The sequence below is a fragment of the Lithobates pipiens genome, unplaced genomic scaffold, assembly GCF_037356315.1.
Source record: "Lithobates pipiens isolate NorthernLeopardFrog02 unplaced genomic scaffold, aLitPip1_a1.2 Scaffold_10, whole genome shotgun sequence".
Lineage (NCBI taxonomy): Eukaryota > Metazoa > Chordata > Amphibia > Anura > Ranidae > Lithobates > Lithobates pipiens.
This window is the reverse complement of record NW_027507686.1, coordinates 84,097,888-84,308,867: the sequence shown is the minus strand read 5'-3', so window position 1 is coordinate 84,308,867 and position 210,980 is coordinate 84,097,888. Positions and strand designations below refer to the sequence as shown.

The 210,980-nt window shown below is 46.0% G+C and overlaps 2 protein-coding genes and 2 long non-coding RNA genes across 6 annotated transcripts in view; 2 read left to right on the top strand and 2 right to left on the bottom strand.

The window, feature by feature from the left end:
• Positions 1-439: 439 nt before the first annotated feature.
• On the bottom strand, positions 440-6,302 carry LOC143933544 (uncharacterized). Its single transcript, XR_013263122.1, has 3 exons — positions 6,244-6,302; positions 4,376-4,481; positions 440-1,958 (listed from the first exon to the last, which is right to left on the bottom strand). It is a non-coding gene; the product is annotated as an uncharacterized LOC143933544 (long non-coding RNA).
• On the top strand, positions 3,823-158,028 carry LOC143933531 (transmembrane protein 272-like). 3 transcript variants are annotated; one of them, XM_077456451.1, is made up of 7 exons: positions 3,826-3,983; positions 28,030-28,106; positions 46,754-46,809; positions 136,902-136,961; positions 137,065-137,241; positions 149,988-150,151; positions 157,739-158,028. In XM_077456451.1, exons 3-7 carry the CDS (start codon positions 46,767-46,769, stop codon positions 157,778-157,780), a joined length of 486 nt encoding a protein of 161 aa, XP_077312577.1. In that variant the 5' UTR covers positions 3,826-3,983; positions 28,030-28,106; positions 46,754-46,766; the 3' UTR covers positions 157,781-158,028. The 3 variants fall into 3 exon arrangements, with proteins under 3 accessions (XP_077312572.1, XP_077312577.1, XP_077312585.1); XM_077456446.1 differs by lacking the exon at positions 28,030-28,106 and having other exon boundaries at positions 3,823-3,983; XM_077456459.1 differs by lacking the exons at positions 28,030-28,106; positions 46,754-46,809 and having other exon boundaries at positions 3,829-3,983.
• LOC143933524 (uncharacterized) lies at positions 34,950-43,307 on the bottom strand. Its single transcript, XR_013263112.1, has 2 exons — positions 42,244-43,307; positions 34,950-38,591 (listed from the first exon to the last, which is right to left on the bottom strand). It is a non-coding gene; the product is annotated as an uncharacterized LOC143933524 (long non-coding RNA).
• Positions 158,029-197,243: 39,215 nt separating the features above from the next.
• LOC143941961 (transmembrane protein 272-like) overlaps positions 197,244-210,980 on the top strand; it is a 101,189-nt gene continuing 87,452 nt past the window's right edge. The window contains exon 1 of the mRNA XM_077463353.1: positions 197,244-197,411. Coding sequence (XP_077319479.1) covers positions 197,405-197,411 — 7 coding nt within the window. The 5' untranslated portion in view covers positions 197,244-197,404. The remainder of the gene's footprint in view (positions 197,412-210,980) is intronic.

Below are 210,980 nucleotides of genomic sequence, written 5' to 3'. Positions count from 1 at the left end.
GGCCGCCCCCCTTCCCCAAGGCACCCCCCATGTTGAGGGCACGCGGCCTGGTACGGCTCAGGAGGGGGGGCGCTCGCTCGCCCCCCCTTTCCTGGCCGGCCGGGTAGCGTGCTCGGACAAGGGTCTGATGTGGACCTGGGGGGACCCCCACGCCAATTTTTGTTCGGCGTTGGGGTTCCCCTTTAAGTACATACCAGGCGGCGGGGCCAGCGACGTCTCCTTCACGGGCCCCGCCTACCTGGAGACGTGCTCAAAATGAGCGGACTTTCCTCCGCGTGTGTGGGCGAGTCCGTTCATGTCAAAAGTAGGGCGGATAGTACGGCGAACTTAGTACGCCGTATTAGTCCGCTGAAAAAGTGCCGTGTGTGGGCAAGTAGCCCGTTCGGAAAGTCAGACGGACAGTCTGGCGGGAAGTCCGCCAGACTAAGTACGTCGGACAGACGGCTACGTGTGTACGCGGCTTAAAACTACTTTCTAAGTCCGCCGTACTTTCGGGTCAAAAAAGTATGCCGGAGGCTACACACGGGGGATTGTCCAGCGGACTTGAGTTTGCCGGACTTTTCCACCCGCTTCTTTAATCGTGTGTACGCGGCATAAGGTATCCAGGGAGATTCAAGACTAAAGGTTGTAGTTGACTGTCCATCCATTCACCCAAATCCTCATTGAGTGAACCTATGCCAGCAACAATAGGTCTACCTACCAGGTGGGTTAACCCCTTGTGAATTTTAGGTAGATGAAGGAACACTGGCATAATAGGACAGTCAGGGATAAGCAACTACTTTTCTCTTTCTGAGAAAAGAGGCCAGCATGAACTGCACCATCCAAGAGAGTAGACAAAGCTTTTCTAAAGGGAATTGTGGGATCAGATCTAAGTGGTTGGTATGTATATGTGTCTTATAATTGGCGTGAAGCCTCGTTCTTATATGTCTCTGAATCCAACACTACTACAGAACCTCCCTTGTCTGCATTCCTAATAACAATGCTATTGTCTGCTGTCAGTGTTTTTAAAACTAATCTCTCTGCATGGCTCATGTTCTGGGTGATTTGTCTCTTGCGGCAACTATGAGCTAGGTGAGTCAAGTCACCCTCCACCATTCATTTGTATAGATATATTTTTTATTACTTTTTTCATTCTTATTCACTGTTTATATATATATATATATATAAAATCTTTTCACTATTTATTTGTGCACAGATACTATATCTTTGTGCTTACATATTGTATGATCACAATTTGGTTTAGTTTGGGATTGATGGTTCTGCAACATGTGCTGAGACCTCACAATATTGGTGTCATCTGCCAGGACTGATTTTCACATGTTTTATCACAAATAGTATATATTTGTTAGCATTTTTAGTGATCATTAGCTATGAGTAAGCACTACCTTTAGTGTGAAACCCGTTAGCTGTTTTTAGTTGCTACATCTAACGATGCGGCCCAGTCGGCCACTGCATCAGTTATGCTAGCCCATGGCCTTTGAGCTTCCTGCTTTTTCTTATTCAGGACTTTCTGTAACCTGGCCTCACTCTACTTCTACTACACCCTAACCGGTCTGCAGTTCAATCCATCATTTGGATAAACTGCCTCATTTGTACAGGTGGGGCTTTCAACCTTTTTTTCAAGGCTCTCTGCATTCTGCTCATGTTTCAGCAAGCCTGCTTGTCTGATGGTCCTGTGCTGGATGTCCAGCTTGTCTTTAAGGGTCCAGAGGCCCCTCCTTGGGGGGGTAATGTCAGGATCACTTAAGTGCTAATCCCGTTAATGATTAAGCGCACCTGAAGTGTGTGAAACGCCTCTACCAGCACTCTGTTCCTGTAAGCATTTGGGATGTTCCAATAAAGAATTTTTATCAATTTGTGGAGTGCAGCCATTTCTTCTATTTTGAACACTTAAGGGCTCCTGCTTCTCATTCCAGCATCAGGGTTTTGGCTATTGCATTCTCCCAGTCTGTGTCCATCTGCAAGGTAATTGATATGGTCAGTCACCTGTTATAAGCATGCCAAATGCTCTGTCCCTTGCTTGTGATAGAGAAAGTGATACCTGCGTTGTTCCTGATTGAGCCCCCCATTTGTCTTCCCTGTTTTGCTAGTTTGGATTTCCCTGTGTATAACCTGGATTGGATATTGTACTTTTCCCTGGACTGTTATATAACCCCACTATCTGTCTGCTAACTGCAAGTAGTCTGTTTGCTTAGTTTGCATCTGCCCTGGCATGGTGGCCAGGCACTATAGCAGTGTGCATAAGTTCTGGGGACATCCAAGTATCGGTAGGCCTGCTTGCCTTAAGGGAAAGGAGGCTGCTATAGGTGAAGCACACAGTAGCTAGCTATAGTGTCTGACATCCTGAATTTGGGTAGACGCGACACATACCTGTTGACTTACTATATGCATTCATTCAACAAATAAAACATTAACAAACATGACAAATGTTTCCCAAAGCACAGGCCAGTTCTTGGTTAAGTTTGCCTCAGACTTCAGAATTAGGAATTGAATGAGAGATAAGTCACTGCAGAGTCATTTCAGCCATGCATAAATTTTACCTTGAGCTATTGAGGCCAGTAGCCAACATGTTTTTTTTTCTTCAAAAGGCTGTAAATATATTTGGAAAAAGTGAAAAGGAGCAATTAAAAAGCTTTATCATTGCTCAGTTATACACCTCTTATATTGCTGCCTCCTTTCTTCTGCACACGTATGACTCTTTTTTTGTATCTGCACCTGTGGCAACTCCTGCACCTTCATCCAATGTTCCCACGCCCAGAAAATAAACCAAATTTTTACACCTACTTCCTTCTTTCTCTGGAAGAGTCCTTTGCGGTTACTTGGGGAGTTTTAGTTAACATTATAAAGAAAATGTATTTTGTGTGACATTAAAGCACACTACAGATTTGAAAACCAGATATGTGCAAAAGAATATACATTTAGCAAAAAGGTAGAAAGATCTAATTTAGTAATATTGTTGCTGTGGCGGTTTAATTCTCTTTCTACTCACATAATGCTTGACATTTGATTGTATCGCTTCATGTACACAGCCGTGCAGGGTCCATACAGCATGTGTAGCCTGAGTATATACTCTCTTTGGACCCCAAGCCACCCATTGAGATGAATTAGATTAGATGTGGCTGTATGCAACTGTGCTCCAGGGATTGCATAAAGCACCTGCACCCGCACAGACATACAGTATGCTCTGGAGGCCACCATCTTTGAGTATTTTACATGTGGGCAGATGTACATCAGGTCTCTGCCTGGTTTTTAGGACCTGGCAGAGACCTACAGCACATCTGCACACCTGCAGTGCATTTCCACACGTGTGTGCACATTTGCACACATGCAATTTGTGCAATTTGCGGGGCTTTTTGAGCATGTCTGGAAATTCCCCGTGCATGCACAGATGTGCCACAGGTCTCTGCCATATCCTAAAGACCTAATGTACATCTGCACATGCACAAAATTAAGCACTCAGCCGTAAAATTGTGGGGCATCTTAGGAGGCATCGGGGAATTTCACTTAGGGATAAAAAAGTATTCTAAATCTGAATAACAAAATTCTGGCATAGGCTTCAAAGCAGTTAAAAAAAGGTGGAAAACATTTTTGTTCAAAATGGAACAACATCCAATCATTTAAGAGGGGGGTAAGGAAAGCTAAAGTTCACCTTTAAACAGTAAACATTGTTAGAAACAAAAAAATGCATTGCCAGCTGAATTCCTTGCACGCCCTGAATGCCTTGCTAATCCTCGTAATAATGCTTTTTCTTTTGTTTTATTTACTCCCTTTAAAAACACGTGAAAGGGTGCAGGTACATATCTTGACTGTGGAACAATCTCTCTTTATTTTTAGTTTTTGTTTTAGTTTGATTCAGTGGGAAGGAGGTCCCTGGGATGGGCCAAAGCTTTATATATAAAAAAAACTAAGGAAGTAGTGACTGAGCAACTGATGAAGCAGACAAACAACTCGTACAACTAGTACTCACACTCGTACAACAAAATGTAAGTAGCAAACATGATTATTCTTTACAGACATAACTGTTTACCAAATCAAAGGAGATGGGAATAATCCAATAGACAGACAGTATCTACTCTGTTATGCAAAAAAGAGGGGAAAAGGGATTGGCACTCTGCATGAAGCACATGGGTATAAAGAATTAAGATTATTATATAAATGAACATACAAACAATGAGTAAGTGTATATCCAATACAATTATAACTGGTACAATTCATAAAAAAAAAAGAAAATCTATATATATATATATATATATACACACACACAATATAGACGGGTTGCCACATGATTACAACCGATTAATATAAAAAATTATGCATACTGACAGGTGTATGTCTTTTTTGACATATAAATCAGGATTGAGGCAATTGACCTTACCATGTCACCGTCTCATATAAAGTCCCAACTGTTCTCCTTTTTCTTCTCTACTCTGTTATTCACATATAGTTCATAGGATCTCTGTTTTCACCTTTGACTTCCACTACTTCATACAAAACACGAAAAAAGTGAAAGCATTTATTCATTAAAATGATTGACAATGGGTGAATAAGAAACAGCATGTACTATTAATAACATGCTAATCTTCATAGAGAAAAAGAGAGTCTGAGAAATAAATTACAGCATATAGTATAGTATAGTAATGAATAAGCGCAGCGTTGCTGTGTGAAATGCTTCTACCTTTACCTGTTTGCCTGTCCTGTGGTGTTATTCATGTTACCAGAGCTGTCTTAATGAGTGGGCACTGCCCAGGACCCCCAACTGCATGGGGGAGCCCTGCACTTTCCCCAAAGCAGCTGGTCCTTGAGCCCACCCTGCCCCGAAATTGAGGGCCCCATGATGGCACTAAGAGTGATGGATACACAGGGGAGGCAGGCTGGCAGTGGTGCGCCACGCTGTGCAGAATGATACCTATTATTTCACAGGCAGCAGGGAAGGGAAGGGCTGGAGCGCCAATGATGCTCTGATCCTGCCCCATGAAGCTTGAATGCTCGGGACTCAGAGGCTGTGGGGTAGGAGCTGGAGTGGGAGCTGCTGAGTCGGCAGCACTGAGAGTCCACCTGTGGAAGTAGCATTGTGGATGGTGTCATAGTGAGCCCAGCTGTCCAGCACTGTTTGTACTGAAGGGCTTGGAATGCCCAGAGGGATGCTCCCTCCTCCGCCCCTCCTTCTGCCTGCTTGATTGGTATAAGTGAGCCCAGTGCTGGAGGTGGACACATAGCCAAAAGTTTACATGCACTGTATCTCCACTGGAAAAGGGAGTACTAGATGGATAATGCTGGGGGGATATCAAGGGTGTATGGGGGTAAAAATGCTTGGGGTAGCTTGGGTGGCTATATTGCTAGAGGTATCAGGGATGTAGAGGCCATAGTGGGGTATCAGCGATGTAGTGAGGTCACAATCACAGTAGAGGGATCAGAATGCTGGGGGTATATCTGGGGTGTAGAGGGGTCAGAGTCCTGGGGGGATATCTGGGGTGTAGAGGGGTCAGAGTGCTGGGAGTATATCTGGGGTGTAGAGTGGTCAGAGTGCTGGGGTGATATCTGGGGTGTAGAGGGGTCAGAGTGCTGGGAGTATATCTTGGGTGTAGAGGGGTCAGAATGCTGGGGGGATATCTGGGGTGTAGAGTGGTCAGAGTTCTGGGGGTATATCTGGGATGTAGAGGGGTCAGAGTTCTGGGGGGATATCTGGGGTGAAGAGGGGTCATAGTGCTGGGGGGATATCTGGGGTGTAGCGGGGTCAGAGTGCTGGGGTGATATCTGGGGTGGAGAGTGGTCAGAGTGCTGGGGGTATATTTGGGGTTTAGAGGGGTTGGTGTCCTGGGGGATATAGGGGCCATAGTGCTGGGGAGGCATCAATCTAGAAAATATATTATATGCACAGGACAGCTTTGTTACTTTATGTATGTAGTATTTTCCCACTGTTTCTTTGCTGTACACAATGATTGCTCATGTAGTTAAAGTGGAGCTCCACCCAAAAGCGGAAGCTCCACTTCTCTGCCTCCTACCTACTTGATGTCTGTATACCTGCGCTGTCTCCATTGTAGGGGCCCCAGAGCATTACTTTGCTCAGGGGCCCATGATGCTATTAAGACGGCCCTGCATGTTTCAGATTTTACAATAAAGAGATTCATCACTACCTCGGTGTGCAGCCATCCATTCCTTTTATCCAAATTGCACGGCCGGTGAGCCGAGGCTAGCACCCCTGGGAGGAGTCCATTCCCCAGCCTACCTGGTTCCATCACTCACCTGGAGCGGCATTTTCTTTTCCTATTGCTAGTATAGAGGTGCTACTGGACTTGACAGTGACATCAGAAGGATTAATAATAAACACATTGGAGGTTTTATATCACGCTCTAGTTCTTGTGATCCTATTCAGCCCTGAAGAAAGGGGACCTTGGTAACCTTTGAAATGCACTAGTTTCAGTTGGCGATTACATAAAGGCTTATTCTTTATGCCATTATGCAATTTATTATTTGTTTCCCTAGGGACCATTCACAAATGTCTTAGGAAGAATAGAGCTGCCAGTCTACTACAACTTCAATTTCATTAATTTATAAATAGGCGTGGTTTTACAGGAGACATATCATTATCCTAATGTAATCTATGTCACTTTAATGAAACATACTGTATATAAGAGAGCTGTAGTCATGAGACTAAAGAAATTCAAAAGTAAACTTTTGCTACTGGGCACTTAAACCCCTCTCCTGCCCAGACCAATTTTCAGCTTTCAGTGCTCTCACACTTTGAATCAGTGGCGTAACTAGAACCTTCAGGGCCCCGATGCAAGAAACCATGAAGGGCCCCCCTGAACCCCAGCCAGGGCCCTTCCCTCCAAGTTCGGCGGTGGACCTCCAGGGCGTGGTCACAGCTATGACTACTGGCATCAGTAGTTTTTTTTTTTTTTTTTTACTTTTAGGTGCCCCATTGGGGGACTGTCCCTAGGCAGGATGGGGTCCCTGTCCCCAGAAGAGATGAGGTCCTTTTCTCCAGGGCAGATGAAGTTACTACCCCCAGGTGAGAAGGGGTCCCTGTCCCCAGGGGAGATGGAGGTCCCTGTCCCCACGTGAGAAGGGGCCCCTGTCCCCAGGGGGAGATGGAGGGAGTATGTAATGGTGTGTGGGGGATGGGGTCCTCTCACTCACCATGATCAAGCTGCAGGCCGTGCACTAATCCATGTTGGCCTGGGCTCCATCCAGTGTGCTGGATGGGTGATCAGCATATCTCCCAGAAAGACCTTTCATCATCTGTGTATGACGGGGGAGGAGGGGGGCTGGCAGACAAGCCTGCAGTGTCCTCTGGGGGGCTCTCATAGGGCTGCACTGCATCTGTGTGCTTAAAGTTTGTTTACTCGGGAGAAGTATGCAGTGCAGTGTGGGCCGGACTCGAAGGGGGGGGCGGACTCTGGCTGGGGAGAACAGACATCGGACTGAGCGGCAATGCATGGAGCAGGAGAGGGGTACTCTCAGGAGCCAGCCGAGGACACAGGTCATGCGGGTAATGCACAACTAAAGAGCAGCCAGTGCGATAGTCGAGCATGGAGCTCTGCTAGTCACCCTCCACTTCCAGCCACCCGTGTGCATGGTGCACTGGTACCCCTAGCTGCCTATGCTGCTGCCGGCCATATGTAGAGGGGGCTGCATGGGCCCCCTGCAGCACAGGGCCCAGTTGCGGTTGCGACTGCTGCACCCCCTATAGTTACGCCCCTGCTTTGAATGACAATTACTCAGTCATGCAATACTGTACCCAAATTATTTTTTTGTCCTTTTTTTCATAGAAATAGAGCTTTCTTTTGGTGGTATTTGATCACCTCTGGGTTTTTATTTTTTGCGCTTTAAATGAAAAAACACTGGAGATTTGAAAAAAAAAAAAATTCTTAGTTTCTGTGATAAAATTTTGTGAATTATTATTTTTTCTTCATAAATTTTGCCCACAATTTATATTGCTACATATCTTTGGTAAAAATAACCCAAATTAGTGGATATTATTGGGTCTTTGTGAAAGTTAGAGTCTACAAGCTGTGGTGCAAATCATAAAAAAATTGATCACATCTGATGTACTGGTGGCCTATCTTATTTCTTGCAAACCGAACAAGCCAGGAAATTACAAATACCCCCCACATGACCCCTTTTTTGAAAGCAGACATTCCAAGGTATTTAGTAAGATTCACGGTGAGGTTTTTGATGTTGTAATTTTTTCCCACAATTCTTTGCAATATGAAGATTTTTTTTCCCACAAAATTGTCATTGTAATAGGTTATTTCTCTCACATGGCATGAGTATACTACAAATGATGCCCCAAAATACATTCTGCTACTTCTTCTAAGTATGGCGATACCACGTGTGGGACTTTTTTACAGCCTAGCCACATAGAGAGTCCCAACATGCAGGGAGCACCATCAGGTGTTCTAGGAGCATAAATTACACATCTAACTTGTTGACTACCTATTACACTTTTGAAGCCACTGGAGCACCAGGACAATGACATGTGACACTGATGTGGCACTGGTGACAGAGGGCACTGATATGTGGCACTGATGACACGTGACACTGATGTGGCACTGATGATCAGTGTTGGGCAACTTACATTAAAAAAGTAATTAGTTAAGTTACAACTTACTTCTCCCAAGGATTAATTGCATTAGTAACTCGGTAACTACATTGGAAAAGTAATAGTTACTCAGCAAAGTAACTGTGACAGGGGTGGCAGCGGTGGTACTTGAGTGGTGGCAGCGGTGGCACTTGGGGGGGGTGGCAGTGGTGGTGGTGTACCTGAGGGGGTGGCAGTGGTGGTGGTGCACAGTACTTGGGGGGGTGGCAGCGGTGGTACTTGGGGGGGGGTGGCAGGCAGCAATGTTACTTGGGGGGGTGGCAGTGGTGGTGGTGTACAGTACTTGGGGGGGTGGCATCGGTGGTGGTGCCATCGTCTCCCACCACCACATCTGCCTCTTACTGATCCCATCCTCCACCACCACTGATCTCATCCCTATCATATCCCCCCCCATCACCTCTGTTGTAGAAGTGATGGTGGGTGGGTAGGGATGGGATCAGTAAGAAGCAGAGGTGGTGGAGAACTTGGGATGGATCGATTGCACTGCAATTTGAATCATCAGATAGTCACTTACTTGAATGCCTCCAGGGATGCCTTTCCTCATGGGGAGAGAGAGACCCTCCCCTTCACTCAATTGGTGTCAGCTGGTCAGCTGACTTCATTTTTCAGTGTCCACCCGCCTCCCTACATCCTCTCTCTGGATAGGCGGGGCGGGATGGGGTGGTCTAGACAGTCTCTCTGAGTCTCAGCCTCTTCTCAGCTCAGTGGGCGAAAGCCCCCCTCCCCATGGCGAAACGAACGGCCAGGCAGCGCGGCCATGGCGGTAGATGTAGTTGAGGTAACGCTGCCCAAGTAATGGGAACTGAGTTACCATGAGGCGAAGAGTAATCAGTTTGATTTCTCGTTACCCTCTAAATTAACTGCGTTAAGTAACTCCGTTTATTTTAACTGAGTTACTTACATCACTGCTGATGATAGATGGCACCAATAAATGGCACTGATGGCACATGACACTGATCTGGCACTGATGAAAGATGGCACTAATACGTGGCCCTGATGACACGTGACACTGATATGGCACTGTTGACAGATGGCACTGATACGTGGCACTGATGGCACGTGACACTGATGTGGCATTGATGACAGGTGGCACTAATTAATGGCACTGATGACACGTGACACTGATAACAGATGACACGTGACACTGACAGGTGGCACTGGGGACAGGTGGCACTGTCAGGTACTGTGGGCACTGTGTTTTATTTAGTGTTCACTCAAGTTGCAGCACAGATGCTCTCCCTCCTCACATGCGGTCTCTGTGTGAGGAGGGAGAGCCGGCAATGAGAGACGATTTCATGCTTACATATGAGATCCACTGTGATTGGCCATTTAACACGATCTGTGATTGGCCAAGGGACACGGCCAACACAGATTTTCCCTGTTGCACGACTGCGGTGGCGAGTGTGGAACAAGTAAACAGGAGTACATCCAGGGACACCCTCCCGGCAATTAAGCGCCGCGCTGTAGCCATCTTTCGAGTGGTTAAGGTGACATCTATGTGAACAATTATTCTGCACAGTACAGAAATGGTGGAAGAACACAACATATAAAAACATTAGGTGATGAAATTGTCCCATACAATATATTACGTGTTTACGCACCTTTTAAGCTTGTACACGCTTATGTGCCTTTTTGCTCCAATATGCAAATATACACAAGGTCTTTTGAAAACATTTTATTCAGGATCTTTTTGTCAACAAGATCTTGAGTAAGAACATCAGTATGTCCCTGTGCAACAGACCTATATACAGTTATAAAAATAATTTAAAAAAAAATTATAAAAAAATAAGTATATGTAAAAAATGTAAACAATTATGCATGATTAATAAAAACATGATTAATAAAAACATAGTACCACCATCATTAAATGAAAAAAAAAGAGGAAATGATTTCACGCATTAAAAGACATACAAAAAATCATGGAGTCTAAAGCTGAAATCCATTAAAAGTCAGTTATGAATATTTCTATGTATTAATATGAATGTGCATAAGTGAATAATAAATAAAAACATGCATAAATAAATGTCCTAATGGGAACTGTATGGAAAATGCATTACAATATATCAAATAAAATCTAAGAAAATTCCAAGCTCAACTTACCGACCAGCCTGCAACCAACCGAATTATCCTGGCTAACAGTATGCATTAAAAACAGGGGTCTGGTTCGCACACATTTGCAAATACATGTGTAAGCTGCAGAACCACTTCACAGCACCCCAGTATTATCTGCAGTCCTAACTCTATTTGAGAGCCTTCACAGTGGAAGCATATGCATTATAATGGATATAGAGGGCAGGTGAGCCTAGAGGGAGCCCAACCCTCCTTAAAGGTACAGGAGTGCAATGGACACCCAGCATATAGCACAATGGCAGCAAAGGTGTCCAATGCATCTCCTCACCAGTATTCCAATAGTACAAACAAATGGCTACTGCCCCCCCCCCCCCATAACTGGCCTTTGCAGCAAGGAGCACATGAAAGGGCGATGCATGTCAAACAAAACCAAGAAAAAACCCCAACTCCACTTTCCAACCTGCAACCAACCAAATTGTCCTGTCTTAGCCCTTCTACACACGGTCGGACATTCCAACGGAAAATGTCCGATCGGACCGTGTTATTGGATAATCCGTGTGTGGGCTCCATCAGACTGTTTCGGTCGGAATATCCGACCGACAAAGTTTTAGAGCTGGGCTATAAAATTTTCCAACAACACTTTGTCCTATCGTTTGTAGAGAATTCTGATCGGACAAAGTGCCACACATGGTCTGATCAAATTCCTAGACCAAAGCTATTGGCTACTAGCCTGAACATAGTCCCGTCGTAACTAAATAACGGCACCACGTTCTGAACGATCGGATTTTTCGACAACTTTGTCCGACCGTGTGTATGCAACACAAGTTTCGCACAATATCTGATGGATTTTGTTGTCGGAATATCCGACCGTGTGTACAAGGGCTAACAGTATGCATTGAACATATTTGCAAATACTTGCGTAAGCTGCAGAGCCACTTCACGGAAACCTGGTATTATCTGCAATCCTAACTATTTGAGAGCCTCCATAGTGGAAGCACATGCATTATTATGGATGGATAGAGGGCAGGTGAGTATACTATATTATACTCTTAGTGCACTATACATTTGTTCGCTGCCAGGTCCCTATGTAGTATGAACCTGACAGCGGTGGGTTCACATATAATCCTATGTCTGCAACCAAAGCACATTAAATCCCCCCCCAAAACATTTTGAGGCTCCCCCCCCACCCCCACGTATATGCACGTAGGAACGTAAACGCTTGTGTCGATTGCACGTATGCCCGAGTGACAGAAATAATTCTAGCACAAGACCTCATTCGGAACACTAAACTGATGAACTATAGGGGGCTTTTGAAGCATAGCCTCTAGAAAATATAGGGTACTGAAGTTTGTCACCATTTCCCTGGCCCACACAAATTTAAGGTTTGCCATGTTGGGTATCTATTTAATTGGTGCAACCTCCTCTTTTATATTTTAGCAAAAAATTGGGTAATTTAGTAGTTTGTTTGCTCTAAAATTCACTAATGCCGTGTACATCATACATGCTAGGGGGAGTACAACTGGGGAAATCCATAGTGGAGAAGGATCTGGGGGTTTTGGTAGATCATAAGCTCAATAACAACATGCAATGCCAAGCTGCTGTTTCCAAAGCGAGCAAAGTATTTTCTTGTATTAAGAGAGGTATGGACTCCAGATAGAGAGATATAATTTTGCCCCTGTTCAAATCATTAGTCATCATCAGTAATCATTAGACCTCACCTGGAATATGCAGTTAAGTTTTGGGCATCAGTTCTCAAGTTCTCAAAAAGGATATCGGGGAACTGGAGAAAGTGCAGAGAAGGGCAACCAAACTGATAAGAGGCATGAAGGAGCTCAGCTATGAGGAAAGATTAGAGGAACTAAATTTATTCACTCTTGAGAAGAGGAGAATAAGGGGGGATATGATCAACATGTTCAAATATATAAGGGGTCCATATAGTGAACTTGGTGTTGAGTTATTCTCTGTACGGTCCACCCAGAGGACACGGGGGCACTCTTTACGTCTAGAGGAAAAGAGATTTCATCTTCAAATCCGAAAAGGCTTCTTCACAGTAAGGCCGCGTACACACGGGCGGACTGTCTGCCCAACTTAGTCCGCTGAACAGTGTTTCAGCGGACAATCCGCTCGTGTGTGGGCTTCAGCGGACTTTTTCAGCGGACAGTCTGACGAACAAAGTCTTACGGAATTTCCGTAAGACAGTCCGTTCAAACTTGGTTTTGTCCGTCCAAACTTGGTTTCAGCGGACAGTCCGCTCGTGAGTAGGCAAGTTGGACGGACTAAGTATGGCGCATGCTCAGAAAGGGTTTACACGGCCGAAGGTTGCATTGCAGTGTATAGGACGTCGTTTTTCTAGTCCCGTCGTACGTGCTGTACACGTCATCACGCACGCTTTCAGCGGACTGTCTGCTCATCGTGTGTGGTCAAGTCCGTTCATGCTAATTTTGAACGGACTGTCTGTCGGATTGTCTGCCGAACTTAGTTGGGCAGACAATCCGCCCGTGTGTACGCGGCCTAAGAGCTCTGAAAATGTGGAATAGACTCCTGCCAGAGTTGGTTCTGGCAAGCTCAGTAGATTGCTTTAAGAAAGGCCTGGATACTTTCCTGAATGTACATAATATAACTGGGTACTAACATTTATAGGTAAAGTTGATCCAGGGAAAATCCGATTGCCTCTTGGGGGATCAGGAAGGAATTTTTTTCCCCTGCTGTAGCAAATTGGAGCATGCTCTGCTGGGGGTTTTTTTTGCCTTCCTCTGGATCAATTGTGGGCATAGATTTTGGGTATATTGGATTGTACAATTATTTTTTATTTTATTTATTTGTTTTTAAGGTTGAACTGGATGGACTTGTGTCTTTTTTAACCCTGACTAACTATGTAACTATGTACACACGGCCGGACTTTTTGACAGCAAAGGTCAGACAGAACGAATCCGTCGGGCAATTCGACCATGTGTGGGCTTCATCGGACCTTTGGTTTCGAAAAATCAGACGGACTTTAGATTTAGAACATATTCCGGTCGAAAAATCAGTTCTTCTGTATGCTAGTCCGATGGACGAAAACCGACGCTAGGGCAGCTTTTGGCTATGAACTTCCTTATTCTAGTCCAGTTGTATGTCATCATGGTCGAATCCATCTGACTTTGGTGTGATTGTGTGTAGGCGTGAAGTCCATGTTGGCAAAACTCAGTTGGAACTCTGTCGAAAAGTCCTTTGGAGTTCAGTCCGATGAAAAGTCCGGCCATGTGTACACGGCATAAGTGTATTGTTTGTGGTAATATTGTGTGACATAAAAAATTGGAACTACCACTATTTTATTCTGTAAAGTGTCTGCTTTCATAAAGTGTATAATATTTGGGGGATTTGTGTAATCTTCAGGCCTAAAATGATTTTTTTTTAAACCTTTTTTTTAACAAATTTGTAACCTCTTCCCATATAGTCAAATGACAGCCGCAAGGTGGCTCTCTTATCCTGTCATATGACATCCTCAGCTTCCCGGCCGCTACGGGGCACGTGCGTGTGGGGCCCACTGCACAGCAAGTCCCTCCCCCAGACAGTCCCACAGATCACACCGCACGCCGGCAGGACTCCACCACCACTTCACTTGAGTGGGCGATGCCACACTGGCTAGATCTACATCTCTCTCTACACAGAACACAGGAGGGACTGGAGCTAAGAGGCTGAGCCGAGGCCCAGTCCATCCCATCGGGGCTGAGGGAGGGAGGGACTCAGTATGTCAGAGAGCAGCAGGTTCAGAAAAAAGTCTGTGGTGGCCACAGCGGACCCTGCAAGGACCGGTCACAAACACCATTGTCTACGTGTGGACACCTTGTCGATCCCATACGCAGCCCAGTGGCGATCAAGGAACGCCGCCGGCATGGGGATTGTACCCTCAGTTCAAAATTCTATTTACCTTGCTGCTTCAACACATGTACACCAGAGCTTTTTGGGTTAATAAAATAAACAAAAACATTTTTTTTTATCTAACATTGTCTCTCATTGCTGCTTTAAAACCCCAAGGAGAATCTATTGTATATTTTGTATAATTCTATTTGGGGTGTGCAGCCAGCTCAAAATTTGTATTCTTTATGCACTCCCTTTTTTACATTTAAGGAATTATCTTGATGTTCCTGCTAAGTTTATACAATAGTTGGACATTTTCATTTTTAATAGGTACTTAGACCTCAAAATCACTCCTAGAGATTTGCACATCCTCAAACATGTGTTTTTTTTAGAGGATGATCTGACCAAAGATTGGGACGAATTAGCTGAGTTTTGTATCAATAAATTTATTAAACTCATTATTCAACATTGTGAAGACAATTCATTTCTTATCTTAGCAATGTTTCCTATTTGATTGCTGCACTTTGAAAGAATAGAACTGCTAAATATGAGCATTATATCAAAGGAAAGTTAGGAAAATATAAATGAGATGTGGAGTTCTTCCAAACAATATCCACCTCCTCCTATGACAGTGATTCCCAACTAGGGTTCCTCCAGAGGTTGCTAGGGGTTCCTTCAATATTGGGCCTTTTCTGCCTCTCGGATAAGTTCCCACTGACACCATTGATCTTTTTAGCTATCTGTAAGGAGGTAATTCTTACCAATGACCATAGGCAGAGGCGGCTCTTTAATTAGGCAAATTAGGCGATCGCTTAAGGCCTCGCGCTCACAGGGGCCTCGCGACCGCACAATTTGCCTACTGAAGAAAGGGGAGCACTGCCGTAACTTGGGCAGCTGGTGGACCCGTGCTGTCCCTGGGTCTGATGCCACAGCCGGCTGCGGGAGTCGGGACACTACTAGCAGCGCTGCCTGCCTGCACTGAGGGGGAATCGCTGCAGCGGTGAATAATTACAGGAACCATGCCCTTCATCTGTGTCCGTCCAGCAGATGAAAGCTTTAAAGATCCGCCCCCCACCCTTCCGCGCAGGACGGACACTGATACAAGGCACCATGGTCCCTGAATTGCTCCCCTGCAGCCTCATCTCGGCCAAAGCCTCGTGTCAGGCAAAGCTTTCTTCTCTGCCCGACACATCACATCATACTGCTGATGCAGACAGCAGGACCTGCGGGCAGCGGTAGCGGGACTCGGGAGCCCTGGAAGAAGTACACACACAGTGAGTAGAGGGCTGTGTGTGATAGAGGTGGAGGCTGGGCGGGACTATGGGACTACAATCACCAGCATGTCTACGAAGGAGGAGCACTTATTGTGGGGCTGGGGGTGAAAGCATGGTATATAAGTCCCATTTGAAGTGTAGGTGAGAGCACATGTGTCTGGATGGCAGGAGGAGGAGCTCAGAACACCCTGATTTTTATCTGCAAACAGTGGTGGCTGGTGTTTTCTTTGGGGGGGGGGGCTGGCAAACAATCCACCCCCCGCCAGCCCCCTGTCAGGTCGCAGATGGCACAGTGGGTCCCCCCAAGTTCAGGGGCGGCACCCACCGCCCCCGTTAGTCAGGTTAGTCAGTCAGGGCTTGCACTTACCCCATATAGCGAGCTTCTCTTCCCCCCTGTTCCCCAGTGTCTCCTCCCTCCTCCTCCTGTCGGCCGATCGGATCTCATCTTCATTCGGCCAATCGAGTGACGGGTCTCATGGCCTGCTTCCTGATTGCCCGGGAGGACAACTGGGTGGGCTTGGAGCGCAATGCTCTGCACCCCAACATCACCTTTTTTTTAAGCCTATTAGAGCCTCCAGCTCTAATCATGGGAATCCATTCTTTCAGCGCCCTGTATGTGGATCAGGGGGCCGGGCACATAGATAGGGAGGGCGGCACCCATGAGCGCAGAGACAGTCTTCCACTGTCTACGATCCTACAGTACAACACTGCCCACCTATCCTAATTATCACGTCAGCCCCTCCCCCTCTTCTCCTTCTACCTACCCTCCCCTCTATCCCCCCTCCCTGTGCCCTCTAACCCTCCTATCCCCCCTTCCCCCCCATTATTTCCATCACCCCTCACTTTCTCTTCTCTTCTCTCCTTCCTCCCCCCTCCTCTCTCTCCCCCTCCCTCTCTTTATCATTCCCCCTATGTCTTCTCTCCTCCCTCCCCATTTTCTTTCCCTCTGTCCTTTCTGCCTCCCTCCCCCTGTCCACTCTCTCCTTTCCTCTCCCCCTCCCTCTCTTATCTCCCCCCTCCCTCTCTCCGCTCTCCTCTCCCCCTCTCCTCCCCCCCCCCCCTCCCCCCCTCCTCTCTCTCTATCTATACCCTCCCCCTCCCCTCCATCTGTCCACACTCTCCTCTACCCCCTCCTTCCTCTCTCCCTTCCCTCCCTCTCTTTGTCCCCCCCATTCTCTCTCTGCCCTTTCTCACTCCCTCCCCCTCTCTTTCCTTCCCCTTTGTCCTCCCCCACCTTCTCTCTATCCTCTCGCCCTCCCTCTGTCCGCTCTCTTCTCCCCCCTCTCTCTATCCTGTCCCCCCTCTCTCTCTCTCTCTCTCTCTCTCTCTCCTCTCCCCCTTCCCTCTCTGTCCTCTCTCCCTCCCTTCCCTGCCCCCCCGCTCTCCCCCCGTCCTTTCTCCCCATCCCCTCACTATGTTCTCTCTCCCCCTCCTTTTGTCTTCTTTTCCCTACCCATATCCTCTCTACACCCCTTCCTCTGTCCTCTCCCCCCTCCCTCCTCCTCCTCCTCCTCCAGGGTCATGTACTGTGTAAAGACCACTGCCCTCTACACCAGAAGCCTGGGGTCTCATGGGCACTATGAACAGTGAGATCCAGAGGGGTGGCCAGGATACTTAGAGTTAGTTCAGCTTTTAATTTTTTGGGAAAAGGTGAACTTTAAGCCATCCAAACTATCTCAGGGCATAAAAAAGGCCCTATAGGTGTTGCATTCCTGTTACCTACCTGGGGGAACATTCAGGAGACCTGAGCCCCCAAAAACTCTATCATATACAGATCTAGACTAGCCAGAGGAAGTGGTAAGGCTCCAAAGGTTGTTATTGGCTTATCACTTTGATGGATGGCCTCCTTTACCAGTAGGGTGGAGAGGGCAGGCCCAAGCATTCTACAACAGTGGCTGGTAAAGATTTGCATAACGTCACCACTCCAGGCTTTACCATCCATTGCCAAGCGCTCTCTCCTCTCCCCTGCAGCCACTAATGACTGACACGGGGGATCATGTGACCAGACCAGAGCTAAAAGTCCATGGGTTAGGGGGGCGTAAATTACTTGCCTTGCCCCAGGCGCTGACAACCCATGCTATGCCACTGGTGGAGAGAGCCCAGCATTGGGAAGAAGGATGGCGCTGCCACCTTGAGCTGTCAATATTATCTTTGTGCCACTCACAAATGGTGGTCTGCTGACAAGACACACCCAGCTGAGAGCAGAGCACAGCCTGGGAAAGGGAAGGATGGTCTGGGTGAGCTCGCCGGTGAGATATGATCCAATACCATACTGGAATCCTTGAGGACTGGCCATGGATGGGTTGCCATCAGTTAATTTTATACTGTACATTGCAATGTAGTATTACATTTTTATTGCTTTAATTATTCTTCCCTTTATGGACGTGAGTGGGGCCTCATGTCTAATTTTTGCCTAAGGCCTCACAAAGCCTAGAGCCGCCTCTGACCATAGGTATAAGGACCATTCTTCCCACTGACCATCACACTACTGTATCATGGGTTGTAGGTTTATAAATGTTAGCAGGGGTTCCCCCAAGACTGGAGAACTATATCAAGGGTTCCTCTGGGATGAAAAGGTTGAGAAAGACTGTCTTATAAGCTTGAACCCTGAAACCCCATACAAACTATCAGTTTTTCTGCTGATTTTTTTCCTTCAGATTTACCAAAACCATATAATATGAGTTCAAACCTTAGGAGTTTCAATTTGTATGAATCAGGCAGGCCCTTGCACTACATGGTTTTGGTAAATCTGGAGGAAAAATCAGCAGAAAATCTGATAGTGTGTATGGGGCTTAAACCTAACTTCAGTATAGGCAATATGACAAAATTTAAGCTATAACCATTATCAGGTTGTGGACAGTTAGCTTATCCACCATTTTCACGTTCATGCCCAGACCTTCAAAGAAGATCCCAAGATATTATGATGTCCACAGGAGGGGTCTCCCATCCTGGTCGGGCATCATATGATGTCCTGGGCTTCCTGCCTATTTAGGGGGCGTGTGCTAGTAATAGAGCTAGGATGTGGATCGGTGTTTTTAAACACACAAATCCACATCCAGTGAGGCCCGGAGTGCATGACTGCAAGGAAACTAACGGAGGGCCGGGCATGACAGGGATGTATAAGGGCAGCAGGGGGTTAATTGGGAGGTAGGCAGAGGCCAGTAGGAGGAGCTGGGAGAGTCTGCTGTATGGAGGGGGCGGAGCCGTATAAAAGGTGGAGGGGGCGGAGCTGAATTCAGCCCGACGGAGGAGAACCAGAGAGGAGGCAGTTGTTTCGCTGCTCCTCTGAAGATGTCTGAAGTGGATCGGCTGTTGGCGGACCTGCGGCGTCAGGCGGAGGAGCGTGGACCGGACTGGCTGCGGGCTCGGATCGGTGGACTGGCGGGATCGGTCGGATCGGACGGAGCAGACGTTCGGAGGGGTGAGGTGCTGCCGCGCGCGCAGAGGTCTAGGCCTCCGGCGCGTTTTTCTCCCGGGCCTCGTTTAGTACGCAGCCCTGGGGAGGATCGTTCCCTCCCACCGGCGAAGAGGTCCCAGGGGACTTTGGGGGGTGCTGAGCGGTCTTCACGCCGCGTACCCGGGGGGGGAGGGGCGGGGGGGCCGGCCTCGTGGACGGCGGGCGGCCATCTTGCCTGCGGGGGGGGTGATGTTGTTATTGCTGCTGGACGCTCTGCTGTGGGGGGGAGGGCGGCTCGGGATGGCTCTGCTGTGGCTTCAGATGCTCGGGACAGGGGGGGTTGCCGGGCCCGGGCAGGTACGAGGATCGCCTGCGGGCTGCTCTTCTCATCTTGGATCAGGGAGCGCCCGGGGGTCTGCTGCTCAGGGGGCTGGCAGGGCTGGTCCGCATCGCCATGCTGCCGTGGATGGATCGGCCGTGAGTGAGGCTGCTCCCCTGCGGGCTACTACGTCGGCCTCTGGGGTCTCTTCCCCCGGGGGGCTTACACCCCCGCCTACGTGGGGACCGGATGATCGCTCGGAAGGGGAGGTCTCGGACGAGGACGAACTGCCGGGTCCTAGCGGTGCTGTCGCCGGTCCGGCTGTGAGGAACGCCCCTGGGCCGCCAGGTGAGTCCCCTGATGCGTTGTCCTTGTCGAATGCATTGCAGGGCTTGTTGGGGGTGGTACAGGCGGGCACGGGGGGGCCAGTGCCGCCGGTGGGGGGGGAGCCGGGGGGGCGGGCGTCTCGGGAGGGAGGGTGCCGGGGGGGGGACTCTGCCGGGACTTTGCGGGAACTGATGGATGGTCTGCGGGCGTTGGTTGGTCGCTTCGACCGGGGGCAGGCCGTGCCGCCAGTGGCGTCGGTGGTGGTGGCGGCTGCGGACGGAGGGAAGAAGGATGCGGTTGTGCGGGAGGACATCGTGCGGTTGGCCGACGCGGCGCGGTGCGAGGTTTACGTGTGTTTTGAGGGCCCGCTGGGGGCCCATTTGAAACAGGAGGTCCGGGATAGATTTGGAAGGGGGAGTTTGTGGAGATTTTCTCGCTTCTCCCGTTGGAGAAGTTCAACTTGGATAGGGTCAAGCCCGACGATTCCAAGAAGGAGGATGAGGAGAAGCGGCGGTATCGGCTGATTGCGCGCACGTTCTCCAGCTGGCTCCAGGCGTTTGCCATCTTGGCGAGTGTCATCGGCGAGAAAAACCCCGAGCATTGCTCGGCGCTTTTCTGTTACATGGATGCGATCGGTGAAGCCCATCGGGCGTACGGGGGGGGGGTGGCGTGGCTCCGGTACGACGAGCAGTTTCGGCAGCGCAAGGCGGTGCGGCCGGAGCGGCGTTGGGACCATAAGGACATCAGCCTTTGGATGAGGCTGATGTCTTCGGCGAGGGCTGCGCCTCAGTTTTTTCAGGGGGGGGCCGGGAATGCGCCTACCTCGGGACTGTCGGCCGGAAAAAAGTGGGGGGTTTGCTGGCAATACAACGAGGGTGCCTGCAAGTTCGGGGGCAAGTGCAAGTTTAAGCACGAGTGTTCAGGTTGCGGTGGGGCCCACGCGTTGTCCCGCTGTTTCCGTAAGGGGAAGCGGGCCGGGGATGCCGCTCAGAAGAGGGAGGACGCCGGTGATGCTGGCAAGGATGCTCCCTTTTCTAAGTAGGTATCCGGATAGGGCGGCAGCTCGGTTGTTGGAGGCGGGGTTTCGGGATGGCTTTCCGATTCCGTGCTCGTTGCCGGGGGTGCCAAGAATTTGAAGTCGGCGTTGGAGCGTCCGGGGGTGGTGGACGAGAAGCTGCGGAAGGAGGTGGCGCTGGGGCGCATGGGGGGGCCGTTTGCGGACAAACCATGGCCCGACTTGGTGGTTTCCCCGTTGAGGGTGGTCCCCAAGAAGGAGCCGGGGAAGTTTCGGCTCATTCATCACCTGTCCTTTCCGAAGGGGGGTTTGGTGAATGATTTCATCGACCCTGAGGTGTGCACTGTTTCTTACACGTCGTTTGACGCCGCTGTTCGGTGGGTGCGGCGGTATGGGCGTGGGGCACTGATGGCCAAGGCCGATGTGGAGTCGGCTTTTCGGCTGCTTCCGGTTCATCCTGATAGCTTTCGGCTGTTGGGGTGCTGCTGGCGCGACGAGTATTTTGTCGACATGTGCCTGCCGATGGGTTGTTCGATCTCCTGTGCGTACTTCGAGACGTTTAGCTCCTTTTTGGAATGGGTGGTGCGGGATGCGGCGGGTCTGGAGTCGGTCATTCATTATTTGGATGATTTTCTCTGCGGGGGCCCCCCTGCCTCCGCTGTGTGTGCGATTTTGTTGTCCACGTTGCAGCACATCGCGGGCAGGTTTGGGGTTCCCCTGGCGGCTGATAAGACGGAGGGTCCGACGTCTGAGCTGAGTTTCCTGGGGATAGTGATTGATTCCCAGGCTATGGAGTGCCGGCTGCCAGAGGCCAAGCTGTTGGATTTGCAGCGGGAGATTCGGGAGATTCAGGCTCGGCGTAAGGTCCAGTTGCGGACCTTGCAGTCGCTTTTGGGTAAACTGAATTTCGCCTGCAGAATCATTCCCATGGGGCGGATTTTTTGCCGGCGGCTGTCGGCGGCGACGGCGGGTGTCAGCGTTCCCACTCACTTCGTACGGCTGGGGGGTGAGCACCGTGTGGATTTACGGGTCTGGAACGAGTTTTTGGCTTCTTACAATGGCCGGGCCATGTGGATGGCGGGCCCGGTCAGTAATTTTGATTTGGATTTGGTTATGGACGCGGCGGGTTCCTCGGGTTACGGGGCGTTTTTCCAGGGACGGTGGAGTGCGGAGCCTTGGCCAGAGGCTTGGCGGGCGGCGGGGTTCCTGGGCAACCTGGTCCTGTTGGAACTGTTTCCGATCGTGATGGCTATGGAGCTGTGGGGTGAGGAGTGTCGGAATCTGAAGTTGCGCATTAATTGCGACAACATGGGGGTGGTGCAGGGGGTGGTGCAGGTGGTGAACCGGGTGTCGGCTTCTTCCCCTCCTGTTATTCGTTTGATGCGGCAGTTGATCCTGCGTTGTTTGCAGCTTAATGTCTTTATTTACGCTGTTCATATCCCGGGCGTGGAAAACGGGTTGGCTGACTCCTTGTCTCGTTTTCAGTGGGACCGTTTCCGGGAGCTTGCGCCGGGCGCGGAGGCGGACAGGGCGCCTTGCCCGGAGTGGATCTGGAAGCTGCCCTTGGAGTCGCTGCCGGATGGTTTCGGCGGTCAGTGAGTGGGCCCACCTGGTTGGCCTATTCCAAGGTTTGGTCGGAATGGTCTGGTCTGGTTCGGGAAGCGGGGGTGGTTGATCGGGGCTCTGATTGGCGGTTGCTGGTGATCTATTTTGTGGCTCGGAATATGGAGTGTGGGGCGTCGGTGTCTGCGATTGGTCGGAAGTTGGCGGGTTTGACGTTTCTGTTTAAGCTGTTGCGGGTAGAAGACTGGACGAAGGATTTTTGGGTGCGTCAGGCGTTGAAGGGTTATCGCAGGCGCTGCAGGGCTCAGGATACGAGGAGGCCTGTGACGTTTGCTACGTTGCAGTGCTCAGTTGGGAGGGGTGTGTGCTTCGGATTATGAGGTGCGTTTGTTTAGGGCGGCTTTTTCCTTGGCGTTCTATGGGGCTTTTCGCGTTGGGGAGTTGGTTAGCCTGTCCAAGCGCGTGGCCGGAGGGTTGTTTGACGGGGAGGTTCGCTTGGGGGCGGACAGGGTTGGCCTCTGGCTGCTCAGGTCCAAAATGGATCAGCTGGGGAAAGGGGTGCTGGTGTCGCTGTTTGCTTTACCGGGATCCGGGGTGTGCCCGGTGTCGGCGGTGAGGGACTTTCACGCTGTCCGTTGTGGGGGGGAGGGTCCATTCCTGTGTCACGCAGAGGGGTCCTTCTTGTCAAGATACCAGCTTGTTTCAGTTTTCCGTAAGTGTTTGCGGGCGGTGGGGTTGGATGGGAGAGAATTTGCGTCCCATTCGTTCCGGATCGGGGCGGCCACGGAGGCGGCCCGGTGCGGTCTGGATGAGGCGGCGGTTCGCAGGATTGGGAGGTGGGAGTCGCGGCGTTTCCGTTCTTACGTCAGGCCGCACTTGGTATTACTTTAATTGTAGCGTTATGGGCTCTTTCAAAAAAAAAAAAAAAAAAAGAAAACAACACGCAAACCGCCATGGGAGATGCTAAGCGCTCTGTTGGTAATTTTACTGCGATCCCTGTCCTGGGGTTGCAGGCGTTGTTCTGTTTTCCTATGTGTCTGTTAATGTGTGGGGTTTTTGTTCTGCTCGCTGTGTTCGTTCCTTCCCCGGGGGGTTTCTCTTTGTGGGTTGTTTGGGGTGGTTGAGGTGGTGTCGATTTCGCTGGGGTGACGCTGTTCCTGGGGTTGGGGTGCTTTTTACGCTGTTGGTTTTTCTTTCAGATGGAGGTCCGGCTCGCCTCGTCTGGATCGTGGGCCACTCCTACGTGTGTTGGGGGGCCAGGAGAGGAGATCAGCGTCCGGAGGGCAGGCAACTGGGGATTTCTTGGGGGGAGGCGTGTTTGCGGTGGTTGGGTGTCCCTGGGCTGCGCTGGGGTAGTTTGGTGGAGGAGGTGGAGAGACATGTGTCTCGGGGGGGGGGGGGGGTCCCCCGGCGGTGCTGGTGGTTCACGCGGGGGGGAATGACCTGGGGGTCAGGAAGATCCGGGACTTGCTTGCGGACATCAAGTCTGACTTTCTGCGGCTGAGTTTCCGCTTTCCGGGTACGGTACTGGTGTGGTCGGACATCGTGGCGCGGACGGCATGGCGTTGGGCCCGTTCGGTGTCAAGCATTCAGAAGACCCGTATTAGGGTTAACAAGGTTATTGGGCGATTCGTGGCCAATCAGGGCAGGATTGTGGTTCGCCACCGGAAACTGGAGTGCAATGTGGGCATGTACCTTAGGCGGGATGGGGTGCATTTGTCCGATGTGGGGATTGATTTGTGGTCCTTGGGTTTACAGGAGGGCATCCGAAGGGCGTTGCGGGTGTGAGGTGGCCCGCAAGGGTAAGGTAGTCACCCTTTTGGGCTGTGGCGGTGTGTGTCTGGTGGTCATTGACGGTTGGCGGTAAAATCAGAAGTCATCTGCTATGGGGTGGGGGGCCCATTGCTAAGATGGGTCCCTCCGGTGTATTCCTGAACGTTGGAGGGAATACCGGTATGGTTGTCACTGCGAAGGTTGTCTCCGAGCAGTCACAGCTGGAGGCCTGGAGAAGTGGGAAGTGGGTACCGCAGTGACTTGTTGGGTTGGTAAAGTTATGGGTCACCGTCAGAGATCACCAGACCGGGCATGTTAGCTATATGTTATTTCGTTACCAGATTTGTGTTATTGGTTATATGTTTATGTTTATTAAGTATATTTTATATTGTACATTCTTTCGGTTATATATATATTTATGGAGATATATATTTATATATTTTTGGTTGGAGTATTTGAGGTTTGTAATAAAGGCTGTTATGGCCATTTTACTCCAAAGCAAGGTGTGGTCTCTTACTTATGGGTAAAACATGGGGGGTAGAGGTTGGAGTGGAATGGGTAACAGGTTATAGTGGGGGCCTTTAGACTACCCTGGTCAAGTGAGGCCCGGAGTGCATGACTGCAAGGAAACTAACGGAGGGCCGGGCATGACAGGGATGTATAAGGGCAGCAGGGGGTTAATTGGGAGGTAGGCAGAGGCCGGTAGGAGGAGCTGGGAGAGTCTGCTGTATGGAGGGGGCGGAGCCGTATAAAAGGTGGAGGGGGTGGAGCTTAATTCAGTCCGACGGAGGAGAACCAGAGAGGAGGCAGTTGTCCCACCCACCCTCCCTATTTTTCTGAGTTTGCGGTGTTTGGTTGTTGTTGTGTTTTTCTTCCAGGTGCCGTGGATCGGATGTCATGACAGCTGTGCAGTCGGAGTTGGACGTTGGCGGTGTGTGTCTGGTGGTCTTTGACGGTTGGCGGTAAAATCAGAAGTCATCTGCTATGGGGTGGGGGGCCAATTGCTAAGATGGGTCCCTCCGGTGTATTCCTGAACGTTGGAGGGAATACCGGTATGGTTGTCACTGCGGAGGTTGTCTCCGAGCAGTCACAGCTGGAGGCCTGGAGAAGTGGGAAGTGGGTACCGCAGTGACTTGTTGGGTTGGTAAAGTTATGGGTCACCGTCAGAGATCACCAGACCGGGCATGTTAGCTATATGTTATTTCGTTACCAGATTTGTGTTATTGGTTATATGTTTATGTTTATTAAGTATATTTTATATTGTACATTCTTTCGGTTGTATATATATATTTATGGAGATATATATTTATATATTTTTGGTTGGAGTATTTGAGGTTTGTAATAAAGGCTGTTATGGCCATTTTACTCCAAAGCAAGGTGTGGTCTCTTACTTATGGGTAAAACATGGGGGGTAGAGGTTGGAGTGGAATGGGTAACAGGTTATAGTGGGGGCCTTTAGACTACCCTGGTCATGTCAGGGGAGAGGAGAAAGATTGTGTCTTCCCAGTACAAAGGAATACCCCTTGTGAGAAGCACCCTTGTGAGACCCCTCATCCTACAGTTAGAATCACTCCCTAGGTAACATATTTAACCCCTTGATTGCCCCCTAGTGTTAACCCCTTCCCGCCGAGCGTATGCAGATCGGCTTTCGGGGGTATACCGGGATGATGTCCGCATCTGCAGGCATCATCCCGGTACCGTTTTTTTCAGCGGGCGATTGGCTATCCAGCCATAACAACCGATGCAGCTAAAAGCCGCCCGGCTGTTATGCCGGAGGAGCAGGAGGGGACGTCCCCCCCTCCCGCTGCCTCCCGTCACTGTTAGGGCCGGTTCACACTGCGACGCGAGGCGAGGCGACACGGCTCGCCTCGCCTCGCTCCCGCAAGTCGCCCCCATTCAGTACTATGGAACCGTTCTGAGAGGAGCGACTCGAGTCGCTCCGACTCAGAAAAAAGGTTCCTGTACTACTTCGGGGCGACTTCGGGGGCGACTTGCATTGACTTCTATGCAGAAGTCCTCTGCAAGTCGCCGCTGAGCTCCCCGCAAGTCGCGGCGAGGTAAGTCGGAGACGCCTCGCCGCGGCTCGCTGTGTGAACCGGCCCTTACCGGTGCTCCCGCTCGATCGGGAGCACCGATTCAACGTCCGCTGCCTCCGGCTGCTGGGGAGGAACTGGAACAAAGCCGTAATCGGCTTCGCTCCAGTATCCTAATAGTAAACACGGAAGCGACGTCATGACGTCACTTCCCGTTTACTCAGCTGCCAATGGCGCCGGTTTTAAAAATATATACGGTATTCAGAATCGCCATTTTCGGCGATCTGAATACATTGAAGTGTAAAGAGTACCTGTCACCACCTATTACTGTCACAAGGGATGTTTACATTTCTTGTGACAGCAATAAAAGTGATACATTTTTTTTTTTAAAACAATTTAGTCATTTTTAAATAAATAAAATAAATAAAAAAAAAAAAAAATTTTTTTTTAAGCACCCGCCGTCCCCGCGAGCTCGTGAAGCAAAGAAAATGCATACGGAAGTCGCGCCCGTATATGTAAACGGTGTTCAAATCACACATGTGAGGTATCACCGCGATCGTCAGAGCGAGAGCAATCATTCTAGCACTAGACCTCCTCTGTAACGCTAACCTGGTAACCGTAAAAAAAATTTAAAGAGTCGCCTATTGAGATTTTTAGGTACCGTACTTTGTCGTCAATCCACGAGTGTGTGCAATTATAAAGTGTGACATCTTTGGTATCTATTTACTCGGCGTAACATTATGTTTCACATTATGCAAAAAAATTGGGCTAATTTTACTGTTTTTTCATGAAAGTGTTCCTTTTCCCAAAAAGTTGCGTTTAAAACACCGCTGCGCAAATACCGTGTGACATAAAATATTGCAACAATCTCCGTTTTATTCTCTAGAGTCTCTGCTAAAAAATATATATATATAATGTTTGGGGGTTCCAAGTAATTTTCTAAAAAAAATATGGATTTTAACTTGTAAACACCAAATGCCAAAAAGAGGCTTAGTCATGAAAGGGTTAAGCCCTTCCCTGCCAGTGACATTTATACAGTAATCAGTGCATTCGAATGGTCCCAAAATAGTGTCAGATGTGTCCGCTGCAATGTCACAGTCATGATAAAAATTGCAGATCGCCGCTATTACTAGTAAGGCCGCGTACACACGGGCGGACTGTTCGCCCAACCTTGTCCGCTGAACAGTGTTTGGGCGGACAGTCCGCTCGTGTGTGGGGCTTCAGCGGACAGTTTCAGCGGACAGTTGGACGAACAAGGTCTTACGGAAATTCCGAAAAACTGTCCGCTGAAACAAGGTTTCAGCGGACTGTTCGCTCGTGTGTAGGCTTGTTCGGCCAACTAAGTCTCGCGCATGCTCAGAAAGGATTTTCACGCCGAAAGCTATAATGCAGTGTATAGGACGTCGTATTTTTCGTCCCGTCGTACGTGCCGTTCACGTCATCGCGCACGGTTTCAGCAAACTGTTCGTCCGTCGTGTGTGGCCATGTCCGTCCATGCTAAGTTTGAGCGGACTGTTTGCCGAAACTGTTGGACGGACAAAGTTGGGCGAACAGTCCGCGCGTGTGTACGCGGCCTAAGAAAAAAATAATAATAAAAATGCCATAAATATATTCCCTATTTTGTAGACGCTATAACTTTTGCGCAAACCAATCAATGTATGCTTATTGCGATTTTGTTTTTGACCAAAAATTTATAGAATACATATCGACCTAAACTGAGGAAATTAAAAAAAAATTTTTTCATATTGGGATATTTATTATAGCAAAAAGTAAAAAATGTTCTTCTAAATTGTCACTCTTCTTTTGTTTATAGCGCAAAAAATAAAAACCGCAGAGGTGATCAAATACAACCAAAAGAAAGCTCTATTTGTGGGGAAAAAAAGGATTTAGGTACAGTGTTGCATGACCGCACAATTGTCATTCAAAATGCGACAGCGCTGAGAATTGTGAAAAGTATGCAGTAATCCGAGGTAAAGCTGTCCACATAGACCGTACTCCTCACCGCCATCTACCACGCTGCGCTTCACAAGCGGTTCATTCGCTCTACTGCAGGTTAGTCTTCCCTGTCACAATTGTAGACTGACAGCAGTGAGAGCCGGTGGTGTGGAGGACGCTCTATGTGGACAGCTTTACCCCAGATGCCTGCATACATAGATGTGCCTCTTTTAACCACTTGACCACTGGGCACTTAAACACCCTTAATAACCAGACCAATTTTCAGCTTTCGGTGCTCTCGCATTTTGAATGACAATTACTCAGTCATGCAACACTGGACCTATATGAAATTTTTGTCCTTTTTTTCACACAAATAGAGCTTTCTTTTGGTGGTATTTAATCACCGCTGGGTTTTTTTTTTTTTGTGCTATAAAAGAAAAAATACCGAAAATTCTGTAAAAAAACGAATTTTTCTTTGTTTCTGTTAGAAAATTTAGCAGATTAGTAATTTTTTCTTCATAAATTTTGGCCAAAATTTATACTACTACATATCTTTGGTAAAAATAAGTACAAATTGGTGGATATTATTTGGTCTTTGTGAAAGTTATTGAGTCCACAAGCTATGGTGCCAATATCTGAAAATTGATCACACCTGAAGGACTGACGGCCTATTTCAATTCTTGAGACCCTAACATGCCAGAAAAGTACAAATACCCCCCAAATGACCCCTTTTTGGAAAGAAGACATTCCAAGGTATTTAGTAAGAGGCATGATGAGTTTTTTGAAGTTGTCATTTTTTCCCACAATTCTTTGCAAAATCAAGATTCTTTTTACTTTTTTTTTTTTTTTCACAAAATTGTCATATTATCAGGTTATTTCTCACACACAGCATATGCATACCACAAATTACACCCCAAAACACATTCTGCTATTACTCCCGAGTATGGTGATACCACATGTGTGAGACTTTTACACAGCGTGGCCACATACAGAGGCCCAACATGCATGGAGCGCCATCAGGTGTTCTGGAGCACCCAGGACAATTCTGACATTTCTCTCCTACATGTAAAAATCATAATTTATTTGCTAGAAAATTACATAGAACTCCAAAACATTATATATGTTTTTTTAGCAAACACCCTGGAGAATACAATGGTGGTCTTTGCAACTTTTTATCTCGCACGGTATTTGCGCAGTAATTTTTCGAATGCTTTTTTTTGGAAAAAAAACTGTTTTGTGCTTAAAAAAAAAAAAACACAGTAAAGTTAGCCCAATTTTTGCATAATGTGAAAGATGAAGTTACGCTGAGTAAATAGATACCTAATATGTCACTCTTCAAAATTGCACACGCTCGTGGAATGGCGGCAAACGTCGCTACTTAAAAATCCCCATAGGCGACGATTTACATTTTTTTTACTGGTTATATGTTTTGAGTTACAGAGGAGGTCTAGGGCTAGAATTATTTCTCTCGCTCTAACGTTCGCAGCGATACCTCACATGTGTGGTTTGAACACCGTTTTCATATGTGGGTGGGACTTACGCATGCGTTCGCTTCTGCATGCGAGCACATGGGGACAGGGGCGCTTTAAAAAAAACTTTTTTTTTTATTGTTCATTTTACTTTATTTATTTTAGTTTGACATTTTTTTCCCCAAAAATAATTTTTTTGATCACTTTTATTCCTATTACAAGGAATGTAAACATCCCTTGTAATAGGAATATGGCATGACAGGTCCTCTTTACAGTGAGATGTGGGGTCAATAAGACCCCACATCTCACCTCTAAGCTGGGAAGCCTGAAAAAAAAAAAGATTCTGGCTTTGATCGTATTAGCGATTCGGTAGAAGCACCGGAGGGCGGAGGGCGGCGGGAGATGTCTATGGCTGGGTATTGCAGGGTATCACCGACTATGGCTGGGTATCTCAGAGCATGGTGTTGCAGAGTACTGCATTGCAGAGCATTGCAGGGTATTGGCGGGTGTTGCAGAGCATTGCAGAGTGTTGCAGGGTATTGGCGGGTGTTGCAGAGCATTGCAGAGTGTTGCAGGGTATCGGCGGGGGTTGCAGAGCATTGCAGAGTGTTGCAGGGTATCGGCGGGGGTTGCAGAGCATTGCAGAGTGTTGCAGGGTATCGGCGGGGGTTGCAGAGCATTGCAGGGTATCGGCGGGGGTTGCAGAGCATTGCAGAGTGTTGCAGGGTATTGGCGGGTGTTGCAGGGTATTGCAGGGCATTGCGGAGTGTTGCAGGGCATTGCAGAGTGTTGCAGGGCATTGCGGAGTGTTGCAGGGCATTGCGGAGTGTTGCAGGGCATTGCGGAGTGTTGCAGGGCATTGCGGAGTGTTGCAGGGCAATGCGGAGTGTTGCAGGGCAATGCAGAGTGTTGCAGGGCAATGCAGAGTGTTGCAGGGCATTGCAGAGTATTTGCAGGGAATTGCAGAGTATTTGCAGGGAATTGCAGAGTAATGCAGAGTATTTGCAGGGAATTGCAGAGTAATGCAGAGTATTTGCAGGGAATTGCAGAGTAATGCAGAGTATTTGCAGGGAATTGCAGAGTAATGCAGAGTATTTGCAGGGATTTGAGGGGTTAATTTTCGGTGAGCAGCGATGTGGGCACTGCAGATGCAGCCCACATCGCTGCTGACACCGATCTCTTCCCCCTCCGCTGTACCGATCGGTACAGAGAGGGGGAGGGAGGAACCGGCGTCATAACATGACGCCGGTTTGTTTCCAAGTGATCACTCCGTCATTTGACGGAGCGATCACGTGGTAAACGGCCGCGATGAGCGGCCGTTTACCGTGATTCGTGATGCGCCGGGTCCACTGGACCCAGCGGTCACGGATGCTCTCGTGTGCGCGCCCGAGGGGGCGCGCGAGAGCAGAATTCTGGGAGGCCGTTAATTAACGGCCTCTTAGAGTTAAACAACCGCCCTGATGCCGTTAATCGGCAATGGGCGGTTGTTAAGTGGTTAATCATCAAACATGCTAAATGTTTTACCTTTATTAAATGTAATCAAACTGCTACACTAAGCCCTTGTACACAAGGTCGGAGATTCCAACAACCAAATCCGTCAGATTTTGTCCGACGGATTTTGTCTGACGGATTTTGTCCGAAACTGTTGTATACACACGGTCGGACAAAGTTGTCGGAAAATCCGACGTGATGACGTTATTTCGTTACGATGGGACTATGTTCACGCTAGTAGCCAATAGCTTTGGTGTAGGAATTTGATCTGAGCATGCGTGGCACTTTGTCCAATCAGAATTCTCTACAGGTGATCAGAGTATGTCCGATCGGAGCATTTTGTCAGAAATATATTTCCGGCAAGTTGGAAAAGTTGGTCCGACGGATATTCAGAGGGAAACAGTCCGATGCAGACCACACACAGTCGGAATATCTGACAAAACGCTCCGATCGGACACATTCCGACGGAATCTCCGACCATGTGTACAAGGGCTTAGAGACACCTCTCTTCTCTTTTATGCTCTGTAGCTCCTGCTTCTTAACCTCTTGTGGAGGCTCCCATTTGTGGATGGCCATTTTATGGTTATACAATCTATCACATTGCACATCTTGTTATATGGACTATAAACTGAAGGACCTATGGATAAATGGTTGTGGAATGAATCATTTGAGTTTCCATTATTTCTTATGGGGAAATTTGCTTTGTTATATAAATGCTTTGGATTACAAGCATGTTTCTGGAACGAATTATGCTCACAATCCAAGGTTTAACTGTACACCATATTGTACTTCTGCACTATATACATTATATTGCACATTACAGACTGTTTGCTAAGCAGTCTTTGACTATTTTCGTGAAGTTCATCTCTAAGGTAGGCTCAGACAACGTGTTAGCTCTCTGTCTATTTTAACTGCTACAATACTGGGCACTTTCATCCCCTTCCTTCCAAGACCAATTTTCAGCTTTCAGCGCTCTCACACTTTCAATGACAATTGTTACGCTGTACACAAATTAAATTTTTATCCTTTTGTTCACACAAATAAAGCTTTCTTTGGTGGTTTTTAATCACGACTCTGTTTTTAATTTTTTGCGATATAAGCGAAAAAAGAGCGAAAAATTTTCTTCTTTTTATTTTAAAAGAAATCCAATAAAATCAAATTTTGTCATAAATTTAGGCCAAAATGTATTCTGCTACATGTTTTTGGTAAAAGAAAAATTACATTATTGGGACATATGTGGAGGACAGGTGTTTTTATTATTTGGGGACATGTGTGTTTACACTGTGTGGTGACATGTTGTGTGGTGACACTAGACGGCCTCTGTATGTGGCCAGGCTGTGGAAGTCTCACACATGTGGTATCGCCGTACTCAGGAGGAGTAGGAGAATCTATTTTGGGGTGTCATTTTTGGTATGTACATGCTATGTGTTAGAAATATTGTAAAAATTGACAACTTTGTGTTAAAAAAAAAAAATGCGTTTTAAACACTTCCCACCTGACGGCCGTTATATGACATCCTTGACTTTGTGCGGGGATATCTGAATGATGCCTGCAGCTACAGGCATCATTCAGATATCAGTTTTTTTCAGCGGGCGATTCCCTACATCATAAGAATGATCATATCGGCTATTCCGCTGCTTGATCATTCTTATGGGAGGCGAGAGGGGACTCCATCTTCTACCGACTCACTGGTACGATCGAAGCCAGGATTGTTTTTTTTTTTTTTTTAATTCAGGCTTCTCAGCCTAGAGGCGAGTAATGGGGTCTTATTAAAGAAGACCTGTCATGCTATATTCCTATTACAAGGGATGTTTATATTCTGGTTAATCCCATCCCATTTAGACCTCCCATTTCCTTTATTGCACTTGTGAACTCTGTTTTTCTTTATGGTACCTTTATGAGTGGTGCCTAAAACAAAAGTTTTATTAGTTTTACTATAAAAATAAAGGTGTAATCAGCAGTCAAAAGCACTGTACAGTTGAACAAGTGGTGTGACAAACAAGGCACACTGCAACAATGATTTCAAGGTCACGATAACCCATGCCAGCAAGGCTAAATCTAAAATTCACTACCCAACAGTGTGCTTAAATATCACAGCTGAGAGGATCAGTATGATGCATCTATCAGAGCGTTGCTCTTCGCTGTTAATAATGCAAATATTTTGAACAAAACTTTAATAGTGTAAAGCCAACTTTACACAGATTAGAGCCTTGGGCTAACAAATGCATCTATTACTTAGGCAACTATAGTTGGTCTGAGCACAGCTAAACAAATGAGCTTGATTAATATGCCGAGAATGGACTGGCCATGCAGGTACCAAACAGCAGCTGAAATTTGGAGACACTTACCCTTTGGTTCACATCTTTGGATATTTGGGGCCTGCATTTGCCTGGGCACAGCAGCCCATGCATTTCACACAAAAAAAGGGATGCACCTTTTTCAAAACGCGGCCCTGTGGTTCCTGCACCCACAAATGCACTGCGTTTTTATATATCAAAATCATTGGCAGCCTCAGATGTTCTCACATAGCAGCGTGTTTTCACTGCGTGTGGTTGTGAATGTGAGAATCACTGCAATTCCCACACCTGCAGCCACACACATAGGTGTGAGTCTGCAGAACAGAGGGGGACAGCAGAATGGAGGGGGACAGGGAGGGGGACAGCAGAACGGAGGGGGACATAGAGGAAGAACAGACGGGAACAGCAGAACGACGGGGGACACGAAGGAAGAATGGAGGGGGACAGCAGAACAGAGGGGGACATGGAGGAAAACTGGAGGGTGACAGCAGCAGAATGGAGGGGGACAAAGTGTGAGTGTAAAGCCTCATACACACAATCTGACTTTGTACAAATTTTCCCGTGGATTTTTGTACAAAGGGCGTTGGCCATGAACTAGTTAAGCATACACACGGCAGGACTTTTTCAGCCAACTTTCACCAAATCACGTGGTTTTTCTGCTCTTTACCGCCACCTTTGGTCAACTTCTGTATTGTTGTCTGATCTTTTGCATTGGTTCTGAGCATGCGTGTTTGTACTTTGTACAAAAGTCTGGTATGGTTTTCTGTACACACGATCGGACTTTGCTCCATCGGACTTTTGTTGTCGGAAAGTTTGTCTGTTTGCACAGCCAACAAAAGTCAGATGAAAACCGAAAAAGTTTGTCCGATGGAGCGTACACACGGTCGGATGTTGCCTTAAAACAGCTAATTTGCATGTTTGTTGTCAAAAAGTCCTATCGTGTGTACGGGCCTTAACACAGACAGTACAGTACACCTGTCCTGGTCCTGGAAGAATGTCTGGCACTGACTGCAGGCGGAAAACTTGCGGACCTCGTGGGCAGGAGGAGCCTTGAGAAGGACTCAGTCAGACGAGGCTCAGGCTGGCTGGCTGCAGTGCTCAGGAGGAGAGAAGTTGAACAACTGTGGCTCTGTCTGGTGGTGACGAGTCTGGTCACTGTCACTGGTGTCACTCTGTGCAATGCTGGCTGGCTGGTATGGCTGCTCTCTCTCTCGGACTGGGCGGTGGGCGAGCACGCTGCTCTCAGCCGTAGGATGCGGGCGGGTGCACTGCCCACACTGGCTGCCAGTGCCTACATGTCTGTCAGTCCGCCCCTCAAGCCTCAGTTGATGCCACTGGTTGCTAGACGCGGGGCGGCCCCTAGCCTAGCAACCAGCCTGGCAGCCAGCCAGCCTATGATTTGTCATGTCATGTGTGAGAGTCTGTAATATATGAAATATATGAAATATTATGAAATATTATGATATTTCAAAGTCTTACGTATATGTTGAAATCAATCAATTCTTGTGAGACGAATTTCCATAATTAGATCTGAGTCAGCGTAATTCAAAAATGTGTATTTATTTGTACACATTTAAATACAAAAGGATGCTTACAAAAATAGTACAATGTTAATCATTTGTATCTTAAAAAATTGTCTTAGAAAGATTTAAGGTTATGCCATGTAGCATTTAAAATGGCCGAATAACCCTTTGTATGCTGGAAGGCTGTGTGCAAGACATGTGTCTTTCTTCTAGCTTGCTTGATCTTAAAAAGCACATCTGCCTCGTTGTGTGAGCAGAATCCAACAGGAAGTCTCCCTGCCAGTATTACCATTATATATTAACCTACATTCCTGAGTTCCGGCCGAAAGATAACTCCTCCTTACAAAAGTGTAGACTGAGTGATTGATTACTATAACAGAGCTAACATGTGTTAACACTTAAATCACAACTCCACAGTCTAATGACAGGATGTGAGGGAGAAGGAATATTTTAGACTTAGAGTCTAGAAAAACATTGTCTCAACTTACATAAGCCTTCTCACTTACACATAAAATGACTTTCTAAAAACATATATATAATGAACTAGATAAGTTTACATAAACAATATCACTTTACATAGCCCTTGAAAGTATATATAAAATATACAATATTCATCAAAATCCTGACAGGTTTTAAATATTTACTTTTCCAGCTATGCAAGCCATAACACAGAATTAATTGATTCAAGGTTTTGCATTCACACAGTATGATGGGAATATTATTATCCTGAATAAAGTATAATAAAGCCAATTAAAATTTAGATATTAAGAATATAACATTCCCCTCTGAAATATGAATACTAATCATATTTTTCAGATTAAAATTCATCCATCATCATTCATGTCACATTCAAACAAACTTTGATTCAATAATTCCAAATGCTTTGTCCTGCACAATTGGATTCATACCTTCAAAACCCAATTTTCCTCTTTAATTTACTTTGTAACAAATCATCTCCTTTCTTAATATCACTTCTAATTCGATTATATAATTTTTTCATTCTAAACATTAAACATAACTGGAATATAAGGAATAACATGATAATAATAAAAATAATTACAATAGGATGTGATAAAATATTTCCTGCTGCTGAAGTTATCGAAGTTTTTCCCCACATGGATACACTATTACTAAATCTTTTCCACCAATTACTTCCTGAAAATTCTGACCATTGATGTGATATTTCTTGCAAATTACCTTGTTCATGTTTAAACAATACTTCTGCATTCTGCAATTCCTTAGCCAAAGCTATTAATAAACCTTGATCCTTTTGAATTATATTTGCCCATTTTTCCCATGGAAATTCATCTATTTGGGAAATATTATACTGTGTAGGTAGAGCGCTAATATTTTTCATAAACATATTTGTTAAATTTGTTCTCAACCCATTAATACTTATTGCAACAATATCTCCTTCTATACAATACAACCCTTGATTTAGGTTTTCTGTATTTGTACAAGAAGAGAAAAAAGTTTTAACCCTTTCTGTATCTGACATAATTTGAAAACAGACCTTCTTTTTATCTACACGAGTAACTAATTCAGAATTAATTTTATTTTCAATTCTTGCTGAACATAATGTATGATTATGATAACAAGAATGAAATATGCTTTTATCTTGATTAGGTAAACATATAATTTTAGACTGGAATTGTAAACATGATGACAAATCTAATTGTTCTAATTCAGAATTTTCATTGTTAAATACAAAATCTGTATACTGTAATTTATAGTATAATAATTGTGTATTACTGACAGGTAATCCCAAAACAGTGATTGGAACCAAAATTTGTTCTTTTCCGGTTATTGGAATCATAGAAGAACTATAACATATGTCCTGCTTGCATCCTATCCATTTATTTACCCATAAATCTGTATGATTTATCGCATATAAATATTCTTTGGGCAAATACTGTAAAATGCCAAGAGGAGTTATTCCACTCTGAAATGCTTGCGCAATTATTTTAAAATTAGTGGAATATTCCGTTTGAATTTCTAAACATGCTCTGGCTATATGAGAATGTTGTTCACTTCTCATCAGATCAAGAGTAATATTTTGAAGATGTAAAATAGATGGACCCATTATATTAGCAGTTTTAATTACCATATTTTCTAAAATCTGATTTAAATGTCTTTGTATTTTAATACCATTACTTCCCACTAAACCAGCAGTTTCTAGATCAGACTTTAAAGTACTAATATCCATACTATTTGTTATACTCCCGATTGTGCCAATCCCTCCTAAAATACCTTCAACAATACCACGCTTATTTCTGTTATAATTTCTATTATTAATTCCAAACCATCTCTCAATACCCAATTCCATATTAACCAGATGTCCTTGACATTGTGGAAACCTTGTAGAAATTTTCCATTCTGAAACATTAAAGTTCCACAAAACAATGACAAACTTTCCCTCTCTCAAAAGAGTTCTGGATTGGAAATGGTTAATCTGAAAAGGGCTTGCAGAGAAACTTTTCTTATTGACACATGGAGTTTTCCTTGGAGACATAACAACAACACTTGCCTTTGCACATTTCACCGGATAATTTTCTATTGATATGCAACATTTATATATACCAGTATCATTCAAAGATACTCTCATTTGTTGATAAACAAATGTATTATTAATCCAATTCACATTACCAAAAATTCCTTTATGAATTATGACAGTAGAACTATAAAAAAAACTACCCAAAAACTCATCATTCCTTTTCCAAGTCAACAATGAATTTTGAGGTAAAGATATCTTTGTATCACATATCAAATGCAAATTATCTTTATCTTCCATAATTTTCAAAGATTGTGGGAAAATATTAATTTCTGGAACAATCTTATCAACTATAAAGATATCGATTTTGACCCTTATTTCAGTAAATTTTCTTATAACTTTAAAATCCCATGTTCTTACAACATCTCCTTTTTCATCTCCAATGATGTTTAAATATTTTGGATTTAATATCTTTACAAAACTTTGAAAAAGATAATAAAATTGATCAAAGGAATAAAGTATTTTCCCAGATCTTGTCATAATATTAGTAACATCTCCAGACCAAATTGTTGACTCATTACCCTTTAAAAATATAGACCAGAAACTCCTCAACAATATGTTACACTCAAAAGTTCCGGTTTTGTTATTTAGTCTATAAGATCCCTGCATCTTAACAAACTTTGTTTTGGATTCTATTTTAACTTTGATGTCAATATCATTGCTGTGAATGAAATACAATTGTAAACAACAACGATATCCATCACCAATACATAAAAATCCATACAAATCTTCTGCTGTATTAATATCAACATCTCTAAAATTATGATTTTTATCATATGCACTAATATCAATAACTCTATAATTTTTGTCCTTTGTAATGATATCAATGTTCTTATTTTTCAGTTCATCTGCATTGATATCAATGTCTACATCTCTCTTATTTCTGAATAACATATGATCTTTGTTGTGTAATTCTTCATTCCTGTTAGTCTTTATATAACTTGAGCAGTTCTTGATATATCTTATCACAAATAAAATTGTCACTAGGGAAAAGATGCATCCTGTAGTGATGATACACTTCCTCTCTTTAAAACTTTTCATTTGTTGTGCTGACATCTTTTTCTTTTGGAATACGCACTTTCTTCAGGTTCGATTTTTATTTTTAATTCCTGAAAAAATAAAGGCAGCATCATTATCTTGGAATATAAAATGTGTTATACCCACATTTTTCTTTCTGCATACTTGTTTCACTGAACTAAGAAAGTATTTGTACCCCTTGAACATCCCAAAATGTCCATGGACTTTCCCAATTACTTTTCCATGTTTCAACTCCTGAAACTCTGTGACGTGTCACCATCTCTTTTATCTTTTCTTGTCTTAGACTTGTGTCAACAATATCTAATTTTATCTTAGATAAACCTTTCTGTTCCTGGTCTACTTAATAGACCGCTTATCTTATATAAAAGATAATTTTGTTTTAACAACAAAATAACAAAATGTTACAAAAAACAATATCAATTGTAAAATATCAAAAAATAGATTATTCTGAAGATTAAATCCGATATGTGCTTGGATTTAATAACAATCCTTCATGATATATATATGTCTTGTGTGTGCTGGAGAAAAAATCTCCCTGGAATGTGTGCCCTCCAGTAATTGACTGTCTCCTCTCCTATTACACAATTCTACTCCTAAACACCAACTCCCACCTTTTTCCTTTTTAAGACTAGCTTAAAAGTTCCGCTGAGCTATATTGTTCCACAGAATGAGTATTTTCCCTCCCACCTTTCTAAAACAATGGGTGTCTCATTCTAAATTCCTAAGGGTTGCTATGAATAACCCTTTGTAAAAAAACATTTTAAACATACACAAACCTTTTTACCTTATCAATATATATATACAAATTATTTCTTATTCTCTTAATCAAGAAACATTGTAATATAAAAACTTATATTTCTAACTAACAAAGACACTTTTTATCATGAATTAACTTTCTTTTTCAAACTTAGAAATATGAGGAGGAACCATTTTGTATACCTTCTTACTCCACGAGGCAACACAAACTCCATTTTATTTTCTCAACTGAAAATTTTTAGAGAAACCATTTTGTATCTCTTCTTCAATCAATTTTGACTCCACGATGCAACACAAACTCCATTTTACTTTCTCTTTTAAACTCAAAAAGGAGAATACTTTGTAGCATCAGAAATTGTGCTTCTTACATCCATTAAAAATAACTGTAACAACATCAACCCAAATATTTCCTTTGTCCAACAACCTTTATCAATCCTAGATTTAATTATCCGATACATCCTCACAATAATACCTACAAACTGCGAATGTTATCATACATGAAATCTCTATTCTATTCCCTGATATTACACATTCTCTGTCACAACTGAAGTTTGCTGATATATCCCAAACTAGAAAAACATGATTATTCAACCTCTAAACAATAATTAAAGCATCATCATTAGTGAATCCCACCTGTAGGTGCTGTGAACTATAAATACACAATAATCCTTTTTCGTCATGACACAAACTTATGGTCTAATGACCCAAATAATAACTTCGTGGCAACCTATGAGGACTGAAAAAAGCGTTATAACCTTTTTTTCCTCTGAAATTAAAGGAATATGTGTGTCCACTTTCTTCACAGCATTAATTTATACCATATCAGGTTGGACTACTAACTCTCCATGCAAAAGCTGTTTCCTTTGCCAATAAATCTGCTGTTCTGTTACCTACAGATAACTCACTTTCATCTTTTTATGTGCTGGAATTTTTACAATAGCATATGCAAGAGGATTACTCTCTGCAAGGTCAAAAACTACTTCTAATGTCTCTTTCTGCACAAGAGTCTTATTGGATGAATCCACAAAACCTCTACATAGATAACGTACAACATATGAACTATCACTATAAATCACTAATGAACCTTTCTTCTCTTCCTTGTCAATACTATCTCAATATCTTTAAACAAACCTGTATCCATTTTGGTCTGACTCCAAAGACTTTTATGTGCTCTAACTGATTGTTCCAATTCGAGATTGGTTCCTGTGTGTGACCAATTAAAATCTGAAGACATGTCAGCGACTGCTGTACAAATACTTACAACGTTACTGTACTTTGAGGAATCTATTAACATAGATTTGGGCCTAGATGAATCTTTCCATATAGTAGAATTACTTAAATCAATAATCCAATCTAATTTACTAATCACATCCATGCCTAAAATATTCTCTGTATTTTGGCAACACCATATGTCTATATTTGTTTTTAAAATTCCGGGAATTTCGAGAGTCACATCAGAAACTTTAACTGCAACTGTATTTTCTTTTCATTGAAATCAATTAAATTACATTTTGGAAAATCAATATTCACAGATAATTTGTTTTTAGTTAAACTGAGTTCAGATCCTAAATCTATTAACCATTTAGTATTCTTACCATTTAATAAACCATGTAACCATGGCCTTCCACTTTCATCTATTAAAAGTGAAGTCACATATTTTAATGTTGGAGGTGACTCAGAACCCTTTTCCCTAAATCCTGATAACATTTCCTGTCTGTTCTGAAGCTTTAGCTCCGCCTATGGCATGTATCTCATCATCTCTGTCTCTCTGAGTACCATGCTGACTGAATACAACCCTTTCAATGTTCAGCTTGAACAAAACAAAAATAAAAACTTAATACTCATGACAATAACACATAGATAAAAATATTAAAATTATATCAAAGTCCTCAATAATATTCCAAATGTCAAAACCAAATCTTTTTAAACTCATATCAATCCTTATTCATAGCCATTAAACGTCAACCAGAAATTTCTTACCATATCTGCAGTTAATTTAAGGACTGCTGACTGTTTTCAGAGTATTATATGCTACATAATTAAACCTTTCCTGTCTCAATGGACTATTTTCAGTTTGCAATCTTTGTCTTTGGTTCTTAGAAGAAAAATGAATTTGCTTATTATGACCTCTATACCTCAGATTACTGTGCCAACGTACAGAATAAACCTCTTGACGCCTGGGCAAAATTTTCGGATAATACAACCTCTTTTGTGTATTATTATTATTCAACTTTTTATAGACTTTCCTCTGAGCATATGGCGATGAAAATCTACATTTCTGCTTACTATCAGTATTATTTAAGTCAACTGACTTCCCACTCTCATTGTCTGAGGAAATATTAACATTTGACTCATTACAGGATATGACGTTGACGGCTGCCTTCATCATATGTTCATCATCCTCCATCCTTGAGCACTGAACATGTGCAAAAACCTCAGCTTGCAGTAATTGGGTCTTAAGTATATTTAGAATATTTTCATGTTCAAATTTTTCCTGGGTCAAGAAAACAATTTGATTTTCATTTTCTTTCAGAGATTGCAATAATGCATCAATTTTATGTTCCAATTCAATTTTTTCAGTCAATAATTGTTCAGTATATTTCTTCTCCTGCTCTGCTGCAATTTCTATTGCATTCTCTAAATTTTCAATATATGTACAAAAAGTCTCACAACTTGAACAACTAGATTCAAAAAGTACATTTTCAGTTACACTTTGACTTTGTTTTCCTGGCATATCAAACACCATATCATTATAACTTTTAACAAGTTTCATTATATTACGTACTTTTTTCTTTGTTTTAACTAATGAGAATCTATCCTTCTCAATGTCAGCATTTGCCTGAAAGCATTGATCATACATTAATTTCCATAAAACAGCATCAGAGACCTGTTTCGATAAACCTTTAAATTCTAATGTACTTTCATCAGCTAAAACAGCTACAAATTCCATATTACGTTTCTACTCACCAAATAAAAACTCGTCAGTTTTTTTCCGCTGGAAATTCTCCGGTCTTTCACAATCAATCGATCGATTTTTCTTCTAGGTTCTTTTTCAATCTTTGCGAAGTTTAATCTCTGTTCATCACTTCCCCTCTGATCACAAGGATTGAAGTTGAAAAAAAAACTTCCGACTTATGATTGAACTGGTTGTAGCTCGCCAATTGTAATATATGAAATATATGAAATATTATGAAATATTATGATATTTCAAAGTCTTACGTATATGTTGAAATCAATCAATTCTTGTGAGACGAATTTCCATAATTAGATCTGAGTCAGCGTAATTCAAAAATGTGTATTTATTTGTACACATTTAAATACAAAAGGATGCTTACAAAAATAGTACAATGTTAATCATTTGTATCTTAAAAAATTGTCTTAGAAAGATTTAAGGTTATGCCATGTAGCATTTAAAATGGCCGAATAACCCTTTGTATGCTGGAAGGCTGTGTGCAAGACATGTGTCTTTCTTCTAGCTTGCTTGATCTTAAAAGCACATCTGCCTCGTTGTGTGAGCAGAATCCAACAGGAAGTCTCCCTGCCAGTATTACCATTATATATTAACCTACATTCCTGAGTTCCGGCCGAAAGATAACTCCTCCTTACAAAAGTGTAGACTGAGTGATTGATTACTATAACAGAGCTAACATGTGTTAACACTTAAATCACAACTCCACAGTCTAATGACAGGATGTGAGGGAGAAGGAATATTTTAGACTTAGAGTCTAGAAAAACATTGTCTCAACTTACATAAGCCTTCTCACTTACACATAAAATGACTTTCTAAAAACATATATATAATGAACTAGATAAGTTTACATAAACAATATCACTTTACATAGCCCTTGAAAGTATATATAAAATATACAATATTCATCAAAATCCTGACAGGTTTTAAATATTTACTTTTCCAGCTATGCAAGCCATAACACAGAATTAATTGATTCAAGGTTTTGCATTCACACAGTATGATGGGAATATTATTATCCTGAATAAAGTATAATAAAGCCAATTAAAATTTAGATATTAAGAATATAACAGAGTCTGAGATGTTTTAAACTTTATAAGGGTGGCAGCAGACGGGTGGAGTGAGTCGGAGGAGTGGACTGGTCTGGTCACTGTGTTTTTTTTTTTTCGTTCCGTGACACTGTATTGTCCTGGAATGAAGGTGCCGAGGACACGGGACAAAAATCTCAAATCAGGGACAATCCCGGACAATCCGGGACACGTGGGCATCCTAGTGAGCCATGCCTTATACCTCCTAAATCTGGAAGAAAGCAGGCTGTAGCAAGGTAGGAAAGTGGTACCACATGGTGGTAGAATGACAAGTAGCAGGCAACAGGGTAGATGCATGCTGATTCCCCTAGTGACAACAGTCTCTTTTCTCTCCAGATAATATATAATTTCTTGTTCCATTCAAAAATGTTTTTTGTATTCTGTTAAATCTAAGTGTATCAATACTATTTTCTATTCTGAAGACAGTATAAACTGTTAGGCTGGGTTCACACTAGCTATGGCCACGGCTCACAGCGGGGGGGTCCAGTGCGTCCCTGTTCCTGTTTGCCGTTTCAGGTGTGAATCAGGTCTGAATTTTTTGCTAAATTCATACCTAAAACAAACCAGAAGACGCACAGGACCCTTCTGCAATTCGGACCGCAGCCGCCATGCACATACCTCCCAAATTTTTGAGATGGGAATGAGGAACACCTATCAGCAAAAGTATGCAGGCATAGGACACTCCCCTGGCCACGTCAGGGGAGTGTCAAAAAACAAGATTGGTTAAACCCACAAATGCTTTTTTTTTTCACCACTACTGTTCCTTTATATTGGCTTTTGAAAATTACAAGTGCAGCAGTTTAGAAATCAGATGAAAGGCTTAGTACTGAAAAAAAACTTTTTGATAGATAAAAAGTGCATTTTATATACAGCTATATAAATCAGACCAATATGAGGGACAAATGAGGAGGAACGAGGGACAGAGGGACATTGCTCCAAATCAGGGACAGTTGGGAGCTATGGCCAAGCTGCTGTGTGAACCAGCTCCATAGAGAGCCGGTCACAGTCTCCTGTCATTCAAATTGGATGCAGGGAAAACCCACATCTAATTAGCATCAACATGAACCCAGCCTTAACCACCTCGCGCCCGCCCTATAGCCGAACGACGGCCGTAGAGCAGGCGCATTCGTCCGGGTGGTCGTCCCTGGACGTCCTGATGTTTACTTCCGCAATGCGCGCCGCGGGCGCGCATCTCGGAAATTCTGTGTTCGCCGTGTCCCCCGGGGACAGGCAAACACAGATCGCTGTAAACAGCCAATCACAGCGGCCGTTTACAGCGTGATCGGCGTGTCCAATGGGAGATGATCTCATATGTAAACATATGAGATCATATCTCAGCGCCGCTCTCCCTCCTCACACAGACAGTGTGAGAGGGGAGAGATGAACGGCTGCAGCGGCAGCCGTTCTGCCTCGAGTAAAAAAAAAAAAAAAGTGCCATCCTCCCTCAGCAGTGCCATCCTCCCCCAGCAGTGCCATCCGCCCCAGTGCCATCCACCCCAGTGCCATCCACCCCAGTGCTACCTGCCCCCAGTGCCATCCACCCCAGTGCTACCTGCCCCCAGTGCCATCCACCCCAGTGCTACCTGCCCCCAGTGCTACCTGCCCCCAGTGCCACCTGTTGTCAGTGCCATTTGTCCCCAGTGCCATCTGTCATCAGTGCCACGTATAAGTGCCATCTGTCATCAGTGCCACGTGTCATCAGTGCCACATAGTGCCATCTGTCATCAGTGCCACGTATTAGTGCTATCTGTCATCAGTGCCACGTATCAGTGCCATTTGTCATCAGTGCCACCTGTCAGTGTCACGTGCCATCTGTTGTCAGTGTCACGTGTCATCAATGCCACTTATCAGTGCCATCTGTCATCAGTGTCACGCGTCATCGGTGCCATGTATTAGTGCCATCTGTCATCGGTGGCACGTATTAGTGCCACATATTAGTGCCATCTGTCATCAGTGCCACGTATTAGTGCCACATGTCATCAGTGCCACGTATAAGTGCCACGTGTCATCAGTGCAACATATTAGTGCCATCTGTCATCAGTGCCACATATTAGTGCCATCTGTCATCAGTGCCACGTGTCATCAGTGCCACGTATAAGTGTCATCATTGCCACGTATCAGTGCCATCTGTCATCAGTGTCACGTGTCATTGTCCTGGTGCTTCAAAAGTGTAATAAATAGTCAACAAGTTAGATGTGTAATTTATGTTCCTAGAACACATGATGGCGCTACCTGCATGTTGGGCCTCTCTATGTGGCCAGGCTGTGAAAAAGTCCCACACATGTGGTATTGTAATACTCAGGAGGAGTAGCAGAATTTTTTGGGGGGTGTCATTTGTGGTATACACATGCCACGTGAGAGAAATAACCTATTACAATGACAATTTTGTGAAGAAAAAAAAAATGAAAAATCTTAATTTTGCAAAGAATTGTGGGAAAAAAATGACAACATCAAAAAGCTCACTATGCCTCTTACTAAATACCTTGGAATGTCTACTTTCCAAAAAGGGGTCATTTGGGGGGTGTATGTACTTTCCTGACTTGTTCGGGTCACAAGAAGCGAGATAGGCCACCAGTACATCAGATGTGATCAATTTTGTGCGATTCGCACCACAGCTTGTAGACTCTCTAACTTTCACAAAGACCAAATAATATCCACTAATTTGGGTTATTTTTACCAAAGATATGTAGCAGTATAAATTGTGGCCAAAATTTATGAAGAAAAATTAACAATTTGCATAATTCTGTCACAGAAACAAATATGCGTTTTTTTTCAAAATTTTCAGTCTTTTTTCATTTATAGCGCAAAAAATAAAAACCCCAGAGGTGATCAAATACCACCAAAAGAAAGCTCTATTTGTGGGAAAGAAAGGACAAAAAATTCATTTGGGTACAGTGTTGCATGACTGAGTAATTGTCATTCAAATTGTGAGAGCACCGAAAGCTGAAAATTGGTCTGGGCAGGAAGGGTGTTTAAGTGCCCAGTAAGCAAGTGGTTAAAATATAGCTAAAGGCAAATCTTTTTCTATGTTTTTGCTACCTTTACTCATGTTAGGGAGATACAACCCTTCTATTTGTCCTGTTTACCATCATCATTGAAAGTGAAACAAAAAGAAAATCCCACATTTTGAGTTGTCCCCGGAAAAGTAATAGCGGGAATATCTTCCAGTGAGGATACTAGTTCTGGTGACCTGGGGGCCCCAAGAGATTTCCTTTGCAGGTTTCCTGTTTTGGCTATGGGACAGGAAATGAAGGGAAATCTCACCAATCAGACACAGATGAAAAAAAAAAACTGACAGGGGTTATAACACTCCCTTACTTTATCCAAAATGGAATAAAAAAAAGTGTTTCCTATAGATTTACTTTAAAGTATAACATACAGTATGACTATTTTATTTTATCATACATATTATTTTTTTCAGAAACACTCTCACTATGTCTGATTCTTCATCTGATAATAATAATAAAACCTCCACAGGTAAGTAATTCTGACATATTAATTGATTTGTTAATAGAATCTGACAAATAGAAAACATTGCAGCACATCCTAGGCTGTGACACATTTAGGGGGTGTAGTCCACACCATGTCCTGGCACTCTGGGGTGCCAGTCAGTGTTTTTTGTGTTTAACCATGTACGGCAATGCAGTGCCTATGATAATAGTACTGCAGTGGTGCTTCTGCTGACAGCTGCAGTTCAGGGCCCACTCGGCTCTGGTCACATGACACAGATGAGTAGCAGACTTCCCCTCTTTCTGAACTGCCACTGCATGTGTAAGTTGGGAGAGCAGACCTCTACTGAAGGGGGGTCTGCACTAAGGGGCTTGACTGGGAGGGGTTGTCTGTACTGAGGAGGTCTATACTAAGGGGTTAGGCTGGGTGAGTCTGTACTGAGAGAGGCCTGTACTGAGAGGAGTCAAGTAGCAAAGGGGTCTGTAATGGGTGTCTTTATTTAGGGGGCTGGGATGGGGGGGGGGGGTATACTGGAGGGTCTGTATTGAAGAGTTAAAGTGTTAATAAAACCAGGAGCCTGCTTCACTATATCTGGTCTCCCACAGTACAGAGAACATGGAAATGCAATTATTTTAGTAAATATAAACTGCTAAATACTATATGTCCCATCAGGATGCAGGACCCCTGACCCTTTGCCTGGACAGTGATGATTGGCCCTGTGCTGATCACATGCACTCGCCCAAGAAAAAAACACAAAAAACTCTCTAGCAATACACACCAAACTGAGCATGTGCAGCCTGTTTAAAGTAATTCTGCCTTATCCGGACATGTTTTGGAAACTGCCTTTTTACACATTGCAGAGGATTAACCCTTTAGATTTCACAGTGAGTATTACAAGAATGCTTTACTGCATATACAGACTGAGTTTACTGTTGTGGGTTTAGTAACACTTTAAGCTGGGAGGAAGCATTTGTACTGGGGTGGGGGGGGGGGGGGGGGTCTGTACTAAGGCATTAGGCTAGGAGAGAGGGTCTGTACTGGTGGGGTCTGTACTGAGGGGTTTGACTGGGAGGGCGGGTCTGTGCTGGGGGGATGATCTGTAATGAGGGGTTAGGTTGCGAGGGGGCCTCTGTACTGGGGAGGGTCTGTACTGATGATTTTTTATGGAGGGGTTAGGCTAGGAGGGAAGGTCTGTACTGGGGGGATTTGTACTGAGGGGTTAGGCTGAAAGAGAGAGTCTATACTAGGGGTAATTTATACTGAGGTGCTAGGTTGCATGGGTGCATTTTTACTAGGTAGAATCCGTACTGGCAGGTTTGTATGGAGGAGTTATACTAAGAGGGAGGGTCTGTACTGCAGAAGGTACTGGGGGGGGGGGGGGTCTCTACTGAGAGGTTAGGCTGGGAATGAGGGACTGTACTGGGGATCTGTATTGAGGGGTTAGGCTGGGAAGGGAGTATCTGTACTGGTGGGGTCTGGCTGAGGGGATTGGCTGGGAGCAAGATTTTGTACTGGGGGGATCTATACTGAGGGGCTAAGTTAGGAGGGGGCATTTGTACTGGGGAGGGTCTGCATTGGTGGATTTGTATGTAGGGTTAGGCTAGGAGGGAACATCTGTGTTGCGAAAGGTCTGTACTGGGGGGCGTTGCCAAGTGGCAAAAAACAGGGGCTTCAGCCCGAAGTCCGAGCCCAGCACTGGGGGGGGGGGGGGTGTTACCCCTGCCTGACGTGCACTGACCCACGCTGACCATTACACTCACCTACCTGACATACACTAACCATTACACTCACCTACCTGACATACACTTACCATTACACTCACCTACCTGACATACACTTACCATTACACTCACCTACCTGACATACACTAACCATTACACTCACCTACCTGACATACACTAACCATTACACTCACCTACCTGACATACACTTACCATTACACTCACCTACCTGACATACACTGACATATACTGACCATTACACTCACCTACCTGACATACACTGACTTACACTCACCTACCTGACATACACTGACATATACTGACCATTACACTCACCTACCTGATATACACTGATCATTACACTCACCTACATGACATACACTGACCTACCTGAACCACACTGGCATGATACACTGACCTACCTGACTTCAGGTGACCTACTCCTCCTGCATCTCAGCCATAGTGTGCAGCGTGCCCGTAGAGTAGACAGCAAGGTCAGGCACTCCAAGCAGCCAGAGCCATGACACACAAGAGGAGAGGAGACCCACGCTGACCTACCTGACCCACGCTGACCTACCTGACCCACACTGACCTACCTGACATACACTGACCATTACACTCACCTACCTGACATACACTCACCTACCTGACATACACTGACCATTACACTCACCTACCTGACATACACTCACCTACCTGACCCACACTGACATGATACCTACCTGATTTCAGGTGACGTGACCTCCTCCTCCTGCAGCTCAGCTCGTAGAGTAGAAAGCAGGGCCAGGCACTCCAGGCAGCCAGAGCCATGACACATGAGAGCAGAGATGACCCACACTGACCTACGTGACATACACTAACCTACCTGACACACACTGACCTACCTGACCCACACTAACATACACTGACCCATACTGACCTACCTGACATACATGGACCCACACTGAAATACACTGACCCACACTGACATACACTGACCCACACTGACATGATACACTGACCTACCTGACTTCAGGTGACGTGACCACCTCCTCCTGCAGCTCAGCCATAGTGTGCAGCATGCCTGTAGAGTGGACAGCAGGGCCAGGCACTCCAGGCAGCAAGAGCCATGGCACACAAGAGAAGAGCAGAGGAGAGGAGAGGAGACCCACACTGACCTACCTGACCCACATTGACATACACTGTCCCACACTGACCTATACTGACCCATGTTGACCTACCTGACCCACACTGACCTACCCGATCCACACTGACATGATACACTGACCTCCCTGACTTCAGGTGATGTGACCTCCTCCTCCTGCAGCTCAGCCATAGTGTGCGGCGCGCCCATAGAGTAGACAGCAGGGCCAGGCTGGGATGGGGGGGGGGTATACTGGAGGGTCTGTATTGAAGAGTTAAAGTGTTAATAAAACCAGGAGCCTGCTTCACTATATCTGGTCTCCCACAGTACAGAGAACATGGAAATGCAATTATTTTAGTAAATATAAACTGCTAAATACTATATGTCCCATCAGGATGCAGGACCCCTGACCCTTTGCCTGGACAGTGATGATTGGCCCTGTGCTGATCACATGCACTCGCCCAAGAAAAAAACACAAAAAACTCTCTAGCAATACACACCAAACTGAGCATGTGCAGCCTGTTTAAAGTAATTCTGCCTTATCCGGACATGTTTTGGAAACTGCCTTTTTACACATTGCAGAGGATTAACCCTTTAGATTTCACAGTGAGTATTACAAGAATGCTTTACTGCATATACAGACTGAGTTTACTGTTGTGGGTTTAGTAACACTTTAAGCTGGGAGGAAGCATTTGTACTGGGGTGGGGGGGGGGGGGGGGGGTCTGTACTAAGGCATTAGGCTAGGAGAGAGGGTCTGTACTGGTGGGGTCTGTACTGAGGAGTTTGACTGGGAGGGCGGGTCTGTGCTGGGGGGATGATCTGTAATGAGGGGTTAGGTTGCGAGGGGGCCTCTGTACTGGGGAGGGTCTGTACTGATGATTTTTTATGGAGGGGTTAGGCTAGGAGGGAAGGTCTGTACTGGGGGGATTTGTACTGAGGGGTTAGGCTGAAAGAGAGAGTCTATACTAGGGGTAATTTATACTGAGGTGCTAGGTTGCATGGGTGCATTTTTACTAGGTAGAATCCGTACTGGCAGGTTTGTATGGAGGAGTTATACTAAGAGGGAGGGTCTGTACTGCAGAAGGTACTGGGGGGGGGGGGGGGGGTCTCTACTGAGAGGTTAGGCTGGGAATGAGGGACTGTACTGGGGATCTGTATTGAGGGGTTAGGCTGGGAAGGGAGTATCTGTACTGGTGGGGTCTGGCTGAGGGGATTGGCTGGGAGCAAGATTTTGTACTGGGGGGATCTATACTGAGGGGCTAAGTTAGGAGGGGGCATTTGTACTGGGGAGGGTCTGCATTGGTGGATTTGTATGTAGGGTTAGGCTAGGAGGGAACATCTGTGTTGCGAAAGGTCTGTACTGGGGGGCGTTGCCAAGTGGCAAAAAACAGGGGCTTCAGCCCGAAGTCCGAGCCCAGCACTGGGGGGGGGGGGGGGGGGTGTTACCCCTGCCTGACGTGCACTGACCCACGCTGACCATTACACTCACCTACCTGACATACACTAACCATTACACTCACCTACCTGACATACACTTACCATTACACTCACCTACCTGACATACACTTACCATTACACTCACCTACCTGACATACACTAACCATTACACTCACCTACCTGACATACACTTACCATTACACTCACCTACCTGACATACACTGACATATACTGACCATTACACTCACCTACCTGACATACACTGACTTACACTCACCTACCTGACATACACTGACATATACTGACCATTACACTCACCTACCTGATATACACTGATCATTACACTCACCTACATGACATACACTGACCTACCTGAACCACACTGGCATGATACACTGACCTACCTGACTTCAGGTGACCTACTCCTCCTGCATCTCAGCCATAGTGTGCAGCGTGCCCGTAGAGTAGACAGCAAGGTCAGGCACTCCAAGCAGCCAGAGCCATGACACACAAGAGGAGAGGAGACCCACGCTGACCTACCTGACCCACACTGACCTACCTGACATACACTGACCATTACACTCACCTACCTGACATACACTCACCTACCTGACATACACTGACCATTACACTCACCTACCTGACATACACTCACCTACCTGACCCACACTGACATGATACCTACCTGATTTCAGGTGACGTGACCTCCTCCTCCTGCAGCTCAGCTCGTAGAGTAGAAAGCAGGGCCAGGCACTCCAGGCAGCCAGAGCCATGACACATGAGAGCAGAGATGACCCACACTGACCTACGTGACATACACTAACCTACCTGACACACACTGACCTACCTGACCCACACTAACATACACTGACCCATACTGACCTACCTGACATACATGGACCCACACTGAAATACACTGACCCACACTGACATACACTGACCCACACTGACATGATACACTGACCTACCTGACTTCAGGTGACGTGACCACCTCCTCCTGCAGCTCAGCCATAGTGTGCAGCATGCCTGTAGAGTGGACAGCAGGGCCAGGCACTCCAGGCAGCAAGAGCCATGGCACACAAGAGAAGAGCAGAGGAGAGGAGAGGAGACCCACACTGAACTACCTGACCCACATTGACATACACTGTCCCACACTGACCTATACTGACCCATGTTGACCTACCTGACCCACACTGACCTACCCGATCCACACTGACATGATACACTGACCTCCCTGACTTCAGGTGACGTGACCTCCTCCTCCTGCAGCTCAGCCATAGTGTGCGGCGCGCCCATAGAGTAGACAGCAGGGCCAGGCACTCCAGGCAGCCAGAGCCATGACACATGAGAGGAGAGGAGAGCCACCCGAGCGCCAAGTGGGGATCTTCTCACAGGGGTGCTGCGGCTGCGATGTAATTCCCGCCCTCTGGAGCCTGCAGCGCCTATGATGGACGCATTGGACCTGTGGGGCGTCCATTATAGGCGCTGCAGGCTCCAAAAGGCGGGACCTGCTATGTCACTCGGGTCAGATTGGTCCCCTTCTTGGCGGCGGCTCTCAGGCTAATAATAGAACCGTGCATGCCTGAGACCCGGGGCTTTTTAGAGACCCACTTGGGGCTCCAGTCACCGTCAGCCACTGACTGGGAGGTTCTGTTCAGAGGAGTTTTCGGTGAGAGGGAGGGTCTGCATTGGGGGGAATCTGTACTAGGGTTAAGATAGGAGGGGGCATTTGTACTAGGGGAGGGTCTGTACTGATGGGTTTGCATGGGGGGGTTAGGCTGGGAGGGAAGGTCTGTATTGTGGAAGGTCTGTACTGAGGGGTTTGGCTGGGTAAGCGGGTCTGTACTGGGGAACTGTACTGAGGGGTTAGGTTGAGAGAAGGCATCTATAAATGATCAAAATTCCCTGTCACCAGTTTTAGTAGCTTTTCTGAAATGTGCAGCAAATTATATTAAAAAAGAATAACCTCCAGAATTAAACTGAAGGTCAGTAAGACCCACTCTAACACCAATATAAGTGCTACTTGTGATTGACAGCAGGCAGTGGGATAATCCTATAAATTCCCAATTCTTGCCAATAAGAGGTTGTTTATTGCCTAAGTATGACAGCTGCAGTGGCAGATTACTTCACAAACTGAAACATAATAAACGCGGTTTACTATGCTTTACAGATGAATGGACACAGTGTTCATTTAGTAAAAGAAGGGACAGGGACATAGTTCTCAAGTGGTTTGCGAGTGCACATAGTTCTGCGAGGGATCTGCGAGTGCACGTATTTCTTGCGAGTGATCTGTGAGTGCATGTAGTTCTGCAAGTTGTCTGCGAGTGCACGTAGTTCTGCGAGTGGTCTTCGAGTGCACATAGTTCTGCGAGTGATCTGCGAGTGCACGTAGTTCTGCGAGTGGTCTGTGAGTGCATGTAGTTCTGCGAGTGGTCTTCGAGTGCACATAGTTCTGCGAGTGATCTGCGAGTGCACGTAGTTCTGCAAGTGGTCTGTGAGTGCATGTAGTTCTGCGAGTGGTCTTCGAGTGCACATAGTTCTGCGAGTGATCTGCGAGTGCACGTAGTTCTGCGAGTGGTCTGTGAGTGCACATAGTTCTGCGAGTGGTCTGCGAGTGCATGTAGTTCTGCGAGTGGTCTGTGAGTGCACGTAGTTCTGCGAGTGCATGTAGTTCTGCGAGTGCATGTAGTTCTGCGAGTGAACGTAGGTCTGCGGGTGCACGTAGGTCTGCACGTAGGTCTGCAAATGCACATAGTTCTGCGATTGGTCTGCGAGTGCACGTAGGTCTGCGAGGGCATGTAGGTCTGCAGGAAGCTAGTTGTTAGGTAATTTGGACAGGGTATAATCCCCAATCCTCATTAAAGCGGTTGTATACACGCTAATGTTTTTTTTTTTGCCACCTGCAAAGGAAAAGGCATAATGAGCTAGTATGCACCGCATACTAGCTCATTATGAAATACTTACCTTAGAACCCCGACATCTGGCTCGATCCATGCCGAAGGAGCTGATATGCTCCCTCTGCGTTTCTTCCGGGTATCGCGGCTCCGGCGCTGTGAGTGGCCGGAGCTGCGATATCGTCACTCCCGCGCATGCGCATGGGAGATTTCATCACGGCAGGGTCCGGCGACTGCCGGGCTTTCAGCCGAGAATCCCCTTGTGCGCATGAGCCGCTGCAGTCAGCGGCGCATACCGAGGGGAATATCTCCTAAACTGTACAGGTTTAGGAGATTTTTTTTACCTACAGGTAAGCCTTATTATAGGCTTTCCTGTAGGTAAAAGTAAAAAAAATGACTATACAACCACTTTAAATTTAATAGGTAGGATGCCCGGCGGGTGTGGAGAGGCGACTTGTTGTACATCTTGCGGCATGTATGCGTTCCTTGACCATCCGATCGAGGGTGAATACTGCTGTGCAAAATGTAAGCGCATTGTTTCCTTGGAAGCCCAGGTTCTGAATCTGGGGAAGCAACTGTCATCACTGAGAAGTCCCTCCATACTAAAGGAGAGCCAGGAACGTACACGGCCGGGGGTGCTAGGGGCCAGCACAGAGGCGGGTGGAGACAAAGAGGTGCAGGCACTAGCACAGAGTAGATGGGTGACAGTCAGGAAGGGTAGAGTGGGAAGTGCCAGGGAGGCTGATCCAGGGCTGGAGCATCCCAATAAGTACGCTCCATTAAGTCACGTTGGTGAAACCAGTCAGGGACCAGCACTGCTGGAGCTGAGTGACTCTCCTAGCTGCCGGGGGAAGAACTCCTCCAGTGAGAGTGTGGTGGGGGGGGCGAAGGGAAAGGAAAGACAGATTCTGGTAGTAGGGGACTCAATTCTTAGAAGGACTGAGACCTGGTTCAACAGCTCTCATGATTGGCTGGCAAACATTCAAGGGTATACCCTTTATCACAAGGATAGAAAGGGTAAAAATGGGGGAGGGGTATGCCTATATATCAAGAATAATGTACAAGTGAATGTGAGAGATGACATCACTAAGGGAGCTAGGGAGGAGGTAGAATCCTTATGGGTAGAGTTCCAAAGGGATGTAGCTAAGGGGAAAATAATACTGGGAGATTGCTATAAACTCCCTAACCTGAGGGAGGAAGGGGAGACAGATCTCCTATCACAATTTGGATTAGCAGCAAGGATGGGAGGTGTTATCATAATGGGGGATTTTAAGTATCCAGACATAGACTGGGCGGAGGGATTCATCTAAGGCTCGCCAGTTCCTAAATGTCTTGCAGGACAATTTTATGGGCCAGATGGTAGACGCACCAACTAGAAATAAAGCGTTACTGGATCTACTGATTACCAACAATACAGACCTGATCACGAGTGTGGAAATACGGGGCAATTTAGGGAACAGCGATCACAGGTCAATTGGCTTCCGTATAAATCACACAAATAGGAAACATAAGGGGAATACAAAGACACTGAATTTCAAAAGAGCCAACTTCCCTAAACTACGAACCTTACTAGAAGGCATAAATTGGAATAAAATCTTAAGCCGCGTACACACTGGCGGACTGTCTGGCCAACTTAGTCCGTCAGACAATCCGATGGACAGTCCGTCATACTTTCGAATGAACGGACTTGACCACACACACCACTTTTTGAGCGGACTAATACGGCGTACTAAGTCCGCCATACTATCCGCCCTACTTTTGAAATGAACGGACTCGCCCACACACGCGGAGGAAAGTCCGCTCATTTCGAGCGCGTCTCCAGGTAGGCGGGGCCCACGAAGGAGACGTCGCTGGCCCCGCCGCCTGGTATGGACTTAAAGGGGAACCCCAACGTCGAAAAAAATCGGCGTGGGGGTCCCCCCCAAGTCCACAACAGACCCTTGTCCGAGCACGCTACCCGGCTGGCCAGGAAAGGGGGGCGAGCGAGCGCCGCCCCCTCCTAAACCGTACCAGGCCGCGTGCCCTCAAGAAGAAGAAGAAGAAGAACGGAAGGCGGCGGCGGCGGCGACAGAAGACCGGGCCACCGCCTGTAAAAGAGCTATAAGAAGGCGCGTTGGCCCGGCAGAAGAACTGAAGAGGGGGACAAGACCCCCGAAGTCGGGAGAAGAGGCCGGCGGCGAGGAAGAAAGCCGGACTCCTTCGCTAGCAAAAGAGCTACAAGAAGATAGCGGAGGAGTCCGGGGAGAAGACCCCCGAAGACGGAAGACCCCCGGAGCTGTGCAATAAAGTATTTTATCTCGTGTGTTGTGTTTTTTTTGTACTTTTATTTTACAGGTGAATGGGTAGGGGTACATTGTACCCCATACTCATTCACATAGGGTGGGGGGCCGGTATCCGGGGGCCCCCTTATTAAAGGGGGCTCCCGGATTCCGATAAGCCCCCCACCCGCAGACCCCGACAACCAACGGCCAGGGTTGTCGGGAAGAGGCCCTTTTTCTCATCAACATGGGGACAAGGTGCTTTGGGGTGGGGGGGCCGCGCGGCCCCCCCTTCCCCAAGGCACCTCCCCATGTTGAGGGCACGCGGCCTGGTACGGTTTAGGAGGGGGCGCTCGCTCGCCCCCCTTTCCTGGCCGGCCGGGTAGCGTGCTCGGACAAGGGTCTGTTGTGGACTTGGGGGGACCCCACGCCGATTTTTTTCGGCGTTGGGGTTCCCCTTTAAGTCCATACCAGGCGGTGGGGCCAGCGACGTCTCCTTCGCGGGCCCCGCCTACCTGGATACCCGCTCGAAATGAGCGGACTTTTCTCCGGGCGGGAAAAGTCTGCTCATTTCAAAAGTACGGCGGACTGGCATACATACGGGCGGATTGTCCGCCGAAATGCGAGTCCGACGGACAGTATTACGGAAATTCCGAAATACTTAGTCCGCCAGACTGCACGCTGAAAAAGTCCGCTGAAGCCCACACACGAGCGGACTGTCCGCTGAAATGTGTTTCGGCGGACTAAGTTGGCCAGACAGTCCGCCCGTGTGTACGCGGCTTTAGGAACAAAGAACGCGGAGGAGAGATGGGTTTGCTTTACGAGCATATTAAATAAGGGCATTAGCCAGTGCATCCCATTGGGTAATAAATTTAAAAGAGCAAACAAAAGTCCTGGATGGCTTAACTCCAATGTAAAAATGCATATAAAAGCAAAGGAGAAGGCCTTCAAAAAATACAAGGTTGAGAGATCATCATCAGCATTCAGACTTTATAAAGAATGCAACAAGAAATGTAAGGGTGCAATAAGGATGGCTAAGATAGAACATGAAAGACACATAGCAGAGGAGAGCAAAAAAAATCCCAAATCCCAAATCCCAAATTCTTTAAGTATATAAACAGTGAAAAAAGGGAGGACAGACCATATTGGCCCATAAAGAATGAGGAAGGACATCTGGTTACAAAGGATGGGGAGATGGCGAAGGTATTGAATTTATTCTTCTCGAGGGAATCAGGGGGGGCTTCAGTAACCAAAACTGCAGTGTTTATCCTCATGACACATCACAGGAAGGACCTCCATGGTGAACAGAGGACAGAATTAAAATTAGACTTGGGAAACTTAACATTAATAAATCACCGGGACCAGATGGCTTGCACCCAAGGGTACTTAGGGAACTCGGCCAAGTAATTGCCAGACCATTGTTCCTAATTTTTACTGACAGTCTACTGACTGGAATGGTACAGTACCAGCTGATTGGCGAAAAGCCAATGTAGCACCAATAGGGTGACCACATTTCCAAACTGCCATTCAGGGACACCCCTCAGCACGCAACGGTCCGTGACATCACAAGGGGGCAGTGCCACCATGTGACATCCACGGGTGACCCTGCCCCTTACCTATTTAAGCATTTTGTTTCATGTATGTTAGCCCAACATTGTAAGAACAATTACACTCTGTGACTCTAATTGTTCTTACAATGTTGGGCTAATATACTTGAAACAAATGCTTTTTATATCCAAGGCACTAAAGTTGTATAAAAAACCCTGTACTTTATACTCCAAAGGGAATACAAATAACCAGAGGGATCTGGAGTAAAAACTGGACATACACTGACCTACCTGATCCCTACACTGACCTACCGGATATCACATCCTCAGCTCTGTGGGGCTCATGCTGAGACCTGTAGTCCTTCAATAGGAGAATGAGGTCAGTGGCAGTGGTGAGGGTGGGAGGAGAGAGGGAGTTGGTGAGGGGGGGTGGGTGAGGGTGAGAGAGATGGGTTGAGGGGGGGAGAGGGGTGGGGGGAGAGAGCAGGGATGGGAGAGAGAGAGGGGGTGGGTGAAAGTGACCCCCTATCCCCTGCCTGCAGTCCCTCCTGTGCCCCCCTGTCCCAGCCCCTGTCTGTGGGTAGGTGTGTGTGTGAGATGCACCTACCTCGTGCCCATCCTCGTCCTCTGGGCCCTTGGTCAGCCTGTCTTCCTTCTTGTTGATGACAGTGACAGCTAGGAGAGGAGGCTGGAGAAAGTGTGAAGGCCCTGGGAGTTTTCCGGGGATGCTGCACCCACTGCTGCTTAAGTCAGGGTGGCCGGCGGTGAGGTCTTCTCCCACTCCCTCCTGCGCTGTTGGTTCTAGCCAGGCCCCGTGCTGCTTACCGGAGCTGCTGATCACTGTTTCAAAATGCTGCTGTTGCTGCTGTCGGCTCCGCTTCCCCTGCCCTGCACCCCGCTAGACCAGCGGGACTTTCACTCTCCAGACCCATAGCATGACAAGGGGGTGGCGGCAGGGTTCATTTCAAAGGGCAGCTGCTTTGGGCCCCAGGAGCACTAGCACGGAGGAGGAGGAAGTGGGAGTACAGACCCCCCCCCCCCCCCTCTATTAGTACTGACCTCCCCACAAACCACTCCCTCCATTGGTACAGACCCCCCTCAGGACAAACCAGCCACCATTAGTAGAGACCCCCCCTGGACAAAACCACCCCCTCCATTAATACAGACCCCCCCAGGACAAACCACCACCCCTCCATTAATACAGACCCCCCACAAACCACCCCCCTCCATTAGTACAAACCCCCTCAGGACAAACAACCCCCCCATTAGTAGAGACCCCCCCAGACAAACCACCCCCTCCATTAGTACAGACCCCCCACAAACCACAACCTTCCATTAGTAAAGACCCCCTCAGGACAAAACATCCCCCTCCATTAGTAGAGACCCCCCCGGACAAACCACCCCCTCCATTAGTACAGACCCCCCTTCTGTACTAATGGAGGAGGGTGGTTTGTCCTGAAGGGGGGTCTGTACTAATGGAGGGGGTGGTTTGTCCGGGGGGGTCTCTACTAATGGAGGGGGGATGGTTTGTCCTAAGGGGGGTCTTTACTAATGGAGGGTTGTGGTTTGTGGGGGGTCTGTACTAATGTGGGGTGGTTTGTGGTGGTCTGTACTAATGGAGGGGGGTGGTTTGTCCTGAACACCCAGGACAAACCACCCCCCTCCATTAGTACAGACCACCACAAACCACCCCACATTAGTACAGACCCCCCCACAAACACCCCCCATTAGTACAGACCCCCACCCACAAACCACCCCCTCATGAGTACAGACCCCCCACAAACCACCCCCCATTAGTACAGACCCCCCACAAACCACCCCTCCATTAGTACAGACCCCCCTCCATTAGTAGAAACCCCCCCGGACAAACCACCCCCTCCATTAGTACAGACCCCCCTTCAGGACAAACCCCCCCCCCCCCATTAGTACAGACCCCCCTTCAGGACAAACCACCCCCCTCCATTAGTACAGACCCCCCGTCAGGACAAACCACCCCCCTCCATTAGTACAGACCCCCCTTCAGGACAAACCACCCCCCTCCATTAGTACAGACCCCCCTTCAGGACAAACCACCCCCCTCCATTAGTACAGACCCCCCTTCAGGACAAACCACCCCCCTCCATTAGTACAGACCACCACAAACCACCCCCCATTAGTACAGACCCCCACAAACCACCCCCCCATTAGTACAGACCCCCACAAACCACCCCCCCATTAGTACAGACTCCCCCACAAACACCCCCCATTAGTACAGACTCCCCCACAAACCACCCCTCCATTAGTACAGACTCCCCCGCAAACCACCCCTCCATTAGTACAGACTCCCCCGCAAACCACCCCTCCATAAGTACAGACTCCCCCGCAAACCACCCCTCCATTAGTACAGACTCCCCAGCAAACCACCCCTCCATTAGTACAGACTCCCCCGCAAACCACCCCTCCATTAGTACAGACTCCCCCGCAAACCACCCCTCCATTAGTACAGACTCCCCCACAAACCACCCCTCCATTAGTACAGACTCCCCCACAAACACCCCCCATTAGTACAGACTCCCCCACAAACCACCCCTCCATTAGTACAGACCCCCCTCAGGACAAACCAGCCGCCATTAGTAGAGACCCCCCTGGACAAAACCACCCCCTCCATTAATACAGACCCCCCAGGACAAACCACCACCCCTCCATTAATACAGACCCCCCACAAACCACCCCCCTCCATTAGTACAGACCCCCTCAGGACAAACCACCCCCCCATTAGTAGAGACCCCCCCCAGACAAACCACCCCCTCCATTAGTACAGACCCCCCACAAACCACAACCTTCCATTAGTAAAGACCCCCTCAGGACAAACCATCCCCCTCCATTAGTAGAGACCCCCCTTCAGGACAAACCACCCCCCTCCATTAGTACAGACCCCCCTTCAGGACAAACCACCCCCCTCCATTAGTACAGACCCCCCTTCAGGACAAACCACCCCCCTCCATTAGTACAGACCACCACAAACCACCCCCCATTAGTACAGACCCCCACAAACCACCCCCCCATTAGTACAGACCCCCACAAACCACCCCCCCATTAGTACAGACTCCCCCACAAACACCCCCCATTAGTACAGACTCCCCCACAAACCACCCCTCCATTAGTACAGACTCCCCCGCAAACCACCCCTCCATTAGTACAGACTCCCCCGCAAACCACCCCTCCATTAGTACAGACTCCCCCGCAAACCACCCCTCCATTAGTACAGACTCCCCCGCAAACCACCCCTCCATTAGTACAGACTCCCCCACAAACCACCCCTCCATTAGTACAGACTCCCCCACAAACCACCCCCCCATTAGTACAGACTCCCCCACAAACACCCCCCATTAGTACAGACCCCCCACAAACACCCCCCATTAGTACAGACCCCCCACAAACCACCCCTCCATTAGTACAGACTCCCCCACAAACCACCCCTCCATTAGTACAGACTCCCCCACAAACCACCCCTCCATTAGTACAGACCCCCCACAAACCACCCATCCATTAGTACAGACCCCCCACAAACCACCCCCCTCCATTAGTAAAGACCCCCCTCAGGACAAACCATCCCCCCTCCATTAGTAGAGACCCCCCCGGACAAACCACCCCCTCCATTAGTACAGACCCCCCTTCAGGACAAACCACCCCCCTCCATTAGTACAGACCCCCACAAACCACCCCCCATTAGTACAGACCACCCCCACATTAGTACAGACCCCCCACAAACCACCCCACATTAGTACAGACTCCCCCACAAACACCCCCCATTAGTACAGACCCCCCACAAACCACCCCTCCATTAGTACAGACCCCGCACAAACCACCCCTCCATTAGTACAGACCCCCCACAAACCACCCCCCTCCATTAGTACAGACCCCCCACAAACCACCCCCCTCCATTAGTACAGACCCCCCTCAGGACAAACCATCCCCCCTCCATTAGTAGAGACCCCCCCGGACAAACCACCCCCTCCATTAGTACAGACCCCCCTTCAGGACAAACCACCCTCCTCCATTAGTACAGACCCCCCCCACATTAGTACAGACCCCCCACAAACCACCCCACATTAGTACAGACTCCCCCACAAACACCCCCCATTAGTACAGACCCCCCATAAACCACCCCCATCCATTAGTATCGACCCCTCCAGAAACCACCCCCCATTAGTACAGACTCCCCCAGAAACCACCCCCTCCATTAGTACAGACCCCCCACAAACCACCCTTCATTAGTACAGACCCCCTCAGCCAGGGCAGGACTTAGGATGGTGGGGGCCCCTGGGCTTGAGTCACTTTCAGGCCCTACCTTCTATACATTACCATATTTATCGGCACATAACACGCGCCGGCGTATAACACGCACCCCAAGTTTAGGAGGGAAGTTTAAGGAAAAAACGTTTTAAATGCCCATCAATGCAGCCTGATCAGTGTCCATCTGCAGCCTTGCCCATCATTTCAGCCTTGTCCAGCGTCATTGCAGCCTTGTCAGTGTCATTTGTAGCCTTGTCATTGTAGTCTTGAAGTTTAAAAATGGTGCCGCCAAGATACAGAGTCCTGTGTATCTCGGTGGCTCTCGGTGGCTCTCGGGGGCTCTCGGGCCCAAGAGTAGCCGAGTGTACTTGGCTCGGCTCACAGTCACGCCCAGCCCCTGTGTTATGTCCACCATAGGGCGGGACTGAGCGTGACTGTGAGCAGAGCGGAGCCGAGTACACTCGGCTATGTATCTCGGTGGGGCCCCCTATTGGGCGGGGCCCATGGGCTTGAGCCCAGTCAAGCCCAATGGTAAGTCCAGCCCTGCCCTCAGCACAAACCCCACCCGGGCGGCAGCTGGAGAGGAGGTGGATCTCCTCTGAGGAGAGGAGGATGGAAGGGGGACGGACTTCAGCAGGAAATACAGCGATGGTGGTGAACAGCGGAGAGACCGGCCTCTGAACACCGTCATGACAAGGAAAGGAGGAGGAGGGAGGGGAGCACTCTGGCGCTTGACCGTCCCCACCTCTGTGGCGCCCGGGTGAACTGCACCCGCCTAATATCGGCCCTGGTTCCCAGTGTCAGTTTCATTCCGGGACATTGTATTGTCCCGGAATGAAGGTGCCCGGGACGGGGGACAAAAATGTAAATTACGGGATAATCCCGGGCAATCCGGGACATGTGGGCACCCTAAGCACCAATATTTAAAAAGGGCCCAAAATACACCCCTAGGTATTGCAGACCAGTTAGCCTAACACCAATAGTATGTAAACTCTTGGAGGGGGTGATAAGGGACTATATACAAGATTTTAGAACGGTATCATTAGCAGTAATCAGCATGGATTCATGAAGAATCGTACTTGCCAAACCAATCTACTAACCTTCTATGAGGAGGTGAGTTGCCAGTTAGATAAAGGTAGGCCCGTAGACGTGGCAATAACTTCCCCCGCAGGATGTGGAAACCTTGCAAAAAGATCTGAACAAATTAATGGGGTGGCCAACTACATGGCAAATGAGGTTCAATGTAGAAAAATATAAAAGAATGCATTTGGGTGGCAAAAATATGAATGCAATCTATACACTGGGGGGAGAACCTCTGGGGGAATCTATGATGGAAAAGGACCTGGGGGTCCTATTAGATGATAGGGTCAGTAATGGCATGCAATCCCAAGCTGCTGCTAACAAAGCAAACAGAATATTGGCATGCATTAAAAAGGGGAACAACTCCAGATATAATACGATAATACTCTCGCTCTACAAGAAGACTCTAGTCCAGCTGCACCTGGAGTATGCTGTCCAGTTCTGGGCACCAATCCTCAGGAAGGATGTACTAAAAAAGGGGGCATGTACAAAGAAGGGAAACAAAGCTAATAAAGGGTCTGGAGGATATCAGTTATGAGGAAAGGTTGTGAGCACTGATATTATTCTCTCTGGAGAAGAGACGCTTGAGAGGGGATATGATTTCAACATACAAATACCATACTGGTGACCCCACAATAGGGATAAAACTTTTTCACAAAAGAGAGTTTAACAAGACTTGTGGCCACTCATTAAAATTAGAAGAAAATAGGCTTAACCTTAAACTACGTAGAGGGTTCTTTACTGTAAGAGCGGCAAGGATGTGGAATTCCCTTCCACAGGTGGTGGTCTTAGTGGGGGGGCATTGATAGTTTCAAGAAACTATTAGATAAGCACCTCAACGACCGCAACATACAGGGATATACGATGTAATACTGACATATAATCACACACATAGGTTGGACTTGATGGACTTGTGTCTTTTTTTTTTTAACCTCATCTACTATGTAACTATATGGGTACACAACATATTTACCTTCCCCTTTCCCTGCTCTCCATTGTAAAACATGCCGCTGTGTGCCCACAGCAGCTGTCGGTGGGAGAGGAAATGAAGGAAGCCATCAGCGATGCAGCAGAAAGGGGCTCACAGGGGTCCTGGACAGCAGGGGGATGGGGGTGCAGATGCTCGAACTGATCCCCCTGCAGAGCAGCTGGAAGGAGAAAAAAGGAGGAGAAACATGTAGTACTGCAGAGGTGAGAGGAACAAAAGGATCTGTGTCTGTCATACAGCAGTACAGCTGGTCCTCCTGGGGGGAGCAGGATCTGGGGGCCCCCTTGTTAAAGGGGGCTTTCAGATTCCAATTAGCTCCCCATTCAGACTCAAACAACCACCGGCCAGGATTGTGGGGAAGAGGCCGCTCGCTCATCTGCCCTTTTCTGGCCTGGTATGGATTTTGGGGGACCCCACGCAGTTTTCTTTCAGAATTTTTCATTGCCGGCATTCTTTTGTTTATATTTCCCCACTGAGAGCAGAGTCATTGGTTGGTAAGGAAGTGGCTGCCGGCTTCCCGGCCCGGTCCTTAACAACTGGCTAATCTTCACTAAACAAAACTTTTTTTTCCTTTTTGCATATGTCTTTTTTTCAATACAGAGTAGAAGGGGGCACTCTCTACCTCCTGGAGGAAAAGGGATTTAACCTCCACACATGGAAAGCTTCTTCACAGTAATGCCCCGTACACAGGGCTGGACTTACCATTGGGCTTGACTGGGCTCAAGCCCATGGGCCCCGCTCAATAGGGGGCCCCGCAGGCCCCCCGAGATACACAGCTGAGTGTACTCGGCTTGACTCCGCTCACAGTCGCACCCAGTCCCGCCCTATGATGGGCATAACACAGGGCCTGAGCATGACTGTGAGCCGAGTCGAGTAGACTTGGCTACTCTCGGCTCCGCTCAGGACTGTGAGAGGACCCAAGAGCCGCCGAGAGGACCTGAGAGCGGCCGAGATACACAGAACTCTGTATCTCAGCGGGGCCATTTTTAAACTTCAAGACTACAATGACAAGGCTGCAAATAACAAGGCTACAAATGACACTGACAAGGCTGCAGATGGACACTGACAAGGCTGCATTGATGGGCATTTAAATGTACGTTTTTATCCTTAAATTCCCTCTAAACTTGGGGTGCGTGTTATACGCCAATAAATACGGTAATGTATAGAAGGTAGGGCCCGAAAGTGACTCAAGCCCAGGGGCCCCCACCACCCTAAGTCCTGCCCTGCCCGTACACACGGTCGGATTTTCAGACGGAAAATATTCAATGGGAGCTTTTTGTCAGAAATTCCAACCGTGTGTAGGCTCCATCGGACATTTTCCATCGGAATTTCTGTCACACAAAATTTGAGATCTGAATTTCAAATTTTACGGCAACAAAATGTTGTCGGAAATTCCGATCGTGTGTACATAATTCCGACGCACAAAGTTCCACCCATGCTTGGAATCAAGTAGAAGAGCCGCACTGACTATTGAACATGTACGTCACCGCGTTCTTGACATTCACAATTTCCGAACAACTTTGTGTGACCGTGTGTATGCAAGACAAGTTTGAGCCAACATCCGTCGGAAAAAATCCATGGATTTTGTTGTCGGTATGTCCAATCAATAGCCAATCGTGTGTACGTACGGGGCATATGAGCTGTGAAAATGTAAAGTGTTTTAATACTCCTTTTAGAATTAATTCTGGCCAGCTCAGTAGATTATTTTAGAAAATAACTGGATGTATTCCTAAATGCACAAAATATAAATGGATAGTAAGATTTCTAGGTAATAACACCAGGGGTAGTTGATCCACGGAACCTCTATTGGTCTCCAGGGGGTCGGGAAGGATTTATTTACCCACCATTGGAGCAAATTAGATTATGCTTTATTATTTTTTCTTTGTCTGGATCATGGCCAGATCTAAAAGGGTGCTGGGGTTGCACCCCCCAGATTTTATTTGTGCCCCCTTAAGCTCCATAACTACCCCCCTGAACCCTGAATGCCAGTAGCTGAGCTCCTTTTACATCCCAGAACAGCACACAGCTCCTCCTACCCACACTACACACAGCTGAGATCACATTTCTTTACACACCGTCACGATCTACACAGTGTTTAGCTGGCTGCAGCAGCTACACTGCCCTTATGACCAGGGAGTCTCACCGGTCAAAACTGCAACAAAGCAGCCAACTACACCCTGTTATTCCTATCCTCTGCCTCTCTAGCTATGGTTCCTGCCAACGATGACCCCATTCTCTGCCCTGCCAGTAGTGGCCCCTGTCCTTGGCTCTGATGACCCTAGTGATCTGCCCTTCTGATCCCCTGTACACTGCCCTGCTGCCCCCTGTCCTGCTGACCCCTGTACACTGCCCTAAAAAACAATAGCCCCTGTATACTGCCCTACCCTATCCTCTACCCTACCGACTCTCTGTACACTGCCCTGCTGACCTCCTATCCTCTGCCCCCCCCCAAAATATTTTACTGCACCCCACATTAGACAGGCTAAATCCGACCCTGCTCTGTATCAACTGTGGGTATAGGATTGTGTATAAAGAGGTTTTCTGTTTTTTATTCAAATGGATAAACTAGAGGGACTATAGTGTCATTCTTTGTAAATATATTCAGCAGAATGTTTTTAAAACAATAACTTATTTTCTTGGATGCATTTTTGAAGCAATTGTATAGCAACCCTAGGACAAAGAAAAAGGGATGCATACACATTAACAATAACTAGTTCTTTTTTTTTGGTCTTTCTTATTTGTTTTTCTTGTGCCTGCCCTACCTTTTTTGTTTCCTCAGTTATTAACACATTATGGATTAAATGGATATAAAGTCTAAGCCCCTGTACACACGGTCGGAGATTCTGCCAACCAAATCCGTCGGATTTTGTCCGTCAGATTTAGTCTGACGGATTGTGTCCGAAACTGTTGCATACACACGGTTGGACTAAGTTGTCGAAAAATCCGATCTTTCAGAACGTGATGACGTAATTTCGTTACGATGGGACTAGATTCAGGCTAGTAGCCAATAGCTTTGATGTAGGAATTTGATCTGAGCATGCGTGGCACTTGGTCCGATCAAACTTCTCTACACATGTTTGGATTACGTCCGACCGGCCCAGTTGGTCGGGAAATATTTCCAACATGTTGGAAAATTGGGTCCGACGGAGATTCGGATGGAATCAGTCCGATGCATACCACACACAGTCAGATTATCTGACGACACGGTCCGATAAGACGCATTCCGACGGATTCTCCGACCGTGTGTACGCGGCATAAGTTTACCTTTGTTTACCTACTTAAGGACCAAGCCTATTTTTTAGATGTGTTGTTTATAAGTTAAAAACATTATACATTTTTTTCTAACGCTCTGGAGAATAAAATGGCGGTCATTGCAATACTATCTGTCACACTGTCTTACAAGCGCAGTTTTTTTGGAAAAAATACACTTTTTTGAATTAAAAAAGGTCTAGGGCTAGAATTATTGCTCTCACTCTACCTCACATGTGTGGTTTGAACACCGCTTTCATATGCGTGTGCTACTCACATATGCGTTCGCTTCTGTGCGCAGGTTTAAAAAAAATAATAATTTTTTATTTTTAAACTGTTTTTTTTTTTTTGTTTTTTTTAATTGTGTCACTTTTATTCCTATTACAAGGAATGTAATCATCCCTTGTAATAGAACAAAAAAGCATGATAGGACCTCTTAAATATGATATCTGGTGTCAAAAAGGCCTCAGATCTCATGTTTACACTAAAATTAGTTAAAAAATTTTTTTTTTAAATTGGTCATTTAAAAAAAGAATTTAAAACAAAATGGCCCTTTAAGAGCTATGGGCGGAAGGGACATTTTGATGTCACTTCGGCCCTGCAATGTCATGGATACAGGTGGGGGACCTTCCCTTCACTCGTCTCCATGCCAAGCAAGACAAGGCATCTGATTGCCTCAGCCGCTGCTGATGGCTCCGGTAAGCGGTGGTGGCTAAAAGTGATCTCGCTGCAAATCCGCTGCAGAGACCACTTTTATCTTGAAGCGGACCTCCAGCCAAACACGAGGATACCAGGGTTATGGCAGCTAGCTGCTGCCATAACAACAATATCCTCCGTCAAAATCAGGACGTATATCGGCGTGTGGCGGTCTGGAAGTGGTTAAAAAACAATAAATGCACAAGTTTTGCAATTTTTTTTTTTTTAAATGTGCATTTTTCTCAAGAGCCTGCAAAGCATTGCACCCAAGATCAATGGATCATGGGTACAATGTTAGGCTCCTGCAGACATTTCCTGCAGCTTTACTTCTGTATGGGCTGTCAGTTTCAGAGCTGTGTTGAAATGCCAATGGACTATGAGGGTGTTGATCAGTGCACTCAGAGTTCATTGAGAACTCCAAGCTGTTTATTATGGTGGCAGATGGGACATGTAGTTAATTTATTCACAGATCGCTGTGAATGAATGATGTTGCTGTGTGAGATTTTAAATGCAACAGCAGCTGTGGGGAAAGAGGAATTCCCACCCACTATCACAAGATGAGAACTCTGGGGGTGGGAATGGGGGGGTTTGTAGCAAAATATTACACCCTAAATATACAGTGGTGTGAAAAAGTGTTTGCCCCCTTCCTAATTTCCTGTTCCTTTGCATGTTTGTCACACTTAAGTGTTTCGGAACATCAAACCAATTTAAACAATAGTCAAGGACAACACAAGTAAACACAAAATGCAATTTGTAAATGAAGGTGTTTATTATTAAAGGTGAAAAAAAATCCAAACTATCATGGCCCTGTGTGAAAAAGTGATTGCCCCCTAAACCTAATAACTGGTTGGGCCACCCTTAGCAGCAACAACTGCAACCAAGCAATTTTGGCCCACTCATCTTTGCAGAATTGTCCTAATTTAGTTACATTAGAGGGTTTTCGAGCATGAACGGCCTTTTTAAGGTCATACCACAACATCTCAATAGGATTCAGGTCAGGACTTTGGCTAGGCCACTCCAAAGTCTTCATTTTGTTTTTCTTCAGCCATTCGGTGGTGGACTTGCTGGTGTGTTTAGGATCATTGTCCTGCTGCAGAACCCAAGTTCGTTTCAGCTTGAGTACACGAACAGATGGTCGGACATTCTCCTTCAGGATCTCTTGGTAGACAGCAGAATTCATAGTTCCTTTTATCACGGCAAGTCTTCCAGGTCCTGAAGCAGCAAAACAGCCCCAGACCATCACACTACCACCACCATATTTTACTGTTGGTATAATGTTCTTTTTATGAAATGCAGTGTTCCTTCTACGCCAGATATACTTGGACACACACCTTCCAAAGAGTTCCACTTTTGTCTCATCGGTCCACAGAATGTTGTCCCAAAAGTCTTGGGGATCATCAAGATGTGTTGTGGAGAAATTGAGACGAGCTTTGATGTTCTTTTTGCTCAGCAGTGGTTTTCTCCTTGGAACTCTGCCATGCAGGCCATTTTTGCCCAGTCTTTTCCTGATGGTGGAGGCATGAATGCTGACCTTAACTGAGGCAAGTGAGGCCTGCAGTTCCTTGGACGTTGTTGTGGGGTCTTTTGTGACCTCTTGGATGAGTCATCGCTGCGCTCTTGGGGTAATTTTGGGCGGCCGGCCACTCCTGGGAAGGTTCACCACTGTTCCATGTCTTCGCCATTTGTGGATAATGGCTCTCACTGTGGTTCGCTGGATTCCCAAAGCTTTGGAAATGGCTTTATAACCCTTTCCAGACTGATAGATCTCAATTACTTTCTTTCTCAATTGTTCCTGAATTTCTTTGGCTCTCGGCATGATGTGTAGCTTTAAGGATCTTCTGGTGGACCTTACTGTGTCAAGCAGCTCCTATTTAAGTGATGCCTTGATTGTGAACAGGTGTGGCAATAATCAGGCCTGGGTGTGGCTAGAGAAATTGAACTCAGGTGTGGACAACCACAGTTATAGTATGTTTTAACAAGGGGGGCAATCACTTTTTCACACAGGGCCATGATGGTTTGGATTTTTTTTCACCTTTAATAATAAACACCTTCATTTACAAATTGCATTTTGTGTTTACTTGTGTTGTCCTTGACTATTGTTTAAATTGGTTTGATGTTCCGAAACACTTAAGTGTGACAAACATGCAAAGGAACAGGAAATGAGGAAGGGGGCAAACACTTTTTCACACCACTGTAGGTGTAACATGTTGCTAAAGGTGAACATAGCCTTTAAACAGATTTTCACTATTTGTATGAACGCCTTCTTTAGGTGTGAATTTTTCAAAAGATAAGGTCACGCTTGACAGTTGCATGTTACATGAGTCTCTGTCATTATGGTTGCTGCATTCCAGACATTGTGTTCATTATTGAAAAGCATTTGTGGATTTAAATATAGTATTTTAAGTAAGTTTGCAATGGACTAAGGCAGCCCATACATTAGTCATTTTTTTTGTTCAACCAATAGATTGAATGAAAAAACATTGCCCTGTTCCCCCATGCACATGTATTGCTACCCCCGAAGGAGCCGCTTGCTAATTTGGGTTCTCTGATCTGTGCCTCTACTTCAAGAACAACTTCAATGACTTCAAGGGCAACCACTTAATATAAGTAATAATAAATAATTATTATATTATTAATAATAATAATAACAAAAGTATAGATACCTTTAACTCAGCTGTGAATTAGTATCGGAAAATAGACACAAGATCGTTTAGTGGTAAATTAATTCAATGTATTGGTATGAGTTACAATAAATGGTGGTTTGAGCATAAATGAACACGCAGAAAGTAGGTTCAAACACATTCTAATAGACAATATAATAACTATGCCAAAGTAACTTAGAATAGAGTTCCGTAACAACTAGACTGGAAATAACTCATGTATCAACAAAGTCAGCAATAAACAGTACATACAATCATTAAGTACAATGTGAATAATTGTGCTATAACTAGTCTAGAGTGCATTCTAGGAGAATGGCTAGGATATGGTACAATGTCCCGTGATGCCACGTACACACGATCAGACTATCCGGCGGACAATCCGCCGGACTTTCTGAACATGCGGACTTGCCCACACACGACCAGACTTTTCCGATGGACAATCTGCCAGACATTTGGTGGAGGTCCGCCAGAATTTTCAAATGAACGGACTTGCCCACACACGGAGTAAAGTCCATTCATTTTGAACGTGACTTGAGGTACGATGGGACTAGCGAAGGAAGTCAATGTCACCTCTAGACCCGTATCCGAGCACACAGCCCGGCCAGTCAGGAAAGGGGGTGGGGACGAGTGAGCACCTCCCCTCCTCAACCGTGCCCTCAACAGGGGGGGTGGGTGCCTTGGGGAAGGTGAACGCTCTTCGGGCCCCCCCCTCCCCAAAGCACCTTGTCCCCATGTTGATGAGGACAAGGGCCAGGGTTGTCGGGGTCTCTTATCAGAATCCAAGAGCCCCCTTTAATAAGGGGGCCCCCAGATCCTGGCCCCCCACCCTATGTGAATGAGTATGGGGTACGATGTTTCACCTGGGGGAAAAAGTGTCAATTAAAACAACACAACACAGGTTTTTAAAGTAATTTATTAGACAGCTCTGGGGGGTCTTCTTACGACTTCGGGGGTCCTCTCGCTGGGCTCCTCCTCTATCTTCTGCTCTTCTGCCGCTCTTTTGCTAGTGGAGGAGACCGGCCTTCTCCTTCGTCACCGCCACCGTCCGGGGGTCTTCTTCCAACTTCGGGGGTGTTGTCCCGCTCTTCGGTTCTTCTGCCTGGCCTCCGCTATCTTCTTCCAGCTCTTTTACTAGCGTTGGCCCGGTCTTCTCGTTCGTCGATGTCGCTGTCGCTGCCACCTTCTTCTTCTTCTAGGGTTTCGCCTTAAAATCCATACAAGGCGACGGGGCTCTCGAGGTGTCAATCTCGCTGATATGGGAGAGGTTGCAGTGTCGTGTCACCAACAACCAGTGCCTAAGGCCCAATTCTTCAGCCCCTGTTTAACAGGGGCATGTAATTACAATCCTTGATATAATCGTTCACAACAGGGTGCTCCAGCGCCCACCAAGAGTCACTTTGAGGGCTTACTGTATTGTGGCAACACCAACACCTTAGGCCCCCATTTCTGCAGAGCATATAAGGCAGGCCTCTACTTTCAAACATCCAACTTACAAACGTCTCCTATTTGCAAACGGAAGGAGACAACAGGAAGTGAGATGAAAAAAGACGGACGGCAAAAAAATTATATAGAGGGGTGATAACCATTCCCATGTTTTCCAAAAAGCTTAAAAAATGATTTTTTGACTGAAGCTACACATTCAAGATGTACCAGTTCAAAATTACAAACAGGTTCTACTTAACACAACAAACCTACACAGTCCCTGTCTTGTTTGCACTGCCTGTATACTGCTGTTCTGAGTATATAGGGCCTGGGGGCCACACGCATTTCCTTTTTTTAATTTGGGTACGGGGTTCCCCTTAATATCCATACAAGACCCAAAGGGGCTGGTAATGGGCAGGGGGGGGCTACCCATGCCATTTTTATCAATGATTTTCATCCATATTGCCGGAACCAGATATTACATTAAAACCGCAAGCAGTTTTAAATGACTTTTTTTCTGTTAAATGTAATTTTGTGCAGGGACTGTTCTAAACACGGGAAACATGTGCCACTTCACAGGCATACTATAGACACCCCCCAGGCACAATATTTAAAGGAATATTTCACTTTTTTTTTTCACTTTAATCATCATTAAAATCAGTGCTCCCGAAAAAACTTAATTTTTTAAAAACATTGACCCATGTCCCCTGGGGCAGGAGTCAGGTCCCCAAACCCTTTTTAGGACAATATCTTGCATATTAGCCATTAAAATTAGCACTTTTTATTTTGAACGTTCGAATCCCATACACTTCAATGGGGTTCTAAAGTTCGCACAAATATTCGGTCTGTTCGAAAGTTCTGGTGCAAACCGAACCGGGGTGTTCGGCTCATCCCTACTCAGCACTCTGAATTCTTCTAAAGCCATTGTTATGCAGCACTGGTGGTTCACACTGTACAACTATGTGCACTCTCTGGGCTCCTTCATGGCAAGAGGAAGCTGTATCCTGTATAACCTGAGAAGATGTTCTTTCCTCTCCTCCTGGCAATCTCTCTCTGGGATATGCAGTTCATAAGCTCTTGATTATAGTTGAGTGTCTCTCCTCTGGACTACAGTTCCCACAGTGCAGTGTTGCCTAACTATCTATTGAACACTTTGTCCTCAGCTGCTTGCTCCTCTTGCAGCCAGTGTTTTCACATAAAAACAATATAATACCGAATTTTGGTAAAATAAACAAGATAATGTTATTCCGAGTAAATAGATACCTAACATGTAATGCTTTAAAATTGTGCACGCTTGCGGAATGGTGCCAAACGACAGTATTAATAATCTCCATAGACATCACTTTAAAAGCCTTTACAGGTTACTAGTGGAAAGAGGAGGTCTGGTGTTAGAACATTTGCTCTCACACTGACATTCGACGTTCACATGTGTGGTTCTATCACCATTTACGTATGCCTGCGGGACCAGCGTGTGCATCACTTTTATTGCTGTCACAAGGAATTTAAACTTCATTGGTGACAGCAATAGGCAGTGACAGGTATTCTTTATGGAGAGATCTGGGGTCTGTTAAACCCCAGATGTCTTCTTTGCCCTTAAAAGCATCCAATCACACCAAGATCAGTGTGATCAAATGCTTTCAAGATTTAAAAACGGTGCTGTTTACATCCAAGGAAACAGGAAATTACGACAGTACTCGTCGCTTCTGGATTCCTATACCAGAGAGCTCATCGGAGACCTTCTGGTCCTCCAATGGTGGGATGAAGATTCACGAAGAGGAACCAGTGGAAGAGCAGGGAGAGTGGGGGTGGGGCACAACCCCAACTGTCTAATAAAGCAAACCAGTGGCTAATTAGCCACTCGGATGGATTTTACATAAAAGCTGATCATCTCCTGTAAAAAACAATAGCTGGACGCAGATACCACCATTGTAACTACCAGTTAATCCACCATAACTGCCATTCCACCAGGGAACCATACCTTAGATGGGTCCCAAGAATCTAATCACAGCAGGTTGTTTTAAAATGCCTGCAAAAACCCTACTGCCACAGCACAAAGTGTGAAACCTCACACCTTTGTGCCCCACCAAAATGCAATGCCCTCTGTACCCTATCTTGCAAACCCAGGGACCACAGATATGTGCCCACCACATTCAGATGAACCCCGTCACTGCGGAGATATCGCCACGTATCCACCTCCAGTTCCCGGTGCCATACTATGAAACCACCATTTCGTGCTATTAACCTCCCAACCTCCTTGTTAACTTTTACTCTGGCCCTGTTTAATTTTGCCACAGACCTGGCAAAATGCCAAGTTGTGCGACCGACCATGTCAGCCCAAACCACCACAGTATGAGGAAAGGCCAACTGCAGCCAGAGCACATCAAACTTGATGTCTCAAATGAGGTGTTGGCTGGACCCGACCCCCAGATCATTGCCTCCAGCGTGCAAGACCAGAATGGCGGGGGCCTATCCCACCTTGAGACCCTATGAACCTCCGGGACCACCCTGCTCCATAACAACCCCTGGAATGCCTATCCACCTAATGCTGACCTGAGGAAGCCTAGCTGACAGCCATTAGGCCAGACATCAGCCCTCTTGGCCCCCAATGAACAAAGGAGTGTCCCAAAATCCACACCTGCAGATACATTTCACAACCGCATTATCCAATCCCTACTGGGCAGCCTCAGTGGAAGAATGAGAAGAATAGCTACTTGTCTCCAGACTGGCAGCCATGAGACAGCAAAGGGGAACCGAACAAACTGAAAATTAGACAAAGCCGAACCATCCGAATGAATAAGAAAGGAACCAGTTACCACGGGGTGAAGCTGTAACTACTCCACCATCGCGTAAACAGGGCAGATGGGCGAACCAGGAATCCTCAGCAACTGAACATGGGCCCCTCTTGCCGCTTGATCCGCCTTAGATTGGCGGATAAAAAGTACCACAGAAGAGCCATCGCAGCAGACATCTGCCACTGACAAGCCACCCTGGGCAGCCTTGGACAGACTGACCAACTCGCCCACCTTGAGGGCTCCATAAAAAGCCAAAGCAAAGGCCGCCAGGAATAACAAAACTTCAAAACTGGATGAACACACCGCAGTCATCTGCATAAACAAGGATTGTAGGATGTCAAAAGTGATAGGCCAGCGGCCATCCGGCCACCGAGTACCCTCTCGATAACCTCTCAGAGCCTGTTTTACCAGAAAATCTTTGGTAAAATCGGGATGGCCCACAATTTGACTTCCAGTTCATAGCAGAAATGGACACGCTGGCAGTGAACCACAGACAAACAAAATAAATTAAAAGATGTCTGACCTCAGAACTGATCATATCAACCCCCGCCCATAGTAGCTCCCCCTATTCCCTCTAGACCTTAGTGTAAGACCACGTCATCTCACTCAAGGAGCTTTAAATCAAACCAGAGGAGATTCCAACGCAACACAGCCGAAGAGGACAACTGAAAGTGAGAGTGCGCGCGAGCCAACGTATTTTCCACTTCTGGAATATGCACAGCATACAGAAACACATTTTGCTGAAGACAACACAAAACCAGATATTGTAAAAGACGTATAACCGGGGGGAGGACCCAGACAGAGAGTTAATAGCCTGCACCACACCCAGGTTGTCACAGTGGAGACAAACCTTTTTGTTATGAAACGATTCCTCACAAAGTGATATGGCGACCACAAAAAAAGTTCCAGAAGCACTAAACTCTTTAAGAATCCTGCCTCCCACCATTTAGCGGGCCAGCTCTCAGCATTCCACAAAAATGCTCCATAGCACATGGAGCCAGAGGCTTTAACACCTCCTTAGCGAGTTTTTCAGAAACCACTTTAGAGTGTCAGCCGCGGGGGGGGGGGGGGGGGGGGGTGGGTTGGCTGGCGATCTGAGAATGGAGGCAAACAATCAAAAAGCCCTCCATTAAACTCGCCTGCAAAAACCGAGCTGCAGGCCAATATGGATATCTACTTAGAAAGTGTCAGGGATGGGCTCAGCCCTTCCTTCTCAAAGCTGGCCGCTCAGCTGTCAGCTAATGGCTAGCTCCTTTCTCTCCACAGTGACTCACCTGTTGATGATATTCTGCTCGTCAGTCCTGCCTACTTAAGCCGTCCAGCCCAGATGATCTCTTCCTTCGCCTTTGTCACATCTCTAGAGATGCTCTCCTGTGTTACTGTTAAAGACTTGCTTGGCTGACATTCCTTCTGGCTCCAGATTCTGCTTGCTGTTCTACTACGCTCATCTCTGGCTCCCTGACGTTTTTGCTTGTCTGACTATCCGTTCTGGTTCCTGAACTCTATGTTTTGACTATGTTTACTCTGTTTACCTTATTATTATTATTAAACAAGTGTGATTTAACTGTACTTCTGTTTCAGTCTGATTCATGGTTTCTGACAGTAGGCGAAGGCCATGAATTCAGAAGATGCAGTCAATCCACTAGTTGGTAATATTTTTTCCCAGATTGGATGAGCAGGATCACCACATGGATCAGTTTGTCATGGCGTTACAAATGCTCCTGAGTCACATGGTTCATCTGGAATCTCCCACTGTGGCTGCTCCAGTACAACCCGTGTTACAGGCCATCCCTGCTGCTGCTCCAGTCTCAGTACAGGCGCCCTCCTCGAGTATTACCTCTATAAGAGGTATGTCTGGTTCCGTTCCTCTTCCCCAGCAATTTGGGGGCGATCCAGTCCAATACAGAGGGTTTCTCAACCAGGTTGACATATACTTTGAGATGCTGCCCCAGACGTTTCCCATGGACAGAAGCAAAGTAGGTTTCGTGATATCTTTGCTTTCTGAGAGAGCCTTGGCCTGGGCAAACCCTCTATGAGAGACGCAACAACCTGTTGTCATGAGTTACCCTGAGTTTGTTGCTTCTTTTAAAAGGGTATTTGACATTGCCGCATGCTCTGCTTCTGCTGCCAAGTGCCTCATGTCCATCAGAGTACGAGAACTGTTGCCAGTTACACCATTGAATTCCGTACTCTGGCAACAGAGGTTGCTTGGAACAATGAGGCCCTTGTGGCTTTTTTTTTTCTCATGGTCTCTCGGATACCATCAAGGATGAGATAGCAGCCCGAGATATACCCAATGAGCTAGAGAAGTTGATCACGTTTGTCATCCTCATTGACTCCAGACTTTCTTTTAAGGAGCAATTGAGGAAGCCTCCTGTACATTTGTCTCCGAAATTTGCAGTCCCACCCTTGCCTCCCTCGCCTCCCACCCTCGCCTCCCTCACCTCCCACCCTCGCCTCCCTCACCTCCCATGCCTCCTGGTACCTAGTCGGTCTGTGAAGATGAACCCATGCACTCGGGCTTCACACGTCTCTCTGCAGATGAGAGAAGCCCTAGGAGGAGGGAGAGATTGTGCCTTTATTGTGTCCAGGCAGGTCACTTTTTGAGGACTTGTCCTACCTGTCCAGGGAATGCCCGAACCTTGAGGTCCTGTCATGGACAGACCTTAGATGGCGTTGTTTCGTCCCCAGTTATCCAAAAGGATAAGCCCCTGGTTTTGGTTACCCTTTATTGGGCTGAGTTGTCTGTAGAGATACAGGCTCTAATCAACTCTGTGTCGGGGCTGGCTTAGCCCTTCCTTCTATGAAATGGATATTTTATAGATAGGCAACTCCTATCCTCATATTGATTAGTGGTTCCAAATTAATAACTACTGCAGTAGGGAACAGACACAAAAGATACGCCCAGCATCTTTCCAAAGGGGCGTTACATAGGCAGGCTAATTCTAATCAGGACTTGAAAGAATGCAAAACATGTATTGAAAACATTATTAGTGCCATGTGCACAGTGAGGGCATTGTGCAACACATACAAAATAGAATACAATTATATACAGAACTTACAAATTTCCATTACAGTCTCCTCTCTTTTGATCAATATTTTGATCACTAACCATACCTGCTAACACCTTTAACTTGGAACCTCCACGCGCTTAGGTGGAGGTAGTCCTGGCCAAAGAGGCAAAAACTCCATTGTGGAGAAAATAATAGCTGAGCAGCTTTTTTCATTACAAAATGACTTTTCACTGTGAAAAACAAATGATTGCTAAGACATATTTACCGAGTACTGGCTGTACACTCCTGTGGCCAGAATGGCCTTCTAGCTTAATTGTTGGTATGCTGACTTATCAGCAAATGTAAACACAGACAATTCTACATAAAATGGAAGAGATACAAAAGACAAATATGACTTCAACATGGCTAAACTACTTTTCAAATATATATATCCCTTACAATTAAAGTAATTGAATCAAAAAGTACCCTAGACTGTGATCGCAAAAGGGTAACAAGTCAAACACAGAGATTTCTTTAATTTAGACATTTTTGCAGTGTCTGGTGTGGATCCAGGGGACTTTTCCTTCAAGTTTTGTAAAACTGTACATGAAATAGATGCTGTATTGAGTCTCCAAACATTTCCTTATATATAAATGTCTCTTAACATTCCACAAGTCACCTGGCTTTAGTTTTAGATCCTTCCAAACTTTTAGGATCTGGAATTGGGGAGAAAACACATAAATGAGTTTGTCAAAAACCTTAAAAGATCAGCAACATTCTCTGTGAGATCCGAATGGAGGACTTTAGCTGCTGAGACAAAATATAAGCAAGTGAGCCAGTGGCGTAACTAGAACCTTCAGGGCCCTGATGCAAGAAACCATGAAGGGCCCCCCCTGAACCCCAGCCAGGGCCCTTCCCTCCGAGTCCGGTGGTGGAACTCCAGGGCATGGTCACAGGTATGACCTCTGTGAGCCCTGTAGTTCCACCACTGGTGTCAGTAGTTCTTTTTTATTAATTTTTTTACATTTTTAGGTGCCCTATTGGGGGACTGTCCCTAGGCTGGATGGGGTCCCCGTCCCCAGAAGAGATAAGGTCCTTTTCTCCAGGGCAGATGAAGTTACAGCCCCCAGGTGAGAAGGGGTCCCTGTCCCCAGGGGAGGTGGGGGGTCCCTGTCCCCAGGGGGAGATGGAGGGGGTATGTAATAGTGTATGGGGGATGGGGTCCTCTCACTCACCATGACCAAGCTGTAGGCCGTGCACTCATCCATGTTGGCCTGGACTCCATACAGTGTGCTGGACGGGCGATCAGCATAACTCCCAGAAAGACCTTTCATCATCTGTGTATGACGGGGAGGAGGGGGGCTGGCAGACAAGCCTGCAATGTCCTCCGGGGTGCTCTCATAGGGCTGCACTGCATCTGTGTGCTTAAAGTTTGTTTACCCAGGAGAAGTATGCAGTGCAGTGTGGGCAGGACTCGGAGGGGGCGGGACTCTGGCTGGGCAGAACAGACATCAGACTGAGCGGCAATGCATGGAGCAGGAGAGGGGTACGCTGAAGAGCCGGCCGAGGAAACAAGTCATGTGGGGTATGCACAACTAAAGAGCAGCCAGTGCAATTGTCGAGCATGGAGCTCTGCTAGTCACCCTCCACCTCCAGCCACCCGTGTGCATGGTGCACTGGTACCCCTAGTTGCCTATGCTGCTGCCGGCCATATGTAGAGGGGGCTGCATGGGCCCCCTGCAGCACAGGGCCCAGTTGCGGTGGCGACTGCTGCACCCCCTATAGTTATGCCCCTGAAGTGAGCAACACACTCCCAAACCAATTCCCATAGGGAGAGAGTCCAACATCCACTTAGGGGCTTGATAAAATATAATAAAACATTCAGGGAAAAGTTTTCTAGTTTCTTACTCTACTTTGTCCGCTACATTGTAGACAGTAGGGGGTGTAAAAATAAAACCTCAAAACTTCTAGTAAGGACTCTTCCTATAAAAATGATTTCCTCTGTTACTCTCTGTAGATTCTGCACTCTGTACTTAAAAACTACTTCTGATAACACTTTTTTACTGTGACCTTTGCAGTAGCATTTGCCACTGGACATCCAGAAAACATGTGCATACAAACAAAATACATACTCGTAAGATCCTGACTTGGGCATCTGGATATATCTTTTTGTTATCTCTGGAAGGGATGTTCAGCTTTTGGTAACACCTTTGGTAACAGGTAAAACAAGAAGTGGTTATAGAAACAAACTGTGGTGAACCCTGGCTCTATCCCTTGCTCATTTACTAAGGCAGCCATAACTGCTTGTGACTGATGACACGGTCCATGTGTCAAACTGAAGGGAAAAGAGTCGCTGGCAGACATAAATGATCACCTTTTCCAAACTCGTAAGAAGTTGCCCTCTGTGGACCACTTCTTCTCGTTCTGGGGTCCTAAAAGTTGAATTATTAATCCCAGCTATACTGGGCCAGAACTGGGGTGGAATCTGTGAGTTGCACAGACCCAGCAAGTGTCCAGGGCTGTAAATGAAGCATCCTTAGAGTCGCCTGATCTGCTTCCATATTTGCATAGCATACTAGCTCATTATGAATAACTTACCTGAAAATTAAGCCCCCGAAGCGGTCCTCCGTCTTCCTCTTCCCCGCCGCCATGTATCCAGGAGCGACTTCCGGGTCTGACGTTATCGCGGCTCCGGCGAATCACAGTGTCGGAGCCGCGATAACGTCACTCCCGTGCATGCGCACGGGAGCCAACACTCGAGGCATATCGCCGCGATCTGCGGCCTGCCCAGTGCGCCTGCGGTGGCTGTCTTTAGGTAAATATCTCTTAAACCATATAGGTTTAGGAGATATTTCTTGGACCTACAGGTAAGCCTTAATCTAGGCTTACCTGTAGGTCAAAGTTGGTTGTAAGGGCTTACAACCACTTTAATAAACAAGTGTGATTTAATTGTACTTCTGTCTCGGTCTGATATCTTTTGCTTTCTGAGAGAGCCTTGGCCTGGGCTAACCCTCTATGGGAGACGCAAAAACCTGTTGTCTTGAGTTACCCTGAGTTTGTGGCCTCCTTTAAAAGGGTATTTGACGTTGCCACATGCTCCGCTTCTGCTGCCATGTCCTCATGCCATTGAATTCCGTACTCTGGCAGCAGAGGTTGCTTGGAACAATGAGGCCCTTGTGGCTGCTTTTTCTCATGGTCTCTCGGATTCCATCAAGGATGAGATAGCAGCTCGAGATATACCCACTGAGCTGGAGAACTTGAACTCGCGAATTATGGTTTCCAACCTTCCATGTTGCCTGACTCGTTTGTTCCGCAGAGTATTCCTGCATTAGAAGAGCATCTCTGTGGTCTTCGTTCCACTTGGGTACAAGTCCAGGAGGCTTTGCGTCATGCTAATTATAGGTGCAGACTCCATGCTGACCGCAAACGCCTGCCTGCGCCTTCCTACCAGGTTGGGGACAGGGTCTGGCTGTCATCTCACAACCTCCCGCTTCTTGTTCCCTCACTGAAGTTTGCACCTCGGTTTATTGGGCCTTTCCGTATCAGGATTAACCCAGTGGCTTTCACGTTGGACCTTCCTCCTAGTATGCGCATCTCAAATGTGTTTCATGTCTCCTTATTGAAACTGTTGGTCTGCAGCCGATTTACCACCTCTGTGCCACGTCCTCACCCTATTTAAGTTGAGAGCCATGAGGAGTATGAGGTATAATCCATTGTTGACTCCCGTAGGTTCCATGGGCGCATACAGTGCCTGGCGCATTGGAAGGGGTACGGTTCGGAGGAACGCTCCTGGGTTTCATCCTCAGGCGTACATGCCCCTGTCCTCCACCGCGAGTTCCATAGACATTTTCCCCTCAAGCCCGGTGGCCCTCCGAGGGAGAAGGGTCATTGAGGAGGTGGGTACTGTCAGGGCTGGCTTAGCCCTTCCTTCTATGGGCTGGCTGCTCAGCTGTCAGCTAATTGCCAGCTCCCATCTCTCTCCACAGTTACCAGCTGTTCCTTATCCAGCTCGTCTAACCTGCCTACTTAAAGCTGTCCAGCTCACTTCATATCTGCCTTCGTCTTGGTCACATCACAAGAAACCATCTCCTGCGGTTCTGTTCAAAGACTGGATTGCTGACATCCCTTCTGGCTCCTTACCCTGCTTGCTGTTGCTCTACTTGGATCCCTGACTTCTGGCCTGGCTGATTACCTGATCTGGTTATTGAACTCTGGACTGGCTGACTACTCGATCCGGTTACTGGACTCTGGCTGTGCTTTTACTACGCTTTCTCTATTTACCTTTTTATTTTTATTTAATAAACAAGTGTGATTTAATTGTACTTCTGTCTCAGTCTGATTCATGGTTTCTGACACTCTGGGGCTTCAGGCCTGTTCATTGATGCTGCCTTTGTATCGAAGCACTCGATTCCGCTGCAGCTGCGTGACACTCCACTTGCCATTGAGGCTCTTGACGGAAGACCTCTACAACCTGCCCATGTGACTCGTGAGACTGTTCCATTGTCCATGACCGTAGAGGCTCTTCACCATGAGATAATCCAATTCCAAGTTATTTCCTCACCTAAGTTTTGGCTGGTTATTGGTTATCCTTGGTTACAGAGGCACAACCCCTCTTTTGATTGGCTCAGTGCTGCGGTACTCTCCTGGTCACCACAATGCAGTAAGTCACGCTTCCAAAAGGTAGCCAAGGTCCCATGCACCTCTTCAATCTCCTCCCTGCCAGAGGAGTACTGCGATTTTAGCGATGTCTTTGACAAAGATCAAGCCGGTAGTTTGACCTTCAACCAGGTGCCATACCCCCTCGTGGCTGGGTTTAAACCTTTGTCCTTGGAAGATAGGGCCACGGAGGAGCATTTTGCAAATGCACTTTGTTGAGCTTTCATCTGCAAATTCTTGTCTCCTGCTGGTGCTGGTTTCTTCTCTGTGAAGTAGATTGGTGAACTGAGACGTTGTATTGATTATAGGGGTCTCAATCATTTCACAATTAAGAATGCCTTTCCAATTTCGCTTATTACTGAGTTATTTGACCTCAGGGGAGCAACGGTTATCGCAAAGCTTGATTTGAGAAGGGCCTACAATCTCATGAGGATTAAGGAGGGCGACGAGTGGAAAACGTTGTTTAACCACTTGCCGAACGCCGCACGACGATATACGTCGGCAGAATGGCACGGGCAGGCATATGGGCGTATATGTAAGTCCCTGCCTTCCCGCGGGTGGGGGGCCCGATCGGGCCCCCCCGGTGCCTGCGGCGGTCGGCATTCGTTCGGGAGCGATCCGGGATGAGGGGGCAGCCATTCATTCATGGCCACCCCCTCGCGATCGCTCCCGACGAATAGAAATGCTCCACGACATCACTTCCTCTCCTCACAGGAGAGGAAGTGATGTAATCTCTCCTCCGTGTCGGTATTTTTCGTTCCGGCACCGAGGAGAGAGGATCGGTGAGTTGCACAAACACTACACAATACAGTAGAGCATGCCAGGCACACTCACACCCCCCCTTTACCCCCCGATCACCCCCCCAATTACCCCTGCCCCCCCCCCAGTCACAGTGACACCAATTGCATTTTTTTTTTTTTTGCATTGGTGTCATTTGTGACTGTAATAACTGTTAGGGCAGTTAGGGTTAGCCTCCTTTAGTTCTAATGTGCCCCCCTAACCCCCCCCAATAAAGGTTTAACCCCGTGATCACCCCCCGTCGCCAGTGTCACTAAGGCTGGGTTCACATTGCAGCGGTTTATGAGAACGAATGTGATTCGCACCGCACTGCAGTGCAAATCACATCCGATCTCTGTGCGATTCGAGTTCAGCCATACAGATAGTATGGCTGAATTCGCGCCGCACCCGCCGCAAATTCGCACGGGATCCTTTTTTTGGTCCGCAGCAGAATCGGATCGCATGGGTGTTCACACCATGCGATCCGAGTTTGCAGATCGCACTGCGATATGCGAACTGATCTGGGGGTGTCATTAACATTTCACTGACACTCCCAGCAGTTCGCATAGGGCAGTGTGAACTGCCGCCGGGAGGCATGCGATGCGGGAACCCGCTGCGGATTCGTGGCGTTCCCGCATCGCTCCAGTGTGAACCCAGCCTAATAAGCGATCATTTTTCTGATCGCTGTATTAGTGTCACAGGTGACGCTAGTTAGGCAGGTAGGTATTTAGGTTCGCTGCAACTTTTTATAGCGCCAGGGACCCCCATATACTACCGCATAAAGCCCCCTGATTGCCCCCTAGTTAACCCTTTCACCAGTGATCACCATATAACTGTTACAGGTGACGCTGGTTGGTTAGTTATTTTTTTATAGTTTCAGGGCACCCGCCATTTATTACCTAATAATAAAGGTTTAACCCCCTGATCACCCGGCGGTTTATTACCTAGTCTCACTAGTGTACCCCTAAATTTAGGGGTGTCTACTTTCCAAAATGGGGTCATTTGGGGGGGGTTTGTGCCATCTTGGCATTTTATGGCCTTCAAAACTGTAACGCCCTTAGAAAGCCTGAAGGCGGTGCTTGGGTTTCGGGGCCCCGTACGCGGCTAGGCTCCCAAAAAGTTCCACATATGTGGTATCCCCGTACTCAGGAGAAGCAGCAGAATTTATTTTGGGGTGTCATTTCACATATGCCCATGGCATGCGTGAGCAATATATCATTTAGTGACAACTTTGTGAAAAAAAAAAAAAAAGTTTGTAATTTTCCCGCAACTTGTGGCAAAATATAAAATATTCCATGGACTCAACATGCCTCTCAGCAAATAGCTTGGGGTGTCTACTTTCTAAAATGGGGTCATTTGTGGGGATTTTGTGCCATCTTGGCATTTTATGGCCTTCAAAACTGTAATAGGTAGTGAGAAGTGAAATCAAAAATTTACGCCCTTAGAAAGCCTGAAGGCGGTTCTTGGCTTTCGGGGCCCCGTACGCGGCTAGGCTCCCAAAAAGTCCCACATATGTGGTATCCCCGTACTCAGGAGAAGCAGCAGAATTTATTTTGGGGTGTCATTTCACATATGCCCATAGCATGTGTGAGCAATATATCATTTAGTGACAACTTTGTGTAAAAAAAAAAAAAAAAAATTTTGTCATTATTCAATCGCTTGAGGCAAAAAAATAAAATATTCAATGGGCTCAACATGCCACTTATCAATTTCCTTAGGGGGTCTACTTTCCAAAATGGGGTCATTTGGGGGGGTTTTGTACTGCCCTGCCATTTTAGCACCTCAAGAAATGAGATAGGCAGTCGTAAACTAAAAGCTGCGTAAATTCCAGAAAACGTAGCTTAGTTTGTAGATGTGACAACTTTTGCGCAAACCAATAAATATACAGTTATTGACTTTTTTTTTACCAAAGACATGTGGCTGAATACATTTTGGCCTAAATGTATGACTAAAATTGAGTTTATTGGATTTTTCTAATAACAAAAAGTAGAAAATATCATTTTTTTTCAAAATTTGCGGTCTTTTTACGTTTATATCGCAAAAAATAAAAATCGCAGAGTCAGTCAAATACCTTTAAAAGAAAGCTCTATTTGTGGGAAGAAAAGGACGCAAATTTCGTTTGGGTACAACATTGCATGACCGCGCAATTACCAGTTAAAGCAGCGCAGTGCCAAAGTGTAAAAAGACCTCTGGTCATTTACCAGCAAAATGGTCCGGTCTGAAAGTGGTTAATACCAGAACAGGCCATTATGAGTACCTTGTAATGCCTTTTGGCCTTTGTAATGTTCCAGCAGTTTTCCAGGAATTTATTAACGATGTCCTCCGAGATTTGTTGCAGTTGTGTGGTGGTTTATCTTGACGATATCCTCATATTTTCCAAGTCCCTGGAGAGCCACCACACAGATGTCTGTCGTGTACTTCAGAAACTAAGAGAGAACAATCTATATTGTATATTGGAAAAGTGCGAATTCCATAGTGAACAGGTTCAATTCCTGGGTTATGTAATTTCTAGGGATGCACCGATACCACTTTTTGACACAGAGTACAAGTACCGATACAAATTACTGATACCTGATTTTGGTCATTTTTTGTGACCATTTTTTAAAAAAAATTATGAAATGACACATTTTCGCCATAATATGAAACACAGTCAAAAGTCATATAGATATATATCGCAAAATAAGCAAGATCAAAAGAAATATACAATTAAATTTACAAAAAAGAAGGGATTGTTGGGGAATTTGTTACGAAGACGAATTTGTTCCCTTTGTTCTTCGTAACAAATTCCCCTACAATCCCTTCTTTTTTGTAAATTTAATTGTATATTTCTTTTGATCTTGCTTATTTTGCGATATATATCTATATGACTGTATAAGTATATGAATAGGTATGAATTTTCTAATGTATATTTTAATTCTCAGATTACCTCCAGACGAAGCGGATAAATTCCGCGAAACTAGTCGAGGAATCTCCAAAATGTACTCCTAGAACGGAACTCGATTATGAGTAACTGTTCACAAGAAATCTGGGATACACTAGCTTTTTAAATATAATATGTTTCGCTGTATCAATATATTGTTTTTTGTTTGTGAAAAAATTCTTTCCTTGTATTAAAATTTGTACTATTTTATTATATATTTTCTGAGTTTTATGTATTGAATTAAGTACCGGTATAGTCCAACATGCTTTTGGTATGATTGAATTTGGAATTGGTATAGGGAGCTCTTTATCACATCTCCCCTACCTTCACAATTTTCAATCTACCTCCTTTCCCCTTGAATTATTACTGGATGATGGTACTTTCTATATGAATAGTTATTATATGGGAGGCTATACTTCATTATTTTTTGGCCATGTACATAAGTTCACAATTTAGAAATGAGAAGCAAGAATAGTACAGCAACTCAGTCAACTCACAACACAAGACATTATAAAATTTAAAAAAACAAAAAATAAATGAAAACACAACATGTGTTTGTTTCCAGTTCAACTTCTTACACATGTGTAAGAGAAACGCATTTCACAGACAAAACATTCCAGGATGGCAAGGAAGGATGTGTGTTAGGTTGGCATGTAGGCTGTAGTAAGGCCTCATGCCAAAGCAGCTGCTTCTACAGGTGTTTAGCTATTTGAGCTTTTTTTCTCTACCTGTTACCTCTTCTCCTCCATGTTAGCTTATGTGTTCATTCATGGCCACTAGCCAAAGAACACTATGCAGTTTCAGAAGTTTAGTGGCAGAGCAGCTTACAGGGCAGGCAGAAAAAAAAATACAAAGAAATAGGAAATGGAAATCTTTGGATTTTTTTTCTGCCTGTAAACTTTCCTGCCACTAGACTCCTGAAACTAGTGTGCAATGGGCTGACATGGAGGGGAAGCGTTAACAGGCAGGAAAAAAAGCTCAAACTCCTTGAGGAGCAGATACTTTTAACTGCATTGTACAGGCAATATGCCTTGAAAATGGAAAGCTCAAATGCCACACAGTACATGAAATATCATCATTGTTGATGACGCCACGTATAAAACAAATATCACAAGTTCACGTCATCACATCAACCAACCCAACTGCAATACAGTTAAATAATGTTAGGCCTAAGGAGGACCAACTGAACAGTACCTCAAACCTAACATTATTTTGTAAACATTTTTTAAATAATAAAAAAAAAGTGCTAGCTTCTAGTTCAACTTCTTATGAAACTCGTGAAAAAACATGTTTCACTGACCAAAATTAGGTTCATTCCAGGATGGAAAGGCCAAGGGACCAAGGACTTAGCAGCAGTAAGGCCATATGCACAATAAAGCTCAAAGTAGCAACTCTACAGGCATTTGAGCTCCCTGTTTTTGAGCCTTTTGTTTGCCTGTAGTGTTAACTCTATGCCGCTCCATATTAGGCTATGTGTCCCCCATGCATTGCATGTTGAATCACCTATAGTGTGCAATGTGCACACCATAGGTGATTCACTTTTTCACTTAAGGAAAAAGTTTGTGGCATGGAGTTAAAAAGGCAAATTTTTTATTTATTTTTTAAAGGCAAACATGCCTTTACACTAAAAAATTCCAGTTGGAGCAGTTGCTTTGAGCTGAAGCGTGCAAATGTGCATGATGCCTTACAGTCGGACAGTAACAGGCGGTAAATTACTTTTCCAATTCAAACGCAAGTGGAAAGTGTTTTAAGAAACAGAATAATCTCTGCATGTTCAGTTAGAAGTCGGTTTCTGGTGTCAGTCAGAATGTGTGACGCTGCACTGAACAATCTCTCACTTTCCACGCTACTGCAAGGAGCTGAAAGATATTTTTGTGCCATTTGGACTAAAGTGGAAAATCACAGTTTGTCTGCCCAAAACTCAAGGTTTGTCCGAACGAGGCACAGTGTCACAGATCAGCTGCGGAGCTGATCTGTGTCTCACCTTTAGTGCAGTGGGTCGGCTGGCATCTGTTGTCCACTGCCTGGTGTTCAGCTCTGTGCACTTTCTAGCTATGGGTGTCGATGCCCTTCACCTGTTGCCGAATATATGATTCCTTCCTACTACTTCCTGTCTAGCCCCTCATGTGCTTCTCTATTTAAATCCCTTTCAAACCAGCCACTGGTTGCTTGAGCAACGTTTGTTCCTGAAGCTCCCCTGTTTTACCTTATTTCTCGTGATCTGATCTTCTGTGTACCGACCCGGCTTGTTCTGATTACGTTGTCTGCAGCCCGCCCTGACCATGGCTCACTACCTGGCTTTCCTTGCTTCATCCATCCATCCTTGTCTACAGTGTCTTCTGGTACTTCCCTAGCGAGCAGGGTGAACCTGGGGGTCAGGACCTGGGGTCAGCACGCAGCTAAGTCCAAACCTTTGTGAGAGGGTCACTGGCGGAACACCGGCTGACTCTTAGATTCCACGCCCTGGGGGATCCCGTGTCACCTGCTCGCCTGAGGGTTCGCTGTAAGTAGTACCGTGACAGTTTGCTCAAGCCGGGAGCGTCTCTGAGAATCAGTCATTGACCGAGGATCCCATGAAACATCTAGTTCAGAGACTTAATTCCCAGCAAGTTAATCAAGAGCAAATAATGCTGGTTCTCCAGGATCTGGCCTCTCGTCTGGATCGTCCTGCTCCCGCTTCAGTTGCTCCGGTCGTACCTGCTGCACCTGGCAATCCCTGCCTGCGTCTACCGCCACCACCTCGGTTCTCCGGTGATCCTAAGGCTTGTCGGGGCTTCATTAATCAGTGTTCCATCCACTTCGAACTTTCCAGCCACCATTTTCCTACTGACCTCACCAAAGTCGCATACATCATCTTTCTCCTCTCTGATGATGCTTTAGCTTGGGCCTCTCCACTCTGGGAAACACACGCTCCTATCACCTCTGACCTCCAGCTCTTTTTGGATGCATTTCAGAAAACTTTTGATGAGTCTGGCAGAGCGTCTTCGTCTGCTGGGGCCCTCCTCCGTCTTCGTCAGCAAGAAATGTTAGTAGCCAATACGCAGTTCGATTCCGTACGCTGGCCGCTGAACTCAAATGGAATAATGAGGCTCTTACTGCTACCTTCTGGCAAGGCCTATCTGACTGTGTCAAGGATGAACTCACTGGACACACCATTCCCACCACATTGGATGACTTAATCACATTGAGCATTCAAATTGACATTCGCTTCCAGGAGCGGGCTCTAGAGAAATCCAGATCCAGTCATCCCCCTGCTGGCCGTCCAACACAGGTAGTCCGAAGATCGGTGCAATCCTCTCCGTCTTCGACCTCTCAGGTGTTGGAGGAACCTATGCAGCTTGGGCGACCCCGCCTCACTCCCAAGGAGCGTGGCTGATGCATGGGACTGCGTTTTTTGCCTTTACTGTGGCGATAAAGGACATCTTTTGAACTCCTGTCCAGTCCGTCCGGGACTCCAGGGTCTAGCTCACTCGGAGGGAGGTGATCTAGACCGATCGGTTAATTTTCCTCGCTTCTCTCGTTTCACCCTTCCCGTGGCTATCCGCTGGGCTCAGAATGCCAACAGAATGCCATCAACTCTCTGCATACGTGGATTTTGGTGCAGCCGGAAATTTCATTGAACAGTCTGTAGCTTCCGAGCTGGGCATTGCCTTTGTTGCCTTGGCTATGAATCTCTCCGTGACCGCAGTAGACGGCTCCTTCTTGCCTATGAGTCCAATCCAGTTTAAAACCTCTCCTATAGAGTTACGCATTGGGGCTTTGCATAGTGAGGAGATCTCTTTCCTAATATTGCCTAAATCCTCCAGTCCCATCATCCTGGGCCTTCCATGGTTGCAGAAACACTCTCCACATCTTGACTGGAATTCTGGACAAATATTGGCTTGGAGCTCTCCATGCCAACAAAGTTGTATTTCCAGGGTGCTACCTCCTCCTTCCATTCCTCTTGCTGAGACCTCCACTACTCCCATGTTGCCTGCCCAATATCAATCCTTCCAAGATGTTTTCTGCAAAAAGGCTGCCGATCTCCTTCCTCCTCATAGAGACTTTGACTGCTCCATTGAGCTTTTACCTGGGACCTCTCCTTCCCGTGGCCGAGTCTACCCTCTATCTATCCCCGAGACACAAGCCATGTCTGAATACATTTGGGAAAACCTGCAAGGGTTTCATCAGGAATTCTAACTCACCTGCTGGAGCCAGGTTCTTCTTTGTAGCGAAAAAAGATGGTTTACTCCGTCCATGCGTCGACTACAGGGGTCTTAACGCCATCACCGTGAAGAACCGATACCCTCTTCCTTTAATTTCCGAACTCTTTGACAGACTGCGAGGTTCTCATATCTTTACTAAATTGGATCTTAGAGGGGCCTACAATTTAATAAGAATCCGTGAAGGACACGAATGGATGACCGCCTTTAACACCAGGGATGGACATTATGAGTATCTCGTGATGCCCTTTGGCTTATGCAATGCTCCAGCGGTCTTCCAAAATTTTGTTAACGAGATCTTTTGTGACCTTCTGTATGTCTGTGTTATTGTATATCTAGATGATATTCTAATTTTCTTGCCAGACTTACCTACCCATCATCTTCATGTAAAAACTGTGCTACAGCGTCTACGAGACAATTGTCTATTTGCTAAATTGGAAAAGTGTCTATTTGAACAAACTCAAGTTCCATTTCTGGGCTATATAATCTCATCACAAGGTCTCCTCATGGACCCAGCCAAACTTCGGGCCATCTCCGAGTGGCTTCAGCCCTCTGGTCTTAAAGCCACCCAACGCTTTTTGGGCTTCACCAATTACTACCGCCAATTCATTCATAACTACTCCACCTTGGTGGCTCCTATTACATCGCTCACCCGCAAAGGTGTAAATGCTCGGCTCTGGTCCCCTGAAGCCATTGAAGCTTTCCTCAAACTCAAGGCAGCCTTCCTCTCCGCCCCTATTCTTCTGCGCCCGGACATTACTAAACCCTTTTCTTTGGAGGTCAATGCCTCTTCTGTAGGAGTCGGTGCCGTCCTACTCCAAGCTCAGCAGGGCAAGTCTCAACCTTGCAGATTCTTTCCCAAGAAGTTTTCTGATGCTGAAAAAAACGATACCATTGGGGACTGTGAGCTACTCGCCATTAAACTAGCTCTTCAAGAATGGCGACATCTTCTACAGGGTTCTCCCCATTGTATTAGCATCTATACTGATCATAAAAATCTGCAGTATTTACAATCCACAAAACGCTTGAACCCACGTCAAGCTCGCTGGGCTCTCTATTTCTCCCGCTTCAATTTTAACAATTCTTTCCATTCCAGGTGCCAAGAACCTTTGAGCCGATGCCTTGTCCAGGTCGTTTGATGTCAATGATTCTGAGAATCACCTAGATCTTGGTCCCATCATTCCTCCTCATCGTATTCTAGCCACCACTTAGCTCCAGTCTACGCAGCCTCCTACTGGTAAAACTTTTGTGGCCCCTGCACTTTGTCCCAAACTCCTTGCTTGGGCACATGACTCCAAGTTCTCTGGACATCCTGGCATACCTCGTACTTGTGACCTTCTTCAGCGTCATTATTGGTGGTCATCTCTTCGTAAGGATGTCAAGGAATACATTCAAGCTTGTACGGTTTGTGTACTTTCCAAATCTTCCACGTCCGCCCCTGCTGGGTTGCTTTTGCCCTTACCAGTGCCCGATGTACCTTGACGTTGTATTGCCATGGACTTTATATCAGATCTGCCCCCCTCAACAGGTTCCACAGTCATCTGGGTAGTGGTGGATCGGTTCTCCAAAATGTGTCACTTGATTCCTCTCCCAGGCCTACCCTCTGCTCCCAGTCTTGCCACAACTTTCATTAAAGAGATCTTTCGTCTTCATGGGATGGCTTCCCATATTGTCTCTGACAGAGGAGTTCAATTTACTGCCCGGTTTTGGAGAACCTTGGCCAGCTCCTTTGGGATTCAATTGGATTTTTCTTCTGCCTTTCATTCCCAGTCCAAATGGGCAAACGGAACCTGTCAATCAAAATGTAGAACGTTTTCTCCGTGCCTTCATTTCAGCCCACCAAGATGACTGGGTGGACCTTTTGCCCTGGGCAGAGTTTGCCTTAAACCATCACGCCAATGCCAGTTCCGGGAAATCGCCTTTTTTCACAGTTTATGGGCCTGATCCATCTGTTCCCTTTCCTGTTCCCATTTCTCCTGTGGTACCAGCAGCAGCTGAGACCCAAAGGTCTTTCAATTCAATCTGGAAAGAAGTCTCTGGGAATCTTCATCTAGCTGCTTCCAGGCATAAAACGGTAGCAGATCGTCATCGCTGTCCAGCTCCTAAGTTCCTGCCTGGTGATAGAGTTTGGCTCTCTACCAAGCACATCCGACTCCGGGTACCCTCAATGAAATTTGCCCCTCGCTTCATTGGTCCATTTCCTATTCTCCGCCAGATCAATCTAGTGGCTTTCAAGCTCCGTCTACCCTCTCATCTCAGGATTACCAACACCTTACATTTCTCCCTGCTCAGGCCACTGGTCCTCAATCGCTTCTCTCGCCCTTCTTCTCACCCTGCTCCTGTGGCTGATACCTCGGATCAGTATGAGATTAAAGTAATATTGGACTCCAAGTACTCCCGGGGAAGCTATTCTATCTAATTGATTGGAAGGGCTATGGTCCAGAGGAGAGGTCTTGGGTCCCTGCCACTGATGTCTAAGTCCCACGTCTGGTGGGGCATATTCCATCAGAAATTTCCCTCCAAGCCAGCCCCCAGACATGTAGGGAGGCCTCGTAAGAGGGGGGGGGGGGGTACTGTCACAGATCAGCTGCGGAGCTAATCTGTGTCTCACCTTTAGTGCAGTGGGTCGGCTGGCATCTGTTGTCCACTGTCTGGTGTTCAGCTCTGTGCACTCTCCAGCTATGGGTGTCGACGCCCTTTACCTGTTGCCTAATATATGATTCCTTCCTGCTACTTCCTGTCTAGCCCCCCATGTGCTTCTCTATTTAAATCCCTTTCAAACCAGCCACTGGTTGCTTGAGCAACGTTTGTTCCTGAAGCTCCCCTGTGTAGCCTGTTTTACCTGACTTCTCGTGATCTGATCTTCTGTGTACCGACCCGGCTTGTTCTGATTACGTTGTCTGCAGCCCGCCCTGACCTTGGCTCACTACCTGGCTTTCCTTGCTTCATCCATCCATCCTTGTCTACAGTGTCTTCTGGTACTTCCCTAGCGAGCAGGGTGAACCTGGGGGTCGGGACCTGGGGTCAGCACACAGCTAAGTCCAAACCTTCGTGAGAGGGTCACTGGCGGAACACCGGCTGACTCTTAGATTCCACGCCCTGGGGGATCCCGTGTCACCTGCTCGTCTGAGGGTTCGCTGTAAGTAGTACCGTGACACACAGTGACCTCTCCAAGATATGCTTCTAGTTGTATGGTAGCAGCTGTGGGAGCACTGTTCATTTTGGTAGTTGGTTTCTCAAGCACCTCAGGTGTAGCTGCCTGTGCTTGTAGTACCTGTACAGAAGATATTTCTTGCATTTCCAGCACAAACATCTCTTTGGCCTGCCTGCCAGCATCTGCATTTGAGAAGAACTGATCTTTATACCTAGAAGAAGAAAAATACAAGACATTAGACAACGTCATGCAAGCAAAGCAACAACTGTGGAAGCTTTCTGTGGGGGCACTGCTAGAAGGAAAGGTGACGACAGGGGACACGGCAAAAAAAGTTGTCTGGCCTGCTCTGTGCAAAACCATTACACAGAGGCAGAGCAGGTAAGTGTATTTGTCCTTATCAATTTTGTTTTGTGTTTTATTTTATGAATGTGAGATTTACAGTATTATCACTTGCATTATAAATGCAAGCAAGTGATAACACTGTAAAATATCACCTTCATCCAAAAAACAAAATCATATCATCAATATTTAAATAAAAACGAGTCTAAATAATTGATTACATTGGATCGAGTAAGGTAGCAATACAGTAAAGTGGATTTTGCTCCATGTCAGAGAACCGTTTCTACAAAGCACCAAGCAATGTGTTCTTCATCGTTTTCACACCGTGGTCCTCATCCACTTTAGATAATAATAGCTGTAGCACAGTCATTGCAGGAATTACATCCGAGGTAAAACTCCAAACTCCAATGGCCCGTTTTTGCTCTATCAGAGACTGCAGCATGTAAAAAGTGCTGTTCCAGCGAATCTGAACATCTTGTTGAAGTCTTTTAATGGGTTGACCAAGCTGGATCTGAATATCTTGCAGCCAAGAATATGCCAGGTTTGAATGTTTAAATTGCTCAACTATTTTGCGCCCAACTCTCACAGCCTCCGTAATGCTGCATTGTGATAAAAGCCCCTCTGAGACAGCCAGCTGCAGTGTATGTGCCACACATGAAAGGCTCTGTAGACCAGCATCTTCTACACCTTTTATCATATTTCTGCCATTATCACGGACTACCACATGGACAGAACTTTTTGGAATCGCAACAAGTGTCAAGCATTTCTTCTAGTGTGCTTCTTATAGCTTGGTCTGTGTGAGAGCCTTGAAATTTCTTTGCGTGCAGCATGACTTGGTGCAGAGTGAAATTGGCATCAATCCACTGTGCAGTTAAGCTAATTACAGACATGGGACTCAGACTACTGCTCCAAATGTCTGTGGTGAAACTGATAGCCTTTATGTCCTCCTGTAGCATGTTGGTAATGTGTTTTTTCACTGGGTTGTGTAATTGTGGCAACATGACATCTGTCACATGACGGCGCCTGGGAATTTCGTACTTTGGCTCCAAAAGATTCATAAGTCTCAGAAAACCCACATTGTCAACTATTGATAGTGGCTGATCATCAAGAACGATAAATTGAGTAACTACTTCAGAATTTTTTTTAGCCCTTGGGTTATCCATGGAAAATTTTTCACATCTGGCAGTGTCAGCTGCTGAGTGCAAGAGCTAGTGACAGCTGTAAATTCGCCATGCTCAGTCTTGTTTCATTTTGAGGTGTTTTATGAGATTACTAAGAACTAACTTTTGAACCTCCTCCTGGATTTTTTGTCAGAACAGAGTATGCAGTCTGCAATACGTTGGTTTGATCAATTTTAAAAAACTTCCAGACAGCTGACATTTTTCTGGCAATGGCATCCGTTTGCATTGCACTTAAAGCCAGAAATAAGTAAGTCTCTCCACCTTACGGGGGGGAAAACATAGGAAAATGGGAAAAATTTTGAGCCCAAATGATTTATTTTCTGCTTTTTTTCACACATGGTGACAGTGACACCTACTATTTTTTATAATAATGAAGCTGCTCTCATCAGTGCTTGTTGTTTGTTCCTGCTGCATCCAGCATCTTGGTATAGCCAAGTAAACCAGTGGCAGTGGGGATGATGAAATACATCTGTTGGATACAAAGGTCATGGTCGGTATCTCTACAATACAAAAAGCAGAGGATGGTCTCAGAAAGGCACATGCAGGAAAATCTTAGGCAAGAGACAATGATGATTTATGTAACAGCAGCAGTCATTTGCCGCCATGATGGACATGTTAGGCAACAGAGACAATATGGGACACTAAGTTATGCAACACAGTTATGCAAACACAGGCCGGCCGCCATGCTGGACAGTGGACATTATGTTAGGCAAGTACAGGCCGGCCGCCATGTTAGGCAAGTGATGTAAGCTAGTAGTACTGTACAGCAATCACCAGCCACGGGACACATAAGTAAGCAAGCAACAGTTAGAAATAGAGAAGAGCACTCACCGGCCGCCATGAGGGGACATAGTGTAAGGAGGATACTCTCCATGTGGGGCAGCCATGTAGCAGACACAGCAGCAGCAAAACACATGTCATGAGGGAAACAGCACTCACCGCCGTGTGGAGAGGCAGCAACCTTATCCGGTTCCTGAGCTCCGCCCAAGCTGACATCTCTTCCGATATCGGTTTCTGGTATCGGTGCAGTGTACCAATACCACAGAAAAAGCCAAGTATCGGTACCGATACCCATACCGGTATCAGTATCGGTGCATCCCTAGTAATTTCCACTGCTGATTTTTCGATGGACCCAGAGAATCTTTCAGCAGTCCTACAGTGGCCCTGACCCATGGGTTTATGTCCCCTGCAGCGTTTTCTTGGCTTTGCCAACTATTATCAGAAGTTTATTCGTAACTTCTCGTCTTTGGTCAAGCCTCTGACTGTTATGACCAGAAAGGACGGTAACCCACAGAGTTGGTTTTTGGGGAGTCCATTAAGGGCTTTGAGAGTCTCAAGGCTGCCTTTGTTTTTGCTCCTGTGTTGGCACATCCTGATCCTACATTACCTTTTATCCTTGAGGTTGATGCTTCTGAGACTGGAGTTGGCGCTCTTCTGTCTCAACGTCCTACCTCTGAGAGCGCTATGCATCCTCGTGGCTACTTTTCCAAGAAATTGTCACCTGCAGAGTGCATCTACGAGATTGGTGACAGAGAGCTGTTAGTGATCATTTTAGCCTTGAAAGAATGGAGACATCTCCTCAAAGGTACCACTGAGCCAGTTCTCATTCTTACTGACCATAAGAATCTCACATTCTTGTCTGATGCTAAACACCTCTCTCCCAGAAGGGTGCAATGGGCTCTTTTCTTGTCTAGTTTCAATTACGTCTCATTCTTACCCGGTACTAAGAATATAAGGACTGACGCTTTGTCACAACAATTTTCCTCCACTTCCAAGATGGAGTCGGTTCCAGTTCTTGTGATTCCTCTTGATCTTATTCTGGCTATGGTTCGCACCAGTCTCACTTCTCCCTTGGGTGACTAAATTCTTGCCGCTCAGGTCCATGCTCCTCCTAAGAAACCTTGTGACCGTGGCTTTGTCCCGGAGAGTCTCCATACTGCTGTGCTGCAGACTTGAAATTCTCCCAAGACTTCTGGCAACCCTGGGAAGAATCAACTCTTTTGGGCCATTTCCCAACAATTCTGGTGGCCTTAGTCTACGTCCTGATGTAACAGCCTTCGTAGCTGCCTATTTTGTGTGTGCTCAGAATAAGACTCCACGACACCTTCCAGTGGGCCTCCTACAACCCATACCCAATGGAAAGAGGCCCTGGACCCACCTGTTTATGGATTTCATTGTGGAGTTACCCAACTGCCAGGGCAACACATTATCCTTATGGTGGTTGACCGGTTTTCAAAAATGTCCCATTGTATTCCACTTAAGAAGTTGCCTACTTCTAAGGAACTGGCTTCCATTTTTGCTCGGGAGATTTTTTGCATGGGCTACCCAAGGTGATTGTCTCGGACAGGGGTAGTCAGTTTGTGTCCCGGTTCTGACAAGCCTTTTGTGCACAGTTGGAAATTCAGCTTGCTTTCACTCCTGCATATCACCCCCAGTCTAATGGGGCCAAAGAATGAGCCAAATAGTCCTTGGAGCAATTCCTACGTTGCTATATTTCTGACCATCATAACAACTGGTCAGACCTTTTATCATGGGTGGAGTTTGATCGCAATCGTGCCTTGAATTCTGCTTCCCAATTGTCCCCGTTTATGGCAAAATATGGTTTCCAACCTTCCATGTTACCTGACTCGTTTGTTCCGAAGAGCATTCCTGCACTAGAAGACCATCTCTGTCTTTGTTCCACAAGTCCAGGAGGCTTTGCGACATGCTAATGATAGGTCCAGACTCCATGCTGACTGCAGGCGCCTGCCTGTGCCTTCCTACCAGGTTGGGGACAGGGTCTGGCTTTCATCTCAACTTTGTGTTCCCTCTCTGAAGTTCACACCTCGGTTTATTGGGTATTCTTTGCAGGATTAACCTAGTGGCTTACACATTAGACCTCCCTTCTAATATACATATCTCAAGTGTATGTCATGTCTCCTTATTAAAACCTTTGGCCTGCAAACGCTTTACCACCTCAGTGCCTCGTCCTCACCCTGTACAGGTTGAGAACTATGAGGAGTGTGAAGTACAGTCCATTGTAGACTCCTGTAATTTCTGTGTGCGCAAAGATCCTGCTTGCTGTTCTACTAGACCATCTCTGGCTCGCTGACGTTTTGGCTTGTCTGACTTTCCGTTCCAGTTCCTGAACTCTAGCTATGTTTTGACTATGTGTACTCTGTTTACCTTTTTATTATTATTATTATTCAACAAGTGTGATTTAACTGTACTTCTGTCTTAGTCTGATTCATGGTTTCAGATAGAAAGGGGGACACCCTGTCCACCCTAACAGGAGTCCTGCCTTTTTCCCGCAGTACCCTGCTGGCCTTAAAACAGCTGGAAAAAAGTAAAAGTAAAGTAAAGTAAAGGCCCGTAGAGAGTTTATACGTTTCATCCATAAACTGTATGATCTCAGTGTAAAGAAGGCCTTATCACCTTACGTTGACAAAACTGTTCACCATACCTCAGCCAAGCCACGCCCCCATAAACCCTCTGGGCCTCACTAATAGAATCCAGATAACAAAAAAGAGGGGAACAATTCTCAGGGGATTTCTCCCCGATGACGCTTGCAAAGATGGCGAAGGCCTGGAGCCATTTGCTAAATGTCCGCTGAATCACATGATAACAATGCTTTTCTTCATCTTATTTTTTGGACTCTTCCGGTTTTACCCTATCCAAGTAAAATGTTTAAAGGGGCAACAACATGAAGATCTCCACATAGTCCCCCAATGCTAAATGTTTTCCCACACCTCAGATTTCAGGTGCGTACCCAAAGAACCTTCAGAACAGACATACACCTTGCATTTGGCCAAATCGGCCAAGCGAACCGGGTTTGTATTTCTACTAGCGTCCCACAGGGGGTCCGCGAAGACAGAGACGCTCGTCCCCAGGGCCGCCGTATCCCCCGACATCACGCTAGCCATCTGCCCTGACAAGGCATAGGCACAGAAATTGATGGAACCTGGGGCGAGTCTGGAACCAAGCCGCCACCAGCGCAGAGCTTGCAGATGAACCCACATCAAAGCGTTGCACCAAAGAACACAGCCCAACCAAAAGGTCATGGACGGCTGTGGAATCTCCCGTCACAACGGGCCCTGGGCCCACTGGCAATGGGTGGAGGAGGGGGAGAGGCCCTTCCCACTAGAAAGGCAGGGATACCAGAACCAGCCCCGGGACCCTGCCCACCCCTAAACACCAGCACAAGGGACACAGAAAGCTGCAAAGAGACAACATTAGAAATGGACTTACCAAGCTGACCAGGACCATATCCCACAGCCGCCATTCCGGAATCCACCGTTGAGCGACCCCATCTTCAATAATAGAAAGCGTGGAGAATCCCGGCGATCGTACGGATTCAGGATTGGCGAAGATGCACCACCCGCAGAAGGCCACAGCAGTTCACCGTCTCTCCTGCACCTCTGCCCTTTAGGACGGGTGTGCCCAGCCCTTGCTGTGTGGCTGCTCTTCAGCCATCTGCTGGTGGTAGGGGCCCTGCTGCTCTGACCTGTACCAGAGCTCTATTGATCCCACCCGGATCTGGGGGTGCAGGGGTCTCCGGCTGCTCTGCCCGACTGGCCATGACCCATAAGGCGACTCCTCCCACGCTGAGCCACCACTCCCGCCACGACCCCTGCCTGCGAGGCAACCGCATGCTCATGATTCTTCCACCTAGCCAGGACCGGGAACAGAGCAGAGCTGAGTCCTCATCCTGCAGAGCTCCGCCCCAACAGGGATTCCTCCCAGCTTCCGCACTGGAGCTAGCCAGAGGAGGCTGAGCCGGCTGGGCTGGCAAGTCAGAGTCCGGGCTCCCTGAGTGGTGCTGAGCTTGTGGGGAAGGTGAAGGGTTAAAACTCTTCTGGGGGCATGCCCGTTAAGCGCATCGCCCCTGTGTACTGGCTGGAGCTGTGGCAAATGTTCCTAGCATCGCTGTGATCTGACCCTGCTGCCAATCATCCCCAGCGGCTCTGCTGGTTCCCGGGAGTCTGCCATGAGAGAGTCACAGAAGAATGCTTCTCCTCCTCAAGTCGTCACCCCAGATGTCTGGTTCCACTTGTCTCCCCACACTCCTAGCTTTGCAGCCACTCCCCCACGCTGGCTGCCCAATCCCCTGCAGCCACAAGTTGCCTGGAAAAATATTAACCCTGACTTGCCGGATTCCCTGTGCTCCTGTTCATGCTAGCCCTACGCTCTTTTTTTTTTTGCTTCGAGCTATACTTTTGTTCAGCTGTCTTAGCAGTGTAAATGTATTGCCCTGCTACAGCTCCTAGCCAGCACTTCTTGACTAAAATAGATAGGACAGTCAAAGACAGATTTGAAAGAAGGTTCTAGAGTAATTTTGTGCAGGAGCAGTAACAATATGTAAAAATATGTATACTGTATTTGCTGGCGTATAAGACTACCTTTTACACTTAAAAAAAATGCCCAAAAATCGGGGGTCGTCTTATACGCCGGGTATACAGGTATACAATGCTGCCCGATGGATGTCAGCCCCCAAATGTCTGCTAATACTGTATGTGGCTTCAGCTACAACAGTATACGCCGTTGAGCCAATCCCGGCGAGCGATGTATTCTATTAATGAATACAGAGCCTGCTTGGATTGGAGTAACAACCTCAGCCAATCCGAGCAGGCTACATAGAGTAGCCTGCTCGGATTGGCTTAGAGAGAGAGAGAGAGAGAAAGGCAAGGGCTGATGATGCTACAGCCTCTGCCAATCCAAGCAGGCGTATTCATTAAAATAATACACCGCTCACCATACTTCCCTGGGTAAATCCATTTACTGATCTCCTACTACTATACATCCTGCTATTTGCCTTTGAGGTCCCAGGCACCCAAGAGGGACAGGCAAATCTGGGACATATGACAGGGGGGGTTTTTAAATGCATTTTGGTGGACAATTCCCATAGAATGTAACCCAAAAGTGGTATAGGTTTGGTTAGTGAAAAATTCTACTTTCCAGAGTTGTAGCATTCAATAGATCTCTGTTTGTGTTATTGTTTGATTTACTTTATGACATAACACAGCATGGCAGATGAGTAGTTGGTATTCTTGCTTTGTGTTTAATGGTTCTAATGTTTTTTTTAAATGGTGTTGCCTCAGAAGGGGGGGTAGTCTTATACCGCGAGTATTGCCCAAAACCTATGTTTTCACTTGAAAAATAGGGGGTCGTCTTATACGCCCAGTCGCCTTATACACCGGCAAATACGGTATATATTTTTTTAACTAAAAAAGGTGGACTGCTAGACCACCTTTTTAGCACTTTCTTCATGTGGCATTAAAAAAGGGATGCTGGGCTTAGAATTTCCGCTGATGAGATATGCTGAAAAGGGCTGGTGAGCGAATGAGTACAGTGGTTGGACAGCAATAAAAATTGTCCCTTTCGCCCCACACACTGCAAGAGTTAAATGATTGTTTAGTCTAGTAGAAACACAAGCAGTGTTAACTATTCCTCCATCTTGCAGTCATTCTCTTACTTGCAAGACTGGTCTCCCAAACCTGCTTCCCTTCACTGTTATGCCGGTTGCTGGCCTCCTGATCACTTAAAATGCAGGACCAGTAAGGGGTAAGGTAAGTATTAATGCTCATTTATCTGCCCCTAGAATAAACAAGCATTAAACCCTTATATTGTTTTTTTTTTGGGGGGGGGGGGGGGGAGTTATTACAAAGGTTACTGCAAAGGTTATTTTTTAACTATCCCAGATTTCAGCTTCAGGGTTTAAATTTAAATTTCTTTTACCTCTGCAATAAATTCCCTGATAATTTATCTAGGATTGACCTAAGATTGACTTGGAACTTACAGGACTTTTAACAGGATCTCCTGTATTCACATGAAGGATTTTTTTCCTGAAGTTGTAGGCAACTACATACAATTCATCAGCCTTTTTGATCAGGATTCTATGGAACAATAGGATTAGTAATGAGTTGAGAGTTGAATGTACCTGGGTTTGGTTGGAGGCAGGTTTGGCAAACATTACTAAAGTTTGTGACTAAACTTTGGCAAATGATTATCAAACATATGGCAGAGGAAGGGCTAGGCGCTGCCTTGGGGAACATGCCAAGACAAAGAAACATTTTTAAAAATTCAGTTTGATGAGGAGTACCAATTTTTGGTAATGGTTGAAGCAAAACACAAAAAAATGTGAAATGCTTTTAACTACTTCAAGACCCCTTCCTGCCCAGGCCATTTTACAGTTTTCAGTGCTGCCACACTTTAAATGACTTTTTTTTATCGTTTTCTGGTGGTATTTAATCCCCATTGGTTATTGGTCATTTGTTTTTATATAAAAAAAAGACCAAAAACGTTGACAAAATTTTTCTTAGTTTCTGTTATAAAACGTTGCAAATAAATTAATTTTATGCATAAATTTAGGTCAAAATGTATTCTATTATATCTGGTAAAACACTGCATGTCTCATTTTCTGAGGTCCTCAAATGCCAGGACGGTACAAACAAAAGGACCCCTTTTCAGAATGTAGACAGTCCAAGGGACTTAGTAAGAGGCGTGAGAAAACCACCGCTCCAGGCAGGTCCACAAGGCTAAGAAACAGCTCATCCAGGGATAGAGAAACTCAGTTGCAGGCAACGGCATATACTTGTTAAGAATGATTAGAAAACTCTGGACGGCTGCACTCCAAAATAAATTCAATGCCTTTTATTTGTGAAACAATGTCACACAAAAGTGGATCACAGCAAAGCGACAATAGCTAATGCGTTTCACACTACCAAGAGTGCTTACTCATAGCTAACAAACATAGAAACATATGGCAAATAAATATAGTTCACAGTTAAACACATATTAAATTGGTTAATTGATCGATTGACTGGACCGCTGATTCCACTAAGGAACATGACTCAGCCAGACAAATAGCTTGAACTCTCAATGTGTATCACTGAAAATATATATAACCCAATGTTTGTTCCATTCCATTTCTGCCCAAACAAACATTTTGATCTTTTTGGGACTATACTAGATGTAAACACATTCTCCCACAGCTTAACTCTTAGGAAACATTATTTTGATTTTCCTATGGAGGATAGAGATGTCCCTTTGAACCCTGATTCTCCTCTTTTGGGGTCCCTCAGTGGCACTCCTGGCTCCCCCTCTTCTCAAGTGCCCCATTGGAGAGCCACTCTCCCTCGGGGCACTCATGCGGCCACACCCCCATGTCCTGCTGCTGCTGCATTTGACACAGACAGCAGGACATGGTCCCGCCCCTTGCTCCTTCATCATTGGATTTGATTGACAGCAGCAGGAGCCAATGGCTGCACTGCTATCAATCTATCCAATCAGGGCCCAAGACACTGGCTGGGGCTGGTGTATTTTTCTCCTTTGCTGGAGAGATCGGGCTCGGGTAAGTAAGGGGGCTCGGGGGGGGGGGGGGCAGCTGCATCACAGGAGGTTTTTCACCTTAATTCATAGAATGCATTAGGTGGAAAACCTTGAAGGTTTACAACCCCTTTAGTAACACAGAATTAAACTATGTCTACAAGTACACTACTTCTATAGATCACGTCAGCACCCAGATATTGGCAAAAATATCCTACTCTTACATTTTATGTTACATCTACATTCACATTTATGTTACACACCGCAAAGTATATTTTAAGAGGCATGGTGAGTCTTTTGAAGACTACATTTTTTGCCACAAGATTTTGGAAAATGGCAAAAAAATTTTTTTTTTTTTACACAAAGTTTTCAGTTAATTGGAGTTAACAAGTGCAGGTATGAGGCTAGGCTATGTGCATGGCGGGCCACATTCTATTACTAGGAGTGAGCTAACTGGACTGGTGGAGAGGGCACAGGCTCAGCAGCATCCCTCCTAATGCAACTTACATTAAGGCACAGTGTGTGGTGACATGGGAGATCAATTTTTCAGATGAATTCTGCACTTTTACTTAACACAGTGTAATGGCTCATCTCTTAGACGGGGAACTGCCTTAATGTTGGATTTTCACATGACTGCATTACCCACCTGGTTCAGGGCATTAATGGGCATATGAGTGGCAAAACGTACTCCCCCGCACAGATTGTTCACTAGATCATCTAATTGTGAACATTCTGGATTCAGGTCAAACTCATGTTCAACTCAAACCCAAAGTTCACCCTTTGTCCTGATAGATCCTGCCTATGATGTTTTATATGAAGAATCAACACTAAAGCAAAGCAGAATACATGCTCCAACTGCCAGGAAACAAAGGTGTGGCATTTATAATAACAGCCAGTATCATAGCAAAATATGCTGTAACCGTAAGCAGTGTATAGTGCAGAAAGGCCCGCAGCTAGCCTAAACATGAAGCTGAACTGAGAAATATTAATATAGAATATAATAGAATAATAACAGACAGGGGACAGTTGAATCCAATATAGAATACCTGCTTGTTAAAAAAACTACTATTTTTCAGCTCTTGCAACACTTTCATAAATGGTCTAACACCAAGGTGTCCGTTTTGTGTTCATCTGAGCTGAACAAGTTTAGGAAGCACAGCATAATTATTAGTTTGTGAACTGCATGTAGGTGGGTGCACAATCATGGGTGTTGATTCTGCTAATGAGATTGTCTCTGCTTTCCAACAATAATTCAGAAAGAGGAGTCACCACACACTAGAGCTGCACGATTAATCGTCAAGAATTGCTATCGTGATTTTTTCCCTGTTGCGATCTTGATAAGTGTTTCACAATTTTTTGCAATGCAAAGAATTCTTTCTGCTCTTCTGAAGCAACAGCCATCAAAAGAAGGGAAAAGAAAAACTGGGCAGTCTGCCAAGAATCATAACATTCTTTATCAGTAGAACTTAAGTTTAAACATTGTAACAATTTGTCAATGGAATAGACTTTGTGTGTAAGTGAAAAAATGTAACCACTTAAACACTAAACCTTTTTTTGACATGTGTTGATTTAAAGTTAAAATACATTTTTTTTTTTTTTTTGCTAGAAAATTACTTAGAACCCCAAAACATTATATAGATATATATTTTTTAGTAGACACCATAGAGAAAAAAATGGTGGTTGTTGCAATATTTTATGTCACACTGTTTTTGCGCAGCGGTCTTTCAAATGCAATTTTCCGAGACTTTAAAGTTTTTCCAGCCTTCCCAAGTACTGATGAATTTCCTCTCATGTCCTATATCCTTGCTGCTTAATAGGTCCATTTTACTATAATAGTCTATTTGTTCAAACCACTCGCTTATGCCTGTTTTTTCCACTGTTTAACCATTTTTTTGGCATCAAACCCTTTACAGCATTCAAAAGTTTTGGGGTCATTGTTTTCATATATTGTTTCTTTGGAATTTTTGAATCGTGGAATAGGCAAGTCCATATATTTTTTTCTATTATCTCACCAGTTATGTCCTTTATATTAACCACTATTTCTTGCCTATATCCTTTCATTTCTGGACACTCCCACCATATGTGGATCATCGTTGCCCTTTGTTTGCAGTTTCTCCAGCACAATGGTGATCTTTCTGGGTGATATCTGTGAATTCTCTCTGGGGTCAAATACCATCTTGTTAAGAATGCATCATTCATTTCAATTGTTTTCATATCCCATGCATTATTATATCCCATTCCTATCATTTTTTTTTTCACTTGATGATCTTCTTATATCCAATTCTTTTTCCCATTGTTCTATGTAGGCAGGTCTTCCTTGCCCTTCTAAGTCTGATAATAATCCATATGTTTTTGAAATTCCATTTTCCAGTGACATTTGGGTGAAACAAAGTTTTTTCAGGGGGCTCAATTCCCCTTCATCTCTGCTTGGATGTGGAAGTGTATTTACCAAGTGTCGTAATTGATTGATTTTCCATTCACTTATCTTACACTTATTGGATTCTTCTAGTTCTATTCGAGTTTTCCTTTAATCATTATATCTTTCAATTGTGGGTTTCTTATCTTGTGATCTACAAATATTTATTTTCCCGGTGTAAAAAAAATTGTTCCAGTGAGAGCCATTAACGGTGAATTGTATTTCCATTTTTCCGATGTACTGTGTCCCAGGTTTTAAAAACATTTTTAGTCAGGTTGTGAATTTCTAAATCCATTACTCTACACTTTCGTGGTATCCATATATTTTTGTGCAATGTGGTCCTACTTATTGTGTTTTCCATCTATACCCATTTTTTTCACTATTTCCATTTGTCCACTCAATCATTCATGCTAGAACTGCTGCTTTATAATACCGATTAATGTCTGGTGCTGCAAATCCTCTGTGTTCCCTACTCCTTGTGATTTGTGCAAAATTGATTCTCGACTTTTTCTTTTGTATTTTATCAACATTGTTTTTATTATCTTGAAAAAACTCTTCGGGAGTCCAGTTGGTAACATCTGAAATTTGTATATCAACTTTGGTAATATCATCATTTTAACCACTTAAGGACCGCTTAAGGACCGCCGCATGGCAATGTACATCGGCAGAATGGCACCAACAGGCACAAGCACGTACATGTACGTGCTTGCCTTCCAGCAGGTGGGGGGTCCGATCGGACCCCCTCCCGCTGGATGCGGCGGTCCGTTTCGCTTCAGGAGCGATGCGGGATGAGGGGATGGCCGTTGAACGGGGATGGCCATTCGCTCCTGGCGAATGAGAAGCTTCCCCCGCCTGTGTAGTGTAAACACAGGCAGGGAGGAAGTGATGTCATTCTCCTCGGGGCGGTCTTTTTGATCGTACTGCGAGGAGAACAGAGAAAGTAAGTGCACCAACACTACACTGACATATAGGTACACATAGGCACACAAATCCCCCCCGATCACCCCCCCGATCGCCCCCCCCCCCTCCCAGTCACAGTGTCACTGATTGCAGTTATCATTTATTTACTGATCACTGCATTTAGTGTCAGTTGTGACAGTAAAAACTGTCAGGGCAGTTAGTGTTAGGTCCAGGGTAGCCCCCTACACCCCAATAAAGGTTTAAACCCCTGATTGCCCCTAGAGTTAACCCTTTCACCCCCTTTTGCCAGTGTCACTAAGCAATAGTTTTTCTGATCGCTGCATTAGTGTCACTAGTGCCGCTAGGTAGCTAGTTATTTATTTAGGTTCACCGCCAGGTTTTTATAGTGCTAGGTACCCCGATATACTACCTAATAATGGTTTTAACCTCCTGATTGCCCCTAGTTTACCCTTTCATCCCCTTTTGCCAGTGTCACTAAGCGATCGTTTTTCTGATCGCTGCATTAGTGTCACTGGTGCCACTAGGTAGCTAGTTTTTTTTTAGGTTCACCACCAGGTTTTTATAGCGCTAGGTACCCCCATATACTACCCAATAATGGTTTTAACCCCCTGATTGCCCCTAGTTAACCCTTTCACCAGTGACTCTGGTTAGTTAGTTTGCTTTTTATAGCATCAGGGCACCCACCATTTATTACTCAATAAAGGTTTAACCCCCTGATCACCCGGCGGGTGATATCAATTAGGTTTTAGGGTCAGGGTCTGCGTGACCCCAGGCAGCGCTAGGTTAGTGCCAGTACAGCTAACACCCACGCGCAAAGCATAAACCTCCCGTAGTGGTATAGAATCTGAACAGATCAATATCTGATCTGATCAGATCTATACTAGCATCCCCAGCAGTTTAGGGTTCCAAAAAAATGCATTGTTAGCGGGATCAGCCCAGATACCTGCTAGCACCTGCATTTTGCCCCTCCACCCAGTCCACCCAAGTGCAGTATCGATCGATCACTGTCACTTACAAAACACTAAACACATAACTGCAGCGTTTGCAGAGTCAGGCCTGATCCCTGCGATCGCTAACAGTTTTTTTTGGTAGCGTTTTATATTTAAATCCTGAAGGCCGTGCTTGGTTTTCGGGGTCCCGTACGTGGCTAGGCTCCCAAAAACTCCCACACATGTGGTATCCCTGTACTCGGAAGAAGCAGCAGAATTTATTTTGGGGTGTAATTTCACTTATGCTCACAGCATGTGTGAGCAATATATCATTTAGTGACAACTTTGTGCAAAAAAAAAAATTGTAATATTCCTGCAACTTGTGGCAAAATATAAAATATTTCATGGACTCAACATGCCTCTCAGTAAATAGCTTGGGGTGTCTACTTTCCAAAATGGGGTCATTTGGGGGTTTTTTGTGCTATTTTGGCATTTTATGGCCTTCGAAACTGTGATAGGTAGTGAGGAGTGAAATCAAAAATTTGCACATATAACTATGGCATGTGTGAGCAAGATATAATTTAGTGACAACTTTTTGTAAACTTTTTTTTTGTGTCATTATTCAATCACTTAAGACAAAAAATAAAAATAAAATATTCAATGGGCTCAACATGCCCCTCAGCAATTTCCTTGGGGTTTCCAAAATGGGGTCATTGGGGGGGGGGGGGGGGTTGTGTTATTTTGGCATTTTATGGCCTTCGAAACTGTGATAGGTAGTGAGGAGTGAAATCAAAAATTTGCACCCTTAGAAATCCTGAAGGCAGTGATTGTTTTTCGGGGTGCCGTATGCGGCTAGACTCCCAAAAAGTCCCACATATGTGGTATCCCCGTACTCAGGAGAAGCAGCAGAATATATTTTGGGGTGCAATTCCACATATAACTATGGCATGTGTGAGCAATATGTCATTTAGTGACAACCCTGCCATTTTAGCACCTCAAGAAATCATTAATTAAAAGCTGTGTAAATTCCAGAAAATGTACTCTAGTTTGTAGACGCTATAACTTTTGCGCAAACCAATAAATATACGCTTATTGACATTTTTTTTACTAAAGACATGTGGCTGAATACATTTTGCCCTAAATGTATGACTAAAATTGAGTTTATTCGATTTTTCTTATAACAAAAAGTAGAACATATTTTTTTTTCTCGTAATTTTCGGTCTTTTTCCATTTATATCGCAAAAAATAAAAATCGCAGAGGCAATCAAATACCATCAAAAGAAAGCTCTATTTGTGGGAAGAAAAGGACACAAATTTCGTTTGGGTACAACATTGCATGACTGCGCAATTACCAGTTAAAGCAGTGCAGTGTGAAATTATAAAAAGACCTCTGGTCCTTAGGCTGACAATTGGTCTGGGGCTGAAGTGGTTAAACATGTTTATTCTTCCAATCCATCATATAGGTTTCCTTAATCTCATTTATTAATGGAATATAATTTGCAGAGTATATTTTTTTGATTGTTGCTGTTAATTTAATTCCCAGGTATTTTAGTTCTTCTTTTACCCATGTAAATGTAAATTCTTTTTGGAGAGTCTGAGCTTCGCTTTTTCCTAATCCAATATTTAATATTTCAGTTTTATTGGATTTATTTTAAAATTTGAGAGTTCGCCATACTCTTTAATTTCTTTAATTATATTTGGCAAAGTCACTCTTGGGTTGGTTACATACATTAAGATGTCATCTGCGTATGCTGCGATTTTGTGCTCTTTCTCTCCAACCCGCACCCCTCCTATATCTTGATTGATTCGAAGCGTTGCCAAAAAGGGTTCCATTGATAGTATATATAATAGTAGGGAAAGCAGACATCCTTGCCCTGTTCTGTTGAACATCTCGAACACTGGAGAGAGTCTCCCATTAATCTTTACTATTGCTGTTGGGCCATTATATAGATTTTTTTATCCACTTCATGATTTTTGGTCCCATTCCCAAGTGTCCATCATGAATCCCCAGTCTACCCTGTCAAATGCTTTCTCTGCATCTATTGACAGGAGTAGAGCTGGGGATCCACCTTGTCTCCCCTCACGTAATCAGAATTGTTTTTATACCGTTTCCCATCCTGCTCTGCCAGGGACAAATACAGTCTGGTCTGGGTTTATCCACAATGGTTCATTTTTTTAATCTTGTGGTTAAAATTTTTGCGTAAAATTTTGTGTCCGCGTTTAGTAAGGCAATAGGCCTGTAGCTCGAACAATTGGTTTTATCTTTTCCCTCTTTGGGTATGATTGTAATTGTGGCTGATAATGATTCTTGTCTTATTTCTTCTTCTTTGCCTATGTTATTTAAATATTCCTATAACTTTGGGATCAGTTGTTCTTGAATTTTATTATAATATTTGTTTGTAAAACCGTCAGGTCCTGGACTTTTTCCTGATGGGGTTTCCTTTATAGCCAGTTTGATCTCCTCTTGTGTTATCTTTTTTTCCAGTTCTTTTAATTGCTCAGTTTGGATTTTTGGTAGTTTCGATTTTTTTAAATAAACTTGTATCTGTTTTTTTATCACATATAAAGCGCTGTAGTATCTTTGAAAAGCTATTGCAATATCTGATGTCTTATTTACTAGTTCTCCTTTCTCGTTTTTAATCTTCTCAATGTAATTTCCGAGACTTCTTTTTTCTTACCATATTTGTGAGGTATTTTCCTGGCTTATTGCCAAATTTAAATCTTTCCTGTGTTGCTCCTGTGTTGCCCTGTTGAACTCCCTCCTCTCCTCTTGTTCCATCCACTCCTTCAATTGTTCTGTTTTGAGCGTGCTTTTTATGCCTTTGTTCCAATTCGTGCATTTTCTCTATAGTTCTCTTCTTTTTTTTCTCTTTCCTTCTTTTTTCCTGTTCCAATAGCTTTTCATTTACCCCTAATAACAGTCTTATGTGCCTCCTAGATGGTTGCTTTTGACAGTTCTGGAATATCATTTTCTTGAAAGTATTTTTCGTTCTCTGCTATAATAATTTTTTCCATTTCGCCGTCTTCAATTAAATGTTCATTTATTCTCTATGTGCCTTTCCCAAAAGATTCCCTGTGTAGTTTCATCTTCATGATCTTATAATTCTAAGCAAAAAAAAATCATGATTCTCATTTTGGCCAGGATTGTGCAGCTCTACCACACACTAATGTCAGTGAAAATATATCTATTTATTGCACATTAGATATTTCACATCTAAACTTCTCAGCCCTGCAATAGGATAAAAAGCATACGTTTGTGGATTCAGGCAGATGTAATTTGATCGTCTTTTGCAAATAACGCTTTAAGTTTCACTGACATTGGTGCATTGTGGCTGCCTTTTTTTGAATTCCTGACATGAACTACAAGTTTGTCAGGTTATGAAGAAAGAAGAAGAGTAAGCCTGAAATTGGGAGCATCAGAGTTCAGACCCATTCTAGAACAAGCAGAGTCAGGGCTAGTAAGTGTGAGATGGAAACCAGAAACAAAAAAAAAAAAAAAAACACAAGCAAGTCATAATCAGAAGAGCAGATAGGTAATCATGGTTGTAATGACACCCTGAGTATGAAAGGGGTTAATGTAGTTTAGGACATTCCATACCCAAACCCAAAGGTAACTACCGAAGACTTCCATCAGCCGGATAAGGAACCCATACGAATAATTCTCCCCCAAGTACGAGACAAGGCTATGTCTTGAGGTTCAAATAGGAAAATTAATCTTTATTGAAACAAACGCAGGCTCTTTTTATACATTTGAGAATACTGCAGGGCCCACAGGAACAATGACCCTTATCCACCCACAACATCACACAATGGTAACATAATGAGCTCCCAATACACATTATTCTGAGTGTCAATACCCCCCTAGCAGACAACAGCTGAGTTCATTAGCACACTGAATAATAGGTGAAGGGAAAACTGCCTCAGTCAAGATTAACCCGATTTACTTATCCAGACAAAAGCAACATCGTTAAGCAATAGACGGTCAGTCTCTTACATTGAACTTCCTGGAATGCCCATATTAGGAGTTATACTTCCTGGCCACAGATCTCACAGTATACAGGGGATGAAATCTTCATATTTTTTGAGCGATATTGTTAACGAATATTACTGTCCCATTTGAAATAATCCAATCATATTCTCAGGGATCATTCTTTTCTCGGTCACCCTGCGCCCAAAAGGGACTCCCGTCACAATGGGAATCCGTGATAAGGAAATAATATACCAACTACTGTAAGTCACTCATAATGTGTTCCAATAGACCTTGCTAGAAAACAGCCATTAAAGCTTTTCTGTGTTCTTCCACCATTCTGTGTTTAATCGCTTTCCGACTGCCTCATGCCGATATACGTCGGCAGAAGGGCACGTACAGGCAGAATCATGTACCTGTACGCTGCCCTTTAAGAGGCGGCGGGGGCCCGCGAGAAGCTCATGAAATCGCCTCATGGAGAGGACGAACGGGGAGATGCTAAAGTAAACAAACATCTCCCTGTTCTGCCTAGCAACAGTGACACCGATCTCTGCTCCCTGTGATTGGAGCAGAGATTACTGATGTGTAAAACACAGCCATGCCCCCCATAGTTAACATCACGCCCCTAGGACACACTTAACCCCTACACTGCCACCTAATGGTTAACCCCTTCACTGTGAATGTTATTTATACAGGAATCAGTGCATTTGTATAGCACTGATTGCTGTATAATTGACAATGGTCCCAAAAATGTGTCAAAAATGTCCGATGTGTCTGCCATAATGTCGCAGTCACGATGAAATAAATGCTGATCGCCGTTATTTACAAAAAAAAAAATATTATTTATAAAAATGCCATAAAACTATCCCCTATTTTGTAAACACTATAACTTTGCGCAAACCAATCAATAATCGCTTATTGCGATTTTTTTTTTTTTTTTTAACAAAAATATGTAGAAGAATACTTATCAGCCTAAACTGAGGAAAAAATTTGTTTTTTTATATATATTTTTGGGGGATATTTATTATAGCAAAAAGTAAAAAATAATGCGTTTTTTTCAACATTCTCGCTCTTTTTTGTTGATAGTGCAAAAAATAAAAACTGCAGGGGTGATCAAATACCACCAATAGAAATCTCGATTTGTGGGAAAAAAAGGATGTAAATTTTGCTTGTGAGCCACGTCGCACGACCGCAAAATTGTCAGTTAAAGCGATGCAGTGGCGAATCGCAAAAAGTGTTCTGGTCAGGAAGGGGGTAAATTCTTCCGGGGCTGAAGTGGTTAATCGATTTCAAAGCTAAAGCGTGCAATTGCACCACATGTTGTCCTACAGAAAGGGAGACTTGTAGTAGTCATAGGATAGTAAAAGGAGGAAGCTTAACCATGCTGATTAAAAACACCGTAGAAACTTTCCAGGAAAACAGACAGGTCAAACAAATAAGAGAAAGGGCTTACACTATTGGGAATAGTGTGTGGAGTCCCTAGTTCATGGGTAGGCAAACTTTGGCCCTCCAACTGTTGCAAAACAACAAGTCCTATTAGGCATTGAAAGACACTAATGGCCATAAGCATAACTCCGAGAGGCAGAGGCATGATGGGACTTGTGGTTGCTCCTCCTGCAGAACCGTTCTGACGGGGGGGGGGGGGGTACCGTGTGTGCACGCTCCCTCCCCTGGGACTACATCCCTGCGGGGAGACGCTGTCTGCTCTCACAGACATGCTAGCCGTGGCCATGTAAGACGCTATAGCTCTGCCTCCCATGACAATTAAACCAGGAGCTCATCACCGCAGCCCCACCTTGAACGAGAACAAAGCTTGTTCTTGTTCAAGCAGAAAGGGGAAAAGCGACAATGCGCATGCGTGATCCAGCTAAGCATGAAGAGAATCGTAGTTCACAATCACGTCTGACGTAGCGGCTGGGAGCACGGTACAAGACCCGGAAGTTGTGGCAATGTAAAGGGACTATAAAGGAGGAAGTGCAGAAATTAAGTAAGTTGAAAACAGGGAAAATAACAATTTGGGTAGAAAATAAATATAGATCATAGATGTTTGCAGCATATATATCATATATATGCTAAAATATTTGTACCGTTACAACCCCTTTAAACCCAAATCAAACATGTTTCATATTGCAGCTTACCATTTCTTAGATGTGATGGCTGCATTAGTTTTCTTTTTTAGGCTTTATTACTTTTATTTTTACCTAAGGACCTAGCCATTATGTCTGTTTTTCAAAAGAACAAGCTCTCCTGCAGATGTAGCAGTTGCAGGGATAAAAACCTGACGGGGAACCTAAATAACTAACTGGCTAACCAGCGTCACCAGTGGCACTTATACGGTGATCGCTGGTGAAAGGGTTAACTAGGGGCAATCAGGGGGTTAAAACCATTATTGGGTAGTATATTGGGGTACCTAGCGCTATAAAAACCTGGCGGTGAACCTAAAAAAATAACTAGCTACCTAGCGGCACCAGTGACACTAATGCAGCGATCAGAAAAATGATCGCTTAGTGACACTGGCAAAAGGGGGTGAAAGGGTTAACTAGGGGCAATCAGGGGGTTAAACCTTTATTGGGGGGGGGGGTAGGGGGCTACCCTGGACCTAACACTAACTGCCCTGACAGTTTTTGATGCAGTGATCAGTAAATAAATGATCACTGCAATCAGCGACACTGTGACTGGGAGGGGGGGATCGGGGGGCGATGGGGGGGGGGGGATTTGTGTGCCTATGTGTACCTACATGTCAGTGTAGTGTTGATGCACTTACTTTCTCTGTTCTCCTCACAGTCTGGTCAAAAAGACCGGCCCGAGGAGAATGACATCACTTCCTCCCTGCCTGTGTTTACACTACACAGCGGCGGAAGCTTCTCATTCGCCAGGAGCGATCGAGAGGGGATAGCCAGAAACCAACGGCCATCCCCTCATCCCAGATTGCTCCTGAAGTGAAACAGACCGCCACATCCAGCGGGAGGGGGTCCCGACCCCGTCCTGCTGGAATGCAAGCACGTACATGTACGTGCTTGTGCGTGTCGGTGCCATTCTGCCGACGTACACTGCCATGCGGCAGTCCTTAAGTGGTTAAAGTGGTTGTATAGTCATTTTTTTTTACTTTTGCCCACAGGTAAGCCTATAATAAGGCTTACCTGTAGGTAAAAAAATATCTCTTAAACCTGTACAGTTTAGGAGATATTCCCCTCGCAATGCGCCACTGACTGCAGTGGCTCATGCGCACAGGGGATTCTTGGCTGAAAGTCCGGCACTGCCGGAAAGAAATCTCCCGCGCGCATGCACGGGAGTGACTATATTGCGGCTCCGGTGCTGTGACAAAAGAAACGCAGAGGGAATATGTCAGCTCCCTCGGCGTGGATCAGGCCAGATGTCGGGGCCTCATTCTAAGGTAAGTATTTCATAATGATAGTGTTTTATTCCTGCGCTACCACTGGTGATCTATCAAATGTCAGGGGCTGCTGCTACTACCGGAATGGATCACACCGTATCCACTTAATATGAAACTAAAGATATGTTGGTATTGCGCTGTCCCTATATTAAATAACCCCCCGAGGGTGATAAGTATAATGCCCAATTACATAAATCAATAGTGTAATATAAAAATATATATCTATAAGGGCCGGTTCACACAGCAGGCGAGGCGAGGCGACTCCGACTTGCCTCGCTGCGACCTGCCGCGGCCTCAGCGGCGACTTGCAAATGACTTCTGTATAGAAGTCAATGCAAGTCGCCCCGAGGTCGCCCAAAAGTAGTACAGGAACCTTTTTTCTGAGTCGGAGCGACTCGAGTCGCTCCTCTCAGAACGGTTCCATTGTACAGAACGGGGGCGACTTGCGAGAGCGAGGCGAGGCGAGTCGTGTCGCCTCGCATCGCCCGCTGTGTGAACCGGCTCTAAATGTCTACTGAATAGTATCAAAAAGTGCAAAGTGCTACATTAAATAAAATAAAATAAACACACCACAAAGGTAATAGAATCCAAATAAATGAAAATCAAGTGAAAAAAGGTAAGTAACTAAAAACAGTCTCTTAGAAAATTACTATTTTGATAAAAATGCAAAAAAAAAAAAAAAAAAGTAAACGCACTACAGAGTCAATTGAAAACCTCCACAGAAACACAACTGCTTCAATTGAGTGCAAAGCCAAAAAACTGTGAATTGATCATAAAGTGCCAAGTGCGTCTGATAAATGTGCAAATAAGTAAACACTCTCCAGAGGTGATATAAGTGAACCACCCTAATAATAAACAAATGATATACAAGAAAATAAGAGAGTATACCTAGACCAAAAAGAGGGTACCCTCTCCTGATCACATAGGAATAAACTTTAGAATAATAAAAAAAAAAAAAAATATATATATATATATATATATATATATATATATAAAATAGTAAACGCACTACAGAGCCGGCTGCAACATATATTATATCAGAATGAATCCGGCCTCTATAGATTAAATATACATATTGAAATCCATCAAAAATAAAAAGATATAAATATTCAAGTCCATAAATAAACAACAGTCTCCTTTAAGTGCAAGTGCTTTGTGCAAACTTGTGCAAATTCAACTGAGGTGCGGATCTCCCAGTGCTTAATCCCGCTGTGATCACACTTTAGTGGGCAGTGGCCCCTTACCTATAGCAAGGAGGGATTCGCATAGAGGTATATAGATTTCTTTATATGTCTTCTCTCCTGGTAAATTCGGTCACCTTCTCCTTTGAATTTTATTCTTATTGCTCCAGAGGACCCAATAGATTAATAGAGAGGGAATACCATAGTGTAGTATCTCACAGATAGCATTTATTAAAAATGTACATACACAGGGTACTCACACATTAATAGATAGAAAAAAGCCTTTTTCTAGCAATCAGCAGCAAGTGCATCCACAGTCAGCTTCCTTCTCGTCCCTATGCGTGACATCACATCACGTGACTTCATCAGGGGAATCCCTGGACGGTAGGGTAGGGACGGGAAGGAAGCTGACTGTGGATGCACTTGCTGCTGATTGCTAGAAAAAGGCTTTTTTCTATCTATTAATGTGTGAGTACCCTGTGTATGTAAATTTTTAATAAATGCTATCTGTGAGATACTACACTATGGTATTCCCTCTCTATTAATCTATTGGGTCCTCTGGAGCAATAAGAATAAAATTCAAAGGAGAAGGTGACCGAATTTACCAGGAGAGAAGACATATAAAGAAATCTATATACCTCTATGCAAATCCCTCCTTGCTATAGGTAAGGGGCCACTGCCCACTAAAGTGTGATCACAGCGGGATTAAGCACTGGGAGATCCGCACCTCAGTTGAATTTGCACAAGTTTGCACAAAGCACTTGCACTTAAAGGAGACTGTTGTTTATTTATGGACTTGAATATTTATATCTTTTTATTTTTGATGGATTTCAATATGTATATTTAATCTATAGAGGCCGGATTCATTCTGATATAACATATGTTGCAGCCGGCTCTGTAGTGCGTTTACTATTTTATATATAGATATATATATATATTTTTTTTTGTTTATTCTAAAGTTTATTCCTATGTGATCAGGAGAGGGTACCCTCTTTTTGGTCTAGGTATACTCTCTTATTTTCTTGTATATCATTTGTTTATTATTAGGGTGGTTCACTTATATCACCTCTGGAGAGTGTTTACTTATTTGCACATTTATAAGACGCACTTGGCACTTTATGATCAATTCACTGTTTTTTGGCTTTGCACTCAATTGAAGCAGTTGTGTTTCTGTGGAGGTTTTCAATTGACTCTGTAGTGCATTTACTTTTTTTTTTTTTTTGCATTTTTATCAAAATAGTAATTTTCTAAGAGACTGTTTTTAGTTACTTACCTTTGTTCACTTGATTTTCATTTATTTGGATTCTATCACCTTTGTGGTGTGTTTATTTTATTTTATTTAATGTAGCACTTTGCAAGTATTTCATAATGAGCTAGTATGCAGTGCATATTAGCTCATTATGCATTTTCCTTTGCAGGTCAAAAAATAAATAAAAAATACTTCAGCGGGTTTACTCCCGCTTTAAATTATGTAGACTTCAACATGGTGGCCATCTGCGCACAGACACTGACTCCCTGTTGCTCAAATGCGAATCAGATGGGTAAATGTGTCATCAGTTCCTGCTCTCCACCTGTAGAGAAAACCTCAGATGAGTTTCACCTTTTTCAGGGCCTAATTGTAGAGGTCTTTACGATTAAACCCTGAAAAGGGTAAAATGCATCTGAGGAATTCTCTACAGGCAGAGAACAGGAGCTGAGGCCATCTTTACCTATCTCATTCACAGACATCACAACCTGCAAAGACTCATTTCAGGGAGGTGGCAAACTCATTTCATGGAGGTAGCGCTCCACAAACGCCCCCCCCACCCCCGTCAAAAAAAGATGTAAATAATTTTTTCAATATTTTTCACAGTGCTTCTGGCGAAGGGGCTTTTTATTATATTGATTTTTTTAATATTTAATTTGTTAAAAAAAAAAAAAAAAATCACAATCACATGCTTTTTGGGGGAAGGGGTTTGGGGCAGTGGACACTGTTGGTAAGGCAGGGGAGAGTGGTGTCAGTCGTTTTTTTTTCTTATACTTTAACTTTTTAGAATTAAATATTTTTTGGGGGCAATGGGGAAATATCAGGGGTCTAAACAGACCCCTGACATCTCCCCTTTGAGACAGAGAAAGGACTGAGGACACAGATTCCTCAGTCCCTTTCACAGCACTGAAAATGAATGAACAGGAGACAAAGGCTCCTGTTCATTCATAAACTGAGTAAACTGTAAACTGAGTAAAACAGCTTACTCTGTTCAGTTATCATAAGCCACAGGCATAGTTGGCAACATTGTAAAAAAAACAAAAATTCGGAACACTTTTTTGGCTGTAGGTGGATTCTTGTTATAATTAGGGGGCGGGTCATGTGTTTGTAGGTGTGGCATAGGGGGAAAATAAAATTGCACTGGAAAATGGGCATGGTTTACGTTAAATAGTGGGTGTGGCTTAAATGGGCGTGTCTCAAAGGGGATGGGGTTAGAGTCTGAAATGAATGAGGGATGGAGAGGGAAAGGGGGGGAGTGGGATGGAGGGACAGCAGCCCCAGATCCTACACAACAATAGAAATATGTGTATTCTAGAAAGTTTAACAATCAGCAGATAAAGATACTCCAAACACCTGGTGTTAGCACTTCAATCATCCCGCTATCATGGTTGTTATTGTGTCAGGATGATTGAAGTGCATTATTTCTATTTTTACATTGTAATATAGAATGAAATCATTCAACTCACCATAATGCCCAATCAGTGGGATCCCTGAGCGTGTTGCCTGCCACCAGAAACTCTGTACTTGCATCATGTTCCCCCAGCAGAGTCCATCCTTGCATCAGGTTCCCCCAGCAGAGTCCGTCCTTGCATCAGGTTCCCCCAGCAGAGTCCGTCCTTGCATCAGGTTCCCCCAGCAGAGTCCGTCCTTGCATCAGGTTCCCCCAGCAGAGTCCGTCCTTGCATCAGGTGAACCCCAGCAGAGTCCGTCCTTGCATCAGGTGAACCCCAGCAGAGTCCGTCCTTGCATCAGGTGAACCCCAGCAGAGTCCGTCCTTGCATCAGGTGAACCCCAGCAGAGTCCGTCCTTGCATCAGGTGAACCCCAGCAGAGTCCGTCCTTGCATCAGGTGAACCCCAGCAGAGTCCGTCCTTGCATCAGGTGAACCCCAGCAGAGTCCGTCCTTGCATCAGGTGAACCCCAGCAGAGTCCGTCCTTGCATCAGGTGAACCCCAGCAGAGTCCGTCCTTGCATCAGGTGAACCCCAGCAGAGTCCGTCCTTGCATCAGGTGAACCCCAGCAGAGTCCGTCCTTGCATCAGGTGAACCCCAGCAGAGTCCGTCCTTGCATCAGGTGAACCCCAGCAGAGTCCGTCCTTGCATCAGGTGAACCCCAGCAGAGTCTGTCCTTGCATCAGGTGAACCCCAGCAGAGTCTGTCCTTGCATCAGGTGAACCCCAGCAGAGTCCGTCCTTGCATCAGGTGAACCCCAGCAGAGTCCGTCCTTGCATCAGGTGAACCCCAGCAGAGTCCGTCCTTGCATCAGGTGAACCCCAGCAGAGTCCGTCCTTGCATCAGGTGAACCCCAGCAGAGTCCGTCCTTGCATCAGGTGAACCCCAGCAGAGTCCGTCCTTGCATCAGGTGAACCCCAGCAGAGTCCGTCCTTGCATCAGGTGAACCCCAGCAGAGTCCGTCCTTGCATCAGGTGAACCTCAGCAGAGTCCGTCCTTGCATCAGGTGAACCCCAGCAGAGTCCGTCCTTGCATCAGGTGAACCCCAGCAGAGTCCGTCCTTGCATCAGGTGAACCCCAGCAGAGTCCGCCCTTGCATCAGGTGAACCCCAGCAGAGTCCGCCCTTGCATCAGGTGAACCCCAGCAGAGTCCGCCCTTGCATCAGGTGAACCCCAGCAGAGTCCGCCCTTGCATCAGGTGAACCCCAGCAGAGTCCGCCCTTGCATCAGGTGAACCCCAGCAGAGTCCGTCCTAGCACCAGTGTTCCCAACCTCAGACCTTACATCAGTGTCCCAGGCAGAGCCATAGTTACCCCTTGTACATAGTTACCCCCTCCCCCTGTATATAGTTACCCCTCTCCCCCTAGTTACCCCCCTGTGCATTGTTACCCCTGTAGATAGTAACTGCCATGTGCATTGTAACCCCCCCTGTACATAGTATCCCCCCCTGTGCATAGTTTCCCCTGCTGTGCATATTTACCACCCCTGTACATAGTAACCCCCCTGTGTATTGTTACCCCCCAGTACATAGGAACCCCCCGTGCAAAGTTTCCCCTGCTGTGCATAGTTACTAACTGTGTACATAATATCCCCCTGTGCATAGTGCATAGTTTCCCTCCCTGAACATAGTAACCCCTACGGTGCATAGTTACCCCCCTGTACATAGTTAACCCCCCTCCTGTACATAGTTAACCCCTCTGTATATAGTTAACCCCCCCTGTACATAATTAACCCCCCTCCTTCTGTACATAGTTAATCCCCCAGTACATAGTTAACCCCAATCCTGTACATAGTTAACCCCCCTCCTCCTGTACATAGTTAACCCCCGTACATTACAGTTTACATCGCTGACTGAGCTTTACACTGAGAGAGCAGAAGAGGGCTTTACACTTTACACTGAGAGAGCAGAAGAAACTCCACAAGTGGCCGGCGCTGTGCGTTCAGTGGAGAGGGGAGGGGCCATTTCATGCCTAACCCTGGCTTCAATATTGTAAAGAGAGAAGCCGATTCATTGGCTGCACAGATTGAGTCCCCTCCCCTCTCCACTGAGCACAAGGTGGTGAGTTGAATGATTTCATTCTATATTACAATGTAAAGATTTCCCTGGACAAAAAATGCAAAATCCCGAATCGGGGTGGCCTCAGGAAAATCTGGACTGTTGGCAACTATGCACAGGAGCGATCCCAGTCACTGGTTCCAATTTCAGGCAGATTCCCCCGCAGTCGGCGGGAGAGGAGAGGGGGGAGCCAACTGCAGGGGGCGAGGGGGGGGGGGGCGGTGGAGGAAGAAAGAAGATGGCGGAGGAGAAGAGGGGGCCAGAAGAGAACGGGGGGCAGTGAAGAACGCAGAGGGGGCTGGGGGAGGAGCACACAGAACAGCTGGGAATGATTGTTGCGGGGGAAACAGCTGTGAACACTGATCTACCTGTATCGATTTTTAGCTGAGAGCCGGGGGAGAGAAGGAGAAGCGGCTGTCAGCTAAAAATCTATACAGGGAGATCGGCGTTCACAGCTGTTCCCCCTGCATTGATCATTCCTGGGAGATCACGAGGCACTTGCAGGTGTGCGGGACCCGCCACAAAAATGCAAGAGACTCCCCCACCTCACGGAAGGCTTGGGATGTCTGCATTCACATTTATGCAACAGGGAGTCAATGTCTGTGCACAGATGGCCACCATTTTGTTGAAGTCCACTGGAGCCTGACAAGTTGATATTGTCTGTCTTGCACCAGTCTTTTCACATACCGATCCAATTGACACTGGTTTACAGGGTCATTCGAGTGGTACTAATTTCATTGTTTTAGGATACATACTTAAATTGGTGGTAAACCGCTGGACGTTTTTTTTTTTTGTACTCTGTAAAGTAATGTCATAATGTGGTAGTATACATTGCATTATGTTAAACTTGCCTTAAAACTAAGCCCTTCCAGCGCCAAGATGTCAGAGCTGCAGGCGCTTCCATCTTCACCCATTTTCCGTCTGGGTTTCACGGACTGGCTGTGTGACTGACTGGAGCCGTGATGTCACTACCGCGCATGTGCAGCACAGGGCTTTAAAGAAAGGGCCCGGTGGCCGTTCCTTCAGAGCACATGCGCCAGCGATGTCAACTGGCTGCATGTATAGTAAATATCTCCTAAATGGTGCACGTTTAGGAGATATTTAAACTATCTATATAGTAGGTAAGCCTTATTATAGGCTTACCTATAGGTAACAGAAAGAAATGGAAGTTTACTCCCACTTTAAATGATGTGTTCTATTAGGATTTGCCCATTTGTAAGTTATTAGGTCATAAATAAACAGTTGTTCCTCCAGTTGCCACACTGCTAACATCCATGGTTGTAGAAAGATATTTGAATAAAAACATCATTAGGCAGCCAAGTAGCACTTTGTTACATGAGGTTGATTGGGTTTGCCTAATATCGTGCTAAGATGAACATCAGACAAACAAAGACTTGGGGGTCACACCCTAACTATGCATCACATCAAAGATGGTGCTGCTATAAGACCATACAAACAGAACAAAAGAGTATAGCGCACACTTATGCCACGTACACACGATCAGACATTCCGACAATAAAAACAAAGGGATTTTTTCAGACGGATGTTGGCTCAAACTTGTCTTGCATACACATGGTCACACAATGTTGTCAGAAATTCCGAACGTCAAGAACGCGATGCCGTACGACAAGCCGAGAAAATTGAAGTTCAATAGCCAGTGCGGCTCTTCTGCTTGATTCCGAACATGCGTAGAACTTTGTGCGCCGGAATTGTGTACACACGATCTGAATTTCCGACAACGGATTTTGTTGTCGGAAAATTTGAGATCCAGATCTCAAATTTTGTGTGTTGGAAATTCCAAGGGAAAATGTCCGTTGGAGCCTACACACGGTCAGAATTTCCGACAAAAAACTCCCATCATACATTTTCCATCGGAAAATCCGACCATGTGTACGATGCAATACAGAAATGTTATTGAAATCCTAGAAAAGGCTAGTTAAAGTACCTGAACATAATAAGCACACTACTGCGTCAAAGTACCCCAAAATGGCCATATGGGGTGACTAAATCCACATATTTGCTTATTTGCTTCTTATGTTCAGGTGCTTTACCCGCTTTCTGACCAACCACCACAGTTATACGGCGGCTGGTCGGCAGGAGTTTAAAGGTTGGCTCGGCTGCACAAATTGTATAGGCATAGGCCGATCTGTGGGCGCGTATGTGCCAATTGCCCAGTAGGGGGGTGATCGCCACCCACAGAGAAACAGAACGGGGATCTGCCATAGTAAACCAGGCAGATCTCTGTTCTGTCAGGGATCACACACAGATCCTGTCTTTCTGCTATGCAGGAAGACGGATTTGTGTGTTGTCCTAGGCAGCCCATCCCTTACACAGTTAGAAACACACTGAGGGAACACAGTTAACCCCTTGATCGCCCCTGATGTTAACCCGTTCCCTGTCAGTACCATTAGTACAATGTTAGTGCATATTTTTAGCACTGATCACTGTAATATTGTCACTGGTTCCCCAAAAAGTGCCAAAAAATTTCAGTTAGGGTCCTTTCACACAGGGCAGATCAGTGATGATCCGCCCCGTGGATATCCGCTTGCACAGCGGGGATCGCCGGAGCGATCTCCGCTGAGCAGGCAGAGGGCAGGTCCGTCTCTGCACACTGCGCAGGGACGGACCTGTCACAGCGCTGCTCTCCCCTATGGGAGATCAGGTGACGACGGACCGCAGTGTCCGTCATCACCCGATCCGATGACGGATAGAAAAATAGCTTTTTCCTCCGTCACACTTTTTCGGATCGGAGCGGCTCGGATCTCAGCGGACGTGTCACCGCTGACATCCAACGCTCCATAGAGCTCTATGGAGCATCCGTTCAGGTCCGCCTGAAAAACTGACAGACAGATCTGAACGGATCGTCCGTGTGAAAGGACCCTTAGGTGTCCCATCTGTCTGCCGCAATGTTGTAGTCCTGCTAAAAACCACTCATCACCACCATTACTAGTAAAAAATAAATAAATAATAAAAATGCCATAAATCTATCCCCTTTTTTGTAGACGCTATAACTTTTGCGCAAACCAATCAATATATGCTTGTTGTCTTTTAAAAAAAAAAAAAAAACTATGTAGCAGAATACAAATTGGCCTGAATTGGTGAATAAAAAACAAAATAGTCAAGGCAATCAATAAATAAATAACAATATAAATAAACTGTAAATGTACCACAGAGTAGTGAATTAGTGCATATTGAAATAAAACAATGCATTAGTATTGAAAAAGTGAAAAAGTATGTATGTGTGTATATATATATGTATATATATATATATATATATATATATATATATATATATATATATATATATATATATATATTATGAAAAAAATTAAATAAAATGGAGATAAAGTTCTGGAAAATACAAGAAAGTTCCCAAAATTTTAAATTCAACAGGATATTGTGATCCAAGAAGTTCCACCACCCGGGAAAACAGGCAACTCTTCCTGTGATAATCACTCTGTAAATGGGGACTCTTATCAGATAATGTGAACCTCGTATCGCTAGTGAGGTCACAAATGATTGCAGATATAGCCCTCTGCAGGGTCAAATGGTCTACCTCTTCTCTGGAGCTCACTGACGGTCAGAGAAGGTCATCCATGGTATCCAGTTCTTGATGAAGAAATTAGATTTTTCCAATTTTTCAACTGCATGTGTTTTATAGCAGAAAATCTAAAATATTGTTTTTTTTTTCCAAAATGTTTGGTCTTTTTTTTGTTTATAGCTCAAGAAATAAAAACTGTAGAGGTGATCAAATACCACCAAAAAGAAATCTATATGTGGGGAAAAAGGACATACTGTATTTATCTGCGTATAACACGCACTTTTTCCCCCTTAAAATCAGGGTGAAATCGCAGGTGCGTGTTATACGCCAATTCCCCGCTGATTGTGAGATTCTTGTTAGCTTTCGGCTGCTCTCGCAGTCCCGCGTGAGCCACCGAGTGCAGCCGAAAGCCGCCGAGAGCTGCCGTGAACAGCCGAAAGCCACCGAGAGCTACCGAGCACCGCCGAGATACACAGGACATCCGCTCTGTATCTCGGCAACGCCATTTTTTAAATGGCAAGGCTGCAATGCAAGTCTGCAAATGACACAGACAAGGCTGCAATGCAAGGCTGCAAATGACACTGATAAGGCTGCATTGCAAGGCTGCAAATGACACTGATAAGGCTGCATTGCAAGGCTGCGAATGACACTGACAAGCTGCAATGCAAGGCTGCAAATGACACTGAAAAGCTGCAATGCAAGGCTGCAAATGACACTGACAATGCTGCAATGACAAGGCTGCAAATGACACTGTTAAGGCTGCATTGATGGGCAAGTTTTTTTCCTTAAACTTCCCATCTAAAAGTTTTTTAACTTAAAATTCCCTTCTAAACTTGGGGTGCGTGTTATACGCTGACACGTGTTATACGTCAATAAATATGGTACATTTTATTTGGGTGCAGCGTCAAACGACTGCACAATTGTCAGCTAAAGTATTGCAGTGCCATAAAGGAAAAAATGGGCTGGTCATGAAGGGGGCAAACCCTTTCGGGCTGAAGTGGTTAAATAGCCTGGTAGGATTTTAATGATATTTCTGTATGTGTGCGCTGTAATCTTTTGTTCTGTTCTCAAGATAAACATCAGATCACATTTTGGGAGCCATTTATACAGAAATTCTGAAAAAAAGTTAATCTGTAGGGATGGGCGAGCGGTTCACCCGGCGGTCGTTTCACTGTGAATTTCGGCTGTTCGCTGTCCGCCTGATCGGCAGACTATTGCCGCCGTTCGCACAGCGGACTTCCGTGTTTACTGTGTAAAAGAACTTTGACCTATGATGACACATCCATCATGGGGTACAGGACAGCCAATTGAGACATTACAGCACATGGACACTTGGACATTCCCCCTAACATATAAATAGACCCGATCCGGCGGCCATTTTACATTCTTTCGTATGTCACTATAGGGAGAGGTTGCTGTGTGGAGCAGGGAGAGACTGCAGTGACCCAAATCGCTAGCTATTAGGTCCACAAAAGTTCTTTTCAGGAGTGGTATAGGTGTTAGGTGTAGTTCAGGATATAGGTTTGAGGCACTGCTGTGCTAGTGATTGTTGCAGCAGCCTGTCTTTTGTCAGTGTAGAGAGAGGGACAGGATGGTGTGTGCAGCAGGGACAGTCAGTTTAATCATCAGCTGTTACTATTAGGTCCACAAAAGTCCCTTTCAGAACTGGTATGGTAAAGTAATACAGGATATAGTTTTGAGTGCTATTCAAATTATTGTTCCAGCAGCCTGTGTTTTGTCAGTTTAAATAGGGACAGGCAGGAAGCTGTGTGTGGCAGTGAGGGACAGTCAGTTTAATCAGTAGCTGTTACTATTAGGTCCACAAAGGTTCTTTTCAGGACTGGTATGGTAATAGGCTTGTACACGTACAGTATAATAATCTTTCTTCCAAATATAGAAAGAATATTATACTTGACTTCTGCCCTTCTGCTGCAGTAGTCCTTTATCAGTAGAGGTACAGTCTGCTAATCATTCACAACCTACTAGTTCCACAAAGGTCCTTATAAGGACTGGTAAGGTATAGGGTACTACAGTACATAAGGTTGAGTGAGGTACAGTCTGCTATTCCTTAAGGACTGGTATAGGTCCACAATATATAGGGTTGAGGTGCACTACTGCTGACTGCTGCCCTTCTGCTGCAGCAGTCCTTTATCAGTATAGGGACTGAGGTACAGTCTGTGGAACTAGTAGGTTGTGAATGATTAGCAGACTGTACCTCAGTCCCTATAGTGATAAAGGATTACTGCAACAGAAGGGCAGCAGTCAGCAGTAGTGCACCTCAACCCTATATATTGTGGACCTATATCAGTCCTTAAGGAATAGCAGACTGTACCTCACTCAACCCTATGTACTGTAGTACCCTATATCTTACCAGTCCTTATAAGGACCTTTGTGGAACTAGTAGGTTGTGAATGATTAGCAAAGGTCCTTATAAGGACTGGTAAGGTATAGGGTGCTACAGTACATAGGGTTGAGTGAGGTACAGTCTGCTATTCCTTAAGGACTGGTATAGGTCCACAATATATAGGGTTGAGGTGCACTACTGCTGACTGCTGCCCTTCTACTGCAGTAATCCTTTATCAGTATAGGGACTGAGGTACAGTCTGCTAATCATTCACAACCTACTAGTTCCACAAAGGTCCTTATAAGGACTGGGAAGGTATAGTGTACTACTGTACATAGGGTTGAGTGAGGTACAGTCTGCTAATCCTTAAGGACTGCTATAGGTCGACAATATATAGGGTTAAGGTGCACTACTGCTGACTGCTGCCCTATTCTGCAGCAGTCCTTTATCAGTATAGGGACTGAGAGTTTTGTCACAGGGTCATTTAAAAAATGACAGGCACAGGAAGAGGCAGGCCCTTCCGCAGGGGTGGTAGGGGTAGGGCAGGAGCAACAGGCTTGAGCCAAAGTGGGAAGTTGCAGAAGGTGCGTTCAATTACTTTAAAGGATGCACCAGACTTGGTTGAGTGGCTCACTCAGCCTTACTCTTGGCATTGGATCAGGAAGAGGAGGTAGCAACAACCGCCACTCAGCAGTCTGACGACAGTACCCAGATCAGCCCAAGGAGGAGGTTGGTCCCCGGTGTTGCTGCCTACTCCGAGATCTCTACTTATAGCGGTGGGGAAGGTGACGTCAATGATGACGTGTCTAGTGATGTCACGTGGGTGCCCACAAGAGAGGAAGAGGAGGGGAGTTCAGAGGGAGATATGAACCAGCAGATAGGGAGGAGAAGCAGGAATAACTTACATTGCACAGGAGGGACAAAGAAGACTGCTAATGTATCAGGAGCGAGTCATCAACCATGTACGGTCACATCTGGCGCTCCCAGAACACCGGCACATGGCTCTGCAGTGTGGGCTTTTTTTTAACATGTCCGCTGCTGACAATCTTTGCAGTCAACGCATTAGTCGCAGTAAGCCCAACACTCACCTAGGGACGACCGCTTTAAGAAGGCACATGAGCAGCCATCACCGAGCCCAGTGGGAGCAACGGAACACACAAAGTCAGACTCCAGGCTCTCACCGTCCAGCCTCGTCTTCTACTTCTCCTTCTCCTCTCTCCTCACAATTGTCCTCCACTCCACCTTCCATCACGCCAAGCTCACGTTTTTCTGCAAAAAGGCAGGCTTCCGTGGGCCTAATGTTCGAGCGTAAAAAAATTATGACGCCGGATAAGCCTCTTGCCCAACGGTTGACGGCTGGCTTGTCAGAACTCATAGCTCGCCAACTACTGCCATATAAACTGGTGGACTCGGAGGCCTTTCGAAAATTTGTGGCCATTGGAACACCACAATGGAAGGTCCCAGGAAGGAAGTATTTCTCAGAGAAGGGCATCCCAGAGCTATATGGCCATGTTCAGTGGCAAGTGAATGTATCTCTGGCACACAGTGTCGGTGCCAAGATACATCTGACCACAGACACATGGTCTAGCAAACATGGGCAGGGAAGGTATATCACTTTTACTGCCTACTGGGTGAACCTTCTGACGGCCGTCAAGCATGTAACCCGTGGCACCCGTGTAGATTTGGTTTTACCGCCACGGATTGCATGCAGGCCTGGCTCTTCTTCTCCTCCTCCTCCTACTCCATCCTCCTCCCTCTCCTCCTCGGCTGACTCCTCCTTTTCCGCTGCTAGCGTCTCTTCCGATGCGCCGCCCAAGCTCCCCAGAACCTATTCGACATGCCAGGTGAGACGTTGCCATGCCGTGCTGCGTCTGTTGTGCCTGGAAGCCAAGAGCCACACTGGCTCGGCACTCCTTTCAGCTTTGCGGTCACAGGCAGATCAGTGGCTAACACCGCTCAATTTGACAGTTGGTAAAGTGGTGTGTGACAATGGTGCCAATCTGCTTAGTGCATTGAAACAGGGCAAAATTACGCACGTGCCATGCATGGCACACGTCTTAAACTTGGTCGTGCAGCGATTCATTGTCAAATACCCTGGGGTCCAGGACATCTTGCGGCAGGCAAGGAAAATCTCAGCCCATTTCAGAAGATCTTACACGGCCATGGCTCGCCTTGCTGACATTCACAATCTGCCGGTCAGACGTCTTATTTGCGATTGCCCGACGCGATGGAACTCAACCTTCTATATGCTTGATAGGCTGCTCCAGCAGAAACGTGCAGTTAAGGTCTACCTGTATGAACTCTGCGGCAGAACAGGTTCTGGGGAGCTGGGTTTTTTTTCACCGCGCCAGTGGCTGCTCATGTGGGACTTCTGCGGCCATTTGAGGAGATCACCAAACTGGTCAGTCGCAGCCATGGCGCCATCAGTGACATGGTACCTTATGCCTTCTTTATGGAGCGTGCATTGCGTCGTGTCATTGATCAAGCTGTGGAGGAGCAGGAAGATGAGGAAGTCGCAATGCTGGATGAATTCCCAGGGGGGGGCTACTCTGAGACAAATGAACAACAGGAGTCTGAAGAGGAGTCAGAGGAGGATGGTGCCGGGGCGGATGAGGAGGAGCAAGAAGAGCATGCTTTAAACCTTTCTGGGATCCCTGTTGTTGTGCGTGGATGGGGAGAGGAGAATGAAGAGGATGACATTATCCTGGATGATGAGCAGGAGCCAGGCCACCACACCGCTTCCAGTTTAGTGCAAATGGGGGCCTTCATGCTCCAGTGTTTTAATAGGGACCCCCGTATAAAAAGCATAAGGGTAAAGGACCAGTACTGGGTGGCAACGTACTTAGACCCCCGATACAAACACAAAATAGCGGAAATGTTACCGCCGTCACAGAGGGCTGTCAGAATGGAGCACTTCCAGGCCTTGCTTTGAGAAATGCTGCTTTCTCCTTTTGCGTGCGCTGGCAGAGGAGCAATTCCCACTCCCAGAGAAGGAGTTGCGGGTACCAATCCAACAGCGCCTGCAAGAAGAGGCCGGTTTGAAGATGTGTTGGTGACTTCGGATATGAGGTCATTCTTTCAGCTGACCCATCGACAGGTGTCATCCGGATCCAGCATCAGGGAACGCCTAGACCGTCAGGTGGCCGACTACATCGGGTTAACGGCCGTTGTGGATGCTCTGAGGCGTGATGAACCCCTGGACTACTGGGTGGGCAAGCTTGACCTCTGGCCAGAGCTTGCCCAATTTGTAATCGAACTGTTGGCTTGCCCCTCGTCCAGTGTCCTGTCCGAAAGGACGTTCAGCGCAGCAGGGGGGATCGTGACCGATAAGCGTACTCGCCTAGCTCACGACAGTGTTAACTACCTCACATTTCTAAAAATGAATGAGGCATGGATCCCTGAGGAATTCAACACATGTGACCAGTAGACCATGTATATGTCTATAAATGATTTTTTTAATCGAGCACACAGACCTTCTTTCTTCATTTGGCTCACTTCCTTGTCCAAAAAAAGCACACCGTACTATATGCCCGTACCCTCCTGTTTGAAGAGGTTGAGCGGTGTCATATTTCTACTGGGGCTGCTTATTATGAGGGGCTCCCACCATCCCTGTGCTGTGCTGACTTCTTCCTGGGGCTGTACCTCTGCTGTGCATATTATGAGGGGCTCCCACCATCCCTGTGCTATGCTCATTATGAGGGGCTCCCACCATCCCTGTGCTGTGCTGACTTCCTCCTGGGACTGCTTTATTATGAGGGGCTCCCACCATCCCTGTGCTATGCTGACATCCTCCTGGGGCTGCTTATTATGAGGGGCTCCCACCATCCCTGTGCTGTGCTGACTTCCTCCTGGGGCTGTACCTCTGCTGTGCATATTATGAGGGGCTCCCACCATCCCTGTGCTATGCTCATTATGAGGGGCTCCCACCATCCCTGTGCTGTGCTGACTTCCTCCTGGGGCTGCTTATTATGAAGGGCTCCCACCATCCCTGTGCTGTGCTGACTTCCTCCTGGGGTTGCTTATTATGAGGGGCTCCCACCATCCCTGTGCTGTGCTGACTTCCTCCTGGGGCTGTACCTCTGCTGTGCATATTATGAGGGGCTCCCACCATCCCTGTGCTATGCTCATTATGAGGGGCTCCCACCATCCCTGTGCTATGCTGACTTCTTCCTGGGGCTGCTTACGGTGCAGGTGTCAGTGCTGTATATCACGGTGCAGGTGTCAGTGCTGTATATCACGGTGCTGGTGTCAGTGCTGTATATCACAGTGTGAGTGCTTTATGTCACGCTGCTGATGTCAGTGCTCTCTATCACGGTGCTGGTGTCAGTGCTTTATGTCACGCTGCTGATGTCAGTGCGCTCTATCACAGTGTTGGTGTCAGTGCTGTATATCACGGTGCTGGTGTCAGTGCTTTATGTCACGCTGCTGATGTCAGTGCTCTCTATCACGGTGCTGGTGTCAGATCACTCTATCACGGTGCAGGTGTCATTGCTGTATGTCACGCTGCTGATGTCAGTGCTGTATATCACGGTGCTGGTGTCAGTGCTGTATATCACGGTGCTGGTGTCAGTGCTTTATGTCACGCTGCTGATGTCAGTGCTCTCTATCACGGTGCTGGTGTCAGATCACTCTATCACGGTGCAGGTGTCATTGCTGTATGTCACTCTGCTGGTGATCATCTCCTGCGCCCTCTTCTTTGCCTACCCTGAACCTCCCTCTCCTCCATTGCCTTCATGCACTCCACAGTCCTGAATTGTCACAACAATTTCACATATAAAAAAAGAATGCTTGTAGTTGTCAATCCCAGATTCACCTCATACATGTGTTATGTCATTGGCCATGTGGTGGGACTATGTTTGCACAGCTAGTAATTATTTTGTGGCTGCAAATTTGACCTGTAGGTTTGCAAAGTTCACCTCCCATTGAAGTCAATGGGGCCCGCCACGAACGTTATGGTTCGCAAACTATCGGACGTGTTCGCGGTCCGCGTTCACGAAACGTCCCGTCGGAAGTTCGTCCATCACTATTAATCTGTAAAGAAATTTCCATTGCCCTTCGAAAATGATGGCAATACCAAAAAAGGGGTCTAAAAAGAAAGAAGTTAGGCAAAGGTAGTAATTCTTCAAAGACGTAGGGAAGCAAGTTTTCAGGTTTGAGTAAAGTACCATTGACATTTCTCACTCCGTTTAAGGAACAGCCACTTTCTTCACAGTAACAGAATGTGAACTGTCATTGTTAGTAACTGAACTAACCGACCACAAATTACATCATTATGTAAAAACATAATGTGTATAATATACAGAAACAAGTTAAAGTAAACATTATCATTTGCTGATAATCCATGTGGCCAGAATTTAGAATGATCCTCTATAAAGAACTTCCTAATGTAATCTGTTGAAGCCATGGGTGGAAAATTAGAACATTTATATGATATAAAATATATACAAGAAAAAATGTCTGATTATAAAGTACCACGTATACAGCTGAGCTAAGCAGACAACATCAAAATAAAAATACAAATAAATAAATGAAAGCAGCTGGATAAAAATGTTTCTATGAAGATGATTGTATAAATGGATAGTGTGGCAATAAACTCAAAGTACTCAAAGAATAAGCTCAATTATAACTAAGGCCTTTGTGAAATATATGTGCCTTGTGGTATGACTATAAAAAGTTACGATTACCTTGTACAGGAATCTGTTATATTGCGCAATTCTAGAAATAAGCCCTTTTATCTGTATTTGTGCTGCTGTGCTGTTTAATGTTTGTTTCTTATGCCGCATACATACGACCAGACTTTCTGGCAGAAAATGTCAGACGGTCTTCCCGATGGACTTTCGATGGAGTTACGATGGACTTTTGAACAAAAGGACTTGCCCACACATGAACGGCCTAAAGTCCGTTCGAAAGTCAGTTCGTTTTGAATGTGATGACGTACGACGGGACTAGAAAAGGAAATTCAATAGTCAGTAGTCAATAGCTGCCCTTGCGTCGTATTTGGTCCATCAGACCAGCACACAGACTAATGGTTTTCCTGATAGGAATTGAGTCCGTCGGACAGATTTGAAACATGTTCTATTTCTAGGTTCGTCTGAATATTTTTAAAGACAAACAATCGGACTACCCCACACACTATCCGACGGAATGATTCTGTCAGACCTATTCTGCCGGAAAGTCCGGCTGTGTGTACGTGGCATTACCCTTACATCAAAATGGCAGTGGTGTAACAGATGGCAGTGGTGTAACTAGAACCTTCAGGGCCCCGGTGCAAGAAACCATGGAGGGCCCCCATGGCCTCCAGCCAGGGCCCTCCCCACTGATCCCGGGGGAAGCAGAACCTGGATAGGAGGGGGAACAAATCCGCTCCATTTTCCCCCTACAGCCACTTAATGCCTATCAGAGGGAGAGGAGGAGAAGCAGACTTTTAGTGGCTGCCGGAGAAAAATTGAGGGGATTTGTTCCCCATCCAGGTGTGCAGGGGCAACATGTGCGCTATTTCAATTGTGACCCCTGTAGTTACACCCTTGGGATGAGTGGCAGTGGCAGCGGTGGTGGTGGGGGAGGGATAGGATCAGTGGCATCGGTGGTGGGAGATGGGATGAGTGGCAGTGGTGAGGGAGAGATGGGATGAGTGGCAGCGGTGGGGGGGGTGGGATCAGTGGCAGCAGTGATGGTTGGGAATGGGATCAGTAGTAGCGGCGGTGTTGGGGGGATGGGATCAGTGGCAGCGGTGAGGGGGATGGGATCAGTGGCAAGGGTTGTGGTTGGGGGGTGGGATCAGTGGTGGGGGGGTTGAATGGGATGAGTGGCAGAGGTGGTGGGGGGTATGGGATTAGTGGCAGGGGTGATGGTTGGAGGGGGATGGGATGAAATGAGTGGCAGCGATGGTGGGAGGATGGAATTCGTGGTGAGTTGGGGGGGTGGGATGAGTGGTGGGGAAGGGAATGATATCAGTGGCAAGGATGGTGGTTGCAGGATAGGCTCAGTGGCAGTAGTGGTCATGGTGGTGTGGGGGGCATCAGTTGTTGTGTGGGGAGAGGGGGGAATCAGTGGCAGTAGTGGTGGTATGGAGGGTATCAGTGGCAGTAGTGGTGGTGTGGGGGGTATCACTGGCAGTAGTGGTGGTGTGGGGGGGTCAGTGGCAGTGTTGATATTGAGGGATGGGTGCCACTCACTTGCAGATAATTTGGTTCCCCCTCCTTGCTCAGTCTTGCTTGGGTGAGCAGAGAGGATGGGCGAGGCCTGTGAGTGAAGGCGGAGCCGTAGAAGATGGATGGAATGGGCGGGGACTGTGCCTATGAGTGCAGGCGGTGACAGAGAAGATGGGTGGAGCCTGTGAGTGAAGGTGGAGCCGGAGAAGATGAGCGGAGCGGGCAAGGACTGTGCCCGTGAGTGCAGGCAGTGACAGAGAAGATGGGCAGGAACTGCGAGTGAAGACGGAGCCGGAGAAGATGGGTGGAGTGGGTGGGGACAGAGAAGATGGCTGTGCGGGGGTGAGGACTGTCCCTGTGAATGGGGGAGCAGAGGATGGGTGGAGAGGATTGGCGGGGGCTGTGCAGTGTGCCCGTGAGTGCAAGGAGGGTGAGGAGAGCAGCTGGAGAGGGTGGGCAGAGCGGAGCGGCCCGGGACTCCACGTGAATGACTATCTCCCGGGTAGCGGTAGTCCCCCCTACAGTGGCGGAACTCAAGGGCCCAGTTGTAAATGCGACTGGTGTGACCCTGATAATTCCGCCACTGACAAATTGTGCTTTAACCACTTATCTACTGGGTACTCACCCACTTCCTGCCAGTGGCGTCTCCAGCTTTCATATTTAGGGAGGCACATGGCGGGACAGGGACAAAAGTGGGGGGGCCAACTATAAAAAAATATATATATATACACACACACACATACAGTGCCTTGAAAAAGTATTCACACCCCTTGAAATTTCCCACATTTTGTCATGTTACAACCAAAAAGGTAAATGTATTTTATTGGGATTTTATGTGATAGACCAACACAAAGTGGCACATAATTGTGAAGTGGAAGGAAAATTATAAATGTTTTTCAAAATTGGCACCTGGGGTGGATCCTATATCTGGCATCCCTCTGTCAGGTCACCTGAGACCAGGTGACAGATGCACTCCGTAGGAGTCGGAAGTGCACCGCTAGGTAATGGACCTTAGGACTGACTGCTGCAGATTGTACCCAGGGAGATTCGGGACACAGGTCTACAGGATCACTAACACAGATCCCAATGGGAGCTGGAGCATAGATTCACCAGGGCGTGGAGTCTAAGAGCCAGCGGGTGTTCACCAGAGCCTCCAGTGGTGAGGATGGACTTCGCTGCAGTCTGGCTCCAGGTCACAGCCCCTAGGGTCTCACAGCTCATGCTCACAGTAGACTACAGGAGAAGCAAGCAGCAGGCTGGAACGACAAGGATACTAAGTGGATATGAAAGAGGTCAGGGCAACTAGCAGACAGGAACAACAGAGTACACACCAAAGGTTCAGGGTCACAGGCAGACAGGGATGGTCGGGAACATGCAAAAGGTCAAGGTCGCAAGCAGACAGGAATCGTAGCAAACACACCAAGGTCGTTAACAGAGTCAAACATAGAGCACACGGCAAGCAGGAACCAGGAAGCCAAACACACAATGAACACACAATGGTTGATCAGCAGTGTTGGCTTGCAGTGCACAGGTTAATATAGGGTTCCCTGATAGGGCCTGGGGTGGAGCCATGCTTAGAGGAGAGGTTATAAAAACCACTAGGCGGAAATGGCTGGCCTCTTAGTCAGAAGACATGAGGGGAGGTAAGCAACCAGAGAAAGATCACTGCATAACCATGACACCCTCCCCCCAGTCGGACAGGCAGCGCACCGTACGTCGACGTAAAGTGTTGTTAGGGTAGTATAGTGACAGATTGGGGTGATATAGTGCCAGGTTAGGGTGATATACAATAGTGTCAGGTTAGTCGGTAGTGCCAGTTTAGGTGATATACAATAGTCCCAGGTTAGGTGGTAGTGGCAGGCTAGGTGGTAGTGCCAGCATTGCAGGAGGGGAGGAAGTCAAGAAGAACATGGTTCTTCTATGGTTTCCTGGGTCACTGGGTAAGCTATCTGATTGGATGCGGCTGGCCCATGTAACTCTAGCAGCCATACTGGGTCAGGCAGAGCCTATTTAAGGTCCTGGCTCCCAGGCTTGGCATGCATTTCACATGTGGGTAGTGTAAGAACAGGTCACCCATCTGACAGTGAAAGTGATTAGTGGTAGGGAGAGGTTCCAGTCGAGTAGGGAGAGGATAGGAATATGGTGGACCAGTGAGGCCGCATTCCACGCCTCAAGACACATGCTGTTGGCACATCTAGACCTGCTCTTCTACACATTGCTGATATTGCCATGAGTGTTCCCATGGGGTGCCTTCCTGCTGGGTTTGTTGTGAATTACTGGACTCCATTAATACAAGTTCTGTTCTCTGCAATCGGACTCTGTGTGTTTACTGCAACTGCACCACACTGCACCTCCCCACAAGCAGGACTGAACTGTCAGCTTGCCAGCTCATTCTTGCACAGTGCAAGGGCATGACTACCTAGTCCTCTTCATGTGCCACAAAACAAGGTCCTGGGGGGGCCGCATGCAGCCCACTGGCTACCAGGTGAGAAGCCACGACCTAGCAAAAACAGGACAATTTAATCAGTATTCTAACGGAATACTACTTAATGGGCTCCAGCTCCTCACCCTAAGTGATCAGAGTGCTGGGGTGAGAAACAAGAAAGACATGTAAGTGACCCTCAGGAAAGCAGGAAGGAGTATGACTGCATCATTTCCGTTTGGGAAACACTAAACAAATAAAAATGAATATCTGGGTTGATGGTTTAAATAAGCTAATTACTTTTATTAGTTATCAAAATTCTTGCTGCTTTTGCTGTTGATTATTATGATGCTGTTATTGTTTTGTTTCATCATTTTATTAGCTTTGTGGTATAACTGTTCACAATTAACATGCCATTTAATACAATTTTAGGTTCACAGATATGCTCTGTGGTAATCTGGACAGCACTCAGCATAGCCATGATTGTCATAGGTAATTGCAACATTTGATTTGTTTCCAATCACACATAATTAATTATATTGCTAGTTTTATAATACAATGTGTGTGTGATTAATGTATTCTTTTTTGCCAACAGGGGCTTTATACATCGATAAATGCAGCATTGAGCCCATGATCCCAATCTACCTTATAGTGGCTGGTGCAGTTCATTTAGTTGGATTTGTCCTTTTACCGCTGAAGTTTGTCTTTGTGAAGTTAATGTATGCCATAGAGGGAATTCTGGGTCTCTTTTCACTATGTTGGTTCATTGCAGGTATATGTATGAAAAATATATTGCACTATACGTACAGAAGGTGCCAGTCTTCCAAATCCCCGAAGCATTTGCATAACATATACTTCCCCTTAAAGCCTAACTTAAGCTATGTTTTTTTAGTCTTGGATAGAGTAGAGAAGAAGTAAAAATTCTATAATTTTTTTTTTATGATTGTTTTTTTCACTTTCTGTCCCTGTGAGTTTTTCACTAGAACAGGAAGACACAGTATAATCCTTCCCACTCTACTAAAATGTTGTATTTCTTTTTATCTGTGTGTCTGTTTGGAGAGATTTTTCACAATTTTAGCTGGAGTTGAGCTTTAAGCCTTGTACACACTATCAGTTTTTTTTCGCTCGTGAAAAGATGAATTTACTAACAATCCCATTTTAGTAAAGCGATCTCCGCCACCCCCCCGCCGAGCTGGTCTGACAGGGGGACGGCCTCCTCACCAGAAAACACTGGTCAGCACTCTCAGCCATTGGCCTTGAGCGCTGATCAGATGCCGAAGGGCAGACCGTTTTCAGTCATCCTGGCTTCTGTCGGTCCCTTTAAGGACCGAACAGTCCTTAAAGGGGAGGGCCAGTCGGGGAAAAAAAAACGTAAAAGTCTGCAGCTACAAACAATGTAGCTGCTGACTTTTAGTAACACACTTACCTGTCCTTGGTGCCCATGATGTCGGCCGCCCAAGGCTCTTGGGTCCCGACACCGCCATTCCAACTAAGAGAAACAGGCAGTGGAGCCTTGCGGCTTCACTGCCCATTTCCTACTGCGCATGCGTGAGTCGCGGATCGCTTTGTGAATGGGATGCGCTATGTTCTGGGACACACACAGTTCCCAGAACACAACTCGCACCATTCACTAGAAGACAACCTGAGGAGCAGAAGACTGAAGATCACCGCGGAATAGGAAGAGGCAGATTAGGGCGATCTGCCTAGCAACAGGCATTTCTGGTAAGTTAAAATTAAAAAATAAAAATTTTCCTCCATTTTTTTATGAACATTTTTATGCTATTTTTTTTTAGAGTGGCCCTCCACTTTAAGGTTCTTTTCACACCTTTGTATTTTGGGACTACAGCAGAATCCCTGCTATTCTGCCTGTGATTTCAAAACGCATTACAATCACAAATGCAGGTTCAGGTAGCATTATTTTTAATTGCTGTGCAATTTTGCTGCAACTCTAAAATACTGAGGTGTGAATGGAGCCTTAAGCAAAAAGTGGAGCTAATACTTTTTTTGCATTTAAAATGGGTACAACATATTCTCCTGCAGATTACATTGATGTATATTTTCAACAGTTTTTTCAAATAATATGGAAAAAAAACATCAAACGTTTAAACTGAGAAAATTTTGAATTTTAAGAAGCAATAAGGTAAATTTTAAATTGATGGCAGCAACACGTCTCAAAAAAGTTGTAACTAGGCAACAAAAAGCGGACAAAATAATTGGTATTAACCAGGAAGAACTCAAAGAATATTTAGCAAATTAGGGTAATTGGCATCAATTCAGTAACATGATTGGGTTTAAAAAGAGCATCTTAAAGAGTCAGGGTATCTCAGAAGCAAAGATGGGCAGAGGTTCACCAATGTGTGAAAAGCTGCATCTAAAAATTGCACTGTCCAAATCATTTGGTGGAGGGGGGGTTATGGCATGGGGTTATTTTTCAGGGGTTGGGCTTGGCCCCTTAGTTCCAGTGAATGGAAATCTTAAGGTGTCAGCATACCAAGACATTTAGGACAATTTCATGCTCCCAACTTTGTGGGAACAGTTTGGGGATGGCCCCTTCCTGTTCCAACATGACTGCATACCAGTACACAAAGCAAGATCCATAAAGACATGGATGAGTGAGTTTTGGGTGGAGGAACTTGACTAGTCTTCCCAGAGACCTAACCTCAACCCGCTAGAACACCTTTGGGATGAATTAGAGTGGAGAATACAAGCCAGGCATTCTCGCCCAGTATCAGTGGCTGACCTCACAAATGCAATACTGATGAACGGTCAAACATTCTGATAGACACACTCCTAAACCTTGTGGACAGCCTTCCCAGAAGAGTTGAAGCTGTTATAGCTACAAAGGGTGGGCCAGCTCTTTGAACCCAGGTCTGCAGAGCATAGCAAAATACACTATGTTGTCAAAAGTATTGGGACACCTGCCTTTACATGCACATGAACTTTATTGGCATCACAGTCTTAGTCCGTAGGGTTCAATATTAAGTTGGCCCACCCTTTGCAGCTCTTGGCCCACCCTTTGCAACCCTTTGTCCACAAGGTTTAGGTGTGGGAGTGTTTGACCATTCTTCCAGAAGCGCATTTGTGAGGTCAGGCACTGATATTGGATGAAAAGGCCTGGCTCGCAGTCTCCACTTTAATTCATCTCAAAAGTGATCTATCGGGTTGAGGTCAAGACTCAACTTAGCCCAACCCCTGAAAAACAATCCCACACCACAATCCCCCCTCCACCAAATAATTTGGACCAGTGCACAAATCCAGGTCCATAAAGACATGGATAAAGGGAAGAGAGTTTGGGACTTTGAATGAGGCATGTACCCAACAGCTGATGTAGTGAGCATAAACATAGTATCAATGCGTATGCAGAGGTACAAGTACATAAAGATCAGTCTTTATTACATTATCCATCGACAGTTAAGCTAATGTTAAAACATGATACAACAGTTCACTGAATTGGTAATCACAGCAGTATTACAATAGACGATAATGAATAAAATCAAAACCAACACATAATATATAATAAAAAACTAGAAGGATTGCAGCACAATAAGCTCTATGTGTTTTGAGAAACATCACTTCTTCAGGAGAAGGCGCAATCCAACTATCTACAAAGAAATGTATATCTATCAAGAACAATCCATCTGGATAGTATTGTCAGCCTAGATAAGAGTGATGTCAGAATTTTATTAGAACTCACACAGCGGCTTCTTTGACAAACGCGGCACCGACAGCCAGGGCTCTCTCAATGGGTGTGCACCATGGGAACTGAGGGGACTATAACAATGCGCAATAAGTTGCAATGTGGTGATCACAGGGAAGGTTGAGTTATTCATATAGGAATCATTAGTGGCTCAATAGATCATCCAGAAAAATTCTATGAAAATGATAGGTATATGTAGGTAGTATAAAGTTATATTGCAAGAGTATGAATTATCATAATGTCAGTAATACACCTCCATCCCTGTGTGATTTGCATAAGAAAAAGTTTTGGACTTTAAATGAGGCCCACATAGACAGGGATGGAGGCACATGTCTATGTGGGCCTCATTTAACGTCCCAAACATTTTCTTATGCAAACCATACAAGGATGGAGGTGTGTTACCACAGTCGATTGTAAGTAACATACCCCTTTATGTCTCAATTATATAGGCATTCAGAGTAATAAGCTATTCCCATTTATATTGGGTTCAGCAATAAATATAAAATTATTTGTACACGCCATTATGTTTTGATTGCAGTTCATGTGTTTCCGTTTCATGTCTGGTTTCATGTCTTGCATTGCACTGATTGCCAGGTTGGCCATTTTTTGACCACTTCCAGGCTGCCCTTTTCCATTTCCTATTGGGGATGGGCTTGGCTGTGCCGCATCGGTGCCACGCCTCCCGTGCTCCCTTTTCTAGGCTGTGACTCCACCAGCAGTTTATCCATATATAGTTTTAAATACTCACTGAAATTATGATAATTCATACTCTTGCGATATAACTTTATACTACCTACATATACATATTATTATTTTCATAAAATTCTTCTGGATGATCTATTGACCTTCCCTGTGATCTCCACATTGCAACCTATCGTGTATTATTATGATCCCCTCATTTCCCGTGGTGGATTCCCATACCAAGAGCCCTGGCTGTCAGTGCCATGTTTGTCAAAGAAGCCGCCTTGTGAGTTATAATCAAATTCTGACATCACTCTTATCTGGACTGACAATACTATCCAGATGGATTGTTCTTGATGTATATGCATTTTCTTTGTAGATAGTTGGATTGCGCCTTCTCCTGAAGAAGTGATGTTTCACAAAACGCGCAGAGCATACTGTGCTGCAATCCTTCTGTTTCGTTTTTGTACATCACGGGACACAGAACCACAGTATTTACTGAATGGGTTATATAGGCACCTTTAGGTGATGGACACTGGCACACCCTAGACAGGAAGTTTAGCTCCCTAAATAACCCCTCCCCTTACTGGGAAGGCCTCAGTTTTTTGACAGTGTCTAAGGTGTTGGTCACGAGTAAAGACGTGCTGTGCTGAGCTGCGCTGGAGAAATATTTGCTGAGGCAAGCCATGCAACCGGATGCATTCAATGTGTCTTTTTCCAGGCTGAATTGAATGGTACCTGGGCCTTGTGTCCGAAGAAACAAGGTTCTGCCTGTAAAGCGTCTCTTTTTAGAGAGCTGGACCCCAGTGTTTGGTTTTTTTTTAGCCATATTTTCCTGGCGGGGTGCTTTACAGGCCCAGGAGTTTGGATCCACCGATAACAAGGGGCCCCCGGTTCCTGAAGGTTTTTTAATGGAGCCCACCGTGAGTGGTGAAGATTGGCTCTGGTTTTTTTGTACCACAGAACCCTACAGCCGGATAAGGTAAGGGAGATTCCTAAGGTCAGTCTTCCTCTGTGTCGCAAACTGCACGCTTCCTCAGAGCCCGAGCTCCAGGTAGGATGTGGGAAGGGGGGGTTTTCTCTTTTCAGGAATGTCCCCCCACAGCTTCTTTCCAGGCTACAGGCCATGGGTCAGTTGGCGGTATGCCGCACTGCTCCCGCTGCCTCCACCATTACGGCGACTCTACATCCAGCTGCCCTCCTTTCTCCTCCACCCCAGCCCCCCTCCATGTGCGATCCAGTCGGATCGAAGCCCCCGATCGCGTGGGAAAACTGTCTTTTTTGAAAAAAGATGAGGGCGGAAGGGGCGGTCAGAGGAGGGGGGTGGAGTTAGGGACTGCAACTGCTTTTGGGATTTCAGTCCCTGTATATATTACTCAGGAGGTTTGTTTCCTCAGCCATAACTGGATTGGAGGAAAGATTAGTGCCCTTAATTGCATCTTCACAAAGTGGAAGAAAACACATTAGGTCCCCTTCTACCACCCAGGACCCTCAAACAGAGGAACTCTGGGAAAGGGTAGATGAATCCCCCTCAAGGGACCGGGAAGAGACCGATGACTCCTCTTCTGAGGAATCAAGTGGGGAAAGACCTCTTCAGCTTCACAGGGTGGGAAATTGCTGGTGCATCCTCTTACTGAAATGGTCCTCTCTACATTTAAGTTACCTGTAACTGAGTCGGTTGAAAAGCCCACTTCTTCTTTGGGTTCACTGAAGCCTCCTCAAGCTGTGCATGATTTTCCTGTTCATTCATTGCTGGAAAAGCTTATATATTCTGAGTGGGATCACCCAGATAAACATTTTTTTCCCTCCTAAAAAGTTTTCAACACTTTATCCTATGGAGGAAAAATGTACAAAGACGTGGGTTATACCAGCAATTGACGCTGCTATATCCTCTGTAAATAAACGTTTCACTTGTCCTGTTGACAATGCTCAAATGCTTCGGGATCCAACCAATAAAAAGTTCCTGTGCTTTTGCAGTTGACGCAATCAGAGATTTTATCCTTCAGATCTCTCATTTTACGCTTGGGTTGGTGCATATGCGTAGAATATTATGGTTAAAAAATTGGTCAGCCGAAGCGCCGTGCAAAAAGCTTCTGGCTGGTTTTCCCTTCCGCGGTGTAAGGCTGTTTGGGGATGATTTGAACAATTATATCCCAAAAATCTCAAGTGGGAAAAGTACCCTTTTGCCAGTTAAGTAAAGGAGTAAACGTCCCACATTTAAACGGGCTCTTTCTCCAGTGTCGGGGGCATCAGCCTCCAGGCATTCATGACATCCTCCACCGTCAGGTTCAAGAGGTAAAACTCAAATTCAAAATACAAATACAAAAGAAGTCCTGGGGAGGAAATCTACAAAACAGAACGCTAAAGCTTCTTTATGAAGGGATGCCCCCGCTCATTTGAGTGGGGGGAAGACTGCTACAGTTCTCAAAGGTCTGGCTGGAGGATTTTCAGGACAGATGGGTGGTCTCCACAATAACTCTAGGTTACAAACTAGAGTTCCGAGAATTCCCATCTCCTCATTTTCCTCAGATCAAATGTTCCCAAAGACCCAGAGAAAAAGAAGTCTCTCCTTCAAGCGTTAGACCGACTTTTGTTGCAAAAAGTGATCTTGGTGGTTCCCATGGAAGAGCAGGGGTTGGGGTTTTATTCAAACCTTTTCATGGTGCCAAAACCAAATGGAGATGTCAGACCCATTCTAGATCTCAAAGATCTAAACCGGTTCCTAAAAAAATCGATTTTTTCACATGAAATCAATCTGATCAGTAGTCTCCATCCTACAAGGAGGAGAACTTCTGCCGTCAATCGACATCAAGGATGCATACCTGCATGTCCCTAATTTCCCTGCTTATCAGAAATATCTGCATTTCGAAGTAGAAAATCTTCATTTTCAGTTTGCAGCTCTGCCTTTCAGTCTAGCTACTGTACCTCGGGTGTTTACAAAGGTTCCGGCCCCTCCTCTGGCCAGATTAAGGGCCCAGGGTATAACGAGTATAGCTTACCTAGACAACCTGCTCTTAATAGACCAGTCGGTAGCCTGCTTAGACCATAGCTTGGTCACCACAGTCAACTACCTGGAATACCTAGGTTGGGTCCTCAACCTAGAGAAGTCTTCTTTAAAACCAGTAAGAAGACTAGAGTACTTGGGTCTGGTTATAGATGCCCCCCTGGATCAGCCCCTGCTTCTGGGTTGTAACGGGGCAATTGCCCCTCCGAGAAATTAGTGATTGGCAGGCCAGTCAGCGGATAAGTGAGTGGGTGGGAGGCTGAGTGGGCGGGGTTAAGGAGCGGGCAGGCCAGTCGGCGGAGGTCGGCAGGTGACATAGAGCCTGTGAGCGGGCAGGTTGGCAGATGAGTGAGGGGGGTCGCCAGGTGAGTGTGCGGACGTGTAGGCCAGACATCGAGTGGGGGGGGGGCGGTCCGTAAGTAAGCGGAGAGACGGGCCAGTCTGTGAGCTGACGTGCATCACTACAGTTCTGCTCTCACAGCCGTGGGTAGCAGAGATTACATCATCTCTCTGCTGCCTGCCTTCACTATAACAATCTGCACCTTAGCAGGCCAATGACAATAAACAATGTGTGGCAGGTGATGTGGCAAGTGTAATCCCCAATGTGTGGCAGGTGACGAGGCAAGTGTAATTCCCAATGTGTGGCAGGCGACGTTGGAAGTGACAATCAGCAACATGTGGCAGATGACGTGGCAAGTATAGTCCCCAAAGTGTGGCAGGTGACGTGGCAAGTGACAATCAGCAACATGTGGCAGGTGGCGTGGCAAGTGTAATCCGCAATGTGTGGCAGGTGACATGGCAAGTGTAATCCGCAATGTGTGGCAAGTGACAATCAGCAACATGTGGCAGGTGACGTGGCAAGTGTAATCCGAAATGTGTGGCAGGTGATGTGGCAAGTGACAATCAGCATCTGGTGGCAGGCAAGTGACAATCCTCAGCTTGTGGCAGGGACGTGGCAAGTGACAAGCTGCATCTTAAAGCGGGATTCCACCCTAAAGTGGAACCTCCGCTGATCGGATCCCTCCCCCCCCTCCGGTGTCACAATTGACACCTTTCAGGGGGGAGGGGGGTGGAGATACCTGTCAAAGACAGGTATTTTCACCCACTTCCGGGCATAGACTCCCGTGGGAGTCTACGCCATTTCCTGCCCTGCCGCGCTGTCTGCTGGGACACACACGGGTCCCAGTGACAGTGCGGAGATTTCCTATTGCGCGGCGCGGCTCGCGCATGCGCAGTAGGGAACCGGGAAGTGAAGCCGATTCGCTTCACTTCCTGATTCCCTCACCTAGAATGGTGACTACAGCAGCCGAGAGCCGAGCGATCGATCGGCCTCGGCTGCCGGCATCGCTGGAACCCGGGACAGGTGAGTGTCCATTTATTAAAAGTCAGCAGCTGTAGTATTTATAGCTGCTGGCTTTTAATATTTATTTTTTTGGTGGAATCCCTCTTTAAGGCAGGTCGATGTGGAAAGTGACACACTCAGGGCTTCCACTGATTCTGCATTATGGTGAGTTGAACCATTTAATTTTATATTACAATGTAATAATAGAAATAATGCACTTCAATCATCCTGACACCATAACAACCATGGTGTACTGATGATGAAAGCGCCAACACCAGCCATTGCCCAGATAAATTGCACCCAAAAAAACCTATTGCAGTGCTCCTTCCGAGACAAGCCTCTGGGTCTGCCCCTGCCCAGAAGAGGGTGTTTTTACTCCAGACAAAAATCAGTGCTATAAAGGAGCTGGTTCAGGTAGTCAAGGCAAAGAAGTGTCATTCTCTTCGCCTTTGTATGAGGTTGTTGGGAAAGATGGTGGCTTCATTCAAAGAGGTTTCCTATGCTCGGTTTTCTTTCGAAACTGCTGCAAAAAAGTATCCTTTCTGCCTGGAACTCCAGGAAGGTGGTAACAGATGCCAGCCTTTTGGGTTGGGGAGCAGTTCTGGAAGAGACGACTGTCAAAGGGAAATGGTCCAAAACCAAGAGGACCTTACCCATCAACATTCTAGAGATTCGGACAGCATACCTAGTCCTAAAGGCATGGACATTCAGATTGCAGGGTTGTCCTGTCAGGATCCAATCCGACAATGCCACAGCAGTGGCTTATATCACTCACCAAGGGGGCAGGAGTCGTGCAACCCAGGGAGAGGTAAACCAGATCCTGTGCAGAAAAGCATGTGCCGTGCATATCGTCAATCTTCATTCCTGGGGTAGAGAACTGGCAGACGGACTACTTAAGTCGCCAGCAGTTGTTCCTGGGGGAATGGTTTCTTCACCCTGACATCTTCCTGGCTATAAGCCAAAGATGGGGGATTCCGGATGTAGATCTGTTTGCGTCCAGGTTCAACAACAAGATCGACAACATTGTGTCAAGAACAAGGGATCCACTTGCATGCGGAACAGATGTGTTGGTGATCCCGTGGGATCAGTTCTCACTGATTTATGCATTCCCTCCTATTCTGCTGCTACCACGACTTCTTCGCAGAATCAAGCAGGAAAAAAAGTCGTGCTTCTGGTGGCCCCAGTGTGGCCCAGAAGATCTTGGTATGCAGAAATAGTAAAGATGGCGATAGGAGAAGAAGGGTATAACTAGGCTAAGTCAACTTTATGATGGCAGAATTTTGAAAACATTTATGGACTTAAAAAGGGAATTTGATGTACCGCACAAGACATTTTACCGATATTTACAGCTCCGGCATGCCCTGACAGTGCAGTTTGGCCCACAGATACCTGAATGGGACAAGACATCCTTGCCCCAGGAGATAATTAAAATAGATAAATCCCGGGGAGCTATATCCACCCTTTATGAATTATTATGTAAGGCTCCTGAAATAGAACCGGGCTTAGTTAAGCAAAAGAAGAAATGGGAGGAGGACATAGGTGAAATCACAGAGGAACAGTGGAAGAGAATACTGGAACCGGGACCATGGGTATCGGTCTCTCCATCACAGAAAGTGTCACATTTGATGTTGATATACAGGGCCTATTTCACCCCTAAGAGGCTGCTCTTGTTTGGAAGGAGGACGGATGCCAATTGCCCTAGATGCCGAGGATATGGGGATCTTGTGCACATGATGTGGAGGTGCCCAAAGTTGTTTCGATACTGGGAAGGAATAGTAGAAGTCATAAATAAAACTTTTGGGACTAAGTTGGACCTAGACCCTAAAATCTGTATATTAGGATATAGGAAAATGACGGGAGAACAGAAAAACACTACGCTTGCAGTTATACGTTGTTTATTCCAAGCGCAGAAATTGATTGCGCAGAAATGGCAGTCCGAGAGAGCGCCTCTTTTGAGTGAATGGACCCAGGTCATTAATGACTTAATCTGGAAGGAGAAGACTGTATATATATGTAGAGGAAATTTTAGAGGGTTTGAGAAAATATGGAGGCCTTGGTTGAATGAAATAGGGTACCCACTTGATCAACAATAGGAAGAGAGGAAAAGGTAGATAAAGGATAAGGTAACTTAAAAACTATGGAGGGCAAGACTGGAAGCTAGTGTTCAACCTGGAAGAAAGGTAGTTGGGGGTGGGGGGGGGGATGGGTTGGGGTGGGAGAGGAGGAGGGAGTAATAGAATGTGGGATAAATTAAAACAGAAGACGTTGAAGCTAACCAACAAAAAAAAGTTCACTGTCTTGTATATAATCAGTTTTTTATATTATGAAATTTTTGTATGTTGGAAAACAAATAAAGAGAATTTATAGTTAAATGATGGCGATAGGGCCCCCACGTCCAGACTTGCTATCGCAGGGACCAGTGTTCCATACTAACTTACAAACGCTAAATTTAACGGTTTGGCTATTTAAACCCACATTCTGAAGAATTGCTGGGCCTTTCAGGATCAGTGATATCTACCTTGATTAATGCAAGGAAGCCAGCTTCCAGAGTCATTTATTATAGAGTCTGGAAGGCATATGTTTCCTGGTGTGAATCCAGGAGTTGGCATCCCAGAAAGTATGTCATAGGTAGAATCCTTGCCTTTCTGCAAATGGGGTTAGAGATGAAGCTGGCCTTGAGTACTATCATGGGCCAGGTCTCGGCCTTATCCTTATTGTTTCAACGTCCACTTGCTTCGCATTCCTTGGTTAGAAGCTTTATACAGGGGGTAACCCGGCTTAATCCATCTGTTAGAGCACCACTGAACCCTTGGAACTTGAATTTAGTTCTGTCGGCACTATAGAAACAGCCTTTTGAGCGATACAACATATTCCCTTGGTCCTTTTGACAAGGAAGCTTGTTTTTTTGGTAGCCATTACCTCTGCAAGAAGGGTATCAGAATTGGTGGCTTTTTCTTGTAAAGAGCCATATTTAATCATTCACAAGTATAGAGTAGTATTGCTTCCTCATCCTAGCTTTTTTTTTTATTGAAGGTGGTTTCAGGTTTTCATCTAAACCAGAATATTGTTCTGCCAGAACCCTGTTCTACGGAAGAAAATTCACTACATTCTCTGGATGTAGTGAGAGTGGTCAAAATCTATTTTGGGCGACTGCTCAGGTTCGGAAAATGTTTTGTTTGTGTTGCCTGAAGGTCCTAGGAAAGGATAGGCAGCGTCGAAATCTACTATTACTAAGTTGATTTGGCAAGTAATTATTCGAGCTTATGGTTTGAAGAGGAAAGTTCCACCTTTTCAAATCAAAGCACGCTCCACCAGGGCTGTTAGTGCTTCATGGGCAATGCATCATGAAGCCTCCATGGCTCAAATCTGCAAGGCCGCAACTTGGTCTTCAGTCCATACATTCACCAGATTCTATCAGGTGGATGTGAAAGGCATGAGGATATCACCTTTGGGTGCAGTGTGCTGCAGGCAGCAGTATAGGTCCTCAGGTCTTATTGCACCCTAATTTTGTTTGTGTCTCCCTCCCCTCAGCTAGCATTGCTCTGGGACATCCCATTCAGTACATACGGTGGCGCTGTGTCCCGTGATGTACAAAAAAGAAAATAGGATTTTTATAATGGCTCACCTTTAAAATCCTTTTCTTCGAGTACATCATGGGACACAGAGGTCCCTCCCCTCTTCTAATACACGTATATTGCTTTGCTACAAAACTGAGGTACTCCCAGTAAGGGGAGGTGTTATATAGGGAGCTAAACTTCCTGTCTAGGGTGCCAGTGTCCATACTGTGATGTACTCAAAGAAAAGGATTTTACAGGTAAGCTGTTAAATAATCCTATTTTTTTTATTATATATTATGTGTTGGTTTTGATTTTATTCATTTATTTCTATTGTAATACTGCTGTGATTACTGATTCATTGAACTGCTGTATCATGTTTCATGTTTCAACATTAGCTTAACTGTCAATTTAATAAAGACTGTACTTTATGTACTCATACCTCTGCATATGCATTGATACTATGTTCATGCTCACTACATCAACTGTTGGGTACACGCCTCATTCAAAGTCCCAAACTCTCGCCACTTTTATACAGTTGAACAGGGATGGAGGCACATGTCTATGTGGGCCTCATTTAAAGTCTCAAACTTTTTGTTATGCAAAGAGTCTTGACCTCATCCCGATAGAACATCTTTGTGATAAATTAGAGTGGAGGCTGCAAGCCAGGCCTTCTGATCCAACATTCAGTGCCTGACCACACAAATGCTCTTCTGGAAGAATGGTCAAACATTTCCATAGACACTCCTAAACCTTGTGGACAACGGTAAAATGTTCATAATGATTTAATATTACATATCCTGCTTCTGTTTGTGGGTCTTGACCTCTTTAGCATATTGGCCGACATAAGCAAACATGAAGCTGCAGGATGGATTATGTGGCAGTGAGGTGACACCAGATTCACAATCACTGCATTATTATAGATTTGTTACCTAGCAGGGAGCTCTGTACCATGTGGGACACCAGAGGAGTAAAATATCAGTACCAGGTATGCATATGTGTGTTTGGGGCAGTGGCAATGCCAGGAAAATAAGTTAACACTGTAATGAGAAGTCAAAAAGGCTTGCTACCATTGCGTTAGAAATGTATAAATGTGGAAGTGAGAAAATATTAGTATTGGTCTTACTGTATGTGTTTTTTGCTGCCTGTGTTTTGGTGTAGCATCCCATTGTACAGTACAAACGTTTCCATTTATGAAAGCAAGATGTGAACAGATCTAATATTTTGCTTCTCATTCTAGGAAGTGTCTGGGTGTTTAGAATCTACCAAGTCAGCCCTAGAGCCTGCGATAGTACAGTTTATAATTTTGCATTTGGAATCCTGATCTTTGAATACGTCTTTTTATGTCTTGCTGTATTCATGATCTGCCTGTGCACGTGCTGTGGTTGCTGCCTAGGATTGAGGGTAAGGATTTTAATAACAATGCACATAAAATGCATAAGGATATATTGGGAGATGTGGGAATGGTTAAATTAAGTTGATAATGGACCATGGCCTAATAGATTCTGATAGGAAACTATGAAGAAATCTGAGATTTAGTGCAAATTATATTCACTGACTGTACACATTGTCCCCATTTTCCTTCTACATATCTCCCCCCCCCCCCCATCCCAGTGTACATTCTGTCTCCCCCTACACGCTACTCCCCCTCTGTTCACATTTCCAATCTCCCTGTACACATTGCCCACTTTTCCCCTGCCCACCCTGTCAACCCTGCCCCCTCTGTACAAATTCCCTCAACCCAGCCCCCACACACATTGCCCCCTACCCCATAGAATCGATCCCCTCTGTGTAAAACTGCCCACATGCACATTTCCCCCCTGCACACATCGGGGGGGTTAAGGGTGATAGCTGTTCCTTCAAAACAGAACATCTCCACTGCTATTCCTCACCGCAGAACATCCCTCCTGTCACCGCTTTCCCAGCCCTGTAGAACATACTGTACATGCTTTTTGGCAAGAATTTGAAGGAAAATACTTTTATCCGTAGGAAGTGATGTACCTAGAAAATATTGCAGGATCAACAATTAAAAAATATGAGAAGTAAAGTAGGAAAAATGTGAGGATTTTATTAATGTGCAGCTAGAGGAATATTATAAAAATAGACTTTGTTGGAGATGTGTTGAAGTGCGTCCATTAGTAAACTCTGCTCATGTTTTACAAATATTATATATTGTGATGATATGGGGTGTTTTAGCTCATTGGTAGCGCCAAACAGAGAGTCCACTCCATTCAACTCCTCAAAGTCTGATTTAGTTCTTTTTCTGCCCACTTTTATTGAAAAGAAAGTAAAAGTTCACATCAGAATAGTATCCCTCGCAGGTGTTCTCACCATTATGTGACAATCAAACAGTACTCCACCTTGTGGCTCTTCCCTGTAGTATCTCTGCTTAGGCCTCCTGCCTTGGCCTTCCAGACCATCAAACACACAGTCCCAGTGTTTGTACACTAAACTCTTAACCTTCCTCAACTCTGACTGTTTTTCCAGCAGCTCCCTGCTGCTACACCCTTACAGGCTCAGACTTTCACTGTCCCAGCATGGACAGTATGGAGAAAGGTGATCCACACAGCTCCTTTGCACAGATTGACCCCCTCGGGAGGGTTGGGCCACTAACCTCTAATCATACTGCATATGTAGCACACTCCCTGAGGAGCTGTTGGTGAATTTGGTCCTATCTCCCATTTGAAGCGCACACAGCCAGGCACACAGCATTTTTTTCATTCATTGACTGGCTCAGGAAACAGTCTAGGGGTTGTTTTTAGTTTTTTTTCTAGAACAGGAGCTTGTTTAATGGGAGTGCCAGAAAATTTAGAAACTAATAGAAAAGGGGTACCTACATCCTATTTAAGTGGAAATTTTGGTGTTTGAGGCTGTGGGACTTTAATGTTACCATAATGATGAAGCTACACAATTATGTAAAACAAAATATATTTTATTAAATTAACATAGACATGTTAAAACATACATATTTCTAAAATTGTATCTCTGTCTGTTCAATCAAAAGTGGGGGGTAGAGCTTCAGTGGCAATACCAGTTTACCCTGTGTTAATTAAATTGGCATGCTCGACATGTTTCGCGGATATTCACCACTTCTTCAGGAGTATTGTATTGCATAGTGTGAACAGAGACAATATATAATACTACAGAGATAAAAGAAAAATATATCAGATTAATCATGATACAAACAATAAAACATCACATAAAATGATCATAAATAACAAAATAGTGGAAAAGTATGGTGTCTCTACCAGAGATTAATCATAACCCTTACCGCAGGTAGCAACACAGGGTAGTTTAAAAGTAGTGGATCTGCCCCTGCAGACGCTCCCCGCAGACAAAGGAGGAAAAGCAGCTGGGAGTCTATTATAAAATAAAGACATTATGAATTTAGTCAAACTATTTATCATGGCAACAGTGGCTAAAAAAACATTATAATACAGTATCTAACAAAACTGAGTACACCCCTCACATTTTTGTAAATATTTTATTATATCTTTTCATGTGACAATGCTGAAGAAATGCCACCTTGCTACAATGTAAAGTAGTGAGTGTACAGCTTGTATAACAGTGTCAATTTGCTGTTCCTTCAAAATAACTCAACACATAGCCATTAATGTCTAAACTGCTGGCAACAAAAGTGAGTATACCCCTAAGTGAAACTGTTCAAATTGGGCCCAAAGTGTCAATATTTTGTGTGGCCACCATTATTTTCCAGCACTGCCTTGACCCTCTTGGGCATGGCGTTCACCAGAGCTTCACAGGTTGCCGATGGTTTAGGTCTGGAGACATGCTTGGCCAGTCCATCACTTTTACCATCAGCTACTTTCGCAAGGCAGTGGTCGTCTTGGAGTTGTGTTTGTCCCAAGCCGTGTCTTGTTTTTTTTTACCATTTTTACACTGTTTTTTGTGAAATGGTAGGGGTACATTTGTATCCCGTTACCATTTCACACGGGGTGAAGGCCAGGATCTGGGGGTCCCCTTGTTAAAGGGGGCTTCCAGATTCTGATAAGCCCCCTGCCCACAGACCCCCACAACCAGTGGGCAAGGGTTGTGGGGATCAGGGTACCCCAAAGCACCCTCCCCATGTTGAGGGCATGTGGCCTGGTACAGCTCTCTCGCCCCCCTCTTTTCCTGCGTCCTGCCAGGTTGCATGCTCGGATAAGGGTCTGGTATGGATTTTTGGGGGGACCCCCACGCCATTTAAAAAACAAAAAATTGGCGCAGGGTTCCCCTTAATATCCATACCAGACCTGAAGGGCCTGGTATGGAATTTGGGGGGACCCCCACGCAATTTGTTTTAAAATTTTGGTTGGGGGTTCCCCTTAATATTCATACCAGAAAATTGATTGTGGGGGAATCCCATGCCGTTTTTTTCAAAGACTTTTATGTGTATTCCCGGTGATGTGTCGAATACTGTCCCCCGTCGGATAGTGTCCACCCTGTACTGCGCTTGCTCAGTACAGGAATCAGGTACCAGTACCAGAACCAGGGGGGTGTTCGGCTCATCTCTAATAGTAATAATATTTTCTAAGGTTATATATGTAAAACATAGGGAAAGCAAGATGTCACCTCTACCTTAAATTCCGTCCAATTGCCAAAAAATTACTGGCAAACAGAGGCAATAGTGGCAGCCACAAATTGATCTCCCAACTGTGTAGAGTTGGGAGATCCAGTAGACAAAATAAGCTGGGTGGGGCATCAATTATGCCATGCCATACAAATCTGTTGATTGTTCAGCCGTGTTGCAGCAGCATGTGCTGTCTTCATGGCAATGCCTCCTTATCTACACAGGGGCTTTTGCCCGGCACCACCCCCACGTCAATTGACACATGACGTCACCGTCTCCACACACAAACATAGATGATAACCGTGCAGTGCGTTGCCAGTCAGACATTAAGAGCAAAGGCAGCGTATCCTCCACCATGCTCTCCCTGCGGAGCCGCATGACCACTGGGACAGACCAATACACTGGCCACAGCCTGGGATGCCACCATGGGAATGGGCAGATTTCATGGTTGCCATATTGGATAAGGGAAAGTCCAGCCAGAGTAAAAAACAGCGACACATAATGGCTAATGGCTACAGGACAGGAACAGGAACTTGAATGAGGATAGGGAGTATGGGATACCCCTGGTAAACTGTGACTGGAGCAAATTTAGGGACTCATCAACTTCTGGCTGTGCCTTATGCTCAGATGGCTGTGCTTGTGGTTGCTCTCCACACACTGCTGGCTGCATTTGACTGTTCCACAAGATGACTTCTTCTGATAGTGAGCTGTACTCCCTTAGAAGAATAACAAAAGGAAGGGGAGATCATTTACTCACTGGTCACTGGTTGCCTCCTGCCATTATTCACAGGCTCTTCCTAGTGAGGGAGATGTAGATGTACACCAACACAGAACAGTTGGACTTCTTCCCACCAACTTCCTCCTGACTCTCTCCAGTGAGCCTCCTCCTGACCCAGCTCAATCCCTGAACAAAAGCTCTGTGGTAGCCCCCTCAGCTAAATATAGCTGTGACCTGGTTTCTCTAGCATCCATGTCACAGGGGCTGAGCATCTGCACAGGGGTCTCCTCCTGCAGGACTGGACCCAGGAACACTGCACCCTGCTGTATAGGCCTCAGACTACTTATTGGCTCTCCCTCCACCTTATGGGCACATCTCTGCAGGGATTGGTTGACATCCCAAAAATATTCAGGCTGCCTCTAGACCAAATGTTTCTCAACTACAGTCCTTAAGTACCCCAACAGGTCATGTTTTCAGAATTTCCCTCAGATGAAATGGCTGTGGTAATTACTAAGGCAGTGAAACTGATCAAATCACTTAATAATGGAAAGCCTGAAAACATGATCTGTTGGGGGTACTTGAGAACTGGAGCTGAGAAACATTGCTTTAGATGACTGGGGAAGTAACAGAACAGCAACCTGTGAAAGCTTTAGCAGCCCTGAGCAATACATCCCTGCTCCACTGTTTATGTTTACATTTGTGAGGTCAGGCACTAATGTTGGACAACACAAGAAGGCCTGGCTTGCAGTCTCCGCTCTAATTCATCCCAAAGGTGTTCTATCAGGTTGAGGTCAGGACTTTGTGCAGGCCAGTCATGTTCCTCCACCCCAAACTCACTCTTAAGGGTGGAGGTACTCTTTTAAGTCATCCTAGAGGCTAATTATGGGAAACAGTGGTAACCATTATAAGCATCCCTGTCAGTGGTAAATGGTTTGTCTCAACTCTCTAACTGCTACAGTTGCAGGGCAGTTTGTTCTGTTGAAAAATAACAGACTCACTGGCTAGATCACAAGGTGAAAAAAAGGGAAAGAAAGACAAAAAGAAAACAAATCACATCTAAGAATTGGTAAGCTGCAGTATAATTGTCATGCTCAGGGGTCAGGCTCAGAGACCAGTAGCTATAGCAGTAGAGAGGCTCCCACTGACCAGCAGGATAAGTACAGCAGCAGGTCACCCTGGTAGATGGCACAAACTCACCCGGGGTGCTGAGTCTAAGCACTAACTGAAGATAGGTTTCGCTGCATGTTAGTAGCAGGTCAAGGTCCTCAGGATCACCTCACCAGCAGGTGAGCAAGCTGGGGTTCAGTAGCAGATATAGGATATAGGGATCAAGCAGACTTTAGTAAACAAGCCAAAAGTCAGTAACAAGAGGTAGCAGAGATACGGACAGCAACAGGGGTGTCAAGAGCTATATATTGGCTGAAGAGAGCACAATAATCTGGCAAACAGGTAGTGCAAAGGCATGGCTAAAATAGGAAGTTCAAGGGAGGAGCAAAGGATTCAAGGTTCAACAGAAACAAGGTTCAAGGCAAGATTGTTCATGGAATTATCTAGGGAGCTGTCCAGCATCCCAGGTGGTTCAACAAGAAGAGATATTGCCAGACACAGCAGAGGTCAAAGGTTCAGACCCGGGTCAGGGACAATAATAAATGTTCACATTTGGGTTTAATACCGATTTAAATTTTCAGCAGGTGTTAGCCCTCAAGTCTGCATCCAGTTCAACCTGTGTGTGTGGGACTACTGTTTTCCATATTCTCATACATGGTGTTCACACAATCAGACTATCCGCCGGACATTTCGCCCCTGTGTGGGCTCTGGCGGATTTTTTCTTTCCAAAAGTCCGGCGGACTTAGAAAGAAGTTTCCACTCAAAATTGTCAAAATTGTCCGCCGGACTCGGCGGTCTGGCGGACAATCCGGCCCTCTGTGTGCTAGTCCGCCGTACTTTTGAAATGAACGGACTTGCCCACACACGGAGTAAAGTCAGTTCATTTTGAACGCGGCTCCAGGTAGATGGGACTAGTGCAGGAGGTCAATGTCGCTGCCTCCATCGGCGAGATTGACACCTCACTGGCCCCGTCACCTGGTATGGACTTAAAGGAGAAGCCCTACACCGAAAAAACGGCGTGGGGGTCCCCCCAAGTCCATTACAGGCCCTTATCTGAGCACGCAGCCAGTCAGGAAAGGGGGTGGGGACTGTGGCATCATAAGGGGGCGGGGTCACTATGTGCAAGAAGAACCAAAGAGGGGGGCAAGAAGAACCAAAGAGGGGTACAAGACCCCTGAAGTCGGAAGAAGACCCCCGGATGGTGGCGGTGACGACGATGAAGAAAGCTGGGTTCCTCCTTTAGTAGAAGATAGGGGAGGAGTCCGGCGAGAAGACACCCGAAGATGGAAGACCACCGGAGCTGTGCAATAAATTATTTAAAAAACGTGTTGTTTTTTTCTTTGCACTTTTTTTTACTAGGTGAATGGGTAGAGGTACATGGTATCCCAATACTCATTCACATAGGGTGGGGTGCCAGGATCTGGGGGCCCCCTTATTAAAGGGGGCTCCCGGATTCCGATAAGCTTCCCGCCCGCAGACCCCAACGGCCAGGGTTGTTGGGAAGAGGCCCTTGTCCTCATCAACATGGGGACAATGTGCTTTGGGGTGGGGGGGCCACAGGACCCCCTTCCCCAAAGCACCCCCCATGTTGAGGGCATGCAGCCTGGTACAGTTCGGGGGGGCGCTCGCTCATCCCCACCCCCTTTCCTGACCGGCTAGGTTGTGTGCTGGGATAAGGGTCTGTAATGGACTTTGGGGGGGACCCCCACGCCGTTTTTCGGAGTTGAGGGCTTCCCCTTTAAGTCCATACCAGGTGACGGGGCCAGTGAGGTGTCAATCTCGCCGATGGAGGCGACGACATTGACCTTCTGCGCTAGTCCCGTCTACCTGGAGCCGCCTTCAAAATGAATGGACTTTACTACGTGTGTGGGCAAGTCCGTTTATTTCAGAAGTCCGGCGGACTCTCGCCATAGTCCGGCGATTTGTCCGCCGCAAAAGGCCGGTCATGTGTATGTGGCATAAGAAACACATCTAAAAGTTTTTTACATTTATTTACACTCTCCTCTGTCACCACTAACTGTGGAAGTGAATTTTACATTCTTACCATTCTATAAGTAAAGATTACAATTCTAAGGCCGCGTACTCACGGGCGGATTGTCTGCCCAACTAAGTTCGTCAGACAATCCGACAGACAGTCCGTTCAACTTTTGAATGAACGGACTTGACCACACACGATGAACAGACAGTCCGCTGAAAACTTGCGCGATGACGTGTACAGCACGTACGACGGGACTAGAAAAACGACGTCCAATACACTGCAATGCAACCTTCGGCCGTGTAAATCCTTTCTGAGCATGCGCCATACTTAGTCCGTCCAACTTGCCTACACACGAGTGGACTGTCCGCTGAAACCAAGTTTGGACGGACAAAACCAAGTTTGGACGGACAAAATTACGGAAATTCCGAAAGACTTAGTCCATCAGACTGTCCGCTGAAAAAGTCCGCTGAAGCCCACACACGAGCGGATTGTCCGCTGAAACAAGGTTCAGCGGACTAAGTTGGGCAGACAATCCGCCCGTGTGTACGCGGCCTTAGAGTAAAAAAAAGGATTCCTGTATAATTCCAGAGTTTTAAGTTATTCCATGCTTTTATATTTCAGGCAGCAAATACCACAGAAGAAGCTCATCTCAGCTCAAATTAATTAAGGAAGGATCTCTGGCAATGGAACTGGTTTATGAACAGAACTGGTGGATTCACAGGGTGAAAATAAAACCCATGTATACACACATTTATGTTTCTTAAATTATAAACAGATGATATGCATCATATTGGTTACTACCTAAATCACTGTATAAAGTGTTAAAAACGAAAGAACAATTCTAACATTTTTAATCATGTTTGAAAAAGTCTAGCTGATGGAATAAAAGTTTGGTTTTGAATTTAAATAAATGTCTTGCGTATGTTTACGTTTTTCAAGCATTTTTTTGAAGGCAGTAACAATATGTGGGTGGGTGGTCCAGCATTTACTAAGCGTATCTGGTTACTGAAGGTTGTGGATTAGAAATGAACCTGAGTAAACATGGATGAGTGTGTGTGTGTGTATGTGTATATATGTATATATATATATATATATATATATATATATATATATATATATATATATATATCTATATATATATATCTATATATATATATATAAATATATATATATATATCTATATATATATATACATACATACAGTGCTTTGCGGAAGTATTCGGTCCCCTTAAACTTTTCAAGCTTTTGCCACATTTAAGGCTTCAAACATAAAGATATAACATTTTAATTTTTTGTGAAGAATCACCAACAAGTGGGACACAATTGTAAGTGAAACTAAATCTATTGGATATTTTAAACTTTTTTAGCAAATAAAAACTGAAAAGTGGTGCGTGCAAAATTATTTGGCCCCTTTACTTTCAGTGCAGCAAACTCACTCCAGAAGTTCAGCGAGGATCTCTGAATGATCCAATGTTGTCCTAAATGACTGATGGTGATAAATAGAATCCACCTGTGTGTAATCAAGTCTCTGTATAAATGCACCTGCTCTGTGATAGTATCATGAAGACCAAGGAACACACCAGGCAGGTCCGTAATACTGTTGTGGAGAAGTTTAAAGCCGGATTTGGATACAAAAAGATTTCCCAAGCTTTAAACATCCCAAGGAGCACTGTACAAGCGATCATTTTGAAATGGAAGGAGTATCAGACCACTGCAAATCTACCAAGACCTGGCCGTCCCTCTAAACTTTCAGATCAGACAAGGAGAAGACTGATCAGAGATGCAGCCAAGAGGCCCATGATCACTCTGGATGAACTGCAGAGAACTACAGCTGAGGTGGGAGAGTCTGTCCATAGGACAACAAATCAGTCGTACACTGCACAAATCTGGCCTTTATGGAAGAGTGGCAAGAAGAAAGCCATTTCTCAAAGATATCCATAAAAAGTCTCGTCTAAAGTTTGCCACAAGCCACCTGGGAGACACACCAAACATGTGGAAGAAGGTGCTCTGGTGAGATGAAACCAAAATCGAACTTTTTGCCCACAATGCAAAACGATATGTTTGGCGTAAAAGCAACACAGCTCATCACCCTCAACACACCATCCCCACTGTCAAACATGGTGATGGCAGCATCATGGTTTGGGCCTGCTTTTCTTCAGCAGGGACAGGGAAGATGGTTAAAATTGAGGGGAAGATGGATGCAGCCAAATACAGGACCATTCTGGATGAAAACCTGTTGGAGTCTGCAAAAGACCTGAAACTGGGATGGAGATTTATCTTCCAACAAGACAATGATCCCAAACATACAGCAAAATCTACAAAGGAATGGTTCACAAATAAAGGTATCCAGGTGTTAGAATGGCCAAGTCAAAGTCCAGACCTGAATACAATCGAGAATCTGTGGAAAGAGCTGAAACTGCTGTTCACAAACGCTCTCCATCCAATCTCACTGAGCTCGAGCTGTTTTGCAAGGAAGAATGGGCAAGAATTTCAGTCTCTCGATGTGCAAAACTGATAGAGACATACCCCAAGCGACTTGCAGCTGTAATCGCAGCAAAGGTGTCTCTACAAAGTATTAACGCAATCATTTTGCACGCCCCACTTTTCATTTTTTTATTAGTTAAAAAAGTTTCAAAAATCCAATAGATTTCGTTCCACTTCACAATTGTGTCCCACTTGTTGGTGATTCTTCACAAAAAATAAAAATGTTATATCTTTATGTTTGAAGCCTGAAATGTGGCAAAAGGTTGAAAAGTTCAAGGGGGCCGAATACTTTCGCAAGGCACTATATATATATATATATATATATATATATATATATATATATATAGTGTGTGTGTGTGTCTCTCTCTCTCTCTCTCTCTCTCTCTCTCTCTCTCATATATATATATATATATATATATATATATATATATATATACAGTGACTCACATTTTTGTAAATATTTTATTATATCTTTTCATGTGACAACACTGAAGAAATTACACTTTGCTACCATGTAAATTAGTGAGTGTACAGCTTGTATAACATTGTAAATTTGCTGTTCCCTCAAAATAACTCCTCAACACACAGCCATTAATGTCAAAACTTCTGGCAACAAAAGTGAGTACACCCCTAAGTGAAAATGTCCAAATTGGGTCCAATTGGCCATTTTCCCTCCCTGATGTCATGTGACTCATTAGTGTTACAAGGTCTTAGGTGTGAATGGGGAGTACTCTCTGAGGATCTGAAAAAAAATAATTGTTGCTCTACATAAAGATTGCCTATAGTCTATAAGAAGATTGCCAAGACCCTGAAACTGAGCTGCAGCATGGTGGCTAAGACCATACAGAGGTTTAACAGGACAGGTTCCACTCAGAACAGGCCTCACCATGGTTGGTCGACCAAAGAAGTTGCGTGCACGTACTCGGCGCCATATCCAGAGGTCATCTTTGGGAAATAGACATATGAGTGCTGCCTGCATTGCTGCAGAGGTTGAAGGGGCGGGGGGGTCAGCATATCAGTAGTCAGACAATACGCTGCACACGGCATCAAATTAGTCTGCATGGCTGTCGTCCCAGAAGGAAGCCTCTTCTAAAGATGATGCACAAGAAAGCCCGCAAATAGATTGCTGAAGACAAGCAGACTAAGGACCTGGATTACTAGAACCATGTCCTGTGGTGTGATGAGACCAATATAAACTTATTTGGTTCAAATGGTGTCAAGCGTGTGTGGCAGCAACCAGGTGAGGAGTACAAAGACAAATGTGTCTTGCCTACAGTCAAGCATGGTGGTGGGAGTGTCATGGTCTGGGGCTACATGAGTGCTACCAGCACTGGGGCTCTACAGTTCATTGAGGGAACCATGAATGCCAACATGTACTGTGACATACTGAAGCAGAGCATGATCTCTTCCTTTCAGAGACTGGGCCGCAGCACAGTATTCCAACATGATAACGATCCCAAACAGACCTCCAAGATGACCACTGCCTTGCTAAAGAAGCTGGGGGTAAAGGTGATGGACTGGCCAAGCATGTCTCTAGACCTAAACCATATTGCGCATCTGTAGGGCATCCTCAAACGGAAGGTGGGAGGTGCGCAAGGTCTCTAACATCCATCAGCTCTGTGATGTCATCATGGAGGAGTGGAAATGGACTCCAGTGGCAACCCGTGAAGCTGTGGTGAACTCCATGCCCAAGAGGGTTAAAGCTGTGCTGGAAAATAATGGTGGCCACAGAAAATATTGACACTTAGGGCCTAATGTGAATATTTTCACTTAGAGGTGTACTCACTTTTGCTGCCAGCGGTTTAGACATTAATGGCTGTGTGTTGAGCTATTTTGAGGGGACTACAAATTTACACTGTTATACAAGCTGTACACTCACTACTTTAAATTGTAGCAAAGTGTCATTTCTTCAATGTTGTCACATGAAATGATATAATAAAATATTTACAAAAATGTAAGAGGTGTACTCACTTTTGTGAGATACGATATATAGTTACATAGTTAGTAATTTTGAATAAAGACACCAGTCCATCCAGTTCAACCTGAGTGAGTGTCTACAATTGTACCTATTCCTGTACATTGCACACTCACATCGGTCCCTACCCTCAAGGAGCCCACAATCCAAGGTCCCCATTCATTTACTAGTGCCAATTTTGGACAAAAGCCAATTAGCCTACCTGCATGTCTTTGGAGTGTGTGAGGAAACCAGAGTACCTGGAGGAAGCCCACGCAGGCACAGGGAGAACATACAAACTCCAAGCAGGTAGTGTCGTTGTTGGGATTCAAACTAGCGACCCCCTTTTTACTGCTAGATGAGAGTGCTAACCACCACACCACACATCTATATATAAATATTTTTTTTATAAATTGGTTGCTCTTATTATGCTGCTTGGACAGTAAACAATTGTTTCCATCAAAAAGGAGTGATTGATGTTTTTCCTCTTGTGTCAAACAATACATTTCAAGAAAGGGATCATTCAAACCTATGTTTGATTGATCATTTTCATTTATCATTACTCACAGTATATGGCCATTATTAGCTCTTAAGCCAATAAAAATCACACCACTGATTACGCCACCAGCACCCATATTAATATAAGCATATACATTCAGGGTTGGTACTGGTATTATTTGAAATTAAGACTGTGTTTCTGAAAAATAAATAGGTAGGAGATCTGGAAAAATGTTAAGCTTATTAAAGTCCAAATAAATTGGGGGATCTTTATCAAGCAAATAAGTGACACAATTGGGTGGAAATCAGGATGCCTCTCAGTTAACAAAGTTTTTTAAACAGTTGTAATGTGTATTTGTGACCCTTGTACCTGGAATCCTGGAGATTTACCTGTGACAGTTCTGAGACAGATTTAGGACTAAAGATATAGCAATTTTTTACTCTATACAGGCACTAAAGCAGCTTCAACTCTTCTGGGAAGGCTGTCCACAAGGATTAAGAGTGTCTATGATAATGTTTGACCATTCTTCCATAAATGCATTTGGGAGGTCAGGCACTGTTGTGGACGAAAAGGCCTGACTCGCAGTCTCTGCTTTAATTCATCCCAAGGGTGTTCTGCCGGGTTGAGGTCAGCACTTTGTGCAAACCAGTTAAGTTCCTCCACTCCATACTCACTCATGCATGTCTCTATGGATCTTGCTTTGGAGTCACTCCGGGGCTCTATACTGGTAGTGAGGTAATAGTGATACGCTGGAGAGGTGGAGAAGGCATTGGCTCTGTGTGTCCCTCTTATATGCATCAGTGACTGTGGTGATGTTTATTTACATCAAGAGAGTTTATTAAAGAACAATCGTCTGTGCAAGTAAAGGTACCCCATGTGTAAGGCACTGACCAGAAGGTGCCTAGCATAGCCCAGAAGAACCCATCCCAGCGTAGGCCTCTCATGTGGCCATTGCTTGTCACCCAACAAGGAGGGAAATCTAGAGGACGTGACTTTCATTACATGACCCCCTACTACCCACATATTGTATAATGCAGCATTTATATATTCAGTTAATGGCTGTTGATATTGGATTTATCAGTGGGAAGCATTATCATCAAGTGTCATGATATCTGAAGGTGTTCTATGGATAACTCTTGCATTTGAACTTATGTACTATGATCAAAGATCTTGCCTGACTTTTTCCTGAATATGTACCTATTAGGGATGAGCTTCGTGTTCGAGTCGAACATACGTTCGACTCGAACATCGGCTGTTCGCACGTTCGGCGAATACCGAACGTTATGGGCCGTTTGCGCCAAATTTGTGTGGCGCTCACGGCCCACAATGCACTGCGCCATCGCAGTGCATTGCTGGCTCATGATTGGCCAAGCATGCACTGTGACCCCGCATGCTTGGCCAATCACAGCGCCGGCAGCGAGGAGAGCCATGATTGGTCACAAGCAGGATGCCTGTGGCCAATCATAGCTCAGGCTGTGTAGTACACGCCCCACACTATATAAGGCCACCAGCGCAGCAGCCTTGTGTAGTGTGTTGACGTCTGTAGGAGTTAGTGGGTGTTCTCTGTGTACCTTCAACACATTATACATCGTTCATTATCGGCCGATTTTGCGTTCTTGCTCTTCTGTAATTGAGCTTTTATCAATCTGCAGGAGTTTGTGGGTGTTGTTTGCGTGCCCTGACCGCAGTATACACCATTATATCCACCTATATAGCTAGCTATATTGCTCTTCTGTAATAGAGCTTGCAGTCAGTTGTAGGAGATTGTGCGTGTTGTCTGCGTGCCCTGGCCGCACTATACACCATTATATCCACCTATATAGCTAGCTATATTGCTCTTCTGTAATAGAGCTTGCAGTCAGTTGTAGGAGATTGTGCGTGTTGTCTGCGTGCCCTGGCACCATTATATCCACCTATATAGCTCTTCTCTAATTGTGCCATCTGCCATCTTAAGGAGTTAGTTGGTGTTGTGTGCCCCCAGCACAGCACAGTATACACCAGTATCTACCCTTGTTCCTGTTCTATAATAAAGGCATCTGCAGGAGTTAGTGGGTGTTGTGTGCCTCCAGCACAATATACACTACCCAATTGCTGGTTTTCCCATCTCCCTTCAGGCCATTACCATGTCTGGAAGACCAACAAGGAGAGGCAGACAGGCATGAGCCGATAAAAGAGGGAAAGCAGGCTTGTGTCTAGAGACAACAGTGCTGGTCGTCGACGCGGTGCATCGTCATCATCAGCACGTGGCCATGGGACACGCTTGTCCTTCTTTTCGGCAGCTGGACGTGTTGAGCCGCATCATGCCAAAGACTTGGTAGAGTGGATGACCAAGCCCTCTTCATCCTCTTCATCTTCTCTCACGCAGGCTCAGGGTACTAGCAAAGCAGCTGCCAACGCATCGTCTTCCCTTGTCTCAATGTCATGATCAGTGACTCCTTCCCTAGACCAGGGATCCTCAAACTACGGCCCTCCAGCTGTTGCGAAACTACACATCCCATGAGGCATTGTATTACTCTGACATTCACAGACATGACTAGGCATGATGGGAATTGTAGTTCTTGAACAACTGGAGGGCCGTAGTTTGAAGGCCCATGCCCTAGATCCACCACGTCCTCCTGAGGAGTCCCCTGAACTCTTTGAGCACAGTGTTGGTTACATGCTCCAGGAGGATGCCCAGTGTTTTGTAGGCTCTGATGATGATACTCAACTAGAGGAAGGCAGTAGCGTGAGCGCAGAGAGAGGGGATGCTCAAGAAGGACAGCAATCTGGCAGTCATGTTCCACAAGCTGCAGCATACTGCCAGGTTTGCTCCAGCGATGAAGAGGGAGGGGATGATGAGGGCACTGACTCCACATGGGTGCCTGGTAGGAGAGAGGAGGAGAAGGAGGAGGCACATGTCCAACGAGGCAGGATGCCCTCCGGGGGCCAGCTTAGGGGCAGCACACCGCAGAGCTCCGCCTGTGCAGGGTGCTGCCTCTGCGCGTTATTCTAAAAGTTCTTTGGTGTGGGCCTTTTTTGAGATGAGTGCATCAGATCGCACCACTGCTATTTGCAACATATGTCTCAAGCATATCTCACGTGGCCAAAACATCAGCCGCTTGGGCACCACATGCTTGACCAGACATATGTTGACCTGCCATGCAGCTAGTTGGCAAGCCTACCTCAAAGACCCACACCAAAGAACAAAGAGGACATCTCCTTGCTCCTCATCAGCTGGGATCTCCAACCCCACTAGACCTTCAGTCCTCTCTGAGAGGAATGAAGGTGTAGAATTAGGTGTGTCACAGCCAAGTGCTTCCGGGCACTCTGCTAGCAGTACACCCACATCCAATTATAGCAGGCAAATTTCCCTGCCCCAGCTGCTGGACCGTCGAAAGAAGTTCACTCCCAGCCATCCACATGCCCAGCGGTTGAATGCTAGCTTGGCTAAATTGCTTGCACTTCAACTGCTGCCCTTTCAGTTGGTAGACTCGGCCCCCTTCCGTGAGTTTGTACAATGTGTGGTTCCTCAGTGACAGGTCCCCAAAAGCCACTTTTTCTCACGGAAGGCGATTCCGGCTCTCTACCGGCACGTGGAAGGCAATGTCCTTGCCTCGCTGGAAAGGGCGGTCAGCTGTAAGGTGCATATTACCGCTGACTCATGGTCCAGCAGGCATGGACAGGGACGTTACCTGTCTTTCACGGCCCATTGGGTCACTCTTCTGGCACCTGGGAAGGATGCAGGACAAGGTGCAGTAGTGTTGGAGGTTGTTCCGCCACCACGCCTCCAAAATGCTACTACTGGTTGTGACACACCTCTCTCCTCCACCCCCTCCTCTTCTTCTTCCTCCATGGCCTCTTCCAGTGCTCTGTCCTCAGAACCAGCGGTGCTCCGTAGGCGTTCAAGGGGCTACGCAAGTACGCAGGCTAAACGATGCCATGCCGTGCTTGCGCTGCTTTGTTTGGGGGACAGGAGCCACACTGGGGCAGATATTTTGTCAGCTCTGCAGGGGCAGGCCGAGAGGTGGTTGACGCCACGCCAGCTTAAGCCAGGATTGGTGGCTTGGGACAATGGCACCAACTTCCTCGCCGCCCTCCGACAGGGACAACTGACCCATGTGCCCTGTGTCGCTCACATCCTTAACCTGGTGGTGCAGCGGTTCTTGGGCAGGTACCCGGGCTTACAGGATGTCCTGAAGCAGGCCAGGAAAGTCTGTGTGCATTTCCGCCAATCATTTAATGCCTGTGCTCGGCTGGCTGAGCTCTAAAAGGAGTTAAACCTGCCCAAGAACTGCCTTATATGTGACATGCCCACCAGGTTGAACTCACCGTTGGCCATGCTGCAGCGGCTGCACATGCAGCAGAGGGCCATCAATGAGTACCTGTGTGACTACGGCACCAGGACAGGGTCAGGGGAGCTTGGTTTTTTGTCACCACTCCAGTGGGGCATGATCAGGGATGCATGCACTGTCCTGTCACCGTTTGAGGAGGCCACAAGGATGGTAAGCAGTGACAGTGCATGCATCAGTGACACTGTACCTCTTGTCCACCTCTTGGAGCATACACTGAGTGAAATAATGGACAGGGCACTTGAGGCAGAACAGAGGCAGGAAGAGGAGGACTTCCTTGCCTCTCAGGGCCCCCTTTATCCAGACAGTGTTCCTGCTGTGCCACCCATCACACAGGAAGAGGATGAGGAGGAGGATGATTGTGTCAGCATGGAGGTGGAGGCTGGCACTCAGCATCAGCAGCAGTCTTGTAGGGATGATTTACAGTCCCAAGAAACCTGTGGACTTGTACGTGGCTGGGAGGAGGTAGCTGCGGATCATGTTGTCCTTAGTGACCCAGAGGACTTCGGACTGAATGCTTCAGCTAACCTATGCTGCATGGCCTCCCTGATCCTGCAAAGCCTGCGGAAGGATCCTCGTATTCTTCGGATCAAGGAGAGGGACCATTACTGGCTGGCCACTCTCCTTGATCCACGGTACAAGGGTAAGGTTGCCGACCTTATCTTGCCATCGCAGAGGGAGCAGAGGATGAGACATCTCCGGGAGGTCTTGCAGAAAGGTCTGTGTGACGCGTTCCCAGAGACTGGGAGGTTACAAACTCCTGGTCCTGGACAACGTGTTGCTGAGGCATCGGTCAGAAGGAGCGGTGGAGAAGGTGGCCGTCTGACTGATGCGTTCAGACAATTTTTTAGTCTGCAGCCCCAAGGTATGATCGGTTCCAGCAACCGTCGCCAGCGTCTGATTTACATGGTGCAGGAATACCTAGGGGCAAGGTCAGACTTGGATACCTTTCCCACTGAAAATCCTCTGGCTTACTGGGTCTTGAGGATGGATCACTGGCCAGAGCTTGCACAGTATGCAATTGAGCTACTGGCCTGTCCTACATCCAGCGTTCTTTCAGGAACGCACCTTCAGTGCTGCTGGTGGCTTTGTTACCGATCACAGGGTGCGCCTGTCCACCGACTCGGTTGATCGACTGACCTTCATAAAGATGAATCAGTCTTGGATCACCCACAGCTACCAAGCACCTGAAGCTGATGTTACCGAATAATTTTTTTTTTTGGAAATATCACATCCCTTCAAGACTGCCTATGCTGATGCTGAGTGACTGTCCTTTTATGTTGATTGTCTATCCTCTTCCTCCTCCGCTGATATGTTGGAAGAACATTTTTGGTTCTGTGTGATGCCACAGCTCAATTTTTCAGCCCCTGTTTAACAGGGGCATTTAATTACAATTTTTGATGCAATGCTTTGCAGCTGGGCTCATTCCTGCACTATAACTAGAGTATATGGGAGAGGTTGCAGTGTCGTGGCACCAGCACCAGTGCCTAAGGCCCAACTTTTCAGACCCTGTTTAACAGGGCGTTTAATTACAATTTGTGATGCAATGCTTTGCAGCCGGGCTCATTCCTGCACTACAACTAGAGTATAGGGGAGAAGTTGCAGTGCCGTGGCAGCAGCACCAGTGCCTAAGGCCCAATTTTTCAGCCCCTGTTTAACAGGGGCATGTAATTGCAATTCTTGATATAATATTTCACAGCAGGGCTCGTTCCTGTGCCCACCGAGAGTAACTGTGAGGACTTATAGTGTTGTGGCACCAGCACCACAACCACCAAAGGCCCTATTTTTCTACCACTGTTCATCAATGGCATGTAATTACAATTCTTGATATAATCGTTCACAGCAGGGTGCTCCAGCACCCACCAAGAGTAACTTTGAGGGCTTACAATGTTGTGGCAACACCAACACCTTGTTCCGCCATTTCTGCAGAGCATATAGGGCAGGCCCCTACTTTCAAACATCCAACTTAGAAACGTCTCCTACTTGCAAATGGAAGGAGACAACAGGAAGTGAGATGAAAAAAGATGGACGGCAAAACAAATTATACAGGGGTGATAACCCTTCCCTATGTTTTCCAAAAAGCTGAAAAATAGATTTTTTGACTGGAGCTACACTTAAAAAATGTACCAGCTCAAAATTACAAACAGATTCTACTTAACACAACAAATCTACACAGTCCCTGTCTTGTTTGCACCACCTGTATACTGCTGTTCTGAGTATATAGGGCCTGGGGGCCCCACATCTTTCCTTTTTTTAATATGGGTACGGGGTTCCTCTTAATATCCGTACAAGACCCAAAGGAGCTGGTAATGGGCAGGGGGGGCTACCCATGCCATTTTTCTCAATGATTTTCATCTATATTGCCGGAACCAGATATTACATTAAAAACGCAAGCAGTTTGAAATGACCTTTTTTCCGTTAAATGTCATTTTGTACAGGGACTGTTCTAAACACAGGAAACACGTGGCAATTCACAGGCATACTATAGACACCCCCCAGGCACAATATTTAAAGGAATATTTCACTTTTTTTCACTTTAATTGTCATTAAAATCAGTGCTCCCGCCAAAACGGCCATTTTTAAAAACCTTTTAGGCATTGACCCATGTCCCCTGGGGCAGGAGCCAGGTCCCCAAACCCTTTTTAGGACAGTATCTTGCATATTAGCCATTAAAATTAGCACTTTTTATTTTGAGCGTTCGAGTCCCATAGACTTCAATGGGGTTCTAACGTTCGTACGAATTTGCGGTGCGTTCGAAAGTTCTGATGCGAACCAAACCGAGGGGTGTTCGGCTCATCCCTAGTACCTATTATTTTGGCATGTATACACTCATTAGCAAGCATCAATTACCACCTGTCCTCATACATATTGTGGCTGCAAGTTTTTCAGTACTATAAGGAGTGTTACAAGTGTAGTGCCGGCTCCTGAAGAGCACGCGCTAAGCTTTTTCAAAGTTAAGGTAACACCTGAATTGCAGTTTGGTTCAGGTATAATTGTTCTAAATTTGGACCTCAACATCAGTCTGACTGGACTATAGGATGTTCAGCCTGGCCACAAGGGGCACTGTCTCTTCTGGCAGGTATGGAACCACAGTCTAGTTGGGTGCTTTAAGTTTACTTTCTCTCGGAGTCAGCCCAGGGGGAGTGTCACTCTTGCTGTGCTTTCTGGGAGAGACTACTTAAGATGCGGATGTCACATGTTTTGGGGTTCCGGTCCAGAAGGATGTTCTGACTCCATGGTCCTGGTTCTCCTGACCAGCCCCCAGAAAGGCTATGGCCTGGGGTGCGGATCCACCTGACTTGTTGTCTCGGGGCTGGCTAGCCCAAGGCAAGGAAACTAAAGCAGGATTCCGAGGTGGTCCGCTGCCGTCTCCGGTAGTTGGAGAGGCCCAGTAACTTCATAGCATTCCAGGGAGGACTCTTCAGAAGAAGACCATGTACGGGTTAGTTTCTTAGCAAGAGCCTGGAATTGCTGAAGTACCTAAGTGTATCCAGTCTCGTGGGTATCACCAAGCTGGCTGAAAGATCCAGGTATCATCCATAAGTGTTCGTTTCCTGAAGTCTACAACACCGTCTGTGACAGAGACGTATTCCTGTATATTCTACAACAACGTCTGTGGCAGAGACTTGTTCCTAAGTAAAGCACCTTGTTGGCTGCTAGGCCTTGTGAAAAAAGGAGTATCCAACTTGAGCGAACATCCAGTTAACATCCAGTTGTGAATGGCTATTCTCTGGATTTAGTCAAAGTAAGCAAGTCCTACATTATTTGACTTTGACCCTAAGCCCTTGTACACACGGTCGGAGAATCTGTTGGAATGAGTCTTATCGGACCGTGTCGTCAGATAATCCGACTGTGTGTGATATGCATCGGACTGATTCCGTCCGAATCTCCGTCCGACCCAATTTTCCAACATGTTGGAAATATTTCCCGACCATCTGGGCCGGACGGACCTAATCCGATCATGTGTAGAGCATTTTCATCGGACCAAGTGCCACGCATGCTCAGATCAAATTCCTTCATCAAAGCTATTGGTTACTAGCCTGAATGTAGTCACATCGTAACGAAATTAAGTCATCACGTTCTGAAAGATCGGATTTTTCGCCAACTTGGCCCGACCGTGTGTATGCAACAGTTTCGGACACAATCCGTCGGACTAAATCCGACGGGCAAAATCCGACAGATTTGGTTGGCAAAATCTCCGACCGTGTGTACGTGGGCTAAGAGTACCTGAATTTCCTTCCTAACCCTCTGATCCTATTTTGAGAGAATGTTCGTTGTCTACGTTTTGCAAATAAAAATCCCTTTGTGCGGATCTTTCGTCAGTCTCTGAGTTTACTGGGCCATCTACTACGGGAACCCCCAGACACAGATCGAGGAGGAGAAGGTAACGGTAAGCCCAATCAAACCAGCAGCTCCTTCGGGGGTCAGTGCTACACAAGTGACTATGATTTGTAAAGAGAAGGATAACTTCTTTGGTATAACTGCACGATGCAGCTGCAGCATATGGCCTCATGCACACGGACGTTTTTACAGCTGCTTTTTTGAGCGTTTTTTGCAGCTTAAAAAGGCCTGTCCATGTTAGTCTATGGCTTCATGCCCACCTAGACGGTTTTGAGCTGCAAATGGCATAGGCGTTTTTAAGCTGTAAAAAAAACCCAGGACCAGTGCGTTCCGTGGCACGGAGCTAGAGCTGTAAAAACGCAAATCGCGGGAAAACGCGCAAAACGCGCACAAACGCGCAAAAACGCACAAAAACGCGCAGCATATTTTCTTTGTTTTCTGAGTGCTATAGCCAAGAGATGTGTTTCTTTAAAAACGCTACTTAATTCTAACATTAAAAAAAGCGCAAAAACGCCAATGCAAAATGCGGTAAAAATCACGCCGATTTTTCCAGGCGTCTGAGCTAGCTTTGCAGCCAGTTTTTTAAAACGTCCATGTGCATGAGCACTATAAATACGTTTTCATTTTCTTATGATTAAAAAACACCCCAAAGAGAGGAACTTCATAGGACTTTTTAGGTACTGTACTTGTACAAAGATCAACAAACTCCAAAAAAATATATTTCATCTTTAGTTTTACTTTCCAGTAAAAAAAAAAAATGTTTAAAAGCAATAAATCCTCAATTAAAGTGGTTCTAAAGTCAAAACATTATTTTACCTTAATGCATTAAGGTAAAAAATGCCCCAAAACCTGTTCTACCCACCCCCATCCCTAACTGACTCCTGTCACTGCTCCAGCGATGTCCTGTCTGCAGTACCGCTACTCTCCCTTCCTGGTAGGGTTGTCATCTTTTCAACCCGAACACTTTAGAGGCACACAGCAATTTTGTTTTTCTTTTAATGGAGTATACACTATAGGATTGTAAAAGACCTGGGACACCTTTGGGTGCCCCAAGAAGAGTAGTAATGCGGCACATGATGGAAGGAGCTTACGGGGTGTAGATAAATCAAACAAGGTCAGTCTGTCCCCACAACAGCTGGAGTCGGGGACTACCCCCCCCCACACACACACACACATACACACACACACTTCTGGAAGTGTGTGTGTACTGACCCCATTTCAGGAGAAGGAGATCCCTTAACAGGAGAAATGCATAGGGATGATTAGAAGGGACCCCCGCCCACCCATTCAGGAATACAGACAAATACAGGGAAACCCCCTGCAAGGAACACAGGAACCCCTTTCCAGTTAAGAGACCCCTGATCCTGGGTGGTGATGAGATGGGTTTCTCATCCAGGAATACAGGAACCCTCCTCTCTCCAGTTAATAAGACTCCTGAATAAAAGGACTGCACGGGCTGATCAGAAGGAAACCCCCACTCAGGAATACTGGCACTTTATCCCTCCTCCTCTAGGATGACCTGCCACTAAGAGGACTGCAGGGTGGGGGTGATCAAATGGGACCCCATCCAGGAATACAGGATATTCCCTCCCCCTTCCAGATCAAGAAGACCATCTGGGAGGACTGCAGTTGGGTGATAAGAGGAGACCTCCATCAAGGATTACAGGAACTCCCCTCCCTCCCCCCTTCAATTAAAAAAGACCCCCCAGCTAGGAGGATCGCAGGGGGGTAATAAGACAAGACCCCCACCCAGAAACAAAGGAAGCCCCCTCCAGTTAAACATGACCCCCAGCTAGGACGACTGCAGAGGGGGTAATAAGGACCCTGTCCGGAAATATAGGAAGCCACCTCCAGTTAAAGACTGCAAAAAGGGGCATAAGAGGGACTCCCATCCAGCAACATAGGAACTCCCCTCCAGTTAAAGACAACCCTCAGTTAGGAGCACTGCAGGGGGGTGATAAGCGGGAACCCCCATCCAGGGACATAGGAATACCCCTCAAATTAAAGACAACCCCCATCTAGGAGGACAGCAGGGGGGTGATAATAGGGGGCCCTCATCCAGAAATACAGGAACTCCCTTCCCTCCCCCTTCCAGTTAAAGTAGATCCCCAGCTGGAAGGACGGGGGGTGATAAGAAACAAAGGAAGCCCCCTCTAGTTAAAGACGACCCCCAGATAGAAGGACTGCAGAGAGGGTAATAAGGACCTTGTCCAGAAACATAGGAACTCCCCTCCAGTTAAAGAAGACCCCCAGCTAGGAGGACTTCAGGGGGGTGATAAGAGGGGATCCCATCCAGTTAAGTAAGACTCACAGTAGCTGTGAGTGATGTCACTGCTGCTTCCAGTGCTTGCTGTGTTCTCCATGCTACCAAAACCACTCTCTATTCCTCCACTGTTCCAGGACAGCCGATCCAATCCCAGGCTCTGCCCAAGGGGGAGGCTGGAGGATCCAGGGTGGAGGCAGGGATGGTGCTAAGCCTGTGCATTGAGTTAAAGCACCCCCACCAATATAATTAAAAGCACTGGAAGCCGATGGGAGCAGACAAACTGAAACCTGGACACAGGATTCGAAACTCAGACTGTATGGGCGAATCCTGGACAGGTGGCAACCCTACTTGCTGGAAAAACTGAGAGCTGCTGTTATTCAAACTGCTGTGAAAATGGAGGGGGCATGGCTTACCAGCACTGTGTGTGTCTATAGAGCACCCAGCTTGTTAAGAGGAGGGGATCACTCTGTGAAATATAGAGCAGGCAAGTATAACATCTTTTTTATTTTAAGCCTAAAATAAAAATGATCCTCTAGTTTCATTACAGCAACAACTGATTCTATTGGTGAATGTGTGGTTTGACCCCTGATTCTCAGCGCTATCCTCAGCAATGCAGAATTACTGTCTGACTATCTCTACTTCCAATGTACGGTCCTTAAGGCCCTTTCACACAGGCAGATAGAAATTTAGCTTTTAGTTGCAGATAGATGAAGTTATCTACCGCACCTAAACTCAGACAATGCTTTCCTATGACCCCATTCACACATTGCATGTAGCGACGGTTTCGTTACATGGGGTTTTGTGCGGTTAGAAAAAATAAATTTGACTGTGTCCAGGACAGATTTATCGCAGCTATCTGTACATAACCAAAGGTAATCACAGTGTAAGGCCGCGTACACACGCGGGGACTGTCTGCCGAAACTAAGTTCGTCAAACAGTCCGCTCAAACTTTTGAATGAACGAACACGCCCACACACGGCACTTTTTGAGCGGACAAATACGGCAAACTTTGTTCGTCGTACTAAGTCCGCGCAACTTTTGAAATGAACGGACTCGCCCACACACGAGGCAACAGTCCGCTCATTTCGAGCGCGTGTGCAGGTAGGCGGGGCCCGCGACGGAGACGTCGCGGGCTCCGCCGCCTGGAATGTACTTAAAGGGGAACCCCAACGCCGAAAAAAATCGGCGTGGGGGTCCCCCCAAAGTCCACAACAGACCCTTGTCCGAGCACGCTACCTGGCCGGCCAGGAAAGGGGGGCGAGCGAGCGCGCCCCCCCTCCCGAGCCGTACCAGGCCGCGTGCCCTCAACATGGGGGGTGCCTTGGGGAAGGGGGGGCCGCGCGGCCCCCCCACCCCAAAGCACCTTGTCCCCATGTTGATGAGGACAAGGGCCTCTTCCCGACAACCCTGGCCGTTGGTTGTCGGGGTCTGCGGGCGGGGGGCTTATCGGAATCCGGGAGCCCCCTTTAATAAGGGGGCCCCCGGATACCGGCCCCCCACCCTATGTGAATGAGTAATGGGCCCGGTCTTCTGTCGCCGCTGTCGCCTTCCGGTCGCCTTCCGTTCTTCTTCTTGTTCTTCTTCTTCTTCTTCTCCAGGAGATGTTGACACGTCGCTCTCTCCGGCCGGAATGCCAGAGCCGCGCTGTGCGGCCACTTATATAGTGACAATGGGGCGGTGTCACATGGTATATGTCACATGGGTTGGTCACATGGTGACCCCGCCCCCTTACGATGTCATAGTCCCCATGTGACATCAACCCATGTGACCAACCCATGTGACATATACCATGTGACACCGCCCCATTGTCACTATATAAGTGGCCCAGCAGAAGAACCGAAGAGGGGGACAAGACCCCCGAAGTCGGGAGAAGAGGCCGGCGGCGGGGAGGAAGAAAGCCGGACTCCTCCGCTAGCAAAAGAGCTACAAGAAGATAGCGGAGGAGTCCGGCGAGAAGACCCCCGAAGACGGAAGACCCCCGGAGCTGTGCAATAAAATATTTTATCTCGTGTGTTGTGTTTTTTTTGGGTACTTTTATTTTACAGGTGAATGGGTAGGGGTACATTGTACCCCATACTCATTCACATAGGGTGGGGGGCCGGTATCCGGGGGCCCCCTTATTAAAGGGGGCTCCCGGATTCCGATAAGCCCCCCGCCCGCAGACCCCGACCACCAACGGCCAGGGTTGTCCGGAAGAGGCCCTTGTCCTCATCAACATGGGGACAAGGTGCTTTGGGGTGGAGGGGCCGCGCGGCCCCCCTTCCCCAAGGCACCCCCCATGTTGAGGGCACGCGGCCTGGTACGGCTCGGGAGGGGGGGCGCGCTCGCTCGCCCCCCTTTCCTGGCCGGCCGGGTAGCGTGCTCGGACAAGGGTCTGTTGTGGACTTTGGGGGGACCCCCACGCCGATTTTTTTCGGCGTTGGGGTTCCCCTTTAAGTCCATACCAGGCGGCGGGGCCCGCGACGTCTCCTTCGCGGGCCCCGCCTACCTGGAGACGCGCTCGAAATGAGCAGACTTTCCTCCGAGCGGGAACAGTTTGCTCATTTCGAAAGTGGCCTACACACGGGCGGACTGTCCACTCAAACCAAGTTTCAGCGGACAGTTTTTCGGAATTTCCGAAAAACTTTGTTCGTCAAACTGTCCGCTGAAACTGTCCGCTGAAGCCCCACACACGAGCGGACTGTCCGCTGAAACACTGTTCAGCGGACAAAGTTGAGCGAACAGTCCGCCCGTGTGTACGCGGCCTAATATTTTACCTGCAGATAGCAAAGGCAACAAGGAAAGAAAAACAACAGGAAGCACATTAGAAATGGCAAGAATGTTCCACCGAATGTTGCAATTGATCGCTGTGCCTGAAGTCTTGGAATTTCAAAAGAACAAAACATGCTTTTAGCAGCAGCAGGACAGCCGCCCGTGTGGACGAGGCCTTATGCTGTGTACACTCGACCGGTTTTCCCATCGGAATAAACTCTGAAGTTTTTTTCGATGGAGTTCCACTGAAACTGTCGTGCATACACACGATCACACCAGTGGCGCTGCTAGGGGGGTGTGGGGGGTGTGGTCCACACCCGGGTGCCACCCACTACAGGGGTGACACCATCCTGAGGGTGACAGAAGCCCTGGCTCCCTTTTGAAGTTTTTTTTTCAGCCTGAAAACCCTCTTTCAGTGCCGCACCCCTGCCTGGCCTGCATTCACCTACTCCCCCTTCCCTCTGTCTCTCACTATGGCGCTGCTACACACTGTCTTCTCCTCTCAAGCTGCCACCCGGGTGTTTTCCGTGTACCTGAGCCACCTGAGTTGGTGCGGTAATGGGGAGGGTGGTGAGTGTCGGCTTGTGATGGGGGATTACTAATAGAGGAGGGTTCTTTGTCCTGGGGGTCTGAACTAATAGAAGGGGGATGCTATGTCCTGGGGGGTCTGTACTAATAGAGGGGGTGGTGGGTGCTATGTCTGGGGGGATCTGTACTAATAGAGGAGGGGGCTATGTCCTGGGGGTCTGTACTTATGGAGGGGGGTGTTATGTCCTGAGGGGTCTGTACTAATGAAGGGGGGTGCTATGTCCTGGGAGTCTGTACTAATGGAGGGGGGTTCTTTGTCCTGGGGGGGTCTGTACTAATAGAGGGGATTTCTTTGTCCTGGTGGGGAATCTGTACTAATGGAGGGGGTGGCGGGTGCTATGTCCTGGGGGATCTGTACTAATATAGGGGTGCTATGTCCTGGGAGGTCTGTACTAATGGAGGGGGGTGCTATGTCCTGGGGGGTCTGTACTAATGGAGGGGGGTGCTATGTCCTGGGGGGTTCTGTACAAAGGGAGGGGGGTGCTATGTCCTGGGGGAGTCTGTACTAATGGAGGGGGGTTCTTTGTCCTGGGGGGGTCTGTACTAATGGAGGGTGTTCTTTGTCCTGGGGGGAATCTGTACTAATGGAGGGGGTGCTTTGTCCTGGGGGTGGTCTATACTTGGAAGGGGGGTCTATACTTATTGGCGGGGGGTCTGTACTGAAGGAGGACTATAATTGGTGAAGTAGGGCTGTACTGATGGAGGGGGGTCTATACTTAGTGGAGGGGGGTCTACTGAAGAAGGGGGTCTACTCTGTACTAAGGGGTGACTATAGTTGGTGGAGGGGGCCTAGTAGCCTAGTCCCTTAACAATGTATATTGTCAGCTTTCCCCAAAACACACCCTAAAATGTGTCCAAATGTTATGTGTGTCCTTAAATTCATTTATGACCCTCCCCCACCCCCTAAAATGTGTCCAAATGTTATGTGTCATATAAATGGCTTATTTTTTTTCGGCTCCCAAAGTCACCTCAAACCCTCCCCCCCCATACAATTTTATCAATAGGCCATCAGACGGGGTGAGCAATCTGATAAGTGGGCCTAATAGTTTTGTCTTTAACCGGTTCCCGACCGGCGCACGCCGATGTACGCCGGCAGAATGGCACGGGCAGGCATATTGGCATACAGGTACGTCCAATCTTTAATGCCGCCCTGCTCGCGTGCCGGTCGGGACCCCCGTAAGTCCAGTCGCGGGTCCCGTGGATTGATCGCTGCGGGCATACCCGCGATCGTCTCACTGGGCGATCGTCTCACTGCCGTTGTAAACAGCATTTCCCTGTTCTGCCTAGCAACTAGTGATGCTGATCTCTGCTCCATGTGATTGGAGCAGAGATCAGTGTTCACTAAATGAAAGCCCAGCCCCCCACAGTTAGTAACACACACCTAGGAACACTTAACCCCTACACTGCCACCCACTGGTTAACCCCTTCACTGCCAGTGTCATTTACACAGGAATCACTGCATTTATATAGCAGTGATTGCTGTATAAATGACAATGGTCCAAAAATGTGTCAAAAATGTCCGATGTGTCCGCCATAATGTCGCAGTCACAATAAAAATCGCTGATCGCCGCCATTACTAGTAAGAAAAAAATTATTAATAAAAATGCCATAAAACTATTCTCTATTTTGTAAACGCTATAACTTTTGCGCAAACTAATCAATAATCGCTTATTGCGATTTTTTTATCAAAAATATGTAAAAGAATACGTATCGGCCTAAACTGAGGGAAAAAAAATGTTTTTTTTATATATTTTTGGGGGATATTTATTATAACAAAAAGTAAAAAATAATGCGTTTTTTTCAAAATTGTCGCTCTATTTTTGTTTATGGGGCAAAAAATAAAAACCGCAGGGGTGATCAAATACCACCAAAAGAAATCTCTATTTGTGGGAAAAAAAGGACGCCAATTTTGTTTGGGAGCCACGTCGCATGACTGCGTAATTGTCAGTTAAAGCGACGCAGTGCCGAATCGCAAAAAGTGGTCTGGTCTTTTACCAGCAAAATGGTCCGGGGCTGAAGTGGTTAAATACTCCTTAACCACTTTAGCCCCGGACCAATTTTCAGCCTAAGGACCAGAGGTCTTTTTACAATTTTGCACTGCACTGCTTTAACTGGTAATTACGCGGTCATGCAATGTTGTACCCAAACGAAATTTGCGTCCTTTTCTTCCCACAAATAGAGCTTTCTTTTGATGGTATTTTATTGCCTCTGCGATTTTTATTTTTTGCGATATAAATGGAAAAGACCGAAAATTTTGAGAAAAAAATATATTTTCTAATTTTTGTTATAAGAAAAATCGAATAAATTCAATTTTAGTCATACATTTAGGGCAAAATTTATTCAGCCACATGTCTTTAGTAAAAAAAATGTCAATAAGCGTATATTTATTGGTTTGTGCAAAAGTTATAGCGTCTACAAACTAGAGTAAATTTTCTGGAATTTACACAGCTGTTAATTTATGACTGCCTATCTCATTTCTTGAGGTGCTAAAATGGCAGGGCAGTAAACCCCCCCCCCCCCAAATGACCCCATTTTGGAAAGTAGACACCCCAAGGAAAAATAAAGTTTACAAAAAGTTGTCACTAAATGATATATTGCTCACACATGCCATAGTTATATGTGGAAGTGCACCCCAAAATATATTCTGCTGCTTCTCCTGAGTACGAGGATACCACATATGTGGGACTTTTTGGGAGTCTAGCTGCGTACGGCACCCTGAAAACTAATCACTGCCTTCAGGGTTTCTAAGGGTGCAAATTTTTGATTTCACTCCTCACTACCTATCACAGTTTCGAAGGCCATAAAATGCCAAAATAACACAAAACCCCCCCAAATGACCCCATTTTGGAAAGTAGACACCCCAAGCTATTTACTGAGAGGCATGTTGAGTCCATGAAATATTTTATATTTTGCCACAAGTTGCAGGAATATTACAATTTATTTTATTTTTTTTTGCACAAAGTTGTCACTAAATGATATATTGCTCACACATGCTATGGGCATAAGTCAAATTACACCCCAAAATAAATTCTGCTGCTTCTCCCGAGTACGGGGATACCACATGTGGGGGACTTTTTGGGAGCCTAGCCACGTACTGGACCCCGAAAACCAAGCACTGCCTTCCGGATTTAAATATAAAACGCTACCAAAAAAAACTGTTAGCGATCGCAGGGATCAGGCCCGACTCTGCGAACGCTGCAGTTATGTGTTTAGTGTTTTGTAAGTGACAGCAATCGATCGATACTGCACTTGGGTGGGCTGGGGCGGAGGGGCAAAACGCAGGTGCTAGCAGGTATTTGGGCTGATCCCGCTAACAATGCATTTTTTTGGAACCCTAAACTGCTGGGGACGCTAGTATAGATCTGATCAGATCAGATATTGATCTGTTCAGATTCTATACAACTACGGGAGGTGTATGCTTTGCGCGTGGGTGTTAGCGGTACTGGCACTAGCCTAGCGCTGCCTGGGGCGACTCAGACCCTGACCCTAAAACCTAATTGATATCACCCGCCGGGTGATCAGGGGGTTAAACCTTTATTGGGTAATAAATGGTGGGTGCCCTGATGCTATAAAAAGCAAACTAACTAACCAGAGTCACCCGTAACACTTATACGGTGATCACTGGTGAAAGGGTTAACTAGGGACAATCAGGGGGTTCAAATTTTTATTAGGTAGTATATGGGGGTCCTTGGTGCTATATAAAAACCTGACGGGGAACCTAAATAACTAACTGGCTAACCAGCGTCACCAGTGACACTTATACGGTGATCGCTGGTGAAAGGGTTAACTAGGGGCAATCAGGGGGTTAAAACCATTATTGGGTAGTATATGGGGGTACCTAGCGCTATAAAAACCTGGCGGTGAACCTAAAAAAATAACTAGCTACCTAGCGACACTAGTGACACTAATGCAGCGATCAGAAAAATGATCGCTTAGTGACACTGGCAAAAGGGGGTGAAAGGGTTAACTAGGGGCAATCAGGGGGTTAAAACCATTTTTGGGTAGTATATTGGGGTACCTAGCACTATAAAAACCTGGCGGTGAACCTAAAAAAATAACTAGCTACCTAGCGACACTAGCGACACTAATGCAGCGATCAGAAAAATGATCGCTTAGTGACACTGGCAAAAGGGGGTGAAAGGGTTAACTAGGGGCAATCAGGGAGTTAAAACCGTTATTGGGTAGTATATCGGGGTACCTAGCGCTATAAAAACCTGGCGGTGAACCTAAAAAAATAACTAGCTACCTAGCGACACTAATGCAGCGATCAGAAAAATTATCGCTTAGTGACACTGGCAAAAGGGGGTGAAAGGGTTAACTAGGGGCAATCAGGGGGTTAAAACCGTTATTGGGTAGTATATCGGGGTACCTAGCGCTATAAAAACCTGGCGGTGAACCTAAAAAAATAAATAGCTACCTAGCGACACTAGCGACACTAATGCAGCGATCAGAAAAATGATCGTTTAGTGACACTGGCAAAAAGGGGTGAAAGGGTTAATTAGGGGCAATCAGGGGGTTAAAACCATTATTGGGTAGTATATCGGGGTACCTAGCGCTATAAAAACCTGGTGGTGAACCTAAAAAAATAACTAGCTACTTAGCGGCACCAGTGACACTAATGCAGCGATCAGAAAAACAATCGCTTAGTGACACTGGCAAAAGGGGGTGAAAGGGTTAACTCTAAGGGCAATCAGGTGGTTAAATCTTTATTGGGGGGTGGTAGGGGGCTACCCTGGACCAAACACTAACTGCCCTGACACTTTTTACTTTTACAACTGACACTGAATGCAGTGATCAATAAATAAATGATCACTGCAATCAGTGACACTGTGACTGGGGGGGGGGGGGCGATCGGGGGGGGGGGTGATGGGGGGGTTTGCGTGCCTGTGTGTTAGTTAGTGTCCTTGTAGTGTTTGGTGCACTTACTTTTAGTCTTCTCCTCGTAGTCCGGTCAAAAAGACCGCCCGAGGAGAATGACATCACTTCCTCCCTGCCTGTGTATACAATACACAGTGGGAGGAAGCTTCTCATTCGCCAGGAGCGATCGAGAGGGGATGGCCAGAAACCAACGGCCATCCCCTCATCCCGGATCGCTCCTGAAGCGAAACGGATCGCTCCTGAAGCGAAACGGACCGCCGCATCAAGCGGGAGGGGGTCCAATCGGACCCCCCACCCGCTGGAAGGCAAGCACGTACATGTATGTGCTTGTGCCTGTACATGCCATTGTGATGACGTACAATGGCATGCGGCGGTCGTTAAGTGGTTAAAATAAATGTTATGCTGATCTTGTGCAAGAATGTTTTTTGTTTAATCTGCTTGCAATGTTATGTGCAAAAGTACTTTTTTTCTTTCTTGTTTGACCTCTATGTGGACATGGGGAAGAATGAACGGATGTCGAATGGAGGAGTCTTCGCAAAGACTGAGTTTTACCAGCATCTCCAGACTGGGGCCTGGCATTGCCACCTGATGTAGATAATGTAGAACTCCCCTTTGTCTTCATTGCAGATAAAGCCTTCGGTCTGGGTGAGCACCTGATGAGGCCATTCCCCCAAGGGACCCTCACCCCGCATAAGAGGGTTTTTAACCACTACAATACAGGGCACTTTCACCCCCTTCCTTCCCAGCCCAATTTTCAGCTTTCAGCGCTCTAGCGCTTTCAGTGACAATTGCGCGGTCATGCTACACTGTACCCAAATGAAATTGTTATCATTTTGTTCGCACAAATAAAGCTTTATTTTGGTGTTATTTATTCACGACTCCGTTTTTTTTTTTTTTGCGATATAAGCGCAAAAATAGCGGAAATTTGGAAAAAAAACAATATTTTCTTTTTTCTATTTGAAAAGAAATCCAATAAAATCAAATTTTGTCATAAATTTAAGCCAAAATGTATTCTGCTACATGTTTTTGGTAAAAAAAATTCCGTTAAGTGTATAATAATTGGTTTGTGTGATCACGGACATATGTACGCAAATGATCATGTACATATGTGTGCAGGTGATCACGTACCTATGTGTGCAGATAATCATTGGGACATGTGATTTTAGTGGGACATATGTGGGGGACATGTTTTTATTATTAGGGACATGTGTTTTTATTATTTGGGGACATGTATGTTTTGGGGACATGTGTGTTTTGGGGACATATGTGGGGACGGTGTTTGTACTGTGTGGTGTGTTGTGTGTTTACACTACACTGATGATCAGTGAGTAAAAAGCTGTAAAAAGCAGCCCATACTCACTGATCATCAGCCGGCTGCAGCGTTCTGCTCTCCTCTCCTCAGCGGTGACTTCCGTGTGAGGAGAGGAGAGCCGATTGCCTAGCAACCGGCTGTTTGTTTACATCACATGACGGCTGTGATTGGACACGGCCGTCATGTGATCAGGAGGGCCAATCACAGAGCCCTCCTGCCGATCTGAGATGTGCTGTGTCCGGGTGACACGAGCACATCGGGATCGCGCCGCTGCGCGGGCACGCGCGCGCGCGATCCCGCTACTCCTGAAGGACGTTCCTGAACGTCCTATCAGGAGTAGACGGCTCCCACCTGGCCGTATATATGCATTGGCCGGGTGGGAAGTGGTTAACTACCGGCTGGCCAGAGCAAGAAGATTCGGTGAGAATACCTTCGAGATAATAGCCATCCAGTTCTGTTTGTTTTTGACAACAATCCATATGGCGGACTACAAAATCAACCACACCATCCTATGCTGCTGCAATTTTGCTCTCCACCTCTGAGACATACAATAAATAGCAGCTAGACTTAAAATCAGTTTACTGTATCAGATCAGGCAGGGATTGCGATTGGTTGTCAGATGTTACAGCATATCATTACTGCTTACTGACTGATTACTAGAGGCTACAGTACACATTAACCACTTGCTTACTGGGCACTTAAACCCCCCTCCTGCCCAGACCAATTTTCAGCTTTCAGCGCTGATGCACTTTGAATGACAATTGCGCGGTCATACAACACTGTACCCAAATTAAATTTTTATCATTTTTTTCCCACAAATAGAGCTTTCTTTTGGTGGTATTTAACCACTTGCTTACTGTGGACTTAAACACCCTTCCTGACCAGACCAATTTTCAGCTTTTGGTGCTCTCACACTTTGAATGACAATTACTCAGTCATGCAACACTGTACCCAAATGAATTTTGTGTCCTTTTTTTCCCACAAATAGAGCTTTCTTTTGGTGGTATTTGATCACCTCTGGGGTTTTTATTTTTTGCGATATAAATGAAAAAAGACCGAAAATTTTGAAAAACAACGCATATTTCTTTGTTTCTGTGATAAAATTTTGCAAATTATAATTTTTTTTTCATAAATTTTGGCCACAATTTATACTGCTACATATCTTTGGTAAAAATAACCCAAATTAGTGGATATTATTTGGTCTTTGTGAAAGTTAGAGAGTCTACAAGCTGTGGTGCGAATCGCACAAAATTGATCACACCTGATGTACTGGTGGCCTATCTCATTTCTTGCGACCCGAACAAGTCAGGAAAGTACAAATACCCCCCAAATGACCCCTTTTTTGAAAGTAGACATTCCAAGGTATTTACTAAGATGCATGGTGAGGTTTTTGATGTTGTCATCTTTTTCCCACAATTCTTTGCAAAATGAAGATTTTTATTTATTTTTTCTCACAAAATTTTCAATGTAATAGGTTATTTCTCTCACGTGGCATGTGTATACCACAAATGACACCCCAAAATACATTCTGCTACTCCTCCTGAGTATTACGATACCAAATGTGTGAGACTTTTACACAGCCTGGCCACATACAGAGGCCCAATATTGAAATAGCACCATCAGGCGTTCTAGGAGCATAAATTACACATTTCATTTCTCAACCACCTATTACATTTTTGAAGGCCCTGGAGCACCAGGACAATGGAAGTGCCCACAAAGTGACCCCACGTGGCACTGACAACACGGGGCACTGACGACACGTGGCACTGACAGATGGCACTGGAGGCAGATGGAACTGGAGGCAGATGGCGCTGACAGATGGGGCTGACAGATGGGGCTGACAGATGTCGCTGGCAGATGTCGCTGGCAGATGTCGCTGACAGATGGCACTGGGGCTGGCACTGGCAGATGGCACTGGCAGATGGTGCTGGCTATTTGCTCTGGCTAATTGCTCTGGCAAATGGGGCTGGCAGATGGCACTGCAGCTGGCAGATGACACTGGCGCTGGCAGGTGGCACTGGCACTGGCAGGTGGCACTGGCAGGTGGCACTGGCAGGTAGCACTGGTGGCACTGGCACTGACGGCACTGGGGCTGACGGCACTGGAGCTGACGGATGGAACTGGCGCTGGCAGGTGGCACTGGCGCTGGCAAGTGGCACTGGCACTGGCAGGTGGCACTGGCACGTAGCACTGGCGGCACTGGCGGCACTGGGGCTGACGGCACTGGGGCTGAGGGATGGCACTGGCGCTGGCAGGTGGCACTGGTGCTGGCAGGTGGCACTGGCACTGGCAGGTGGCACTGGCGGCACTGGCACTGGCGGCACTGGGGCTGGCGGCATTGGCAGCACTGGGGCTGACAGCACTGGGGCTGATGGCACTGGGGCTGACGGATGGCACTGGCGCTGGCAGGTGGCACTGGTGCTGGCAGGTGGCACTGGCACTGGCAGGTGGCACTGGCACTGGCGGCACTGGCGGCACTGACGGCACTGGGGCTGACGGCACTGGGGCTGACAGCACTGGGGCTGACGGATGGCACTGGCGCTGGCAGGTGGCACTGGTGCTGGCAGGTGGCACTGGCAGTGGCGGCACTGGGGCTGATGGCACTGGGGCTGACGGCACTGGCGGCACTGGGGCTGACGGCACTGGGGCTGACGGATGGCACTGGCAGGTGGCACTGGTGCTGGCAGGTGGCACTGGCACTGGCGGCACTGGCACTGGCGGCACTGGGGCTGACGGCACTGGGGCTGACGGCAGGCACTGGCGCTGGCAGGTGGCACTGGCGGCACTGGCACTACTGGCAGATGGCACTGGGCTGACAGATGGCACTGGGCTGACAGATGGCACTGGCACTGGGGCTGACAGATGGCACTGGGGCTGACAGATGGCACTGGGGCTGACAGTTTCACTGGGGCTGACTCACAGATCCTCTCTCTCCTCACACGCTGTCTCTGTGTGAGGAGGGAGAGACACGGCAATGGGAGATGATCTCATATGTTTACATTTGAGATCATCTCCCATTGGCAGCTGCGATCGCGCTGTGAACGGCCGCTCACGGCGATCTGTGTTTGCCTGTCTCCGGGAGACATGGCGAATACAAAACTTCCGCACGGCGCGCTCCCGGCGGCGCGCATTGTGGAAGTAAACACAAGGACGTCCAGGGACGGCCAGTCGAAGGAACCCGCCTGCTCTACGCCCGGCATTCGGCTATAGGGCGGGCGGGAAGTGGTTAATTACAGCTGGGAGTTTTATTTTTTGCTAAACAAACAAAAAAAATGCAAAATAAAAAAAATAAAAAAAAAAATCAGGTTTAATGGTTTGTTTTGCAAACAGATCATTTTTCTCCTTCATTGAAATGTGCTGATGAGGCAGCGCTGGTGGGCACTGATAGGCTGCACTGGTGGGCACTGATAGGCTGCACTGGTGGGCACTGATAGGCACAGTTAAGGTGGCACTAATAGGCACAGATAAGGTGGCACCGATAGGCACAGATAAGGCAGTACTGATGGGCACAGATAAGGCGGCACTGATGGGCAAAGATGGGCACAGATAAGATGGCACTGATGGGTGGCACTGATGGGTGGCACTAATGGGTGGCACGAATGGGCACTGAGAGGTACCACTGATAGATGGGACTGATGGGCACTGATAGGTGGCACTGATAGGTGGCTCTGATAGGTGGCACTGCTGGGCACTGATGGGCATCACTCACTGATGGGCACTGATGGGTACTGGTAGATGACACTGATGGGCACGATATGTGGCACTGAGGTGCAGCACTGTTGAGGCAGATTGTGGGCACTGATAGGTGGCATTGTGGGCACTGATAGGTGGCACTGTGGGCACTGATGGGTGGCACTATGGGCACTGATGGGTGGCACTGATGGGTGTTACTTTTAGCCAATCTTTAGGTGGCACTGGCATGGGGCAGGTGGGCACTGATGCGTGGGCCCGAAGCTCGCCGTGATCGGGACTGAAGTCCCTCTCACGGCCGCCGGTGATCGGCTTTTTTTTTCTCCTCAAGCTGTCAGCGCGAGGAGGAAAAATAGTCGATTACCGGCTCTGTTGTGTCACATGATCAGCTGTCATTGGCTGACAGCTGATCACGTGGAAAGGGGTCGGGATCGACCCCTTGCCCCTATCTGTGATCAGGCGAGTCTGATAGACTCGCTGATCACAGAGCGCATCGCGTGCGCCCCTCAGGGGCGCGCAGGCCGCTGGTGCACGGGATGACGTCAATAGAAGTCGTCCTGGCAAAGCAGGTCCGCGCTGTAGCCGTCATTCGGCTATAGCGCGGATCTCAAGCGGTTAAGACTCACTGATTAGTTGCTAGAGGTTACAGAACATGATTTCTGCTTGTTGATTGGTTACTAGAGATTGCTGTACAGTAATACTGCCCACTGGTTTCTATAGGTTACAGCACATCATCTCCTCACTGCAGGGGGGCATGATATATATTAATGTCACCTTTATTTACATATCAATGCCGCCAGCTTCAGCTATTTACATATGAATGTTGCTGCTATTTACATATGAATGACGATTATTTACATGTAAACACAGGGTCTGCAGGTGAGTCATTTGTACACAATAGGGCAGAGCTGAGCAGCATTAGTAGTATTTCACACTGAGATATTGGGACACAGCACAGGACTAAAACTTCAAGGGACAAGGGAATTTAAACTGGAATGGTTGGCAAGTATGAAGCAGCTGCTTTGGGCCCCACAACAATGACAGGGCCCAGGGCAGCTGCCCCTTTTGCCCTGCCTTAAAGGCGGCCCTGTGCATACTGCACAATTATTTAACAAAAAAATTCACTGAATTATATAGCCTCAGTTGGGCCTGAGGCCGGACTTAACCTCCCTGGCGGTATGATTCAGTCTGGAATAAGGTGCTGAAAGCGGTACAATTATTTTGCATGGAAATCTGGCGTTTTATTTTTTAGTCCTGTAATTCTTAGGAATAACGCTCTTAAATCTGTTCAAACCAGAGTCTAGCAGACATCCCGGGTATGATAAAGTTTATAATATAATAAAGAATAATAAAAAATATTCAATAATGTAATCAAATCCTAAAACACTGAAAAAGGCACAAGTTTTGGTTGCTATGGACAATCTCCAAATTCCAGGCAGAAAAAACAGTATTTATAATATAAAAGTGCATGCAGGGCACTGCACAGACCACTAGGGACAAAGGGGGTGTGTATTTTTTAATACAGCACTGTAATCTGTAAGATTACAGTGCTGTGTGTGTTTTGTGTACTTTTACTTTTTTGAATTTGCCGCCGTTCTCCGCTCCCGTGCGCCGTAACGTCGCAGGGAACGGAGCTCGGCGGCATTCAGCACTGTGAATCGAGCGCAGGACGGCTCGATCACACAGCGCGGCGGACATCGCTGGATCCAGGGGACAAGGTGAGTAACTTCTCCCTGTGTCCTCCCCTGCATCCAGCGATGCGATCCCGAGTCTGGCTCGGGGTTACCGCTCCTGTAATTAAAATCCCAACCCGAGCCAGACTCGGGATTACCGCTAGGGGGGTTAATACAGACAATTCCCTGACAGGCCTGGATACTGGCCGTACTCCAAAGCGCCCGTGAAGTTTGGGAGAAATATGGTAATTATTTTACGAGTAGGGGGGGCATTGTAATGCCAGACAATGTCTAATTTTTATTAATAAAAAAAATTATCAGATAAAATCTAGAAATGTATTTATTGCTTGCTTTTCTTTTTGGTTGTCTCCTAGTGCCCTCGTAGTGCCAAGTGGATTTTCTTTTAGTAAATAAGCCCAATTGTCACTGTAAACACAAAATTACTTACAAAACTGGTATTGAGCATTGAAAGTCACACATTTTGTTTCTCAAAATTTTTACTGTGCACATTCACATGTGTGTATCGAAAATTAAAAAAAATATATATATTTTTTTATCAATATATATATTTTTTTTTTAGAAACAGGCATGTTTTAAAACATAACATGCGCAACTCTGGAACTTACAAAGTTCAACGTATAAAAACTGAAGGCAATATCAGATATTATAGTGTCAAAAATTACTTGATATTGCGTTCATCAAATGGGGTGATGTCACCCCTGTAAAAGCCAAATTTTGAAGATGCACACAAATTGGGAGTCCAAATGGGTAATGTCAACATGTGCTATCTCCCATCATGGGGGATCAATTGATGTGTTTTGGGGATGCAAACCCTTCCTCTCACCTACTAGAGTTGCGAGGAAGGGGTTGCACCCACAAAATGTGTACATTGAGATACCCTGATGGCAGATAGCACATGTTGACATTTTTTTGGGGAATCCAACAAAAGTGAAAATGGATGTGATTAGCCAAAAATGTAGATTCTCCCCAACACATTTATCATGTTCTTCATTTGGTATTCCATAACATTCAATTTATTTTGAATATTGTCGATTTCCCCATTCCACTGCATGATGTCGTGGATGAGCATTTGGACGCTGGCCCTAGTGAAAGGTTCAGCTTCCTGTTCCACAACCAGCACATCACCTACAAATTGGTTAAAAAACATGTATTTATAAATATGCAGGCATGCATAGATTATCTGAAGCTGGGGTATCAGACACTCACCTGTTTGGGTGACCATCTCGCCCATTTTCTCCACCTCTCCATCCTCCAGATCCTCAAAGGGACTTGGGCTGATTTTACAATCTTGTTGGCGATGTGGGGGGTAACCGGCTCTGAGTGGTGTCCTCAGAGTCTTTTCTCCCCTATGAAAATGAAATAAAAGGTATACTTAGCACACAGATATTTGAGTCCAGAAATAGGAATATGAAACATTGCTTGGAAGTGGTGTACAATTGTCTGTTTGGACAGAGATCCAAGTTGAAGACGATGATTAATTCCCTTTTAACCAAACTGGAATTGGGTGGCACAGTGGTGTAGTGGTTAGCACTCTCACCTAGCAGTAAGAAGGGTCACTGGTTCGTATCCCAACTACGACACTACCTACCTGGAGTTTGCATGTTCTCCCTGTGCCTGCGTGGGTTTCCTCCGGGTACTCCGGTTTCCTCCCACACTCCAAAGACATGCAGGTAGGTTAATTGGCTTCTGTCCAAAATTGGCCCTAGTATATGAATGGGGACCTTGGATTGTGGGCTCCTTGAGAGTAGGGACCAATGTGAGTGTACAATGTACAGGGATAGGGGCAATTGTAGACACTCACTCAGGTTGAACTGGATGGACTGGTGTCTTCATTCAACCTTACTAACTATGTAACTATGGAATAATTACCTTTTTTGGCCAAGTTTTACAGATGGAGACACCCCAAGTATCCACTTGATTACCTGTGTGGGTCACCCTAAAAAATGTGCTCTGGTGTCCCACACTAGTGCTCCAGAGTTCAGATGTGTAAACAGCTGCTGAGTTTCCTCTCCTTACATTCCACTGAATCAAGTTTGCAATTCATTCTAATTTCAAAGACATCTAGACAACAATGCCCTAAACTTCTTTTAATAAGACAAATTAGCATGACCAAAATGTAGATAAAACCTTATATCAGCTAAAAACATTGTATTTATTTGCAAACAAACAATATTTCCTACGAACAATTACTGTGCCCGCGAACATGAAAGTAGCCATTTAAAACTGTACAACAATAAAGAAAAGCACATGGAGCAGCATGCAAGTTATTAAGTATAATAGGAACACACAAGTACTTACTTTTTTGAAGCACTTTCTTTATTCTTCTATACTGATCCAGCTCCCTCAGTTTAAGGTCAGACCAGCTTTTCCTTAATTAGTCTTTGGAGTTTCGTACCCCAAAATTCTGCTCCAGAGTCTTCACAACTTTTGTCATGATTATGGCATGGCGCACCATGCTTGGGTGTACGGTCCATGTTTACCATCATAATTCTTCCTCTGCAAGATGTCCACCATCTCCACCATTTCTTCAAAGGCCATATTGGAGGCCTTAAATCTCCTCCTCCTGGATCAGGACGTTTTGGGCTCCGGGCATTCCTCCATGCTACTGGAATAATTTCCAACCACCTGCTGTGTCTCCGCCATGTTGCTCCTACTGTGCACCAAAGAGAGAAGGGGTGGGGAATATTCATGAAAAAGAACATCAGGGGCGGGCGACTCGGTCTCGTTCTCGGTCTTACGTAGGATCTGTGTGTGGCGGGAGGACAAACGGAAGTGGCGAGTGTGCTAAACAAAGGTAAAATTTGAACTCGGCTCATCACAGTGGCCTATACTGCTTTAAGATTGAGGTCTATATTGGGATAAGATAATGAGAGTTTAGGCTGACATTAGTGTTTTTGTCTTGTGTATTGTCATACAGCAAAAATTTGTTTTTGTCAGTTTAAGGACCCAGAATTAATGGGCAATTTCATAGACAGATAGAGGGAGATAAGGAATTTTTGGGAGTTGAAACACAGCTTATATTATAATAAACAAGCTAGGAGGTTATCACTGGAGAAACTTCTGGAATTTGTGAAGACTTGGGTCTCCGAAGCAAACATGACATTTTAGGAAAATAAAATTGGGATCTTGAGGAACATGTATAAGAAGGAGTATAATAGGATCCAGAAATCACTCCGATCAGGAGCATCAGCAGAGAATGTTTATGTCCCCAGGTTGTGGTACTTCAACAAACTTCAACAAACAATTCCAGGTGCCTCCCCTCTGCCTTACCACCAAAAGGCCCAGGAAGGGGACAATGATGGAAGAGGCAGCACTGGGAAGCCAGTGATTTCCTCAGGAGCCCCCCCCCCCCCCAACGCTAAAGAGGCCTATGGCTGCTATCTAGCCACCAGGTTGCTGGAATTGGAGAAGGGCCAACACCTCCTCTGTGAGGGAGTTTTTTATGATGCCCTTCAGAAGGGGTTGAGGGGAAAGCTGACTGAGAACAGCCACATATATGAGCAAGACTATCCTCATCCTCCTCCTCCTCCTGCCACAAGTCCACCACCAGAGCCACAGCCTCCAAGGAAGTTTGCAGGGAAGGCTGCAGGGAAGAGAAAAAAGTGATGGTCTGGGTTCAGTCTGGTCTGACAGAAGACGCAGGCTGTGGTAGTACCACAACCTGGGGATAGCTATGTCATCTGCTGCTGGTCCTGATCTCTTGGATTCCTGGACCAGGTTGTGCTCCCTATTATATGGACTCCTCAAGCTTACAATTTTCTTTTCCACAGACTTGTTGATGTGTGCCCTGGAGGCCAAAAGGCTTTGCAAATTCCAAAAGTTTGACCAGCGTTGACTTTCTCTTTATTTTGTTACCCAGAATAAATGGATATTTTATTTTCACAAAATACTTTCCTATGTGTTTTTATTCAAAAATGCCAGTTTGTTTGTGAGTAGGCAGATACATTTAAAAAAGAAAATGTCAAATTAACAAGGGACAACAACCTCCTTGATGTTGATAAAAAATATAAGATAACAATGTTATTGTGGTAAGTTGACACTCCAAAAAATCTAATTATATGGAGATCACTAGAAAATAATTTTTAAGTAATTGTAAAATAAATCTTGATTAAATAAAAAATTATAAAAGATGAGTATAAAAAATAATTGTAAACATTATTTATGGAGATCGGGCTTTTAAAAAAATAGAATATTATTCATAGGACGAGGATATATAATGAAGAAATCAATGTGTGTGAATATGAGCAGCAAAACAACTTCATTCTTCTAGCATTATAAAGAATCACAGAATTAGCAGTGTGAGGAATGTGCTAGCTCCAATACAAACACTAGTTTTACCACACCGAGCGCTTCCGTCTCATACTTGCTTCAGAGCATGCACAGTTTTTGGTCCGTCGGAACAGCATACAGACGAGCGGTTTTCCCCATAGGAATTGGTTCCATTGGAAATATTTAGAACATGTTCTATTTCTAGGTCCATTAGAATTTTTGTAAATATACAATGAAAAGCTTCCATCTGACTTTTTTCTGTCCGACATTGCGCTCGTGTGTACGCGGCATTAGAATCTCTCTATTTACTTCCTCCATCTGGGGCTTTCAACCCAGGCACCCAGAGACAGGAAATGATGTACAGAAATAAGAAGCACAGTCACTTACAATCAGTAGAGGGAAGCAGATTCCTACACTTGTAAAAATGTTTCTGGAAATTACTACAGTTCATCATTAATTGGCATAGCTGTGAATGATTTGAGGATTCTGGGAAATGGCATTATCATCAGGATAAGGTGAGTACTAAAGATGGATGTTCCAGGACAGCTTACTGTAGTACATGGGTTCTAAAGTGTATGTGAATTCAAATAACATAATGCTACAGAAAAATGGCAACTAATGCCGATTCACTGTGACTAATGCCGCGTACACACGAGCGAATTGTATGACGTACTTAGTCCGTTGAAACGCATTTCAATGGAAAATCCGATCGTGTGTGGGCTTCAGCGGACTTTTTCAGCGTGAAGTCCGGAGTACTAAGAAGGCCGGTTTGCACACCAATCTTCCCGTCGTACTTTGGTTTCAGTGGACAATACGTTCGTCAGTATGCTAGTCCGACGGACTAAGAATGGCGCATGCCCAGAAAGGATTTACAGGGCGGAAGCGTTCTGTCTTGTAAAACTAGTGTTCGTATTGAAGCTAGCATATTCGTCATGCTGCTAATTTTGTGATCTTTTAATATAGCACATTCTTTTCTTCTTCATAATGCGAGAAAAGTGAAGTTGCTTTGCTGCTTATATTCACACAGAGTTATCACAAATGTCTTTATTCATCCTCATCTTATGATTAATATTCCAATTCGAGAATAAATAATAAAAAAAAATAACGGACGAATTAAGCTGAAGTCTGAAAAGCGCGAATCGTCTCTAACCAAACTTCCACTAACGCAAAGTCAGCAGAAGGAGCCCAAAGGGTGCTTTGCTGTGTCTTGGACTTCCTATTTCTAGTCCCGTCGTACGTGCTGTACGTCATCGCGCAAGCTTTCGTCTGACTTTTTGTGTATACGTATGTGGCCAAGTCCGTTCGGTAGAAAGTCCGCCGGATTGTCCGCCGGATTGTATGACGGACTAAGTACGTCATACAATTTGATCGTGTGTAAAACTAGGTAATGTAAAATGGCTTCAGCTCTGCAGTCCTCAAAATACTGGGCAGAGGGCAGCCATCTTACCATCTAGCCATCTATCTTGGTTTTGGTCATTGAGTCAGTATCCTCTGTGTGATCATTGTTCTGTAGTATATTGTAGCCTGACAAGGTGTTTTATAGGTTTTTCATCCAGCTTATTACATGTTATGTTGGCTGATACTGGTGGAAGGTGCATTCGACTGGTATTTTGTTTGTCTCCAAATAACAGAATGCTGTTAATAGATATTTTATTGTGGATTAGTAGTAGACACTTGTTGATCCTGCCAGTATCTGTTCCTTCTGTGGGCTTTCTGTGATAGCACTAACCACAGGCTAATGCTGTTGTATCATAACCATCAGTGGCGATGCGTCCATAGAGGGCGAAGGAGCGCAGCCCCCTGTCTCCTGCACCCGTCAATCTTCAATAGATAGATTCATGCATTGCACCGCCGCTTTGTATTGTCGCCGCTGCCGCCCCCTATTCAGGTATCCGGACCCTTGTCGGGCACCGGGCATCTGAATTACAGTGGCGGGGGTGTTTTCGGAAGTACACGATTCAGCTCTAATAGGCATCCTGATTAGAGCCGTGGACTCTAATAGGCGTCCAAATTAGTAAACAGCGAGCGCACTGCTGTGCTTTCTCTGCTTACGTAGTGCTGTGTTAGTGAATCAAATAAATCACTTCCCTAACACTGACCCGCCTCTCAGACAATTAGGTGCACCAGGTCTGGTTACCTGTCACCTGATTGGCTGAAGCAACAGATGCTCTGATTGGATGCCTATCGGGCATCCAATCATAGCAGAAGAGGACGGGAGAAGACATTGAGGACTCGGAAGGAGTGTGGATGAATGCACTGACCCGAGACAGGTAATTTAAGGGCGGGAGGGGACACTGGCAGCATTTGATGGGGCAAACTGGTGGCAATTGATGGGGCAAACTTGTGGCAATCGATGGGGCAAACTGGTGGCAATTGATGGGGCAAACTTGTGGCAATTGATGGGGCAAACTGGTGGCAATTGATGGGGCACACTGGTGGCAATTGATGAGGCAATTGATGGGGCAAACTGGCAGCAATTGATGGTTTCAGTGGCTGCGCTTGATGGCACAGTGGTGGCAATTTATGAGTACAGTGGCTGCGTTTTATGGCACAGTGGCTGCGTTTGATGGGCACATTGGTGGCAATTTATGGGTACGGTGGCTGCATTTGATGGCACAGTGGCTGCATTTGATGGGCACAGTGGTGGCAATTTATGGGTACAGTGGCTGCATTTTATGGGCACAGTGGTGGCAATTTATGGGTACAGTGACTGTTTTGATGACACAGTGGCTGCATTTGATGGGCACAGTGGTGGCAATTTACGGGTACAGTGGCTGCATTTGATGACACAGTGGCTGCATTTGATGGGCACAGTGGCTGCGTTTTGATGGGCACAGTGAGGCTGCAATTGATGTGTTTTTTTTCGGTTTACAACCCTCCAAAAATTTTGAGCACCAGCCGCCACTGATTACCATCTTCCTAACTACAGGATATCACATCTGCAACAGACAACCAGATCTGCATCAGGCAATCATTCGTCCCTGTCTGTCCTAAAGTATTTCCTACTTCTGAAGACAAGAGGAACAGGGGAGTGTCAAGAGCCACCACTTTCCACCTCCAGCAGTGGGAAATGTTGCAAACAGTACTGGGACAAAGGTCTATCAGTCCACCTATCAGTGCCATCTATCCCCTGTGCCACCTATCAGTGCCATCTGTCGCCAGTGCGACCTATCAGTGCCATCTGTCCCCAGTGCCACCTGTCAGTGCCACGTGTCCCCAGTGCCACCTATCAATGCCACCTGTCCCCAGTGCCACGTGCCACCTGTCCCCAGTGCCACGTGTCCCCAGTGCCGCCCGTCCCTACTGCCACGTGTCCCCAGTGCCACCTGTCCCTAGTGCCATGTATCCCCAGTGCCACCTGTCAGTGTCACATGTCATCAGTGCCACCTGTCAGCATCACGTGTCATCAGTGCCACGTATTAGTGCCATCTGTCATCAGTGTCAGGTGTCATCAGTGCCACGTATTAGTGTCATCTGTCATCAGTGCCATGTATTAGTGCCATCTGTCATCAGTGCCACATCAGTGTCACATGTCATCAGTGCCATGTATCAGTGCCATCTGCCATCCATGCCACATCAGTGTCACGTGTCATTGTCCTGGTGCTCCAGGGCCTTCAAAAGTGTAATAGGTAGCCAACAAGTTAGATGTGTAATTTATGCTCCTAGAACACGTGATGGCGCTCCCTGCATGTTGGGTCTCTCTATGTGGCCAGGCTGTGAAAAAGTCCCACACATGTGGTATCGTAATACTCAGGAGGAGTAGCAGAATGTATTTTGGGGCATTATTTGTGGTATACACATGCCATGTGAGAGAAATAACCTATTACAATAACAATTTTGTGGGGAAAAAAAAAAAATCTTCATTTTGCAAAGAATTGTGGGAAAAAATTACAACCCCAAAAACCTCACTATGCCTCTTACTAAATACCTTGGAATATCTACTTTCCAAAAAGGGGTAATTTGGGGGGTATTTGTACTTTCCTGGCTTGTTTGGGTCGCAAGAAATGAGATAGACCACCAGTACTTCAGATGTGATCAATTTTGTATGATTCGCACCACAGCTTGTAGACTGTCTAACGTTCACAAAGACCAAATAATATCCACTAATTTGGGTTATTTTTACCAAAGATATGTAGCAGTATAAATTATGGCCAAAATGTATGAAGAAAAATAATAGTTTGTATAATTTTGTCACAGAAACAAAGAAAAATGTGTTTTTTTGTCAAAATTTTCGGTCTTTTTTCATTTATAGCGCAAAAAATAAAAAACCCAGAGGTGATCCAATACCACCAAAAGAAAGCTCTATTTGTGGGAAAAAAAAGGACAAAAATTCATTTGGGTACAGTGTTACATGACTGAGTAATTGTCATTCAAAGTGTGAGAGCACCGAAAGCTGAAAATTGGTCTGGCCAGGAGGGGTGTTTAAATGCCCAGTAGGCAAGTGGTTAAAGTGCCTGCAATATAGCTCACATCTTAAAGGATAAGTTTGCCACTACAAGAATAAATTAATAAATGCACACATTTTTGCAGGCAACATGTTACACCCTAAATATGGGTATAACATGTTCAGAAAGGTAAACAGATTTCACATATCTGTTTACACTATTGCATTTTTTAGTGCATTTTCAGAAATACACTTCAGTCCATTTAACATGGTTTCCTATAGGTCAGTGATGGCGAACCTTGGCACCCCAGATGTTTTGGAACTACATTTCCCATGATGCTCAACTACACTGCAGAGTGCATGAGCATCATGGGAAATGTAGTTCCAAAACATCTGGGGTGCCAAGGTTCGCCATCACTGCTATAGGTCATGTTCACATCTGTGCATTTTATGGAAAGGATCAGGGACCAGCAGGTTGTGTTTTTATTTCCATAGACTTCAATAGATCAAAAAGCTGTACTGAAAAGTGCAAAATGCACCTGGAATATGCTTTAACTGCAACCTGCATAGGTGGGAACCAGGCCAGGTCTTCACCTGTGATGCCTATTATGTGTAATTCCTCCCAGGAGGACAGGTGAATTTAATCAGGGGTTAAACTAAGTTGCTGGATTTCCCTGTGCTCTTAGGAGATCCACAAAGTATTTATGATTTGGGAGACCTGAGAAGAGGTTGGAGATCCCGTGATGTACAAAGCACATTGTATAATGGCCACACTTTATAAATAATTCAGAAACTGTCTTGTACTTTTCACTGCCAATTGAAATTCCAATTTTAAGTCCATAATACAGAATGGAAGGTAAGGCAATCAAAACGAGGTTAAATATATCTTCCAGCTTTATTAATGCTTTTCTATGTCCATTTTTTTTAATTTTTTTTTTAACGATCAAAAAGACAGGACTCAATTTGCAATGTTTCAAATTCTAAATGTCAAGTTGAGTATTGGCATGTGGCAATCTGGCAGGCATGCCTAAATGACTACTGTATTCTGGTGTGTTGTATTAGCTAATCACTGGGATAGAAGAAGCGCACTCTCCCCTTTTAGGAATGCAAAGAATGACAAAACCGGTTCAACAATTTGGCACTATATTTTGTATGTTGGCTGCTTTCCTCCATAGTAGTGATTTTTCCTTTCAATACATAGAAGCTCCAAAGTTCAAACAGAAAAGTTTGTGTCGCTCATATTTTTGTGTTAATCCATTCTTTTAACATTGGTTACATTGGCTCATTTATATAATGCATTGTGTTTTGTCACTTTTCTGGTAGGTGCAAAATATTTTTTTTTTTTTTTTTTTTTTTACCATTCCACAAAAGTCTGCTTTTGGTTGTGCTGTGGGAGTTTAATGCACAACTAAAGACAACACCTTTTTAGCCATGTCCCTGGGGGTTAGATAGATTGGAGCCATCTCTATTGTTTACTGTTATCACTGAAATTGAAAGGAAATCTCAAATTTTTTTTTTTTTTTTTGTCCCTAGGGCAGGAATAGATGGGAAATCTTCCATTGGGGACACTAATTCTGGTGACAACCAGCGATTTCGTCTCCCTTCCTCCTTTTTGGCTATGAGGCAGGAATGGAAGGGAAGCCTCGCCAATGGGACACAGGCAGAAAAAAAACTGAAGGGGTTATAACCCTCTCTTACTGTATCCAAAATTTAAAAAAAAAAGGTTTTGACTTTGGAACTACTTTAACTAGTTTCCTACCGACTCACGTCTATATATGGGGGCAGAATGGCTCCCCTGCATGAAACGGCGTACAGGGTTCCTTGTGAGAGCCTGCAAAGGACACTGGGGACTCAACACGCATGGCTGGCGGTCACCAGTATGGGGATTTGTGGGCGTAAATACACAAATCCCTGTGCTGTAGGAACAGTGATATGTCTCCTCTCCTACTCAGTCCTATAACTCATTCAGTTAGAATACACTGAGGGAACATGCATTTAAGCCCTTGATCGCCCCCTAGTGTTAGCCCCTTCCCTACTAGTTTCATTTACACAGTAATCGGCGCATTTTAATAGCACTGATCGCTGTATAAATGTCATTGGTCCCATAAATGTGTCAAAAGTGTCCAATCTGTCAGTTGCAATACCACTAAAAATCACAGATCACTGCCATCACTAGTTAAAAAAAAAAAAAAAAAAAATGCCATAAATCTTTCCCATAGATTGGTTTGCACAAAAGTTATAGATTCTACAATCAATTTGTGCTTATTGCGATTTATTTATTTTTATTTTTTTAAACCAAAAATATATTGGCCTAACTGACTTTTTTTCCTTAACATTTTAAGGGATATTTATAATCGCAAACAGTGAAAACTGCGTGGGGGTTTATCTTTTTTTGTGTAAAATAACCGCAGAAGTGATCAAATAGAACAAAAAGCTCCATTTGTGGGGGGAAAAAGGATGCAAATTTAGTTTGGGTACAGCATTGCATGACAGCGCAATTACCAGTTAAAGTGGAAGTAAACTCCCCTATCTTTTTCAGCCAAGGAAGCTGCCATCTTTGCCTCGGTGTAATCTTCAACTGCTATGGTGGTGCACATGTGATTCAGCCAGTTTATGTGGCTGACGGCTAGCAGTTCTGAATGGACTGCGAGGTCGCTGATGATCGGCCTTGTAGTTCATTCACGATCCCTGCAGCTTGCAAATGGTCAACCCGTTTGCAGGTACGGGTTGAAAGCTGCAGGACTTGCCTGCAGCAGTCTGGCATTGAACCCCTAATCCACTGATCATGAATGCAATGCTTTCCAGGCTATTTAGGGAAAAATTATAAATGCACTCTTTTTGCAGGAAAAAAAAAAAAGTTTAATTTATTTTTTCCCAAAAGGTAAACTTATCCTTTATTACTTACCATTACCACTGGATGACAGGTCCTATTTCCACTGTTTGGGTGTCACATATGGAACTATAGTTTCAGAATTCTGTGGTGGCACTTTTTTTGCTTTTTTTGTACTACCGCTCTAATTGCTCTTCATATTATTATTCCTCAAAGCTAGCATATGGAAAATCACTGAATGTGCCATGTATGCTAAAAAAAAGTCAGGTTTTAGTATACTACTTTTTTATATTGTTATAAAAGGGCATACATATTTAGAATCAGCAAACAGAGACTTTCATTTAAAGCATAACTAAGACAAAGCCTTCTCCCCCTTCGCCAGGGCCGGGATGTGGAGGTCCCCTTGTTAAAGGGGGCTTCCAGATTCTGATAAGCCCCCCACCCGCAGACGCCCACAACCACTAGCCAGGGTTGTGGGGATGAGGCTCTTGTCCCCATCAACATGATGACATGGTGCTTTGAGGGGTCACAGACCCCCAAAGCATCCTCCCAATGTTGAGGGCATGTGGCCTGGTACGGTTCGGGGGGGGCGCTCTTGTCCCCCCCCCCCCCTCTTTTCCTGCGGCCTGCCAGGTTGCGTGCTTGGATAAAGGGTCTGGTATGGATTTTTGGGGGGAACTCCACCATACTTTTTTTATTCTATTTTTTTTTATTTGGTGTGGAGTTCCCCTTAATCCATACCAGACCTGAAGGGCCTGGTAATTGATATAATTCATCTTCATTGGATGTTAATTTAATCCCTATGTATGTGATTTTATTTTTTATTTTTTATTTTTTCCCCATGTAAAGAGAAATTCTTGTAATAGTTTCTCCTCCTTTTGGATCTATTCCTAGATTCAGTATCCGTTTTTATGGGATTTATTTTACAATTCGAGAGAGCTGCATAGTCCTTTATTTCTTTAATTAAGCAGGGTAGTGACAGTCTTGGTTTGGTCATGTATAGGAGTATGTCGTCTGCATATGCTGTGGCTTTATGATCTTCTTCTCCCAATTGTACTCCAAACCCCCCCCCCCAATGTCGCTGTTGTTTCATAATTTTTGTTACTAATGGTTCCAGTGCTATCGCATACAGGTGCGGCGAAAGTGGACACCCCTGTCTCGTCCCATTGAACATCTCAAATGCACGACATACTCCCATTGACTCCTACCTTGGCTGTTTTATATAAATTACTGATCCATCTCATCATTTTTGGGCCCAGACCCACACTTTGAAGAGCCTCCATCAGAAAACACCAGTCTACTCTATCGAATGCCTTTTCAGCATCAATCGATATTGGGATCATTGGGGCTTTCTTTTTCTTTTTTCATTAATAGCATGGCTCTTATATTGTTGTCCCTACCCTCTCTTCCTGGTACAAACCCTGCTTGATCATCATTTTATCATTTGCGGCATAAAGTTTTTTTTAATCTTAATTTTTTTAGTCGCTTTGCCAGGACTTTTGCTCATAATTCTGTATCTGTGTTTAATAACGCTATGGGGTGGTAATTGGAGCGAATAGTTCTGTCCTTCCCTGGCTTTGGTATAAGAGTGATATTTTCCAGAAGGGCTTCCTTTCTCATTTCCTCGTTTTCCCCTATTTTATTCAAATATTTACATAGTTCTGGGACTAGTTGTTTACATTTTTTATTTATTTATTTTTTTTTTTTTAAGAATATTTGATTGAAAAGCCATCTGGGCCTGGGCTTTTCCCTCCTGGTGTTTCTTTTAAGGCCTTTATACATTTTGTCCTGGGTTATTGGATCTTCTAACAGTTTTACGCTTTCTACTGCCATTTTTGGTAGGTTGACATCTTCTAGATATTCGTGTATTTTTAGTTTTCTACTCTGCTTGTCTCCTTATTGTGTATAGTACACTATCATAGGTCTTGAAGGCGTTCGCTATCTCAGATGTTTTTATATTTCATTTCACCTTTCTTGTGTTTTTTTTTTTTATCTTTTTAATAACGTTTTAGAGGTGTGTTTTGTGTGGGTGTTTTTTTTATTTATTTTTTTTCCCCAGCTCCAATGGAGATCAATTTCCCCCGTATATAGGCATCATGGGCCTCCCAGAGTGTTGCCTTTGACATGTCTGTATCGTTTATTTTAAAAGATTGTTTTACCTCGGTTTTTATTATTCTTTCCACCTCCTTATTGTCTATTATGTCTTCGTTCAATCTCCAAGTGCCTTTTCTACACTCCATATCTCTAAATCTTATTTTTACTGTTACTGGGGCATGGTCAGAGACCGAGACTATTTCAATCGCTGTCTCTATCACATGCTCCAGTATTTTGTGATCTACTAAGATATAATCGAATCTTGCATATGTATCGTGCACCATGGAGTGGAACGTAGAGTCCTTTTTACTCTTATAATTTATTCTCCATATGTCAAGAGTTGCTGATTTATACTTTGTTTTTCCCATCTTAATTGTTTGTTCTCTCAACACAATGCATCTAACTCGTGGTCCGTTGTGAAATGAAAGTCTCCTGTCAGAATCAAGTGGCCTTCCTTAAATTCTGTTAAGTCCTTCAAAATCCTATTTGAGTTTTGTGTGTGTGTGTGTGTGTGTGTGTGTGTGTGTGTGTGTGTGTGTGTGTGTGTGTGTGTGTGTGTGTGTGTTTTTTTTTTTTTTTTTTTTTTTTTTTTTTTTTTTTTTTTTTTTGCGGGGCTGTATACGTTTGCTAGTGTATAATTTATTCCTTGATGGGTCCCTTTTTTAGGAACAAAAAAACGCCTTCAGGGTCTACCTTCCTTTCTTCCAAAGTAAAGCTAATATTCTTTGCTATTCCAATAGTGACTCCTTTTTGCCTGTTGTGAGTCAGCATAGTACCAAGTTGGAATCGCACGCGAATGCAGCTTGACATTGGAATCTAGGGATATGTGCGTCTCCTGTAAGAAAAGTGATGTCTGAGAAATGCCTCTCCACCTCTTTAAGCACCAGTGAGATGGTACCCAAGCCTGCCATAAGTCTAGGTCTCTATGTCCCTGCCCCTTTATCTTCCTAAAGTAGTCTTTCCATAGATCACAGGAAATCCTTTTGCCTTCCTTTTTGTAAAAATCCGAGGAATGAAAGAGGGGGGAAAAATGAATTTGTTAGATCTGAGAAGGTATCTTCTGACATACTTGGGGTTAAAGAATTCAGGAAATCGAATCGCCTTTTTAGTTCTATTTAGTGGCCTAAAAAAGGGACGACAGGCTTCTAGAACAGTGTCCAGATGGATTAGACAGGCCATCAGTATAGCTTATGGGCAATCTGGGTCCCCAGTACCAGCTCCTCTTAAGGCTCATTCAATGAGATCACTGGCAGCCTTTTGGGTGGAGAAGGCTGGAGCCTTAATAGAACAGATCTGTCAAACCACAGGAGGGCTTGTATAGGTGCAACTGCTGGCTGGGGAATGCCTCCGATGCTTATGATTGGCTGTCCTCCATGAGAGATTCTCTTGGCAGGCTAGCTCAGGCACATTCGACTCGTGTTCAAACAGGTATAATCCCTGGTCACCAAAATAGGAGAAAAGAGGAAACCTTTTAATAGGGACTCTTTTCATTGACAATTATCTGAGAGGATTGACTTCCACTTTCTTTTGTGTCTCTGACACAAAGTGTGACAAGCTCTCAAATTAGACATAGTAAAAAAGGTAAGGAATCAAACTAGAAAAGTTTTAGACATACAGAGCTATCTTTGATTATTTAACCCCAATGATAAATGCCTAAAATTTACTTCCACCCTGTCGGGTCTACTATAAAAGCAATTCCTGTCTTTATAACTGTTACACTTGCAGTTTTGCGTCACAGAAGCTGTGACCCTGCTTCTCTTCTGGTCAGGTCTGTGCCTTTTTTTTTTTTTTTTTTTTTTTTTTTAATTCTTCCTGACGTATTGCATGTAAGCGTTTGGGGCTATGTTGGCTTGTCACTTTGCTGTAAGGATGAGCCGAAAAATCAAAAGTGCTTATTTTAAAGGCTTATATGCAAGCTATTGTCATAAAAAATGTTTGGGGACCTGGTAGAGCTGCAGGATTAATCGTCAAATGTTGTTGCGACTCTTTCCCTGCTATGCAAAGAATCCTCTCTGCTGTTCTGAAGCCACAGCAGTCAAGAGAAAGGAAGGCAAAATCTGGGCAGTCTGCCAAGAGAAGCACAGCATTCTTTATTAGGGATGAGCTGATTTTGAAAACTTGGGGGTTTTAGTGAAAGAAGGACCTCTTACAGGAGAGAATTTCCTGTCCTAGTGGTAGATTTCCTCTCACTTCCTGTTGTCTGCTTCCATTTGCAAGTAGGAGTCGTTTGTAAGTTGGATGTTTAAAAGTAGGGGCCTGCTCTATATACTCTGCAGAAATTTGGGCCAAAGGTGTTGGTGTTGCCACAACACTGTAAGGCCTCACAGTTACTCTTGGTGGGCGCAGGAACGGGCCCTGCTGTGAAACATTAGATCAAGAATTGTAATTACATGCCCCTGTTAAACAGGGGCTGAAAAATTGGGCTTTAGGCACTGGTGCTGGTGCCACAACACTGCAACCCCTCACAGATACTCTAGTTGGAGCACAGGAATGAGCCCTGCTGCAAAGTATTGCATCAAAAATTGTACATGCATGCCCCTGTTAAACATTATTCGGTTACATCAGCATCAGGTGCTTGGTAGCTGGTGATCCAAGACTGATTCATTTTCATGAAGGTCAGCCGATTGACTGAGTCGGTGGACAGGCACACCCTGTGATTGGTTACAAAGCCTCCAGCAGCACTGATTGTGCGTTCCGAAAGAATGCTGGATGCAGGACAGGCCAGTAGCTCAATTGCATACTATGCAAGCTCTGGCCAGTGATCCATCCTCAAGACCCAGTAACCCAGAGTATTTTCGGTGGGAAAGGTGTCCAAGTCTGATCTTGCCCCTAGGTATTCCTGCACCATGTGAATCGGACGCTGGCGATGGTTGCTGGCACTGACCATACCTTGGGGCTGCAGGCTAAAAAATTTAACGCATCAGTCAGATGGTCACCTTCTCCACTGCTCCTTCTGTGACTGACCGAAGCCTCAGCAACATGTTGTCCAGGACGACCAGGAAATTATAACCTCCAAGGCTTTGGCACAAACCTTTCTGCAAGGTCTCCCAAAGATGTTTCATCCTCTGTGACAGCAAGGTCCGCAGCCTTACCCTTGTAACGTAGATCAAGGAGGATTGCCAGCCAGTAATGATCACTCTCTCCTTGATACCACAAATACGAGGATCCTTCTGCAGGCTTTGCAGGATCAGGGAGGCCACGCAGCGTAGGCATGAGGCTGAGGCATTCAGTCCAGAGTCCTCTGGGTCACTAAGGATGACGTGATCCGCGGCCACCTCCTCCCAGCCACATACAAGTCCATGGGTTTCTTTGGACTGTAAATGATCCATTGAAAACTGATGCTGAGTGCTAGGCTCCACCTCAATGCTGACACAATCCTCCCTCAGCGGGCACGCAGGAACACTGTCTGGATAAAGGGGGCCTTGAGCCTTGAAGTCCTCCCCTTCCTGCCTCTGTTCTGTCTCAAGTGCCCTGTCCATTATTCCACTCCCCTCACTGATGCATGCACTGTCACTGCCGAGGAGGAGCAGAGTCAACCAGTGCGTGGTGAAAGATGGGTAACGTCCATGCCTGCTGGACCATGAATCAGTGGTAATATGCACCTGACCGCCCTGTCCAGTGAGGCATAGACATTTTTTTGCCTTCCGTGGAAAAAAATTGTGTTTGGGAACCTGACACTGAGGTACCGCACATTCCATAAACTCACGGAAGGGGGCAGAGTTTACCATTTGAAAAGGCAGCAGTTGAAGCGTTGGCAATTTTAGCCAAACTAGCATTCAACCTCTGGGCATGTGGATGGCTGAGAGAGAATTTCTTTTGCTGGTGGAGCAACTGGGGTAGGGAAATCTGCCTGCTAGAATTGGACATTGGTGTACCGATAGCAGATTGCCCGCAAGTACTTGGCACTAGCACACCTAATTCTACACCTTCTTTCCTCTGTTCAAGCTTCTGAGAGGACTGAAGGTATAGTGAGGTTGGAGATCCCAGCTGAGGAGGAGCAAGGAAAGGTCCCCCTTGTTCTTTGGTGTGGATCTTTTAGGTAGTGTTGCCAACAGCCTGCATAGGAGCTCGAAATATGTCTGATTAAGCATGTGGTGCCCAATCGCTTGCTGTCTAGTCCACGCTTGATGCACTAAAGACATATGTTGCAAATGGCAACGGTGTGATCTGCTGCACATGTCTCAAAAAAGGCCCACAGCAAAGAGCTTTTGGAATAACGCGTGCAATCCGCGCCCTGCACTTGAGGCGCTCTGCAGTGTGATGCAGTCAGTTGGCTGTCGTTAAGCGGGCCCCTGGAAGGCATCCTGCCTTTTTGGAGATCTTCCTCCAGTCAGTCAGTGAGCTCATCATCTCCTCCTCCTCCTCCAGTCAGTCAGTGAGCTCCTCCTCCTCCTCCTCCTCCTCCTCCTCCTCCTCCTCCTCCTCCTCCTCCTCCTCCTCCTCCTCCTCCTCCTCCTCCTCCTCCTCCTGTCAGTGAGATCATCATCTCCTCCTCCTCCTCCTCCTCCTCCTCCTGTCAGTGAGATCATCATCTCCTCCTCCTCCTCCTCCTCCTCCTCCTCCTGTCAGTGAGATCATCATCTCCTCCTCCTCCTCCTCCTCCTCCTCCTCCTCCTCCTGTCAGTGAGATCATCATCTCCTCCTCCTCCTCCTCCTCCTCCTCCTCCTCCTCCTGTCAGTGAGATCATCATCTCCTCCTCCTCCTCCTCCTCCTCCTCCTCCTCCTCCTGTCAGTGAGATCATCATCTCCTCCTCCTCCTCCTCCTCCTCCTCCTCCTCCTGTCAGTGAGATCATCTCCTCCTCCTCCTCCTCCTCCTCCTCCTCCTCCTCCTCCTCCTCCTCCTCCTCCTCCTGTCAGTGAGATCATCACCTCCTCCTCCTCCTCCTCCTCCTCCTCCTCCTCCTCCTCCTCCTCCTCCTCCTGTCAGTGAGATCATCACCTCCTCCTCCTCCTCCTCCTCCTCCTCCTCCTCCTCCTCCTCCTCCTGTCAGTGAGATCATCTCCTCCTCCTCCTCCTCCTCCTCCTCCTCCTCCTCCTCCTCCTCCTCCTCCTCCTGTCAGTGAGATCATCTCCTCCTCCTCCTCCTCCTCCTCCTCCTCCTCCTCCTGTCAGTGAGATCATCATCATCTCCTCCTCCTCCTCCTCCTCCTCCTGTCAGTGAGATCATCATCATCTCCTCCTCCTCCTCCTCCTCCTCTTGTCAGTGAGATCATCATCTCCTCCTCCTCCTCCTCCTCCTCCTGTCAGTGAGATCATCATCATCTCCTCCTCCTCCTCCTCCTCCTCCTCCTCCTCCTCCTCCTCCTCCTGTCAGTGAGATCATCATCTCCTCCTCCTCCTCCTCCTCCTCCTCCTCCTCCTCCTCCTCCTCCTCCTCCTCCTGTCAGTGAGATCATCATCACCTCCTCCTCCTCCTCCTCCTCCTCCTCCTCCTCCTCCTCCTGTCAGTGAGATCATCATCTCCTCCTCCTCCTCCTCCTCCTCCTCCTCCTCCTCCTCCTCCTCCTCCTCCTGTCAGTGAGATCATCATCTCCTCCTCCTCCTCCTCCTCCTCCTCCTCCTGTCAGTGAGATCATCTCCTCCTCCTCCTCCTCCTCCTCCTCCTCCTCCTGTCAGTGAGATCATCATCTCCTCCTCCTCCTCCTCCTCCTCCTCCTCCTCCTCCTCCTGTCAGTGAGATCATCATCTCCTCCTCCTCCTCCTCCTCCTCCTCCTGTCAGTGAGATCATCATCATCTCCTCCTCCTCCTCCTCCTCCTCCTCCTCCTCCTCCTCCTCCTGTCAGTGAGATCATCATCATCTCCTCCTCCTCCTCCTCCTCCTCCTCCTCCTCCTCCTCCTCCTCCTCCTCCTCCTCCTCCTCCTCCTCCTCCTCCTGTCAGTGAGATCATCATCATCTCCTCCTCCTCCTCCTCCTCCTCCTCCTCCTCCTCCTGTCAGTGAGATCATCATCATCTCCTCCTCCTCCTCCTCCTCCTCCTCCTGTCAGTGAGATCATCATCATCTCCTCCTCCTCCTCCTCCTCCTCCTCCTCCTCCTCTTGTCAGTGAGATCATCATCATCTCCTCCTCCTCCTCCTGTCAGTGAGATCATCATCATCTCCTCCTCCTCCTCCTCCTCCTCCTCCTCCTCCTCCTCCTCCTCCTGTCAGTGAGATCATCATCATCTCCTCCTCCTCCTCCTCCTCCTCCTCCTCCTCCTCCTCCTGTCAGTGAGATCATCTCCTCCTCCTCCTCCTCCTCCTCCTCCTCCTGTCAGTGAGATCATCATCATCTCCTCCTCCTCCTCCTCCTCCTCCTCCTCCTCCTCCTCCTCCTGTCAGTGAGATCATCATCATCTCCTCCTCCTCCTCCTCCTCCTCCTCCTCCTGTCAGTGAGATCATCATCATCTCCTCCTCCTCCTCCTCCTCCTCCTCCTCCTCCTCCTCCTCCTCCTCCTCCTCCTCCTCCTGTCAGTGAGATCATCATCTCCTCCTCCTCCTCCTCCTGTCAGTGAGATCATCATCTCCTCCTCCTCCTCCTCCTCCTGTCAGTGAGATCATCATCTCCTCCTCCTCCTCCTCCTCCTCCTCCTCCTCCTCCTGTCAGTGAGATCATCATCATCTCCTCCTCCTCCTCCTCCTCCTCCTCCTCCTGTCAGTGAGATCATCATCATCTCCTCCTCCTCCTCCTCCTCCTCCTCCTCCTCCTCCTCCTGTCAGTGAGATCATCATCATCTCCTCCTCCTCCTCCTCCTCCTCCTCCTCCTCCTCCTCCTCCTCCTCCTCCTGTCAGTGAGATCATCATCATCTCCTCCTCCTCCTCCTCCTCCTCCTCCTCCTCCTCCTCCTCCTCCTGTCAGTGAGATCATCATCATCTCCTCCTCCTCCTCCTCCTCCTCCTCCTCCTGTCAGTGAGATCATCATCTCCTCCTCCTCCTCCTCCTCCTGTCAGTGAGATCATCATCTCCTCCTCCTCCTCCTCCTCCTCCTCCTGTCAGTGAGATCATCATCTCCTCCTCCTCCTCCTCCTCCTCCTCCTCCTCCTCCTGTCAGTGAGATCATCATCTCCTCCTCCTCCTCCTCCTCCTCCTCCTCCTCCTCCTCCTCCTCCTCCTCCTCCTGTCAGTGAGATCATCATCTCCTCCTCCTCCTCCTCCTCCTCCTCCTCCTGTCAGTGAGATCATCATCATCTCCTCCTCCTCCTCCTCCTCCTCCTCCTCCTCCTCCTCCTGTCAGTGAGATCATCATCATCTCCTCCTCCTCCTCCTCCTCCTCCTCCTCCTCCTCCTCCTCCTCCTCCTCCTCCTCCTCCTGTCAGTGAGATCATCATCATCTCCTCCTCCTCCTCCTCCTCCTCCTCCTCCTCCTCCTCCTCCTCCTCCTCCTCCTCCTGTCAGTGAGATCATCATCATCTCCTCCTCCTCCTCCTCCTCCTCCTCCTCCTCCTCCTCCTCCTCCTCCTCCTCCTCCTCCTCCTGTCAGTGAGATCATCATCATCTCCTCCTCCTCCTCCTCCTCCTCCTCCTCCTCCTCCTCCTCCTCCTCCTGTCAGTGAGATCATCATCATCTCCTCCTCCTCCTCCTCCTCCTCCTCCTCCTCCTGTCAGTGAGATCATCATCATCTCCTCCTCCTCCTCCTCCTCCTCCTCCTCCTCCTCCTCCTCCTGTCAGTGAGATCATCATCATCTCCTCCTCCTCCTCCTCCTCCTCCTCCTCCTCCTCCTCCTCCTCCTGTCAGTGAGATCATCATCATCTCCTCCTCCTCCTCCTCCTCCTCCTCCTCCTCCTCCTCCTCCTCCTGTCAGTGAGATCATCCATCATCTCCTCCTCCTCCTCCTCCTCCTCCTCCTGTCAGTGAGATCATCCATCATCTCCTCCTCCTCCTCCTCCTCCTCCTCCTCCTCCTCCTGTCAGTGAGATCATCATCTCCTCCTCCTCCTCCTCCTCCTCCTCCTGTCAGTGAGATCATCATCATCTCCTCCTCCTCCTCCTCCTCCTCCTCCTCCTCCTGTCAGTGAGATCATCATCATCTCCTCCTCCTCCTCCTCCTCCTCCTCCTCCTCCTCCTCCTGTCAGTGAGATCATCATCTCCTCCTCCTCCTCCTCCTCCTCCTCCTCCTCCTGTCAGTGAGATCATCATCTCCTCCTCCTCCTGTCAGTGAGATCATCATCACCTCCTCCTCTTGTCAGTCAGTGAGCTCATCATCTCCATCTCCTCCTCCTCCAGTCAGTGAGCTCATCATCTCCTCCTTCCTCCTCCTCATCGTCTTCTCCCTCCTCCTCCTCCAGTCAGTGAGCTCATCATCTTCTCCTCCCCCCTCCTCCTCCTCTAGTCAGTGAGCTCATCATCTTCTCCTCCCTCCTCCTCCTCCTCTAGTCAGTGAGCTCATCATCTTCTCCTCCCTCCTCCTCCAGGCAGTGAGCTCATCATCCCCTCCCTCCATGTGGGTGGAGCAAGTGTAAGATCCTAGGGTGGTGTCTACAGTTTCATTCAGCCACACGTGGAGGTTCAAGGGAAACCCCCCCCCCAAGTGATGATGATTTCTGATCAACCAGGCTTCTCTCAGATCAGAGGAGATAATAGTTCATGGACCTTCTTCAAAATCCGCATTCTCTTAGAAGTGCCAATATCTCAGAAGGGCAGAGGTTTCTACTCCCCTTTTGTTCCCAGTAAAGGAAAAAAGGGGATCTTTGCCGGGAATATTGTCAGGGCTGACTTAGCCCTTCCTCTTCTGGGCTGCCTGCTCAGCTGTCAGCCAATTGCCAGCTCTCTTCTCTTTCCACAGTTACCAGCTGTTCCCGATGATGCTCGTCTGACTTGCCTATTTAAAGCCTTCCAGCTCACTTTTTCCTTTGCCTTCGCGTTGGTCACATCACTAGGAACCATCTCCTGCTGTTTGTTCCAAGACTGGCTTGCTGACATCCCTCCTGGCTTCTATCCTGCTTGCAGTTGCTCTCCTTGGATTCCTGACATCTGGACTGGCTGATTACCCGATCTGGTTTATGAACTTTGAACTGGCTGACTACCCGATCTGGCTATGCTTGACCACGCTTTTTTTCTATCTACCTTTTTTTATTTTTATTAATAAACAAGTGTGATTTGATTGTACTTCTGTCTCTGTCTGTTTCATGGTTCCTGACAAATATACCTAAAAGGCCTCAACAAGAGCATTTTTGGCTCAATTCCTTCAAGATGGAGAGCCTACAATCAATACTGCTGGCAATACATCTCAGTGACTGGATGCTGTCTGTAGACTTCTCCAATGCATATCTTCACGTGTCGATTTCATCCCACTTTTCAGAAGTATTTGCTCTTCCCTCAATCAAAAGCACTTTCAGTTTCAAAGCCTAGCTTTCTGAAATTCTATGGGGCCCCAGAAACTCATAGCCTACACCCTTCAGACTTTTTGGGTGGATAATCAACTGGAAGAAGAGCAACTTGTGCCCTACACAAAGGATGGTCTTTCTGGTGCATTACTGGACAGGCAAGCCAACATGGTCCAACTTCCAAGGGATAC

Coding starts and splice junctions, on each gene's coding strand:
- LOC143933531 (XM_077456446.1), top strand. CDS start 46,767: ATGTCTGATTCTTCATCTGATAATAATAATAAAACCTCCACAG. Junction 46,810..136,901: donor TAATAATAAAACCTCCACAG/GTAAGTAATTCT, acceptor ATACAATTTTAG/GTTCACAGATATGCTCTGTG. Junction 136,962..137,064: donor CATAGCCATGATTGTCATAG/GTAATTGCAACA, acceptor TTTTGCCAACAG/GGGCTTTATACATCGATAAA.